A 284,620-nucleotide genomic window follows, 5' to 3' on the forward strand; every position below is an offset into this window, starting at 1 on the left:
AGATGACGCAACAAAAAGAGACACAGATTCCCAGTGCTGCCTGACAAGAATAGAAGTAGACACAAGAACACGCAGCGAATGGACACAGAGCAGACAAGGAGGGTGAGGGGGGATAGATAAATAAATAAATTTTTGGAAAAAAAAAGAATAAAGGATCTAGGAGGTAATTTCTTACCCTCAGAGCTCAGCATCAGACAACACTGTTAGTGGAAAATATTTTTCAAGAAATCTGTCTCGGTAAGGCCAAATCAGAGCAGAAGGAAGCAAGGAGGCGGCTGCTGCAAAAGAGGGGAGCAGCCTGATGAGGGGAAGGACGGCCCGGGGGGCATCTTGCTCGGGGCCTGGTACCCAGTAATGCTCAGTAAATACCAGTCAGGGGGAGTGGACGTGGCTCAAGCTACTGGGCCTCTGTCTATATAGGAGAACCCGGATTCAATCCCTGGGGCCTCCTGGTGAAGGCGGCGAGCTATGCAGCAAGATGATGCAACCAGAGAGACGCAGAGGAGAGTCAAGGTGAGAAAACAGAAACCAGGAGCTGAGGGGGCGCAAGCAACGGGACCCTCTCTCCTCATCGGAGGTCCTCAGGATCAAATCCTGGTGACATCTAGAGGAGAAAACAAGAAGAGAAGACGAAAAGAAACAGACACAAGATCACTCAGCGAATGGACACAGACAGCAAAGAGCAGGTGGGTGAAAAATGACAAAATAATCTTTAGAATAAATACCTGTCAAGTTAAACTGGCACAAATAAAACATCTCTAAAGAACTGAGTGTGTCAGAGATGGCTAGTTACCCCCCCAAACCATTTTCCCCTTCTTCCTTATTTATAGAACTCCCACTTTTTAGTTCATTTAGCTCATGGCAACTCAAAATAAAATTACATTTCTGAGTCACCCTTGAAGCAGTGTCTGGACATGCGACCTAGTTCTGAGAAATGAGATGTAAGGGGCAATATCATATGACAGCTTTCAGGAGCTTTCCATAAAAGACAGCCGGTTGTGTCCCTGGCCTTCCTGTGCTAGGTGGAATGTGTGCATGATGACCAGAGCTGAGCAGCTGTGTTGGACCAGCAGGTGACTTTGTGAATTGAGACAATGCACAGCAAGATAGAAGAAACCTGATGTTTGAGCATTTTGTGGTGCAGAGTCACCATTCCAGCCCTGGACAGCCTACCTCCTTTCTTCTACAGGAAGGAAACTGCTCTCTTGTTTAAGTCACTGATATTTTGTTCTCTGTTACTCACAGCTGAACCTAATCCAAACTAATGCACCAGGTCTTTTGTTCAAAAATACAATATTCCTAGGCATCCCCTGCCAGCTTTCCAGTAAAACACAAAAGAGACGTACCCCTGGCTATAGGATCGTACATTAAAACAGATGGCACTCATCCTCACTAGGACCCAGCCACGGTTTTGATGTATAGTGTATTAACTCACTGAACTGTCACATCCAAGCACTACCACTTCCCACTTGACAAACAAGGAACTGAGGTACAGAAAGTGGGACGTCCTTAAGATCACAGTAAGAGGATGGACTGGAATTCAAACTCAGCTCCAAAGCCTCTACCACCTCCTGTATCCACGGGGGAATTCAAGCAGGTACACTTTTCCTGCTGTGCTCACTTGTCTACCCCACCTGGAGCATTGCAGGGGTTCAGGAGTGTTCAGTGAGTGAATGAATGCCACAGACAATAATGCTCATTACCAAGAAATGATAGAAACGAGGAAAGACAAATGAACACTCCATGAAGGCTTGAAGCTGGATGGACCCCAGAAAATCGTGCCCTGAGGGTTGACCCGTTCCTGTGGGTGTGACCCTGCTGTAGGCCGGGCCTTCTGATGGGGCCACCTCAGCCAGGCGTGGCCAGGGCGGGTCTTAATCCTCTTCCTTTGTGGATGAGAGAAAAGAGACCCAGGGGCTGAGAGAGCCACAGGCGGAGCAGCGGGAGCCGGAGGCAGCGGAGCCCAGGTGAGAAGGCAGAGACCGGCAGGTGTCACCAGGTGACAGGAGCCCAGGGTCAGCCGCAGGTGGCCTTCGGGGAGTGTCTCCTAACGATGCTGTGATTGGGGCACTTTCATGGCCTCAGAACTGTAAGCTCGCAACCTAATAAACCCCCATTTCAACCATTTCTGGTATATCGCTTTCAGCAGCTTTTAGCAAACTAAAATGCAAACTACATCCTTATAAGAATAAAAGAGAAAATGTCAGGCTTGTGAGCCCGGCCTGAAGCTGATAAGTAAATAAATGGGTATTAGTTGGAATAAAACCAGGGTTTGTACAGAACGTACCAGAATAATTGGCGCTTCATTGGAATCTGTGAGCTCAACCATGCAAACTCAAATGGTGTTTTTCTAGAATCATTTCGCTTTTGTCTCCAGCTATTTTTACTCTTGTGACTTCCACATAAACCCAGTTAAATGGCTGGCTGTGGAGTGTCTGCGGGATTTAAAGTCTTTAATGTCCCTCCCTCCCCCGCTGCCCTGGGGGGTGCCAAGTTTCTGGGGGGCTGCAGCTGTGAGGAGGGGGTGTCTGGCCTCAGTCCACCTGTGCCACGCCCCCTACGGCCTACCTGTCTCTCCTCCGGGGCCTCAGGACCTTTTCCAGCCCCTCCCAGAGCTCCTGACCTTGCCCCCTCCCCTTGCACCTGATAGGACCTTGCAAAAGCAGGCACTGCCGCCTGCTGCACTGCGCCCAGCTGCGCCCGTAACAGCGCGCAGGCTCTGGTGCAGGCAGGCCTCCCACTGGCCAGTCAGTGCTCCTGAGAGCCTGGGAAGGGCCGGCTCTAGCGGTCACCCCCCAAAACGGCCAAGCCCCTCGTCCCTGTGGCCCAGAGAGCACTTTCCTCCCTCTTTCCCTGGTGAGCTTTCTTCAAAGCTGTGGTTTGCAGGTAAACTTCATGCTCTTACACCTTCCTTCCTCGACCTTTGGAAACTCCAATACCTTTCACTGCCTGTGAGAGAGCCAGACTCCTGCTTTCCAAGACAGTACCCATGTGGCTCTCAGCAGCCTGTTTTATTTATGTTATTTATTTCTCTCCCCTTCCCCCACCTTGTCTGCTCTCTGTGTCCATTCACTGTGTGTTCTGCGTCCACTTGCAGATGGCACCCAGAAACTGCGTCTCTTTTTTGTTGCATCATCTTGCTGTGTCAGCTCTCCGTGTGTATGGTGCCACTCCTGGGCGGGCTGTGCTTTTTTCACATGGGGCGGCTCTCTTTGTGGGGTGCACTCCTTGCACATGGGATTCCCCTACACGGGGGACATCCCTGCATGGCACGGCACTCCTTGCACACAGCAGTACTACACGTGGGCCAGCTCCACTCGGGTCAGGGGGCCCTGGGTTTGAACCCTGGACCCTCCAAACGGTAGGCGGACGCTCTATGAGGTAAGCCACATCTGCTTCCCTCAGCAGCCTAGTTTAGAGGCAAGGCCTGACTGTCACGCCTGTTTCCTCTGAACTTGGCCTCTCATGGTGGAAAGAAGGGAGAACCGAGAATGAAAATAGTTACTATTCAAAATATTTTCTACTAGATTAAGATGAGCAGGTCCACCAAGTCTCAGAAAGTTGCGGGGGAGGTATCTAAAATGCCAAGAGTCAAAAGGAAGCGAGCTCTCCGCAGCTCAAATTCGAGCAGCACCTGGAGGGTCTGGAGAAGCCCCTTTCCTTAGCCGGCTCCTCCCTGCTGCTGCCCCCCTGGGCCTTAGAGAGCAGGCGAGGCCCTGGGGACACAACTGCCCACTCTCCTTGACCGACAGCTGTGCTGAGCAGGTGCTTGTTTTCCTCATGGGATACATGATTCGCACTCCTGCTAGTTTTCCCTCTTTGCGTAGGCCACGAGTGTGCTCTGAGCCACATTTGCGTGGGAATCTCACCCCTCGTTTTATCTTATCTGACCCTCCTTGGCCCAGTTTCTGCACTTATCTTTCCTAATTTGCTGTAAGCTGTCATAAATCTTTTTTGGAACAAAGCACTGTACAAAGAAATATAGAAATAAAATACTGTAGCCAGTAGAAATGAGAACACATAGTAATTATATAAAATAATGAACTCTAAAGCACAATGCCCTGCAGCATGGTGGTGCTGCTGTTATATCATAAATGGGACCTACTGCATTGGCCATAAGAGATCATTATTATACAACTAACTTAAAATAATTCTGTCTTAGCATTTAGCGGGAAGCTCTGGGGGTGGGGAGATTTCCCTTTTGAAAGAACTCTAGAGAAGTCTGAACGGCAGTCTCTTCCTTTTGTCTGGATACATTCCTTGTGAGCAAGTAGAGACCGTAGATTCCTCCAGCCCTGTCTAAAGCTGCCCACAGGTAGGAGCCTTCGCTCTAAGCAAAGCTTCCTGCTTGGAGCAGCCACAGTCTGGACGCCCGACGGGACTCCATCTAAGAGCTGATGAGCCCCGATACTTCCTTCCACACCACGGCTGGACACTGCCCCTCTGGGGAGGTGCTGGGCCCACTTCACAGCCGAGGAGGCAGGTCGGGGTGTGGTGACTTTCCAGGGTCGTGCAGGAGGAGAAGCCGAGCCTGGTCACCTGCGGTCCAAGACCTGAACCCGCACAGGAGCTCAGCCAGGACTGCTTCAGCTGCAGGCGACAGGAACCCAAACCAAACTAAGTGTTTTTTTTTTTAAGATTTATTTATTTCTCTCCCCTTCCCCACCCACCCAGTTGTCTGTTCTGTGTCTATTTGCTGCATCTTCTTCTTTGTCTGCTTCTGTAGTCAGCAGCACGGGAATCTGTGTTTCTTTTTGTTGTGTCATCTTGTGTCAGTTCTCCGTGTGTGTGGCGCCATTCCTGGGCAGGCTGCACTTTCTTTTGCGCTGGGCGGCTCTCCTTACGGGGCGCACTCCTTGTGCGTGGGGCTCCCCTACGCGGGGGACACCCCTGTGTGGCATGGCACTCCTTGCGCGCATCAGCACTGCGCATGGGCCAGCTCCACACGGGTCAAGGAGGACCGGGGTTTGAACCGTGGACCTCCCATGTGGTAGGCGGATGCCCTAACCACTGGGCCAAGTCCACCGCCAAATCAAACTAACTTAAGCTACATAAAGAAACAAAAGGAGAGGAGGAAAGGATGGACCCAGGCTTGGCTGCACCCAGACACAAGGCCTCAGGGACCCTCTCTCTCCCCACCTCTGGGCTCTGCTGCCCTCTGGGGGCTCCGTCAGGCAGGTGGGTGATCTCCCAGCCACACGGCCCCCCATGAAGCGGCCCAGCGGATATTCCACAAATCCACGTGGGCGAGGACTCCCACTGGCCTGGGTCGGATCACCGCTTACCAGGACCAAGCGCTGTTTCCAACTCCACTGAGCTGGACCAGGAGCCGGCTCAGGTGTGCAGTGGGGGGCGGGGGGGGGGGGGCACAGCAGCGTGCCTGACAGTCCAGGCCAGGATGAGGGGCAGTTCCCAGGGGGACCCAGCAGACTTACTAGAAGGAGGAGGTCCACCAAAAAGGGCCACAGAAGGCCACTGAGCACCCGTTCTGTGCCTGCAGGTGCGCAGAGCCTCGGGTCCAGGGGAGGGTGCTCCGGAGCAGAGGGGAGGCCCAGCCCCTGCCCCAGCCGCGCCCCCTCCTCCCTTTCTCTCCTTTAACACCTGGGTTCGCTCAAGCTGAGCAGCAGGGGTACCCTGGAGCTCTGCCAGAGAACGCTGCTGTGGGCTTTTTAAATAGAGGGGCAAGATGGACAAAATAAGGAGCACCGTGATCACGGGGCCAGGTAGGAGCGGCCGCTGGAACTCAGGGACTGTCATGAAGCAGAAGCACCCAAGGGGGCCCCGGGTGGGCAGGGGGCCTGCCGGAAGCAAGACAGCAAGCAGCCACCACAAGCCCTGCCTTTTCCCGCAAGGTGGCTTCAAAAAGGCATGGGTCCTACCTGCCAACCGCAGGGCGGCGGACGTGGAGCCGAAGGCAACGCAGGTTCACCCACCGCAGCTGGGGGCGCGCCTGTCCCTCGGAGCCTGCGCCGGGGGCGCGTCTGCCGCTGGGCGGCGGACCGGGAGGAGCGCCCCAGGTGGTGGAGACGCACCTGCGGCGCCCGGTCCACCTGCATCGAGGGCAAGGCTTTCCACCAGGCGGAAGTCAAGCCTGAGATGATCCGTCGCCACCCGGGCCACTTCCCCATCACCAACAAGCCCCAGATGCAGGGCCCACCCCACCCGCGTCCTCCTGCTCAGGTAGCTCCATCCAGCCAATAAAGGCACAGACGTCTCAAAAAAAAAAAATTATGTGCGTCCAAGTAGCAAGCCACGTGTCCATTATCTTATTCCAAATACGTGGACGCTGTACCTTGGTTCTAGGTGATGGAGAACTGATTGGAGCTCATCTGAGTCGTGCAGGACCCACGACATCAGCTTACCCACCAACAGTCCAGGGTTAGACACTCCTGGAGGTAGAGGAGGCCGAGCTCTGCCATTTGCACCGAGGGCAAGTTGTCCTTGGTCACCTCTGGGGAGACAGCCCTGGCCAAGCTGCACCAAGTGGTGTCAAGGACCCTCCAACGTCCTTCACATCCCCCAAGCCTCCGACAGAGCTGCCGTGTGCTGATCGCTTTTTCAAATCTATGAAATCATTTCCAATTCTTGTGTTTATTGAGGGAAGGTTTAGAGACAAAACACTTTAAAAAAAAAAATTGCAAAACACTAGAGCATGACATGCACACTGACCGTGGTGGCAGGGCACAGTGGCCCTTCCGCTCCCACATAATGAATCAGCTGTTTACATTCTTGTCCATTTCTCTCCTGTTATAACATCATTTCTGATCCTCCAGAGACATAACCCCAAGTCAGTATCACTCCTCAGAGGACACTTTTAATCTCTCAGATCAAGAAGCTCGTACGGGCCATAGCAACCAGTGGCTTAGACAAAAGCAGCACGTGATTTCACATCACGGAAGTTAAGCCACAAAGTGGTGCCAGGGTTAATTCTGATTCTCTCAGCTTTATTCTTACTCCTTGAATGCTCTCTGAGACATACGAATGCTTTGTTAAGTTGGGTTGATCTTAATAAAGCAGAATAATATCCTGGCTCACTGTTTTCCCTGGTACTCCCTTTCCACCCTGGAGCTCGCCTTTAGAGAGGCCGAGGTTTGTTACTTCAGGTAGAGGCTGAGTTTAGAGAGGACAGGCTGCCTTCTTGGCTTTGACTTCCCACATAGTGTCTTGGAACCCCAACTAGAGACAGTGTTTTGAACCTGCAAGCACTTGACTTCCCAAGAAGACTAGTTAGGGCACTTGACTCTCATAAAGGACTCAGAGCGGAAGCATTGCCCCCCTTCAGATAGGTCTAGAAGAGCTTAGCCTGTTTCTCCCACCACGCCAAGAGGAAAAATACACTTTCCTGGTTGGGGACTTGGCTTGTTCTGGAAGACGACCCAATGTTGAGCCTAATTCCCTCACTGCTTAACCTGTAGCCTCTGAGAAGTGCTTTCACTGAACAAATACTTATTGAGCTTTTCTTTTTTTTAAGGTGGTACTGGGGATTGAACCCAGGCCCTCATATTTGGGAAGCAGGTGCTCAACCACTGAGCCACATCCATTCCCCTTGAGCATCTATTTTCTCCTTTCCCAAACAGAGACCATGTTAATTTTGGATCGCTGGCAAACAGAAAATTAAAGAACAGATCTTAAGCTCAAACTGCTGGGGCTGGGGCTAGCCTCACCACTTAATCTGGAGGGAAACCCTCATCTTGACGCACACCACGTCCTTAGAGCCTGCCTTGGCTCATCCTTGCTCTCAGGTCTGTGGGTCCTTTTTTTTTTTTTTTAAGATTTATTTATTTCTCTCCCCTCCCCCCCCAACTCCGGTTGTCTGCTCTCCGTGTCTATTTGCTGTGTCTTCTTTGTCCGCTTCTGTTGCTGTCAGCAGCACGGGAATCTATGTCTCTTTTTGTAGCATCATCTTGCTGTGTCAACTCTCCGTGTGTGCTGCACCATCCCTGGGCAGGCTGCACTTTCTTTTGCGCTGGGCGGCTCTCCTTATGGGGTGCACTCCTTGCACATGGGGCTCCCCTACGCGGGGGACACCCCTGCGTGGCAGGGCACTCCTTGTGCGCATCAGCACTGCGCATGGACCAGCTCCACACGGGTCAAGGAGGCCCGGGGTTTGAACCGCAGACCTCCCATGTGGTAGGTGGACGCCCTAACCACTGGGCCACGTCTGCCACCTCTGTGGGTCCACTTAAGACTTCACGCAGCCCATCAGTTTCACTGCAGGTGAAGAGGGTCCTGCAGAGGGGAGTGGGCGAGGGAGGGGAGTAGGAAGAAGTGGAGTCCACTGGCTTTAGGGTCGCTGGCCATTCGGTTCTGCCAGGTCTTTTGAGCGGTATCTTAGTGCACCAGCTGCTGTGACAAGCATCACACAATGGCTGCTGAAACAACAGGGATGTATCGTGTAGCAATTTGATATAGTTATGAATCCAAAAATAGATACTGAATTATGTTTGCAAACTGATCTGTACCTGGGCATGATTTTTTTTTTTGTCTTTATTTTTTTAATGGTACATTCAAAAAATATGAGGTCCCGATATACCCCCCAACTCCCTCACCCTACTACTCCCCCCATAACAACAACCTCCTCCATCATCATGGGACATTCATTGCACTTGGTGAATACATCTCTGAGCACTGCTGCACCTCATGGTCAATGGTCCACACCATAGCCCACATGCTCCCACAGTCCACCCAGTGGGCCATGGGAGGACACACAATGTCCAGTAACTGTCCCTGCAGCACTACCCAGGACAACTCCAACCCCCGAAAACACCCCCACATCTCATCTCTTCCTCCCACTCCCTACCCCCAGCAGCTACCATGGCCACTTTCTCCACACCAATGCCACATTTTCTTTGATTACTAATCACAGCAGTTCATGAATAGAATATCAGTAAGTCCACTCTAATCCATACTCTATTCCTCCATCCTGTGGACCTTAGAATGGTTGTGTCCACTCCACATCTATATCAAGAAGGGGCTAGATTCCACATGGATGCTGGATGCAATCCTCCTGCTTTCAGTTATAGGCACTCTTGGCTCCCTGGTGTGGTGGTTGACCTTCTTCACCTCCATGTTAGCTGAGTGGGGTAAGTCCAAAAAACCAGAGCATAGGAGTTGCAAGTCTGTTGAGGCTCAGGGCCTGGCTATCACATGGTCAGTCCAGAGATTCAAGTCCCCTGGGTATACACTAAACCCCAGCACCAACTACGGTTCCGGTAAAAGTAACAGGACAGACTTGTGGACAGAGATCACATCTGAGTCCAGCTCCATCACACAGAAACACAAACTCCAAAGTAGGGCCAACTGAGATGGCACTGAACTCCATCTGCCATGACCATAGAAACTGTGGGTCTCTGTAGCCCTCAGAAGAACCAGTTCCCGGGGTTATATCTAGGGCTTTGATTGGGCCACATCAGTAGGGTGTTGAGTTCCTGCCCTTGGTGGGAGGGCACTCACAGATAAAAGGCATGGCAAAGGACAGAATCGAGGGTTTTTGAGGTTGGAGTTTTGATGTTGGATTTTGATGCTGAAGTCTTAAGCTGGAGCCCTGGGAATTACATAAGCTCACAGAGGAAAGAGAAGCCAACCCCAGGAAGAGAAGAACCCTGAGCCCAGGAAGAAGCAAGCCCTGGGAAGAGAGGAAACTTGAACCCAGAAAGAAGCAAGACCCTGGAAGGGAGGAACCCAGGAAGCCTGAACCCTGCCAGACATCAGCAGCCATCTTGCTCCAACACGTGAAAATAGATTTTTTTAAGATTTATTATTATTTTTTTTTATTTATTTCTCTCTTCTTCCCTGCCCCACCCCCAGTTGTCTGCTCTCTGTGTCCATTCGCTGTGTGTTCTTCTGTGTCTGCTTGTATCCTTGTCAGTGGCACAGGGAATCTGTGTCTCTTTTTTGTTGCATCATCTTGCTGCATCAGCTCTCCATGTATGCGGCACCACTCCTGGGCAGGCTGCACTTTCTTTCGCGCTGGGCGGCTCTCCTTCTGGGGCACACTCCTTGCGCATGGGGCTCCCCTACGCGGGGGACACCCCTGCGGGGCAGGGCACTCCTTGCGCGCATCAGCACTGCACATGGGCCAGCTCCACATGGGTCAGGAGGCCCGGGGTTTGAACCCTGGACCTCCCATGTGGTAGGCGGGTGCTCTATCCATTGAGCCGAATCTGCTTCCCTGAAAATAGACTTTAGTGAGGGAATTAACCTATGCTTTATGGCCTGGTATCTGTAAGCTCCTACCCCAAATAAATACCCTTTGTAAAAAACAACAAATTCTGGTATTTTGCATCAGCACCCCTTGGGCTGGCTGATACATAGCATCTCAGTTTTGAAGGCGAAGCCATGCTTTCTCCCCCAGGGTGCCGTTCTGGTGAGGGAAGCCCTCTCTTCCCGTGGCTTTCTCTGACATCCAGCTTCCACGTCTTCTGGCTTCCATTTACACGGCCTGCTCCATCCAGTTGAGTCGACCTAAATAGGACCTTAGAAGCTCCTATTCACAAATGAGTCCACACCTTAACTGAGAATACATCGCCAAAGCGTCCTGTTTATAGGTGGGGCCCCCACGGAAACAGGGTGTCTTTGTTGGGGTACATGATTGACTCTACCACAAAGGATGTCTGCTGGAATGCCTGCCAAGCCCGTATGCCAGGGCCCCTCTTCTTTGGGGAGTTTCCCCTCCTTCCCTCCCTTTTCCCATGAGAGTGAGCTCCCATTGGCCATGTAAACACTGGGGGACCCCTAAGCCATTGTTGATGGAACAGGGATGGATCTTTGAGTCAAGCTAAGCCAACCAGATTTTCTTATTTGGGATTTTCTGTTGGAACTGAGAGAGACCCTGAGCATTTGCCTGTGAGTAGAACTGTAAATGTAAACTTGGAGCTGAAGGATGTCCATTCTTTTAGGCCAGTCGAGTAGAAAGAAACTCAAAGCAGACATTCAAAGAGGAGGAGAAGCAAGCAATGGAGGAGCTCAATTCTGTGGTCTATGGCACCCCTCCCTTCTTTGCTTAGCCTGTCTGGGCTTTTTTACTTTATTCTTTCTTCTTGCTGCCCAAATCCCCCACAGGCCTCCTCCTCTCGCTGTAGCGGAATGACTCTAAATACTCACTGCCCAGCAGAGCACCGTCTTCACAATCCAGAAACCTTTAACCGCTTCTTAGCACAAGTACATGAGTGCTCCTTCCTTGTTGGTTGGGAAGAAATAGAACAGGTAAGTGCGTGCGCGCTGGATTAAGGCGGGCCTGAACTCAGTTCCCAGCTCCGCACTTCCTCCCTGCGTGCTGCGGGCGCGTTTCTCCTCACCTGCAGAATGGGCGATGCCAGCTCTCGCCTCGTAGGCTGCCGGGGGAAACCAGCTTCACGTGCGGAGCTGCAGATACACCTGCATGTACACACAGAAGGACTTCCCCTGGAAGGTACTGATAAGGTTACCAAGGCATGATACCATTTGTATATTTGATTATGTGTGTGTGCTGGAAAACATATGGAAGGAAATATTGCAAAGTTGGGTCTCCAGGTGATTTTAACCTTTTTTCCTCTTGCCTCTCCAGTGGATGGAGTGTTGGCTCCCAAAAGATAGCTTCATGTCCTAAACCCTGAGAACCCGTCCGTGTGACTTTATGACAAGAGTCACTAAGTCACAGATCTTGAGATGACATCATCCTGAATTAGCTAAGTGGACCCTCACTCCAACACAACGTCCCCAAACGGCACAGAAGACAAAGCCGAGAGGAGAGGCAGCCCCTGGAGCGGTGGCCCCAGGCAGAACTGGACGAGGAGGCGCTTCTCCCAGAAGCCTTCAGGGGCACCGACGCTTGATTTCAGACTTCTGGACTTCGGAACCAAGAGAGCCTAAGTTCCCGCTGTTTTCAGCCACCGCATGGTGATTGTGGCAGCAGTCTTAGGAAGCCACTACTGCGGTCGCCTGCTTTCTCATTTTTCAATCAAAGAAAGGAAGGAGAAATACATTTCCTAGGTTGGGGCCTGAAAATAGAAGTGTTTCAGAGAAAAAACATAAGAAGCATTTAATTTAAACACTTCTCTTCACGAGCAGACAAAAACTAAAAATATTTTATGAACACGTATCTGCAACGTGCTTTGAAATGCATCAGGAAATAAGCTGGACTGCTGCGTGGGCACGTGATAAGACAATTACAGTAAATGCTACTGGGCACATCCAGGAAACAGGCAGTGCAGGTGGGTGTCCATCTACCACCCTTCAACATCTCCATAGGTTTGAAATTTTTCATAATAAAATGGGGAAATTCATGAACACATACAGGATATTAAAAGTCCAGGTGGTACAGAAATATATAGAGAAAACAGTGAAAGTTCCTCTTCGCGGCTGCTCGCCACCTCCACGCCTCACTCCAGGGTAATCGCTGTAGAGTTTGTCGGGTGACCCCCCCAAACACCACCCTCTTGATTTTTAGATGAGTTAAACGTTCAATGAGGACCCAGGGAGATCTTGCTGCCCATTAGGGTCCCTGTATCCCCGTCTGCCTTCCCGTCGGGGGCTGCTGGCGCCGGCCCTTCCTTCTGCTCACCCAACCAGCAAGCTCGTCTGTGGAGGCCCATAAACCACCTCCAGCCCCTCGCAAGGAAGCCCTGGAGGCGAACAGCTCTGCCGTCCACGGACGAGCGTGGAATTCGCAGTGGACTCCACCCACAGAAGCGCACACCCACGCCGACCACAGGAGTGGACGACTGCAAACCCACCCCAGCTTTGCGCTCAGAGAGGAGCTGCGTCTCCACAGTGCGCCACGAAAAACAACGTGCGGCCCACAGGCTGGCCCGGAACCCGGAGCGGAAAGCGCTCTCACCAACGGCGGCAGTGTGACGTAACTGATGAATTCCAAAAAGAAATATTAGATGATGCTTGTAATCTGATCTCTTCCTGGGCATGATGGAGTTATGATTAGGGCATTGAGTCCCTGCCCCTTGGTGGGTGGGCACTCCCAGATAAAAGGCATGGCAAAGAACAGAATCGAGGGTTCTTAATGTTGGAGTTTTGATGTTGGAGTTTGATGCTGAAGACTTAAGCTGGAGCCCCGGGAAGTAAGCACACAGAGGAAAGAGAAGCCAGCCCCAGGAAGAAAGGAACCTTGAAGAGTAAAGCAAGCCCCAGGAACGCAGGAACCCAGGAAGCCTGAACCCTGGCAGACGTCGGCAGCCATCTTGCTCCAAACAGACTTTGATGAGGGAAGGAACTCATGCTTTATGGCCTGGTGTCTATAAGCTCCTGGCCCAGATAAATACCCTCTATAAAAAACAACCAATTTCTGGTATTTTGCATCAGCTCCCCTTTGGCTGACTAATACACCAACCAATTAGAAAAACAGACATGCTGGTCAAAAACAAGCAAAGTGTATAAATAGGCAAGTCGCAAGAGAAGAATTAAATCTGGTCAATAAGCATAATCCATAGACACCTCACAAAAAATAAAGTTCAACCTCTCTAGTGAGCAAAGCAATGGAAACACAGCCAGCAGCTAATGCCTTATTTCACCCATCAAAATTAGAAAAATTTGACAAAATGGTAATAACAAGTGTTGGGAGGTGTGTTGAGGGAATAGATACTTGAATGGACATGATTCTGCTTCCTTGTGAATGGATCTTTTTACAAGTAGTGTTTTCTGTCCTAACCCTGCGACAATGTCCCCGTGTGGACACACCAGTCACTTCTCCTGGGACCACACATTTGTCTGGGGGTCCCCGGGACCCTCGCTAAGCCAGAAGGAAAAGCGCCTCCTCTCACCCTTGCAGGCCTGGGACGGCCTTTTCCTAGCAGCTCCTTCTCCCACGCACGACGTTTCCTCCAGGCAGGTGAGGCCTGCGAGCCGGTCCACCAGAGGCTGCCGACGCAGAGCGCCCGAGACCCGTTAAGGGCACTCACTTGAAGGAAAGCCCAGCTCCAGGGGCCACAGGAGGTGCTTTCCCACCAGGGGCAGCCGCCGCGTGGGGAAGCAGGATGGCGGGTGGCATCTACCAGGCCACGCCTGCAGGGCCACATCAGCTAAGCCACGCCTGCAGGGCCATGCCTGTCGGGTCCCAGCCTCCCAGGGCCTCCTCTCCTCGGAGGCTCTGTGGGCCCAGCTTCTCCCGTCTCAACAGCGGCTGCTCAGGGCCGGCCTCCCAGGGCCTCCCGCACCTGGCCCTGCGCTCACCTGCCAGCTGTGAGCTCTGGGCACGTGGCCCCTCTCCCCCACTGCAGCAGTGGGAGCCTCTCCTTCCTGTCCCACAGCAGCATCAGAAGGACAAAGCTCCCCTCAAGGGCTACCTGTGCCTGTTTGTCTGTCCCTGAGTGTCTGTTTATATCAGGCTCAGCAAGGGGGCGGGACTCAACCAGGCCATGCCTACTAACGGGGTCCAATTGGGAGCCCTGGCAAGCTTAACGGGTTTTCCAACCTAAGAAACCACAGCTGAATCTCATGCAATCAGAGGGTCTCATGCCCAGACGAACAAACCATTTACAAACATCGTCTTTCTCTTTAGGGATTCCTAAAATAATCGACACTGGCACAGGCTTTGTAATTAAATACCTGGTGTGCTATGAAACTTTGAAGTAAAAAATGACAGGAAAGTAAAATGGAAAAGAAAGGGCAACATTTCTTTTGAAAGGTTCAAACTTTATTCTGCTTCCACGGGATGAGAAAGGCCTGCTCAGCACCCCCCGTCCCCCAGCCCTGCTCACCTGTGCCCCCTGTGTTTACTTCTCTATTTTTGTTTGTTTTGCAGACTAAGGGCTGGCCACCCCCTGGTCCAGGAAACAGTTTGACTAATTGTTTTCTTCTGGGCCCAGACCAGAAGGCACTTGTTTTTCTCCACCGACTCTGGAGCCCGAGGGAACCCGCCGCCTGGAGAACATGCCGCCACATGCCAGGCCAGTCTGGCTACTTATGTGGCCAGGGAGTTAATTCTACAGGAATTAGCACATCATTATTTCCTGGTAGAGACCTGGTCTAGGAAAAAGATCAGCTGGAGATGACACCTACTTTTATGCGCACACTCTTCCCACCCTCTGTTGCCACACTGTCAAAGCGTAAAATCCCCTCTTAAGAAAAAAAGGAAGGCAGTGGGTCAGAAAGCAAGGTGGGGGCTACGGGTGCCCCTGCTGCTTCATCCCACGCTTTCCCCCGCAGGCAGCTCTTGGTGGCTGAGCCTCTGTGGGAACATCTGCGAGAGCTCGGGGTGGCCCGACAGCCGTCAGGGGAGGGGACAGGCGTGGAAGGGACGCTCCACCTCGGAATTGTCCGCAAGTGAAGCAGCATCAGCTTCAAAAACGACACACACTCGCAGGTCGGGGCTGTCGCAGCAAGACCTTGACACTGCGGAGATGGCCAGAGCAATCGACACTTTAATCCGTGTGTTCGTGAACTCAGCAGCTGTTTACCGGCCACCTCCCGGGTTCTGGCCGCTGCCTGGACACGAGGGATGCCCTGGAAAACGAGGCGGCCGTGGCCCTCCCCTGAGTCGGCGTTCTCATGGGGGAAACAGACCAAGTGGAGGCCGAGTGTCCGGTTGGAGGGGCCTCTTCTCCGTCCGTTCCAGCGGATCTCGAGGGCCAGAGGGTGCAGCAGTGAGAAATGCCCCAGGGCAGGGGGGCTCGGCTTCTCGGAAGGCCTGGAGGAGACCCCCGAGGCCTGCCAGGGCAGGGGCCGCCTCCGCAGGTGCCTGTACTGAGACTTGGGATCCCGGGCGCTGCGAGCCCCTTCTTGGAGCCCCCTGGGGTCCCACGGCACGGCCAGGGCCCCCCACTGCCCGCCTGCCGGGGGCTCTCTGGCCTCACCTGTGGAAGGTACGTGCCCACAAACAGCCACGTGGGCCGCATTCTCTCCCTTCTTTCGGGGTCGGCTGGCGTCCACCTCCCCTCCCGTGGCTGCCCCCATGGCCCTCTCCAAACCTGTCCGGATTCACACCTTACCAAAAAGCGGTGGTCATGATGGGCACAGCCCCAGAGGGACGGGCGCAGATGAAGACCAACCAGGGTTTTCTGGGGTGCTGAACCCCCGGCCCCACACTGGCCAGAGGCTGCTCCAGGCCACTTCCAGCCACCATGGCGCCCCCCTCCTCACAGGGCTGCGCACGACCTCAGCTGACCCCATCAGAACCGTCCTGCCGGGACCAGGGTGAGGCGAGCGAAGCACCCGAGGCGGGGAGCGAAAGGTGGGTGACGGCGGCACAAACCCCCCCGGGCGGCTCAGCACAGCAAGGCTCCTCGCCGGGAGCCGCAGCACAGCCCGAGTGTGAACCCCGCAGACCCCCGAGGCGGCGCCTGGCGCGGGAGAAACCAGCAGCGTGGCCAACTGCGTGCGGCGGTAAGGGGGGGCCGGGGTGCAGACCCAGCAGCCGGGCTCCCAAGGTCAAGTTCCTGAACCGATGAGGTAAGGACCTAGTACGGCTCCTGCCATATCTCGAGTTCTCAAAAAAGGAAAAAATAAATAAATGTAGCGATACCTGGTAAAATGAGAACAACAAGGCCTGCTTCACGGGCTTGAGCAGATCTGCAAGCCTGACAGCTCTGAAGCGCTGCTCAAACGTGGGGCATCTCCACGGCCACCCGAGCCTCAGCCCGCCTGGTTCCCACCCGCGAGGCGGCCGGGAGCGTGCACTTCTGGAAGCTTCTACCAGCCCAGAGCCCTGCACGAAAGGTCTAGCTCAGTCTTCACTGGCCATGGTGCCCAACGAGTAGACGTGTTGTTTTGGGTTTTTCTTTTAAATTTATTATTTTTTATTTTTCTCCCCTTCCCCCCACCCGTGGTCTGCTCTCTGTGTCCATTCGCTGTGTGTTCTTCTGCGTCCACTTGTATCCTTGTCAGCAGCACCAGGAATCCGTGTCTCTTTTATTGCGTCATCTTGTTGTGTCAGCTCTCCATGTGTGCAGCACCATTCCTGGGCAGGCTGCACTTCCTTTCGCGCTGGGCGGCTCTCCTTACGGGGCGCACTCCTTGCGTGTGGGGCTCCCCTACGCGGGGGACACCCCTGCATGGCACGGCACTCTGTGCACATCAGCACTGCGCGTAGGCCAGCTGCACACCGGTCAAGGAGGCCCGGGGTTTGAACCCTGGACCTCCCATGTGGTAGGTGGACGCCTTATCCATTGAGCCACATCTGCTTCCCTAGACAGGCTGTTCTGAGGCTTCTCCATCCTCTGAAGGTCCAGCCCGTCTATTTCTGGGAGGCTCTGAACCCACGGATCCCCTTGCTCACCGTGCACACCTGGCCGTCGCTGTCTGGTAACTCGGGGACATGCCTCTCCCTCGAGGCCCTTCCTTACGTAGGAGCAAAAGGCAATGTGTGAAAACAAACCCACAGGCAGCAGAGGGCCCGGCGCAGTGCAGCTGTCATCCTGGTACTCAGGAACTGGAAAAGCTCTAAATAGCAAAGGAGGACAGTTACCGCCTGCAGCGGAGAAGGCGCGAGGCCACACAGGAGCGAGCGTGCCCCACTCAGGGGGACGGATCTGCTTCCGGTGTGGGGGTGCTTGAAACCGGATGTGAGCCCCGATGTTAATCACGGGGAGTGTGTTTCTAACACAGACCCAGGGAGTCCCTGTCCTGCCGGAGCCGCCTCTGCTGCTTCTGCAGGAAGAAGTCTGGTTCACGCGGAGAGAAAGTCACTTTCCAAAAGACGCTTGCCCTAGTTTGCTTTTCCGCTGTTAACAAAGTAGCACAGACTTGAGGGTGACACAAGGCAAATGTGTCCTCTGAGCTTCCGGGGGGCCCAAGTCTGAGATGTGCCCCAGCTGTGCTGGCGGGACTGAGCTCCTGGGGAGCGGGGGAGGCGGGGGCCTTCTCCCGCTCCTGGAGGCTGCGGCTGTGCTGGGCTCGTGGTTTCCCTTCCAGAAGCCCCTCACCGGGAGCCCTTCCTCCACCTCACGAGTCCCCTGACTCTGCCTCCCCTCCCTGGCGAATCCGAGACCACCTCTCCCTCTCGGGACATGGCACTTAGGGGTGGGCGTGGCTCAGTGGTTGAGCACCCACTTCCCATGTACAAGGTCCTGGGTTCGATTCCTGGTACCTCCTAAACACAACAAACAAAACCCAACTCTCATTGGGGAGTGAACGTAGCTCAGTGGTTGAGCACCGGCTTCCCATGTATGAGGTCCTGAGTTCGATTTCTGATACCTCCTTGAAAAAAAATGTGGCATTTAACTGCTTCTGCAAAGTCCCTTTTGCAGGTTCCGGGGATCAGGACGGGGCATTTTGGGGCACTGGGGCCCCCCCACCTCAAGGGGGAAGGGGAAGGATAGGCTTGGCCTGCTCTGCTCCCGTCTGAGGGGAGGGCCTGGCCAGGAGCCCTTGGGCACGCACCTACCACTTGCCAGAGCTCCAGGGCCGCTGGCGGCCGCGCAGCCAGATGTCGATGAAGGCTCAGAGACCGTGGAGGAGGAGGAGCCGCAGCGGGTGGACCGGGCCCACCTGCCCACGTGCGCAGTGGGACCGCACGCCCCGCCAAGCCACGCAGGAGCGTCCCACGGGCCCCGCCCAAGAGTCCTGCCGATTTTCTCCCATTTCTACACTGGGAAGCTGCGGGGAGCCACCCCAGGACCACACAGTGGGATGTGCAGGTGACGCCCTCGGCCCACCAAGGCCCCCCCACGTGGTGCGCCCAGTGTGCATCTTACCTTCTCCAGGAGACCCCAGCTGCTCAGGAGGAGCTGCGCCTCCCGTCCTTTGCCGTGTCCCCCGTGGCCAAGCACCCAGCAGGCGCCCGGGAAGCTACCTGTTCCCGCAGTAACGGCCTGGGAGAGCACACGGTTCCCGCGCGCGCGAGGGGCTTCAGGCGCGTGTGGCACCCTCTGTCCCCGCAGGGCACCCCAGGTGCACGTGGCACCCTCTGTCCCCACAGGGCGCCCCTGGACAAGGGCCGAGCAGAGGAGGAGACTGGTCCTCTCTAGTGTACAACAGTCACCCCTTGGGGTGCTCGGAGCTCCAGCCCCCCCCAGGCTGCTGCCACGCCGAGACCCTCTCCCTTTAACCCAGAAGCCTCTGGGGTCTGTGGGCTCCAGGGCACCCCCCACGATGTCCTCTGAAGCCTCTATTTTAGGAGCAAACCTACGGCTCAGGAAGTGCAACCGTTCTGCCAGGTCCTGAGGCTGCCTGCCAAGAGAACCCTAAAAATAGGCCACAGTGGCAGGTGACCAATCACCGCCGTGTGCCCCACGGTCAAGCAGAGCTCAGGCTACGCCGCTACGGCCGGAGCCTCCGGAGCAGGGACCGCGGAATCAGGGAGCCAGTTTAGCCCGGCTGGACAGTGCTGGGCAGGGGAGGGATGACAAGCGGAGATCTGTCCTCCAGCGGCCAAGATCCGGTTTCACGTAATCACAGTGGCCCTTCCCTCGCTCGTAAGGACAGCGGTGAGCCGCCAGCCTCTGGGGCTCCCAGGCTCCCCTGGCTGAAGGTACGGGCGTCAGCTGCAGCCGCTAAAGGCGCCAAGGCGGCCACAAGCTTCCTTAAAAGGCAAGGGGGGCAGCTCAGAGGCGACACCCCAGAAAAGCAGAGCTCAACCGCTGGCCGCTCACATCCACCCGTTCACCACAGGGCTGGCTCTGCAGTGACCGAGCCGGGTGTGTCATGCTGGTCATCTCTGTCCGTATCCACGCGATGACAGACCACGGCGGGAAAAGTGAGAAGACCGTGGGGCGGGATGTTCTCGCTGTCGTCTAGATGTCCAGGGGCAGCTTGAAAGAGGCAGGCTCAGACCCTGACTCCATTCTGGGGAAATCCAGTACCCTTCCCCCAGGCCCCAGAGGGGGGTGCTTATGTTTTCATGTTGGTATTTATCTCTGAGCTGGTGCAACTTCAAGACTAGTGTAACTTAATGGATCGTTTTTGAAAATGTGTTCAATAGACTTGCCACGTGACCCTGCAATACCACTGCTGGGTGTATCCCCAGAAGAACTGAGAGCAGTGACACAGACAGACACCTACACACTGATGATCATAGCGACATTATTCATGATGGACAAAAGTCAGACACAGCCCAGGTGTGCAGCAACAGATGAACAGATAAACTGTGGTGTATTCACATGATGGAATATTATGCAGCTGTAAGAAGAGATGAAGTCGTGAAGCATATGGCAACGTGGATGAACCTGGAGGACATTATGTTGAGTGAAGCAAGCCAGACACAAAAGACAAACACTGTATGATTGCATTACTATGAACCAAATACATTGTGTAACATATTGTATGTTTTAAAAAAAGCTATATGTATCCAGTACATCTAATTGAGAAATGTATGTTTTTATTCAACTGTGTTTTCTTTTCAGTATTTTTTTTTAGATTTTTTTTCTCTCCACTTCCCTGCCCAACCGCCCCCCCCACCCCGAGTTGTCTGCTCTCTGTGTCCATTCGCTGTGTGTTCTTCTTCTGTGTCTGCTTGTATTGTTGTTGGTAGCACTGGGAATCTGTGTCTCTTTTTGTTGCATCATCTTGCTGTGTCAGCTCTCCGTGTGTGCGGCACCACTCCTGGGCAGGTTGCACTTTTTTCACACTGGGTGGCTCTCCTTACAGGGTGCACTCCCTGTGTGTGGGGCTCCCCTATGCAGGGGACACCCCTGCGTGGCAGGGCACTCCTTGCGCGCATCAGCACTGCGCGTGGGCCAGCTCCACACGGGTCAAGGAGGCCCTGGGTTTGAACCCTGGACCTCCCATGTGGTAGGCGGATGCTCCAGCAGTTGAGCCAAATCCACTTCCCTTCTTTTTAGTGTTTAATTGTTTGTATTTTCAATTATTAAATGTACAAAATAAAGTTTTAAAAAAGAGCAACTGTGAGATAGAATAAAAAATAAAATATATTCAACAGAGCCTGTTGTACTGGATTAGAGTTGATCAGTATGAGCTCAAGTTTAGCTTAATATAGATATAGATGTGCAGAACAGAAGTTCCTGTGGATACGTGCTGTATTCATTCCTCAGGGCCGCCATAAAAAACTAGTGCAAACTTGGTGTTGAAACTGCAGGAATTCGTCCTCTCTTGGTTCTGGAGGCGCAGAGGGGAGCCTCTCGCACCTGCCTCCACGGCTGCTAGATGCCTCGCTGCTCAGCTCTGCCTCCGGCCTCAGACCTGCCACTCTGACTCCGTGGCTTCCCCTTTTCTCTCTCAAGGACACTCGTCATTGGATTTAGGAGCCGCCCTACTCCAGGGCGGTCTCCTCTCCTCTGTCAATCACATCTACAAAGACCCTTCTCCCAAACAGGTTCCGTCCAAGGCTGGGAGTGGACGCTAATTTTGGGGGTGCTATTCGCCCAGTCCCTGTGTACGCACACACGGATTTGCACCCACAGCCCGGCTCTGCCGGCTGAGAGGGCCTAGGAGCAGTGAAATCCCAAAAGCTCTGAGCTCACTTCGTTTCTAAACTCCATTCTCAAAAAAAGGGGACCAGAGCTCCCTGGAGAAATGGTTAATTCTAGGGTGGGGAAACACAAGATGTGTTCCAGGCACATGCTGAGTACCAGAAAGCGAGCAAGTGCACGGAAAACGCAAGGGCTGGGCCCAGACAGAGCTCCTAGAGGCCAGAGCTGAACAACGAGGTAGGTAGCATAGCACCGGGTTATAACCCGGCGTCTGGAATAAACACACGTGAATCCACACTGATACAAACAAACGATGGAGTAAGTTGGGGCGTGGAGGCGCATCTTCCATTCCGAGGAATTCCAGGCGCTGTGTGCAGGCACTGCCCCCTCCAGGAGGTGGCGCTCAATGCCCCGCCCCCTTAGCCAGACGGTAGGAAAAGGAAAAACGTAGCATTACGGGGCGGGGGCAGGGAACCTGGAGGCGTGAGGATGCTGGCATCCCCGTGGTGTCACGTGACTATCACGTACCCCCTGACGGGACGCCACTCAAAGGCGGCTTCACCTCTGCGGCCTTCTCCCCCAAATGCCACAACCCCAGTCTGATCATGAGAGAGACAGAAAAAAAAGAGAAACCCAAACTGAGGGACATTCTACAAAAACACCTAACCAATACGCCTGATAAAACTGTCAGGGTCACAAAAAACTAGGAAAGACTAAGGAGCTGTCACAGCAGCAGAGACGAAGAAAACGCTGACTAAACATGCGACGTGGGGCCCGGGAGGGCTGGCGGGACGGGCAGAGCCTGGGGTGTCCCGGCTGGCGCGTGACGGAGCGGGGCCTGGGGGGGCACACGGGACCTCGGTTCTACCTTTATGACTTCCCTGTAAATCTAAAAGTACTCCTAAATAAGGAGTTTATTTTTAAGAAGCTCCCCACAAAAGGCACTTGCGAGCCTGAGCCCCCGGGGCCCCAAAGAGGGCCTTTGAGGGTGTGATCAGCTGCGGGGGGGCCAAGGTAGGGCAGGGTGGGCCCTGATGCAAGAGGCTGTGCCAAGAAGAGCTACCTGGGCACAGCAGGGCACCTGGGAGAAGACCTTGCCAGTGAGCATGAGGGCGGTCGGCCAGCAGGGTGGTCAGCCAGGGTGGGTGGTCAGCCAGCGTGGGTGCTCGGCCAGCGAGGGTGGTCAGCCAGTGTGGGTGCTCAGCCAGGGTGGGTGGTCAGCCGGCGAAGGTGCTCGGCCAGCGAGGGTGGTCAGCCAGTGCGGGTGCTCGGCCAGGGTGGGTGCCCAGCCAGGGTGGGTGGTCAGCCAGGGTAGGTGCTCGGCCAGCGAGGGTGGTCAGCCAGCATAGGTGCTCGGCCAGGGTGGGTGCTCGGCCGGCGTGGGTGCTCAGCCAGGGTGGGTGGCCAGCCAGCAGGGTGGTCAGCCAGGGTGGGTGGTCAGCCAGCAGGGTGCTCAGCCAGCGAGGGTGGTCAGCCAGTGTGGGTGCTAAGCCAGGGTGGGTGGTCAGCCAGCATAGGTGGTCAGCCGGCGTGGGTCCTTGGCCAGGGTGGGTGCCCAGCCAGGGTGGGTGCTTGGCCAGCATGGGTGCCTGGCCAGCAAGGGTGCTCGGCCAGGGTGGGTGCTTGGCCGGCGTGGGTGCTCAGCCAGCAAGGGTGTCTGGCCAGCAGCTGCGGAGGAGGCCAGAGGCTCACGCCTTGGCTTTGGGCTCCTGGCCTCCAGAGCTGCGAGAACGCACTTCGGTTGAGTTAAGCCCCAGTCTGGGGGGCTTTGTCAGGGCACCCCAGGAACTGAATACAACAAGGTCCAGCTGAGCTTTGCCCACACTCCCTTCCGGAGGTGCCTTCCAGAGCTCGGTCACAGCACTATCCGCCGGGTATCCGTCTAAGTACAAACGCTGGCCTCACTCAGCGTTGCTATGACGACCACGTCTAGTAAGTGGGGGCCCCTCCTCCACAGGTGCCTGCTGGCCCCTTCGCCCCACACCCGGGTTCCTGGCCCAGCTCTGCCTCAAGCCCCTCCCTGATGACCACCAAGACGCTGCATGCACGGCAGATCCTGCTGAAGGTTCAGGAGGTTTTAGCAGCACAAAAACCCCACTTTTCATGAGGATCGCTCTCACCGTCCCACAGCAGGTCCTCAGCGCTGGGCCCCAGCTCGTCCTTGTCTCTCTCCCCTTTACTCCTCCCCCTCACCCCCTGTCCTGCTGACCTCTCAGCTGAGCTCAGCCGCTCCTTCCTTTTACCGTCCCTTCCCCAGCCACGTTGTGGGCAGTTTGGCCGGTTTATTCACTGGACACAGACCTGAGGCTGGAGCCCCTTGACGGCCCCAGGCCTGGCACAAAGAGGTCCTGCTCCAAGAGGTGGCCGGCCAGGAGGGGGCATGTCCCCCGCGGGCACGAGGCTCCACAGCCGGCCACAGGCCCAGAGGGCACTCAGAGCCCTGTGTGTCCAGAGAACACATCCCACAGGAGGCCCTAGAGTGACCGTCCAGGGGCTCGGAGCAGAGCACAGCCCTCGGGAAGAGGGCCTCCGGGCTGAGGTCATGGGGCAGTGGACAGAAGATGGACGGAGCCAGCCGCCCCCGAGGCCTGAGCACTGTGGGCGCCGCGCTCGCCAGGGCAGGGTCCCCAGGCAGGAGGCCACAGAAGGACGTGGCCCGGTCGGAAGGCTGGGCGGACGGGGAGGACACAGGCGACATCCGCTGTCGGGGGCCAGCGCCGGGGAAGCCCGTGAGAGGCCCGCCTGCCGGAGCCGCAGCTCAGATGAGGGGTGTCCATGAGGAACCCCCGGCGGGATGTCCCCACAGCGCCCCTGGGTCCCTTGCAGCATTCGGGGAGTCGATGGGCTCTTCACAGAAGAATCTGAGGCAAACAGGGCGACAACACCCAAGCACCCGCTCATGGAGGCCTGCTGCCTGGGGGGCGGGGGGCGGTGACAGAGGGTCTGGGCCAAGGAGGCGTCCACCCACCCTGCCTGCTGGCCGCCCCGCAGCCCTGGGTCCCTGAGCCTTGACTCCCCCTGCCCGAGACACCGCCGTGTCCCTTCTGTCCCCACCGGCCACCGCCCGACAGCCAGGAGGGGCCAAGGGTGCAGAGTGCGCAGTCTTCCTGTGGGGCACGAGGGCCCTGCCCTGGGTGGGCCCCGGAATTCCTGCTCTCCCAGTGGCCTCTCCCTGCCAAGCGCAGCACGGGGCGCTCAGGAGAGCTGGGTCAGCCGGGAACTGCGAGGCCACGACGCACAGGCAAGGCCCGGGCTGGGGGGCACAGAGGCCAGCCCGGGTGGCACTTCCGTCCTCCTCCGTCCTGGCCAGGGCAGGCAGTGGGCCCGGGTTCCCGCAGCTGGAGGACCCAAGGCGGGGAGGGGGGGGCGGCCCTCGAGGCTCCGAGTCCCGAGACCTAATAATACGCACAAATCAGCTCGCAGGCCGCGGGTCTGGCCATTCAAGGAGAGGCAGGACGCCGCCACCTGCCCAGCCCGCCCCCCCGGCCTTGGCCCCCGCGCAGGGCACCTGCCCGAGCCCGCAGCCAGCTGCCCGGCCTGCCAGCACAGCCTATATTCAGAGGATGAGCCACGCGGGCGGAATGGCAGGCATGCGGTCCAGCTGTCCCCGAGGCCCGGCCGCCCACTGCTGCCCCGGGGGCTGCCGGGCTCCCCCGCCGGGGCCCCCGTCCTGCACCCGGGCCCCGGGGCCTTTGGACGAGCTCCAGGCGGGACCAGCTCCAGGGGCTTCCAAGGTGGCTGCGAGGAAGACGAGGCCACGCCTGCCAGAGGAGGTGGACAACCGGCCTAAGGAGGGATGGCTCTACCCGAGGTGCCTGTGGGAGAAACGCCCCCTCTGACCTCTTACCTTCACTGGGGAAGGGGCCCGAAAGCCCCTCCCCACGCATCGCCCCCCCCCCCCAGGCATTCCACGACTCAGGAGAAGAGCGCCACACTTAGACACAACTTCCGCACAGCAGAGCCCAGGACTTGGAGATGACCACCAGCCTGAGCGGTCTGCCCAGGGACCCTCCTCCTCGCCATGGGCGGCAGATGCCTTCGCCCCGGTCCAGGATGAGCAAGAACCCGCTCTGAGCATCCGGGCATGAGAGGGCAGGTGGGGCCGGCGGTCCAAGGGGAGCTGGTCACTGCACGCCAGGAGCACCTGGGATTCCCCAGACCCAAGTGGGGTGGGGGGCCGGGTGAGAGGACGCCCAAGCAGCTCAAGGCCGGCTCCCTGCTCCGCCGGGCATGGGCTCGCGGCAGCCTCCCAGGCCGGGCACCTGTCCAGTGGAGGCGTCTGATGGAAAGATGGAGAAGCACGTGGCGAGGTGACCTCCCTGGCATTTCTTGACCCAGGTGCCCAAGGCGCTGGAGAGGCTGCCCAGGAGGAGGGAGGCTCCTGCTCCAGTGCTCAGACAAGCCGGGGCAATGCTGCCCAGGACAGGGTCCAGTCGGGGGGATTGGAAAGAGGGGGGTGGCTGCCTCCCGGGGCAGCCTGGCCTCTCTCCCACGCCCCGAGCACCCAGTGGAGGCCCGGCAGCCCAGCAGCTCCCTTCTCGGTTCCACGCGGGACCCCCCTTCCTGGGCTGTGCTTACTTGCCCCGGGAGGAGAAAAAAAGAGCAGGCCCGCCGTCAGCGTCCCTCTGCTTCCGTCCAGGCCGTGTGCAGGAGAGGACAGGAGCCCGTCCAGGAGTCCTCAGGAAGGAGTGCCCGTGCCGGGGCCCCGGGGGCTGCGCCGGAGACGCGGGCACCCGACCTGCAGCCCGGCTGGGCAGGGCGGGGGACCCCGGCCTCAGCACAGGCAGCCCCCGGGGCTGTCCCTGAGCTCCAGGCTGGACGAGACCTGGGAAGGAAGGCCGGGCGCTGCTTGTGCCCTGTGTCCACCGAGCCCGGGGGCCGGGAGAGAACGCAGGCCGGGCGTCCATCCTGGGGGCGGCAGACCTGCGCGCCAGCCGTCCATCCCCACCAGAGCAGGGCAGAAAGGGGGGGGCCCGGCTGCCAGCTCACCCCGAGGTCCCCCGAGGAGGGCAGACCCTGACGCTGCCACCCGGCCACCAGGGTCAGCCGGACCGATGCCACCTTATGATCCGATCCTGACGAGAGCATCAGGGGCCAGGCCGTGGCCGGCAGTCTGTGATTTAGATGCAAGAAGTCACAAGCAGGGGAGCGGGCGTGGCCCAGAGGTTGAGCGCCTGCTTCCTGGGTTCAATCCCCGGTGCCTCCTAAAAAAAAAAGGAAGAAGTCACCAGTTTGTGGACGTCACAGCTCAGAGCGCTCAGGATGGCCCAGTGTGTCTTCTGGGTGAGGAGAAGCGAGCCCCAGAGGGTTCAAGGTTCACCTTGGGGCCACAGCAGAGCTTCTCTTCCCTGCGCCCGTAGGTGACCCTGGAAGCTCATCCACCATTCCCACCAAAGGGCGCCCCTTAAGCCTCCCAAGCTGGGAGGGTCGCCCCCAGCCTCCTGTCTGGGACACCAAGGACAGGCTTGCAACGGCCTCAAACCTGCAACCTGTTGCTCCCCCCGAGCGCAGCGCCCCAGCTCCCAGCCCCTGCCGCTGCCATTCCCTGCGTGCCCAAGCCCCGGCTCCTGGGGGGCTGCGCCCCCTTCCAGAACCCTCGGCGCTGCCGGAGGCCCGCCCCTGCTGTCCCTCCCGGGTGGCAGCTTGGAGGTCTGGGGATCCCCAAGGGAATACCTACTTGGACTCCTGAGTGACCCCCTGTCCTCAGCCTCTGCGGCAGGGCCCCCGCAGCCTCGGGAAGGCGGAAAACCTCCAGGCACCAGCGGGCGCGGCCGCAAGACGGGCAGCTGCGCGGGGCTGGGGACCGACGCCTGGCCCCGCGCGCTCCTCCCGGGCGCCCCTCCCCGCACGCCGCTCCGCGCCCTCCTCCCCGCATGTTCCTCCCGCACCCTCCTCCAGGGCGCCCCTCGCTGCACGGCCCTCCCCGCACGGCCCTCCCCGCTCGCCCTCCTCCCGCGCGCTCCTCCTCACACGCCTCCCCCCGGGCGCCCCTCCCCGCGCGCTCCCCCGCAGTGCCAGGTGTGCGAACAGGGGGGCGCGGGCCCGGCTCCTCCAGCAGCCCGCGGCCGAGGCGGTAGGCGCGCGCGGCCCCCGAGCAGCGGCGCTGTCCCCTGGGGCCTCCCACCTGGCCCCCCGCAGGCCGCGTCCCAGCTCGGAGACCCTCCCCTGGCGGCACCGCCGAGCAGCAGCTGCCCCTGCCCAGCCCCGCGGCCCGACGACCGCCCCCGCCCAGCGTCCAGCGCCCAGGGAGGGGATCTGGATCCCCAGAGCCGGCGCCCACGCCCCCGCCCTCCCGGCGAGGCCTGGGCGCGCACGCCGCTCTGGGGAGATCCCCGCCGCCCAGGGACCTCGTGCCACGAGCAAGGGCAGCTGCGGCGCAGGATGGAATTCCCCGCCCTTGCCCAGGGTGCGGGGGCCAGGCGCAGCCCCCAGCCTGAGGCCCCGGGACCTGACATGCCGCGGTGCTCCGCTCCCCACCCCCCCATCCCCCGCGTTCCCCGCTGAGCCCTGACCCAAACTTACAGGAAAATTCAGGCACCAGAGAAACTTCCAGACTTGCTGACGTGGAGAGAGCCACGTGCCCTTTCTGAGCATTTACTGGTAAATACTGGACGAATGGAGGACAGGACGGGCAGGAAGGAGAGGCGAGGCCATGCGCCCTGGCCAGGAAGGGACAGCGTCAGATGGAAGCTTCTCAGAGCTTGGTCAAGCACTTCCAGGTAGAGAAACTCTGTCCCCAGCTCCCCGCCTGCTTTCTGCGCAGCCTCGAAAGCGGCTCCTTCCCTCCCACTGTGTCCCCGCCTTGAGGGGTGACTGAAGCTGGGAGAACAGGCCCCCGTGTGACCCTGCTTTAGAGGGACACTCCTGGAACGCAGGGGGTGACTGGCCCATCCGGGCGCTCAGGGCCATCGGCAGCTGCCGGGCTTGTGTCCGGTTGCTCTCTTCCCACCAGGGTCTTCCGCGTGCCCCCCTCCCACCGCCCCCCCCCCAGAAGGGGCCAGGTTCAGCCCAGAACCGATGTCATCTGGGGTGGCATGGGACCCGGCGCAGTGCAGCACCCAGAGGTGGGAGCACAGACATCACTGCGCAGGCAACTGGGGCTGCAGCTCAGCCGGGCAGCTTCTTTCTTTTCATTCCTTTCTTGATTTCACTTTAATGTTAAAATGTTTAATGTTCATCTGAAGAAAGACAGGACTATCAAGGTGTAAAACAAGCAGGAAAAACCCCTCGTCCTCCTCCACAGAAGCCGCCTGGCGATTTATCACACGGACCCACTTCTCTGTCCTGGCCTTTTCTGGGACCCCTGTTCCCTGCTGAAACGCGGCACGTTAGTGTCGGGGTGTGCCGGCTGCGGGGGCCTCAGCTCACAGCTGCTGCCCTGTCTTCCAGGGAATTGGGACAAAATTCCATAAGCCTCACGTGAGGGGCGAACTGTTTTGTTCTGTTTTTTTATTCCTCCCTTCCCCATGGCTCCATCCACCATCTGCTCGTCTTCTTTAGGGGGCATCGGGAACCGAACCCAGGACCTCCCATGTGGGAGGCAAGTGCCCAACGCCTTGAGCCACATCCACTCCCTGCTGGCTGTGGCGTCCGCTCCTTTTGGCATCTGCTTGTGGCGTCTGAGCTGTGTTCTAAAAGGCAGCCAAAGACAAAGCTGGGAAGGAGGGATTGTTGACGTCTGTTTTTAGGGACAATCCAAATCGACATTCCTGTTGAAAACGACTGAAAACGCTCGCGCAGGTGATCTTTCACGCTTCTACAAGCACTGAGCGGCGGGTAAGGCGCTAGAGAACTACCAGGCCAAAAGGCCGGGGACGCGAGCGTGAAGGCGCGCGAGGCTGCAGCTCTCGCCCTGGGAGGTGCCCAGCCCGCTCCTTGGGCTGGGATTCTGAGCACTTTGCGAGGAGAGGGGCACGGAAGGCAAAGCGGGGGAGCTCCCTGCAGGAAGCCAGGACCCTCCGGGGAGCAGCAAAGGGTGATGAAGCAGAGCCCGCCCGGCACGCCAGGACCTGGGAGGCCGGGGCCCCACCGCTGAGGACAGGCGGTGGAGGAGGAGGTGGTGACAGGAGCTGACGCCTCACGTCCCCCCCCAGGGAGACCCCAAGACCCGGGCTGAGTTTGGTTTAACGTGGGCTATGACCGGAGGTGCCCTCAGAGGTGGCTGCAGAGGAAACACAAGTCCTCTCGAAGACGAGTCTTCTCTATTCTAGGTGTCCAGGGGATCCGCGGTCATTCCCAGGTGCGGTGGGCACTGTGCTAAGTACCCACGGGAACAGGGCAGTATGCGCGATCAGCAAAAGAGCAGGTAACAGGAACAAGCCCAAAGCCTTCAGCTGCTGGGATTATTAGACCTGTATTATAAATCTATGCTCACTTTAAAAGAAGAGAGGGGGAAGCGGATGTGGCTCACGCAGCTGGGCTCCTGCCTACCACACGGGAGGTCCCCAGTTTGGTTGCCGGTGCCTCCTAGAGAGGACGAGCAAGACAGCAAGCTGACACAGCGGGCTGGAACAGCGAGCTGATGCAGCAAGAAACACAGCGAGGAAGCACCGTGAGAGACACAACCAACAGGGAGGGATTAGGCACCTCCCCCCACATGGGAGGCCCCGGGTGCGGTTCCTGGTGCCTCCTAAAAAGAAGAGCATCAGCAAGTGCAAACAACAGGGGATGGGGGAGTGGAATAAATAAGTAAATAAGTAAATAAATAAATCTTTTTTAAAAAGTAAGGGGCAAGTTAAATATCCTCAGGAAATAGAAAACTATTTAAAAGGGACTTACAAGATTTGGAAAAGAACGAAATTCAATTTCTAAAAATGAAAACTTCAATTACAAAAATTTAAACCTCAACACATGGATTTAACCATAGAAACCACACGGTTGGAGAGAGTATTAGTAAACGGATCAGCTGGAAGAAATTACCCATAATGCAATTCAGATAACCTCCCTAAACTCAGGAAGGTTAAATGAGGAGACATGCTACCACAGAGAGCACGTTGAGTAAAATAAGCCAGACACACAAGGACGTATTAGATGATCTCACATATATGAAGTAATTAAATAAGCAAGTTCATAGAATCAGCTATTAGTATGCCAGTTACCACTTGCTGTGGTGGGGGTGGGGGATGGAGAGTTAAAGCTTAACTGGTAGAATTTCTGTGTGGAAAACTGATGGAAAAGTTTTGGAAATGGATGGTGGTGATGGTAGCACAATATTGTGGCTTTATTTATCACCACTGAATTGTATACTTGAAAGTAGTTAAAATGGGAAATTTTAGGTAGTACATAGGTCACCAGAATAAAATTAAAAAACAACAACCAGTAGAACTACAATACAAAGAGTGAGCCCTAATGGATAATAATTAATAACATATTGTTTCATCAGTTGTAACAAAGTTAATAATAGGGAAAAAAGGTGTGTAATAAATGGGAACTGTGCACTTTCTGCATGACTTTTCCATAAACCTACAATTTCTCTAATTAAAAAAAAGAAAAAATACGGACATCAGGAGACGTTCTGACATGGTATATTTTTTTGTTTACAATTTTTCTTTTGATGAAAATGTACCTACAATGAAACACACGAATCCAAAGTGTGCGGTCACTGAATGTGGCCCGTGTAACGCAATCCTTTGCCAAGACATAGAACATTTCCCTCAGCCCGGAAAGCTCCTTCCAGCTTTTCTCAGCCATTCTCCCCTCCCACTCCCCAGAGTCAGTGTTCTTTTGTCTTACCATAGTCTAGTTTTTCCCACTTTAGAATTTCATATAAATGAAATGTTACAGTATACACCTTTGGCATATGCCTTTCTTCACACAGCATGTTTCTGAGATTCATCCATGTGGTTGTGTGTACACATAGATTTTCCTTTTTATTGCCTTTATTCCCTTGTATCACTTCACCGCAGTTTATCCATTTTTCTACTGATGGATACATGAGCTATTTCAAGTTTTTACTATTATGAATAAAACTATTAGCAGTGTTTTGTACAAGCCCTTTTGTGAACATATGTTGATTTTTCTTTCCTCACAGGTAAATTCCTGGGAGTAGAATTATCAGGTGTTAGGATAAGTATATGTTTAGCCTTATAAAAAGCTGCAAGCACTTTTCTAGAACGGGTATACCATTTTACATTCCCTCCCACAAGTATGAAAGTTCCAGTTGCTCCATGTGCTTGTCAGCACTTGGTGTTGTCAGCCTTTTTAATTTTAGCCATTCAAGTGGGTTTGTAGTAGTGTCTGATTGTTCTTTTATTTTGCATCTCTCTGATGACTAAAGAATGTTAATCACTTTTTCATGTCTTATTATTGGCCATTTATATATTTTCTTTTCTGAAGTGCATGTTCAAAATCTTTAGCCCATTTTATTGGATTGTTGTTTATTATTGAATTATGGAATGATCTTTACATAGCCTGGATAACAATCCTTTGTCATATATGCGTTTTGTAAATACTTTTTCCTATCATGTGTCTTACCTATTCATTTTCTAAATGTGTCCCTTGAGGAGAGGCTGTTTTAAATTTTACTAAGCCTAATTTATCTTTCTTCAGAATGAGAAGAGGGAGAAAATAAGGCTGAAGGCAATATTTGAGAACGTAATTTTCCAATTGTTGAAAGATACCAATCCATATATGCAAGAAGCCCAGAAAATCCAAACACGATAAATAAAAAGAAACCAACCCTTCATACATTGTAGAGAAACTGTGGAATGTCAAAGAGAAAATCTCAAAAAACAACAAGCCCTTGGAAGTTGGGGAAGGGAAATACAGGTCGTCTTCAAAGAGGGGACAGGCTGACCACGGGTTTCTCAACGGCAGCACTCAGACGGCAGGTGAATGCCGAAGAAATAGCTTCCAATCAATACTTTTATAGCCAGGGAAAATGCCTTTCAAAAATAGGGGTGAAATAAAACCATACAGGAAAACCAGAACTGACAGGCTGCCCCCGGCCGGCCCCCGCTAAGGGTACTTTTGAGGACTAGTACCCCAGGCAGAAGGAAGTGAGCCCACTTGAAAGGTGTCCAATAGTAAAGAAGAAATGAGCCAAGAAAATGGTTAATGTATAGGTTAATCTACATTGTATCAAACAGTTATAATGTCTTGAGAGGTTAAAACTGTAATCAATGTGTAGCAAATAATATTGCCTAAGGATTTAAAGAGAAAGAATTGTAATATTTGATTACAGTACAAGTCAGGAAGAGGGTAAATGGATTTATAGTTCTCAAAGGTCCTTTGACTCTCCAGAAGGACGGTAAAAGTACTTCTCAACTTTAGACTTCGAACAGGCACAAAATAAAATTGTAGATTTAAACCCAAATATGTCAGTATTTATATTAAAGGTACATGGACCGAGGGTCTCAATTAAAAGGCAAAAGATGGTCAGACTAGAAAAACTCTTTTTTTTTTAAATTTTTTTTTTTTAAAGATTTTTATTTATTTATTTAATTCTCCCCCTCCCCCGGTTGTCTGTTCTCTGTGTCTATTTGCTGCGTCTTGTTTCTTTGTCCGCTTCTGTTGTAGTCCGCGGCACGGGAAGTGTGGGTGGCGCTGCACTTTCTTTCGCACTGGGCGGCTCTCCTTACAGGGCGCACTCCTTGCACGTGGGGCTCCCCTACGTGGGGGACACCCCTGCGTGGTACGGCACTCCTTGCGCGCATCAGCACTGCACATGGGCCAGCTCCACACGGGTCAAGGAGGCCTGGGGTTTGAACCGCGGACCTCCCATATGGTAGACGGACGCCCTAACCACTGGGCCAAGTCCGTTTCCCTAGAAAAACTCTTTAGCCATATTCTGTTTATAAGAAATACATATAAAATTAAGGATTATAACAAAGTTGAAGATAAAAGAATGCAGGTAAGAGTTCCAAGTTCAAGTCTTGGCCTCACCACTCTTACTGTTTTTGTAAATGTAGATAAATCACTCACTCTTGAAGTCTCACTTTTTAAAAGAAAATTTTTTAGGTGCCAGGGATTGGGCACTCAACTGCTGACCTACCTCCATTCACCTGAAGCCTCACTTTTATCATTTATAAAAATGGAATGAAAGGGAAGCGGATGTGGCTCAGGTGATAGAGCTTCCGTCTGTGGGAGGACCCGGGTTTGATCCCTGGGCCTCCTGGTGAAAAAGAAGAGAAAGCGTGCCTGCGTGGCGAGCCAGTGCCCGTGCAAGTGCTCGCATGGTGAGCCAGTGCGCCACGCAAGTGAGTCACGCAGCAAGATGATGACCCATCAAAAGAGAGAGTCAAGGTGAAGCACAGCAGAGACCAGGAACTGAGGTGGCGCAATTGACAGGGAACCTCTCTCCCCATCAGAGGTCTCCAGGATGGAATTCTGATGAATCCTAGAGAGAAAATGAGAAGATAACACAGACAGCAAAAACAGCAGGGTGGGGGGGAGGGGAGGGGGGGAAATAAATCTTTTTTAAAAAATGGAATGGGGAGTGGAGGTGGTGTGGCGGATGAGTGCCTACTTCTCATGTACGAGGTCCTGGTTCTGAGCCCCAGCACCTCTAAAAACAAACAAACAAACAAATGAAAATCCCAACTCTCCCTGGGAAGTGGAGGTAGCTCCGTGGTTAGCGCCTGCTTCCCATGGACGAGGTCCTGGGTTCAATCCCCGGTACCTCCAGAAAAAAAGGAGTGACAATCCCTAGCCCAGCTACTTCATGGGATGAAACGAGTTCACGTACTGAAAACACGAAAGCGCTCGATAAAGCGCAAGCCGTGATATCAGCATAAGCATATTAGCCAGGACACATCGGCGTGAATTGTTACTGTAGACGCCCAGGTGCTGTCATGGGTTGAATTGCGGCCCTAAAAGGTGGGTCCACCTGGACCCTCAGAGAGACTTACCTCGGAATAAGCGTGTTTGCAGCTATAACGAGGTAAGAATCTTGAGATGAGGTCACCCGCATGAGGGTGAGCCCTAACTCCAGTGACGAGCGTCTTAGAAGAGGTAGAAAAAGGGGGACAGAGGCGCAGAGGGGACAGCCCCGGGAACGGCCAAGGCACACCTGGGGCGCCGCAGCCCCCGGAAGCTCGAGGCTGGGGACGGACTCTCCCCCACGTCTCCAGGGGGCAGCAAGCCTGCCAACGCCCCCTTTGCACCCCTGCCGTGTTCCTGGGGACAGATGTGGGGACGGCACAGGAAGCGGGGGACGGGGGAAGCGGGGGTCAAGGGGCTCCGCGCTCTGAGGACAGGCCCCAGCCCCTGTCCACGCGGAGCCCCTGAGGGCAGGCCGGGCCTTTTCGCCTCCGCAGCGCAGTGAGGGCCACGCGGCCGGACCATCGTCCCGTGTCCACCTACAAGACCCGCCAAGCCATCCGCACCCTTCAAAATCTCCTCTTCCCTCCTCGGCGCCCCAGGTCTTTGCTTCCCGGAAGCAGCGGTAAGAAGTGGTAAGGGCCGAAGCGTCTTCAAGGCCAGGTGACGCGGCAGCGCGAGCCTCCGCAGAGCCCGGGGCCCTCGTTCAAGGCCAGCCGGAGTCCAGCCGCTCTCGCCCCCGCGCCCACCTCTGGGAGGCGCGGCCCCCAAGCCAGGACCTCCCAGCAGTGGGGAAAGCACAGGCCGCGGCCTTGGTGGTGACCCCCTAAGGGTCAAGGCTGATGCCGCCAGGGGGGAAGGCCGAAAGGAGGACAGAGAGGGAGCGAGGGTGACGGGAAGGCGGCCCTGGTGGGCGGGAGGCAGGCGGGTTGGGCAGGGCGTGCGGGCAGTGCCCTTCAGTGTCGCCCGCCGCGGGCGCCTGGGCAGGCCTTCTGGGGCACAGTGGATGTGTTTTCCCCAGAGAGAGGGAATCTCTGGACTCAGCCCTCAGAGGACAGTGGCGTGCAGCGGGCAGGCCTCTGGGAGCAACGGGCTGAGCAGCCTCGGGGGCGGCAGAGCCTGAGGGTCCAGGGGGAGCCTCTGCCCCCAGCAGGCTTCGCGGTCTTCGCGGTGGCCAGTGATGGGGGGGACGGGAGGGGAGCGCCCAAGACGGACCACACTCTTACACGTAGCAGGTGAGCAATCAAATAGTTAAGTGGCCCCTGCGGGGTCTGCTACACTGGGTGACAGGACAGGGCACGCCCCACGGTCCAGGGCTTCCAGTGGCTCGTTCATTTATTTCTATTTATTTCTTCTTTGATTCCAGTGGTTTAAATCAGTCTAAGGCAGGCTCCTTCCTTCTCTCCAGCCAACCCCAATCCCTCTTCTTAATCCCGACATTTTCCTTCCCATTTTCTTCGTTGTTCTGTCTCTCTTCCTCTGGACATCAGTAACAGATTTAGTGAGGAAAAACACCAGTGGTAATTTAACGGGCCTTTTAGAGAAGGAAGGAACTCCACACGGCTCGCTAATCCTGGGCAAGCCCCACCGCGTGGGTCGGGATTTGGGGCTGTGGTTTCATTTCTCTCACGGCTCCAAAACGGAATTCTCAGATGGCCCTTCAGAGGGACCTGTTGTCGCATCTTCTTCCGGGCGCCGGGCACGACGAGGGCCACAGGGACTGCTCGCCCCCTCCCCGCAGCCCCCCGGGCCGCAGGGCAGTTGTTCCTCCTCACCCGGCACAGATACGTGCCTGTGTCATACTTGGTTTTTCAAAGACTCGTCCCTAACTGCCCCACACCACACCTCCTCTCCGAGGCCTGATACAGGTGTGCAATTTGCCACAACCGGACACGCGAGCAGGGAAGACGCTGCACACCACCAAGTGCAAGGGACTTGTTCCATTTCAGGGAAGTGTCAGGAAAGGAGAGGGATTTTCAGACCTGGTGCATCTCAGGTCTAAATAATTCATGTCTGCACTTGTTTTCAGTAGAAAAGGAATGAATAGCAAAGGTGGGTTTTAAACATTATTTAGAGCTTGAAGACATGCCACCAGATTTTATTGAAAACATCCGTCAGTTCTAAAATGCTACAAGCCTTAAATTTTGATCACAGAAGTAATGGGCTATTACCTCGCCGCGTCATACCCTACTTCATCCCCGAGGACACGGGCTTTGGCTTCGGCGTGTTTCAGCACGATGCTTAGCTAACTCATGAGTCACCCACGTTTTTCCAGGATGCTGGCGACAGGAATTATTCTGTGCATGTGTGTTGTTTTCTCAGAAATGCCTGTATCTGTTTATTATTACCATTAAAAGTTGGATTTCTCCCAGAGACTAGAATTTAGTCCATTTTTAACCTTATCCAGTGTGGGTGGGGCAAGAATACATGGCGAAACCATGGTGGGTGTGATGTCATAACACCGGCTTTGTGGAAATCTTAAGTTTTACTCAAGATTTTGATACCTGGAATTAGCAGCAGTATCACCTCGGTGGTCTCAGAGACTTCTAGAGCTTTTTAAGAGACAGTAAAGGGGGGAGTAAAATACGGCCACGTGGCGTGTGCGCCTCAGCTCTCTTGCTAACTCTGTCTCTAAACTTATTTCTGAATGATTTTAATACGGCCCTTGAGTTTGAGTCTTTTATCTAAGGTCGGGCATCTTGAGTAGGAAACTTGAAGCTGCTTTGAAAAACGGAGGTACAGAAGTTCAAACTTCGGTGTATTCGGCGTCTTCGGAACATTTTCGCTCCCCGCCGCCCTCGGGAGCCCTCGTGCGCCCCTCTCCTTCCCGTCCCGCCCGCGTGGGGCGCCTCCCTCCCGGGTCCTTGCACCTCCAGCAGCAGCGCGAGGCAAAGGGCTCCCGGGTTTGGAACATCCAAGGGGCCTCCGTTTCTAAACCGAACCCGGATTAGGAGACGCAGAGGGACACCCTTTCCACTCGGCCCCGGGGGCGAAGGAGACGCGGGCGCAGGACTCGGGGCGCAGGGGACGGGCAGGTGCCCCGGGACGGGCCACCTCGGGCCGGTCGGGCCTGGAGGGAGTCCCAGGTGGGGAGCTGCCGCTTGGTCCTCTGAGAGAGGCGCGCGGCCTGGACAAAGGAGCCGCCATGGCCCGGGTAACCCCTCTCCCTCCCACCCCAGAAAAGAAGCGCCACAGCCCAGGTTGCGCAGCGTCGCCGCATGACCGAGTTTAATGCTCCTTCCAGTTGTCCGTTCGCTCCACAGGGCACGGTTTGAAAAATAACAAAACGAGGTAAATAAATTAACGTATGTACACTTCGGCGGTCAAGCCGCGCGCGGGGTCTGCAGCCGCGGGGCCCTGGCGCACGGTCACGCGGCGCGGCGGCGCGCGGGGCGCGGGGCGCGGGCCGCTCAGAAGCACTTGCGGTGCACGATGGAGGGCCCCGCCTCGTCGTACTCCTGCTTGGTGATCCACATCTGCTGGAAGGTGGACAGCGACGCCAGGATGGAGCCGCCGATCCACACCGAGTACTTGCGCTCAGGGGGGGCGATGATCTGCGGGGACACAAGGGCGCGCGCCGTGAGCGCGCGGGGCCCGCGGCCGGCGCGGGGGTCCCTGCGGCCGCGCGCCCGCGCCCACCTTGATCTTCATGGTGCTGGGGGCCAGCGCCGTGATCTCCTTCTGCATGCGGTCGGCGATGCCGGGGTACATGGTGGTGCCCCCCGACATGACGTTGTTGGCGTACAGGTCCTTGCGGATGTCGATGTCGCACTTCATGATGGAGTTGTAGGTGGTCTCGTGGATGCCCGCCGACTCCATGCCTGCGGGCGGGCGCGGCCGTGAGCGGGGGCGTGGATGGGGGGCACGGGCGGGGGGCGCGGCCGTGAAAGGGGCGTGGATGGGGGGCACGGGCGGGGGGCGCGGTCGTGAACGGGGCGTGGGTGGGGGGCACGGGCGTGGATGGGGGCACGGGCGGGGGCACGGGCGGAGGGCGCGGCCGTGAACGGGGCGCGGGCGGGGGGCACGGGTGGGAGGCACGGGCGGGGGGCGCGGCCGTGAACGGGGCGTGGATGGGGGGCACGGGTGGGAGGCACGGGCGGAGGGCGCGGCCGTGAACGGGGCGTGGATGGGGGGCGCGGGCGGGGCGCGGGCGGGGGGCACGGGTGGGAGGCACGGGCGGGGGGCGCGGCCGTGAACGGGGCGTGGATGGGGGGCGCGGGCGGGGCGCGCGCGGGGGCGCGGCCGTGAAAGGGGCGCGGGCGGGGGGCACGGGCGGGGGGCGCGGCCGTGAACAGGGCGTGGATGGGGGCGCGGGCGGGGGCGCGGGCGCGCGCGGGGCGGGGCGGGGCGCGCGCGGGCGGCGGGGCGGGGCGGGGCGCGCGCGGGGCGCGCGCGGGGCGGGGCGGGGCGCGCGGGCGGGGGGCGCGGCCGTGAAAGGGGCGTGGATGGGGGCGCGCGGGCGCGCGGGGCGCCGCTCACCGATGAAGGACGGCTGGAAGAGCGTCTCGGGGCAGCGGAAGCGCTCGTTGCCGATGGTGATGACCTGGCCGTCGGGCAGCTCGTAGCTCTTCTCCAGCGACGACGAGGACGCGGCCGTGGCCATCTCGTTCTCGAAGTCCAGCGCCACGTAGCACAGCTTCTCCTTGATGTCGCGCACGATCTCGCGCTCGGCTGCGGGGGGGCGGCGGCAGGACTCGGCCCCTGGGCGGCGGCTCGCGGGGCCCCACGCCCACCCCCCGGCCCCGCGCCCGTCCCCGGCCCCGGCCGCCCCCCGCGGGCGCCGCCTACCCGTGGTCACGAAGGAGTAGCCGCGCTCCGTGAGGATCTTCATCAGGTAGTCGGTGAGGTCGCGGCCCGCGAGGTCCAGGCGCATGATGGCGTGGGGCAGCGCGTAGCCCTCATAGATGGGCACGTTGTGCGTGACTCCGTCGCCCGAGTCGAGCACGATGCCTGCGCGCGGGGCGAGGCGGAGGGCGGAAGTGAGCGGCGGGGCGGCGCGGGGCGCCGGGCCCTCGGGCTCCCGCCCGCAGCTCTCGGCGTGGCTGCGGGGCGGCGCGGGGCGGCGCGCACTCACCGGTGGTCCGGCCGGACGCGTAGAGCGACAGCACGGCCTGGATGGCCACGTACATGGCGGGCACGTTGAAGGTCTCAAACATGATCTGCGTCATCTTCTCGCGGTTGGCCTTGGGGTTCAGGGGCGCCTCGGTGAGCAGGGTGGGGTGCTCCTCGGGGGCCACGCGCAGCTCGTTGTAGAAGGTGTGGTGCCAGATCTTCTCCATGTCGTCCCAGTTGGTGATGATGCCGTGCTCGATGGGGTACTTGAGCGTCAGGATGCCCCTCTTGCTCTGCGCCTCGTCGCCCACGTACGAGTCCTTCTGGCCCATGCCCACCATCACGCCCTGCGGAGCGAGAGGCCGCCCACGCGTTAGCGCGGCGCGGCGGGGGCGGCGGGCGCGGCGGCGCCGGCGGGGCGAGGGGCCTGACCTGGTGGCGGGGGCGGCCCACGATGGACGGGAACACGGCCCTGGGCGCGTCGTCGCCGGCAAAGCCGGCTTTCACCAGGCCGGAGCCGTTGTCGCACACGAGGGCGGTGGTCTCGTCTTCGTCGCACATGGTGTCTGGTTTCTGCAAGGACCGGGAGGCGGCGGGGCCGCGCGCACGTCAGCGAGGCGCGGCGGGGTCCGCGCACCTTCCCTGCCCGGGGACTTCGGGCCGCCACCCCGCCCGAGCCGCGTGCACCCCGGGACAGCGGCCGAGAGAGCGCAGGTGCGCCCCGGGGCGCTCAGGGCCGCGCTCTGCCGGCGTGCGGGGCACCCGGGTGCGGGGCGCCCCCAGCCCGCTGCCCTGGCCCAGCCCCGCGCCTCAGCGCCTCGTCTGCCTGCTGCTGGTGGAGGGGAGCACGACGCGGGGCCACGTGCGGCGCCCTGGCGCTGCGTCCCGGGGGACAGCCACGACAGCCAGGGCCGGGAGAGGGCCTGTGCCCCGGGCCAGAGCCGCCCTCGCTCGGTTGCGTCAGACGCCCCGGGATCTCCGCAGCCCATCCGTCTCCCTCCGCGCCGGCCGCACGCAGGCAGAGCCGCCGGGGGGCTGCAGGTCCGCCGGGAGGGGCCTCCAAGGCCAGCCTCAAAGCGCCGAGGCGCGGGCGAGGCGCGGGACTCCCTCGGGGCCGCCCCCGCCCCTCCGCCGCGCCCCGGCCCCCGCCTACCTGGGCGGGGGCTAGGCTGCTCTGGGGCTCGGGCCTGGGTCGCCGCGGGGAAGCGAGGCTCCTGGGCGCTGCCGGCTGCGGTGGCCGCTGCCTGCGCCCGGGGCTTATATAGGCCGCGGCTCGCCCCGCGCAGCGCCCGCCGGGCCGGCCCGCGGGAGTGTCGCTCCCCTTCTCGAGCCATATTTGGGTGTGGGGCACGAGCGCCCCTCCCCCTGACCGGTTCGCGGCCTGGGTCCCCGCCCGGGTCGCCGGCGCTGACCAAAGAAGGAGCGGCCTGGCCGGCGCCCAGGTAACGCGGGCCGGGCCGTATATGGAGCGTCTCCCGGGCGGGCTGCCCCTCCCGGCCCGGCCCAGTTGCCCGCTGCGAGGGACGGGGAGGAGCGAGGGTCACCGGGTGCGCTCCCCGGGCTGCACCTGTCGGCAGGGCCCTCCACGCCTGTCCACTCTGGGCGCACGGGGCGCCCGGAGTGGCCGCCCGCTCCCTGCCCGCCGCCCTTCCCTCTGGTCGGTGCTCAGCTCCCCACGTCCCCACGTGCTGATGCGCCTGGCGGGCGCGTTTCGAGGTGGCTGGGAAGGCCCGCCCGGAGAAGGAGTCTCAGCCCGCGCCCCCTCCGCTCCACCCAGCGGGCTCCACACCTCCCTCCAGCCCCTGCCCAGGCTCGATCTCCCCAGTCCCGAGGGTGGGCTCAAGTCGCCCCCTCCCCAGTGGCGGAGAGGCGGCAGCACCCACAGGGCGCGCAGCTGTCGCAGGGGGAGACAGCTGGCGGCGGGAGGAGGCGCGGGGGCTCCCGGGGACAGGCCCGGGCGGGTGGCCTTGGCAGCGCCGGGCGCAACGCCAGGGTCCCGGGAGCTGCCCGCCGCGGAGGGCCCGGGCGCGGGGCACCCCCGAGGGCAGTGAACCGGGAGGGCGGGGGGCGGGGGGCGGGGGGGTGCCTTCCTGGTACCGACGGGGCCAGGCTGCGCCCCGCCCCCCGGTCACAGCCCCCGAGCCAGCAGGTGGGGAGGTGCGCGTGGAGGGGCGGTGGGGGGGCTAACTGAGCTCTGACTTGGAATTCCAGGGTGGGTAGCACTGTTTTCTCCTGCAAAGGCTGAACAAACTCATCTTTATATTTAGAGGATGAGACTTGGCCGAGCCAGGCGGCCTCCCAGTCGCTGTGGAGTCACCGTATACCACAGCCTGCAAAGCAGCTTCTATTTATACCGCTGATACAGGGCTGTGCCTTGTCGCTTCTCTAGAAGGATGTGGCTCTGCTTATGGTGAGGTGTGCGGGGGTCAGAGCAGGTTGCCCAGTTGGTGCCCGTCTCACATGCTTGGGCTTTCCCCCCTCCCTGGAACGGGGACGGTTTCTGACCTTGCTATAGAAGGCAAAAGATGAACTGGCTTTGCGCTGACCTCAGTGGCACGCTTTGGGGTCCGGCGGGGACCTGGTGCCGGCCAGAGGGAATCGTTCGTTCTTCTGATGTGCTTGAGGGTTCCCAGAATAGTTGCATCCCACATTTGGTGGTCGAACTTGGCAACTGGGACAGGCATGGATTCTCCTAAGAGGGATATAAACGCCTAAAAACCCTTCTCTGTAACCCACGCCACAGCAGCTCTTCCTAATCAAGGCCTTTTTTTTTTTTTTTAAAGGACTCTGGGTAAAACTGGTCTACATAGCAAATAGAGCCAGTGGTTAAAAGCTGCTGTGGTTTCACAGTTAACATTTCCAATGATTTTGGAGCATGGGTAATTGACAGGACACCTTTTTAGGAGATACCGGATATTGAACCCGGGGCCTCCTACAGGGGCAGCAGGCGCTCAGCACTGAGCTACATGGCTCCCCAACATTTCACTTTTAATGCCTGTGTCCTGTGTCAGTGGGTAGTGGAGACACCAGTAAAAATAACCTGGCAGATGCACTCTCAGTGCTATTTAAGGCCAGCAGAAATGCGCCGCCATTCCCTGGATACTGAAAATTGCTTGATGTTTAAAGAGGAATGGGCTGTCAGTGTTTTTCAAAACTTCCTGAAGATGCAACTCTTACCTCTCCTGTGAGCAAGGTTTCCTAAGCTCAGAGAGTATTAGGAACACGCACAGAAAGCTGACTTTGAATAAAACGTTCACAAGCCAACAGACACCTGCTAGCACAGAGCCCCTTGGGAGACAGCCTGACAGTGCCAGCCCGGACGTCCCAACGCAGCCTAAGCAGCCTCCACGGGGGGCCGCCCGGCCGGTGCTGGGCATCTGGACGCCCACAGGCTCGGGGTCAGCGCGAGCCCCTGGGCACACCCGCCGCCTGCCCTTCCGAGAACCACCCCTGCCGAGGGCGGCCTGCCACGTGCTCTGGCCTCAGGAGCAGCCTCGGCTCTGCACCCCACAGGGTCCTCGGCCACAGCTCCGCACCTGCCCCTCAGCTCCATGCTTACCTGGCCCACTGTCGCTCGCTCCGAGCTTGGCCTGCAGTTTCTTATCAATAAAGGCACGTTTGTGAAAGTTTATAATAGGCTCTATTGTTTTAATTAATCTTTATTCTTGGGTAAATAAAATAGGCACTCTTCAGCTTGGAAGGTAAGAAAACTGAGGCATGGTGAGCTGGGGGACGTGCCCGGTGCTCCACAGCGGCCAGCGGAGCAGCAGGCCTGGAACCGTCCACTCCCTTCCCTAGGAGGGGTCAGGAGGGCAAGGACAGGGCTCTGGAAACCAACAGATTCCGGGGTCTTTTCCAGTGCAGAGCCGAAAGGCACCCCGACATGAAACGTCATGGTTTCACCCACACCTCTCAACCATCACGTCGAGGAGCGGGAGGAGGGCTGCCGGCGGCAGGGGGGCCGGGGCTCTCTGCCTCCCTCCTGAAGCTGGCAAGTCCCTCCCCGGCCCCGGCGGCTCAGGTGAGTGCTTGCCGCCGTCCCTCGGTCCTTGGTTCCGTGCTGGCTGAAGGTTTGGCTCTGGGGCCAAGCACACCTGCTGGCGAGGTGGCCCTGGGCACCCCGCTCACCCCAGCAGCACCCGAGCACACCTGCTGGCGAGGTGGCCCTGGGCACCCCGCTCACCCCAGCAGCAGCCGAGCACACCTGCTGGCGAGGTGGCCCTGGGCACCTGCTCACCTCAGCAGCACCCGAGCACACCTGCTGGCGAGGTGGCCCTGGGCACCCCGCTCACCCCAGCAGCACCCGAGCACACCTGCTGGCGAGGTGGCCCTGGGCACCCCGCTCACCCCAGCAGCAGCCGAGCACACCTGCTGGCGAGGTGGCCCTGGGCACCCCCGCTCACCTCAGCAGCAGCCGAGCACACCTGCTGGCGAGGTGGCCCTGGGCACCCCCGCTCACCTCAGCAGCACCCGAGCACACCTGCTGGCGAGGTGGCCCTGGGCACCCCGCTCACCCCAGCAGCACCCGAGCACACCTGCTGGCGAGGTGGCCCTGGGCACCCCGCTCACCCCAGCAGCAGCCGAGCACACCTGCTGGCGAGGTGGCCCTGGGCACCCCCGCTCACCTCAGCAGCACCCGAGCACACCTGCTGGCGAGGTGGCCCTGGGCACCCCGCTCACCCCAGCAGCAGCCGAGCACACCTGCTGGCGAGGTGGCCCTGGGCACCCCCGCTCACCTCAGCAGCACCCGAGCACACCTGCTGGCGAGGTGGCCCTGGGCACCCCGCTCACCCCAGCAGCACCCGAGCACACCTGCTGGCGAGGTGGCCCTGGGCACCCCGCTCACCCCAGCAGCACCCGAGCACACCCTGCTCTACAAGACAGGAGGATTAAAGCTCCGGAGTGCCTGGGACCTAAGAAACAAGAACGGTACAAGGTCCTGACCGTCTAACACCGGGCTAAGGGCTTGAAGAGGTGTGCTTTGGAGAGGAGAGGCCGAGTAAAGGATATTGGGAGTTACTAGAAATAAAAAAGGAAATTTACAAAGTCATTAGAATGGTACACTGACGCTGTCACAAAACAGAACAGGGAGAGTCAATGTAATTTTAAATTTGGAGTGCATAAAGATTTTTGTACAAAGATGTTTATTCTAGAATTTTTTGAAAAGTCAAAAATAAAGCAACAAAATAAAAAGCACCCAAATAACCCCAAACCTGAAAATAACCGAGTGTTTGAGAGAGAAACGTTAAATAAATGACGGTACAGCCCTCTGGCAGTGTCACGCAGTCATGAAAAGCTCTTTTAAGACATTCCTTCTCAAGGGGCAATGTTGCCCCCAACAGAAAAATGGTCCTTACGGGGTGAAAAGAATCTTTCCTGTTACAGCTGTTAGTGGCTCTCCAAAGACATGGTGCATAAATACCTGTGACACTAAAATTTCACTGGCATGGGGGATTAGGAAAAAACACTGAAAAGACTCCTTAGCGGTATAATAATGAAGGAAAAAAAAAGCTTGAGAAACACTGGATTAAGGACTCAGAGAAAGGCTCAATCTCCCACATGAAATTTTATTAAAAAGTAGGTTACAATATGAAATAGTCTGTACAGTCCAAAATGCTTTAAGATAGATTTCCAAAAGGTTAACTGAAGTTATTTCACAGTGGAATTACAAGGGTTTCTTCTGTATGCTTTTTTTATGGGTTTCACTGTTTTGACAGTATTTTTTAAATTTTAGAATTACAGAGTATTTTTTAGATGTACTATGGTATTTAATGAGTGGCTTTAATTAATTATAATTAACTTTTTTTTTTGAGGTACCAGAGATTGAACCTGAGACCTCACTGGGAAGCAGGTGCTCAACCACTGAGCTACAATCACTCCCTGTAATTAACTTTTTTAAACTAACATTTTTGCAGTTATCAGCCTCAGTGGAGACAAGATGGACAGAAAAGGAAGCCCAAGTCCATCATGGGTAGCTGGAGAAAATGGTCTGCCTCACAGGGAAACTGTACCACCTTGATGCCTGAGGTCAGGTCCAGTATGCTGACAGATGATTCTTGGATCCCAAAAAAAGACACCCAATCCAAGTTTTAAAAGTTAGGTCCTCCAAAGAAAAGACAATTTTCTAAGTCTCATACTGTATACCTTACGTTCTGCCTCAGTCATCGACACAGGCACAAATTCTTAAAGGCCTATTAATATACAAGGCCTGTGGAACATTTTCCTCTACTCACTAGCAGAAGTATAAACTTAATTATAGCTGTGACCTTCAGAGCAGCACTCAAAGACACGCATGGACAATGACCTTTCCCAATCAGTGAGGTCTCTTCTCCTTAGAGACCTTCTTAACGTGGTCACAGAGCACCTTTATGATGAGTCGTTATCAGCTACACAATTTATACAGAAATCATTAATAGCTTTTTGATACAGACTACATAAAAAGCCAATTTTACAAGCTTAGGAGAAAATGATTACAAATCTAGGCCTTAATTTGACTTTTCCTGTTAAAATAATTGTTACAGCAGAGGAGAAGGCTACACAGAAGCCATGCCCTGGCAGGAGCAGGGTCTCCCTGGGCTGGCCCTCAGTGTCCGTCAGGCCGGGGGCACGAGGCCGTGTGGGAGGAGGAGCACCAGGGTGGGGACTGGCCCCTGAGAGCTGATTGTCAGCCACCAGGCGAGTCTCAGGAGCCTTCACGACAGGCCTGGCCTGCGCCTTGCCGCGGCTCTAACTCACAGGCCCTGCCTCCTTCCCCTAGCTTTACCCTGGACGGCTCCCTCGGCCGTCCTTCCTAACAGGGCTGGACCATAAACCAGAGGAGAAACCAGGAACCGGACTCTCTCAGGACCTTTTCAGCTGTTGGATCAAGATGTTCAGTAGCACTCAGCTGGGACCAAAGTGCAGCTATGCCAGCAATTCCCCAGCAATCTCGGATAGAAACTGTCTGGTAGCACTGGCCAGGATGAAGTTTCGAGAGGACCACCACTTTCTGGCTCGATTAGTTAATGCATTAGGAAAACCCATAATAGTTTCCAGAATTAACTTATGCTTATGACCGGTTAGGTACATAAACTTTTGACTAGCTGTGGTAAAACCAGTTCAGTGTCAATCATTTAGAAAATATATAAAGCTGACCAAAGTCCCATACAACAAACTCTAAACTACTATAAACTTAGTATCAATGGAAGGCATAGATCAGTCAGAATGCCACCTAAGCATGTTTCATTCACTCACTGAAATACTTTCAGCAATACTTGTTGTTTCTGTAGAAAGGTTTAAATTTTTCTCAAAGAGTAAACCAGTTATCAAGGTTACACAAATTAGTCCACTCTCTTATCTTTCTGTCCTGTAATAAGTCAGCAAAATTTAACATTTACCTACTAGGTATTTTCTACCCCCAACCAAAATATGAACTAAACACTCCAGATTTGCTTCAGTGCACAATATCCAGAATCACAGAATTTCTGAGACAATCTAATACAAAACTGCAGTTTTTATATTGGAGAAACTGACGCCTAGAAGTGATTCTGCAACACCAGGCAAGCAGTCCCTGGCAGACGGACAGGAGCTACAGGACCCCGACCCGGCAAAGTGAGTTTAAGCAGCACAGCAAGGACGGAAATAACTGATACATTTCAGATGGAAGAAAGGAAGAAAGAAAATACTGTTTTAACCAAAAACCAAAATTATAGTCACACCACTATTTTGTATTCACTTTCAAATAAGGTGTTAAAAAACTGACCTGTACAAGTTATAAGACTATACACTATGGGGGGAGGAGTCGGGGGAGGCAGGTGGGGGGTATATAGGGACCTCATATTTTTTTAATGTAATATTATAAAAATAAATAAAGGCAAAAAAAAAAAAAAAGACCTAATCTTATTTTATAAATACACACTTACACAAATTCTCAGAAAAGACCAATTTTCAGAAAAATTTACATTTGTCCCTGGACATAATATTCATAATTTGCTTTCAAAACGAACTCAAAGTAAAGATTGGATTTTAGGCTTCCAAGTTGATCTGCTTGTAGTAAGTCTTTCACCTCTGGTAAGTATTCACTGAGCTGAATGCCTGAAAACAAAACATAAAAAGTTATTTTTATTTTAATAAAATTGTTAAATCAAGATGATCGATGATAGAAACATCTGTGCTTCTATTTAAAATAAATGTCACTTTGCTATTGGGAAATATTCTGTTCCAAATTCTTTCCATCTATCAAACATACTTACAAGTCTAATGATATGACATTCTTCACTTAGGAGGCTACTGGAGTTTATTTTCCCCCAGAGGTTAAAATAGCCAATCTATTTAAAGTCATTAATAAGATCTGAAATATTTTCATTTTTATCCACAGTTTAAAACATTCTTTCAGTGTGAAAGTTATTTTTTTAACTAATAACGACTTAAAAGTCAATATTTCAAAGCTACATTTTCACGTATTTGATAATTAGTTTAGTGGAGACAGTGTCATGAAAGCTACCTGCAATATTTCAAAATGCATTATAATTTTAAGTCTAAAATTGGAAAGGAGAAAGAATCACTTTTTCACAATGCCACTACAGAGTTGGAAAGACAGTCACTGATTAAATGAATTGTTTACATTGAGATCTGTGTAGTTACAAAAACTACAATCTTCTCATTTGATAATAAAGGAAGAAATTTAAATTAGTAAGATAATTTGTTATATTACCATTAGGTTCTCAAAATCAAATATGGCTTTAAAATATATATATATATATATATATCCTCAGAAGAGTCTAGCACCATTTTTTGTACAATAAAAATCTGGATTTGTAAATGTTATGAAGCTAAATCTAAGACATTCATATGTCATTTATTACAATTAATATGCTTTCAATATAGACTTTTTCTGAGTGACAGTATTAAATTGTGAAAATACCGTATTAGTTTCTAAAAGATAAGTTTTAAAAAGTTATCGTCTTATTTGCTTTTTATTTTTAAGGTACATGTTTTCTGGTTAGACCTACTATCTGATGAGTCATTTCATTTCTTTAGAGCAGAGGTTACAAACTCAGATGCCACAAGAATCCACACGCGCACGTGGCCCGAGATGGAGGCCCTGGCAAACTCAGAGAAGCCGTTCTGCAGGGGGCAGGTCCAGCTGACCGCGGCCACATAAATAGTTCAGTCTGGTGTTGGCCTATCTCTTTTGACTTTTAAGAGAAGTCAGAAAATAAGGCTTTAAAGGAATTTTTTCTGTTAAATGTTGGTGACTAATTAGAAAAAAATTTAAACTCTATGTAATGAAGTATGCATTTTTTTTCTGTATGTATAATGTACTTCAATAAAACGTAAAAACAAACCAACAAAAAAAACCCCCTATGGGCAATTTAAGCAGATCTGGAGGCTAAATTCATCCCACAGGCTGCTGTAATTGCCAGGGCACCAAAGTCTATGAAATATAATGTGAGGTTTTCTCTCTCTACCTTCAGAATCTGCCATTTAAAAACATCTGTGATTGCATATGGAAGCCATATTACTAAAAAGGTTCCCAACATAAATGTCCTTGGCCTGTTGCAAAAATAAATATGTATCTTTTATGTATTTTTTTTACATAAAAAGTTTATTTATATAAGACTTTCCACTAGGTTTTTGTTTTTGTTGCTCTTTGACCAAAATTGAGTAATTCTTTTGTGAAATTACAACTTTCCATCCCTGTTTTCCATCTATGATTTATAATCTACTCAGAACAACAAAAACTGAAAAGTTCCTCTTAGACAATAGTTAAAAAGAGAAAGCCTTATAGATATTTTATCTCTTTTTAAATTTCAAGTATTTTAAGTGGCTTCAAGCAAAAGACAGTTTCTTTTGTTATATGCCTTCCTTCCTTCACTTAATTTTTATTTGTATTTACTTACCTTCTGACCGTTGTGTTACTTGCTCATTTTTAAAGTTAAAGCACGGATTCGCATGGCCTGCATCAGTGTGGGGTGATTAAGTGTGCCCACTTCCCCTAAATCAAGGTTCCGGTCAACTCTAAGTGCAAGTGCTCAGGTACAGCACTGCATCCCGCCTCGGCGGTCACAGCTGGGAGCCGGGAGCCAGGAAAGGAGCGCAGAGCCACATGCGCCCTTAGAAGGACAGCTAGTCTACAACAGCTTTCATCCTGTATTTTCTCAATTTGATATTTTAAAGAGTGTCCTTGTATTTGAAAAGATTTGCAAACACTGGGTTCGCCTATTTTGCACACTGCCTAGATTTTAGCATCACATATTTTGATCTAAAATTTCTGAGATAAACACAAGTTCCATTTGTTTTTATGTATAAAGGTGTAAAAGCTCTCGCTTCCAGTGTAATGTTCTCCATTTATTAAGCTCCCAGGAATATGAAAGGAGATGAAAGACTATTCAAATTCATCCTTTCCCCTGAAAATAAGCATTTTATCCACAAAGGATCATTTACCTATTTGTGTCTTTGTCAGCAAAAGGAATTTTGCTGTTTTACATATCAAACATATGCAAAACATACTCTTTTCTTTTTAAACCAAAGAAGTTTGTATCTCATTTCAGGTTTTCAGTCTTCACGAAAGACAAAAAATTACATGCACCGCCATGTGATTTTCAGGACCACAGCTACATGTGTGCCCTGTGGATCCTTTCAACGTGGAGAGCGCCCGCTGCAGTCACCCAGGAGCCAGGGCGCTGGAGGCGCCACCGTGACATCTGCTTCCTCAGCTGCAGAGCGAGGAAAAAGGAGAGAGCTTCTCCTTTGAGGAGGACACAGTCTGATCTTAAACCACTGCAGCTTGACACCTCAGCCAGTCTCCATGCTAAGGTTTTTAAAACTAAGGCAGGATATTGTAATGTCTCATAGCGACAAACAACTTACCATCTTTCAAAAGTTTCTGTAAGATTTTCACAAATATACTGTCTTTAGATACTTCAATTGGATCATCTTTCCCATCTGAACTGGACCAGCTAGAAAACAAAATCACTATGAGGGGAAATGAAATCTCATCTGTTGGGTTTTGTTTTAATGGTGGTGGTAGGGTAAAGGATCTAGGTTTTGTGACATAAATAAGAGAGAGCTTTAAATGTTGGGTAGTAATACAGTCTATACATCTACCCAACCAAGCAACACTATACCTATGATTTCAAACATGAAGTAGTGAGGTCTCTTTCCCAAGAATATTCTGTGAGTAAGCAACAAATCTTGTATGGACCCCAAAGGATGATCTTTCATAGTTACAAATTCTTTTATTCTGCTTTTGAATGAAAGTGAAATGACGTGTCTGATGTAGCGGTTCTAGTCAGGACTGTCTACTACTAAAACACAAATACATTAATTGCTTTGTAGCAATTAATGGCTACATCTCACGAGCTAGCCTAAAAAGTTTTAAACAAAAAGCCAGGACAAGGAACCAAGTCAAGATGACAGCACACATTCGTGTGCTTTGGGTGGGGCCAAGGATTCAAATAAGTACAGAGCTAAGTGATCAGAGGATGACTGCTAAGACCAAATTAATAACAATTTTACCTATTTGGGAGTGATCAGAGGAAGGAGGACATGCTTTAGTGAAAATACCATAGGAGAAAGGAAAATGGAGTAGAGAGGCTTTTAGCAGTCAAGTCATGATCTTTTTAAAATTCCCTTCTTGGAACAGACCCATTCCTACCACTGAATCTTAAGACTACCAATTCTGAACACGGAAGTACTCCTCTGTAGGAGGGGACTGTGGAAACGAGGACTCCAACCGCTTAAGAGGGGTGCTGACCCTCAAACTGCAATACCTTTAAATTTTTAAAAAAGTAGTCTTGAGTCTTCTTTGGCACAACTGACCCTACTTCTGAAAATGAGGAAATGTATTTCCATGCAAACTGACAGTCTAAATTTTAAAATCAAAACTAATTTATTATGCCAATGGTCCTAAGTCCTTAAGCTATTACTTATTATTGAATCAAATACGTTAAAATTTTTATAATGTTACAATACAATTAGGTTACAAAAAATTTGATGTATGACATCATAATCTTCCTAAAGAACCCCTCTCCAAAACATTAGCTTAGATTCATGCTATGAAAACTTACTTATCTCTTTGAAGAGCTTTGCAAAGGATTTCCAGTTTTAGATCATTTATATTTACATCGTCTTCCTTCACAGAAAAAAAAAAATTCTCATTAAATCCTGATTTTAAGAAAAATACATGCTTAAATTTGAGTTATATAATAATTCTGCAATTTGACATCTTGGCATCGTGTGCTTTTTCAGCACTGTTGCTTTACTTCATTTCATAATTTTTTAAAAGTCTCCCTTTAAGATGTTAATAGCACACAGGAGAGTAAACCAGAGTAAGTACATGTGACCTGCTTCCAGATTTCTCTGTGATAATATGATTTTAGCAGCAATCTGGAGAAGGTTAAGATTTTAAACAATACCATATAAACCAATGTAACAGACATTTAAAAGCTATCAAACCACTTCAAGTAGAAGAGTACATGGAGTACAAGCACAAGAACAACTACTTAAACTAAGAATTTTCACTATAACCTTTTTAAGGCTGAGATTCTCTCAAGATGACCATTACAAAGAGTAGGCTGAGTACAGCAGGTATAGCTCAGTGGTTGAGCACCTGCTTCACATGTATGAGGTCCCAGGTTCAATCCCCAGGACCGCCTAAAAATAAATAAATAAATCATAAAAATTAAAAATGAACAAAAAACAAAAAGCTGATAAAGCAACATATCAGAGTCAGGAACTCATAATGACTTAAACAAAAGAGAAAAAATACCACAGGACGTTGAAAAAACAGCAATTTTTATTTATGCGTGGAAAAAGGTATCTGGGAATGTGTGAAAGTTATCAGGAAATGGAAATCTCCTGACTTTTCTAAAGGGATACACATGGTTCAAGAGTTAGGACTAGCAGAACCAGGGATAGTGTCTGTCTCTAATATTTTTCACGACTGGCTAAGAGATACTGTCCCCCTCTCTCTACATGTGTTCATTTCTACAGAAAAATGATGTATCAGTTATGATACTTGCTCTGAGATCATCTTAAGTGATTTTGTCCTTACCTCATCAATATATTCCAGCAAGTCTAAAGCTTTCTTGAAATCATATTCATTGGCTCTTCTGTTTTCTTCACAGATATATAGCTAAGGCAAGTTAAAATGAGGTAGAGGATTATTCTAAGTACTCATATAACAATACTACAGAAACCGGAGAAAAGTCAACAAGTCTTTTCTATAGTAAGGAACAATGTCATGTATGGCAAAAAAAAAACCTGTCTTCTTAAAATAAATTTCTGCCCTAGCACTTTCAAAGCTGGCCAAAAGGCTTCTGATACATTGCCATGTAAAATAATTTTAAAAATGGAGACCGATGATAAAGCATACAGTTGCTTTAAAGTTTAATTAAAAGATAACAAAAAAACACACCAACATGTTAACAATAATTAGCCCTTGTTGATTAGATTACAGATGACTGCTACATTCATTTTTGCATTGTTCAAATTTCCTGAAATTTTAAGATCGGAAAAATACTTAATTAAAAATATCAATTAGAATTTTTCCTATCTTTCTTTTCCAGTAATTATTTATAAGAAATTTCATTAAAAAAATTTTTTTGTGGTCCTTTATAAAAGATAATATTCAAACCATTTTGGGAAACAAAAAAGTACTTATTCCCAATGTCTTATAACACTTTAAAAAATGATACTTATAGTTTATTGTTTTTATAAACACCCTTTTTTTTCTCCTGCAATGCTAACAGCTCTGAAATTGGGCCTTGTCAAAAAAATTGATGGTGGAGCAATAGTAAAATTGATACTACATTTTCCTTCTTATGAAAAATAAAACAGAGAGTCTTAACAGTGGAATCTTAGATTTAATTCAATACGCTACATCAGGAATGACTGCTGTGAGCTCAGTTATAAGAAATCTGAAACTAATAATGGCTAAAAGTACTCAACTTTTGGAATTGTTTTCTTTTAAATATGATTAGAGCAAGTTCAAGGCAATCCTATAGTGCCATCAGTCTTGCAATTAAATTGCTTCCTTGAGTGGAAAAGAAGGTAGTAGAATTAAGGCTAGAACATCAGAATGACTTGTCTAGCCTGCGCCCTAACCCAGATCTGCCCTCAGGACTGTGCTGAGCTGCAGAGAAAAAGGGTGAAGACTGCACTCGCGGCTATGTCGAGCGCGCCTTACACCATTCCTATTACACAAAGCCTGGAAAGTACTGTTCCCGGGTGCCTGTCTGTCCTACAAGCCATCTCTCTGGTCAACTGGACAAGCACTTTTCAGGAGAGCAGAGGCTGACCAACTGCCTCCTGCTAATGAGCTACTTGCTCCCGCTCCCAGCCTCCAAAAACTTATTTCAGGGAAAGCACCAGCAAGGTAGACGCGGAAGACGACGGCTCTCAGCATCTACTAACTGAGCATGTTCTAGGAATAAGCCGTGGTGCGAGAACCGGAAAGCACGCACCTCGATGAGCTGTGGCGCGGTCAGCACGGGCATGGCACTGAGACTCAGCTGCTTCTCTGCGAGGAGCTGCTCGGGCAGGGTCTCCTGGTGCAGCAGAAAGCGCTCCTGCTCAGCCATCTCTAGCATTCAAAATCAGAGAACGAGAATGAGGATGCTGCCACATCTGCTTTGCTGCTGTGAAGCAAATCTTAACGTAAAAAGAACCAGGAGCCCCTCTGAAGGTAATCCTATCACCAGCCACCAATCGTATTCTTGACTCAAGTCTGGGAACAGCATATTCGTGATCTGGCCCAAGACACAGTTAGGAGCGGGGAGAAAAGCCAAGGCACACATTCTGCTGCTTGAAGAAGATGAGAAAATAGCTATTTCATGACTTAATGAGTCTCCCAAATGTGGGATCTCCCAGTTCTATTTTGTGGCAACTCAGAAAGTGCTTCCTTCCACCAGCTGACTGTATAATTTCATTCACAAAAGGAAAATGATGTATGAAGAGCATGCACCAAACTTACTGATGGTTATGGCTATGGATTGAGATGCCCTTATAAGAACGTGCTGGGCTACAGGGGGCACAAGGTTAAGAACTGCTCTGTAGCCTCAACAGTCAAGCAGAATGAACGAGCCATGGACAAATATTATCACTAAAACATGGGCATCATTTCATACAACCCTGATTTTGCTAAAATTAAAACACTTGGGGAAGGAGATGTGGCTCAAGCAACTGGACTCCTGTCTACCACATGGGAGGTCCAGGTTTCGATGCCCAGGGCCTCCTGGTGAGGACAAACTGGCCCGTGTGGTGAGTTGGCCCAAGCAGAGTGCCACCCAGTACAGGAGTGCTGGCCCACACAGAGAGCTGATGCAGCAAGGTGATGCAACACAAAGAGACATAGAGAAGAGACAATAAGAGACGCAATGAACAGATTGCTGTAGTGGCGTAAGAGAACAACTGCTTCTCTCCCACTCTGGAAGGTCCCAGGATTGGTTCCCAGAGTCGCCTAATGAGAATACACGCAGACACAGAAGAACACACAGCGAACGGACAGAGAGAACAGACAATGGAGGGAGGGGGGAGAAAAAAATAAGGAAGTCTTTATACACACACACTTGCATACACCTAGAAAAACAGACTGGGAGGATACACATAAAACAGTAAAAGTAGCTATCCTTGGACAAGTGGGCTTATAGACAACTTATTCTTCGTTTGTGTTTTTTTCCTATAATTTGCATATTTTCCAAAAGGAATTATGTACATAACCAGGAAAAAATGTATTAAAATAAAATTTTAAAAAACCTACTCCCAAACATTAGATACACTATGATAATAGTCTCTAGGAAATTACTGAGACCTGAAAATATTTCCATTATAAGAAAGCAAAAGCTCAAATGTGAGCAAATGCAAAACAATTACCAGAGTTCCAGTGATGTAGAGAACAATGTCTCTAATCCTTACAAGTACCTACTTTATAGATCAGGACACTGAGACTCAGGAAGGTCAATCAGCCTCCCAAAGTTACAAAACTAATAAATTCCAGAGAAAAGATTTGAAACCGCATGTGTCCAATTTCAACTATACCCACACCCTCAGAGGAAAACTGACAGAGCTAAAACCTGAACCTGGACCTCAGACGCTGGGCTCTGCGGCTAAGCCACACAACACAGACCCATATTTGCATCTATTCCACCTTGACCACACAATGAGATGCGTCCCCCCTATTTTATTTTAAAAAATTCCAAAACTGGGAAGCAGATGTGGCTCAACTGATAGAGCATCCCCCTACCACATAGGAGGTAAAGAGTTCGAACCCCGGGCCTCCTTGTGCCGTGTGCAGCTGGCCCACACGCAGTGCTGATGTGCGCAAGGAGTGCCGTGCCACGCAGGGGTGTCCCCCACGCAGGGGTGTCCCCCACGTAGGGGAGGCCCACGCGCAAGGAGCATGCCCCGCAAGGAAAGCCACCCCGTGCAAAAAAAAAAAAAAAGCAGCCCGCCCAGGAGTGGCACCGCCCACACGGAGAGCTGGTGCACCAAGATGACACAACAAAAAGAGACACAGGTTCCTGGAACAAGAATGCAAGAGGATACAGAAGAACACGCGGTGGATCGACACAGGAGAGCAGACAATGGGTGGGGAGGAGGGGAAGGGGAGAGAAAAATAAATCTTTAAAAGATAAATAAATAAATAATTCCAAAACTACACAAGTCTTAGGAAAGAATACCATGCACACTGTACAGCCTCCACCTGGAGCCACCTGCTGTTAATGTTTTGCCACCTTTGCTTTCTCTGTCTTTATAAACTGGCCCCATTCACACAAAATGCAGGCACAACATTTCCTTTCTAAATACTGCAGCCCACAACTCCTGAGAACAAGCACATCAGCCGCGTCATTATCTGACCGAGGAGTTCAACGTCGACACATCCAGCCTTAGGAAGCCAGATTTCCCGCTCCTCCGAACGCCATCCGGGCTGCTCTTCAACGCCAGCTGCCACGGCGCCCTCGTCTCAGTCAGCCTCCTCCTCACTCCTGCGGTCTGGGCTCCAGGCTGCCCCGTCAGAAGGGCCCAGGCTGCGCCGTAAAGCACCTACCAGGGCCTCCGACTGCGCCTCGAGACTGGGCTGAGTGCGACAAGGTGACAGCCGCGAGGCTGCCTTACAGCACACCGAGAAGCTCGCAGCGTCGTGCCAGAACCGTGCAGTTAGCGAACAACGCGTGTGAGCACTCGGAAAACTCGTGCATGTCCTGCTTCTCCAGCCTTCCTCTGAAAAGTTTAGCATCCTCTGATGCCCGATTACTCGCCACGGTTGCAAAGTGGTGATTCCCTAGGTCTATCGCTCCTTCTACACTTATAATTGGCATTCTGTTGTAACGAAGCATTTCACTGCCTCCTTCTCCTTTGGGAATTGTAAAATATAATCTTCACCATTATCCTTTTTGATGTTCAAATTATACCCACATTTGGTCAGTGGGGATCTCTGACATCTCCACTAATAAACCTTGTTTTCTGGCCCAGGACCTTTCCTTCAATAAGCCCTAGTTTCCTTTTACTGTGAAATGATAACTAGAAATTAAAATATAAGCGTAAGTATACTCATGCTACTGGCATGCTTTGCTTGTAGGCCCTTTCAAGTGAACAGAGCCAAAGAAGTTTATATTTTTTAAAAGATGTATCTCCAAAAATCTGTTAACTCCAATTCAAATGCAATAACAGGAGCTCTTCCTCACCTCCCTTCTCTACTTGTATCTCCCTTCACATTCATTCTCAAGAATTACAGTACATTTAAACAGTTTTCCTATCTTCCAGTAGTTTCGAAATAAACTTCACCAGTAGCACCCACTGCCATGGCAGATCTTCCAAGACGTCTTTGGGTTCTCCTCTCCCTTGGAATGCACCATTAAGGGGCGACAGGCAGAGTGCTCTGTACCAAGTTATCTGAATTGATCATTTAGGAGTTCTTATTTAAAACAGAAATGATTTTTCTCTAAAGGAAAAAGAAAATTCAAAGAACGTAACTGAGGACAGACGGAAATGGAATAAAAAGGATTCCTCCTGGAGTAGGGGTGAAGGCCACCGGATGACAGGAACATCAAAGGAGCTCACTGATCTCATAACAAATTCGTATGTATGTCTTCTTGTTCAAATTATTTCCTTTACCTTCGATTTTTTCTTGCAGCATATCCTCTGGAAAGTCTGACGCCAAGGCAGCCAACTTACTCAGGCCAAGGAGGGTTTTCTTCTTTGCAAAGTAACGAGTTTCCGCATTCGCCAGACCCAGGAGTGTTGCGTGAGCCTACAGTGAACAAAACGTGAGCCCATGCGAGAGCCTGAGCACTGATTCAAGCGGAAATAAAGCGTGAGTGTATCCCAAACCTGCGTTCCCCCTAAGCTCTATCAGTGAAAGATCAATCTCATAATCAGCAACATAGAAACTGGTCAGTGCCATAACACAGAGAGCAAGGAAACACTGAACTCTCAGCCACCCCCACTAATTACTGGACAGAAGACATGTATAAATCATTTGTTCTACAACAGCTACATATTAATTTCAACTGCCTGCCAAGGACAAACTTCAAAACTGCCCTGCTTATACTCATAATGTGAATGTGTATATTATAAGAAAATACTCAGTACAAAGATCAATAACCATTACCTGAGAGTTGGATTTTTGTGCTTTATTACTATAACAGCAGTCTAATCCACAATGGACTACATTTTAAAAAATGAACCATGAGAAGGAATGGCAATATCATAGTAAATGAAAAACAATGCTTTATTCAAATTATGAAGAGAATAGAAACAAGGTAGATGTTTTAAATAATCTACAATAGTAGATTATAACAAAAACTAAATTAACTAAAACTAAATACAATTAAAATTGCATAAATATGCACCATATAACCAAATCGTTCTTTACCTTTTCTAATTCTTGGCTATTAATTTCATGTAACCAGCTGAGATGTTCATGAGCTTGCAAAAAATTTGCCAATTGTCCATGTTGAGCAACGGGCTGAGATAAAAGTTTGCCTCGCTTTCCTTTCTCCAGATACCAACGAAAGAGAAAGTCTGAAAAATTCTACAAATAACAAAGAATCCTTTACTGTTGGTAATGCAGCTTAAAAAACACATTTTTATTATAAAACATGAATTCCTTCTAAGGCTGTTAGGCTCCCAAAGAGAAATCTTGTTTAATTTCCCAAATTGCAGGATTCCATTAGGAAGGTCCTCAAAGTTCACTTGACTCAATTTTCTCATTTGACAAATGAGAAAATCCGGATTCTGAAGTGTCTTGCTCTAGATGAGTTAATGGCAGAATCTAGATCTGCACTGTCCACTGTGGCAGCCACTGGCCACATGCAGTTTTTAAAACTTAAAAGGAAAATCCCGTTCCTCAGTGACCTAGACGCATTTCAAGTGCTCAGTAGCATATGTGGCTAGTGGCTACCACCCATAGGACATCTCCATTGCCACAGCAAGTTCTACCAGACACAACATTTCAGAGGCATCTGTACAGAGGACCACGGGGGCCGGCACGGTCAGCGAGGGCCTAGGAATGCCAAGTGCCCAGCAGCTTCCCCACAGGACATTGATGAATGCTGGGATGGTATGCGAGACTGAGCTGGAAGGGACAAGGAAATGTCCGGCAGGCTCACAGGGTCTGGGGTGGGGCAGGGTCCTGGAACAAACACCGTTCTCTCCTCCAAGACTTCTGAAACTAGGAGTAAAACGAATGCAACAAAAGCTGCGACCAAGCCTGGCCCACCTCTCTTCCTGATTAGATTTCCTCCCCTTCACTCTCTGAAAGAGTTACCAGCAAACCCTCCTAGGAGAAAAATAACACTGATTTACATTTTTATGGTTCATTTTTACACTATGTTCAAAATACAAGAAAAATTGTATTTACACTGTATTTATACTGATTTACACTTTTATGGTTCCTTTTTACTCTACATCCAAAATTCAAGAAAAATTTTGTGCAAGACTTAAGAAGCAGAAAAACACTGCTAATAAGATAAAAAAAAAAACAGGCAACAGAAACAGACCCAAGAGTGATCAGATTTTGGAGTTAGCTTGCATGGACTTTAAAATGACTTACTATATATGTAAAAGAAAGTAAAAGAGGAAAAAAACAAAAATAGTTGGAAAAAATGGAAAATGGATTCTAGAGAGAACAGGAGGGGAGTAGATGTGACTCAAGCAGTTGCATGCCTGCCTCCCACAGGGGAGGTCCCAGGTTCAGTTCCTGGTGCCTCCCAAAGAAGACAAACAAACAACGAGCAGACAAGAGCAAAAATAAATGAGCAGGGAGTAGATGTGGCTCAAGCAGCTGGGCACCCGCCTCCCACATCGGAGGTCCTAGGTTTCGTTCCTAGTGCCTCCTAAAGAAAAAACAAGCAGACAATGAGTAAAAAACAAGCAAAAACAATGAGCAAAAGCAACAAGCAAACAGACAAGGGAATCATAGAGGGGAGGGGAACTAGAATCTAAAAAGAATATAAAATCATGATCTCTATGAAAGTATTTATGTTAACACTGCTGTGAAACAACAGATAAGCCATGGCCAGCTGAGTCCTGGGTCCTGATTTACATAGCCAGTCAGTGAAATACTATAATGCCATTAAAAATGTTGACTATCTAACAATATGGAAAAATGTTTGTGATATACTAAGTTGAAAAAAAAAAACAGTTGACAAAGCATGATTGTAATCACACATTATAATATAAACAAATGATTAAAAAGGGGTTATCTCTGGGTGGTGGAATTATGGGCAATTTTTTTTCCATTTATAAGGATTTTCTGACTTTTATATACTACCAAAATAAGAAAGTAAGTTTTTACATAAAAATCAACTGAGTAAACTGGTTTTAAAGACTCACTTCAATTTACCCACTGTCATAATGTGAACGCCTTTTAAAAAATAGGGAGCATAATTTCAAATCCAAGGAATACAGTAACACCAGGTACATGTATGTCTAAGCTCCCTCAAAGTATAACCTATGAACACAAGTATCTTCGGTTCAAATCTAATCTTTAAAATTTCACCAATATATTGTATCTAAGTACTTTTACTGTATCTAAAAAATAAGAGAAATGAGTTTCAACATTTTTCAAAAACCAAAATAATCTTTCAGTAATACTTATATATTAAAATCTATCAACTTACAAAGAAACAAAATGTACAAATCAGTATCTTCTCAACCAAGTTAACTACAAAAGGATTGTATTCTATTTCCCAAACCCCAATTACGATACTGCATTACGACAGAACCCACTGCCTAAACCTTTGGTGTTACCTGATCAGCAAACTGGGTCATGTACCGCTGCAGCCGGGTCTGGTTGTCCGTCTGCTCACACATCTGAACTAAGATATCAAAGTCACAGTACTTCTCAGCTAAAGAAGCAGCCCACTGGTGCTGGCCTAATGTCACTACAGAAATGAAAACAGATGGGGGGAAAAATTCCATTAGTAAAACCTTTAAATGCATAATAAAATACATTACTTGAAATGTTACCTTTATTCACATTATATACTAGAGGTAATTAATGGAATGGATATCTTTCCAGTCACTGACATTTAGTTTCACAATCCATATATAATCTCATTACAGATGCAAATTCAGTACCTCACTTTAGCACTGCCTACCACACGCTACCTTCTTCATTACTAGCAAAATAAGCAACTTTTAAGCCAAGCCTTGAAAACCATTTCTCCTCTGCTGATCTTAAGTGGCACCTCTCTAATAGCCCTTGTAATGCTCTACTTGCAGTCTAATATTTCCTGTAAGTCCTGGATGGCCTTCTGAGATGATAAACTCTTTGAGGGCCAGCTCCACATGTTGTTAAATTCATTTTTAATCCCCTATATTTTTTATGTAACATTTATGTAATCTAAGTATCTCTTTAAAAATAATAAAAATATATTTTTTAAAAATTCATTTTTAATCACCTTCAGCATCTTCCATGAACTTACACCTGGGAAGTACTGAAAAAGGTTTGAAAAAATGAACACAGCCGTATGCCATTTGCTTTGCCTCCGGTCTTGGCTGCAGTGGGGTTAACCATACTACAGGGACTCCTCCACCCATTCTGCAAGTTCAAAGACCTATAAGAGACCTTGCTAAATACCATGCACTTACGAAGAGGAGATAAGAGATCGGATCTTTTCTGCAGGTACTCCATTTCCAGAGAGCTGTATCTTTCTTGATCATTGGATCTGTCCAGAGACTTAAGCTGAGAAACGTAACCATCCAGAAAACAATCAATCAGTGCCACCAGCTGTTCTGTCAGGACATTTCGGAGGCTGCTGTCCGCCTGAGGATAAACAGCTTTCAGGACAACCCCATGCTGGCGTACTATTGCTGTTCGGATGCCAGCAGGACCACTTGTTGCTGTGAAATCATGCAAAATAATGTGATAAAGGTTCTATAATAGTTAGGGTGAAGACCAATTGCCTAAAAATTATGTCACCTTACACCACTGCCAAAAAATAAATCAAATGGGTATTCCACTATCTCTATGTCTTGCTCAAAAGCCATTTTCTTATTAAGACTTCCTCAGCAAAGCCAGGAAAACTTGATCCATCTTCCTTCTAAATTCCTTAAATACTACTCCTTTTACTTTCTTGTATTAAATCAACATAAAATACAGTCAGTACCTCCAGGGCCAGGGACCTGCTTCTGTGAGTTTACTAAAACCTAGCAGATAAACCCAAGACTTCTCTTAAATAAAAAAAGATACCACCAAAAAACCTAGTAGTACCAATCAAATAAACAGGTTATAGAAAGATCTGTATCTTCCAAGGAACTAGTGATTTCAACAGTAACAGCTTGAGGATGGCACATAAATTATTTTTCATTTTACTTATAAACTTGCATAGGAGGAGTAGTATAAGCTTTCCAAAAATGATGGATCATTAGAAATAAACAAGTAAATCATGTGTTCTTTGCTAATACTCTAGCTATGCCTTGGACAGACCTTACAAGGCTCTGCGTTGCATGGAGGGCCTGATTTGCCTCCTGACATAAGTACTTTACTCCCACCTTGAAGCTGTTACAAATCAGCCTCTTAGTGCAGTGCTCACCTGTCCAAGGAACATACTCAGGTTCTCTTTCTAGAGGTTCTTCTCTTTTATACAAGGAGCTTCTATTTTGGCGATAATGACTAGCAGCCTGCAGTATATCCTGGAAAAAAGGAAATGTGTCTTCACATGCGGAAAGGGATGAGTTTCTGAAGGTGATTTGAAACGCTGCAGTCTGTTAATATGTAAAAACACTCAGCACAGGCCTGTAAGATTCCTTTGTGGTTCCTTCTGCATTTGAAATTCGTTTTATTCCATAATTTAATTTCAATTTTGGAAAACTAAAGCAACCAAAGTAGGAAAACTATTACCATAAGTTGATTAAAATCAACTGGAACAGTTTAGTCAATAACTTAAGTAGCAAGCTTTTGAGTAATTAAAAATTAGAAATGAGAAATATTTAGGCAGTTACAGTAAATACATTTGCAATGATATAAGCATCCTTCTCCAAATAAAAGGCTTATTCTACCAAACACAAACTCAGGATTTTAGAAACAGTTACATGCACAAGGCAAATGGTCAAAGTATTTGTTAACTGACAAAATGACATTTTGGAATTCATTTTGGAACTAATAAATGGTGAAACCCTTACAAAGTATTAGAGATACAAAGTAAGAATATGGAAACCACCTTCTCTTCTACCTACGCTCTGAGTTTTGATTGGCTGCAATCTTCAAAACGTCTGTACCTTGAGAATACTGTTCACGTTGATCACTGTCTCAGCCCACTCAACAGAGTCCAACGACGTATCCGTCAGGACTTGCTCCTCGTGCTCCAGCAAACATTCACAGATGGAATCCACTTGGGACACCTGAGGGAGTACATGGGCGCCGACTACTTACAGCAGAGTTCCACGACCTATAATCTACCAAGTGGGCTTCACTAAGTCATACCTTTAGCTAATCTCACAGAGGAAAACTTATGAAGTTACAGTGCAAATAAAAACTGAAGAAACTCAGAATCTCATAACTAGGCAAATTCTGGATTGTTGCAAAAAAGATTCTTAAATTTAAATGCCAAGTAACTGATAAATGTTTATATAGTTAATTGTTGCTCAGTGCAACTTTTAAACAATACTAGCTTGCAAGGGATGTCACCTTACCAGGAAGACAAATAACTACCCCAACCCAATGAGTTTGCTAATTTCTTTCTTTTAGGAATGCCCCTTCTTTGGCCATAATAGAAATGTTTGTAGAAAAGCAGTAGCTATATTAAAAAAAAAACTATAAAATAACTTCTAACTATTCTTTTCTAATTTTTCCCATTAATTAACACATGGAAGTAATGGTACAAATATCTCTGCAAGCACTGAAGCTGTTGTTTGCAGTCTCAGTTCAGTTAAGCTTCTCTCCCTTTATTCATTACATGAATATTTATTTAGTACTTACTGTTTGTATAGCACTGGGCACTTGGAGATAAAAAGGAAATATAAATCAGATCTGCTTCTAAGGCTCCTTCCAACTGCCAACCTCTGGCAGTGGCTCACCTAGGCAAACCACACAGGGCCGGCTGCCCTCCTGTGGCAGAGGCAAGAGTGAATCTGGACTCAAAGGAAAACATCCAGCATACAAAGCAGAGGGGTTACTTCTCGGACAACCCTGCAAACCCTGATTTACAGGGTAAGCCGTGAGCGATGCTTCTGAGGGCTGTTTTAACCTTCATCAGTTAAGTGGCTGTCAGCCTCTTCCCTGCTGGGGGAATGGTCAGCAATGGCCCAGCTCTACAAAGCCACACTAAGGGCAAGAAAGAGGACTTCACTCACCTCCCTAAAGAAGACGTCTGCAGGCGTGAGGTTTGCTGGGATCTCACACTCCCTTCTGTTCAAAGCAAGCAGGATGGCTGTGTTAACGAGGTCGCAGAGCCTGGAGTGGTGGTTCTTGAGGACGATGGCGGCTGACAACTTCTCTGCGTGCTCGCAGAGCAACAGCCGAGTGGCCATTGGCAACCCTCTCACTGGGTAAGTGCCCAGACGTCCAAACAGGCCGACCTTGGAGACAGACAGACACACACTCTCAGAAAGCGTTTACGGCCACATACAGCCGGGTCTGCGCCAGCGGCATGCCCTGCCTTCCCGGCAGAGGGGAAAGGTGCCCGCTCCAAGAGCAGAGCCGCCCCAGGGCCTCCACCTGCCGCGGCCGCCTCTGCCCGTTCTGCTCCCCAAGCTGCCGTTCACGTCATCGGGGTGGCCACACCGCTCCTCTCCATCTTATCCTTTATCTCCCCAGATCCAGCCTTCAGGAACTAGAGGACCGGCGGCCTCACCCGCAGCCTGACCTCCAGCATCCTGGCCTGGGAGGTCCCACCGCGCTGCTGCCAACCCCTGACCGCGTGGCCTGGGGTTTACCAGGCCCTGGCTTTCCTCAGAACTCACTGGATAAAAACATCAAGATAACCTGCACGACGAGGCAGCCAAGAGACAGGCATGAACAAGGAACAACTCCCACATCTGAATACAGCCCCCTCATTAGTGACCTGATTTTTATGTGTTATGGCTTATTTACGTACAGAAAAGTACACACAAAACGAAAATGACGCTGACCACAACCCCCAGGCAACAGCCCCAGCTGGAGTGATAAGCAGGCACTAGACAGACAGCAGGCAGGCAGAAGCAGGAAGTCCACTGCCCGGCTCCCTCTCTCCCCACTGGAGAGCAGCGACGTGTCCCTTACGTCTTTACGGGACAAAAAACAGACCTTTCTTTTTTTTTTTCCTAGAATTTTATTACTTATTGCATATGATGAAAAAGTGATAGGATATCCTCTTCTTATCCTAGAAATCACCAAATTCCAATTTTAAAACTTTTCCCTAATTTCCCCTCTAGCCAAACTCCAAATATTAACACCTGAGAGTAAGCCAGCAGAGCAATGCAATGCCCCAAAAAGGCTGTAGGTTTTCATGCACCAAACAAATCAAAAGAAAGCTAGTTTCAGTGCTCCCCTTTCAGAGAATTAGTTTACTCCTATTTTAACACACAGCAGGGCATTTTTAAACACTGACATAATACTCCCTAATAAGATAAAGCAGAGGCAAAGTTCTTTATCTTATGAGAAACAAGACACGCCAATCACTTTCTAGTCTTCAAATATTGCGCTTTTCATATTTGACAATAAATTCATGAAAAAATCTGCAGACAAGTATTGTTTTAACAAAAAACATGTTTAAGGAGCCATGACTGTCCTGAATTGTTTATTAGGTATGACTCTTACAAGCGTTACTTGTGAGTAACGGTGGCACGGGAGAGTACTGCGCCATTTCAAGCGGCACGGCAGAAAGCCCGGGGTGGTGGAACTCGTGGCCCTGCGCCATTTCAAGCGGCACGGCAGAATGCCCGGGGTGGTGGAACTTGTGGCCCTGCGCCATTTCAAGCGGCACGGCAGAATGCCCGGGGTGGTGAACTCGTGGCCCTGTCCGAGGTCCCAGCTCTCACGGCCCACAGTCATCAGCCCAAGCACTTGTGCCTACCGGCGACCCACTGGGGAACAGATCTTTCGTAACACACATGAGGGGTCACAGCACATAGACTGTTGTATACTTTAGTATTTTGTTTTCTTTGTAAGGCATTTAGATACTCCACGTTATTTTTAATGACTGTGGAATATGCCACTGAATCAATCTGTCTTCACTTACTCACCCTGGTCACCTGATGATTTTAAAACAAGCATTACTTCCTCTCTCCTGCCTTGCACTCATTTCCTGGACACCCTAGTTACCTCCTCTCGTGCTGGGGGACTCACCTGAAGCAGCAGGTGCGCATCTCAATCATGCTAGTCATAAAAGGAGGTGGTCTCGAGGCGCCCCCTGCTCTGTCCTCCCAAGGCTCCCCTCCCTCGCGGGAAGGCGAAGGTGAGGGTTTGTCCCAGGACCCTGGAACGGCCGCCCGTCCCCTCGGGACACGGACTGGCCTTGGTGATGCTGAGCTTGGCGTGAGGACAAGGACAGCCCTAGCTTCAGGAATATTTATCCTTAAGAGGAAGCATCTAGCTGCCCCGTTCTTCCTGCTGGGGAAATTAGCTCCAAATATAAAAGGAAATGTAAATTTAAGAGGTTTACCAAGAACAGGATGCCCAGACCCGGCGCCCTTCCCTGCAGCTGTGCCTCCACAGGCCTCCGAGGCCCAGGCAGCTGCCGAGACGCGCCACAGCCGCTCACCCTCGAGCTCTCACCCCAGACAGGTCAGCGTGTCCTCAGCGCGAGACGGCTGGAGCCACATATTCCTCCCATCCCGTGCGTCCCTTCTGCGTCCTGACTGCCACTCCTCTCAAGAGGCACACTCGATCATCAGTCCAATTAATCTGGGCTGGACTCGTGACTAGGGACCGATAGTGGTGGGAGACGTCAAGAAGCCCCCCGCTTCGACACTCAGCGTCTTGGAACGCTGCCCTGAAATCCCAGGAAGCCAGTCCAGCCTACGAGAGGGTAAGAGCCCAGGCGGAGAGCCCAGTGCCCGGCAGCCAGCGCCAGCTACCTGCCAGGGGGCGAGGGGGCACGCAGGGATCTTCCAGCTCAGCCTGGCCCCCAGCTAACGCAGGTGCACAAGTGGGCAGCGGTAAACCAGCCTAAGGCCGCCCAGCTAATCCACAGAATCGTGTGGAGCCACGTGATTTGGGATGGCTTGTTTGTCGTTACGGTTAACCGACATCCAGCTAATTAAGAGGAAATGTTGTGGTGCCCCCATTAATCCACAGCCCAACTACACTACTAGAAAGAGACTCGGCAACTACTGCAGTGCTCCTGCCAAACAGGAGAGGAGAAAGGAGCCGCCCCACACATTGAAATCAGGGCAGAACGGGGGATCTGCAGCAATCAAGTTACATCTGGAATCTTCTCGAGCTGACTGCCCAGCCATACTGCTACATAAAACTAATTAAAGTTAAATGGAAAAACTTTAGTTCTCCAGGGGCACTAGCCCCATTTCAAGAGCTCAGTGACCACACGAGGCTGCAGCTACCCAACTGGACAATATGGACTGAGTGCCTTTCTATCACCACAAAGTTTATCAGACAGTATCGATTAGCATCTCCTTGATATGGAGGCATTACTCATTTTTTAAAAAGAATTTAAATTCACAACAGTGAGATTCAATTAAAGGCCACTGACTATACACTTTGGATAGATTACATGGTATGTGAACATATCTCAATAAAACTCCTTAATAAATAAACAACTGTGTAAGAATAGCCAGAAATAGTGGCTATGTAGAGCAAGGGAAGCATAGAGAGACTGAAAGGTGAGTAATTTCCTTGTTTGTCTGTTTTTGTTTATTATTGAAATAATGAAAATGCTCTAATGATGATTAAAGCGATGAATGTGTAACTACATGATTATACCAAATACCATTGATAGTACACTTTGGATGAACTGCATGTTTTACTAATATGTATCAATAAAACTGATTTGTTAAAAAAAAAAAGACAACAAAGAAAGCAGCAAAGGGAGCAGGTGTAGCTCAGTGGTTGAGAGCCTGCTTCCCATGTACAAGGTCATGGGTTCAATCCCTGGTATCGCCTAAAAATAATAAATAATTTTAAAAAGCAGGAAAAATAGGGGTTAAACTCATTAATTTGGATATGTACTGGGAACCACTTTTTATGAACCTGGCAAGGATGGTGATTTTGGGTAAAAGTTCTGTCCATCAGCAAAAATATTTTCTAATTTAGGCTGGCTGTAATTGAGGATACAATACCCCTTCAAAAATGGAAAAAGAACATTTCAAATGAGGGTTTGATTCTACAGGGATTTCAAAATTTTAAATCTCTCTATAAAAATCTGTCACTACCTTAATGTTCTTTATTATCTTCCTAATGCTACAAAGCCAATTTGTGAAAACCTAAGTTTTTATATAAAAGCTCACAGGAGGGAAGCGGCTGTGGGTCAGTCAGCTGGGCTCCCGTCCACCATATGGGAGGCCCTGGCTTCACGCCCTGGGGCCTCCTTGTAAGGCAGGTTTGCCCGCACGCTGCAGAGAGCTGCTGGCCCGGGCGCGGCAGAGAGCCGACTCAGCAAGGTGACGCAACAAAAAGGTAGACAAGCAAAAACACAGAACACGCAGTGAATGGACACACAGAGCAGACAGCAAGCAAGCCGCAAGGGGGGGAATAAATAAATTTTAGAAAATAAAACACAGACACAGAAGAACACACAGCAAATGGATGTAGAAAGCAGACAGCAAGCAAAAAGCCGCAAGGCGGAGGATTGAAAAAAAAGCTCACGAGAAGTCAAAATGAGTCCTGCTTTTAACAGGTCTGGTCTTTAAGGTATCACATGGTGTTATCAAAAAAAGCTGAAACATTTCTGACAAAATACGGTATTTTTTTTTTCACCTTATTTTCGACATAACTTTTATACTGGAATTACTTACTTTTAGATAACCACAGAAAAGGAACACACTAATCATTCCTCACCCAACACAACATTTCCTGGAGAGAGCTGAAAAAAGGCTCATAAAGCCAGGCGCCCCAGCCGTGCCGGCTCTAAACAAATTAGAACCTTACTTGGTGAATAAACTCCATAAGGAAAGAATGGGCTTTCATCTTGTCCTCCAGCTGGTGAAGAATAATTAGTGATGTATTGCTGAACCCAGGGGCTTCTGTTAAGACACAACAAAACGTCAACACATTAACATCCGGGTTTAATGATACCTACTGCTATTAAAATAAAAAAAAAAAACCTACAAGTGAGTGGATGCATAATTTCTACCACCCAAATACAAGGATTACACCCAAATTATTTCATTTGGGGGCGTATGAGTGCCAATGCCTAACTCTGCCCCCAGTCTCCTTTCAGAAATAAAACGCCAAGACAGCCAAGCAGGGTCAATCAGGATTTGAGCCAACGGTCCTTCAGTTCAACTACTCAGGTACCATCACCTTGTTTGGGAAAGTAAAGCACACCCTGCGCGCGATGCTCTACTACAGCCAGGACCCCTCCCCGCTCAGAGGCCCCTCACCCTCAGGGACAGACTCGGCCCACCGCGGGTCGGAGGCGGGGAAGTCGTCCACCAGGTCCACGCTGATCTGGGCCACGGCTCTGTCCAGGTCGGCATCAGAACCCAAATCCAGGTGAGCGGGAAAGAGCTCATCAACCGTCGCTTGGGCATTACCCAAATCTTTTCTGAAAGAACATTGGAAAACAAAAGTATTAAGGGAGGTAAAACATTTTCAAACTCAACATGAAAAAATTGTGAAGCGAAAGTCTCATTCATAGGTTTTAGCCCAAAATTAATTACTTCCAATAAATTGCATTTAATTAAAGGGGGAGAAAACTACTCTGCATTAATTCAACAAATAAATCTTGAAACTTCCTACCCACTAGGTGATGGAGAAAGAATGGCAAAGGAGAGATTTGAAAGCAGGCCCAGGGAAGCAGAGGCCAAATGGATAGGGCATCTGTCCGTCTACCACATGGGAGGTCCGCAGTTCAAACCCTGGGCCTCCTTGGCCCGTGTGGAGCTGGCCCATGCACAGTGCTGATGCGCACAAGGAGTGCTGTGCCACGCCCGCGTAGGGGAGCCCCACACACAAGGAGTGTGCCCCGTAAGGAGAGCCGCCCAGTGCGAAAGAAAGCGCAGCCTGCCCAGGAATGGTGCCACACACACGGAGACCTGACACAGAAGATGACGCAACAAAAAGAAACACAGATTCCAGGAGCTGCTGATAAGGAGAGAAGCCGTCACAGAGGAGCACGCAGTGATTGCACACGGAGAGCAGACAACTGGGGGCGGGGGGAGAGGAGAGGAGAGAAATAAAAAATAAATCTTCAAGAAAAAAAAAAAACAGGCCCAGAGTCCACCCAGGACCCGGCAGGGAAACAAGCAGCTACGCACAGTGTAACAGGCACGGGGGAAGAACGGGGGCTCCAGGGCACGTGGAGGAAACCTCGGCCTCAGAGGGGCAGGAGGATCTTCCTAGAGGGGGTGGTGGGCACAGAGCTAGTCCAGCAAGGCCGGGGAAGCCTTCTGCAGAGTGTGGTCGTGCCGGTCGGCAGGCGAGCCTGTGGCCCAGGAGGGGACGCACAGGCGAGAGAGAAGGGTTAAGGGGTTCTTCATCAGAGTGAAGCCGGGGGACCACAAGATCACCCAGGAAGCAGAGGGAAAACGCTTCCAGGTAGAGCTCACCAAACACTGCCGGCTGAAGGATGGGGAGCTGGCGGGAAAGACGACGGACTGTTCTAAACTGGTCAGAGATGAGAGGAGAACTAAGGTTTCAATGAAACCAAGTGGGCTTAGGCACAGTTCATATGAAGAAATGATATAATAAATTCAGAATGAATGAACTGCAAAAACAGAGTCCTGAAAACCACGTTACGGAGGCTGGACTGAATCCTAAGGGTAGTATCAGTCAGGCACAAGTTTAAAGGAAGGAAATGTCACAATAGGTTCTATTTCTCGGAAAGATCATTCCAAGTACGAGGCTGAGAGAAGATTAGGTGGGAATAACCCAGGGAGGAAAATCCTGTTAGGTGATTGCTGCAGGACTGAACACAAAAATTAAAAACAAAAAAAGAATGTTTAAAGACACATCTCCTGAGCTTTTGCTCTGAATGACCAAATGAATGCAACTAGAGGTGAATATGCTGCCTAAAATTGTTGAAAGATCAGGTTGAAATTGGAGATCTGGTTACACTGTAGGCTATGGGAATAAAAAGTTAAGATGGCAATGTTCAGTCCATAACTACCCTAACCAACAGAGGAAGTTCACTACAACTCATGAGCAAAACAATCTGTTTCTCAGTGAAGTAAAATGAAGACCCAAATAAGATTTCAAAGAAATCATATCATAAAATTACATTAATATTAAATTAGCAAAAAACAAAACAGGTAACACTTTAAAGTGTAATCAGCTAATTCTGATCTGCAGAGACCACCTGCCCATGTGTTTGGGGAAAAGGGAGCTCCTGGCCTTCAGTGGGCAGGGGCCAGGGCTGGGCTGAACATCCCACAACCCAGCCCCACAACACACACCGTCACAGAGGGCACCAGTGCCAAGGTCGAAAAATCCTGCCTGAGAAGTACAGTTCCATTTGTGAAAAGTGTAAATCTTCAAGGCTGGTGACGCTACCCAAGAAATAATGACTTAATCTCAATCAACTTCAACCATGCTAAACAGGATACACCCAAGAGCAAAGCTGCTCCAGGGCTTCCACGGCACCTACTGACCAGAGCTAAACTTACACTCTATACTACTAGTATATAGCGTACTACTAGGACTTAAGATCCCATCTCATGGCTAAAATCTTCCCTGTAAAACATTTAAAATTGAGTGGTGACTTGCTGCATTATCATTTCAAATTTGCAATACCATAAATATGACAGAATTGTATTAGAAGGATAAATTTGTGCAAGATAAAATCATAGCAAATTTTAATCCAAATCTTGGCAGTAAGACTGAAGACCACGCAACAGAACAAGATAAACCGTTTACGCATGATCTCGGTCAAAAGGCCAAGAAGCAACAGGAACACTATGCTAAATAGAAAACCCCGTCCAACGGAGCCCCTTCTGGACAAGAAATAAAGTTCAGTACATCATTACGATGGCACAGAATTAAAAACACACGTGTCAACCCTTTTGTGAGTGAGCCACTGTGTCTGTCCTAGGCACAAGCCTAGATATCACCAGGAGGGGGCAGATGGGATTGCGAGCTGAGACCTGGAGGAAAGGCAGGCAGCAAACTCTGAAATTTTACTCAAAACAAAAGATAAACTAGTGGATCCTTCACCCATTCCAAATTCCACACCACGTATCACCTCAAAAATGAAGAAACGGGATCGCTGGAATTTTACACAGTCTGACCTGAGTCTCCAGCAGCTAATTAGGGGCACGCATTTCCTGAACATTCATTGAAGTCTGCATTTACTACACCTTGTAAGGAAGGTACCAGAATACAACATACAGGACACATGTCTAGAATACGTGGAAATGACTGAATTCACCTCCAAACCAGACTGGTCATGGGAACGGCCAGCAGTTCTGGTCTACACGCCCTGAGTGACCTCCCAGTGAGCCGCACGCAGCACGAGCAGACGTGGAGAGTGCCTGGGCACTTGAGGCTTGCTCTCTCGCTGCCCTTGGAACCCCACAGTGAGTAAACAAGGTCAGCGTACCTCCAGTTTCCGAGGCCACGGGAAGCAGAGACAGCTGGCCAGCCACAGCACCAGAAACGACAGGGGCCAGCCAGGCCCAGCCAGCAGCTGACCACACACAACCCACCTGGGCCCAAACCCAAATACCAAAGCCACCAAGTTTTGTGGAACTCTGTATACACCAAACCCTACCAGCAGACCAATTCTATTCCTTTACAGCACCAACTGAACGTTGTATGCAACTTATTTCCCTTAACACTGGACAGAAAAGGCCCTTCCAAGCTATCTTCATGACCACCATTTTTAATACCTCCATTGTTCTCCACTAAGTAGAAAGATAAGGCAGGTCATTTTTTTCCTAGTCTGGTTGGAACCCTCCTATGACTACCAGCTACGGAATAATAGTTCATTAAAATGCCAAAGCTCAGAAATACATCCTCCCCCTGATGGCATCAGTCAACAAATAAGCAGCATGTCAGTAGAACATGTAATACCTGCAGTATTGAAGAAAAGCAGCTTTTAACAATTTGGTTTTGTCTTCCTGTGCTATAGTTTCATTCTTTGTACTGGCTTCAAAAACCATATTCTGTAAAATAACCAAAAACAGAAAAAAAGAAAAAAAAATTAGAGGTGAAGGCACCAGAATATTCTCTACTATTGTACTAAAATCTGGACACAACCTAAGACAGCAGCAACACGCAGGCCCAGGCTGTCACAGCTTGTGCTTAGGTGCTCCAGGTGCTCACTGAGACAGGGCGCGCTGCAGCAAGGGCACAGCAGAAGTCCTACAGGAAAGATGGGCAATTCAGGACTACATTATAACTTTACTTGGAGATTTCACCAGCACTATTTCTAGAGGTTTACTTTAATGCAATACAATCTTTTTATAGATTTGACTTTACAAAATCATTACAATGCATATTACTAAGTATAATGGTTGATTACAAATTTTAAGATTAAACAAAGATTTAGGAAAATCTAAAAGAAATGGACTACTGTAAGATAGCTTCAAAGCATGCAGCAGTATTACAATAACCACATATTTTAAAAAGAAAGTGGAAAAAATTCTGTTGAAACTACCAAAGCACTTTAATTCTGAACTACAGGAAGTCTTACGTTTCAAAATGAATACACGCAAATGGAAATTATCCAAACAATATTAAGTAACTTTTCGTCTCATGTAAAAGAGTGATCAAAATCATAGGGTTGGGGAACAACCAGCAGGATGGTGGCAGAGTACGGAGCTCCTAGAGTCAGCTCCTGCTACAGGGCAGTTAGTAAACACCCAGAGCTCTCTAAAGCACCTGTTTGGGGGCTCCAGGAGACCAGAAAAGCATCCTGCAACATCCCTGAAGGAATGGAAGGAGGAGAATGCCCATCTGCAGAGAATATCTGTAAGTAGAGACTCCACGCCTCAGAGGTCAGTGCCCATCCTCCACTGGTGGCACAAGCAGCCTCAGGAGATGTTCCGTGGTTGGAATTGGAAGCTCCACTTCCCAAAAACAGGGGAGGAAGAGACGACTAGGCACCAGCTTCAGCTACTGATAAGTAAATTCAGTGGGCTAAAGTATAATCCTAAAAACAGCTAAAGTCTGAACCTGTCTAAGTCAGAAAGAGACAGACAGCTGCCATTTTAACTCTACCCCTGGCATGAGTGGAAGCAGATGGACTGAAAATCAGTGATGGCAGGGACTGGCTTCTTTCACCCAGATCGGCCTGCAGCCTGCCTAGGCTTCAGCCCCGCCTCTAGCAGGGAGGAGGCTGGGGGCCCTGCACCAGCCTCTCCAAGTAACTGCAGAAACAACTGGCTGGCACAAACCAAATAATCAGAATTCCACCTGGGCAACTGCGGTCACCTGGACCCGCACTGCGTAGACTGCTGCCCACACCTGCAGCTCCATCCCCGCCCCAGGCAGGGGAGGAAGGGCATGAAGCTTCATCGTCTCTCTGGGCAACTACAGTCTAGGCCTGCACAAATTGGATTATTCCATACCGCTATGGTTCTGTCCCTACCCCTGGCAAAGGAGAAAGTTGGGAGAAGCATCACTGCTCCCTGGGGCAATGAGGACAGCTTGAGCCTCCACAGCTTACAGCACCAACTACATCCTTGGCTCCTACTACCCAACCAGCAAGGGAGATAGAGTCCTAAAGAGAGAAACTACACCCATAATAAATACATCTAGTAAACCAGATGCCAAGACACCAACAAAAAATTACAATCCTCTCCAAGGAACAGGAAGATATGGCCCAGTTAAAGGAGCAAGCTAAGCCTCCAGATGACATAAAGGAGTTGAAACAACTACTCATAGGTGTTCAAACAACTCTCCTTAACAAATTCAAGGAGATGGCTAAAAAGGTTAAGGATATTAAGACAATGGGGAAAAAAAAAGAAAAGAAGACAATGGGAGAAGCAGATGTGGCTCAACTGATAAGAGTGTTTGCCTACCATATAGGAGGTCCAGGGTTCAAACGCAGGGCCTTCAGCCTGTGTGGTGAGCTGGCCCATGCACAGTGCTGCCACGCACAAGGAATGCCATGCCACGCAGGGGTATCCCCTCCCCCATGCACAAGGTGTGCGCCCCGCAAGGAGAGCTGTCCCCACGCAAAAAAAGCGCAGCCCGCCCAGGAGTGGCACTATACACATGGAGAGCTGACACAGCAAGATGACGCAACAAAAAAAAGAGACACAGATTCCCAGTGCTGCTGAGAACGTAAGTGGACACGGAAGAACACACAGTGAATGGACACAAGAGAGCAGACAATGGTGGGGGTAGTGGGGAAGGAGAGAAAAATAAATCTTAAAAAGAAGACACTGGATGAACACAAAGAATTTGAAAGCATATGCAGAAAAAATAACAGATCTTCTGGGAATGAAAGGCACAATAAATGAAATTTAAAATACATCGGGGGAAGCCTCTGTGGCTCAATCAGCTGGGCTCCCGTCTACCATATGGGAGGCGATGAGTTCACGTCCTGGGGCCTCCTTGTGAAGGCAGGCTGGCCTGCATGCTAATGGAGTGCTGCCCGGCCTGCAAGTACTATGGAGAATCGACTCAGCAAGGTGACACAACAAAAAGGGAGACAAGTGAAAATGCAGAACGCGCAGCAAATGGACACAGAGAGCAGGCAGCAAGCAAGCCACATGGGGGGGAGGAAATAAATAAAAATAAAATACAGACACAGAAGAACACACAGTGAATGAACACAGAAAGCAGACAGCAAGCAAAAAGCCACAAGGGGGCAGATTAAAAAAAAATACAGTGGAATCATATAATAGCAGATTTGAGGAGGCAGAAGAAAGGATTGACGAGCTTGAAGAAATGGCCTCTGAAAGTGACATACAAAGAACAGATGAAGAATGGGAAAAATTAAACAAGGTCTCAGGGAACTAAACGATAGCAAGAGACACGCAAACATACGTGTCATGAGTGTTCAGAAGGAGAAGAGAAGGGAAAAGGCGCAGAAGGAATATTTGAAAAAACAATGGTAGAAGATTCCCAACCCTATTGAAAGACATACCTATTCATGTCCAAGGAGTACAACATACTCCCATCCAAATAAATCCAGATAGATCAACTCCAAGACACATAATAATCAGACTGTCACATGCCAAGGACAAAAAGAATTCTTACAGCAGCAAGAGAAAAGCAATCCATAGCATATAAGGGATACCCAATAAGAGTAAATGCTGACTGCTCATGAGAAACCCTGGAGGCAAGAAGACAGTGGTATTTAAGATATTGCGAGAAAAAAACTTCCAGCAAGACTTTCTTTCAAAAATGGGGCAAGTTTAGAATATTCACAGATAAACAGAAACTGAGAGAGTTTATAACCAAGAGACTGGCTTTGTAGTAAATAGTAAAGGGTGTGATACAGCCTGAAAAGAAAAGACAGTAGAGAGAGGCTTGGAAGAAAGTCTAGAAATGAGACTATATCAGTAAAAGTGACTAAAAGTGTCAAAAGAGTGGTGGAAATAAATATGACAGATAAAACCCAAGTATTAGGAATAAACTTAACCAACGTTGTAAAGCACTTGTATTCAGAAAACTAAAACTCATTGTTAAAAGAATTTAAAAAGACCTAAATAATTGGAAGAACATTCCATGCTCATGGCTTGGAAGACTAAATATCATTAAGATGTCAGTTCTACTCAAATTGATATATTCAGAGCAATCCTAATTAAAATTCCACGAGCATTTTTGAAATAAATGGAAAGCACGATTACCAAATTTATATGGATGGGTAAGGGGTACTGAATACCCAGAAACATCATAAAAAGGAAAAGCAAAGTTGGAGGACTCTCACTACTGGACGAGCTACAGTAGTAAAAACAGCACGGTATTGGCATAAAGACAGACACACAGACCAAGGGAACTGAATTGAAGGTTCAGAAACAGATTCTCACATCTAGGGCCAAGAGATTTTTGACAAGCCTGTCAAACCCACCAAGCTCAGGCAGAACAGTCATTCAACAAATGGTGCTGGAAGAACTGGATATCCATAGCCAAAAGAAAGAGGACCCCTATCTCACACCTTATACAAAAACTAACTAAAAATGGAACAAAAACCTAAATATGAAAGCAAGAACCATAAAGCTTCTCAAAGAAAATGTAGGAAAATATCTTCAAGACCTGGTGTAGGTGGTGAATTCTTAAAGGAGTTGAGAGGAGGACTGAGATGGACTACTGATGTTTAATGTAACTTTACTGTAAAAGTATAGAAAGGTATAGCTGATGGTGACACGTTATAGTGAGTAACAGCTGGTTTATAAATGGGAATGTGGCTGAAAAGGGTAGTCTAGGGATGTAAATACCAATTGATGGAAAGCTAGAGAATAATCTAGGGACTAACACAGTAAACCTAGAGCTGGATGAGAATTGTGGTTGATGGTACAGATGCAAGAGTGTCCTTCGTGAGCTAGAGCAGATGCACAACACTATTGCAGGGTGGTGGGAATGTGGAGAAGCATGGGAAAAATACAACTGGAGTGACCTGTGGACTATGGTTAATAGTAATATTGTAATATTCATTCATCTATGCCAAAGATGTACTGTGTTGATAATGGGGGAGTATGGAAAAAGTGTGCCAAATGTATACTATGGGCCTATTGTGCCAAATGTACACTATTGATTACCTCATAATCTGTAACAAATGTTCTACCGTGGTGTGGTATGCTGCTAGAGGGATGTTGTATGGGAATTCTACATGTGCATGACTATTTTGTAAGTTCACAACTTCTGTCACAAAAATATATTTTAAAAATAATAATAGGGTGGGTTGCGGGAAAAATACACCAAGTGTAAGATAAGGACTATAGTTAGTAATAAGATTTTGATGATATTCTTTCATAATTTGTAATAAATGTCTCCTAGCAATGCAAGATGTTGGCTGTGGGTTGATGTATGGGACCCATTTAATGTCATACATATTTGTTTTCTAAGTTCACAGCTTTTACGATACACTTATTGCTTATGTATGTTCACGTATAAATGATATAATAATAATAATAGGCCGGGTTGGGGGAAAGAGATACCAAACATAAGATATTTTGGTTAGTAGTAATATTTTGAGGATGCTCTTTAATCATTAGTTAAAAATGTTTCAAAACAATGCAAGGTGTTTGGTAGGGTGAGGTATGAGAGCCCTATGTGATGTTATGTATGTTTGTTTTGTAAATTCACAACTATCACTATACACTTATTGTCTATGTATGTTTATATATGAATGATGTACTTCAATAAATGAAAAAAAAATCATATGGTTGGGGGGAGAGGGTGTAACGTAGGGGTTTGAATGCCTGCTTCCCACGTATGAGGTCCTGGGTTCAACGCCCGGTACCTTCTTAAAATAAAAAACAAAACAAAACATACGGTTGGTTTCAAGATGACAAACAAAAGATAGATTTTTATCCCAGTATTCCTCTAAAAAATCCTACCAAAATAACAAGAAAAAATGGGGACACGACCTCATACACCACGATGCCTGATGGTTCTAATAAAAACATCTGTAGCACATGAAGATAAAAAACCAAGAGGAACGTGAGTGACAGAGCAGAGAGGAGTCGAACCCGAGGTGTGGAACAAGGAGCCAGTCCTGCTGAGAACTGGAGGATCATGGAGAAGGGAAGCTCCAAGACAAGAGAAGTATACCGTACAGTTCCTTGAGATCTGAGTAGGAATAAACTATACCGAGAGGCATTTTACGTGTTGGGGGTATGTGGGACAGCTAAGCCAGAGAGTAAAGAAAAGTAAGCAAATGTAAAATGTGTCCATTATTAACTCCAAGAATTATACAAAGATGTATAATAAATATATTGATGTACAATAAATCATACATAAGATGTAATAATGAAAGAAATATAATCATAATCAGTCCATTATTTGGCTCAACAAACTGTAAGTAATAGTCACAACATCATTATAATGAAAAAACTTATACCAGGAAGATGAGGACGGAGGAAGAAGTCTGTTACCCCAATCGTCATCTTCCATCATAGGAAACCAAAAGAATATAAGAATCAGGGGACAGGAACATATGCATACTGCTTAGAAATACGGAAAAAAAACACCAGAAGAAAGGCCTGAAAGAAGTGTTTGCCTCTGGGAAAGAGGACAAAGAGGGCGAGGGAGTTCCAGAACTGTTTTTTTAAATTATAAATCTTCTAGAACTGCTGGGCTTTTAAAAATCGTATGGAACAACTTTACCTCGTTGCTTGGTCCAGCAACCGAAGATGCTAAGGAGTCTTCAAGGTCTTCTGCTAACATGGACACATTCTCCTTCAGCATGATAGACACCAACCCACTGTTTCTAGAAAAAATGACAGGCACCCCGCCACAGGAACCAGCGCCCAAAACACTGTCTCCTAAATAAAGCAGAAACACACAAATACCCATAACCAAAAAAAATGCTTTCCAATATCTACTGCCCTAAGCAGAAAATCATTAACAAGTTTCCCCCTTGACAAAACATGACTCTTCCTCTGAACTGAATTTTTTAATCCCAGAGTCAAATGTCGAGAACCTGCTGTCATTTGAAGCAGGCTCTGTGCCCTTCAGCTTCAAGGACGATATGAACAAAACCTGCAAGACAGCAATGAGTATAGTCATGACAGTAAGCCTAAAACCTATGGGTAAGCCAAAAATGGAAATTACTCATGCTGCAAAACTTGGAATAACCGTTTTTACAATCCTGTAGAGACCACTTACTGAATTCCATCAGACCAGCCAATGAAACTGTTAAGAAAGAAAGGTCCAGGCTTGCTCAGTGCTCTTAAGAACATTCTACTACCCAGGGCAAGGCCCCGTCCTGGGCCACAGGGACCATCGACAGCCCCTGGACTGTGCCCTCTCCTGCTCAGGTCTGCTCAGCTTCTTCTCACTCCTGGCCAGCTCCGTCCCCCTCTGCACCCACTCCGGCTCCTTTGTGTAAGTCCAACACCTGGATTCTCTTGTGCAGGGTCCAGACAAATCTTAGTTAAAGAACATCAACTCAGCCTAAGTTACTTCTACTAACTCAGAAAAAGCCATTACTTCTCCTAGTGTCAGTTCTTTCCTTCTTGGCCTCTTCTCCTGGGGAAAAAAATGTTACTTTTATCTGCCCCTATATGAAACAGTTTAAGAATTCTACCACCTTTCTGGCTTTTCTTTAGGGTTGTGACTGCAGCTTCTGTGGGTGTGGTACTGAATGCCTCAGAAACACCAGGGGCTGCTGCGCTTGAGGAAACACTTAAGGGAACAGAATAAAAACAGAATGACCAATAATGCTTCTTAACACTGGTACTTTACCTTGTGTGTTAAAGGTAATTTTCTCCTGAGGATGAGAAAATTTCCCAGTTCCTGTGGAGCACACATAGACAGCATTTTCGGTGTACAGATAGGCAGTCTGGCTTGAGAAGTTTGGGACCACCAACCGACACATTATCAGGTCTTCAGACTAGAAATTAATGATTACATTTAAGGGGTATCGAAACAAAAACACTTGTTTATATGAGTTTCTAATTCATGCTTTTGCACAACACAGCTCATAAAATGGTATGATAAAGTGACAATACACTCATTTTCCTTGTAAACTTACATACGTCCATTAAAAAAATCATTGTTTAGTTGCAAATAATTAGCAAATTTTGAAAACATTTCCATGGTGATAAGATATAATTAAATTCATATAATAAATATAAGAAAATAAAAGCATTAATTCATTATATTATTCATTTTGGAACTGGCAAATACTTTATAAACCTGATGAACATTTTGGTTCTTTACTGTCAAGATATCTAGCACAAGAAAACAGAGTTTTCTCCAAGTACACATACTAAAATCAAAGGCAGGAATAGAAATTAAATGTTATTATTTAATTAGATTTTATTAACAAAGGCTAAAAATAACATAGCTGTTGTTAAAGAGGCTATTTTATAAACAAAATACTTTTTTCTCCCCTAAGCCCCACCCCCACAAACAAAATATTAAAAATGGGAATCCCAGGGTTTGTTTTTTGTTGTTGTTTTTTTAAATTGTAAATCCTCTGCTTTATACCCTCTCTCACTGTCCGAAAAAAAATTTAACACTGAAGCATGTTTTTCTTTCATAATCAGAAAACATAAGACTTATTTCTAAGTAAAATAAAAGAACAAATTAAAATATTTTCTGACAGGATTGTTAAAAATCATATTAAGAATAAGGATTTTAAAAGAATTAAGATTCTATAGAAAATGAATTGAATTTATAGCTAATAAGGTTTTTCCGCATGAACATCACAATTATTAAACAATACTATTTATAAAAGTTTAACTACTATTAACTTAAAACTAGAGACCCTGCCTTTTAAAGGTTTACAAGAACTTTGATTAGTATAAAATGTTGTTGCCTACAAATATAATCCTGCTTTGGGCAGAAAGGGAATTTTTCTGTAATACCAAGGGCTCAAAACCACAACCCAATTCCTCTCAGGTGTGTTTCTTCCTTACTTTCAACTTGCATGCATCAGCAATTATTTCCTTTCAACTCACTACTAGAGAAATGATAACCCCTTTTAGAGGTAGAACAGAAGAAACAAACTGCTGGCCGCCTCCACGCTCATTTCCCATTAGCCAAGGATGAGCAAAGGACAGACACTGAGATGGCAGAGAAAACGCAGCCATGTCTAAAACCAAGGTATTTTAATGTGCTTTCCAGCTCTGACGGTGCATCTCTCCAAAAATTTTCTTTCTGCAATCGTTAGAGAGAAAACCCAATGTGTTGCTGCCCTGTGTAATTCAACTCTTACCTGAAAAGGTGGACTATACTGAGTGACTTCCACCGTAACTGTATCAGACATTTGGTAGCCATTATCTTCCACTGTTATCAGAGAGTAATATACGAGACATGGATTGTCTGCTGGATGCCATGCCGCTGCCAAAATCAGGAGCCCATCACTGACCAATGAAAAAGAAATATGCATAGTTTCTTTGGAAAACAGCCTCACAGTTTCTTACAAAGTTGAACACATACTTTATTTTACCTATAGTAATTATACTCCTAGCCATTTACCTAAGAGAAATCAAGACTAATTTCACACAAAGCCTTTGTGCAAATGTTTACGGGGCCTGATTCGTAATTGCCTAAAACTGGAAACAATCGAAATGTCCATCAACTGCTGAATAAATAACAAACTTAGGCATATCCATACGATGGAATGTTACTCAGCAGTAAAAAGGAACAAACTACTGAAAATCACCACAACATGACAGCCCGGTTTATTTCAAATGCATTATGCTCAATGAAAGAGCCAGACTTCAAAATGCTTCCTACTCTATGATTCCACTTATGCAACATTCCGAAAGAGAAAAAACCATAAGGACGAAAAATAGAGCACTGCTTGCCGGGGGTGAGGGGTGGAGGGAAGGGTTGACTACAGAGGAGTATGAGGGAATTTGGGGGGATGAAGGAACTGCTCTGTCTTGATTGTGGTGTTACTGGTTAAATGACTACATGCATTTGTCAAAACTCGGGGAATTATACACAGTAAAGGGGTAAATTTTACTATATACAGATTACAGCTCAAAACCCTACTTAAAAAAAAAACAACAAATCACCTAATCCAAGGGTCAGTGAAATTGTGCCCTGAGGCCAAATCCAGCCCAATTCCTAGTTTTTGTAAATACAGTTTTATTGGAACAGAGCCACCCCACTCATTTGTGCACTGTCGTGGATGCTACCAATAGCAGACTTGAGCAGTCCCAGCAGAGACCACATGGCTTACAAAGCCTGAAGCAGCTGCTGTCGAGCAATAGCCAACCTAACCTGTTCTCTCAAGCTTAATTTTGTCCAGAAAAAAACTTTTTACTTTTAACTATTGCTTCAAATACATTTCAAGCTGCTATGAAAACAAACCTTTTTCCATCTTAAAGCTTGTATGGTCCTTAGTTTATCAAAGTTGTTGCCTCCAACAAAAAATTAAACGGTCTCTAACCTTGACCCTTCTAAAACATTTAGTAACATTATTTGCAAATTTCATTCAAGTCACAGAAATGAGATTTAATGAGATGGCAAGCACCCTCTACTGACACTAAAAAAGTTAGGTCAGGGAAACAGATGTGGCTCAACCAATTGGGCTCCCATCTACCATACAGGAGGTCCAGGGTTTGATGCCCAGGGCCTCCTGGTGAGGGAAAGCTGGCCCATGTGGTGAGCTGACTCACACAGGAAAGCTGCCCCATGCAGGAATGCCGCCCGGTACAGGAAAGCTACACAGGAGTGCTGGCCGACATGGAGAGCTGGCACAGCAAGATGATGCAACAAGAAACACAGAGGACAGAAAATAAGACGACGTAGCAGAACAGGGAGCTGAGGTGGCGCAAGAGAGTAATTGCCTCTCTCCCACTCCGGAAGGCCCCAGGATTGTTTCCACAGCCGCCTAATGAGAATACAAGCAGACACAGAAGCACACACAGTGAATGGACACAGAGAGCAGACAATGAGGGGAATGGGTGGGAGGAGAAATAAGTTAATCTTTAAGAAAAAAAAAAAGTGAGCACAGCCAATGTGGCTCGGTGGTTGAGTGCCAGCTTCCCACATATGAGGTCCCAGATTCAATCCCCAGCCCCAATACCTCAAAACAAAACAAAAACAAAATGTTTATATTAAAAAAAAAAAAAAAAAAAGGCAGAAGAAGGGCACGGCGTGGCTTTAGCAGTTGAGCTCCTACCACCTACACGGGAGGTCCCACGTTCAGATCCCAGCGCCTCCTGAAAAAAACAAAATTGAAGAACAAGAAAAAAAGAGAAAAACAACTCAAGGGAGACAACGTGGCTCTGTGGATGAGTGCTGGCTTACAAGGTCTCGGGTTCAATCCCGGGCCCCCACTACCTCAAAATTTAAAAAAAAAAAAGTTAATAGCTAGTCTTTTCAACGCAGGACAACTAACAAGGAGATGACGATGGACAACACCCATCCTAAGGAACAGAGTGACTGCAACTGCAAGCAAGATAGCGCCACCCACCTGCCCCATGGGATCTAAACTCCCTTTCAATTAGCAGCAGAGTGGGCATCACCATCCCAAGGTCCTCAAAACTGGGGACCGAACAATGGACTAAAGTAGACTAATTATTCTACTATAGACTCATTATTCGTCTAGCAATGGAAGAACTCTTATCATTTACATAAAGACAGGGGCCACCAGAGGTTCTGAGGGATGGGAGAGGGAAAAATGGGTGTAAAACAGAGGTATTTTCAGGACAGTGGGGTTGTCCTGCATGATACTGCAATAATGGATACGAGCCATTATATATTTTGTCATAACCTACAGAATTGTGCTGACAGTGTGCAAACTATAATGCAAACTGCAGACACGGATAGTAGCAATGCTTCAGTGTGTTCATCAACTGTAACAAATGTATCACACTAATGAAGGATGTTGCTGATGTGGGAAAGTGTGGGAGGCGGCGGGAGTGGGGCATATGGAAATCCCTCATATTTTTACATAACATTTATGTAACCTAAGGCTTCTTTTAAAAATACACAAATAAATACATGAAAAATGGGAAAAAAAACAAAATCTAGTATTTTCGGCTAGAACTGCCATCTTGCAGTAATTTGCCAAAATGACAAACACAGCAGGGAAAGCACCTGCTATATGTTTTCTAGGCCTTTTAGAAAACAGGAAGTTGTTCCTTTGGCCATGTATATGTAAATCCACAAGAAAGGCGATATTGCAGACATCAAGGGAATGGGCATTGCTCAAAGAGGAATGCCACTAATGTTACCAAAGCAAAACCGGAAGTCTACAATTCCCATGTGCTGTCGGTGTTCCCACAGCCAAACCGTAAGACTCTACAGTGTCTCCAGCGTGTTGTCGGCGCTACCACAGCCAAACCGGAAGAGTCTACAGTGTTCTCACTAGAAGACTCTTCAGTGTCCCCAGTGTGCAGCTAGTATCGTGGCAAACAGTCTGAGGACAAGATTCTTGCCAAGAGCATTAATGTATGTATTGCGCATATTAAGGCCTCTAAGAGCAGAGACAGCCTCCTCAAACATGATGGAAAAGGACTGGAAAAAGGACGCCAAAGAGAAAGGCAGCTGGGCCCAGCTGGAGTGCAGCCTGCTCCACCCAGAGAAGCCCACTTTTTGAGAACCAGTGGGAAGGAGCGTGAGCTCCTGGGGCCTACTCCCGATGAATTCATGCCATAAGAGATGTTTAAAAAACAACAACAAAACAAACACCTGTGGACGGGTTAAAAAAAAAAGTCAACAGCTAGGTGGTATGAAGTTGAGCTAGTGGCTAAATTACACAGCACTTCAAAGCAAGCAAACCTAACCAGCCCTCATCCTCCTTTGCCATTCTCTTCCCCTGATAACCCTTCTACTTGGACTACTTCAAGAAATTCAAGGATACTGGCCCAAACTTGTTAGATACTAGCAGTATCTAAAGAGCTAACAACAGGTGACAGAAGAATGTTACATGAAGGAACTGAGAAAGTTCCCAGAAAACGGAGTCGGAGTCTCTGAACCAAGTAAGCATAGTTGATTACCTCAGGATGAGGCTCTCTACCAAAGCCACTCAAAAACTGTCTCACACGTGTCTGGGAGTGCCCAATGTCACGGAGCCCTACCTAACAAAACAGATTCCTTAGGGAATGGCGTAGGATCAGCTTTATATGACATCCTTATTTTTAAAAAAAAACCTTTGGATTTGAAAAAACATGAAGGCAGTGAAAATGATGGTAAGATCAGAAATTTGCAAATCAGTAAAAGTTTGGCAAATAAAATTTTATATAGGTATATACAAGGTAATACACTTGATGTAAAAAAATCCAAACCTTACATCAAAATGAAGATCTGAACTTTTATCAGTAATAATCTGTTCAAAGTTATCAGCATAGGTTACAATTCTGATCAAGATAGATGACAAATAAATGAATATCAAGAAGAATCAGGAGGGCAAACTATTAAATAAAAGAGAAAGTTTTGATCACTGCATCTCATCACTATACCTCATCACCATAGCAGTTCTCATCACTGTACCTGATCACTACACACAGTTCTCACCACTGTACCTGATCATTACAGCAGTTCTCATCACTACCTCATCACTACACACAGTTCTCACCCCTGTACCTGATCGCTATACGCAGCTCTCATCACTGTACCTGATCACTACACACAGTTCTCACCACTGTACCTGATCATTACAGCAGTTCTCATCACTACCTCATCACTACACACAGTTCTCACCACTGTACCTGATCATTACAGCAGTTCTCATCACTACCTCATCACTACACACAGTTCTCACCACTGTACCTGATCGCTGTACGCAGCTCTCATCACTGTACCTGATCACCGTACCTCCTCACTGTACACAGTTCTCACCACTGCACCTTGAGGCTACGAATGTGGTAACCGGATAACCTGGAGTAGAGGTGGAGACTAAACATGGCCGACGAGAGCCAGGTCCCCGCAAGCCCCTTCAAGGACCTGTTCGTGACCTAGTACAGCAATTCCCAAGTACATTTCTCTTCTCCATTCTCAACCCTATGTCTCCAATTCTGAAAACATTATGTAAAAAAAGCATTATATGCCCTCAGTGATTATATGTACCTTTTTGATAGGTGGTATAAAAAATTTTCAGCAACTGTAAAAAGCATGCTACTGATAGTAATAATAGCCCAGAGAGAAAAACTATACAAAACAGCAAGATCCTTCCCAGAACAAGTACAATTTTTTCTACTAAACTAAACATGTACTGGGAAGCAGACTTGGCCAAGTGGATAGGATGGCTGTCTACCACATGGGAGGTCCGCGGTTCAAACCCCGGGCCTCCTCCTTGACCCATGTGCAGCTGGCCCATGCGCAGTGCTGATGCACGCAAGGAGTGCCTTGCCACGCAGGGTTGTCCCCCACTAGGGGACTCCCACATGCAAGGGGCGCACCCCATAAGGAGCACCACCCAGTGCGAAAGAAAGGGCAGCCTGCCCAAGAATGGCGCCGCACACACGGAGAGCTGACACAAGATGACGCAACAAAAAGAAACACAGATTCCCGTGCCACTGACAACAACAGAAGTGGACAAAGAAGAACATGCAGCAAACGGACACAGAGAACAGACAACTGGGGCGGGGGGGGGAGGGGAGAGAAACAAATAATAAATTGTAAAAAAATAAATAAATAAAAATAAACACATACTAAGAACACAGTGAAATTCACTCTGAAACACATAACTCCTGATAAGTTGTGTTTTGAAGAACATTCACATATTTGGACTCATTATGAGCATTCTTGCAGAAAGAAGCCACGTTACGACAGTGTTTATGCTCCTATTGCTTTAGGTTTAAGCTGAGTATAAGTATGGGCTATGCCAGCTCTATCAGACCACTGCGTGGAGCACTGCTGCCGAGAGGAAAACACTGAACGCACACTCAACCAAGTTCCAGCTTGTACTTACAGGCCACACAGAACCTTACCCTATCCTTGCTTTACTCAGTTTGGCCACAAAAGAAGGCTTTCTAAAGCTCCGTCAGTGACAGAAAGAGCTGGGAGAGTCGTAAGATCTATGCCCCCTCTGGGAGCAGAGCAGGCACCACCATCCCCAAAGCCTCAAGCCTGAGGCGTGAACCAACTCAGGGGGCATAGACTTATCAGTGCCGTAGTAAAGGAAGAGCTTGCACCACTGGTATAAGGGCAGTGGTCGCCACAGGTTCTGAGGGGAGGAGGAAAGAGGTGTAACAGGGGACATTTTAGGGACACTGGAATTGTTCTGTATGACATTGCAATGACAGATACAGGCCATTATACATTTTGTCGAAACCTATGAAATTGTACAATGCAAAGTGTAAACCATAATGTAAACTATAGACCATCGTTAGTAGCAATGCTTCAATATTTGTTCATTAATTGTAACAAATGTACCACACTAAAGTAAAATGTTATTAATAGGGGAAATTGTTAGGAGGAAGATATGGTAGATGGGAATCCTGTATATTTTCGATGTAACTTTTTTATAATCTAAAACTTCTTTAAAAATAGTTAAGGGAAGTGAATGTGGCTCAAGCAAGTGAGCTTCTGCCTACCACACAGGAGGTCCCGGGTTTGGTTCCAGGTGCCTCCTGGAGAAGACATCAAGCTGGCGCCACAGGCAGGCACGGTGAGCTGATGCAACAAGATGACTCAACAAGGAGACACAAAAAGGAAAGAATGAGAGACACAACAAAGCAGGGAGCTGAGGGGGCTCAAGCGATTGAGGGCTTCTCTCAGTTCCAACGCCTCCTAAAGAGAAGACGAGCACAAAGTGCATGGACCTGGAGAGCAGAAAGTGAACACAAACAATTTTAATTGTTTAAAAAAAAAAATAAAGTTAATGGGGAGTGGGTGTAGCTCAATGGTTAAACACATGCTATGCTTCCCATGTAAAATGTCCCAGGTTTAATCCTTAGTACCAACTTAAAAAAAAAAAAAAGACCTGGGAGAAGTGTGCTAAATATCTCTAAGAAGAGGAAAAAGAGCACAACCCCGAGTACTCTGCAGCAGGGGGAAAGACCAGGATCTTGGGTTTCTCTTGGCAGTGAACAAGGAGAAGCTCCAGCTGTGAGAGCAGAAAAGATACATTCTATAAAGGGTAGACAATTATGGAGACAGTGTAAGAATTGCCTATACTTCTCAGAATAAACTTGCATCACCAGATAAAGACGTAGGAAGGCCATTTAGCAAACTTAATAGGCTGCACGTGAGGATTAGCACTATGGGAAGTAGATGTGGCTCAGGCAACGGAGCTCCCACCTACTGCACGGGAGGTCCAGGTTCCGTTCCTGGCACTTCCTAAAGAAGACAAGCAGGATAGGTTGGTGCGACAAGCTGTTACAACAAGATAACACCACAGCACAGAGGAAAACACCATGAGATGTAACAAAGCAGGAAGCAGAAGTGGCTCAAGCAACTGAGTGCCTCCCTCCCACATAGGAGGTCCCAGGTTCGGTTCCCAGTGCCTCCTAAAAAAAGATGACCAGCACACAACAAATAAACACAGCAAATGCAAACAATGAGGGGGTGGGGAGAAATGGAAAAATAAATCTTTAAAAAAAAATGATTAGCATTAGGATCATTAGAGAGATAGCAAGATGACTCATTATTTTAGAGTAACACAAATTTATTCTTCCAAATGACTGCCTATATCCTTTATGACAAATTGACTGCTTACCAGTTTTGCTTCAAATCCAAATATCGAATGTTGACGCCTTCTTTAATTGCTTCATAGTTACTTTCAGACCCCTATGTGAAGACATCAATAACAAAAGCACCTTGAGTGCAGAAATCATTTCTTTTTACCTTTGTATTCCCAGCACTTAGTAAAAGTATCTCACCCACGGTAGCTTATTTGTTGAATATTTACATTTTTTAAATTAAGTAAATCAGTGACCTCCAGTATTTATAGAGATTGAATACATCATCTCAGATATGCCACACATCATGATTACACTGAAATGCATTCAAATAAATAAAGCTAAAGAAAACAGTATTATCATATTAAATGTGAATTAAAGAGATGAATATATTTATTCCTTACCCAAATAGCATCGGTAATGTTTTCCTTCAGGGCTCTATTTATATCCCAATTATGTGCTTGTTTTTCTGAAAAATCATCTAATTCCCATTTACTGATGTTTAAATTTGTAAGGCTATAAAAGCTTGAGCTCTCTCTATCCCAAAGGACACTTGAAAGCTGTATGGAGAGGAGAAAAAGGTCAAGTTTATGGGTTAGTAAATTTTTTGAAATTCAAATTTTGTATATTTTATGGTTATTTGATTAGTAATCCTAGCAGATTTCTTAATTTAGGATTCAAAGGAAAAAGTAATCCTGAAAGACCTTGAAAACAGCATAGGATTTTCACAGGCAGAAAGTCCAGAAGAGTAGGGAAGGTGAAAGTAGTAGCCCTGTTAAATTGGAATGTAGATTATAAGTAGCAAAGAAGCAAAAACAAGTCTAGTGTGGCAAGTCTGTGACACCTAATGAAGAGTCTTGAATGTGAAGTCTGTACATCTCGCAGGCAAGGGAGCTCATCAATGGCTTTTGAGCACAAAGTGCTATACTGAAAGCTGTGTTACAGGAAACCATCTGGCAGGGGTTAAGTCTAGTTAAACATGAGCATTTTACTTTTTATGAGGTGTGGGTGTGTATCTTTTAAGCTGGGCACACATGACTGTTTTGTCTAGCTGTTTCCATTTCTCCTGGTGCCGTAACCATGGCCACTTATGGGTAGGAGGGGCTGACAGCAAATAAAATGGACTGACGCCAGCAGTTCAGGCATGGAATGGAAGCAGAAAGATGGCGGTGGAAATAAGACATAACAGAAGTTAAATCCACAGTACCTGGTAAATAATTTTCTGAAGGAGAGAGGCACAAAGAAAATATCAAGTTTCATACCTGAGCTACTAAAAAAGCGATGGTGTCATGAACAGAAAGGGGTCAGAGGAAAGTGAGTTGAGGAGGTTAAGTGTGCAGTCATTGGAGAGAAGAGGGAAGATAACAGGTCTGTTTTTAGACACGTCAAGTTTCAGGTTCAAAGAACACTGCAGGGAAGCGACTGATGACAGCTACCTAAAGTAAGGAAAAATAGTACCATGCACTTTAAATTAAAACTGGTACGAATTCCAGTTCTACCACCTAAGAGTTAAGTTACTACAACGAGCCTGTTTCCTCATTTAAAAATCGGGAAGTAAAGATGCCTAGTTTACAAATTCTCATAAGGATTACGTGAGCTGGCACCAAGGAGCACCTAGCACAGCAAACACTCGATAAATGCTGTTCCCATCACTATTCTGGAGCACAGGTCAAAAGTCAGGTCTCCAGATCTGAATTTGATCATCCACACAGAAAGATGCAATCATGGAAGAGAGAACATACTTCCAATTGCATCTAGAAAGCCAAATTAGTTCTTAAGAAATCAAGTAATATTTTACATAATAGTAAAGAAATGTACTTAAAAGAAACTCGGTCTGATGTAAGGAGATTGATGTCTTATGGGGGGTGGTATGGACACATTTGATCATAAAAATAGCTCAATGAAGAGAGCAAAGATTTCATTCCACACACACTATTGTCCATACTGGAGGCAAACAGGCTTCAAACTCTCAGCTTACTGATTTCATTAAGAAACAAGCCTGGAAAGCAAATTTACTTGATATACTTACTGTGAGATCACTACTGGGAGACAGAATTCCCAAAAGAGTAGAAACCTTCCGACCAATTCCTGAAAGCACACCTTGCCCTTGAGGGAGAACATGATGATGAATCTTTCCTGAGCTTTCAGGTATCAACCGAGTGAGCTGGCTTCCTGATGAGGACAAAATAAAACTTCCTCCCTGTGAATTCACAAACATTGTGAGATCACTTCAGTTAAACATCTAACACTAAAATATTAAAGAGCATTAATAAAACGTTAGAGGAAATAACTCTTTAATACAGAGAAAAATCATCTGTACCTTAAAACAAATCTAAAAGAAAAATGGAAAGTTATTTTATTAAAATAATTTAATCTTTTCACTTAATATTAACTGCATAAAATACTTTTGTGGCAGGAAAAAAGGTCATAGTTTTTTTTTTAAACTACATATGCAGAGTTTTGTTTTTAAGATTTTTAAAATTTATTTCTTCCCCCTCCCCCCTGTTGTCTGTTTTCTGGTCCATTTGCTGTGTTCTTGTGTCGGCTTGTATTCTTGTCAGCAGCACCTGGAATCTGCATCTCGTTTTGTTGTGTCATCTTGCTGCACCAATGTGTGTGTGCAGCAACACTCCTGGACGGGCTGAGCTTTTTTCACACGGGGCAGCTCTCCTTGCTGGGCGCACTCCTTGCATGTGGGGCGTCCCAACACAGGGGACACCCCCACACTGCATGGCACAGCACTCCTTGCGCACAGCAGCACTGCACATAGCCAGCTCACCACCTGGACCAGGAGGCCCTGGGTACCGAACCCTGGACCTCTTATATGGTAGGAGGATGTGCTATCAGTTGAGCCACATCCGCTTCCCCATAGTTTTTTTTTTAAAGATTTTATTTATGTCTACCCCCCAACGTTGTCTGCTCTGTGTCCATTTGCTGCATGCTCCGGTGTCCACTTGCATTCTTGTCATACTGCACCAGGAAACTGTGTCGCTTTTTTGTCGCATCATCCCACTGTGCCAGCTCTCCGTGTGTGCGGTGCCACCCCTGGGCAGGCTGTGCTTTTCTCATGCAGGGCAGTTCTCCTTGCTGGATGCACTCCTTGCCCGTGGGGCACCCCCACACGGGGGACACCACTGTGTGGCATGGCACTCCTTGCCCATGGCAGCACTGCACGTGGGCCAGCTCACCACACAGGGCAGAAGGTCTCGGGCATAGAACCCTGGACCCTCCTCATGGCAGGTGGACACACCATCATTTGAGCCACAACTACTTCCTCCTATAGTTTTTTAATAATACTTTTTAGATTATAGGCTCATCATATTGCAGGTTAAACAAAATCAAGTATCAGATTTCATTTCTTTGGTAAATTTGAAGAGCATACATCTACAAACCACGCCTCACAGCATCTAGCTTTCAAACTAATTTCCTAGACGGTTTCTGAAGGAGACGAGCAGCGCTGGCCCCCCTGCTACTGACCTGCAGGGGCCTCTGTAGGGCTGCCTTACCCCTGGTCAACTCCTAGGTCCCTGCCTTCTTCTCTTCCTGGTCTCTTCTTGATCCCCACCTGGTCTGTATAGTCTGTTTATAAACCCCAAAGATTCAGTCACTCAAATCCCACTTTAAAGCTAAATCAGAGGTTTCCAAGAAATATAAAGGAATACCTGCACTGCTGTGAGAAAACTGTAAGTCTTGTCACCTCCTAAATCTATGAAAGTCTCCGCAAAGGTGTCTTCACGAGCAAGGCTTGGCCAATAGCGGACAGACCCTTCTCTGGTGGCCACCATCACAGCAACAGCCTGGAAACAGTCGTAACATCGAGAGCAGTCACCATAAAAGAATGATGCAAAAATTGGGAAGCTGAGGACACTGATAAAGAAACCAGGGCAATCTAACATATGAATAACAAGTCAGAAAAAAGAAGTTTTTCACTTTAAGTTTCATTTTTCAAATGATCATAGAGCAAAATTGATTTTTTTCTATTAGTGTACAGTGCTATGATTTTACACTCACATACAGATTTGTGTAACTACCATCACAATCAAGACACTTGAATTTATAAGGAATTGCAAACCAAGTGGCTGCATCATTTTGCGTTCCTGTCACCAGCGCCTAAGAGTTCCATTTGTTCCACAAGTGACAGCACTTGGCAGTGTATTTTTTCATTTTAAAAGCCTTTCTATGGGGAAGAATAGAAGAACTGGGAGATGACTGCTAAGGGGTTTCTTCTTTTTTGGAGTAATGAAAATGCTCTAATAGTGACTGTAGTTGGTAAAGGACAACTCTGTGATTATACCAAAAGCCAATGAATGTACATTTAGATGGACTGTATGGTCTGTATGTTCAACAAAAGTGCTTTAAAAAAGAAACCATTTTAAGCACGATTGTGTGCTGGGTCACCAAGATGTCGTTCCCCAAGTACAAGCCGTCACACCTGGCCTGATGACCCTGCCCACTATTCTCGACCCAAACAAATATGACTTATCTCCAGAAACCCAGCAGAGCCAAGCCAAGCAGCTCACCTTAAGACCCTGGCTTAAGCGGGAAAACCTGCTCACGTCCAGTGAGCCCAGCCTCTGAGGGCTCATTCAAGACCCTGCCATGATTTGTAGGACCCACATGAGACAGCAAAGGTCTACCTCGATTTCAGACTTACTCCCAATGTGCGGAGCTCTTTTGGGATTGGGCCCCTCTTCTGGTATTATGTTTTCAAAAGTGACAGAGATAGGAAAGAAAAACTCATCCAAGAAGGAAAATTGGACAAAACCTTTAACATCTAAGTATGGAAAAGATGACAATATGTATTCTTTTTTTTCCCTTTTTTTGTCACTATATGTATTCTTGCTTAAATAAATCTCATTCATTAAAAGAATCATTTTAATAGGTGTCCATGGGTATCTCTTTGTGTTTTAACTTGCATTTCCCTAATGACTGATATTGAACATTTCTTCATGTGCTTATCTGCCATCTATATAGCCTCTTTGATAAAGTATCTGCTCATGTCCTATGCCCAACTTTTAAAATGATTTGTTTTCCTATTGTTAAACTTTAAGAATTCTGTTATATTCTGGATACAAGCCCTTTGTTGGAGAAATGGTTTACAAACATTTTCTACTAGTTTGTAGCTTATCTCTTCATTGTTTAGTGTCTCTGACAGAACAGTTTCAAATTTGGCTCAAGTCCAATTTTTTTATTTTATTTTATGGATTACTGTTTTGGTATCGTTTCCAAGAACTCTTTCCCTAATCCCAAGTCATGAAGATTTTGTTTCACATTTTACATTTAGATCTATGATTCATTTTGAGTATATCTTTGTAATAGGGTGTGAGGTTTAGGACAAAATTCATTTTTTGCATAAAGATGCCTAGTTGTTCCATGGCTGTTTGTGCACCCTGACCAGAGATCAAATGGCCATGCTGATGGGGTCTGTATCTGCAGCCTCTATTCTGCTCCATCAGTCTATGTGTCCTTTTCTCTGCCAATACCACAGGGTCTTGATTTCTGCAGCTTTAGAATTGGGTCTTAGAGCCAGTCACAGGGTTCCCACATCTTTAACTTTAGCACTCTGTTATTTCGTTTCAATAAACATTTAATTCACCTACCTGAATAGAGTATGCTTCACCTGAGGTAGCAGAGTAAGAGAGAGCTACCAAATCAGAGCTCCAGTGGAAATCACTAGGTGGCAGCTGAAGTTCTTTGCAAACAGATAACTGTGGAATAAACCCAAAGAGAAGATCGTTCTCATCAAATCCAAGTTTTTGGATATATTTATCTGACTTTTCTGTGTCATATCTCTATTTTAGGTTTGTACCTATTGCTGGATACACCATTCTACAGTTTTTCTTTCTTGTCTCTCACATCTTTTGATCATGCTTTCATCATGGCTTTCAATAAATTTAAAATAAAGTATCTTAAGAGATACAGAAATAGGAAAACTTAAGAACTAACCTGATCTTGGATATCCGCTAATTCAATCTCTTCCTGGGCTAAAGAAGTCTTCTGCTTAAGAGAAGTACTTAGTCTTCCTCTCAAACTTTCCCAGTCTAGTCTTGATTTATTTATGTGACATTAAAAGTAGTATGACTACAGATTAACTGTACAAGTCACCTAGAGAGTATTTCTTAGACACTCAACTGAGGATCAGGGTCCCCATTTAATTCAGCAGACCCCCAGGATTTCCCCCTCACCTACGGACACTATTTCAAGGCAGTCATAGCACAAAGGCAACAAACTTGAGGGTGTGGGTAAGCAGGAGCCCCCGGTTCTAATGGAACAATGGCCTAGTGACAAGTGATGCCAAGAGAATATTTCTATGCTATTAAGAGGCAGCAAAAAAGAATCTAAGGACATGTTACTTGAGGTACAAATAACTCCTCTCCTGGAAACTGACAACTGGATATTAAAGTAGCAATTGTTATCATTTTTCCAATTTTGCTAAACATTCAACAGATTCAGCAATCCTATCTTCTTAGAAATAAGCAAACTCACAGTTCATTTTCTTGGATAGCATTCAGTCTACTTCATCAGGCACACCTATCAGCAAGACCTTCACTACAAGTTCCAAAGTCTCTAATTTTAACTGTAAATAACATGAATCTTGCTTAAAAATTATTAAAGGTGAAAGTGCCCAATACTTAAATGTGTATGCATGTGCAGTATTTCATACCACTATGAAAATGCAAATCCATAATACCTACATAGATTCAGAGTACTGTCCTCCATCAAGTATAAAAACTTAGGATTAAAATTAAGAACAAACTGATATTCCTCTCCTTTATCTCCTTCTATCTCTCTCAAGAGCCATTACCTTAGTAATTGGTGATAGACCAAATTTCCAAATAATGAGTTTCTCTTTGCAGGCCAGACAAGCCCATCCACTTTCTTCTATGTAAACAGTCAGCTGATCATCAACTAAAGAAAAAAAATGAGGTGGGCAATTAATCTCAAAGTATGAATATGAAAAAATTTTAAATTTCCTGGTGAGCAAATATAGCACAAGTGGTTGAGTGCCTGCTTCCCATGTATGAAGGCCCAAGTTTGATTTCCGTATCTCCCAAAAACAAACCAAACAAACAATAAAACAACTCTCACTGGGGAGTGGATGTGGCTCAGTGGTTGAGCGCCTGCTTCCCACATACAAGGTCCTGGGTTCAATCCCCGGTACCGCCTTTAAAAAAAAAATTCCTTACACCAAATTCTTTATGGCCACATGCTTCACCAAGAAAAATTACCATATACACAAAAAAGATCAATTCACAACAGAAACACTCTTAACTAATTCAAGAATTATCAACACCCAAAACAAGAGGGCCACTTAATTTTAATAACTACTTTTAGTAATAGGGCTAAAGGCAAAAGTATGTTTTGGGCCCAGGTTTACTATTACTTAATTTTTGTTACAGATATCTTACTTTTTATAATATTTAGTAACATCCAAGATTTTATTTTGACAAAGCAACATAAATAGACTCTTTCAGGAGCTACAAAAAAACATTTCTAAGAAAAGTCATGTTCCTTCTACAAAACAGTATGAATTTCAAATAAGAGCTCTTTAAAATACAATAAACTACTTTACTATATAGACTACTATATAGACATAAAGCATTACATTCTCTATTAAGTGACAAAACCACACTGGCATATCATTCTATCTTAAGCATTAATGATAAACCTCTGTAAACTTGTTAACAGCCCTAGAAAGTTATTTTGCCATTTGCTCTTTGCTTAATGGCAGGGTGACAAGGCAAAATAAAAGGCATTTATTTAGAATGGCTACTATTTAAAAAAAACGGAGAATAACATACCCGAGAGGATACAGGGAAATAGGAACCCTCACTCTTTTCTGGTGGCAGTGTAAAATGGTGCAGCCACTGTATAAGACAGTTGGCAGCTCTTCAGAAAGTTAAATATAGAATTGCCATATGACCTAGACCTGGCAATTCCACTACAAGGTATATACTCAATAGAACTGAAAGCAGGGACTTGAACAAATATTTGCACACTGATGTTCACAGTTGCAATATTCACAATTGGCAGAAGATGGAAGCAACCCAAGTGTCCATCAACTGATGAATGGATAAAGGAAATGTGGTATATTATCTACAATGGAATATTATTCAGCCAAAAAGGAAGAAAGTTCTAATACATGTGGCAAAACAGATTAACTTTGAGGGAATCATAATGAGTAAAATAAGCCAGAAACAAAAGAACAAATATTGTATGATTTTACTGATTTGAAACAATCAGAATAAGCAAACTCAGAGAATCAGAATCTAAAATATAGGGATAGGTGGGAACAGGAAATGAGAAGTTAAGGCTTAAAATGTTCAGGGGTCCTATTCGGAATGACAGGAATGTTTTGGGAATGAATGGTGGATTTGGTAGCACAACACTGTAAATGCAATTAACAAAGAGCATTGAAATATGTATCTGAATATGATTCAAAGAGGAAGTGCTAGATTGCACATAAAGTAACAGAATAAAAAAAAAATTTTAATCTATGGAACTACACTACACAGTCCTAAGTTAAACTATGGACTTTAATTAACAGCACAACTATAAAAATGTGCTAGCATCAATTATAACAAACGTTCCACACCAATGCAAGGTGTTGGTGGCAGGGTGGTGTAGGGGAATCCTGTATTTTGTGCATGATAGTTCTATAAACCCACAATTTCTCTAATAAGAGGGGAAGCATTGGCAATGTACCAGTCAAAAATCATGCCTGATCTACGTATGGGCTTTTGTTGAAATGTACTATCTGCTCAATAACACTTTTCCTGACAGCGCTACGGTAGTTCGAATCCTCTGCCAGTGCACCCTCGAAGGCCCTGACCTAGTAAGAGTACATGGCAGGCTTCCATCAGGGGAAAAGTTCTTCAAGTTGACACAGCTCTTCAGTCTGATTTCTAGGGACTCTCTCCTCTAAGTTTCTAGAATTGAATTCTCAATTACAGTAAAAAGCCAGATTGGCTGTTTCTCCCAATTCAGGTATATCTCTTAGCATACGAGAGAAAACACAAATTTTGTGTCCATGACAAACTTAGGCTTTGTCTTTTAAAAAACCATCCTCCTTGAAATATTTAAAAACTTTAGCTAACATATATAAACATAAACCTTCCCATTTTAAACTACTTCCAAGCGTACATTTCAGTGGTTTAAATTACATTCACGATGCTGCGCTACCGTCACCACCATCCATTACCAAAACTTTTCCATCACCCCAAACAGGAACTCTGCACCCATCAAGCAATAACTCCTCATTCCCCTCCCCACCTGTAGAGACTTTCTGTCTCTGAATTTGCAAATTCTGGTTACTTCATATAAATGAAATCATATAACATCTGCCCTTTGCCTGCCGTATTTCACTCAGCATGTCTTTAAGGTTCATCCATGTTTCAAAACTGTGTTCCTTTTTACAGGAATACATACGGCACATTTTGTTTATACATTCACCTGGTGATGGGCACTTGGCTTGCTTCCACCTTTGGCGACTGTGAATAATGCATCATAAACACTGCTGTATAAATTTCTGTCTGAGCCCCTGAATTCAATTCTTGTGGGTGTATATCTAGAAGTGGAAGTTAAACTTTGTGAGGAATTGCCTTACTGTTTTCCAGAGGCTGGCTGATTTTATATTCCCACAATAATGTTGGAGGGTTTCTATTTCCTTGCATCCTCACTTGCTATTTTCTTAATATTAGCCTTTCTAGAGGGTGTAAAGTGCTTTCTCAGGGTGATTTTGACTTGCATTGCCCTAAAGGCTAAACTTCATTTTGAATTACTAACAGAGGTAAATGGAAAGATGATGCTTACCTTCAGCCAATGTTAGGGCTTCCATAACTTTAACAGGGAGAGAAGATCCAAAAGTTTTCACATCATAGTTCATAGTTTCAGTTACGGAGTGATATAGGAACATTCGTGTCGGTGTTCCTCTAGAAAAGAAAAGAGACCATATTACTTCAGTCATAATTTAAATTTTCCACTCTCATAATTCATGTTTATAATTTCATAATAAAGACAAGATCTTTAATAAAAAGAAAAAAAGAAAATGCATGAGTGGGAAGAATACTATTAACTCATGTATACTTGTATGATTAAATATATCATTCACTAAAAAAAAAAACACAACATAGGAAAACCTAGCTTTTGACCTTTATGCTCTAGGAATTAGATGCATGCCTCTAGTCACAACATTTTATATAACTGATTCCTGAGTTAGAAAATAAGAAGATTGGATAAGTGTTTTTCAAATTGCAGGCCATTTTAAGGGTCTCAATCAACATTTCTGAAAAGCAAAACAGAATATAAAATACCAGAATTTATCACACTTTATGGTTAAAAAAAAAAAATTACAAACATTGAGTTAGGTCATCCTTAAGCTCTAAACCAACTCTAGAATTCTAAGAATCTACCAGGTCTGTACAATCAAGCAAGAAATTAAATAGGATCATGAGCCTCTGCTCTAACCTTGTCTTCAAAAGCAGATATATAAGTAAAAATACTTCATTCTCACTCTCTTCTTCACATTCAAAATGATAATGTAAAGCCACCATTATATGTTACCCTATCTCTTTATCATGAGGACTTAATGAAGCGATAGATGCACACACAGAGTGGCCAAGAGCTTTGTTTCCTTACAGAAGTCATTATAACAAGGTTTTCCTTTAAATGATCTCCAGAAGGTAGGACTAGATTAAAAAACAAAACAAAACCAGGGCTTTTATTCTCTTACTTTTCTTGGAAGGAACATAAAACCCTGACAAGATCAGCACTTTCAAGGGCACTCTTCAAAATGCAAAAGTCAAGGATACAGTGCATCCTTTCAATATCATTTCTCCTTTAAAGTATTGCAAAACTGTATACATAAATTTTAAGTATAAATTCAAGACCCAATATTACCGTTTTTCCTGCAAGGGAAAATTAATTTTTGATGGAGAGATTCAGACAGAAACAAATGAGGAAACTACTACCTTCTCCTAAAGTTCGAGGTTGGTTATGAACATATGTTTGATGGGACATGCTTTCACCAGTGATGTGGCCTGCTGCTCCACAATTTGGTTACAAACTATTACTCTGATACAGCTGTGAAGGGCCTTTCGTAATATTAAACTACAAAGGGAAATTGTGTAGCTTTAACTACCAATCAGCAGACATTAATGACTACTATGTTGGGCATTATATAATGACTTTCTAGGGTTGGAGGCCCTCCTTATCACCATCACTTTACACCTGCATTACAGCGTTTGAGTCCTTTGGTCTTAGGGAAACAGACCGCAGGTCGGGTAGCATTCGCGCCATTTCACAGGTGAGGAGAATCACGAGTGATTTACTCCACATCGCAGGAGTGGTAGGCGGGTGGAAGGAGACACTGATTCAAATCCAATTTGTTCTACACCTCAGCAGCAAGATAATTACAAGAAAAGTGCAAAGCGAAGGCTGACAATCAAGGTGACTGTGAAACAGCGCGCAAGGGTGGCGGGTGTCTGTTTGCCCCATACCTTGGCATCCCCCACCCTCCACGTTTCCAGAGGCTTCAGGAAACTCCCCACTAGGCCACCAAGGCCAGAGTCTGCCGGTCGCTGGACCCAACTAGGGAAGACTCACTCACCTCGAGCTCTGGGAGCTTCGCCGGCCGACCGGTGAGAAGACCACGGGAGAGCTCACTGCAGACCCCAGGGACAGACCCTTCCTGCTGGCCGCCCGGGGCGTGGAGGCCGGCCCGATTCCGCCGAGTGGGCCTCTTCGGGAACCCGTACCAGGGGTCCGCGGGGAGGGGACGCCCGGGAACATGACGCCAGGGAGCGACCGCGGGGAGCGCGCCGACTCAGGGCGGCGAAGTAGATTCTGAGCTCGCGCGCCGAGCGGGACCCAGAGGGCGCGCGGTGATGACGTAAACCAGCGCCGCGCCTCGCCGGAGTGGGCGGAGCTCAGCCTCCGGAAGCCAGGTAGGTTAGACGGCCCTCGGGCTTCTGATGATGACGTACGCCCAGCGCCGAGGCCCCCGGGCGTGGGCGGAGCTGCGGCCTCCGGAAGCCAGGCTGGCCAACAGCTCCCGGCCCTCTGGTGATGACGTACGTCCAGCGCCGAGCCCCCGGGCGTGGGCGGGGCTGCGGCCTTGGCCTGTGGCGGGCCTGGCAGCTTCAGGGCTTCTGGTGATGACGTACGCCCAACGCTAAGCTGCGGCTTCCGGGGGCCAGGCGGCTCCGGGGTCTCTGGTACGGGATGTCTTCCCGGCCTTCCAGTGACGCGAAGCCGGAAAATCAGGCGGCCTTGGCGACTCCTACAGGGGAGGCTGGCTTTCCAGCAGCTACAACGCAAAGCTTCTACGCACTTGGTCTCCCTTGAGCCGGAGAAATGGTGGTTGGGGGGAAGGGGACCGCAATGCTAACACTGGTTTCACACTATTATGTTTGTTCTCTCCTGTTTTGTCATTGCCCCTTGTTGGAGAAACTGGGTGCTCCAGTTTCTGGAGACTGATATGACCACAGGCAAGAAAGAATTTATTGGGAAGCTCTCCCAACGGAGGGGGTCTGAAGAACAGACCAGCCCACTCATGGAAGGCGGAGATGTGAATTTATACAGTACATCAAAAGGCGAGGAAGTGTTAGTTCATGGGGAGGGGGTTAGGGTCCAGAGTACAGCCTTGGGTCAATAAAGGGCTGTAAAGTGATTTCTTGTTGTGTATGGCTTGGGGGTGATGGGTTAGGAAGCTAGGAAGTAGGGTTTTCTCGAAATGCAGGAGGGTTTGATGCCCTGGAAGGGATGAGGGTCCTTATCTGCTTCATTCCCACAGTGATATAGCTCATTCTCGCTGTCTTCCACACGTAGGCACCTTGATCAGTCAATTGGAAAGGAGCCACAGTCTTTTTTTTTTTAATTCATTTTTTAAAAATATTACTTTAAAAAAAAATGAGGTCCCCATTCACTCCCACTGCCTCCACTCCACCACTCCCCCCATCATCATGACACATCCACTGCATTTGGTGAGGACATCCCTGAGCACCGCTGCACCTTATGGTCAATGGTCCGCATCATAGCCCACACTCTCTGACGTTCCATCCAGTGGGCCATGGGAGGATCTACAATGTCCGGTAATTGTCACTGCAGCACCACCCAGGACAACTCCAAGTCCTGAAGATACCTCCACATCTCATCTCTTCCTGCCATTCCCCACACCCAGCAGCCACCATGGGTGGCTTTTTCCACCCAATGCCACATTTTCTCCATTACTAACCACAATAGTTAATGTATAGAATATCAGTAAGTCCACTCTAATCCTTACTGTATTCCTCCTTCCCGTGGACCTTGGATTGGTTGTGTCCACTCCACATCTATATCAAGAGGGGGCTTAGATTCCACATGGGTGCTGGATGCAATCCTCCTGCTTTCAGTTGTAGGCACTCTTGGAGCCACAGTCTTATGACCTGGTAATCACTGCAAACCTCTAACACCTTCAATCTGGGCAATATCTTCCACTGTAATGACACCACAAATCAATATTTCTAACCCAGAACTTGCTCAAAAAACCAAGATCTCTGTAGCTCCCTAGTGGACATTTTTACCTGGGTGTCCGTACCATCTACTGGACAAAACTGAATTCACATTTTCCTTTAGGATCCTGCTATCATGTATGTCCCAACTTGGTAAAATTGGCCATTTGCCAAGGGCTTTTTTCTAGAGTCATCCATCACACATCCCCACCACAGTATCCTGGTACTGTAGCTCCTGAGCATCCCCAGTACATCCCACACATCTGCACTGCCTCTGCCCTGGTTTGAGTACTTATCTTTTCCATGGATCATAGCAATAACTTATTTTTTGCATTTTCTTGTCTGTGTCAACTTTCTCCACTCCATCCTCTACATTGCCATGTTAATGAATTAAGGTATCTTAGTTTGCCAGAGCTGCTATGACAAAAACCACAGTGGATTGGCTTAAACAATAGGAATTTATTGTCTCTGGTTTTAAAGTTCAGAAGTCCAAAATCAAGATATGCACAGCCATGCTTTCTCCCAGAGACTACTGCATTCTGGTACTGGCTTGCTACAATCCTTGGGGTGCCTTAGCTTACATTTCTGCTTTGGTCACATGGCAATCTCCTTCATTTTTTGGCATCTTCTGATTTTTTGGCTTTTTCTGACTGATGGATACAAATTTCCTTTGCTTATACAGATTTTACTCTGATTCAGTTTGGCCTCATCTAAATAGGAATGTTAAAGATCCTATTCACAAATGAGTCCACATCTTAACTAATAAGATCTTCAAATGTCTATTTAGCAGAGCAGGTGTAGCTCAGTAGTTGAGTGCCTGCTTCACATGTATGGGGTCCTGGGTTCAATCTCTGGTGCCTCCTGAAAAAAAAAAAAAAAAGTCCTGTTTACAAATTGGTTTCTACCCAGAGGAAGACAGATTAAGACTTGAGCTTTTGAACATGACTTTTGTGGGGTACGATTCCATTCCCAACATTAGGTAAAATTTATTTTGCTCTTGGGCATGTAAATGTTTCAGTAGCTGATCATTGCCCACAGGTAATTTGGTAAGTTCCTTCGTGATGTCCTTTGTGATTTAACTCTGGCTTGCTCATATGTTCCACTTCCACCACTTTCAACTTGCAGTGCACATTCCAACAAGGAAAAAAACTACAGGGAGTGGATGAGGCTCAAGCAGTTAAGTGCCTGCTTCCCACATATAAGGTCCAGGGTTCAATCCCTGGCCCTGGTATTAAAAAAAAACAACACACAAAGAAAACCTACAGAGTTCCCATATTATCCCTCCAGTGTATTTGCACATGTTTCTTTCACCTGGAGTGCCCCATCTACCTTCCTTATCCCTGTTGGCCAAGGAAGCTTCTAATTCATGTTACGATTGCTGATTTCTTCTAGGTTCTTGGCTATGTTACAGAAAAGAATTTAAAAACATGCCAATTTAGTTAGGCTGGTAGTTTATTAAGGAAATGAGAGAAGAGAATAGAAATGGGAGAAAATAACAGATTCCAGATTCCCAGGTATACTTGCTGGCTGGTCCAGGCAGAAAAGGGAAAAGAGGTGATTAAGTCTCTGAGCTTGCTTTCAAAACCATTAATTATTCCTCCCCTTGCTAACATTTGAGGGAGGGGTCCCAGTTGTCTCCTGCTTAGATTGATTACCCCACCTGTCATTTGGGGGGGAGGGGTGATGCTAAGGCCCCGTGAGAATATCCAGGGCTTTTCCTTGATCCCGGATGAAATCTTGTTCTAAATAGAGGGTTCTCATGGGGTTCTTCTAGCAGCTTTCTGGTGGGGATTTTCCTGGGGTGGGGTTTCCAGGTGGAATTCCGTGGCCACGTGTTTCACAGTCATGGTTTTCTGCCAGGTCTCAGATTCCTCTTCTCTTTTCCCTAAACGAGCCTTCCTCAACACCTCTGAAGTCTTCCACAGAGAAGGTGTCCCTTTATCCTGTGACCCTTCTGTTCCTGTACATAGATTATTTATAATATTTTTATCTTGCAGAGTAGTTTAATGTTTACACATCTGTCAAGCAGTTCTTTTTGTCTTTTTTTACTTTATTTTTAAAGAAGTTTTAGATTACAGAAAAATTACATTGAAAATATAGGGGATTCCCATCTGTCCCATTCCCTGCTAAGACCAGTTCAGCAATAGGTCTGCATGAAGGGAAGGCAATGTAGAACTGAAGAAATAAAAGGACAGAAAGAAAGACACAAGAGAAGAAGCAAAGATCAAATCCGGGGTCTTCACAGCTTTTGAAACTGAGAGCCTCAACCCTAGTTTCCCCATCGTATTTATTTGAAAGCTAATGAACAGCTGTTTGCTACAGAAAGCAACTTGTAACATCTACAATAGCAGGAAGCAACCTGCAACATCTTCTACAATAGCAACTGCAACATTTACAATAATAGGAAGCAGCTGGGACATCTACAATAAGGTAACATTTACAAGAACAGGAAGCAATTGCAACATCATCTACAATAACAGGAAAAAACATAGGTAAACCGGTTTCCCACAACATATCCCCCTTTTTGTTTTTATAAAGCAACGAAGGCAGATTAGGTGGTTTCTTACTGCCTCATACCCCAAAAGGCTTGTTGCATGCTTATCGTTTAAGTAACAATGTCAAACCAGACAACAGCACTTTATACATAATCCATAAATACAGCAGATTATACAAACTTCCAACAGATGATTTCTCTCTCATGGGCTTTCTCTCTTATTTCTTACCAGCAAGGTTATATAGGCCAGTACTTGATCAAAAATGACCTCATTTCCCCCAATTTGTATAGTTTGAGGCATAGGCAAGGACATTATTGTACTTCCCCATTTGGGGCTGTGGGGCAGCTGGAAGTTTATCACATTACTTCAGTGCCTTCATTGGTCCTGCTCTTAGCATCTTCACTGGACCTGAGACCACAACTCAGTGTTGAATTAGCTTAGTCCATCCTTGTGAGGACTCATTCTCCAGGCAGAAAACATTAGCTGGCTTGTTATGAGTCCTGCTGAAGTGTCTGTAGCAGTGAAAGTACATCCTGCCTTTCCTAAGATCAGGAGGGGACCGATGTCACAGTCATTGAAGTGAGCATGAAGGACGCTCATGGATGATGTCCACAAGCTGCTGATGAACAAGAGGCAGCTGGAACCACTGGGCTAGGCACCACAAGGTCTGGTACTCACAATGTTCGCCTTGTCAGCAGAGCCACTCTGCTTCTTCTCAGGTGTCAGGTGTATGGCTCTGGATCTTCATAAGGCATCTGCCTCAACAGTCCTGAGAAGGATGTTAAAGGAGTGGGCAGGGACATGACAGTTACCTGTCACTGCTGGCAGGTGTTCCAGATGTTCTTCCACAGATCTCTCCCCCATAGAGGGTGATTCATAACAGTCCATTATTTTTGTCTTGCTTTTAGCATTTGCAATCCACCTCTGGATAGGGATGGCAGTCTTCAGAATGAGCAGACACTATTGGGTTAAGCTTTTCACTCTTAGCAGGGCTTCCTATGCTGCACACAATTGCTTTTTTATATTGGACTTATTGTCTTTTCCCACAATTGTGACTATAGCCCAAGGGGTACTCAGAATGTTGCCTTTGCCACAAACCACACCCAAAGCCAATATTAGTGCTGGCCATATCCAATTCACGGGCTAAGTCAATATCCACCTTCTCTCCCCCCCCCCCCCCTTTTTTTTTTTTCCCCACAGCCTGCTGGAGAGCCTCCTCCTCCCAGGAAGGACCTTTCCTAATTAACATATCTCAGTGAGGGACAAAATATTTTTAGTATTCCCACAATATTGCTAATTCTATTAACATGAGAAAATATTGTACTACATCAATTACAGCAGAAAGTATAGTTTTGTCTTACCCAACCAAACAACATCTAAGAATTTGATAGAGTAGCAGGGACCTTACAGCTTGTCCCAATTGTTTGCCTATTCCAGGCCCTTAAGATACTGTTGTCTCTGATGTTTCTGGTAGGGTCACTGCCACAGGTTTCTTCTATGCAGCCAGATTCATTGCCATCAGGCCAGGGCAGAAAGCCTTGAAGGACTGCAAAAGTCCATTGCTGACCTTTTCACACAGTTTTTGCGTGTTTTGTAGTCATTCAGGATTATTTTACTTTTATAAAAAACATCTCACCAAATGCTACCACAATACTTTTACAACTTACTATATGCATTTTATTATGCAAGACTTACAACTATAGAGATCTCACATTTTAAACTTAGGTAACTGTATAAGCGCTTATTAGTAGTAGTAGTAGTACTTTGTTTTATTATTTTTTTTAAATAGAGCTCTTTTAGAAAATTTTATTTATCAAATTATATCACCATCTGGAGGTATCAAAATATACACTGACAATGAGCAATCACAAAGCCATTACAACACACGCTGAAACAATTACCACACACACGCTGACACTGAACAAACACAAAAGCAGTCCTTTCTTCCTTTCGTTTAATACTTAAGGTAAAGCCATTCTAGCCTATAAACCTTTTTGTGCCCTTAAACACTTTTTGTAAGAATACTAGCAAAGCATATATATCAGGCAAGGACTCAATCCTGATACAGGATGTAACTGAGCTCTTGGTCAGCTGTTGTTCGGCTTCTTGACTTTAGATTTTTAACTCACCCCTAGGTGGGGTGAAGCTGCTCTAACCTTCAGCATGGGACCCAGCCGTGCAGTTTTCAGGGTGTGTCTCTCCATCTGCATGACCGGAGGTTCTGGGTTCCACATGAACTTTCATCATCTCTTGGCGTTCTTTGTTCTTCGTATGGCTTTATCTGATGAGCAGGTGCCCACACAGCACCTTCTCTGTCTCCTGGAGAAAGACAAACAAACCCTCTTCCCCAAGTTAACAGCTTCCCTGTCGACCATTATTGGTCAGTGGATCATTCCACCAAATTAAAGGTTTTTCAGACAGAGTTTGGGTTTGAGTTTTAGAATTAGTTTGGAAAGGCCTTTCAGCTACTGTCCCTTCCAGGGTTGTTCACAGTTAAGAAAATTAAGAGTGGATAATGCTTTGTGAAACTGCACCTGCGGTGCCTCCCTGTCTTCCCCTTTTTGTTTTTGTAACATGAGTTTAAGGGTTTGATTTGCTCGCTCGACAATAGCCTGCCCCTGGGGGTTATAAGGAAGTCCTGTAGTATGAGAAATACTCCAAGTATCTAGAAACTTTTTAAGGGAGACACTGGTAAGTGGGAGCATTACCTGTTTTTAGAGACCGGGGGAATCCCATTACAGCAAAGCAAGCTAACAAATGCTGTCTTACATGTCAGGCAGTTTCTCCCATCTGAGCTGTAGCCCAAATGAGTCCTGAACAAGTATCTACAGAGACATGAATATAACTGTTAGAGGTTTGCAATAATTAACAAGCTGTACCTCAGTTTCCCCTGATTTGCATTGGGGAAAAGGTAAACCCCCTCCGGGTTGTCTGAGAGCACTGCACTTTCCCACAGATTAAACAAAGGAACCCTGCAGAGACAGGAGTAAATGGAGATAGAGCTCTTCACCATCTGCATATCAGAGGGAGATGGAAATCTTTACTACCTCTACCTGCAAATCAGAGGGAAAGCGAAACCTTCATATTTACATATCGGAGGAAATAAAGAAACCCTTTAAAGCCCTACAGGTCAAAAGAAACATTTGCTCCGGCAGCGCTCCAAGAGACCATAAACCCCTAATCATTATCAGGAAAATTTTCTCACCTCTAAAGCTTCCTATTGGTCCCTGCACCTCACTCGGACCCTCAACCCCCTCTCACTGTCATTCCCCCACCTAAGAATGTACTGTATAAATTCAAAGTCCCCCTTTCCAGGAGTGGGCTCAAGTCTCTCTTCAGACCCCCACCATGCGGCGGGGTTGCTGAAGCCTGTTCTTCAAACCCCTCCATTGGGAGAGCTTCTCAATAAATTCTTTGCTTATGGCCCAACAGTCTCCGTGTCCCAGTACGAGCCGTATTTTCTCCAACAATAACATAATTTTCCAAAGGAGGAGATAGGAGTTACATCCGTTTGCCACAGAGAGGTAACAGTTAAACCACGGGGATTTACTCCAGGTTCCAATTGTCTTGGATTATTAAGGATTTGACAAGATGAACAAGTTTGAACAATGTCCCTAGCTTGTGTCCGTGTTAAAGGAAAACCAGCCTTGAGGCCGGCTGCATTTATATGGGCTAGGTTGTAAAATTGAGTAGCTTCCTATAAAACCAGAGTGACTAATTTATCAATGGCATTATTGCCTTGTACTAATGGTCCAGGTAAATTTGAATGAGATCGAATATGAGTGATGAAAAATGGACTTTTTTTTATTTCTAATTATTTGTTGAAGTTTGTGAAAAAGCTTATAAAGAAACTGATTTATGTTAGGTTTCATAAGAGCTGTTGCAATCAATTGAGTAACCTGGACAACATACGCTGAGTCTGAAGGGATATTTATTGACTCTGGTATGTCTTGCAAAGCAGTAAGTACTGCTATTAATTCAGCTTGCTGAGCTGAAAATCCAGGAGCAGGAATTTTCTTAGTTTTATGCCCAGTATATGCAGCTGCGCCATTTCCAGGCCCGTCAGTAAAAATTGTGGGGCATCAAGTGTTGGCTGAAACTTAGTTATGCTAGGTAAAAGTCACTGAGTGCACGTAATGAATTCTAATATAGGATTCTTAGGGTGGTGATTATCTATTTGTCCAACATAATCAGCAAGGGCTATTTGCCATTGTAAGTGATTTTGCAGGCAAGCCTCCCCTTCCTTGCACAAAAATTGAAGAAAGCTTGAGAAGGGTCCTGCCCGTGAAGGGCACGAGTGCGCTCATGGCCTTTGAGTGTAATTTGGGCCATAAAATCCACATAAGGAGATAAAGTTTTAACAACACTGTTAGGTAAAAATACCCATTCCACAATATGATCTTGTTGCATAAGGATTCCCGTGGGGGAGCGTGGGGAAGACAAAATAATCAACTGCAGTGGCCGTTCTGGATCAATGCGCTCGACTTGGGCACTTTGAATTTTTTCCTCTATGCGTTTTAATTCTAGTTCTGCCTCTCTTGTTAGAACCCGGGGACTGTTTAATTGAGGATCTCCTCATAATAGTGAAAAGAGATTAGACAGTTGACATGTGGAAATGTCCACTTTGGGCCTCAGCCAATTTATATCTCCTAATAATTTCTGCAGATCATTCAAAGTTTTAATAGAATCTCTATGCATCTGAACCTTCTGAGGCTTAATTGTAATTTTATCAACAATAGTCCCAAGATAAGAAACAGGGGTAACCTTTTGAATTTTCTCAGGGGCAAGTTTTAATCCTGCTACAGTTAAGCTCTTCTCTGAGGCCTGATATGCTAAAACTAGAGTCTGGGAAGAGGGAGCAGCACACAATATACCATCCATGTAATGTATAATATAACAAGAAGGGAAAGCTAATCTGACTGGATTTAAGGCTTTAGCCACAAATTTTTGACATATGGTGGGGCTATTAGGCATTCCTTGAGGAAGATACTTCCACTTAAACCATTTCATGGGTTCTTTGTTATTGAAAGAAGGCACTGAGAATGCAAATTTCTCGCAGTCTTGGGGAGCCAAAGGTATTGTAAAGAAACAATTTAAAGGATTTAAACAATCCTTTAAATCAATAACAGCAAGTGGCCAGCTAGGAGGGATCATAGCTGGTGTGGGCAAACCTGGCCGCAGGGACCTGTAGGTTGAATGACTGCGTTTACTGCTCAGAGGTCTGTTAAAAGCCTCCACTTGCCTGATTTTTTTCTTAATAGGAAACACCGAAGAGTTCCAAGCACTAAAACATTCTTCAATATGCCCCTTATCTAACTGTTCCTTAACTAATTTATGAAGTGCCTCCAATTTTTCTAGGGTGAATGGCCCCTGTTCCACCCAAACCGGAGAGGTTGTCGTCCATTTAAGAGGAGTGGGTTGGGGTGGTTCAAGGGGGTTAGAGTGGGCAGTGGCCGTTGTGGAAAAGGCGAACATCCTAATCCTTCACGATTACCAAGAGCTGTGGGATCTACTGGTTTAACAGTTCCCTGGTGGTGATGTGGCTATGGGTGGGAGGCTCTTTGTCTCTTTGGAGATAACCTTAACCTAAGCTGTCTGTCCTGACTTGTGGGTGTGGGGTGGTGAGAGGCTGCAGTCCTGCCCTCGGTGACCATGGCAACAACTCCAGTCCCAGGAAACAGTTTAACAATGCAAACTCTATAAGCTTTAAATATTCAGGGAAAATGCAAACCAAATGTGTAAAAGCTTATCTAGAATGTATAAGGTCCATGCTAAAAGCTTACCTAGGATGTGGAAGATAGATGCTAATTCAAGCCTATTGAGCACTGAAACAAAGAATAATTTAACCCTTCCTCTCTGTATAAAAGGAACTCGAAATTCTTGTTCAGGGCTCGGGTTTGAAACAGAAAGTCCCAAGTCCGGCTGGCTGTCAATAAACCATTTTTCCTTCTCAAAATCATTCCTGAGTCCTGGCCTTTCTCTACGCAAATATTTGAACCTCCTATCATTCTACAACAGTGGAGCTTACCCAATTCTAACCCTGGAACATGCCCTTGTTTCCTTCTTAATTGTGACTTTGTTTATTATATTGGCTAACCTGGGCGGCTGCAGGGTGGCGTGTTGCCCATCAGGCCCCAGACAATGAAAAATTTGTACACTCTGTTTTAGACCTCTGGGAGTGCCAAGACCCACAACAGAAATAGAGGCATCTTGTAATGGCCAAGCAGAGGGCCAATGGTTAGAACTAATGATAGAAATATCAGCTACAGTACCAATAAGTCTTTTAAACTGTTTGTTCTAAATGGTTACTTTACAAACAGGATGAGATTCTAAAATCTTTTCAGTTAAGAATACTCCTGTTATCCCTGTACTTCCAAAACCATTTTTCCCTCGCACTTTCTCACTAGCTCCTACAGGAGCATAAGGGAGCAACAATTGTGCTATGTGATCTCCAATGTCAGATTTCCAAGGAACCGAGGTGGACATGATAACTGGAATCTCTCCTTAATAGTCACAATCAGTTACTCCCTTATGCACCCTAACTCCCTGGGAGGTGAGACTGCTCCTCCTGAGGAGAAGTCCGACTGGACCCATTGGTAAAGGTCACTTATTCCCATTTCACACAGACAGGGGTATCCCCTGGAAGCAAGATAACAGGGTCTGCCATAGGGATATCTACGGCTGTGCTTCCTGCCACAGCCGGGGAAAGTCCAGGGCCCTGCGGAGTACCGGGGACTGCCGGGATTGCTCTGATGAACCAGGAGAGCCCCCTTTTGGAACAGGGCTAGGAGCGGGCCCTGCTGGAAGTTTCCCGACAAAGGAGTGCCCTTCTTATGATAATTAGACCGACATTGGCTAGCCCAGTGACTTCCTTTACCACAGCAGGGCACCGCTCAATATTTCCAAGTAGAAATATTCTGTCCGGGCAGCATTGTTTTTCCCTCAGACTTTTTCTGACAATCTTGTCTCATGTGACCCATTTTCCCACAATTAAAACATTTTCCAGAGAACCTCATTCCTGCCACAGCCTGAGCCATCACTGTAGCATGGTGGCCTTCCATCCCTACATCCTGGCATAATTTAATATATCCAGTCAAATCCACTTTACCCTTCATAATCCCACTAGCCTTCTGACAATCCTGATTAGCATTTTCATAGGCCATTAGCTGTAAAATGGTATCAGCAGCTTCTAAATTATTGTCCTTTTTTTTGATAGCCTTTTGTAGCCGAGCAATAAAGTCAGGGTAAGGTTCTTTTAGATCCTTGTAATATTTTTTGAAATGACACCTGAGGCTGACATTTAGCCTCAATTTTTTCCCATGCTCTTAAGCAACAGTGAGGGACCTGTGTGGTGGCTTGATCATTCATTGCTAATTGCTGATCTGCTCCCATCCAATTCCCCACCCCCACTAACTGATGCAAGGAAATGGGGATATTATGGGCTCTATTATGAGCAGCCTGAGTCTCTGCGTGATCTGTCCACCAGGTTTTGAATTGTCAAAACTCTCCAGACCCTAGGGTGATGTGTGCTAACGTGGGCCAGTCAGCTGGGATCAGCCTAGAGCCTTCAGCCAGCTCCTGCACCATTCCATAGGTAAAAGGAGAATTTGGACCATGCTGTTGCATGGCTGCTTTTAACTCTTTCAAAAATTTAAATGGGAAGGGCTCATGAATGAACTCATAAAACCCATTCGGATTTTGAAGATCCACCCCAGAAGCTGTTCTTTCTCGTACAGTGACCAGAAAGGCCATTTGAAGAGCCTCCAAGTCACCCTCCCTTCTAGCCTGTAAAATGCCTTGTTGTAAAGCTGACAACTTTGGCTGAGTGTCTCCAGGCATAGGAGGGGGAGGAGGTGTCGGGGGGGAAAGTGATTTCTAAAGTCAGGTAATGGTGGAGCTGAAGGCATAATAACTCTAGATTTAGTATTAAAAAATTCAGAGGGAGGCACTTCCTCACCTCCTCTATTTTCTGTTTCCTCTTCCTCATCTTCTGTTTGCAAAGGTTCCAAAACAGATCTAATAATCGTCTAAGTGGACCAAATAGTAACAGGGAGTGGGACACCTTGTACATGTAATTCTTCTCTCTTCCTACTCTTTCTCAGTCTCCTAATTCTAAACTTCCTACTGCTGGGAACCATGAGCAATATTTTTCTATAATCCATAAAAGTTCTAAAATACAAGACTTGCTGGCCTGGGCTCCTCCTGCCCTGAGGAGTTGTTTGAAGAGACAGACACATGGACGATATTTTGTTGAACTGTTTCCATTTCCCATTGTAACCCTGCTAGAATACCCGAGAGTGTCCTTACTGAGAACTTGGAAGGCCTTCTAAACCACTCAGGGCTCTGCGCCATGACAACACCTTTTAGCTTGAAGCTCTTCTTCCCTTTGGGTTCCTGTTTGGGGGCCAATCGCTGAGACCAGCTCAGCAATAGGTCTGCTCAAAGGGAAGGCGATGCAGAACTGAAGATATAAAAGGACAGAAAAAAAAAGACACAAGAGAAGAAACTAAGATGGAAACAGGGGACTTCACAACTTTTGAAACTGAGAGGCTCATCTCTAGTTTCCCCATCGTATTTATTTGAAAGCTAATGAGCAGCTGTTTGCTACAGGAAGCAACTTGTAAGAATTCTACAATAGCAGGAAGCAATCTGCAACATCTTCTACAATAGCAACTGCAACATTTACAATAATAGGAAGCAACTGCAACATTTACAATAAGGTAACATTTACAATAACAGGAAGCAATTGCAACATCATCTACAATTAACAGGAAGCAACATATACATAAGCCAGTTTCCCACAACAATTCACTCCTCCTCCCACACTATCCCCCATCAACAACATCTTTTGTTAGTGTAACAATTGATGAACAAATATTGAAGCATTGCTACTAATCATGGTGTATAATTTGCATTATTGTTTACACTTTATACTGTACAATTTTATAAGTTTTGACAAAATGTATAATGGCCTGTATCTGTCGTTGCAATATCTTGCAGAACAATTCCAATGCCCTAAAAAATGCCCTAGTTCCACCTATTCTTCCCCTGCCCCCAACCTTTGGTGACCACTATCTTTTTATTAAGTTTCCAATTTCATCCATTACTAGAGCAATAATAAGTCTACTTTTGTCCATGGTTACATCTCCCCCCCTGAGGCTTGTTCATTCCTCAGTCTTGGGGATTTTGGATGACGATGCCTACTCTGCTTCCAGTTGAGATGGGGCTTAGATTTCACAGGGCAGATGGATGGAACTGTCTTGCTTGCAGTTGTAGATATTCTGTTTTTTTTTAGGATGGACATTGTCCATCATCATCCCTTTATTAGTTGTCTTGGGCAAGTCTGATGAACTGGAGAGTAGGTGTTGGCTGCAGCTCTGCTGAGATTCAGGGCTCAACTGGCCTATGAACAGACCAAAGATTTAAATTTCTGAGACATATATTTAACAGGTCTAGTGCTAACTATAGGTTCAAATGAAAGGGGTAGAAGAATCATGTATAGGGAAAGCCTACTCTATTACAGTGGGGAAATAGGTCATCACATATCCCAAGGTAAGACCCACCAACAGGTTGCTGATTTCCTGGGAATGTTTCCCTGCCTCTAGGGTCCAGGTGTCTCTAGAGCCCCCAGGAGCACCCCTGTTTGAGGCATTGCTTACTGTGGCAGTCAGTGAGAGCTTCCTGAACGGGCATAAGTAACCTCTGGGATGACCTCCTGACTCACTTTGAAATCTCTTAGCTGTAAAAACTCTTTTATATTTAATATTTCCCCCTTTTTGTCTAGGTCTTTTTCCAAATGCGTTGCTGGTTGGTGTCAAGCAGTTCTTTTTAAATGTCTTGAGAGTAGGGACATTGGCTTTGTTATCTTGGTACACACCATAACAGGTACATAGACCTTCATTAAATATTTGTTGAAAGACGTGAATGGTTAATTAAACACTGGCATATCCGTAAGTGGGAAACCACAGTGTAGGTGTCAGTTGTTGCTATTTCCCTGGGAAACAAGTTAACAGCATCTGAGCAACCTGCTTTGCTCCTTCTCCTACCTGGTTTTATTGCCCAATTTTGCAGTTTATCTCTGAGTCTTATGCCCCGTGCATTTCCTCCCCCTTTCTTTCTTTCTTTGTGGGGTATGAGCTCAGAAGTGGAGAGTATCCATGTCTGAGCGTGATTGGTGGGATAAATTTTGTTTCTGTGCTTTGTCAGCGGTTGCCCGGCATCCAGTTATAAAAGCTGCTGTTTCCAGGAGCTAGACGACTGCCAGCAATTGGAGCAGGAACTTCCCTAGGGTCCAGGCTGATGACTGAAGGACAGTGGATGGACAGCACTGTAAGTCAGCCATTCGTTATCCAATCGAGCACCTCCTGTGAACCAGGCGGTGTGGTAAGTGCTGAGGTTTAGAAGTGTAAACAAAGCAGACATGTCCCTGCCCTCATGGCAATCTCAGTCAGACTAATGAGAGAGACAGATCTCGAACAAATGAACCCAAATAGACAAACACAAACTGAGCTGTGTGCTGTGAATCAAAGGAGCAGGATGTAGGAGAGAAAATGACACCCAGTTTTGGAGGAAGATCTGTGAAAGCCTCTGGGAGGAAAGGACATTTAGCTGCGGCAGGAAGCCTGGTAGCGAGGCTGGGCGAGGCCTGGGGGACGACGGCTTCAGGCAGAAGATCCTCAGGGCAAGGTCCCAAAGCTGCAAAGCACTTGGTGCATCCAGAACTTTAAACACACAGGAAGCCTCAAAATGACTGAAAGCAGAGGAAACTGGAGAAAGAGGCAGAGGCCATGGAGGGCCTTGTAGGCTCCATCAAACAAGGTCCTAGAGGAACTCAGGGTCCCCAGAAGCTGGACGTTCAGGAGAGCTTCTAAAGGTGCACCATGCATGGTGAGAGGCCTGCGGCACCTAGGATCAGAAGGGAAGTGGCTACCAGAACTCAAGAAAAAGGGCCACTTGCCAGGAGCTGTGGCCTTCAGGAAACCTCCTGCCCCCATCTGTGTGTGTCCCCAAATGGCTGAGCCCACCCAAAGCCAGACAACGAGGGAGCGGGACACTGGTGCAGTCCATCTGGGTGTCCCCTGGATTAGAAGGTGGAGAAGGAGGGAGAGTGGAACAACAGACGTTCAGGACGCACGCCCCGGGGCAGTGGGAGTGCTGCTTTATTCCTCTGCCTTTTCCTAGTGTCTGGTTGTTTTCTTATTTTATGTTTTTGTCTTATGTTACCTAGTGTAGTCACCTGCACAGACCTGGAAGGAGGAGAGTGTAGCTTGATAGTTCTCAAACTTAAGCTTGCATTGTCCTCACCTGGAGGGCTTGTTAAAGCAGATTGCTGCCACTTCTTGGTACATGCCCCAAATGATGGCAAGCAGGGATGCAAACAGATATTTGCGCACTGATGATCATGGCAGCATTATTCAGAATAGCCAAAAAATGGAAGCAACCCAAGTGTCCATCAACAGGTGAAAGGATAAACTCATGTGGTTTTTACACAATGCAATATTATTCAACTGTAAAAAGGAATGGCATTTTCACACACATGACAACATGGATGAATCTTGAAGACATCATGTTGCATGAAGTAAACCAGACACAAAAAGACAAGTATTGTATGATATCACTCATAAAATGCCTAGAATAAGCAAATGTAGGCAGCTAGAAAGCAGATTACAAGCTACCAGAGGATGGGGTTGAGTTGAGAGGAAGGGAGAAATATTACTTAATGGATTCAGAGTTTCTTTTTGAGGTTTAAAAATTGGGTAATGGATGTTGGTGATAGAGCACAATATAGTAAATGTAGTTAATGCACTGAACTGTATACTTGAAAGTGGTTAAAATGGAAAATTGTGATTTGTAGATATGTTACTATAATGAAAAGTTAAAAAAAAAAAAAAAGATTCCTGGATATGAGTTGAAAATGTAAAACTCCTAGAAGAAAGCAAAGGGGAAAAATTTCAGGACTTGTATTAGGCAGTGGATTCTTAGATTAGACACCAAAATTGTGAGCAACAAAAGAAAAAATAGACAAATTGGACTTCATCAAAATTTAAAACTTTTGTTCATCAAAGAAAATTACCAAGAAAGTGAAAAAAAAAATCTACAGAGTGGGAAAAAAGATTTGTGAATCATATAGCTGGTAAGGGTTTAGTACTTAGAACATATAATGAACTCTTAATGACAAAAAATGAAATTTTAAAGCATTTTAAAGCAAATTTAAAGAATTTTAATAGACGTTTGCCAAAAAGGACACGCAAGGATGTTCACACCTTTAGTCACTAGGGAAGTGCAAGCAAAGTGATAACGAGACCCCCCTCACACCCACTAGGGTGGCTAAGGAAACAAGCCTGAAAATAATAAATGCTGGTGAAGATGTGGAGAAGTCAGAACCCTCAAACTCTGCCGATGGGAATGTAGAACGGTAGACCCTCTGTGGAAAACAGGCATTTCCTCAAAGTTAAGTGTAGGATAACCACACCACCTGACAGCCCATTTCCAGGTGTGTAGATAAGGAACTGAAAACAAGGACTCAAGTACCTGTACACACAGGTCAGTCGCCAGAAGGTGGAACCGCCCAGCTGTCGGTCAGTGGTGCTGGAGTCACACAATGGAACACGGTGCAGCCCGAGGGCAGGGGGGTTCTTGACACAGCCGAGAGCTCACCTCAGGGCGGGGTGCAGGCTGCTCGCCCGAGTGGTGCCTGCTGGGGCTGGGGTGCTGCCTCCTCAAGGCCGGGCGCCCCCCGCCCCACGTCATGAGGGCTTGTGAATTCCAGGTCCTCACTGGTTTTGCCTTACACAAAAGAGGGGCTGAAAGCGTCACTTTGGTGGGCACTGTCCAGGGCAGGGGTCGGTGGTGGTGGCCGCCCCTCGCCTGGCACCTCCCAGCCCCAGGCCTCGGGCAGGTGCTTCTCCACCTAGTGTAGTCACCTGCACAGACCTGGAAGGAGGAGAGTGTAGGCTAGGACTGTCTGTTGGTCCTCCACCGCCTCATAAGGAGGAATGATGCACGGACATGCCCCAATCAGGATGGACCTTGAAAACATTACGCGGAGGGGAAGCGCAGACAAAAAGGCCGCCCATCGGATGATCCCATTCCTGTGAAATATCCACAGCAGGCAGGTCTGTGGAGACCACGCAGACGGGGCATTGCCGGGCTGGGGAGGAGGGGCCGGACGCACCTGCTTAATGGGTACCGGGTGATGGAAATGTTTAACTACACCACAGTTTGAGCATATTAAATGCCACCGAATCATTCTCTTTAAAATGGCTAATGTTATATGAATTTCACCTCAATTGGAAAGCAAGCCTAAGGAGTGCGTGCATGTGGTTCTATGGTATTGAAAACCCACCAGCCAACCAGACTGCTGGACCCTGCTTCCAACTTCCAGTCCAGGAAGTCTGCGCAGGCTTGAGAATTTGCATTTCTAACAAGTTCCCAGAGGAGCCAACGTACCTTGACACACTGTGTGCAGTGGTTAAGAGAGTGTACAGGCCCTGGAATTAAACAGAATTTGCTTCACATCTCACTTGTGCTATTTACTATCTGTGTTACCTTTTTCAGCCTCCATTTCCTCTCTGTAAAATTACTAACAGTAGCAGCATCCTTTTGCTGTGAGAATTAGATAATAAGATTTGACCATATTTCCAGATGTCAACAAACTCAAACATAATTTAGAAAGGCAAACAAGCTTAAGAGAAAAATGTTTACAACTAAATAGTACTCTTAAAAAAAATCAGTAAGAGAAGGAAAGCTAGAAAAAATGCAAATGTACATGGCATGGACTGGTACTAGATTGAGGAAGAGAAATTAACTAAAACACATGAAAATATTTTCAGCTTCACTAGTAATTAAAGAAATGCAAATTAAAACCAAACATCAGTGTTGTTTGCCTAAGGTTTTTTTAAAAAAGAAAAGAAAATGTCTCATGTTGAAAGGCTGTGGGGAAACAATCACTACTTGTATACACTTCTGGTTGGATTATAAATTAGTACAATTTTTAATTTTTAAAAAGAATTTTAAAAATTAAAAAAATTTTTAAAAATAAAAAAAAATTTAATTGTCTTTTTTTAAAGATACATGGATCAGAAAAAATGTTACATTAAAAAATATAAGAGATCCTCATATACCCCACACCTCCCCCCCAAATTAGTACAATTCTTAAAGGGGACAATTTAAATTTACCAATTTCACTGCTAGAAACTTATCTGAAAAAAATCAGAAGTCATAACAAAGATCTATAAATTGTATTGTTTATTATAGCAAAGAAAACAGAAAACTGAAATTGTCCAACCATATAGATTTGGTACATTCATATGATAGAATGCTGTTAAGATTAAAAAGAATATGTGCTATTAGGGAAATGCAAGCCAAAGCTACAGTGAGCTATCACTGCATACCTATTAGAATGGCCACTACGAAAAAGACAAAACCACGAGTGTTGGAGACGATGTGGACAGGAACCCTCTTCACGGAGGGTGGGAATGCAGAAGGGTGCAGCCTCTGGAGCACTGTTCAGTGGTTCCTTGGGAAGCTAAATGTGGAGCTGCCACCTGATCCAGCAATCCCACCCCTAGGAATCTACTCAGAGCTGAGAGCAGGGACGCGAACAGGCACCTGCACACCGTGTTCCCAGCAGCGTTATTCACAATTGCCAGAAGAAGGAAACAACCAAGGTGGATAAACAAATTGTGGTTTATGCTCACAATGGAGTACTATTCAGCTGTAAGAAGAAATGACGTCGTGAAGCATAGGACAACAAGGATGAGCCTGGAGGGCATTATGTTTTAAAGAAGCAAGCCAGACACAAAGGATCTCACTGATATGAACGAAACAAATGAGTAAAGTCATGGCTAATGTCACAGTAAAGGTAAAGGTCACAGTAAGACAGAATGAGGACAGAATGGGGAGCTGAGGCTTCATCTGTACAGATCTTGGAATAAGTTTGATTGTAAATGTTTGGAATTGGATAGAGACGATGGTAGCATAAGAGAATGAATGTAATTAGCAGTGCCAATATTGGGATGTGATTGTGGTTGAAAGGCAAACTTTAGGGTCATGTCTGTCACTAGAAGGAAAGCTAGAGGGTGAGACATGGGACTCTGCAGCATAGCGAATCCTGTTGCAGATGAGCGTGGTTGATAGTATAAATATAAGAATGCGATCCCGTGAGTCAGAACAAAGGTACTTTAATAGCACAGGATGTTAATAATAGAGCAAAAATACATCTAAAGCAAACTGTGGACTCTAATGAATAGTAATATATTATTACTTTTCATCAACTGTAAAAAAAAAAAAAAGAATTATGCTTAGTGATAGAAACCAGACACAAAGTACTGCATATTGTTTGGCTCCTTTATATAAGTTGTAAATAAAATAAATATATAGAAACAGATGAGCAGATATAGATGGCATATCAATGGAGGGGATTGCTAAGGGGTGGGGGACTTCTTTTTGGGGTAATGAAAATGTGCTAAAATTGCCTGTGGGGATGAATGTACAACTCTGATTATACCAAAAGCCTTTGAATTCTACATTTTAGATAGATGTATGGTATGTGACTACTTCAATAAAATTGCTTTTAAAAATATGTGGGTAAGTGTGTGGATACTTAAAGATATAAAATTTTTTTTTGGATTAAAAAGTATGTACAGGGAAGCGGACTTGGCCCAATGGATAGGGCGTCTGCCTACTACATGGGAGGTCTGCGGTTCAAACCCCGGGCCTCCTTGACCCGTGTGGAGCTGGCCATGCGCAGTGCTGGTGTGCGCAAGGAGTGCCGTGCCACGCAGGGGTGTCCCCCGCATAGAGGAGTCCCCCGGGGTAAGGAGTGCACCATGTAAGGAGAGCCGCCCGGAGCAAAAAAAATTCAACCTGCCCAGGAGTGGTGTCGCACACACAGAGAACTGACACAGCAAGATGACACAACAAAAAAAGACACAGATTCCCATGCCGTCCATAAGGATAGAAGAGGACCCAGAAGGACAGACAGTGAACGGACACAGAGAGCAGACAACTGGGGGGAGGGGGGCAGAGAAGGTGGAAGAAAGGAGTGGTTAAAAGTGGTTCAAAGAACATACAGACGCTTGGGTCCTTATAATGTACTAGGAGCCCAGTAATGTCAGGAGAACGGAAGACACAAGGATCATGTGCTTCAAAGCTAAAGCTGTGATCCCACTGTTCAATTCTAGCATGAAGAGAACGACTATAGCATCTAAAACTAACAAAGAATAGTCTTCCTTTGCTGAGTCTGGAAGTAAAAATGTACCGTCTGGTTTTCCTTCTAGTAGAGCTTCGGCTGCATATTTATTCATAGCTCCCCAGTAACATGGACTGTTATTGACCTGAAGGTCTGGTACAAGACAGTGTGGTACTTAGGAGGTGTTTCCAACTGCAGGGTTTCATCATCCATTTCCCATTTGGGTTTGTTTCTTTTTCTGGAACTAGTGCAAAATGTTATAATCTCATCTCCTGAACCCACATCACTATCTTCAGTACTGTTATTTGAAACCACGCTCATCACAGAACCAGTCATAGGACCATGTCTACGTGACGCACTGTTAGGAGTCATGACACAGGGCTGCATACTGGTATGTGAGAAGAGGTTTACATCTCCTCCATGTCTCTTCTTTGTTTTAGCTGACCATCCCTTGATTCATTTTGAGACAAATCTGTGCCTACCCATTCATCTGATTTGGGAGTTATAGGAGCAGTGTGTCGTTTAATAAAATGTCACCTAAAGGCTAAATCTGATCAAGGTGGGAAAGGACACTTATCTAACATGAATTCACTGGTATGAATTTTTCTTTTAGATGAAAGCCCTGAAAAGTGTCAACTACTAAAATTTTTTATTGGAAAACACTGGCCTGAACAGCAACAATCCCCCAAGTACAACGGCAAAGACCAAAAAAGAATGAAAGTCCAACAATGAGCCCCTGATACTAATGACTACGCTTGTGAGCCTGTGCACCTGAAATAAGAACAAGGCCTAGAGCAGCAGTGTGCCTAAGAGTTACCTCCTGAGAGCCTCTGTGTTCCTCAAATATGGCCAGTCTCAAAGCCAACTCAGCATGTAAATTCGTTGCCTTCCCACCAGCATGGGACAGGACTCCTGGGGATGAGCCTCTCTGGTGCCAAGGGATCACTACCAAGTACCAGCTGATGATGTAACTAGAAAATGACCTTGAATTAAAGGTTCAACTCAGACCAGCAGAATATCTCTGTCTATATATAATAACAGCAGTTAAAAATGCTTTTTGACCTAAATCAAGGGGGGAATGGAAAGGACAAATGAGTTTAAATGGCTATAAGTCTCTAAAAAAGAACTGGGAGGTTATCAAAGGGGATGCCCTTATGCACACCTGAGCAGAGTCCCAGAGACAGATAAAGTAGATACAACCCCAGGTATTGGTTCTTCTGAGGGCTACAGAGACCCACAGGTTCTATGGTCATGGCAGATGGAATTCAGTGCCATGTCAGTTGGCCCTTCTTTGGAGTTGGTGTTTCTGTGTGATGGAGCTGGACTCAGATGTGATCTCTTTTCACAAGCCTTTCCTGTTACTTTACCAGAATTGTAGTTGGTGCTGGGGTTTAATATATACCCAGGGGATCTGAATCTCTGGACTGACCATATGATAGCCAGGCCCTGAGCCTCAACAGACTTCAGCTCCTACACTCTGATTTATTGGACTTACTCACTCAGCTAACATGGAGTTGAAGAAGGTCAACCACCACACCATGGAGCCAAGAGTGCCTACAACTGAAAGCAGGAGGATTGCATCCAGCACCCATGTGGCATCTAAGCCCCTCTTGACATAGATGTGGAATGGACACAACCAATCCAAGGTCCACAGGATGAAGGAATAGAATATGGATTAGAGTGGACTTACTGATATTCTATTCAAGAACTATTGTGATTAGTAATCGAAGAAAATATGGCATTGGTGTGGAGAAAATGGCCATGGTGGGGAATGGGAGGAAGAGATGAGATGTGGAGGCGTTTTTGGGACTTGGAGCTGTCCTGGGTGATGCTACAGGGACAGTTACTGGACATTGTAGATCCTCCCATGGCCCACTGGGTGGACTGTGGGAGAGTGTGGGCTATGGTGTGGACCATAGACCATGAGGTGCAGCGATGCTCAGAGATATATTCACCAAGTGCAATGACTGTCTCATGATGATGGAGGAGAATGTTGCTATGGGGGGAGTAGTGGGGTGAGGGGGGTGGGGGGTATATGGGGACCTCGTATTTTTTGAATGTAATATTAAAAAATGAATAAAGACAAAACAAAACAAAACAAAAAAAACCACTGGCCCACAGCATCTTGCAGTTTCTGTTTGAGGGATCGGCCTAAAAATCTATGCCCAAGGAATGATCTAAGTCCAACTCAATGGATGAACAGCTGTGTTTCCTTTCTTGGCACCGTAAAGGAACTTCAGTTTTCTCTATAGTGTTCACAGTTTCAGCATCTGAACAACCCTCTCTTTTTTGACCAAGATAATTTCTTACAAGTCCATACATAACCATCCTTTCTGTCAGCACTTCTACTCTGACTAGTTTTGGGCCTTACATCAACCTTTTTACTATCATTTTTCACTATTTTCTGCCATTTTAACAATTTATCCTAAAATTCCAGAGTTATAAATACTGCTTTTTCAGTTTTTCCAGCAGGGAAATTTCTTCTGGGCACTTTCTGGATGTGCCTCCTGGAGCGCAGCTCAACTGATGTGGTCGAGTAACTGAAGCCATCATCACCATCACTGCGGGTGCTTGCTGAGACTGAGAAGGGGGGCCCGGTCACCCTGGCACCACGCGTGGGTCCTACAAGGCGGCTGCCTTTCTGTAACTCTACCTTCCTGGCACTTAGTTCTCATCTCCGACGTCTTGGTCACTGCTTTCGCCTGATCCTTAGGTGCTGTCACCACTTCCGATTTCGGCTCTTTTTCTACATTTTTTTTTTTAAGGTACTTGTGGCCAGGGATTGAACCCGGGACCTTGTACGTGGGAAGCCAGAGCTTTGGGTTTTTTAATTAATTTATTGAAGTATATCACTCACACACAAACATAAACAATAAGCGCACAGCAATAGCCGTGACCCCACAAGCATACACACCATGAGACTCTCACAACCCACCCACCACCAGTACCCCACCCCGAGGCTAGACCTTCCCAGCCAGTGACCAAAGAGCACTGTGGAGATATCACTACTAACCAAAGCATCCTCCCCCACCCCACCCCACTTACCACCCTACACCATTCGGCTTTACCGTTTGTTTCACTTCCTGTTCTTTCTTCATGTGTGGGAAGCCAGTGCTCAACTACTGAGCCACATCAGCTTCCCTGAGTTGGTTTTACCGTTTGTTTTGCTTACTGCTTTTGTTTTTTCAGGCAGCACCAGGAACTGAACCTGGGACCTCCTGTTTGGGAGGTGGGCACTCAACTACTTGCGCCACGTCTGTTCCCTTGCTTATTTTTCAAATTGCCTCACGAGCATTCTGTTTATAGTAAGAAAAAAACATACGAATCCTTTATGCATCAGGTAAAAGCTCCGATTCTCAGCACGGCACGGGAGCCCTTCTCTGACATCAACCTCCACCACTCCTTGCCAAAAATTGTAGGCATCATCCGTGCTGAATGGCCTACAACTTACGGCTTTTTCCCTCGACTGTGAAATGTGATAGGTACCTGTCTAAATTACAGGAGTGTCAGAAGTATCAAACGTGGTAACATGCAAACATACAGGAAACGAAAAAGTGGTACCATAATAAGCGTTAGCAACACCACCTCTGTAAGAGAGTGAACTCTTTTCTTGTTGTCCGATTTCCTGCCCTAACTCTCATACACGAGAGCCTTCTGGAGGGAGATCCTGTGCCCTCTCACCGTCACCAGCTCCTGGAACACGGCGCGGCAGCCGTACTTACTGAACTGAAACAGAGAGTTCCCAACTAGCCAAAGAATGAGGACAGTGACACTCTTAGATAAGGAGAAATGCTCCTTCCACAACACTGCTTGTAATTATTACACACTTTTTTTTCAAAATTTGTAAGTCTAGTTTTATTCCTGAGTCCCCATAGTTGAATTCTAGTAAGAAACTAAATGCAGCAAAAAGTTTTACAAGGAGTGACAGGCACAACAAATAAGGTTCATTATAAGTTTTAATCTATGATAGAAAATGTTACTTAAAAACACAATTGAACATCTTGTTTTAGTAAATAAAATATAATGATCAAATTTAATTTTGTAAATACTTCTATGGCACAAAGAGATTTCCCCGAGATTCAACTTTGTAATCATGTTGTTTGCTTTTTGAGAACCACACCATAATAGCAAACTGTATAAAGAATACAAGTAAAGCTTGTTAAAATGATTGTCATGGATGTACTATTTACTAATTCAAAGAACACTGAATTCTTTCATTTACTGAACTCATGTTATTCATTAATGCATTCCCTTATGCAGAATGAAATATAATACTCAATGCTTATCATGAAATAAGCGGTTTCCTGTTCCAGTATAATCAGGGACAGAATCACATCTTCGGTCCTGGCATCATTAACGCAAGAGACAACAGCAAATAAGCAGCACTGATAGAAAAGTATGCTAAATCTAGTGGTTGTCAGCACTGTTTCAGCAAATGAGACAAAACTTCTAAACTTTCTTCAAATGCTTTAAAGATAAAAATTTCAGTTTACTATTCGATTTTAGTCTCATTGAATGAAGCTTCAAAATTAAATAACTGATACAAAGTAAATTTCAATTTGGCTGGGAACTTTAAATTTTTAAAAGATAATTTTCAAAATGCAAGCCTTCAGAAAAATTAAACGTAAAATTAATTTTTATCCATCATTTTGGCAATCCCTGGCAGTTCATTCCTTGCTTCCCAAAGTCCTCATAGTAAGAAATACGTGAATAAGGAAAACAGAAGTTTTCCTGTTCAAAGGATGGGGCTTCTGCTTTTAAAAACAGGACCGCTGTGTGCCAAAAAACGTTGAAAACCACACACACTCAAACACAATCACATCCCTTATTAGGGCATTCTTAGACTCTCACGCCTTTTGACACAGAAGACTGGTGATGTAAAATTTCCCTTCTCTCCATTTGAGGTTAACTATTTCAGTATATTAGTAGGTTCACTTCATAAAACTCTCAAGATAAAATAAAGGGCTAGATTTTCATCTTATATTACTCTACCAAGTAAAACTAGACACAGAGTAGGTAGAAAACTACCAAGACAATTACACAGTGACTGATAAACTGGCCTAAAATAATTAGGCTTCTTATTTCTAATTCCCTTTTAAGAGTTATCAGCTGACAATATTTTCAATCTGTAGCATCAGGACAAAGAAAACGAGATGCCATACTCTCTTAACTCAAATATTTCAAGGTAAAATAAAGCATAAAACCTGAAAATAACTTCAGTGCTATAGACATTTAGAAAGTTACAACTAGTAAAGCTCTCAATAAAAAGGTCTGGAGGGCAGGTATATTTCAAAAGAATATTTTACACACTTTGGAAAAAAAATAAGTGTATTTCAAATAACTTGAAGTATTTATAGATTTCACACAGTCTCCAAGTTTTACTTTCTGCACTGCTGTTTTGCGTTCAAGTCTCTTACATCCGGTTGGCAAACCCTTGGCTGTCTACGCTGACGCAAAACTCTGCTTGTCCATCAGCCTCCTGTACAGCCCGTCCGGCTTGGCCAGCAGCCCCTCGTGCCTGCCGTACTCGGCGATCCTGCCCTGGCTGAGCACGGCAACCCTGTGGGCCCTCTTGACGGTGGACAGGCGGTGGGCGATGACCAGCACCGTCCTTCCCTCCATGAGGCGGTCCAGGGCCTCCTGTACCAGGTGCTCGTTCTCCGCGTCCAGCGCACTGAACATGAGAGCAGAGACGTCAGGGCCACGCGCGGTGCCTCCCGCTCCACTCGGGGACCCTCCACTAGCAGTGGGTGTTTCTTAGCGCCAAGCGCCCTTCAACTGCCTGGGCTAAAGCTATTTTAAAAAGCAGCTCGGGATCCCCTGATCTTCCCGCTACGGTCACGTAAGTGGAGAATTCTGCACGGCTGCCGACGACAGCGCGATGAGGGGCTCGTCGTGAGCGTGTCTGGACTGGAACGAGGAACCGCCAACCCTGACCAACTCCGTCCACTGGCTCCTAACTGTCACCGTTAATTCAGACCCGCTAACTTCACAAAGCAAGGGGGAAAAGGCACTTTCAGCTGTATCCCTATTAATCACAGAATAAGAAGAATTTTGTTTCACTATTAAGATATCCTCACCTGGTCGCTTCATCTAGGAGAAGAATTTTGGGATTCTGAGGAAGAAAAAAAAATGAAGAAGAAAATAAAAAATGATTTTATTAGAAAAACAAACTCTTCAGCAATAAAAATAAATGAAGTACTGATACATGTTACAACGTGAATAAACTTCAGAAACATTTTATTAAGTAAAAGAGGCCAGATACAAAAGACCATGTGTCTGATTCCATTTATTGAAATGCCCAAAAATGGTCAATCTTTTAGAGACTGGGGTGGCCTGGGCCTGGGGAGGGAACAGGAAATGACCACATGAGGGACCCTGGGCAGTGACGGAAACGTTCTAAAATTGCACTGTAAGGTGGACATACAACTATAAACTTACTAAATGTCACTTAGAAGTACATGTAGAATGGGGAAATTTTTGGTATATAAATCATACCTCAATAAATCTATTTTCAAAAATGGCATGTGAACAGATGTTAAAACAGCTTAGTAAATAAGTAATTATTCAAGACTAGCCAGAAGTAGCAGCTAAGTACAGTAGGGGAAAGACAGAGATTGAGATGGGGGGATTTTCTTGTCTGTTTTTTGTTTAGTGATTAAGGTGGTAAATGCACAACAATGTGATTATACCAAATACCACTGATTGTACACTTTGGGTGAACTGTATGCTTTATTAATATGTATCAATGAAACTGATTTGTTTTTTTAAAAAACAACACACATAAGCCTATGAAAAGCAATATAACGAAGGGGAAGGCTACAATTTCCTAATAAATAGAATGTCTATGACATAGCTAACATGGCTTTCCCTTCCTCCCAGGAGTCTTCTGTAAGTACTGAAGGTGTGTACCATGAAGCTAGCAGGTACTTATGTCTTATATAATTATGCAAATTAGTATGCTTGATAGTTTGCGTTAATAATCACTATTTCAAAGGTCTACATGTTAAACTTTTTTTCCTCTAACAGTCCTAATACCATGCTGAGCCTTCAAGAAATACTTGTCAAATTTGGACACCATTCCCTGATTACAACTGAAACTGCCAACCATGTATCCAACCTCCCCTTTCACCAAAAAAAAAAATTTTAAAAAAAGGAAGAAGAAAAGAAAGACAAAGTAAATAAAAAATTACATTAGTGATTAAGAACATACAGAAAACCCAGACACGCTGCTCCAGCTTACCTTCAGGAGTGCACGGGCAATTGCAATCCGCTGTTTCTGTCCACCTGACAAAGATGGGATTTTAAAATGCTGCACATGTAAGACTGGTTTTCTTTGAAACTGAACACATGTACATTAACGTTACAACATGTTACTATCGGGCAAAAATACAATCAAAGCAAAATATGAACAGTAGCACACAGTGACATATTAATAATCTTTCATTAAGGGTAAAAAAAGTAAGTATACTAAATGAAAGAAACTAGACAAAAAGTACTACATAGTATTTGACTCCATCTATACAAAATACAAATACAAATAAATTGGAAAGATGGAAACAGAACAGCAGCTCTGTACGGCAGGGGAAGCACTGAGAGACTGAGAGGTGATTTTTAAGGGGTTAGAACTTTTTGGGGGTTTTGTTTACTATTATTATTATTGGAATAATGAAAATGTTCTAATAGTGATTGAAGTGATGACCACCTGCTTTCCACATGGGACATTCTGGGTTCGGTTCTTGGTGCCCCCTAATAACAAAAAAAACAACAACAACAAGCAAAACAAACCAACTCGGGGAGCTGATGTGGCCCAGTGGTTGAGCACCAGCTTCCCACACATGAGGTCCCAAGTTCAAGCCCCAGCCCCAGTACCTTAAAAAATATGTGTGTTTATTAAAAAGTATATATATAGCTCCCATTGATCGCAAAATAAATAATTCTATAGCAAAAATTCACTGCAGAATTCCTATGTACCAGGCATTTTGCAAATGCATTACATATATGATTGCACTTAATCCTTACAACAAATCCTAAGAAATAGATCCTATTATTATTCCCATTTTACAGATGAAAAATTGAGGGGCAAAGTAACTACTCCAAGGTCTCACACAGTTAAGTTGGTAAGGAGCACAGCCAAGACTTAACCCAGGCTGCATGGGTTCAAATCTTTTAACTACTGCACTATGCCTCCTGGCAGCTGGGAAACCAGAGGGGAGCACAGGCGTCCACGCAGCTGGGATTTTCAGTTCCGCTGCTCTGCCTCACAGCGCCCTGTCTTCACACCTTCCACTGTTGTTTGACTTTCTTTCCCCTGCCCTAGAGAATACTGTGCAGAAAAGTAGCAGGCACACCCAGCAGAGTGTGGTCTGCAGAAAGTGGAAATCAGCAATAAAGCAAGCTACTCTAATCCTTAAGCTTTTTACTCAAATTCTACTAAAAGCAAGGGAACTAAGGAAACTGAGGGTTGGGAGTGGGGGGAAGGTAAAAGTTAGAGGTAAGCACAAGTACCTGGTAATTCCCCTTCCTCGCAGCACCTTTCCCCTGTCGTCCGGGTGACACCGTGCCTAAATGCCCTCCCTGTGAAGTCTCAGAACCCAGCTCACATCGTCAGAAAACCCAGCTCCTTTTGTGAATTTTATTAGCTGAACACAGTAACAGCGACTCCTGCATTTTGTTATTTCATCTGCGAGGGCATCATTTACTGAAATGCTGTCCTCAGGCAAACCAGTGCGCAGCGGGCACGCAGGGGAAGCCACTTTGCCTGAACCTCTTTGGTTGGGGTCTGTCTGAGTGGCCAGAGCAGCCAGCGGACAAGGTGGGGGAAGCTCTGAGAATTGCCGGGACTCTACTGCTCCAGAGCATCCTTCCTCCCAGAAGGTGAGGGGCGAGGGACATCTCGGGTAAGTTCACGGTGAGATGGAGCTCAAGGAGCTCAAGGATCTTGCTAGACGGAAGACATGAGGAAGGTAAGGTGCTAATGGAACAGCCGCCAGAGGTTGCCATGCAATCCCGCAGCTTCCTGATGCTCAGTAACTTCACCATGAGCAGCCTACTCCATCTTTCCAACTGGTTTTCTGACCAAGGCCAAGTTCCAGCAATACAGCGGCAGTTAACTTTCACACAGTAGCTTGTCACTCTACTTTGGGAGCTTCTGATTTCTATCAAAAACATATAAATGTCTTTTCACATACTCCCTATAGTTTAAAAAAACACATACACATTTCTGATTTAAATTTTCTGTGATCCATCTTCAAGCAAACAATCGAAAGTTAGGAAGGACTATTGCTCAAGGGCATCTGGTCTACCTGCCAGCCATCACTAACGCAGAGGCATCCAGCTTCTGCTCAGATACTTCCCACGCAGGGAGCTCATTATCTCGGGAGAAAACACATTTCGATATTGGTAACGAAATACTTACTTTTAAATGAAAATCTATTTCCCTTTAAGTTCTTTTCACTGACCCCACTTCTGCTCTCTAAAGTAATACAAAGTAAGTTTGCCTTCTCCCTCCTGGAAATATGGCACCCACATGAGATACGCTACACTAGGTGTGGTCTGAACATCACAGCAACGACCGCCTTTGCCTCCTGCTTGAGAGCGCCTCTGCTGGTCTGGCGCAGGGTGGCAAATTGAGGCCTACCGGCCAAATCTGGACCATGGCTTGCTTTTTCACGGTCTTCAGGCTAAGAATGTTTTTTACATTTTTAAAGGGTTGTGATAAAAAATAGAATACGTGAAACACACCATATGTGGCTCACAAAACCCAAAATACTATCTAGCCCTTTAGAGAAGACATGTGTGACACCTGCTCTGGTATGAAGTACAAACTGGGGAGCAAGGAAAGCTTTCAGTTTCAGTTTCGCTCCTCGCTGGCAGTCACTGCCTCCAGGGGCTAATGAAAGTCATCTTTGCCATCTGTCTTATCTTCTCCAGTTCCCAAGGATCTTGGTTGCTAACGATGTCTTTTCTCAGATGAGGAAAAGGCTGTGTGTGGCTGAGCACCACACGGTGAGGATGTGGGGGGACACATCTGGGGCAGAAAGTGAAAGAAACTGGGGTCGAGGGAGTTGACCACCTACAAAAGAGATGCTAGAAAGACGAAGCTAGTTTCATAAACTCCGAGCACGAAGGTGTTAGAAAACAACACTGTAACACGGCAATGTGTGCAGAGCTCTTCGGGTCAGACGGTTTGCTACGAAGCAGGAACAGAAGCATACCTGAAAGGAGAACACCCTTTTCTCCAACCACGGTGCTGAATCCCTGGGGGAAGTTTCTGATGAAAGCAGCTGCGTTCGCCACGTCGGCCACTTTCTCCACCTGCTCGGCCGTCACCAGGGCAGGGTCGTCCGCGCCATAAGCGATGTTCTCAGCAATTGAGCAGGAAAACAAAATTGGTTCCTGTAGGTTGGAAAGAAAAACACTGTTTATGGCAAATTTCAGAGCAGTCTTCAGACATAACGAATGAAAAAACAGCAGAGCTTAATATAGTACTTAGGTCTAAGAAACCAGTAAGTCGTTCTCTAAGCATACAGACTGTTTTCTTGGTTCTGCTACTGAGTCTGAGCAGGCTTTTAAACAAGTTCATTTTTTTTTGCCACCTTGATTTCGACACCACTGCAGGAAATGAAATACCATGTTGCAGGCCTGTACAGGGCCTGCATAGAGGAGGCCGTTCTTAGATGCAAGCCCCCTTCCTTTGGGCACTGGAGACCCCAAGACGGGCTGCACTTGCCAGCTGCCTGCTTCCCATTAAGGACTGTGATGATTAGTCTATTGTGTCAACTCAGCCAGGTAACTGTACCCAGTTGTTCGGTCATGCAAGCACAGGGCTAGCTGTACTACAAGGGCATTTATGGACTTTAGTCACCATTGACTAAAGTCATAGATACCTGGGTTTGTTTTTTTTTTCCCTAAGATTCATTTTTTATTTATTTCTCTCCCCTTCCCCACCCCACCCCCAATTGTCTGCTCTCTGTGTCCATTCGCTGTGTGTTCTTCTGTGTCTGCTTGTATTCTTGTCAGCAGCACAGGGAATCTGTGTCTCTTTTTGTTGTGTCATCCTGCTGCATCAGCTCTCCGTGTGTGTGGCCCGCAGGCCGCATTTTATTTTTTGCGCTGGGCGGCTCTCCTTACAGGGCGCACTCCTTGCACGCGGGGCTCTCCTACGCGGGTGACACCCTGCATGGCACTCCTTGCGCGCATCAGCACTGCGCATGGGCCAGCTCATCACACGGGTCAAGGAGGCCCAGGGTTTGAACCTTGGACCTCCCATGTGGTAGGTGGATGCTCTATCTGTTGAGCCAAATCTGCTTCCCAGATAGCTGGCTATAATTACCTCAATTAGGGAGATTGCCATCAGCAATGAGTAACACTTAACCCAATCGGTTGAATGCCTTAAAAGAGAAAGTGATTTCCAGCATCAAGTGAGAATTTCCCAGCTTGTCTTTGAACAGCCAACGTCTCCTAGAACTTGTCAAGAACCTTCACTGGACTTTCATCAGAGCCCCTGGTTGCAGCAGCTGCCTGCGGAATCTGGACTTGTGCATCCCCACGGCTGCGTGAGAGACTCTTATAAAATTGCTCGCTGTTGACAGATGTCTCTTGTTGATTCTGTTTCCCTAGGGACCTTGACCAATACAAGGACCAAGCGCAATCCATCGCCATCCATTCCTTTCTCAATTAGCAGAAATCACGACTTGGATAAACCCCTCTGGCTATCAATCTGCCGCTGCGCAAAGCTGTCCATTCCTTCTTTTTTAAAGGAGGTACTGGGGATTGAACCCAGGACCTCGTACATGGGAAGCCGGCGCTCAACCACTGAGCCACTTGGCTTCCCTGAGTTTTTTTTTTTTTTTTCCCCTTATCGTTTGTCCTTGTTTGTTCAGGAGGCCCCAGGAACCAAACCTGGGATGTCCTGCGTGGGAGGCGGGTGCTCAAACACCTAAGCCACACCTGCTCCCCTCCATCACTTTTTGAAATACACAAAACTGACAGGAACATGACATTTTGACAGAACCCATCTGAACATTCCTGAAAATCGAACAATTAAACCTCCAGTGCTTCAGTCAGTTGAAGTACAGAGGTCTTTAGGAAGCAGCACTATTTGCAATCCTAAACAACTTGTCACATGAAATTAGCTCAATAGATCTGGAAAACTTCCATTCTGTCTCTTGAGAGGTTCAAGATGGGGGAAAAATGACAAAAGCAACTTAAAAGGAGTGTGTCCTGCAGCCGGTCACGCTCTTTTTACCTGACTCACGGTCCCGATCTTGGATCGCAGCCAGACTGGGTTTAGCTGACGGATGTCACAACCATCCAGACTGACAGTTCCTTGTAGAAAGGAAAGGAAAGGGTCAGTGAACTTTACAGAGTTAATGACTAACACAAACAGATAAAGAGACAAATTCTGGACTCAGGTTTGTAGATATCAAAATACTCAAATTCTATAAACAGAATCTTATATATCTACTTAAAAAAAACATATTCCGTGGAATTACAGAAACTTCCTGGATTAGCTAAACCTAATCGCCCCTGACGTGGCTGCACGACAACCTTTATAGTGGTTCACCCAACAAGTTCATCTTCCTGGACCACAGAGTGCAGAGAACTTGTAGCTAGATTTACTTAGGATTCCACCAATAAGCAGCACTTGTGCAAAGTTTTGATTTAGAAGAGCAGGACGTGGGAGAGGGACAAGCCACGAAGTAGTTTGGCACGAATACTGCTACAGGTCTGAGCCCTCAGCAGGGCTAGTGACTCCCTTGAAAGTCTATTTCTATAGTTGAGTTTTGGGACGTGTCCTGAAAGTTCCACCTAAAATCTACTTTATAAGTAGATTTTTGAGTTCCTCATGACTCCATAAAATATCCCTTTCTGGGGAATCTTTATCTACAACTAAGAATCCAATTGATGCAGCAGCAGAATTGCAAAGAGTTATTAGACTTGCTAACTCTGTGGCCTGAGCTAACGGAATTCCATCTACGCACCGAGCGCGTTCAGCCAGTGTTTGGTGGTGACAACGAGAAACGCCACGTTGCTCTTAAAAATGCTCTAGCCCGGTTAAAATAATGAAAATAATTAGTAAATAATAATAATAGAATAGAAAAAGCCCTTTAGGAAGATCTCTGGCGGCTCAAATGGGCCTCCACGGAGCAGTGCGGCAGCCGTAGCCGCGAGTGCTTCACCCGCAGCCTGGGACGGGTGGGCCGCCTGCTGCAGCCTGCCGCAGCCTGCCTGGAGGAGGCAGCGCGGGCCAGAGGGCGCCCTGCGCTGGGGTGGGGCCACCGCGGGCCCCCTGCCCCAGAAGGAACTGCTGCCCAGGAAGGCCCCGGCGCCCCTCCTCCCCGCCACGGGCGGTGCTTACCGGACACGGGGTCGTACAGCCGGAGGAGCAGCGAGACCACGGTGGACTTGCCCGAGCCGCTGGGGCCCACGAGCGCCGTGACGGAGCCCGCGGGGATGCGGAGGCTCAGGTCCTGGAGCACCTGCGCCTCCGGGCGGGCGGGGTAGGCGAAGCGCACGTGCCTGAACTCCAGGGTGCCCTGGAAGGCCTCTTCCCGCGGCATGGCCCCCTCTGCAAGGCAGGGCGGGCGGTCAGGCCCCGCGCGGCCACCGCCCTGGGCGCCAGGCCTGCCTCGGGGCTTCCTGCGCGGTGCCGACATCGCCACCCGGGGGCGAGGGCCACCCCGAAGCCCCCGTCCACTGAAGCCGAAGGCCCTGGAGCCCCAGTCCACTGAGGCCAAAGCCCCCGGACCACCCCAAAGCCCCTGTCCACTGAGGCCAAAGCCCCCGGACCACCCCAAAGCCCCTGTCCACTGAGGCCAAAGCCCCCGGACCACCCCGAAGCCCCTGTCCACTGAGGCCGAAGCCCCTGGATGACCCCAAAGCCCCCGGACCACCCCGAAGCCCCCGTCCACTGAGGCCGAAGCCCCTGGATGACCCCAAAGCCCCCGGAGCGCCCGGTCCACCGAGGCCACGAGAGACTGAGCACAGGCCGACACGCCCACCAGCAGGGGGGTTCCAGCCGCCGCTAGGCGGGCTCCCAGCCCAGGCCCGCTCCCAGGCCACGCTGCCTCTGCGGGGGCCCCTGGCTGCAGGGGTGTCTTGGCACCCACCCCGCACCCACCCGTGTTTTGAGAGGACAGAGGTGCCAAGAACCACAGGGCCTCGGGGCACCTGCTCGGCTAACCGGCTGTCTCCAGGGGGGGGGGGCTCCTGCGGCTCCCCTTACCGGAGACCCCTGGGAGTTTACCTACAGACCTGGGGGCTGGCGAGGGGTCGGGCTGCTACCTGTCAGGGCTCGTGGCCCAGGCCCCCACTCCCAGGAGGAGAGGGCTCTGGCTAACTAGTGCCAGCGTCCTGCGAGCCACCCGAAAGGCCACGGCCCGACGGCTTCCACAGATGGACCCCTCCTCCTCGCCTCCCCCCCACCTGCCAAATCGCAAAAGCGCTCAAGAAGAGAGACCGGGTGGATTAGTCCTTCCTAGCCTCAACCCCGAGAGGCACACGCCTCTATCCTGCTTTCAAGGCCGCGGCTCCTCTGCGAAGGGGTCGGCCCCCCCTTTCCAGGCACATCCCAGAAATGAAGTGAAGCGGGTCCTTTTCCTGCCACTCGGCCGCCGGCGAGCCCAGCCCTCGAGTGCCAGGCCTGTCCGGCCCGCGCTAGATGCCTGCGTTGCAGGCCCAGGCTACTGCGATAACGCACATCACAGAGACGGTCTTCCCCTACCACGGAGGCAGAAGTAACCGAACAGGTGGACTGAAAGCTAATGCACTGACGGGAATAAAGCACAGGGTATGGCTCATTCTTTGGCGGCAAAGAAAGGAAAATAGGACAGATAATTCTTTTTAAAAGGGAGGAAAAAACTCCAACTTTTTTAGAAAAGTACAGATGCTGGGGACCAAACTGACAATGACAGGAAAGAAACGGAAGTGTTACCCACTGCAAATGGAGGTGCGGCTCTCGGGATGCTAAACATCCTTGTTTTGGCGCCTTCTGCCTGGTAGGATAGGTGGTTGGTTTAATTTTCCAAAGCCGCATTTGTGTAATTCCAGCAAAGAACAAACCTCTGACTACTGTGAATGATGATGCCACAGACGCTGGTGTGCAGGCACCTGCTTGAGATCCTCCCGTCACTTTTGTTGGGCATTCACCTAGGAGTTTAATTGCTGGGTCATGTGGGAATTCTGTACTTAGCTTTTTGAGAAAGTACCATATTGCTTTCCACAGTGGTTGTACCGTTTCACATTCCCACCAACAATATATTAGAATTCCATTTTCTCTGCATCCAGACCAACACTTACTTTCCATTTTTAAAAATAAGAGCCATCCTCGTGAATGAGAAGTGGTATCTTCTCGTGGTTTCCATTTGCATTTCCCCAGGACTAATGATGTTGGGCATCTTGTCATGTGCTTATTGACTGTTTATATGTATAGCCTCTTTGGAAAAATATCTGTTCAGTCATTTGCCCATTTTTAAAGTACGTTGTCTTTCTGTTGTGGAGTTGTAGGCTTTCTTTATAGATTCTGGATAGTAAGCCCTTATCAGATTTATGGTTTGCAACTATTTTCATCCATCCTGTAGCTGGTCTTTTTGCTTTCTTGGTGATGGTCTCAGATGCACGGAAGTTTCTGATTTTGATGAAGATGAATTTCTGTGGTTTCTTCTGTGCTCATGCTTTTTGTGTCATATCTAAGAATCCATTGTCAAATCTCAGGTCATGGAGACTTGCCATTGTAAATGGAATTGTTTTCTTAATTTCATTTTCAGATTGCTCATTGCTAGTGGATAGACAAAATTGATTTTTGTCCGTTTAATTTTTTACCCTGACACTTTGCTTAAATAGTTTACTAGTTCTATATGAAAGATAATGTCATTCACAAATAGTTTTACTTCATCCTTTCCAATCTGGATGTCTTTTATTTCTTTTACTCATCTAACTGCTCTGGCTAGAAGAACTTCTATTACAATATTTAATAGCAGTGGTAAAAGTGAGTACTTAGTCTTGTTCTTGATCTTAGGGGGAAAGTTTCAGTCTTTTACCATAGCTATGGGTTTTTCATACTTGGCTTTTATCATGCTTAGAATGTTCCCTTTTAATCCTAGTTCTACAGAATGTTTTTCTCAAGAAAGGTGCTGAATTTTTTCAAATGCCTTTTTAGCATTGTGATGGTTAGGCTATTGTGTCAACTTGGCCAGGTATTCGTGCCCAGTTGTTTGGTCAAGCAAGCACTGGGCTAACTGTAATACAAAGGCACTGATGGACTTTAGTCACCATTGACTTCACTGCAGTGGTGAATCATAGATAGCTGGTTACAGTTACATCAATCAGGGAGACTGTCATCAGCAAGAGTGACGCTTAACCCAATCAGCTGAATGCCTTAAAAGGGAAAGTGATTCCAGCATTCACAGGGAATTTCTTAGCTCATCTTTGGACAGCCAGCATATCCCAGAACTCAAGAACCTTCACTGGACTTTCATTGCAGCCTGCCTGTGGAACGTGGACTTGTGCATCCCCATGGCTGCATGAGAGATTCATAAAATCACATACTATTGACGAATATCTCTTGTTGATTCTGTTTCCCTAGAAAACCCTGACTAATACAGCTTCTATGGAAGTCACATTTTTTCCCCTTTGTTCTATTTATTTGGTATATTACATTGATTTTTTCCCTACCTTTTATTCATTTAGTTTTATCTTTTTTTAAATTAACTTTTTTTTTTAAGATAGATGACACAAAATGATTGACTTTTGTAGTTAAACCACCCTTGTATTCCTGGAATAAATCCTTTTTTTTTTTTTTTTTTTTTAAAGATTTATTTATTTATTTAATTTCCCCCCCTCCCCTGGTTGTCTGTTCTTGGTGTCTATTTGCTGCATCTTGTTTCTTTGTCCGCTTCTGTTGTCGTCAGCGGCATGGGAAGTGTGGGCAGCGCCATTCCTGGGCAGGCTGCTTTTTCTTTACACGCTGGGCGGCTTTCCTCACGGGCGCACTCCTTGCGCGTGGGGCTCCCCCACGCGGGGGACACCCTTGCGTGGCAAGGCACTCCTTGCGCGCATCAGCACTGCGCATGGCCAGCTCCACACGGGTCAAGGAGGCCCGGGGTTTGAACCGCGGACCTCCCATATGGTAGACGGACGCCCTAACCACTGGGCCAAAGTCCGTTTCCCCATGGAATAAATCCTTTTAATATGCTATTGGGATAAGTCCAATAAACCAGAGGGTAGGAGTTCCAAGTCTGTTGAGGCTCAGGGCCTGGTTATCACATGGACAGTCCGGAGATTCAGGTCTCCTGAGTATATACCAACCCCAGTGCCAACCACAGGTCCAGTAAGCTTACAGGGAGGTGAAGAAGGTCAGCCACCACACCAGGGAGCCAAGAGAGCCTACAGCTGCGAGCAGGAGAATTTCCTCCATCAGCCATGTGGGATCTAAGCTCCCTCTCAATATAGAGGTGGAGTGGACATCACCATCCCAGGGTCCACAGGATGGAGGAATAGAGTATGGACTAGAGTGGACTTACTGGTATTCTACTATGGAACTATTGTGATTAGTAATGGAAGAAAATGTGGCATTGGTGTGGAGAAAGTGGCCATGGTGGCTGCTGGGGGTAGGGAGTGGGAGAAAGAGATGTGATGTGGGGGCATTTTCAGGACTTGGAATTGTCCTGGGTGGTACTGCAGGGACAGATGCTGGACATTTTATGTTCTGTCATGGCCCACTGAGTGGACTGGGGGAGAGTGTAAACTACAATGTAAACCATTATCCATGAGGTGCAGCAGTGCTCCAAAATGTATTCACCAAATGCAATGAAAGTCCCATGATGATGAAAGAAGTTGTTGATATGGGAGGAGTAGGGTGAGGAGGGTGGGGGGTTTATGGGGACCTCATATTTTTTGAATGTAACATTTAAAAAAAGATAAAGAGAAAAAAATGCTGTTGGATTCATTCTGTTAGTATTTCATTAAAGATCTGTATTCATATGGGAATTGGGCTGCACTTTTTTTTCTCGTGATGTCTTAAGCTTAGTATGTGGGTAATGCTGGCCTCAGAATGAATCAGGAAGTGCTTCTTCCTCTTGAATTCTTTGTAAGAGTTTGAGAATGTATGAATTCTTTAAATGTTTGGAAGAATTAACCAGTGATGCTACCTGGTCCTGAACTTTTATTTGGTGAAAGGCTTTGATTATTGATTCAATTTCTGTACTTGTTATGGGTCTGTTGAGGTTTTCTGTATATTCTTGAGTTAATTTAGGTCATTTGTGTGTTTCTAGGAATTTTTCCACTTCACCTAGGTATAAATAAAATATAATACTTATCCCAAAGTTTTTCATAGTATTTGCTTATACTCCTTCTGATTTCTGTAAGGTCTGTAGTGATGTCACCATTTTCGTTTTTCATTTATCTGCATCTTATAACGTTCACAGCATCATTATTCACAATAGTCAAAAGGCAGAAACAACCCAAGCATCCATCAACAAGGAACGGATACGGGAACAGAGGTGGCTCAGAAGGGTGAGCGCCTGCTTCCCACATGGGAGGTCCAGGGTTTGGTCCCTGGTGCCTCCTAAAACAAAAACAAACAAACCAAAAAAACACCAGCACAGGGGCGCCAATACGGCTCAGTGGTGGAGCGCCAGTTCCCCATGCACGAGGTCTCAGGTTCAATCCCTGGGACTGGTACCTCAAAAAAAAATTTAAGAAACAAAAAACAAGTAATGGACAGACAAAATGTGGTACGTGCATACAATGGAATATTATTCAGTCATTAGAAAGAACGAGGTTCTGAGACACACTAAACACAGATGAACCTTGAAAACATCATGCTTAGGGAAAAAAGCGAGCCACAGAAGGGCAGACACTGTACGACACCACGTACATGTTACAAGGCATGTAGCAGCAGGAAATTTGTGGAAACGACAGGGCAGAGGTGACCAGGGCTGGGGACAGGGGAGGAGGGGGTCTCTGCTCGGCGGGTGGAGAATGTTCATAAATGGGAATCCACGGCCGGGAACTCACCGTTAAACGGAAGCACGGGCTTCCTCTCCATGAGCTCCCAGAGGCGTCCTCCAGCACCCAGGCCTTTCATCAGCTCGGAATAGAAAGAGCTCAGACCTGGGGGGAAAGCGAAACCAAGAGGTGGACCCCAGGAGGCCGGGACACGGCCGTCTGCCACCCCGTTCCTCTGGGGACAGTAACGAGGACTTGCAGTTACTACACAGTCTGTACCTTTCAAGAGGACTGCGGCAGCCTCTAGGAAGTCGTATTCAAAATTCTCTGTCTCAACCACTGCTTTCCTTGGGATTCAACTCCTTCAATTTCACTGATTTCTAATAAAGAGTTGATTTTTGTCCAAGGAATTTACAAATGCATATAGAGTCGCAATAATCGACCACTAATGAAAATTTCAGTGCAACAGAGAAAGTCTACCTAGTCAAAAACGTAACAGTAAGTAAAATATAATGTTTAACTGAAAGTTAAGAAGAATAAAAAATACCCCAATATTCTTTTAGAGACAAATCCCCTAAATCCAAGCTCCCCTTCGGGCACTCAGCGAATACTCCTTTTACAGAGGCTAAACACTGAAAAGGAACTTGGTAATGCTAGCCATCCCAGTAATCTCTCCTTACACCTTTTAACTATGATTTAATTTATGATTAAAACCAACTCTGAGTAAATGGTCTACGTCCAGGTAAAAGAGCATATACTTGTTGCATTTTCCTTCAGTAAGGAAGCTAAAAGAATGCAATTCAGGGAAGCGGATATGGCCCAATGGATAGGGCATCCGCCTACCACATGGGAGGTCCAAGGTTCAAACCCCGAGCCTCCTGACCTGTGTGGAGCAGGCCCATGTGCAGTGCTGATGCGTGCAAGGAGTGCCGTGCCACGCAGGGGTGTCCCCCGTGTAGGGGAGCCCCACGTGCAAGGAGTGCACCTGTAAGGAGAGCTGCCCCGGACAAAAAAAGCACAGCCTGCCCAGAAATGGCGCCGCACACACGGAGAGCTAACGCAGCAGGATGACGCAACAAAAAGAGACACAGATTCCTGGTGCTGCTGATAAGAATACAAGTGGACCCTGAAGAACACACAGCGAATGGACACAGAGAGCAGACAACTGGGGATGGGGTGGGAAAGGGGAGAGAAATAAATAAAAAATAAATCTTTAAAAAAAAAAAAGAATGCAATTCAAACATTCTTCCTATGGAATATGGGTATCTGTGCAAATACAACTGATTGACATCTTTAGGTTGAGTTAAAAACCCGTAGGGATTCAGGAGGAAGATGGGAGAACATCCAAGCAGACGAAAACAAAAGGGTGGGCTTTTCAGACAGATAACGCCAAATGTGGCAAAACGGGTGGCCAGGCTGCACTGCACTGGGCAAGCGCCGGAGGCAAACCCAGGAGAGATTTTAAAGCACCATAACCACAACGGGATCTGGGAGCCTCGGCTCAGAAGATTCTGAAACCGTAGCTCCAGCAGGTTCTGGCCAGGGGACGGAGAGAAGAGGGCAATCTACCTCAACCCTCAGACCTTCTGAACTGACCACCCTGCTACCCAGATCACCCAGAACCCTGAAATGCTTTCATCAGGTTTTTCTTCAAGACCAACTGGCAGAACTAAAATGCTGTTTTTAGGGGTCTCTGTAATTCTCACTCTAGAAAGTATCCTCACTTGCCTGCAGATGTCTAAGGAAAAGCTTCTACATTTAACAGACAAAAAAACAGTGGAGGGGGCAGTGGATGTGGCTCAAGTGACTGGGCTTCCGTCTACCATATGGGAGGACCCAGGTTCAACTCCTGGTAAAGGTGTGCCCATGCAGCGAGCCAGTGCCTGCGCAGCAAGCCAGTGCCCACGCAGCGAGCCAGTGCCCGTGCAGTCCGCGCAGCAAGTCAGTGTCTGTGCAGTGAGCCAGTGCCCGCGCAGTCCGCGCAGTTAGCCAGTGCCCACGCAGCGAGCCAGTGCCCGCGCAGTCCGCGTAGCGAGCCAGTGTCCGCGCAGTAAGCCAGTGCCCACAGCGAGCCAGTGCCTGTGCAGCGAGCCAGTGCCTGAGCAGAGAGTCATGCAGCAAGATGACAACACAACAAAAAGACGAAGGGGAGAGTCAAAGGCGAGACGTGACAGAAACCAGGAACTGAGGTGGTGAAGGTGGCAGGGAACCTCTCTCCACATTGGAGGTCCCCAGGATCAAATCCTGGTGAATCCTGAAGGAGAAAATGAGAAGACAAAAAAAGAAATAGGAAGAGAAGATCACACATTGAAGGGACACAGACAGCAAAAACAGCAGGGTGGGACAGAGGGGGAGGGCAAAAACAGTGGAGGCACAACACTTAAAAGCCTCTACATTTAAGACATAAAAACCTTAAAATAAAAATCTCTGGTTGGGAAAACACTGTGTAGGATAACCAGAGTTCTGTTTATCAGAGAGCAAACTATTTACCCATCCTCTGTTTTTAAAGGGAGGAAGGAAAACAAAGAGCAAGAAATCATTTGCCCATGTTGGCTGAGGACTCAGGAAAAGTACCGGCAGGCGGAGAAAAACTTCACATACTCCGTCCATGTCTGCTTGCCTGGACCTGGCTTTCCTTCACCCAGGAACGTACAACAGAAGACAAATCTCTCTCTCTTCTAACAAAAGCGAGCAACTCTGTGCAATGCACTTTACACGTTATAAATGTTCTGGTTAGTTTTGAACACGACTGGCTCTGTCTAAAATAGTCCCCATATTCGCCAATCATGAAAACACCTGTCTGGCATCCACCCTCCCTCGCCCCTCCATTCCATGTAAGAAGCTAGCAAGCTGTCCTAGCTGCGGGTTGGAACACTGCTCGGTGAGCGACGAGAGGCCTGCCGAATTCCAGAACTGTCCAGCCGAGAGAATGCCGCCCCCCCGCCCCTGTGGCTTTGTTTTGTTCCTGCAGTGCCAGGAGGGAGCACCAGGCTGGGGAAAGGTCTCTTGGTAGAAGTTAACTCACGAGGGGAGCGACGGGAAAGTGAGTGCTATTTCATCCACTCTGCGCCTTCTGATGGACTGAAACTCCCCTAAACCCAGTGAAGTTACCTCCGATGCTTAAGCCGACCCAGAAGGAGTACATGAGGAAGGAGGAGAGTTCACCCACGGTCATGTGAGCACTGCCCATCAGCAGCCCGCCTTTGTAGAGGACCGACAGCACGATCAGGTTCCCGGAGAGCCCCGTCTGCGGGAAGAGAACGGTCGTCAGCCGGGACCTCAGCGAAGAGCTCTCACGGGGCTCACGTTTTCTCTCAGCACTTAACTACCAAAGTAAGATTTTTTTCCCCCCAAAATATTAAATCCAAGCTGAATTTCAAATAAAAATTGTGTTTGAAATACTGCATTATTGCAGGAAACCTCATCACCACGAAAACACAGAAGCTAAGTCACTCACGAGATTGCTGTTTTACTCAAGCTACCTAGTTCACTGTAAACCCTGAGGGGTCCTTATATTTAGGGAGCCTTGGAATGACCTGGAGGGCTTGTTTTTTTGTTTTTTATTAAGATTTATGTTTTTCTGTGTCCATTCACTGTGTGTTCGTCTGTGACCACTTCTATCCTTATCAGCGGCACGGGAATCTGTTTCTTTTTGTTGCATCACCTTGCTGTGTCAGCTCTCCATGTGTGCGGCACCACTCCTGGGCAGGCTGCACTTTCTTTCACACTGGCTGGCTCTCCTTATGGGGTACACTCCTTGTGTGTGGGGCTCCCCTACGCGGGGACACCCCTGCGTGGCATGGCACTCCTTGCGTGCATCAGCACTGCGCGTGGGCCAGCTCCACACGGGTCAAGGAGGCCCGGGGTTTGAACCGTGGACCTCCCACGTGGTAGGCGGACGCCCTAACCACTGGGCCAGGTCCGCTTTCCTGGAGGGCTTGTTAATAACATCAGACTGCCAAGCCCCTCCCCTGGTTCCTGGTGCAGCAGGTCCGGGGTGGGCCTGGGGACCTGCATTCCTAAGCAGCTCCCAGGCAGGGGCCATCTGGGATGCTCTGAGCACCAGTGCCTCGTCTCACACTGTTTTCAGTCTCCCCACGCACTGCGTTTTCGCCATCTGCTTGTTTCCCTCTTCCTTCACAAAAATATTTTAGAGAATGTACTTATTAGTCGTGAAGGAGAATAAAATAATTTCCTATTCATGGCATTAAAACCTCTAACCAGAGCATCTGCCCTTCCCTCGCCTTCCAACACAAGCCACCTACCGCTCCGAAGAAGCCTGCCCGGGCCAGCGCCTCCTTCCTCGCTAGGTGCATGACGTAACCCACTTTGCTGGTGTACTTCTCTATTTCAATCATCTCTTTTCCAAAAGCGCGAACGGTTCGTATGTTTCCAATACTCTCCTCAGCTAACTGGGAGAACAATAAATAATAAATTTCAGTGGCGGTGGTAGGAAGGATCAGAAGTTTCAAGAGTTTTCTGGAAGCAAAATTAAAATATGATTCTCATTTTTAAAGACACTATCAATTGAAAGCTGTTCATGATACCAAGCCAAAAGAACAGAATAGACAGAACCCTATTTTTGAAAGAAGGAGGGAAAAAAAGAGATGTAGAAAAATGATCTGAAAGGGGAGACTCCAAATATATATATAATGTTATAATTCTGATAGGATGATGCATGGTTTTATTTTTCTACATATATTTTTTCAAAGTTTTCAATTATAAACATGTATGTTCTTGTAACATAAACGTTATTTAAAAATTTTTAAAAAGGCAGTATTAGACAGCACTGCAAAGGTAACTTCATTAAATTAACGAAGGACAGTGTCATTCAGAAATGATTTTTAAAACATGGTTGGCTTTGTCCTGTGAGACGTGGTGATGGTGAGAAGTCAGAGGCTCATACAGTGGTCACTGAAGGTGTCTACTTTGAGACGCAGGTAATAATCTGCTCTAAGAGGCAGGGCGTTTGGGGGTGAAGGAAACGAAAAGGAAGGGCCTCGGCGGGCCTGAGCACAGCCCGCGGTTCTGCTCTTTCTACCGGAGGCCGGGGGCGCGGGAGAGCCTTTACCTGGGTGGCCTGAGCCAGCGAATCCTGTGTGACCTTGGTCAGCTTCCGCAGATACCGTCCGTAAATCACAGCAAGGATGGACAGTGGAGGCACGACACTCAGAACGAAGGTGGCCATTTTAGGCGAGACAAAGAACTGTCAAAAGCGGAGGCCAAGAAGCGTCTGTTACACCCAGTGGCAAGAAATCCTCATTGCTGACAGCAGTTGTGTGTGAGCAAGCAGGCCTGGAGAAGGCGCAATTTCAGAGTTGCTTATCTGTTTTGTTTTTATTTTTAAAGAGACACCGGGGATTGAACCCAGGACCTCGTACGTGGGAAGCAGGCGCTCAGCCACGGAGCTCCACCTGCTCCCCTGTTGATCCTGTCTTGGTGGAACTTTTCAGACATCTTTAACCGTCGCAAAGCTCGGTGAGTATTCGGCCTGCCCCTCTGAAGTTACGGGACAGCGTTTCGGAAGACAGGACAGGAGTATCTCACCCCGGACCGTGCTGGACACGGTGGACCCTGCTGCTGAAGGACCGGGAGGCGGGGCTTGAGCCAAGAGGGAGGCCCCTCGCACCCACCACCCAATGCTCCAGACGGGGGAAGGGACACACCTAGGAGGGAGCACACCTGTGGCCCGAGGTGGACCTGGAACCCTGGCGTGAAGCCAGTGGTCACAGAGGGACGTACAGCTGGGGCCTGGGCAGTCTTAGGGCACCGGAATTGTTCTGCATGATTCTGTGAGGACCGCAACAGTCCATTATACATTTAGGCAAAACCTGTAAAATGGCACGGTGCAAAGTGTAAACCGTAATGTGAACTACAGACCGTGCTTAGCAGCAGTGCTTCAATACGTGTTCATCAATTCTAACCAAGGAAAGACGTTATTAAAGGGAGAAAGTGTGGGAGGGGAAGGGTGGGGTTAAGTGGGAATCCCCTATATTTTCTTTCTTTCCTTATTTTTTTTTTTAAGGAGGTACTGGAGGTTGGACCCAGGACCTTGAATGTGGGAAGCAGGTGCTCAACCGCTGAGCTACATCCACCCTCCTCCCCTGCATTTTCTACGTAACTTTTCTGTAATCTAAAACTTCTTTAAAAACAAAGCTCTTGTTTTGTTTTTTAAAGTAGGGCCTGACCACCTGACAGTTCTGTATTTCTTCCAAGTCACCTTGAGGGCACAGAACCACCAGGACAAGGCGTCCGCCGAGACGCGGGAAAGGCGAAGAGACCGAAGCCCACGTCAGGTGACAAAGCTGAGGGGCTCGGAAGACAGAGCTGACAAGGGGAGTGAGAGCTGTTGACGTTCATGGCTTAGCGGACGGAAGTCTCACCAAGACGGATTTGGGCTCAAAATAAGGAGGAGCTTCCCAACAACTAGGCTCACTTAAATAACAGCCCACTTCTAGAAGTACGTAGGGGGACTTCCTTCAGCTCTGCAATTTGTTGACTTGAAATGGCACTAACATCTCTTCAATAAGTTATAACATTAGAAGGAAGTGGATGTGGCTCGAGCGATTGGGCTCCTGCCTATTACGTGGGAGGCCTTGGGTTTGGTTCCCAGTGCCTCCTGGAGAAGACGAGCAAGACAGCGAGCTGGTATGACAGGCAGGCGCAGCGAGCTGACGCAACAAAGACTCACAAAGAGGAGAGGCAATGAGAGACACAACAAACAAGGCAGCTGAGGTGGCTCAAGCGATTAAGTGCCTCTCTCCCACATGGGAGGTCCCAGGTTCAGTTCCCGGTGCCTCCTAAAGAGAAGATGAGTAGACAGAGAGAGCACACAGTGGACGGACACAGAGCCAACAACAGCTGGGGGGGTATAAATAAAAATAAATCTTTTGGGAAACGGACTTTGGCCCAGTGGTTAGGGCGTCCGTCTACCATATGGGAGGTCCGCGGTTCAAACCCCGGGCCTCCTTGACCCGTGTGGAGCTGGCCCATGCGCAGTGCTGATGCGCACAAGGAGTGCCGTGCCACACAAGGGTGTCCCCCGCGTGGGGGAGCCCCACACGCAAGGAGTGCGCCCGTGAGGAAAGCCGCCCAGCGTGAAAAGAAAGAGCAGCCTGCCCAGGAATGGCGCCGCCCACACTTCCCGTGCCGCTGACGACAACGGAAGCGGACCAAGAAACAAGACGCAGCAAATAGACACCGAGAACAGACAACCAGGGGAGGGGAGGAATTAAATAAATAAATCTTTTAAAAAAATAAATAAATCTTTTAAAAAATATTAAGTTATTAGAATCTGCAAAATCTCACTTTTGCAGAAAATAGTGTCATCAGATAAAGACTCTCCCAAAATGCTGAGGAATCATTAGTCTGGAAGGTAAAGGATGGAAGGGATCAAGGACCAAACATTCATTTGTTTGCTCATCCAACGAATCTTCACTGAACGCCCACGTGAAGCAGGATCTATTCTAGGCACGTGGGAGATAACAGAGTCCCAGCCCTGGTGCAGTTTCTATTAAAGGGGCAGGGGAGTCGGTGTCAGACAGTAAGTAGAGCAGTCTAGTTCCAGGAGTGACGGGGACTTGGGAGCCCTCAGAGGACAGTGACACAAGGGTCCCGGGGCAGGCACGAGGCAGCCTCACTCCAGGAACGGCCCACCCTGGGCAGACCGCCCGCCGTTTCAGACCACGGCGCTCCATCGGGAGCAGATGCGGCCTCAGGAGATGGCCGTCATCCCCGACGGTGACCTGAGCGAGCACCAGCGTGCTTCCTGAGCACAGTGACCTCAGGTCACTCAGGTGACCGGTCCTTCGTCCCAGCGTAGGGACGCGGGAGTCCCTGCTGCCCGGCCCTGCCCAGGGCAGACGCGGACGGGCGTTTCCTGTCGGACGGGCGAGCGTTTCGGCAGCCAGGGTGGGGTGGCTCTGGTGGGACAGGGAAGGCCCACCAGGCTTGTCCACGACCTGGTGAATTATCAGTCAGACTCACCAGCTCCGGTTCTGCACTGACCGAATGAATCACTTTTTGAGGGCTAAGGCAGGATGCTGTTACCAGGTCACCAGAGAGGAAGAGCTACGATGGAACTGCTGTGATTAGTAATGGAAGAAACTGTAGCACTGACGTGGAGAAAGTGGCCACGGGAGCTCTGAGGGTAGGGAGAAGGAAGAAGAGATATGACGTGGGGGCATTTCCAGGACTTGGAGTTGTCCTGGGTGGTGCTGCAGGGACAGATGCTGGACGTTGTGTGTCCTGCATGGCCCACTGGGTGGACTGGGGGAGAGTGTGGACTGCAATGTAAACCACTGTCCATGCGGTGCAGCAGTGCTCCAAGATGTATTCGCCAAATGCAATGAATGTCCCACGATGATGAAGAGGTTGTTGATGAGGGAGGAGTGGGGCGAGGGGGGGTATATGGGGACCTCATATTTTTTTAATGTAACATTTTTTAAAAAAATAAAGAAAACAAACAACAACAACAACAAAAAAAAAACACCTCAAGATGGGGAAGACAAAGAGCACAAGAAACCAAGGGGAGCAATAAATCTAGTAAAATTTATAGTAAATAAATGGATGGCAGAACGATTTTACATTGTAATAAATTAGAAAGGATTTTTTTTAAAGAAAAAAAATGAGGAAACTGGCCCATGGTGGACCCACCCATCGTTAAACTCAGAGTCAAGTCCAGGCGGGGAGACAAACGCACATCTGGGAAGCGGAGGTGGCTCAGGCCATTGAGCTCCCGCCTACCACACGGGAGGTTCAGCTCATTTCCCGGTGCCTCCAAAAGAAGAGCAAGACAGCGAGCTGGCGTGACAGGCTGGTGTGGCCAGTCGATGCAACAAGAGACACGTGGAGGAAACCATCATGAGGGACACAACAAAGCAGGGAGCGGAGGTGGCTCAAGCGATTAGGTGCTTCCCTCCCACAGGGGAGGTCCCAGGTTCAGTTCCCAAGAGACACCAAGAGACAGACAGAGCAAACGCAAACAACGAGGGGGTGGGAGCTGCCCCTCTGCCCCTTCGAAACTAGAGGCCAGACCCTGCAGGCCCCTTGGGTCTGGCCTACACTGAGCTCTCTTTAACTTTACAAAAAGTTGTTCCTCAACTATTTTCTCCCAGGTTGAACTCTTCATGAACCCCAGAACTACTACTATTTAGAGATGTGCTTGAGTACAAGAAGGGTTTTTCCAGGGGGATGCTTCTCTTTTTTTTTTTTTGGAAAACACGAAACTTCAAAGCTGTTTTCTATGGCAAAAGTCAGAGCTAACAGGCTGCCTGTGGCAGCAAATCCTCCCGCTGTGGGTGGAAGGACCCGGGACTCCCACAAAGCCAAGCTTTTCCAGCTGCGAGGAAGGACAGGCGGTTTGCCTCACGCTGGAAGGCCAGAGCTGGGCTGTGCAAAACGACAGCCTCCCGCTGCCACCAAGCACTTCCGAGAGTGAGGGACTGAACTTAACATTTTATGTGAGTTTAGTTGATTTAAATTTTAAAATTTACACACAACTCAGTTATCGCAAACTTTTTAAGTGTGTCTAAAACAACCTGGATACATGAATCTACTTTTACAACTGTAAAATATGAAATCTTTATGAAATCTAAACTCTTATGAAATCTAAATACAGATCAAGTACATCCAATAAAACTTTAGCATTTGAATTGAGATGTTCCATAAATATAAAATATGCATTGGATTTTGAAATCTTAATATGAAAAATAATATAAAATATATCATTAATAACTTTAACATATGACATGTTGAAACGGCAATATTGTTTATATTGGGATAAATTATTAAAGTTAGTATCATCTGTTTCTTTTTACTTTTTAAAATGTACAACTACGAGTTTCAAAACTCCACTCGGCGGCTCACAGTGATTCCCACAGGACAGTGCTGGTCCACATTAAAACATTTTTTTGAAGAAGGGAGGTTAACAGATAGGACGAGGTTGTTGCCACCCAGTTAAGGGAAGGGAAAAACAGGCTCTGCAAGTGGATCTAGTTCACCTCAGAGGAGAAGGAACCAGCATTACACGGAGGAATTGGACTGACTCCCCCTCTTAGAAAGGGAGGAAGGCAATTATCCTCTGGTCTTGTGAAGGTAGTAATGGCTGCTTCATTGCCGTTTAGTTTTTTTGGATGTGTCACTTATTTTTTCCCCACTACTCAGAATCTGAGAGGGTTCCTGCTACCTGTTAAAAGTCCTGTCTTCATACCCTGGATTCCTACATTCTTGGAAAATCCGAGCAACAGAGTAATCATCTCTAAAGGCCAAAGTCCGTTCTCAGGTAACAATCATCCTGGAGACGGGGTGGAGGGGTGGGGGGAGCGGTGGAGGGGCGGCGGGGTGGAGGGAGGGGAGGAGGGGAGGAGGGGTGGCGGGGTGGAGGGAGGGGTGACGAGGTGGAGGGGTGGCAGGGTGGCCGGGAGGGGTGGTGGGGTGATGGCGGGGAGGGGTGGCAAAGTGGTGGGGTGGAGATATGGAGGGGTGGAGGGCTGGAAGGGAGGGGTGGCAGGGTGGTGGGGTGGAGGGGCAGGCGGCGGGGTGGAGGTATACAGGGGTGGTGGGGTGGAGGGGAGTGGTGGAAGGGTGGCAGGGTGGAGGGAAGGGTGGCGAGGTGGAGGGGTGGAGGGGTGGCAGGGTGGCTGGGAGGGGTGGTGGGGTGGAGGGGTCGCGAGGTGGTGGGGTAGAGGGAGGGGTGGCGGGGTGGCGGGAGGGGTGGAGGGGTGGCGGGGCAGTTGGAGTGATGGTGGGAGGGGTGGCGGGGTGGAAGGAGGGGTGGCAGGGTGGTGGGGTGGAGGGGCAGGTGGCAGGGTGGAGGTATACAGGGGTGGTGGGGTGGAGGGGAGTGGTGGAAGGGTGGCAGGGTGGAGGGAAGGGTGGCGAGGTGGAGGGGTGGAGGGGTGGCAGGGTGGCTGGGAGGGGTGGTGGGGTGGAGGGGTCGCGAGGTGGTGGGGTAGAGGGAGGGGTGGCGGGGTGGCGGGAGGGGTGGAGGGGTGGCGGGGCAGTTGGAGTGATGGCGGGAGGGGTGGCGGGGTGGAAGGAGGGGTGGCAGGGCAGGTGGCGGGGGTGACGGGGGTGGCGGGGTGGCGGGGCAGGTGGCGGGGTGGCGGACGAGGCGGGAAGCGCCCGGCCATGGACTCCCAGCTCGGCGCCCGCCCCAGCAGCTGCCCTGGCCTGGGTGCCGCCGCCCCAGCCGCGCGGCACGCGCCACGTACCATCATGCCGACGCCGATGGAGGCCTGGGCCCCCGCCCGGAGCCCGTCCGAGAGGTTTTCGGTGATCGAGCGCCCCAGCAGCGCGGCGTCGGAGGACAGGCGGTTGACCAGTTCTCCGGTGCGCGTCTTGTCGAAGAAGGCCACCTCCTGCCGCAGCACGGAGGCGAAGAGCGCCGCCCGCAGCCTGGTCACGATGCGCTGGCCTGCGACAGGATGGGCAGGGGCCAGGTCGCGAGCGGACAGGGAGGGCACTGCGCACGGAGGGGCCCGTCGCCAGGCCTCTGCCCCCACCCCGCGGGGAGCCGCCGGGACAAACACGAATGAGCCCAGGGGAGGCCGAGGAGGGGCGCAGCGACGGCCGCGACTGGAGCCTTTTAAAAGTACAGTGGATCTGGCTCAAGGGATACTGCGTCCACCTACCACAGGGGAGGTCCATGCGCAGTGCTGATGCGCGCAAGGAGTGCCGTGCCACGCAGGGGTGTCCCCCACACAGGGGAGCCCCTCGTGCAGAGTGCACCCCGTAAGGAGAGCCGCCCAGCGCGAAAGAAAGTGCAGCCTGCCCAGGAATGGCGCCGCACACACAGAGAGCTGACACAAGATGATGCGACAAAAAGAAGCACAGATTCCCGTGCCGCTGACAACAACAGAAGCAGACAACATGCAGCAAATGGATACAGAGAACAGACAACTGGGGGGTGGGAGAGAAAAATAAATAAAATAAATCTTTAAAAAAAAGAGTATAATTATGGGGAGCGGGTGGGGCTCACATGGTTGAGCGCCTGCCTCCCACACAGGAGGTCCCAGATTCAGTCCCTGGAACCTCCTAAAAACAAACAAAAAAAACGAAAGAAAAAAAACACAAAACTCTGGGGAGCTTATGTGGCTCAGCAGTTGAGCGCTGGCTTCACACACACTAGGTCCCAGGTTCAATCCCTGGCCCCAGTATATAAAAAAAACAAACAAAAAAAAGGACAATTATAAAAATGTGCTCTGATCAACTGTAACACGTGTTCCCACCAATGCAAGGTGGCGGTGGCAGGGTGGCGTATGGGAACCCTGCGTTTTGTGCATGACTGTTCTGTAAACCCACAACTTCTCTAAGAAGGGGGCGGAAAAACCTGGGGAGCTAAACAGGCTTCCACTGACGCCTGGAATCCCAGCCTTGTGACCAGGCCTTGTTCTCAAACCGTCCTGCCACCAGCTCAGCCGCAGCGCATGTGAGAGAAGCGACGGACGGCTGAGGGTGAACCTGCGCACAACTGGTAAACTGATGGGTGTCAGTCTTTGGAAACGAACAGAAAAGGTGAAAGCACATCCTACTGTTTCTAACTAGCAGTGTGATGACACGGGCATGAGAGTGGTTGAACGGGAGAGTCTACAGTCACATATAGTACTAGGAGGAAAGCCAAAAAAACGTGACACGGGCCTGACAGCATTGTGACACTGCATGTGAAATATGAATCCGGGTGAAACTGTCTATGTAAGACTGTTTTTATTTGAACTTGAACAAATGTATGTTAATGTTACAAGATGTTAACATCAGGCAAAAAACACATTACACTAGGTGAAAGAAACCAGATACAAGCACTATATACTGTATGATTCCATTTATATAAAATGGAAACATAAATCAATTTATAATTAGATTAATGGTTAAGTAGGGCTGGGGAAGGACAGAGGGACTGAGAGGTGCCGGCTAAGGGGCGTGGAGTTTTTCTTTTGTGGGGGAGAATGCACAACACGGTGACTGTACTGACAACCACTAATTGTGTGGTGTGTGGATCTATCTCAATAAAACTGCTTCAAAAAAAGAGCACCGAGGAGCTAGAGCCTGATGTACAGGTGGTACCTCTCACCGCCGGGCAGCTGTGGGGTCCGCCCTTGCTGAATGTGGCGCTGGGCAGGGGCAGTGGGGTCCCCCGGAGCAGATGACAACCCCCCCATTTTAAGAATGCTGACCTGCGGCGAGCGCCCCTTACCTGTGGGGAGCCCCTTACCTGCGGGGAACTTCTTACCTGCGGGAAGCCCCTTACCTGCAGCAAGCCCCTTACCTGTGGGGAGCCCCTTAACTGTGGGGAGCCCCTTACCTGCGGGGAACTTCTTACCTGCAGCGAGCCCCTTACCTGTGGGGAGCCCCTTACCTGCGGGGAACTTTCTTACCTGCGGGAAGCCCCTTACCTGCGGGAAGCCCTTTACCTGCAGCTAGAGCCTCTTACCTGCGGCGAGCCCTTACCTGCGGTGAGCCCTTACCTGCAGGGAACCTTTACCTGTGGGGAGCCCCTTACCTGCAGGGAACCTTTACCTGTGGGGAGCCCCTTACCTGTGGGGACCCCCTTACCTGTGGTGAGCCCTTACCTGTGGGGACCCCCTTACCTGAGGCGAGCCCTCACCTGTGGGGAGCCCTTACCTGCAGGGAGCCCCTTACCTGTGGGGACCCCCTTACCTGCGGGGAACTTCTTACCTGTGGGGACCCCCTCACCTGTGGGGACCCCCTCACCTGCGGGGAGCCCTCCCTGCGGGGAGCCCCTTACCTGCGGCGAGCCCTTACCTGCAGGGAGCCCCTTACCTGCGGCGGGCCCTCACCTGCGGGGAGCCCTTACCTGTGGGGAGCCCTTACCTGTGGGGAGCCCTTCACCTGCGGCGGGCCCTCACCTGTGGCGAGCCCTCACCTGCGGGGAGCCCTTACCTGCAGGGAGCCCCTTACCTGCGGCGAGCCCTTACCTGCGGGGAGCCCTTACCTGCGGGGAGCCCCTTACCTGTGGTGAGCCCTCACCTGCGGGGAGCCCTCACCTGCGGCGGGCCCTCACCTGCGGTCTGCATGAGGTAGACACGGACGGCGTTGGCAGCCGCTCCGCCCAGGAACACGCCGCTGAGCAGGAGGCAGAGGCGGGACAGGCTGCGGGCAGAGTCGGCGCCGGGACTGGTGTAGATGACGTCGATGACGTTCCCCAGGAAGAAGGGGGCGGACATGGTGATGGCGCTGGACACGGTCAGGAAGCCCAGGGCGGCTGCGGGCAAGCGCAGGCGGTCAGCGCTGCCCGCCACCCCGTCTCGGCGGCTCCTCCAGGCCATGCCGGGGCCCTCGCGGGCCCTGCCGTCTGCTCCTGGACCCCGCAGAACTAAGGGGGTCTCAGGCCAGGACGGGTGGGAGCTGGAGGACAGTTCCCGAGCCCAGCACGCCTCGCACGCCCCTGCCCGCGCGCCCGCCCTTCACCTCCGAGACGTCCCGTGGACTCAATTTAGGAGCAAACCCGCCGCGCTCACTGCTGGGTCCTGGACTTGGCGTCCCCACTAGCCGTGCAGCCTGTAATGACCGGTCGTGCAACTGAGGGTCTCGCAGTCTGATGGCAGGGGCGGGGCGCTCCGCGGGGCCTTCCAGGGGCCAGTGAGGAAGGCTCTGGAGCTGACCCAGCCTCCCTCTGACCGAGGCGGGCAGAAGGCACTGACCGGGGCCTGTCCAGCCTAGAAGCTTCTCTCCTGGACCAGCGCTGGCTGACCAGCAGGGCCCCCGGCAGTTCTGTGCGGTGCCTTCCACGGGCCCCCCTTTTTTGGAAAGCCCCCACGGGCTCCTCAGAAAGAGATCCGCTCCAGCAGGTGGCTGTTACCGGCAAGAAGCGGCTTCTAAAACCCCATCGGTGAGCCCAGGGTGAGGGGGGTGGGAGCACAGGAGCCCTGGAGGCGGGTCCTCCCACGGCCTGAGCAGCAGCCCTGACCAGTGCTAGCACGAGTGACCCCCGAGCAGTGGCCCTGACCAGTGCTAGCTCCCCAGTGACCCCCGAGCAGTGGCCCTGACCAGTGCTAGCTCCCAGTGACCCCTGAGCAGTGGCCCTGACCAGTGCTAGCTCCCCAGTGACCCTCGAGCAGCGGCCCTGACCAGTGCTAGCACGAGTGACCCCCGAGCAGTAGCCCTGACCAGTGCTAGCTCCCCAGTGACCCCCGAGCAGTGGCCCTGACCAGTGCTAGCTCCCAGTGACCCCTGAACAGAGGCCCTGACCAGTGCTAGCTCCCCAGTGACCCTCGAGCAGCGGCCCTGACCAGTGCTAGCACGAGTGACCCCCGAGCAGTAGCCCTGACCAGTGCTAGCTCCCCAGTGACCCTCGAGCAGTGGCCCTGACCAGTGCTAGCTCCCAGTGACCCCCGAGCAGTGGCCCTGACCAGTGCTAGCTCCCCAGTGACCCCCGAGCAGTGGCCCTGACCAGTGCTAGCTCCCAGTGACCCCCGAGCAGCGGCCCTGACCAGCGCTTGCACTGCAGTTAGGGCATCGCATTCAAACGCTCCTAATAAGGGAGCTCGCCGTAGGCTTGGGGCCAGCTGGCTCTTGGTCGGCAAACACAGCTGCTGGGGACAGGAGCAGGTCGTCCACCGCCGCCCCACCTCTTATTCTAACGTCCTCTCCTCGTCTGAACAGAAACCTGACTCCTCTAGTTTTCTCCTAGTGTTGCTGCCTCTGACACTCTAAACGTTCGTTTATGTCTCCACCAGGATAAACAGACTTTTGTCTGTTTTGTTCACGCCACCTCCCAGTGAACGGTGCATAATAAAAGCTCAAGGAGTATCTGCCGAACGGCCTACATTCTGTGCTAAGTTCCTACCAGCGTCAGACCTCGGGGCTCCAAGGTCCACCGCCGGCTGAGAAACCGAGTCACGATCCCACCGGACGGCGTGAACCGGCCAAGCACGGTTTTGTTTCCGTGGAAGACCCGGGAACTTTGTTTTTAGGCAGCAACGTCCAGGCTGGACCGAAAGCCCAGAAAGCGCCCAGCGGCGGGCTCTGCGCGGTCGTGGCACCGCAGGCTTTCGTGGGCGGGCGTGCCCGGCTGCCCGGGGGCCGGGGCACCATGGAGCCCTCCTGCTGCGTCTCGACCTCTCCAGGAGCCGGGCTCTCGGGCCACCCTCCCACCTTATCAAATTACTCCTGTCCTCCCGGCGAAGCCTCCTTCCTGCCCCGGCCCTGCCCGACGTGACCTCAGCCGCTCCTGCGTGTGTCACCCCATCACCTGCGTCCTGACCAGATCCCCAAGTCCCTCTGTTACCCTTGCTCCGTACCCCAGCGGTCACAGTGAAAAGAAAGAAGGGTCCTTCGACGACAGGGAGAGAAAGCCCCTGTGGTGGCCGGCGGTGGCCGGCGGGAGGGCCGCGCAGGTACTCAGTGCCTGCTGGGAAGAGAGGCAGTGGCAGAGAGGGCTGGGCGCGGCGCAACTTCAAACGCTTCAGCAGAACAATGGTCCCCAAAGCCCGGTGCTTGGGCCGCGCGTACCACCCAGTGCAGCACCTGACACGCACCATTTCCTTAAGTGCCTCCATTTTCCAGAGAGGAAGCTGGAGCAGAGGGGTCAAGGAGCTTGCCCAAGGCAGCCAGCACGTGGACCACAGACGCCTCCAGACACAAAGCCGACACCCTTCACCTCCCCACACCTCGGGAGGAGCCTGGCCCAGGCCTGGAGGCCCGCGGGAGGCAAGGGAGAGCCCGGGGAGGGGAGCAGGGGCTGGCTTGGCCCTTCCAGGCCGGCTCACTGGGGAGCAAGTCTGCACAGGGGGAAGGAGAGTAGGCGGGCAGGTGCACACGGAGGCCAGGGAACCTGCCGTGCCTTGAGCTTGAACCCAGGGGCAGGGAGGCGGCTGGCTCTGGAGCTGGGACTGAGGTCAGAACCCCAGCCCTGCCACCAGCTGTCTGACCTTGAGGGAGATCAACTGCTCTGAACCTCAGTTTCTTCATCTGTAAAATGGCAAGAAAAAGAGCACTTTCCTCCCAGACCTGCTGTCAGGATAAAATTAGATGACGCGGGTAAAGCGATTAGCAGAGTGCCCAGTATCTCGTAAATAACCAGTTAATGCTAGCTAACACCTTCATTATTGGTACGAATCATTTAAAGGGTCACTGAGACAGGGAAGAGAGGAGGAAAGTGGGGGGCGGGTGGAGCTCAGTGGTTGAGCACCTGCTTCCCACGTAGGAGGTTCTGGGTCCAACCCCCGGCGCCTCCTAAGAAACAACAGACTAAGGAAGGGAGGACGAGAGCCAGGTGGGGGAGGAGGGTAAGTCTGGATTCGGGACGTGCTGCGTTTTCGGGTATCCTGGAGACGTTGCATGGATGAGGTGGGTGACACAGGGGTCCAGGGCAGAGGTCATCTGTGAGGGAGGGGCTGCCGTGAAGGACCTGGCGCCGAGGCTGGACAGGGACGAGACACGAGAGGCTCAGGAGGGGCTTGGAGGAAAGCCAGTGGGGACTCCAGGGCTCAGAGAACGCAGGCGACCTCTCGGGCCCGTGGGACGGTTTGCAGGACGAGGCGAGTCCCGGCGCATCTGCTGAGCCTCGGGCCACACGGCAGCCTCCCCGTGGGAATGCGACGGGAACCACCCACGTCACTTAAATGAGAGCAGCCACACGAAAAAATCATTTTGCTTGACCTATCTAAAATATTATCTACATGCAGTCAATATAAAAACAGTAAATTTTAAAATTCTTTTTTTCATATTAAGTCCTCAAAATCTGTCATATATTTTACTTACACTGCATTTCAAGGGCTCAGTAGCCACTTGTGGCTAGTGGCGACCATTTCTAATGGTCTCCACAGAGCAATAAGGTTTTCTCTGAAATATGGTATTTCCATAGCAAACAGTTTCTGGAACTGTCCCAATGTCAAAGGCTCTGCTTTGCTGTCCTGTAGTTTCCTCACTGCACACCTTCCTTACTGTACACCTGCCTTACTGCACACCTTCCTTACTGTACACCTTCCTTACTGCATCTGCAGGCCGTCAGCAGTTTCATCTCGGTCACTTCCGGGGTGACCTGTCTTGTGCCCCTTCATGAAACAGAACTCCACGGCCCACGGAGCTCCTGGCGAGCCCTGTTCTGAGAACTGCCCCAATCTCAAACCCCACCACCCCTTATCGGCAATTTAGGTGGGAGTCGCCCTCCCAGTGAGCAGGGGGCCTCCCGAAGTTTCCCTTGAATCTGCCCGGGGACCGAGAGGAGGCCCCATCTGCAGAGCTCAGGGTCCACAGCTTCTAATCGAAGACCCCCAGGCCGAGGGCGTGGGACGCCGGCCGCTTCTATCTGCCGGGCACAGCGGGGCACTGGGCCCCTCTGCCAGCCCCTGGCTAAGGGGATAAGGTGAAGAGTTATCAGGGACAGAGAGCTACTGCGCGGCCACAGCTGTAGGACGACAGCTGCAAATTCCTACACAGCGTGAGAAGAGGGCAGCCTGGGGGACCCCGGCTCGTTTCTAGAAGAGGAACGGAAATAATGCAGGAACTGCTCTCTGCACACATCCGTCAACATTTTAAATGACAGGCCCTGTTTTTAAAGTTTCAGATACAAATTACATAAGATCAAAATACCTGATGACACAGTTCAGGTGAAATATTCCACAAACTGCTGAAGATAGATGCAAGTGTTATTATTCAAATACCTTGAATTTCTGAAGAAGAATTTTTGTTTTCATTGTTCTTAAAATTAACAAATTATGGAACCCAACCGAGAACTCAGAAATAGACCCTCACATCTACAGTCAAGTGATTTATTATGATTATTTTTTTAGTAGGCCAGTAATTTATTAAGGAATGGAGAGAAGAGAAATGGGAGAACATAAGGGATCAAAGTTCCCAGGTAGAGAGGAAGGGGCTGAGAAGTGATAGAGGGCCGGTTCACAGACTACAGTTCTCCATTAGAGATTACAAATGCGCAGGTTTACTTGCCTGTGGATCCAGGCAGAGGGAAGAAGGCAAGAGCCGGGAGGAGAAAGCAAGAACCAGGAGGGGGGAGGCAAGAGCAGGCTCAAGTGATGAAGCCTGCCCAGCTGTGCTTCACAAATGGTGCTGGGAGAACTGGGCATCAATAGCTGGAAGAAACTTACACAAAAATTAGCTCAAAGTATACCAAGGACCTAGATACAAAAGCTTCAACCATAAAACTCCTAGAAGAAAATGTGGGAAATGCCTTCAAGATCTTGTAGTAGGCGCTGGATTCTTAAACCTTATACCCACAGAATGAGCAACGAAAGAAAAAAAGAAACCAGATAAATGGGACCTCCTCTCAATTAACCTTTGCGCTTTAAAAGACTTTGTCAAAAAAGTAAAAAGGCAGCCTACACAATGGGAGAAAATATTTGGAAACCACAAAGCTGATAAGGGTTTGATACCATGTTATGTAAAGAGATACAACTCAACAGTATAAAGACAAGCAACCCCATTTAAAAATGGGCAAAGACTTGACATTTTTACAAAGAGGAAACACAAATGGCCAAAACGCACACGAGAAAAACGTTCAATATCACTAGCTATTAGGGAAATGCATATCAAAACTACAATGAGACACCACTTCACACCTCACAGAATAGCCATTATTAAACACCAGAAAACTGCAAGTGCTGGAGGGGATGGAGAAAGAGGAACACCCCTTCACTGCTGGTGGGACTGTGGACTGGTGCAGCCTCTGGGGACGACAGTTTGGCAGCACCTCAAGAAGCTGGACAGAGAACTGCCGTAGGATCCAGCCATCCCCTTATTAGGAACATGTTCAGAAGAACTTAGAACTGACATCTGCACACCGATGTACATGGCACCGTTACTCACAATTGCTAAAATACACAAACAACCCAAGTGTCCATCAGCTGATGAAAGATAAACAAAATGTGGTGTATACATATGTAGGAATACTACTCATCTGTAAAAAGAAATGACAACAGGATCCCTATAACATGGATGAAACTTGCAGATACAAAAGGACAAACATCGTACAGTCTCATCAGTATGACCTAGATACAATGAGTACACTCACGGAGGTAAACTCTAGAGTACACAGGGTACTTGGAGGTAGAATGTGGGTTGAGAATGGGAGATGGTGCTCAATGTATGTAAAATTTTTAATAAGGTTTATTGTAAAAGAATGGAAACGAATAAAGATGGTAACACATTAGAGTAAGTATAACTAACACTGCTGATTTATAAATGTGATTGTGGCTGAAAGGGGTAGTCTGTGGATATAAATGTCATTTGAAAGAAAGCTAGAGGATAATCTAGGGACTGTATGACAGTGATTTCAGTGATGGATGAAGATTGTGGTTAATAACATAAATATGAGAACATTCTTTTTTTATTTTGTATTTTTTCTAAGAATATTCTTCTTTTACAAAGTGTTAAAAATGTGGTGATACATGCAAAAATTACTATGAATGTAACTTATGAACATAGTTAACAGTAATTTTATAATATTTTGCAGCAATGTCTAAGAAGATACTCTGTCAATTTTAAGGGATAACAGTGGGATGGGCAAGGGGGTATGGGAATTTTCCTTTTGGAGTTATGAAAACATTCTAAAATTGACTGAGGTGATGACAGCACAACGCTGTAATGAAAATGAGAGCCACTGAGTATACACTTTGAATGGATTGTACAAACCAAGGAACTGTATGACTCCTTAATTTGTTAACTCTATAAAAATTAACAAATTAATATTAGAATTCTTCCTCTGCAAGTCACTTTTTTGATCTCTTGATTAAAACACACACACAGGGAAACGGACTTGGCCCAGTGGATAGGGTGTCCATCTAACACATGGGAGGACCGCGGTTCAAACCCCCGGCCTCCTTAACCTGTGTGGAGCTGGCCCATGCGCAGTGCTGATGCGTGCAAGGAGTGCCCTGCCACGCGGGGGTGTCCCTGTGTAGGGGAGTCCCACCCGCAAGGAGTGCACCCCATAAGAAGAGCTGCTCAGCACGAAAGAAAGTGCAGCCTGCCCAGGAATGGCGCCGCACACACGGAGAGCTGACACAAGATGACACAACAAAAAGAAACACAGATTCCTGTGCCGCTGACAACAATGGACGCGAACAAAGAACACGCAGCAAATAGACAGAACAGACAACTGGGGCGGGAGGGGGGAAGGGGAGAAAAAGAAAATAAATAAATCTTTAAAACACACACAACTCTAGCATTTTAAAGAGATGTGCCAACATCTGAGGCTGTCTTATAAGTTACAAATTAATGATGCTGCCCACTTCCTCTCTTTTTTTTGTTTTTTTTTTTAAAGATTTATTTATTTATTTAATTTCCCCCCCTCCCCTGGTTGTCTGTTCTTGGTGTCTATTTGCTGCGTCTTGTTTCTTTGTCCGCTTCTGTTGTCGTCAGTGGCATGGGAAGTGTGGGCGGCGCCATTCCTGGGCAGGCTGCTCTCTCTTTTCACGCTGGGCGGCTTTCCTCACGGGCGCACTCCTTGCGCGTGGGGCTCCCCCACGCAGGGGACACCCTTGCGTGGCACGGCACTCCTTGTGCGCATCAGCACTGCACATGGCCAGCTCCACACGGGTCAAGGAGGCCCGGGGTTTGAACCGCGGACCTCCCATATGGTAGACGGACGCCCTAACCACTGGGCCAAGGTCCGTTTCCCCCCACTTCCTCTTAATCCCACAAATGGCACCAGCAGATTGGCATCGATACACTGCATCCAATGACTTTTGAGGGAACCATGTGTCCTAAAAAGGGGTTTCCTTCGGATTCAGTCATTATAACATACAGTAAGCATTTATTACCTGTTTAAGTTACAAAAGCCAAAAGAAAATAGTATACCAGTGCCACGCTTATTGCTGCAAATTATAAAGCCACAATTTTTCAACACGACAGATCAAAGCAGAAGGAAGTACAGCTGCTGACTTGAGACTATCTTCTCAACACATGTAGGCTGAGAAGGTTAGGAGGTAGAAGGTGTGAGGATCACAGAGAGCAGGACGGGGTACCCCAATACACGGGGAGGTAAAAGGTGTGACATTATAGGAAAGCAGGACTGGGTACCCCAATATATGGGGAGGTAAAAGGTGTGAGGTTCACAGAGAGCAGGACAGGGTACTCCAATAGACGGGGAGGTAAAAGGTATGACATCATGGGAGAGCAGAACAGGGTACCCCAAATACACGGGGAGATAAAAGGCATGACATCATGGAGAGGAGGACCCCAATACACAGTGTAAGCGTGAAAGGTACCAGCAAAGTGGGATTCCTTAACACATAGTCGGCATCGTCTACTTCTCAACAAGAAAACAGAGCTGGGTTTCCCCGCGCTGAGCTGGAGTTCCGTGTGGGCACGGAGCAGCCTGGCTGTGTTAGGTCGCTCTGTGCCGTGCACACGCCAGAGAGCTGGAGACAAAGACAATCAGGCACAGCTCCTGCCTCAAGCAACTCAGCCCAGTTAGAACCTTCCTTCAAATTTTCTTTTTGGAGGAAAGGGAAAGATCTTTATGTCCACTGACTCCACACACAGACAACGGCACTCTGAAGTAATTCTAACAGGGCAATGATGACTGCTGCTAAACTTTGCTCTCCAGCAGCAGGAGGCACTGGGGGAAGACGTCCCCACCCCGCCACCAAGGGGCACACCAGCCTCCAGGAGCCCCTCTAAAGCCCTGCTGTGCAGCACAGAGGCCACCTCAAGGGCTGTCGGGCCAGGACCCGCCACAGCTGCAACTTCATGTCTAATCTCAGGATTATTTCTTTCAAGTTTTCTGGCCACTTGGCAGGAAGCCCCAGCAGGAGTGGAGGCCGGCGAGACCTCAGGGCTGGCACACCCCGGCTCAGCAAACACTGGAGGATGAGGGCTTAGGAGAGCCCCAAAACTTCCAGATCGCGGGGGGCCGTGGCATTTACGAAAGCCTTCCACTTAAAGCCCAAAACGAGGAGACTTAGAAAATGGTTCTATTGTTATTTATTTGGATTTTGTTTTCGAAAAAAAAAATCATTAAAAAGTTACTGAGTTGTGACTTAACTGGCTATAATCTACAGTTTCTCAAAGCTTCGGTGACCGCTGACTGCTCTGAGAGGGCGGTACTGATTCACCACCAGGCAGGCAAGGGACACAGGGCAGGAGGCAGAGCACACGCTGGGCAAGGGACACAGGGCAGGAGGCAGAGCACACGCTGGGCAAGGGACACAGGGCAGGAGGCAGAGCACACGGCCGCTTCGCCAACCCTCCTAAAGCAACAACGTTTCGGAAAAAGGAGTACAAATGCATAAGGGAAAGGGTGCGTGTTTCTGGAGAGAAAGACTGAACCAAGTACCGGGGAAGCGCATTCTGAGGGCGCTGCCAGGGCACGCGTTCCCGATCGGCCCGAGCCGGGAGCCCGGGGTCTGCGCTGGGACCGGGCGCCCTGGTGCACCGCGCGTGCAGACGGACAGGCGGCCCCGGGCGCCAGGCTCCCGCGCCCCCGGGAGCTCCTCACCCCGCGCCGTCCAGCAGACACGCCGGGGACGGCTCCCAACGCGGCCCGGACGCGGGAGGCGGCAGCGCCCCTCGTGCGCGCTCCGGGGTCGCCTCGCGCGGGCTCCGGGACCACACGCGTTGGAAAGCCCGGAGGGCGGCAGGGAGCGGGTGTGGGGCGAGGCGGGCACGGGCCGGGCCCTACCTGCCAGCCTCCAGCGCTCGGGGTGCGCCAGCCCCAGGAGCTTCTTGGCCTCCGAGCGCCGCCGTCTCGAGTCTTCGCCGGGAGCCGCGGGGGCCGGAGGGGCCGCAGAGCCGCCCCCGGCCCGGGAAGCGGCGGGGAGGGCGCGCGGGAGCCAGGGCGCCGGGGGCCGGGCGAGCGCCGCGCACCTGCCCGCGCCGAGCCCGAGCAGCCGCGCCAGGCCCGCTCCGCTCCCGGGGGCGCACGGCGGCGCCCGCGCGGGGACCCGCGGCCCGGGGACGCCGAGGCCGGAGGCGCCGGGCCACCCGCTGCGCCAGCAGCCCCGCGCCAGCCCCGGCGCCAGCAGCCGCGGCCCGGGGGCGCAGGCCGAGGCCGGAGCGCGCAGCAGCCGCGGCCCGGGGGCGCAGGCCGAGGCCGGAGCGCGCAGCAGCCGCGGCCAGGCGCGCATGGCGCCCCGAGCGCCCAGGCCCCTCCGCCGCCGGCCGCGACTCGGGCGCCGGGTGCGGGGCGGGGACGCGCCGCCCGCCCCGCCCGCCGTGGGAGCCCGCGCCCCGCGCCCCCGCCCGGCCCCCGCGGCGTCATCCGCCCCGCGCGCCCCCCGCCCCGCCGCCCCCCGGCGCCCCGCCCCGCTGCCAGGGGCCCGGCCCCCGCGCCCCGCGCCCCCTCGGGGCGCCCCCCGCGCCCTCCGCGGTTCCCACCCGGGACCCCCGCAGGGGAGGGCAGCCCCGCCGCGCCTGCGCAGTGCGGCGCGGGAGCTTTTTCGCGCCTCTCGGGGCCCGCGCGCGGCGGCGAGCCCTTTCTCACGCCCGGCCCGGCGGGCGCGCAGGCGCGGCCAGTCGATCCCCGCGCGGGGATGAGCGGAGGCCGGCGAGGGGCCCGGGCGGATCTGCCCTGCGCACGTGCGGGCGGAGCCGGGAGGGGGTCTCCAGACGCGGCGGCGCGCGAGGAAACGTTCCGCGTCTGCTGCGATTCAGGGCGAGGAGCGGGACTGGCCGAGGCAGTGGGATTTTCGTGGGCTCGCGGGTATTTTTACAGGGCAGAGACGAGGGTTAGGCGAGTGAGACACTCCATTCAATTGCAAAGTTTATGGGACACCAAAAACCCCTCGAAAACCAAGAAACGTATTTTAGTGCAATGTTTTAAAAAATTAAGTTAATGCAAAAAGTCCATGATGAACAGAAATATCAGAATTCTAAATATGAGATCCCTTGCATGATCCACCTGCCTCAGTCTTCTCATGCTCATCCCATCCGTGGACACTTTACTTGAACAGGCAGCTGGCCTAAGGAGTGTTGGATTTAGGAGGGAAAGTAACAGAAAATAGGAAGAAAGTGTGGAGTTAAACCGCGCCTGGAGCAGGAAGCATGGCGTGCCCCTAATTCCAGCCTCTTAGGCCCAGGAAGGCAGGATGGCCCAGGGGCTCTGCGGCTTGGCCCAGCTCCAGGTGGGTGTCTGTCCTAGAACTCAGAATTTAGTTGGGGGTTGACTCCACTGATGTATGAGATTTTATTAGGTGACTCCTACCTCCTCCAGGAGCCCAGCTGAAGCAGTGTCCAGGAAAGACAGTTCCCAGGTGGAGAGAAGTCTAACCTGCCTTACTTTCTCCTTCCCACTTTCCAGACTATCTCGCTGCTGCAAGGGCCAGAGTAGGCGGGACTGGCCTTCGTTTCCTGCCTTCCCCTCTACCAGGCTTTTTTAGCCAATGCTATCTAACCTGGAGTCAGAAAAATAATTAAAGTGCAGATGATTTAAAAACATAAAAAAAACCCTATGCTGTTTGCATTTCTAAAATTCATGCAGGAAAATAACCTGAAAATCACTATCACCAACAAAAAAAATCCCACCCTGCTCACCATATAGTAAACGAGTTATTTACTAGCATAGAATCTAAAGAGCATGTTCATGGCTAAAAAAAGGAATACTATAGAGAATGGAGTGAGGAATAAAAGTTATCGGAAGGGTCACTTGGATTTTTTATGGTTATTAGGCTGAAAAGAAAACATATATGGATTTCTCATGTTTACTTTCTAGGATATAAATATAGATAAAAGATATATAGATGAAAATAACACATATGAGTTGTTGCTCAGCATTACTATGCCTTCTCTTCCTAGCTGCAGATTAGGATAACTTCTCACTGCTTCTTTGGAGATTAGGATAAAATAAATGTGAGGCGGATACAAGACAGCGCAGCACAGCAAGGAAGGGCTGCCAGGAGAACAGCAGAAGATCCAGTCCGGCCCTCAAGCCAGGCAGAGAGTGCTCTCCACAAAGGTGTGACTAAATCAAGAAGTAAAATCTAGCCCTGGGTGAATAGATTCTTAATAGGTTTAGGCCAACAGGTGTTGAATTTGAAAAGGACCTGTTTTGACCGAAACTTGAGAGCAGTGAGGGATTACTTGGCCAGCAGTTCCACCCACTGGCTGTGGCTCAAACATGTATACAGCAGGAGCTGGGGCACTTGGAGGAAACCAGGCTTCCTGGCCTGCAGTCTGGGGTCTGGTGGGGACCAGGGGCCCCTCACTCGAGCGGGCAGCCCACTTTATCGTGGGCGGCAGGCCGAGGGCCGAGGGGGTCCGCATGCCCCGGGAAAGACCTGGTGGAAGGCTTTCTGTAATCACCTGCACTGTGCGAATTTAACTTTATTTTAGGAACTTCAGTGAATTCAGAGAAGGCTTCAGCACCTTCAGCTTTTTCTCTCTCCTCTAAAAAGATCCTAACGAAAGGCTGCACATCAGGGTCTTCTGTAGTGCTCCGTGGGTGCTCAGGGTTTGACCAGTTACTCGAGCTTGAGCAGCAGCGACCCAAGCAGGAGCAGTGTGCTCAGGCGCTGCTAGACGTGGACTGCGCTAGGTGCGTACCACGACGCTTCTCTATTTCACCCCGAGTGTGTTTAAGGGCCGTGGGGACTTCACAGGACGCGGAGAACCTGGCCTGGCGTTAGACACAACCTAAGTGAAACTTCTTCCGGGACTTGGGAAGAGGATTTTTCCTAAGACTCTGCGGTTGATGCGGACATCCAGCAGAGCTGTCCGAGGTGGTCACTTTTCTCGTTCCGTTCTAGTTTCACCCTGCCTCAGCTTCCTGGGGCTGCCAAAAGAAAGCTCCGCAGACCGGGTTGGGTGCTGGAGCCCAGAGCTCGGGTCCGGGTGTGGGCAGGCCTGGCTCCCTCTAATCGCCAGAAGGTTCCGGTGCTGGCCGGCAGGCCCCGGCGTTCCTTGGTTTGTGCGCTAATCCCTCCCTGCCGCGGGGCTGGGGCTGGGTTCCCCTCTTGTCAGGACACCAGCCCTGTCGCAGGGCCAGGCCCCTGGGTCGGGCCTCACCTGAAGAAGCCAGTATTTCCAAGTAGGCCACACGTGGGCTCGGGCCGTGGAGAGCCCGACTGGGGAGACACGACTCAACTCTCCATGAGCTGCCTGCGGAAAAGAGGGTTGATCTGAGCTATCTGGTGGCTCTGCTGTTCAGTCCAAAGCATGGAACCCCTTGGCTTGATAGAGGATTTTGACACCATCGTTCCCATCCCAATTTGTGAATTTCTGGCTATAAAAATATGTGCATACCTAATAGAAAAATGTGCAAAAACCCCACAAAAAAAGAACAGTTTACTTAAAAGGAAATTCACATGGCTCAAATATATTAAAATAAAAATTTAACGATATTCTTTCTAACTTAGATAGGAAGATTAAAATTACACATAGACTTATTTTTCCTCTATCAGTTTGGCAAAGATAAAAAAAGTCTTGGCTACATTGTATTTATGAAGGTAAGGTAAAAACGTAATGCTGAGGAGAGTGTGATTCTTGTAACTTTTATGGAAAGCACTTGGTAATTTATTGAAATTTTATATGTATATATCCTTGACACTGTGATATCATTTCTAAGAATTTAAGCTACATATGTACTCCCACGTGTATGGTATGATAAATCCATACATATCCACTGCAGTATTGTTTGAAATAGGGAAAGACTAGAAACTACAACCTGGCGTTAGGGCATTGGTTAACTAAATTGTGGTACACTCAGGCAGCGGAAGACTGTGCAGTCTTTAGAGGATGAGGCAGCTCGACACGTACCCGTTTTGGAGCCCTGTCCTAAGATGTACAATGGAAAAAGCAAGGTGCAAGAGGTGTGTGCAAGGTATGCTGTATTTGTGTAAGAAATAAAACTACAGATATACATTCACAGACTATCTTTGAAAGGATACACAGGGCACAATGCTTGCCACTGGGGAGAAGTGGAGGACAGGGGATAAACGTGTTCTTTTGTTACTTTTGGATTTTGTACCATCTATTCAAAAATAAATGAAAAGTATTATTTAAAATTAAGAAAACAATAAAAGATGGCTTCCCTAATTAGAAAAAAGGGGGAAAAAATTTAAAGACACTACAGGATTACTTTTAAAAAACAAAAGACTTGGCCCAGGTGGACTTAAAGGCAGGGCCTTTCAAACTTTTAAAGAACAAATGGAAGAGCAGTTGTGGCTCAGTGGTTGAGCACCTGCTTTGTATGTACAAGATCCTGGGTTCAATCCCCAGTGCCTCCTATAAAAAACAAAGAACAAACAAAAAACTCCAAAGATAAACCATTTCACACCCACTAGGATGGCTACTATTTTTAAAGCAATGGAAATTAACACAGGTTGGTAAGGACCTAAAGACATAGGAACCCTTGCACACTGTTGTTAAGAATGTAAAATGTTGCAATCACTGTGGAAAACAAATGATTACCATGGTATATATACTGTTTCAAAACATAGAAAAAGATAGACTTCTCAATTCATTTTCTGAATATCACTAACCTGATATCTAAATCTAAGATAGCCTCAGAAAGCAAAGCACAGACCAATCTCAACATGAAAATGGGAAAATCCTAAATAAAACAGCAGCAGATCATATCCAGCAGAATATTCAAAGACTAAAAAAGCCACACTATAACTAGATAACATGGTAACAATAGGCCTGCCACATAGCACAGTGCAGTGGTCCTATAAAGAGCAGGTCTATCAAACCCTCAGCCAGTACCCTGCTTACCAGTGAATTGCTGGAGAATTCTTCTCAGGACAAGAATAAGACAAAGATGTGGTCATCACCTCTACGTTAAACACTCTCCTGGAGGTACTAGTCAATGGAAGGGACAACGAAAACAAATGAGGTATAATTATGAAAAAGAAAAGGATAAAATTAGCATTACATGCAAATGACATGCTTGCAAACCTAAAAAGCCAGAGTCAAGTGGAAAAAAGTGATAGAAGCAATAAGAAAATTCTACAAAGTTATTAAAGTTGTTAAATCCAAAATTGACACACATACACACACACAAACCAAAACAATAGTATTCCTGTATATGAAGGTAAAAAAATGGCATTTATAATTGCAATAAAAAAATAGGAATCAAATTACAAAGGAGGGAGCGGAGGTGGCTCAAGCATTGGGTGCCTCCCTCCCATGTGGGAGGTCCCGGGTTTGTTTCTGGTGCCAACTAAAAAGAAGATGACCGGAGAGCAGACAGCGAGCGCAAACAACGAGGGGAGGGGGCAGGGCATGGAAATAAATGAAATTACAAAGGAAACTACAGGATGCGAAGAAAATAACAAAACCTTACTGTGACAGTTTGAAGTTCTTTTGTGGATCCCAGAAATGACTGTTCTTAAACTAATCCAGTTCTGTGGGTGTGGCTATGTTGGTGAGGCGGGACTCAGGGTGGGGCCCCGCCCTGGCGCTGGGTCTTGTATAAACCGAGACCTAGAGGCAGAGACACAGAGGAAGGGGGCTCTGCCCTTTTTTTTTTTAAGATTTATTTATTTATTTATTTCTCTCCCCTTCCCTCCCCCCCCCACCCCAGTTGTCTGTTCTCTGTGTCTGTTTGCTGTGTGTTCTTCTTTTTGTCCGCTTCTGTTGTTGTCAGCGGCACGGGAATCTGTGTTTCTTTTTGTTGTGTCATCTTGTTGTGTCAGCTCTCTGTGTGTGCAGCACCATTCCTGGGCAGGCTGCTCTTTCTTTCGCGCTGGGCGGCTCTCCTTATGGGGTGCTCTCCTTATGGGGCGCACTCCTTGCGCGTGGGGCTCCCCTATGCGGGGGACACCCCTGCGTGGCACGGCACTCCTTGCACACATCACACTGTGCATGGGCCAGCTCCACACGGGTCAAGGATGCCCAGGGTTTGAACCGCGGACCCTCCATGTGGTAGACGGATGCCCTAACCACTGGGCCAAGTCCGCCGCCCAGAGCTCTGCCATTTTGACCTGCCCTGGGAGAGAGAGGACTAAGTGTTCGCCTAAGCTCCAGAAAGACACAGAATCCCCGAGAGGCTCAAGGAGTGAGTGCTGCCTGATCACCCACAGCTGAGCTCTAGGAGAAAGCAAGAGAGACCACGAAACCTGCCATCTTGCCTCGCCACGTGGCAGGACTCCCAGGTGCCAGCAGCTGCCGATGTTTGGTGAGAAAGCATCTCTGATGATGCTCTGATGTGGACATTTCACAGCCTCAGAACTGTCAGCTTTTACCCCAAATAAATCCCCTTTATAAAAGCCACCCCATTTCTGGTATTTTTTCACTGGCAGCCTTTGGCAAAGGCATACACTTACTGGGGAGAAAGAAGGCTCAAGTAAAATAGAGAAATACAATCTTTTCCTGGTTATGAATACTTAACAACATATAATTAGTCACTTGATACGTGCCAAGTTCTATGTTAAGCAATTACACACATGACCACACAATCTTTTAAGTTTTGTATTTGTTTTTCACAGTGAGGAAACTGAGTCCTGGAGAGATGAAACAGTTTGCCTGAGGCCATTCAAAGAGTAAGTAGCAGAGCAGGTCTGAGTCCTGGCAATCAGTGTCCAAAGAACATGCTTGGCTGCCACGTTGGTTCTCACACATTAATTTATAGGTCTAATTTACACAATTCCAATGAAACCCAAAAGTTTTTTTTTCACTTTCATTTATTTATTTTATTTCTTCCCCCCTCCCCTCATTCCCCCTGTTGTCTGCTCTCTGTCCTCCACTCGCTGTGTGTTCTTCTGTGTCTGTTCTCTTCTCATCAGGCAGCTCCGGAAACCGATCCTGGGACCTTCTGGAGTGGGAGAGAGACGATTACTCTCTTGTGCTACCTCAATTCCTTGTTCTGCTACGTCTTATTGTCTCTCCTCTGTGTCTCTTGTTGCGTCATCTTGCTGCGCCAGCTGTCCGCGTGGGCCGGCACTCCTGCACGGGCGGCTTTCCCGCACAGGGTGGCACTCGTGCGCAGGGTGGCATTTCCGTGTGGGCTGGCACTCCGCATGGACCAGCTCGCAGCAGGGACCAGCTCGCCCTCACCAGGAGGCCCTGCGCATCAAACCCTGGACCTCCTATATGGTAGACGGGAGCCCAAGTGGTTGAGCCACATCCGTTTCCCTTTCATTTTTAATTTAATTTAATTTTTTTAACTTACTGAAGTGAATCTAAGGTCTAAGAAAATAAGAAGCCAGGGGAGATATCCGGTAATGGTAAGTAGGAAGCTTTCCACACAAGTCCTCTACCTTCAGCCTAACCCCAAACTTCAAATTACCAGCAAACAGAAGAACAAACACGAATTTCCAGCAGATCTCTCTCTCTAGCTGCAGCCACAAGGCTTAAATGGAACTGGGGAAGGAGGGTGCCAGAGAAATGGTGAAAATAAGAGACGAGGGGAAAAGAGGTTCTCGGCCGACCTCAAATCATCAGAAAGAGAGCTTCAGGATGAAAATATGGAAAATGGAGTTCTGTAGACCAAAACAGTGGCTGCAAGGAAAGAACATAACATGATTCAAGGTAATTGCCTCAAATGGGGAAAGGAGAAGAGAATGGGACGAGTTTACCAGTTAAGCAGGTCCCACTCAGTGGAGACTGGACGGTAGAGGGAAAAGAGGAAAGAGGTGGAAATGTGGGGTGCTGCCAGGAGGGCGATCCTGAAGGACCTACCCTCCAAGGGGCTCCTTGAGGAGGAGGCTGGCGGATGAACTGCGGCCGTCACTGCACTCAGCTGCATGACCCCGGCTGTCATCTCTGCCCTCCACGACGCAGCCTAAATTTTCCTTGCCTTCGACTGCCTCTTCTGCTCTCGGGGGGCTCTCTTCCGAGGGCTGGGGGCCTGATCTCCCCTCACAGCGGCTGCACCTGACACTTCCTGTCCCCGCCGTGGAGCAGCTCTGCCTCCTCCTGTTGGTCACAGCTTTCTCCTGGCTAGCTGGTGGCTCATTTCCTACCTGCTGGTCCCTGAACACAAGGAGCAGGCAGTGTCCAGGTGGCAGCTGTGGCTGGTAGTTCAAAGGGAACTTTGCTGTGCCCCCTGGCAAGCGCGTGTCCCCTTGGGGGCTGCAGGGCACAGGGCAGAGGGGACAGGAGGTGGGCCCTGGAGAGGGACGCGAGCCACGCCCAAGCCCACTGGTTCGTGGGCCCTTGCTCTCATCCTCCTGGGGACACAGTGCCACGTGGGGGTCCCTGACCCGGTGCCCGTGGCCCTACCCGGACACGACCCCGCATCCTTGCAGAGCGTTGCTTCCGAGCCTCCCGGCACTCCGTCGTGCTTTGGGACAGCGTGGCATTGGCGGAGGCTCTGGGGGGGAAAGGCGGTCCTGGCTGGGATGAACGTCCGTTCCTCCAAGGATGCGTCGCTGGCCTCTCCAGGGTGGAAGTGCCGTCCTGCCAACTTTCCTGATGAGCTCCTGGTCTCCTGAAGGAGCAGGGCCGCGGTGGTGCTGATGAGCGAGGAGGGGCGGGGGGCCGGCCACGGGGGTCCACCTCTGCCTCTATGGCCACTCCATGCTTGTTTCTGTCCTGCCGGTTCTGGGGGGTGGATGACCAAGGCTGCTCACGTCAGCAGGCTGGGCCGCTGGCCTCTTACGTGGCGAAGGGGTTCTGGGGAGCACAACGTGCAGTGCAGGGAAGTTTCGCACTCTTGGCCCATCCCCGTCTAGATGGCCAATCTGCTGCGTTCCTGACAAAACCGGCCAAGCCATCCGCCACCTGTCCCTGTTTTCATCTTGGGCCACTTTTCCTTCCATGCAAAAAACACAAGCAGGTGCTGCTCAAAGTTCTGTCCCGAGAAGGTTTTCCCTCCCCCTCGTCAAAACGTGCCTGAGTGTGGCCACAGCGCAGCTCCCACCCACCTGGCCCCTTCCCAGTCAGGTCCAGGGGTTTTCTTCCTGCGTCGCCTGGCGCTGTCGGCCCACGTATGGCCACAGGTGTAGGTGGAAAGGGGGGCCCTGCTTGGGCTCGGCCCGGGTGTGCCACGTGGGCTCCCCGCCTGATCAGCAGCTCCTGTCGAGGGGCCCCGGACGGGGGTCTTGGTGCTACTTGGCCGGGCATTCATTCTCTTCCGGGGGCAGCATGTCGGGGGCTACTTTTCAGAAGGGATTGAATTCTCCCCTTGTCCGAGTGCCACCCACTGCAGGGCAGTTCTCCCTCTGAGGCTTGCCATGAACTCCTTCCTGCACCTTTCCCCACCATCGGTACCTCCAACATCTTACGGCTTTTGCACCCCCTGACCCGGGCGGGGTTGCCTGGAGCCTGGCCCTGCTGGAGAGCCCCTCCCGGCCCCAGGCCCCCTTCAGCGCGGTGGGGGGGTGGATGTCCCCTGGTATATGCGCTGGAGGGGCTCTCCAGGGCGGACTGTTCGCCTCCAGAACCCAAAGCAGCTTGTCCGTGGGAAGGGCTGGGAGATGCAGCGGTTTGTCGTTTGCTCTGCAGGTGCCCCAGCACTGCCCCCTGAGGCCGGCTGCAGCTCTGGGTCCCCTCGCCCCCTGGGGCCCCCACGCCTCCCGAGGCCTGCTGCGCGGTGCCATCGTAGAGCGCATCAGTGATTTTCAGACGCACAGAAGTCTGCGCTCGGCGCCTCTGGACGCAGGCGCTTTCACCACCCACAGGCGCCGGGGGCGAGCCCTGCTCTCCTGGGATCTGGGCTCTGGCCTGGTGGGGCTTTCGAGCTCTAAACCGCGAAGGCGCAGCCGTGCTGTAACGGGCTAGAGGGAGGGTTTGCGCGTCGGTGCTTTTCCTTGGAGCAGGGGCTTTTATGACAGTTGCGCGTCGGTGCTTTTCCTTGGAGCAGGGGCTTTTATGACAGTTGAAGCAGGCTTTAGAAAAGGGTGCCAAAACCCTCCCGTTTACAGGAGGAAACCGAAGCCCAGAGAAGTTATGTAACTTCCCCGGAGTGATAATATCAACAACCGTCACTTACCCAACGCTTATTAGCCGCTAGATGGCTAAGACGCTTTCATCTTCACAGCAGCTTATCATCTGACAAGGCGGGCTGTTAACCCCATTTTATAGACCAGGAAATGGGCGCCGGGATCAGCTGGTTTGCGCTGTCAGACCCTGCGTGTGCTTTAGCCACAGCGCCGCCCTCGGCTCTGCCAGGCCGGGCCGTGGCTCTTCCAGGAGCCGCGGCCTGAGTTGAGCGATTCACTTCCAGGGCCCCAAATGGATCCCCCGAGGCCGAGAGCCGGCCAGCGCCTGCAAGGCCGTCCCGTTTCCCAGGCCCAGAACGCAGCAGAAGAACCTGCAAACGTTTCCAGTATGAAAACATGTGGTCTTACAGCAGTGCGAGCATCATTAAGGAAAGTATTTGGCCAAGCCAGTTTTCTGTTTGGGACCAAAGCATCGGATTTGATAATAACTTAACAAAAATGAGAATAAGGTTTTAGGCAAAGTTTTGGCATAAAACTTGAATTCAAGCATTGTTTCCAGTAAATTGGACCTCCCGCCTGGGTCTGCCGGCCCCCAGCACAGTTTCTGGGCTGCTTCTGCCCTCCCTCTTGGTGTTTTTAGGGGAGAGGTGAGCCCCGTCCGTCTCCACTGCGCCGTCTTCTGCGCAGCCCCCTGTCCTGTTAAGGGAGAAGAAATGAGGTTTTGCTCACAGGCTGGAGGCCTGCACGGGCGGCTGGCGCTGCTCCCACTGGGGCTCTCTCCAGGCGGGCGGCCGGGCAGGCCTCTGGGCCCCGAGAGGGCCTCCTCCCCAGCACGCGCTGCCCAGCACAAGGCCTGGCACAGGGGCGAGTGGTCCCTGCCACACTCCTCCCCCACCCCCCGCGCCCCTCTCCTGCCACCCCCTCAAAGGCCCCGGGCCCCAAAGAGGACCCGCCGCAGGCGTGTCGTGTTTCACCGTAGCCCGTCGGGGCTGACCGGTGGTAACCGCCAGGCCTGATGCCACAGGAGCGCGGCCAGAGAGAAGCACCTGCCGGGAAGGCGGGACGGTGTCCTCCTCCTCCAGTGAGGCGGTCAGTGGGAGAAGGTGAAATGGGGAGGGGAGAGGTTTGCAGGCCCTGCAGAAGGCAACGTGCTGGCGCCCGGGCGCTCGGGGCCACGGCTCAGCGTGGGGGAGAAGGCCCCGGGAGAACAGGCCGAAAGCGCAGAGGGGGGCGCAGCAGCGAGGGCCGGGCCCTCAGGCCTTTTAAAGAGGGAGGGGGCTCAGCAGAGCTGGATGCGCCCACAGAGGCCTGCTGTGCCGGGGACAGACCGGGCGCCCCTCAGAGGAGCCCCTCTGTGATGGGGGGTGGGGGTGGGCGCCCCTCGGAGGAGCCCCTCTGTGATGGGGGGTGGGGGTGGGCGCCCCTCGGAGGAGCCCCTCTGTGATGGGGGGGCCGGGAGCCCCTCAGAGGAGCCCCTCTGTGATGGGGGGACTGGGCACCCCTCGGAGGAGCCCCTCTGTGATGGGGGTGGGCCCGGGCACCTCACAGAGGCCTGCTGTGACGGGGAAGGCTGAGCGCCCCTCGAGGAGCCCCTCTGTGATGGGGTGGACGCCCCTCGGAGGAGTCCCTCTGTGATGGGGGGGCCGGGCACCCCTCGGAGGAGCCCCTCTGTGATGGGGGGGTGGGCACCCCTCGGAGGAGCCCCTCTGTGATGGGGGGCCGGGAGCCCCTCAGAGGCTGGCTGCGCTCAGCGGGGAGGACCCGGCCACCCCTCGGAGGAGCTCCTGAGCCCGGGCAGCTGCAGGACGCCCCAGCAGCGCCTCTGTCCTCCCCGCCCAGGGTCGGCCATCAGAGGACTCGCGGGCCGTGCGTGGCGAGCGCCCTCAGGCCCCCCGGGGTCCCCCCCCCCCCCAGCCCACCGGGCCTGACTGGGGCCCTCGGGCCGCACAGCGTGCCTGCGGCGGGCGCCAGGTGGTGGTCAAGGAGAAGGGCGCGCAGCCCTGGAGTGGGCTGGGGGTGAGGGCGCCAAGCGCGGAGAGGACCCCGCCTGGGAGGGCCGGGCGGCGGCAGCACCCTATGGAGAGCTCCTCTTCCCTTCTGAGGAAGGGTCCTAACTAAGGAGACCAGGCTGTTTTGAGGGGGGCTCTTTGATCTCTCACCAGGGCTTTGTGCCTCCTGCGCTTACAGCACGACGAGGACAGGGCAGTAGCTTCAGCACAGCACGTGGCAGCACGTTTCTGGGCATTTGCTTAGGTATCTCACTCCCCAAATCGCTTTATCTTATTCTTCTTGTTCAAAGAGTTACTGCGGTATCTTGTTCCTTGTTAAATTTCCTATTATTTTATTCTGAGAGGCCAGAGTATTTTACAAATTCGTGTGCCATCAGAACAAATGTGTTCATAGCTAGATGCAAACTTAGAAACACCGATAAGCCCAGGAATACTGGCTTAATCAAGAATAAGCAGTTCATGGAGATTTTCCACGTGCCCCCGCACTATACCCAGAACTGAGAGCAGCGACACGCAGAGACGTCTGCACAACGATGCTCGCAGTGGCATTATCCATGATCCCAAACGACGGAAACAACCAGATGCCCATCAACTGATGAATGAACGGACTGTGGTGTATTCACACGATGGAATATTACGCAGCTGTAAGAAGAAATGAAGTCGTGGAGCGTGAGACACGTGGATGGGCCTGGAGGACATTCTGTTGTGTGAAACCAGCCAGACACAGACTGTTAGGAACTAAACATACTGTGTGAACTCACGGACTTGATAGCTAGAATACAGGTTGCCAGAAAATAGAATGAGGTTAGAGAATGCAAAACTGAGGGTTAATCTGCACAGAATTGGTAAAAGAAAAGTTGTTTGTAAATCTTTGGAAATGAATAGAAATGGTGAAAGCATTTCATTGGGTTTGTAACTAGCAGAGCTATTATATCGCTATGACAGTGTTGAAAGGGCAAGTCTAAAAATATGTATATCACTAGAAGAAAAGCTGAAAAATGTAACATGGGACAGTGTGGCATAGCAAAACCTCATGTGAGATATGAATATGGATAATAGTGCACATGTAATACTTTTTGTTTGAAACTGAACAAATGTCTGTTAATGTTATAAGAGGTTGATAGCAGATAAAAGTACAACCAAAGCAAAATATGGACAGTAGTATACAGTAATATATTAATAATCTTCCATTTAGGGTTAAAAAAAGGAAATACACTAAGTGAAAGAAACGAGACAAAAGGTACCATATTGTTTGACTCTGTTTATACAAAATATAAATACAATTAGAAACAGAATAGCAGCTATATATATGGCAGGGAAAGCATATAGAGATTGACAGGTGATTACTAAGGGGTAGCAATTTTTTTGTCTGTTTATTATTATTGAAATAATGAAAATGCTCTAATAACGTTTGAAATGATGAATGCACAACTATGCTATTACACTAAATGCCATTGATTGTATACTTTGGATGGACTGTACAATTTATTGATTAAAATTGATTAAAAAACAGCATTTCAAAAAATTTTTAAGGCCCCTACAAAACACAAATTCCATTTTAAAAATATCAAAAGAAACTGGAACAATTCAAAGTACAAAATATTAATAGTATAAATAGTTAATATTTGTGATCATCCTCCAGAAAATTCTTCTTTTAAAAGTCCTACAGGTAATTTAGTTAAGTCTTCTCAAAGTCAAAAGGAACCCAGGACTGTTGTATGCTCCTGGGAAGGCGCAGCTCTCATTCGTCATGCATTCGCTCATTCATTCAGGAAGCATTCAAGTGCCAATGACAGGCAAGTTATACCATTGGGAGGCAGTAGCTTAGCTTTTTAAATCTATTTATTTTTGGTAACAGCTTTATTGAGATATAATTCCCATCCCATACAATTTAAAGTAAATAATTCAGAAAGTTTTAGCCTATCACAAAATTGTGTAACTATCACTGCAATCATTTTTATAACATTTTCACCACCTTAAATTACCTTTTGATTTAAAATTTGTTTTCTCTAGGCAAACTTGTTGATTTTTCCACATATGTGGTAAGGGATATGCTGGATTTTTCATTTACTATTTCTAATTGCCTAATTATAGCATCACTGGCTATTAAAATTTAACCTTCTTAAATGATATTCAATTATTTCCTCCCATACCAAAACAGTATAACCTAAGGAAATAAAGCACTTTACTTTGAAATAATTTCACACTTACAGAAACATTGCAAGGATGGTACAAGTAACCTTTTCTTCCCTGAGCCATCTGAGACTAAGTTGCCACTCCGCGCTCCATCACTCACGAGTACTTTCGTGTGCATTTCCCACAAACAAGCATCAGATTCATGAAATGTCATTGCAGTTCTGTCGTCTAACTCACACTCCCATTCAAGCTCCACCAGCTGCCCCGGTAACGTCCTTTACAGCTGACGGTCCCGTCCGGGACGGGCTGCGTTCCACTGTCACGTCCAGTTCCTTGGTCTTTCCTTGACCTTCGTGCGCCCTTTGCTTTTGAAGACTCCGGGTCAGTCATTGTGAAGATTGTGCCTCAATTGTTTCTCTGATGTCTCCTCACATTTGGTTCACGCTGTGCATTTTTGGTCGGAATTCCACAGAAGCTGTCTTCTTCATCCTATCCTATACAATTCTGTATGTCCCATCGCTTGATTGCTTGATTAAGATGATGTCTGTCAGAGTTCTCAACTGTAAAGTCATTTTTCAGTGATCAATAAGTATTTTGTGAGGAGTTACTTTGAGTTTCTCATCAAATTTTCACCCAGTAGTTTCAGCATCCACCCTGCCGTGCCTCGGGGCTTCCATCCAGACTCTGCAGATGAAGCAGGTCTCTCCCCCGCACCAGCCCAAGTTTAGCAGACCAAGTGAAATACCCTCCCCTCCCTCAAAAAGCCCGGCTGGCTTTCTTACACGTGTGCATTTCAAAACCCCGGAGGTAAGTGGCTGCGTTGCTTCTGGAATAAATTCATGCCCTACTGCTTCTCCAGATTGAAGGCAAAGGCCGCTGGGCTGTGGGAAAACCAAGCCAAGGCTAAAGGGTCAGAATTACTGTGATGTCCACTCAGACAAAAAGGCCAGCATTAGCTGAACTCTGTGTATATATATGTATTTTTTCTTTCATATTTTGAAAAGAAAACCTCCCGTTCAGAGGCAACAAACAGCTTGCTCTGGTCAGCCGTCAAAGCTGAATGTTGCAAACAAGGCCCAACGCAGAAATATTAGTCACACTGAACCAGAGTCAGAGCTGACCTCGCTGGCTCACCAGCTGGCTGATTCACAGCCGCCCGGCCCAAGTCCTAGGAAGGTCCAACCCCCCACGTCCACTGGCAACCCCTTTTGCCCCAGCTCTCCTGGTTCTTCTCATCAGCGGTCAGACAGGCTCTAGTGCAGGACTTTGCAGCATCCTCATCAGGGCTTATCGACAGTTTGGTGGGTTGTGACCAGTATTGAAATTTATTTGTCAGCGTACATCATGCATAGAGGGGTACTCTTCATGGAAGCACTTGCATATTCTGTATTTTGTTGAGGCTAAGGAACGGTGTTTTAAAGACACGCCGGAACGTTTCTGGATGAGGGTGGGGAGGGGTTTGGGTTGGGTGGGCTCTAAGAGCTGTGCCCAGGTGGTGGCTGGGGTGCGGCTGCCACACCAGAGCCCGTGAGCGGGCGGCCCGACAGCGTACCTGCAGCCACCTGCCTAAGGAGCTTGGGGAAGGAACGTGGAGCCTGCTGCTCCCAAAGCCTTCCGGCGGGTCCTTCCGCTGAGATCGAAAGCTGAAGAACGGCTCTCAGCGGCCTTGGAGACCGTCGTGCCCTTGTTTTAAGGGCCTCGTCAAACATGTCTGCGACGGCACCGAGGGGGAGACTCAGACACGGGGGCAATGAGTCAAAAAGCGGGACTCTGCGTAGTTTAGGAATACCAATGCCAAAATATTTCACGTCTGTTATAATGATCTATGTAAAAAAGAGATCTAAAGGAGTTTTAATACATATAAAATTTCCATGTGATAAGAAAGCACTATCATTTGATTGACATTTTTTAATGGCACAAAAAATAGTGGTGCAGCTTTTAATCAATGAACGCTTAGAGTCGATAAAATCCTAGATATGCATATACCAACAGTTCCCAGAGTAAAATGCATTTCTTAGTGTCGGCTGGGATCAGGAAGTTTGAAAGCCTTTGCCCTTGTAGCTCACCTTGAAACAAAAACACAACAAAACATGCCAACAAAAGCAGTTCTCTGATTCTGGGACGCTTCCAGGAACCCCCCCCCCCCCAAAGCCCTCTGCTCCTGCCAAGACCAAACTTCTCAAGAGGGGTGTGCGGCCCGATGGCCACTCCCCACTTCATCATTTTCACTCTCAAAAACCTTTTAAACGTGAAATAAAACTCACATGCTCCTGGTTTTGTACTCTATGTAAATGGAGCCGTTCTGCAGGAATAACGCCCTTTTTTTCACTCGGCGTTGTAATGTAGTTGCTCCTAGCTCGAATCTGTCCCTTTTTCTTGTACAGTTCACCCTTACATGAATAGTCCATAATTTGTTTATCCTGCTGATGGGCATTTGGTTTGTTTCGTATTGGGGAAGCTGGACAGTTGTCGTGGCACTTCCTCTACCGATCGCGGTGACCCTCAGCACGCCCTGGTCCAGGGTCGACTGCTGGGCTCGGCCCTTCTCGCCTTTGCCAGGCCATACGGCGCAGCTTTCCAAGCAGGCGTCAAACCTTCCTTCGCACCAGCAGAGGGAGGGACGGATGCTCCGTGCCCTCACCAGCTCAGCGTGGCCGGGCCTCTACCATCCTGCTACTCTGCTGGGTGTGATAATGGGATTTCATTGTTTCAAAGCTGCATTTTCTCGATTGCTAATGAAGTTGAGTAATTTTTTGTTCATTGGCCATTTGGACTTTTTGTGAAGTCCCTCTCTTGAGGACTTTCGTTCACATCCCACTCCCCCATTTTACTGTCTAGGTTTTTTCCCTCATTGATCTGTAGGAGTTCTTTATATATTTTAGAGTTTTGTACAGTCTAATATGGCAGTCACTAGCCTCGTTTGGTTGTTTAAATTTTTCTATTTATTTACTTTAAAGAAACCTTAGGTTACATAAATGTTACATAAAAAACATAGGGGATTCCCGTATGTCCCCCTCCCTCCCCTTCCCCCACTTTCCCACATCAACGACGTGCTTCATTAGTGTGGTGCATTTGTTACAATTGATGAACACATATTGAAGCATTGCCACTAAGCATGGATTATAGTTTACATTATGGTTTACACTGTTTTGCACAATTTTGTAAGTTATGACAAAATATATAATGGCCTGTATTCATCATTGCAACGTCATGCAGGACAATTCCAATGTCCTGAAAATGCCCCCACACTACACTTATTTTTCCCTCTCCCTCCCCTCAGAACCTCTGGTGGCCACTGCCTCCACATCAATGATAAAAGTTCTTCCATTGCTAGAATAACAGTAAGTCTGTAGTAGAATAATAATGTTTACTCTAGTTCATTATTCATTCTCCAAACTTGAGGATTGTGGGATGGTGATGCCCACTCTGGCTCTAATTGAGGGGGCCTTAGACCCCATGGGTACGATGGACGGAACGATCTTGCTTGCAGACTCTTTCTGTTCCTTGGGATGGTCGTTCATCATCATCACCTTGTTAGTTCCTGGGTGAGTCCAATGAATTAGAGAGTAGGTGTTGCAGCTCTGCTGAGATTCAGGGCCCAACTGGCACGTGAACAGACCAAATACTTAAGTCTTTTTTTGGGCATACACCTATCAAGTATAGTACTAACTATGGGTTCAAACAGAAGGGGCAGAAGAGCCATGTGGACAAATGAGCCCAACTCTGTCACCCTGGGGAGCATAAATTCCAAGGTAAGGGCCACTGGCAGAACGCCAAACTCCTGAGCTGTCTGCCCTGCCTAGTGTCAGGATGTCTCTCAAGCCCTCAGAAGCCGTGCTGTTTGAGGCACTATTTACTGTGGCAGTCAATGAGATCCTCATGAGCATTAACCTCTGGAATGACCTCCTGACTCACTTTGAAATCTCTTACCCATTTGAACTTACCATTTCCCCCTTACGGTGAAGATCTTTTTCCAGATGCATTGCTAGTTGGCACTGGGTAATAATCCCTCGGTGCCAGGGAGGCTCATCCCCTGTAGTCATGTCCCACACCAGGGGAAAGGTAGTATGTTTTCATGCTGAGTTTGGCTTAGAGAAAGGCCACGTTAGAGTAATGAGGAGGCCTGCAGGAGGTAACTCTTTGGCAACATATAATACTAGACTAAGTTTCAATTTCAAAAGAAAATGGTACGTCCTCCTTCACTAGTCATTGCCCTTGCACTTGGGGGATTCTTGCTGTCCTATTAGAGAATGTAGCAGAACTCCCCAGGATGGGAATTCAATATTCTTTCAGTTACTGTGTGGATCTACACCCACTGTGACAATCCCCCATGAACACTTGAACACATTCATATGCCTTAGAGGCATGCCCAGGTGAACCTCCTCCCATCATCCCCTCAGCCCTGACACCTGCACCAGTGATCCTCCCCTACCACAGCTGTGACCCTTCTGTGATCCCAAACCTCTCCAAAGATGAAGCCAAGAAAATAGCACAAAATAATAAGAAAATGAAATGATAGTTTAAAAATAAATTTAAGTTTAATAAAATGGAAAAATCAGTTCCTCAATTTCACCAGGCACATGTGCCAGCAGCTACCTTATTGGACGGTGAAGAATTACAGGACATTTCCATCTTCATGCACATTTTATTGGACAGTGCTGTCTTATAGGTATGAGTCACTTGTGTCTTACATGTTAACAATTGTCTTCTCATACTCTGAGCCTCAATTTTCATTATTTTTGTGGTGTCTTTCGATGAATAAATGTTTTTGAATTTAATTCATCTTTCCCTTTTGGATAATCTTGTTTCTTAGAAAACGTCTTCCTATCCTCAGGTAATGAAATTCTCTTTTATTTTATTTTAAAGATTTTATTTCTCTCCCCGTTCCCCACCCCGCCCCAACTGCCTGCTCTGTGTCCATTTGCTGAGTGTTCTTTTGTCTGCTTCTGTTGTTGTCAGCGGCATGGGAATGTGTGTTTCTTTTTGTTGTGTCATCTTGTCGTGTCAGCTCTCCGTGTATATGGCGCCTTTCTTGGGCAAGCTGCACTTTCTTTCGTGCTGGGCGGCTCTCCTTATGGGGAGCACTCCTTGCATGTGGGGCTCCCCTATGTGGGGGACACCCCTGCGTGGCACAGCACTCCTTGCGTGCATCAGCACTGCGCGTGGCCCAGCTCCACACGGGTCAAGGAGGCCTGGGGTTTGAACCGTGGACCTCCCTTGTGGTAGATGGACGCCCTATCCACTGGGCCAAGTCTGCTTCTGAAATTCTCTTTTAAATGCTTTATAGTTTTGCTTTTCACATTTAGGTCTCTATCTGCAAACAATTTTAGAGGATAGCAAGACAGGAGCCCGTTTTCTATTTTTCCATATGGATAGTCAATTGCCTTAGGACCTTCATTAAAAAGTCTGTCCTTTCCCACTGCCGTGGCATGTGACCTGTCCCTAATTAAATGTCCGTGCTTGTGGTTCTACCACCTTCCTCTTTTCAACCCATGCCAATCCTCCTTCCACTTCTACCCCAACTGTCAGTGTTAAGGTGACCAGCCACATCCCCACCAAATCCAATGGACCCTTCTCGCCCTTGCCCTACTGGACTTCTTAGTGGGAGTCACCATAGCTGACCACTGCTATTCTGAAATACTTTCTATACTTGTTTTTTTTTGGGGGGGTCCTCACCTGATTTTCTTACTTTTTGACCTCTAAATGTCCTTGAACTTGGAAGCTCTGCCCTAAAACCTAAGCCCTATCCCGTCGCTCGAATCCACACACTTACCCTTGGTAATCGCATCCATCTGCAGGGCTTCAGATTCCAACCAGATGCCAATCGCGCTTGCAGGACGCCGCGCTGGCTCCAGAGCTCTCTGTCCGCTGTGTAACCCCAACGTCCAGTCTGGGGGAATGACCTCAACTCCAGGGGCCCTGGCGGGCAGGAGCCAAACTCCTGACGGCACCCCGAGCCCTGCCAATGGCCTCGGCCACGAGGCTGTTCCCAACGCACGGCCTCACCCGCCGGTCGTCTCGGGGGATCTGGCCCACTCCTTCCAGAATCCGGCCTCACTCCTACTCATCCTCCAGGTCCAGCTTGGCCAGCGTCTCCTCAGAGGTCTTTCTTGAATGCTCTGTCCTGGTATGTTCCGCTGTGGTACCCAGTAAGCACTGACCACGGCCTGAAATTAGGTATTTATTTAGGGTATTACTGTAGCAATGTGTCTCCCTCTCTGGGCTGAAAACCAGGTTAGCGGCTGTTTGTTTTGCTGACCGCTGTGTTTCCACTCACGAGCAGTGTCCAGTGACAGCAGGCCCTCAAGCTGGTTTAAAACGCGAACCAGCCACAGGTAAGTTACGAAGTTGTCCTTCCATGAGTCGAGTCAACAAGGAGCGCTGGACTTCCTTGGGTTCTGTGAGGGATCTGCTCTTTACCACAAGGCAGTCTCAGCCGCCTGTTGCTTTGGAGATGCCGGTAATGTGATTTTTGGTATAGGCTGGGTATAGATATGAATACTTCCCTAAAACATGCAACTGAGACAATTTGAAGTATTGAATGATATTTTAATCCATATACTTAAATACCAATCTGGGCAATAGCAAAATTACAAACCTACATACTCAATAAATTCTTTACATAAGCAAGACATCTAACGTTGGGATAGAACAATTGAAAACTGTTTCTGTATACTTTCTGTTCATCCCTTCCTAAGCTCTAATTTTCTCTCTTCCTTTTGGCCAGTCTCCCACTAAATTAAAATTAGGTTTTCTGAGGAACGTGAGCTCGTCTCTCTGACCCTTCGCTCCTAACATCCCTGCTGTGTTGGGGGCCAAGGGCAATGAGATGGCCACCGTCTTCTCACGGCGCCTCCCGCAGTCAGGCCAGGCCCTGCTGCTGACCCACCTGGCACGTCCTGCGCTTGTTCAAGAGCCCGTCGTTGCTCAACTCCACTCACTCTCTACCCGACAACGGGGTAAAGCGCCCAAGTGCTGAGCCAGAGGTTCAGACCCTGGAGCTGATGACTGGCTGTGACCTTCGGCCTGTGACGCAATCCACCGGTGCCTCAGGTCCTCCCCGGTGAACTGGGGCTGATGACCACACTGACCTACAGAGTTAACTCCGTAGACGTCTTGGAACAGGAAGTGCTGTACACGTGCTTGTGAAACAGAGTAACTTGGGTTTCCTTTCCGGAGGCTTTCTAGAACCTTTTCTTACCTTCAGGGCTATCCTGTCCAGCCAGAACTTGAGGACACTGACTCAGGAGGACAGGGTTAAGGCGTGATTACTGCACGGGGGCTTTCTGGGCTCAGGTGTTTTACCCTCGAGGCGGTGACACCATTAGCCCTGTCCACCTGAGGGCTGTGCGGAGGCTCGAACGAGGTCAGAGCGCCATCGGAAGAGGGCACCACGTGGTTCTGCTCCCGCTGCAGCTCAGCGCACCTGCACACCCCTTTAGTACTCCTCAGGATTCGGGCAGGGCATGAAAGGCACTCCATAGAAGGTAAGCCACCCCACGGTAAGGTTAGTTCACGGCAGGAGAGAAAGGCCAGACGTGCTGGCTGCGAGAGGGTGGAGGAAGGCACATGGAATGGCACGGTCGTAATGCGAAGGCTAAAACCCTCCCAAGTCACCCAAAATCAGCGAGACTTTCATTTCCTAGAAGACTTGGCCCAACTGAGGAATTTCGTAATTTAAATTAGGAGTTGTTCTTACAGGTAAGAACACATTGGAATTCTAGTCTTTACCTGCAGAACACGCAGAAAGTGTTGCTATCTTGCTAAGTTACCAAAGGAACCTTCTTCCAGTATCTCAAATATGCATTTTTATGAATAAGAAACATTTCCAATTAATTAGCATCTTTGAGTCAAGCAAAAAAGAAAGCTGGCATAGAAATCTGGAGTCTTCCTAATTTCCTGATACATCTTGATGTCTTCACCAAAAAATTGTTCGGAAGTGGACTCTTTTTTTTTTTTTAAGTAACAGAATAAAATCTAATTTATCTCCTCTGCTATTTTCTAAATATTTTTTGAGGACTTAAATGCAGAAACCACATCACAGGACTCAAGAAAAAGCTTGCGTTATTTTTCTACCAAATAGAAGCCCACTGATTTGAAAGATACATGAATTCTAACGAAACATGATCTCTCACTCTAATTTCTGTACCCATAACAAAGTCAGTACTTCAAGCTTGGTATTGTTTAATTTTCGAATAAGCCCTGTATCATAAATTGTTCAATTAATAGTCTGTGCTAATTAAATCAGCCGGATTCTCTCGAGCTCTGGAAGGGCCTTACTCACCCAGCACTGCGTGGTAAAGCACAAGCTGCCCTGGTCAGCCGATGGCCTCCTGGATCCCTGACCGCAGTAAGTGCCAACCTCAGCCCCGGTGAGTGCCAAGACGGAGCGGCCACGGCAGCCTGAGCAGGACGCGGGAGCAGAGGGGCGCCTGCGGGCGCTCGCGGACGCCGCCAAAGGGCCACGAGGTGCGGCTATCCCAGGGCGAACCACACAGCCCTCCTCTCCTTGGACTTAAAAAAGATGCCAACACTTCTTTCACTGCTTTTTTTTTTTTTGAAACTAAATGCATTTTAATAGAAAACAAAATACAAAATAACTCTTTTCAGAAAACAGAAATATTTAATCCTTTTTCCACACATGAGAACTCGCTTTATTCTCAGAGCACAGTGGAGCTGCGTGTGCAGGTACCCAGGGCCTTTTCACACAGTGTGTGTCCGGCTGCCCTTGCCGTGCGGGCGGTGGGAGCCCAGAGTCTCAGGAGGAAACCAAGTCGGGGAAGCCACACCTCTGAAAAAACAGTCATCTGGAAATTCAGCATTTTTAATTGTACCTTGTGACTTGCACTTTCGAGCTGTTTTCATTTCTTTACCACAATCTTTCTCTTCAGGGGAGACGGTTATCGACAGAGGTGCAGCCACGAGACTCTCCCACCATCACTGCCCGAGCCCAAACGCGCTCGAGCACGTCCACCCACCTGCTTCTAGGATCACGGCCGTCAGTTACCCAATTGTTGCCCAGAAGTTTTCCCTTTCTCCCAATATACTGTGCTACCAAATTTTCTAAATTCCCTGAACCTTGAAATTCTAAGTATCACAGCCAGTGCCAGGAGTCAAACCTGAAAGTTAAAACCAGAGAAAGTACCCTCTGCCAGTGCTAGATTTCCTCCTCAATATAATAATTATAATAACAATAATTAGAAAAATCCTGGCTCTCTGTAAAATTACGGAAAAAGAAAGACGTTCTGGCCAGGATTTCGCCCTCCCCTTTCCTAATTCCCACCTCGGCATTCCCAGATGAGTGAGGCTTCCCCTAAAGCCCAGGGACGGACGCTGGCACCCGCCCGGCCCTGCTCCCCTAGGTGCTCCGCGGGCACCCCTGCCCGGCCCAGCGCCTGCTCTGTCCGTGCTCGAGGCCCCAGGGGGCCTGCGGGGACGGACGAGCACCTTAAGGCTTGGTCCCCCGCGCCTCTCGGGGGCAGGGGCTCAGCAAAGCCCGGGGAACCAAGGGCGCCGGCCGACGGGAGGGGACGGCGGGGCGCGCTGTCGTGGCCAGGGACGGTTCAGTCTGCGGCCAGGCCTGGACGCCGGGTCCCGCGCCCCAGCCGGGGGCCGGCGCCGCCCGTCAGTGCTCCTGGCTGCCCTGGGTGATGCCGGTCACCAGCAGGAGGTTGCAGGCCATGAACTGGACGCTCAGCACGTTGCTCATCTGCCCGGTGTAGACGCCCACGAGCTCGCTGGAGGAGCCGTCGGCCGGCGCGCTGCAGTGGCTGTTCCGGATGTCCCAGACGCGCACCGAGTTGTCCATGGAGGCCGAGGCCACCAGGCTGCTGTCCGGGCTGAAGGCGAGGCCGGTGACGCTGTCGCTGTGGCCGCGCAGCTCCTTGAAGAGGGCGCCGGACGCCAGGTCCCACAGCTTCAGCCGCTGGTCCTCGCCGGCCGACGCCAGGTACTTACCGTTGGGTGAGAAGGCCAGCGCGAGCACGGGGCCGCGGTGGCCCGTGAAGAGCCGCACGGAGCTGCCCTGCTGGGCGCTCCACAGCCGCACCGTCTTGTCGGCCGAGCCGGTGGCCAGGTAGTTGGAGTTGGGGTGGAACTTGACGCAGTCCACGTCGGCCAGGTGCCCCGCGTACGTCCGCAGCGGGTACGTCCGGTCGAACGCCCACAGCCGCGCCGTGCGGTCGTGCGACGCGCTGGCGAAGTAGAGGCTGTAGGGGCTGATGTCCAGGTCCCACACGGGGTAGGCATGCCCCTGGTACAGCACCGTGTTGCTGAAGCTGCCCAGGTCCCAGTAGCGGATGGACATGTCCTCGGAGCAGGACAGCAGCCCCGCGCTGGCCGACAGGAACCGCGTGCTGTACACCGGCCCGCAGTGCCCGCGCAGCACCTTCATCTCCGCGCCGGCACCGTCGTCCTCGTCGTCCTGGGAGGCGCCCGGGGAGGGGGGGGAGAAGAGAGACAGGTCAGTGGTCCCGCAGGGAAGAGAGAGTCCAGGCAGAGGGGATGCTTGGGAAATAGGCTCCACCCGGGAAAGGAGGGTCCCTGGGAAAACTGCGGCTGAACTGAACAGGGTTTCCCGGAACCCAGGAAGTGCTTTCCTGAATCCGCCCTGCAGCTAAAACCAACCAGACCGAGAGAGGGAGACGCAGGGCTGGGATTCCAAAGCAATGGCCGCGGGCCTGCCTCTCGGAGGACACCGTGTCCGTCCACGTTGACTCACTGTTAATCCTGAAGTACGCCGGTTGAGAAGACTGGCCTGTGGACCTGTTACCTTTGAGTCTTTTTCTGCCTGCGTCTTTGCCGCCGTCTGACGGCTGCTTCGCGAGCACTGCTGCTCCCCTGCTCCTCCTGCGCCACGTGAAAAGCCCTGGCAAGCTCACTGCCCCTACAGCTGCGGCTGATGAGGTGGGCAGCGTGGTCTCGTTTAAAGACTGATACACAGTGATTAGCCGAGCTTAGCCAACGTAAACTGTGGGCGTCTGAGAACTAACAGCAAGCTAGGAAGATGCAGTTTTTAATAAGTTCAACACAAGCCCCTGCCACCAGCCATAAGCTGCCAGTATCCAAAAAGAAATAAGACGAAGTTTTACAGCAGTGGCTTTCTGGACGGTCTCAAACACTTGCCTAAACACAACGAGGCATGATTCAGAAGCGGCTTAAACAGAGCTGGTAATGCCTGTGATTCAAGGAAGCAGCTCCCCCTGGGCGAGGGGCGTGAGAGAAAAGCAGCCCCCAGTGGTCCCAGAGAGCAAGCCTCCTCTCCCCTCCCCAAGCACCCTGTTTTCAAATCTATTTCTCGATTCCCACATAGACAAGCTCCTCAAGACTACAGCTGTTTCTGTCCTGGAATTCATAAATTAATACGGATTTTAATTAAACACCAGAAGAAAGAGAAGCAAGATGCAGACTCCTGAACCCCTGCTTTCGCTGGCTCAGGAAGACGCGGCCGCGGGCCTCGGGTGCCGGCAGCAGGGTGGGCACCCCGTACCCTCTATCTGAAAACTACCGGGGTCAGAACTAATCAAATGCCTCGAGGGGGTACGCGTTTAAGAAAACGCTAGGAGGGAAGACACGGGGATGCCCGTGGGGTTGAAATGCTGCTCCAGAGGCGCAGCACTGAAAACACTGAGGCATCTGGGGGCGGCGGAGCCTACCGCCTGCCCCCAAGGGCGTGAGTCATTTTCCTTTGCGGAGGCCACACCACATTTTACAGCCTCAAGCGTGACTCACCGCTGCATGCTGCAACGTCTACGTCAGGACCGTGGGAACAAGGACTGGGCCGGGGTGACCCACACGGGCCCTCCTGGAGGGCGGCTACACATCAAGGGTCAGCCGCCACCCGGGGCCGCACGAGGACATCCTCTGCGGCGGGGGCCGGGGACCCCGGGAGCTGGCCAGGGCAGGGCAGAGCAGCGTGCCCTGGAGCCACGTGGGGCTCCCCAGGGATCACCCCAATCCTGCGGGGGCGCGCCTGCTTAGCTCTGAGGCCCCAGAACCTCCGGCCAGTCCCACTATGCCGTCTGTGGGACCGCAGCTTCAGGGGACCCGGCCACGTGCCTGCTGTGGCTGGACGTGGCAGAGCTGAAAGCAGGGAAGGGCGGCCGCCTCCCACCCCCTCGCTCTCCTCCACCCCAGTCCACGGGCTGCCTCCCAGCAGAGCTTTTAAAGTGTAAAATACACATGTGTAACAAAAATCTACATTGTGCACGTTGTAAGACATGCATAAAGACAGGAAGTTACAAAGAATGAAGAAAGAGCGATATGAACAGATCCCCCAACACACCCCAAGGCTTGGCGCCCGCAGCCCCGCGGCTCCGACCCGCCGCTGTAGTGGGCCGGCCGCGGAGCCCCAGAACCTCAGCTCGGCGTGGATGCCTGCGCCCGGCCCTTCCAGGGGTCTCAGCTCTCACCGCTCTTCTCCGGGCAGAGGTCCCTTCTGGGGTTGGCGCCCAGTTAGCCGTCACCCAGAGCGGCACTGAGTCGGGGCGGCTGGCCTCGGTGCGCTACGACCCGGGGCTCCAGAGTGGGGCTAAGTCACGCACGTCACACCTCCGAGACGGCACTGCGCCGAATCCAACATTTCTAAAATTAGCCCTGCCCGCTGCTGCTGACATTTTAAAGCGTGGCTACTAGAAAATTCTGAATTACACACATGGCTTGCATCAGCGTCTGACTAGAGCCAATCCCTGCGACAGTTTTATATGCGAATTCCACAAGTGCAGACTGCGTGCGGCTCCACTTACTGGAGGGAGCAGGATCCTGAGCGCAGGGGCTGCAGCTGGGTCATGCTGCTCAAGTACAAAAAGCGCCTGGGGACGAGCAGCAGGGAATCAGGCTGGACGTCGTTCCCAGCCCCCTTTCAGCTGGACAGAGGACGGCGCGTGCAGGCTCACGCTGTGGTGTCTGCAATGGGGGGGCGGCTAGGTCCAAGCGTGCGAAGGGGGTGCCTGTGCCAGCTGAGGAAAACTTCAGTGGTGCTCTACGTCCACTCTTAACTCAGAGAGTGCAAGGGATACGGTGTGGCTGCACGTTGTTTCGTTTGGCATAATTTATAGAAAAAAATCTTGCGTATGTAAGTTTCTGTTTAGTTTACTTTTTAAAAAAAAAAAGATTATTTATTTCTCTCCCTCCTCCCCACTTGTCTGCTCTCTGTGTCTATTCACTGTGTGTTCTTCTGTAACCACGACTATCCTTATCAGCGGCACCGGGAATCTGTGTTTCTTTTTGTTGCCTCATCTTGTTGTGTCAGCTCTCCATGTATGTGGCGCCACTCCTGGGCAGACTGCACTTTCTTTCTCGCTGGGCGGCTCTCCTTACGGGGCATACTCCTTGCGCGTGGGGCTCCCCTACGAGGGGGACACCCCTGCGTGGCAGGGCTCTCCTTGCGCACATCAGCACTGCACATGGGCCAGCTCCACACGGGTTAGGGAGGCCCGGGGTTTGAACCACAGACCTCCCATGTGGTAGACGGATGCACTATCCACTGGGCCAAGTCTGCTTCCCTAGTTTTCTTTTTCACTTAATTCCGAACATTTTCACCTCAAAAGAAACCCCTTGCCCAGGAACCGTCATTCCCACCTGCCTCCCCCAGCCCTGCAGCCACTTTTCTCTGCCTCCTCTGCCCGCTGGGGACATTTCCTCTATGGGAACCAGATGGCATGGGGAATCCGGCGTCTGCCTTCAAGGTTCACCCGTGTGCCGCACGCATCGGAACTTCACTCCTCCTGGCGGCCGTGAGCACTCCACGTCTGCGCACTCCACGTCTTATCAATTCAGCAGGTAACGGCGGGTTCCACTTTTTGGCTACTGTGAGTAATGCTGCCGTGAACATCTCTGCGCAAGTTTTTGTGTGGACGTGTTTTTAAATTCTCGGGGCTCTATACCTAGGGTAGCAATCAATATAGTTATGAATTCCAGAAACAGATACTGGATTATGTTTGTGAACTGGTCTGTCTGAAGTTTCACATTTACTTAATTAAATTATGATTCAGGCTTTGATTGGGCGTTGAGTCTCTGCCCCTTGGTGGATGGAGATAAAAGACACGACAAAGGGCCGAGCTGGAGTTTTAATGCTGGAGTTTTCAGCTGGAGCATGGGAAGTACACACAAGAGAACACAGAGGAGCAGAGATGGCTCTGTAGATGTGGCAGAAGCCCTGGAGAGAGACAGCCTCCTTCGCCTGCCAGTCTACAGCCGGCCTTGTGCAGAGGGCAAAGCCCGGAGAGCCTCACGGTCCACAGCCGGCCTTGTGCAGAGGGCAAAACCCAGAGAGCCTCATGGTCCACAGCTGGCCTTGTGCAGAGGGCAAAGCCTGGAGAGCCTCATGGTCCACAGCTGGCCTTGTGCAGAGGGCAAAGCCTGGAGAGCCTCATGGTCTACAGCTGGCTTTGTGCAGAGGACAAAGCCTGGAGAGCCTCATGGTCCACAGCTGGCCTTGTGCAGAGGGCAAAGCCTGGAGAGCCTCATGCTCCACAGCTGGCCTTGTGCAGAGGAGCAAAGTCTGGAGAGCCTCATGGTCCACAGCTGGCCTTGTGCAGAGGGCAAAGCCTGGAGAGCCTCATGGTCCACAGCTGGCCTTGTGCAGAGGACAAAGCCTGGAGAGCCTCATGGTCCACAGCTGGCTTTGTGCAGAGGACAAAGCCCGGAGAGCCTCATGGTCCACAGCTGGCCTTGTGGAGAGGAGCAAAGCCTTGAGAGCCTCATGGTCCACAGCTGGCCTTGTGCAGAGGACAAAGCCTGGAGAGCCTCATGGTCCACAGCTGGCCTTGTGCAGAGGGCAAAGCCTGGAGAGCCTCATGGTCCACAGCTGGCCTTGTGCAGAGGGCAAAGCCCGGAGAGCCTCATGGTCCACAGCTGGCCTTGTGCAGAGGGCAAAGCCCGGAGAGCCTCATGGTCCACAGCTGGCCTTGTGCAGAGGGCAAAGCCCAGAGAGCCTCATGGGGCTGGTTGACCCTCAGAAAGGGAATTCTTGGGCAGAGACTTAGAAATGAATTGCTGGGGCTTCCCAGGCTCCTTGGATAGCGACTGTCAAGATATTTTTTCCACTTGTGTATGCAAAAGCTAATTCTTCAAAAAGATTAAGGGACAGGTTACAAACTGGTTTTTAATTTGGCTGACGGTGTTTCCTTACTTCCTAGCCTCTCTTTAGCCCAGGTGGCTTACATTTACTTTTACCTGCTTGGCTTCCATGGGCAGATGAGTTTGTAATCCCTCCATTAAAAAGTCTCAATTTTAATTGTAAATTCTACAAGGGAAAAAATGAGGAGTCCAAATTCTCATAGAAGAAACTTTAAAAACCAATACCGGAACTCATTTATTATCCCCCCTCCCCGACCAAAATGCTCTTTTGTCAGAAACCAAAAAGAAAACTTCCCCAAACTGCTGTGACGAAGTGGGTGGGGGGAAGGTGGGTGGTGGTGCAGAAATCCCAAACAGGAAGCCCCTGCCCTGCCAACAAGCGATCTTTAATTCTAAAGTTACAAAAAAATTTCTTTGCACACACAAGAAGAACAAAAAAACAAAAGCCCCAAAACACAGAGGCTAGAAAGTTACCGTATTTGCAAAACAGATGATGGTGAATAAAAACCAGCCCTCTTATGAGCCGCTTCGCTCCCTGTCCCAGCGAGGGGCGCCTCTGGCCGCACCGCGGTCGACGTCACCCGTGGGCGTCTCTCCATCGCGCCACGAGGACCTGACCAAGGCCCTCAACGCCCACCTGCGCCTCTCCTTTCCCACGGCTGCAGCCCCTCACCAGACAGCCGCAGCTGACCTGCTCCCGTCCAGCCACCTTTGTTCCTCTCGGTTCCGGGGTCTCTGCCAGCTACCCCTACTCTGGGTCTGGAAACTCACTGCTTCGGTGCCTGGAAACCTTTGAGAGCACGGCACAGGGCGAGCGCTTACGGTGGCCGGGCTCGAACCTTCAGAGGGTTTGGTTTTGGTCTCCTGCTCTTTCTGAGATACCGTATTTGCTATTTCCCTTTATATAAATTTTTATTTCCTAGAATAATCCTCAAACCCTGATGCCAATAAGGTCAGTAGGAAGAATTCTTTGTTCTAAAAAATGTATTTCCAGAAAATTTAAAGTACAGGAAGGCAGACCCCTCAGTTGTATCTGAAGACCTTCCAAACGGCTACAGCTGTCTTCAAGGGAAAGAGAAATTTGATAATTTGAATAAAAGTGCGATGGAAAGTATCTGAGGGTAGTATGAAATTCAAATCAAAGCTTGTATATGAGAATCTAGATTATTTATTCATATAATAAACTCTACTAATTGTTTCAGTTGCAAGAATAAAAAGTTCTAAGGCCATTCTAACTGGAGGGTCCCTCACAAAGCAGGGAAAAAGGGCTGAATCGAAGTGTCTGATATTCTTAATATCTTTACCAGCAGCTGTAATCCAGCTGGAGTGATTCTTTACTCCTTAATTTGTCACCTCCATGACAGGAATTTTTGATCCCAAATCACCTGAAGCAGAGCTGCATGAATTTCAATGGCAATGAGATAAAAATGTTTTTGTGGGCCGTGCTCGGGGAAGTTAACCCTGTGCAGTAAAATGTCCCTCTTCCTTTGCCCATATTTCCCCCTGGGCAGTGATTCTCATGACTTGAGACCCAGGCCAAACCGAGACCACCCCAAACAAACAAAATAAGATCTGGTAGTGGGTCACTTACACTAATTAATGGATTAACTAAATTCATTCATTCATTCATTCTAGGAGGTACCTGGGATTGAACCTGGGACCTTGTACATGGAAAGCAGGCGCTCAACCACTCGGCGACACCTGCTCCTCACTGTATACTTTTAAGAATGGGGGATGAGAACACCCTGAGGTGCACCAAGCCAGAGGATTGTTGCTGTAACAACATCCAGTGTGAAGAGAATGTAGGGACAGCGTCCTCAAACAGTCGCTGAGATTATAGAACAACACAACTTGGCAGGAAAACGACAATATTTGCCACGATTTAAAATCCACTGACCCTCTGATCCAGTCATCTATTTCCGATTACTTAGACTTGCAAAAATGTACATATATGTGCGTGAGGATATTTACTGTAAATCTGAACTGAAGTCAGTATCAGCTAAGGCTCTTTAATTAGGCTTGGCAGTGCTAGCCGCACTTCAGATACTAATAAATACTGACCACTCTTTAGCAACGTTAAGTTAATATTGCTAAAAAGAAGTCTTTCTTCCAAGGTTGGGCATTAGCAGGAATCAACGGCTACGGCTTACACGGCGTTCGTTTGGCTCAAGGTGTGAGGAGGGGGATGACGAAGCCCCTTTCTGTGGACGATGTGCCGTGCGTGGTAAGAATGTTCCGAGCTAGTTAGGGAGGCGGGCACGGGGAGGGACAACGATACTCGTACCTCTTTCTCCAGAACGTCACAAGCCAAGTGGATTCGGGACACGTCCACCTGGTGGGGCTCCGCCTGCAGCTTCTTGGCCCGCAGGCTCCACAGCTTGATGCAGGAGCTGTCGAACCCGGCCGCCAGCAGCTTGCTGTCCGGGGAGATCTCCGCCGTGTTCAGCAGCTGCTCCGTGTCGCAGAAAGCGTAGACGCAGATGGTGGTCAGCGAGGGCGGCCCGTCCTTGACCCGCCGGATGCTCTCCTGCAGGACCTCCAGGGCGGCCTCGTTGGGCAGGAGCGGCGCGGGCACGTCGGCCGGCTCCGCGCCGTTGCCCTCGCCGCGCGAGGCGCCGCCGCTGGCGTAGAGCTGGTAGTCGGTTCTCTTGGCGGGCTGCACGTCCAGGTGGATGTGCAGGGTGAGGACGCTGCACAGGGCGGCGTTGTTGTCGCTCTGGAGGTAGCGGACCAGGTAGTTGTAGCTGTCTTCCTGGAGGCGCACCACGTACTTGTGGTCCAGGAAGGCGCGGAGCTTGAGGTTGGAGAGGATGTCCTGCACCGTCTGCGCGGTCTGCAGCTGCTCGACCACGTCCTTCTGGCCGGCGTTCTGCAGGAACATGCCGTGGAAGCGGCTGTAGAAGCTCTCGGCGGTGCTCTTGGGGCTGCTCTGGACCAGGTGCAGGTGGAGGTAGACGAAGAGAGGGTAGAGGAGGGGCAGGACCTCGTGGCTGTACTGGGAGTCGGAATCTGGAACGGCAACGAGACAGGGCTTAGCGCCGGCCCCCCACGGGCGCCATCGCGGGCGCCCGCCACCACGGAACCCCTTCTCGGCAGGACGGCGTTTTGAGGCTGGTGACTGAAAGGAGCCCCCTGGAACTCCGGAACTCCAGGTCCAAGCCTTTTTCCCTAAAGAAGGAAGAGCACCGGCTCTGACGCTGAGCAACCCCGGGCCTGATTCCCGCCACAAACCAGGCCCTGGACGCCCAGAGAGGTGGAGAACTTTGCCTGAGTTCCTCTAACAGCCCTGCAGCAGGGGCACTTTGTACCCAGGTCCTCAGCGTTGAGTATTTTTTCCCAATACACTGGTCTTCCTCAAACTGGGGACCTGAGAGCCCTGGGGATCTTTGGGCGTATTCTCGGGAATAACCTAAAATACAATGAATATAAGTATATTCAGATCCACCCGGATGACATGCGATTCTCACTCTTAGTCTGTGCTCTGCTATTACTTTTGGCATCAGTTACTTCAAGTAAAATCAAAGGACTTGCTTCGTGGGTGCATTAACTCATCTTGGCCGCTAGGCTGGCACGACCTACACTAAGATGACGGCACCCATCCACAGTCACCCCGTGTCTGCCACTGCATTCACCTTTATTTTGTTGGCTAGGAAGCAAAACGCCTCTTCTGTAGAGAGAATCATAAATAAGATATTAAGACTAACCTATTTACTAATTTGAGTCTTTGACACCAAGAAACTATGCACCAAAAAATGTCCAAAAAGTGTACTGAACTGTCATGGGCTGATGATAAAAAAGCAGAGATGAAACTCACACCTAAATTAAGAGTTCATACAAGGGAAGGACAACGGAGTGCTACGACAGGCAGAGGCTTTGCAGTCTTCAAACACAGGAAAACGGGAGAGAAGATCATCACAGGACACTACTGGCAAGACGAGCCGAAAATACCGTGTGCTACAGCCACCAGTGCTGTCCACTCCCACTCAGAGCAGCAGGTCAATTTTGGCAAAGCCTAACCATCACGGTAAATTGCTATTAATTTGAATTATATGGCTTTTGTGGTTGTTTGTATTTTATTTGTAAATGAGTTTAGGTTTCATACAGAAATATAATAAGCATCAAGATTTTAAATCTAGATTAAGGTTTGTACACATTTAAGAAAGTTAATATAAAAAGGCCTTGGCAGGGAAGCAGATGTGGCTCAACTGACAGAGCATCTGCCTACCATATGGAGGGTCCAGGGTTCAAACCCAGGGTCTTCTGACCTGGCCCACACACAGTGCTGCTGCGCGCAAGGAGTGCCTTGCCGCACAGGGGTGTCCCCTGCGTAGGGGAGCCCCACGCACAAAGAGTGAGCCCCACAAGGAGAGCCGCCCTATGTGAAAAAAGTGCAGCCTGCCCAGGAGTGGCGCTGCACACACAGAGAGCTGACACAACAAGATGAGCAACAAAAGAGACACAGTTTCCAGGTGCCACTGACAAGAATGCAAGCGGACACAGAAGAACACACAGTGAAAGGACACAGCAGACAACAGGGGAAGGGGGGGCAGAGAAATAAATAAATCTTAAAAAAAAAAAAGCCTTGTTAGCACCTAAGAGCTGCTAGCACTTTTTCCCCTCTACTGAAAGAAATCCATCCAGGACTGGGAACACTGCATTTTGCCTCCCTAATTTAACTCTAAATGCAACCAGTATACTATCTTTGCTTAACACTACTTCACTTGCCACGAGGTAAATTATGCATAATATATGCATTTTAGAATAAATTGATCTCTACTCTAATACACAGTTAATGACAAGGCAGCTGTAATTCTTTAGAAGACCTCTGGAAATTTTCATTCTCAAAATACCAATTACAGAAAACAAAGAAGAGTCAACCTTTACTTAAGACTTTAAATATACATATTCTACTGGGATGAGAGATCATTTTCAACTCCTTAAAAATTTTAGTTTCAGTTTTATTTTCCAAAATGAGAGGCATTTTAATTTAATAAGTTTAGAAAAAACCTGGCCCATCAAGGAACAGGAAAGTATGAATTTAGAAATGACTGAGGGGAGTGGATGTGGCTCAAGCAGCTGCGCTCCCGCCTTCCACATGGGAAGTCCTGGGTTCGGTTCCTGCAGCCTCCTAAAAAAACAAACAAAGAAGCAAAACAAACTGAAAAACCATCTCAGGGAAGCCGATGTGGCTCAGCGGTTGAGCACCAGCTTCCCACATACAATGTCCTGGGTTCAAGCCCTGGCCACGATACCTCAAAAAAAAAAAAAGAGAAAAAGAAAAAGACAAATTCGGTGTAGCTTCAGCTCGTTTCAGACTGCTGCATTTGCTCTCCTACCTGTGGACAATGCGTGCTGGGTGTGAACAGCATCTCGGTCGATGCCTTTTATACGCTTTGTCCCGCTGCGGTCATGCCGGGCCCCTGTCTCGCTGGGGACGCACCCACTTAACACACCTCCTCCAACCGCAGAAGGGCCATTTCTGCTGAAGGCGGCGCTTCCCTTCCTCCCACACACCGCCCTGAGCGTGGCGGGAACGTCCACTCGGTCCCACTCACTCTGCTGGTGGGAATGAGGAAAACGGGGTTTCCGTGGAGTTCTCAGAAATGATTAAAGCAAGACACTACAGCAGAAAACGCGCCTTGCCTGCTCTCCTTCCCCGCCTTTCCGAGTCTGGACCTGCTGATGACACCTGCCCTTGCTGGGAAGCCCCGCACGCTGGGTGCCCTTTAACCCTTGGCCCCTCCTCCCGGGTCTTCAGCCGGCAGCTCGCCAGGTGGCCCCTCGGAACCGCTCACCTCCAGCTGCAGCAGGAGGCCCGCGCCTGGCCTGCACCTGCTGAGGCTGGGATCTGCCTAGGTGGATGGCGCGGCATGCCTGTCATCGGCTCTTAGTCCTGGCCGCATGTCCCGCTGCAAGCTGCACGGTGGCTGCCATCCTCACAAAACCCTTCCAGCTTGTCATTCCGCTCACCGTATCTTAGTTATCTCAGTCTCAAAAAACCGGAGCCTTCCTCCTCTCCCCTGAGCCTTGGGGAGTCGAACCTGCTAATTCTACCTTGGAATCAAGATCCTGCTTTCTGGAAGCGGATTTGGCCAACTGATAGAAGTGTCCGCCTACCACATGGGAGGTCCAGGGTTCAAACCCCGGGCCTGCTTGACCCGTGTGGAGCTGGCCCACGTGCAGTGCGGATGCATGCAAGGAGTGCCCTGCCACGCACGGGTGTCCCCCGCGTAGGGGAGCCCCACGTGCAAGGAGTGCGCCACGTAAGGAGAGTCGCCCAGCGCGAAAGAAAGTGCAGCCTGCCCAGGAATGGTGCCTCACACACGGAGAGCTGACGCAACAGAAAGAAACACAGATTCCCGTGCCACTGACAACAACAGAAGCTGACACCAACAGAAGGGGACAAAGAAACAAGACACAGAAAATAGACACAGAGAACAGGCAACTGGGGTGGGGTGGGGTGGGGGAGGGGAGAGAAAAAAATCTTAAAAAAAAAAAAGAAAAAAAAAGAAAAGAAAAACATCAAGACTCCCAAGACATAAATGGGGAAGGGATTTGGACAGAAGGTTTTTTACCTAGATAAATTAGGTCAGCGATTAACTAGCTATATTAACTCTTCCCTGCAAGAAAACGTCGCAGTTCTCTGATAAGATTATTTCAATGAGTCCATTTAATTATAGCCATGCTTCAGTGATTAAAAAATACAAACCAAAATCTCTACGATGTCACGAGTGCCTGACTGGGTTTGCTTTTTTGTTTCCCTTGCTGGGCGGTGGGCCCCAGGAGGTGGGGCCAAATCAGCGCGACCCCAGCTCCCCCACTTGGCGAGTGGAAGGTGGAGACCAGTGCTCCATCTACACCAGCCTCCTGCCACCAGAGTGGCGACATCAGCTGACCATGGAGAGACACTTGTGATTATCTACTGATTAAAAAGGACTCACATCTCAAGGTCTTGCTTGCCTCTGGATAAATCCTTATGGCATAAATCTGTTTTCTATCTTCAGTGGGGATGGAAAGCAGCCATGACTCTTCTCATACCATTCATGAGAAATGAGGATCTTAATGGAGTTACTTTCTTTCCAGTTTAAATACAATCAATTCTCTTTATTACCAAATCTTTAATCGTCACGACTTTTCACTTTTGTAATGATTTAACAGATTATTCTCTACTTAGGCATTCTATCATTCGGCAACTGTAAAACTAAGATAATTCCTTCTGAAGTTTTATTTTGTAACCTTTATTTCCTGTAACATTTTTGGACATTTTCCCCAACTTTAGACCATAGATTCTTTCCTTTAAAAACACTAACGGGAAGGAGATGTGGCTTAAGCAAGTGGGCTCCCATCTATCATAAAGGAGGTCCAGGGATTGATGCCCAGGGCCTCCTGGTGAGGGCAAGGTGGCCTGTGTGGTGAGCTGGCCCACGTGGAGTGCTGCCTGCGCAGGAGTGCTGGACCAAGCAGACAGCTGGTGCAGCAAGATGATGCAACAAAAAGAGACACAGAGGAGAGACAGTAAGAGATGCAGATCAGGGAACTGAGGTGGTGCAAGAGAATGATCGCCTCTCTCCCACTCTGGAAAGTCCCAGGGTCGGTTCCTGGAGCCAACTAATGAGATTACAACAGACACAGAAGAACACACAGCGAATGGAGGACAGAGAGAGCCGACAATGGGGGGAGGATAAAGAAAGAAATAAATCTTTACCCACGCCGCCTTGTCTAAACAGCAGCTTTTGATTCTTTTGTCTTGCTGATTCTTGCACTTTTGGAAATACAGGGAAAAGACCATTTTACGATGGTCTAAATCATCAGTCTTGGAGAGGTACCAAAGCTCTTTCCCAGGAGCTGCACCCAAGGACGCTGCTCCACGCGGCTGACTCGGCACGCGTTCCCGACGCCGACGTCCTTCGAAACTTTAGCCTTGGACCTGAAGTCTCTCCGCAGTGCCAGCGGACGAGGCTCGGCAGCAAGGGCTGTGCTCTGCCCGCGAGCCCCGTGCCTCGCCCGCGCCTGCAGGGGCAGCCTCGGGGACGCGGACTCCGCTTTCTGACCCAGAAGAGGCGGCTGGGGCCGGACTCACCAGTGAGGAAACTCCGCAGGCGTCCAAACTGCACTTCATACTGCTGGGGCTCGGCCTGGCAAGGCACCGCGGACACCACGTTGGCACAGCCGGATTCCGACTGGACTGCGGAGGGAGAGAGCAGAGCGGCCGACAGGCGGTTATCGACCCAGACACGGCGGGAGGGCAGTTACTGACCCCAACACGGCGGGGGAGAGGCGGTTACTGACCCCAATATGGCGGGGGGTAGTTACTGACCCCAGCATGGTGGAAGGGGTAGTTATTAACTCAGACATGGCGGGGTAGTTACTGACCCCAACATGGCGGGGGGTGGGGGTTGCTGCGTGCGCACCAAGAGCACTGGACCCGCTGGCAGCTTTTCAAATATGTGGACCTTGCCGGACGTTACCGACTGACGCCACCTTTATCTCCTTGCCTTCCTATTACCCAATTAAAGGACAGTAAAGAAATAAAACGGCAAAAACCACAAAGATAAACAGATGACCGAGAGGGGAGCTCCACCAGCTCCTGGAAGGTTTACCTGGAAACTTCTGACCCTACTTCCATCTACAGCAGGACCTCGGGGGGTTTATTTGCGGCCCCTGTGCTGGGCGCTCAGGGGACCGTCAAGCTGCAAGGTCATGTCTTTCAGGTCTGCGGAACGTTCTAGAATCCTTTTACTGACTCCCTCCTGTTTTCGTTCTCTGGGGTCCTACGATTTCAAGGTTGGATCTCCTGAATGGAGCCTTTAATAACTCCCCGATATTCCATTTCTTTGTCTTTTTGTTCTACTTTCTGGAAAGCCTGCTCAATTTTCAAGCCTTGTGCTGATTATTTTTCATTTCTACTTTCATACAACCTAACAAATTCTTATTGCTGTTCTCTGAAATTTCTCTCCCTTTCTCCTTAAAGATAATGTTCTATTCTTGCTTCAAGCATGCTATTTTTTTTTTCTTTCTTTCTGAGGTATGTGGCTGGGGCTCGAACCTGGGACCTCGTATGGGGGAAGCCGGCACTCAACCCCTGAGCCACATCCGCCCCCCTCAAGGATGTTAACGGTAGCATGCTTTTTTCCCCTTTCGTTTTCTTTCTTGTTTTGTTATTTTCCACTTTTGTCTTAGAGGATGTTTCTGAAGTGCCTGGCCACCAGTGTTCTTGTAGCTGGCTCGGGGGAGAAGCCAGAGGTTCAATATTCAGCATGTGAACCCGCGCTTAATCTCTGTTCTGTGAGTTTATGCTTTACAAAAAGGCCCCTTGCCCTCTCCGCGTGTGGGGGCCTGAGGGGGGTGGCTGGGGCAGAGAGAAGTCATCTTTATTGGCAATCTGGATGAGCCATCAGCACGTTTAGAGACGGGGTACAGGACCCAGGAAGCTACAGCACAGAACGTACACAAAGGGGGACAGAGACGGGGAGACGGGCAGCGTGCACCGCAGAGCCCGGAGGCCCCACACTGCAGAAGGCAGAGGGGAAGCGGCGAGGGGAGGGGCTCGCCAGAGGCCTGCAGCTTCCTAAAATCTCCTTGTCCTCTCCTCCTGTTACCCCGCTTCTTCCACGGGATGGTCCTCCTTCTCGTCTGGCCTGCTCCATGCCGCTAAGAGGTCCAGGGAACAACCTATCAGCTGGGCTCCCCCATCGGTGATGTGTCAGCGCGAACATCTACACTCACGTGAGAGCCCGCAGGTGCTCGCCTCTCACCTGGCCCCCTAAGCTCCTGAGGGCTCCTCGGGAAGTGAGCTTGCTCCCCGTTTATCGATCGCCTCCTGCCGGCAGGGACCTGGGGAAGCCTTCTCGGCTGACCGTCTTCTCTGCTCCACGGGAACCCTCTTCGCCTCTGTGCCAGAACTCACCCCGTTCACTTCTCCGTAATCCCTGACTTATTGCCTTGCTTCCCGGCCACAGCCTCGCGCCGCCGGAGCTGGGGGCAGACCTTCGCCCCCAAGCTCGTGTCCTGGCCTACAGCCTTTGCTCAATACACGCCTCTAACGGATACACGGTTTTTCAGAGCACTCAAATAACCGAAAGACAAAATCGCAGCAGAACCACAGCCGCGAGCCGCCCTCTCTCGCTGGTGCTCCAGGAGCGGCTCCACTGTGTCCAGACTAACGGTGACCCCTGAAACAGAAGCGGCGTCACTCCTGCGTCCGTCGGCTGAGACACACAACTACTGCTCCTGGGCTCGTGGGAAGCAAGGCCGGCGACCACGCGCCTGCGTCAAAGGCTTGACGGCGACCTAAGGCGCGGCGGGCGGGGCGGGGCCTGGTAGATCAGCCAGGGCTCTAGAGACCGTCCTTCCGTCCATGTCCACCTCTGCTGGAGCGTGGAGGGAGGGGGCGTGGGTGAACGTGACCACGAGAACGCGTCTTCTCAGGGTAACGGCTGCAGCTCTGCGGCCACCTGGGGCTCTCGCTGCCGCCACCCCTTCCCCAGGTGATGGCAGGGGCCCCCTCGGGCAAGTGGCCTGGGTCCTGGACCGGGCCGGTACCACAGCACCGACTGAGACCCGCGAGGGCAGAGCAGGCTGTGCCGACTCTTACAAGAAAGGAGTTCAGGAAGCAGGGAGAGCAGGAAAGAAGGGGGCGAGGGCTGAGCTAGAGAGAGAGCTGACCGGACCCCATCAGGGCAGGTCCCGGGCATCTGAGAGGATGGAGCAGCTTGTTTTCTTTCAAAATCTCTAGTACACGAATTCAGTGTAAGAACTCACAATGTAACCACGTAACAATTAATTCATTACTCTAGAATTTTTTTTTTAGGTGGTCCCGGGGATCGAACCCAGGACCTCGTACATGGGAAGCAGGTGCTCAACCACTGAGCCACATCCACTCCCGTTACTCCAGATTAATTCAAGACAACTTTTTCTAAAATAGAGTCCAATTTCAAAACAAGTAACAACAACAACAAAAATCCCAAAAACCCCCGGAACATAGCTATGATCAGCATTTCCCACCACTGCACCCACCCAAGGTGCTCGCTCACCCAGCAGTGGACTCCCCAAGCAAGAGTATCGAGAGGAGGGGGGACACCAAGGACCCGGGACCCTGCTCCCAGGGGCTTTCAGGACAGTTTACAGGAGGAGGGCGCTCCACGCAACACTGCGAACAGATAACCGGGCGTCCTGCGGAAGGAAACCCTGCACGCAGTGGGGCGGGCGGAGCTGCCTTTGGGCGCGGCTCTGAAGGACGGGCCACGTCCCTGCAGCCACCTGACGCTGCCCACCCAGGTTTCCGGGTGCTCCGTGCCGAGCCCCCACTGCAGAGGGCCTGGCGCTACCCGTGGGGTCAGCCCCGCCGCGGAGGCCGGCGTTACCTGTGAAGTTAGCTGCCATCTCCTCAGCAGTCTGCGACAGCCGCAGCCCTTGCTTCAGGGGCCCTTCTGAGTCCACGTACTGGCGGCGTTTGAGGTAGCAGGACACTGCCATCTGAATCTGCTCGGTGCGTACTCGTTTCATGACCTTCAGAGAGAGGGCCACGGGGCGCAGAAGCATGAGGATTTTAAAGGCCATTTAGTAACATCCGTAGACAACCCCAACTCCCCTGAACGCAATCAGCCACACCAAACTTTTCATACAGAGGCTAACAACAAACAAAACCAGTTTGAATCTTAAGGTTTTTTATTTTCCCTATTCTGTGAGAGGTGTTTATTAGCAGTGAAAGAGCCAGTAAAGCAGGCTATAGGAAGTACAGAATCTAAGACCTTTAAAACTCAGAAAATAAATAAGATTTTGGGAAAGTACGAAGTCAATAACTGGGAAGGGTAAAATACCATACTTAAAAAAAAAAGATTTTATTTCTCTCCATCCCTTGTTTACATTTACTGTGTCTGTTTCATTGTGTGCTTGTCTTCCTTTAAGGAGGCACTGGGAATTGAACCTGGGACTGCCCGTGTGGTAGGCAGGAGCCCAATTACTTGAGCCACATCTGCTTCCCTCATTTTTTTTTTTTAGATTTCTCTCCCTTTCCCCTTGCCCCATTGTCTGCTCTCGTGTCCATTCGCTGTGCGTTCTTCTGTGTCCATTTGCATTCTCGGTGGCACCAGGTATCTCTGTCTCTTTTCGTTGTGTCATCTTGCTGTGTCAGCTCTCCGTGTGTGCAGCGCCACTCCTGGGTGAATTGTACTTTTTTTGCGTGGGGTAGCTCTCCTTGTGGGGTGCACTTGTGTGTGGGGCTCCCCTATGCGGAGGACACCCCTGCGTGGCACGGCACTCCTTGCGCGCATCAGCACTGCGTGTGGGCTGACTCATCACATGGGCCAGGAGGCCCTGGGTTTGAACCTTGGACCTCCCATGTGGTAGGTGGAGGCCGTATCTGTTATGCCAAATCTGCTTCCCCCAAACTGATTTGTGATTGCTTCTTTAAGTTACACTCTGAAAAACTACTTTTCAATTCGACCTAGAAGTCACACACCAGGGCAAATGGGTATACGGATATATGCACACACATATACATATAAATTCAGTATATATGCATATAAATATAAAATGTATATTACTTCAGACTTGGTGTATAGAAAGATATTACCAGAGAGAGTGCAAAACATTTGTTAAAAAGGAGGGGCCCTGGTCTGATACAACTGAGATTCAACGATATAATGAAGCAAACCAATAACTTTCCCAATACTGAACCATCCTTTCGTTACGGAATTTGCCTCACTTGGTTATGGGGCATTATTCTCCCATTGTACTTAGGAGTTAGAGATATTTATTGATTTATTTTTTAGGACGTACTGGGGATTGAACCCAGGACCTCGTACACTGGAAGCAGGTGCCCAATTATTGAGATACACCCTCCCCTAGATTTTTAAAAATTTATGTTTATTGCTATTACAAGGATTCAGATACTTTGAGGAAGGGAAGCCTTTCTCTAGGCTTTCCTCTATCAACGAAGACGTAACTGCTTCTTTGGAGCTACTAACGAGCATTACTGTATCAGCCTGACTCTACCCGTGATGCTCCAAGGTTCTCTAACCTCACTACACGTAAGAATCCCCCGGGAGTGAGTTCAGTGGTGTGTGTGTGTAAATAATTCCAGCTCTGGAGATTCCAATTCAGTATTATATTTAGAAAAAATTTAAAAACGCACAGAGACGGTAGCAGTGAATACTGTCCATCGACTTTGGTCCAAAGTCAAGACAGGGAATCCAACATCTTCCCGGCACCTTGTTAAGACTTAAAAAAAAAATCCATTTTATTGATATACATTAATAACACGTACAAATCACCCAAAGTGTACAATCAATGGTATTTGGTATAATCACATAGTAGTACATTCATCACTTCAATTATCATTAGAGCATTTCCATTATTTCAATAATAATAATAATGATAAACAAAAAACAAACAAGAAGGGAAGCAGATGTGGCTCAAGCAATTGGGCTCCTGCCTACCACATAGGAGTCCAGGGTTCGACGCCCAGGGCCTCCTGGTGAAGGCGGGCTGGCCTGCGTGGAGTGCTGGACTGAGTGGAGAGCTGAAGCAGCAAGATGACGTAACAAAAAGAGACACAGAGGAGAGACAATAAGAGATGCATCAGAAAAGGAAGCTGAGATGGCGCAAGAGAATGACTGCCTCTCCCACTCCAGAAGGTCCCAGGATCGGTTCCCAGAGCTGCCTGACAAGAATACAAGCAGACACAGAAGAACACAGCAAAGGGACACAGAGCAGACAAAAAATAAATAAAACTAAATTAAAAAACAAACAAAAATTCTCACCTCTCAATCTCTCTATGCCTCCCCTGCTGTACATAGCTGCTATTTCTGGCTATTCTTGCACAATTACTTACTTATTAAGCTCTTTTACTGAGATAGAGCCACATACCATACATCTATCCCAAGTGTATGATCGATGGCTATTAGTATAATCACAATGCTGTGCATTCATCACCACAAAAAATTTTAGAGCCGTTTCGTTACTCCGAAAAGAAAAGCTCTGCACCACCCAGCAGGTAGGATGCTTCTAACCTACCTCCAGGAGCTCCTGGGCCCGTACTCCCAGACCTGGAGTCCTAGGCTCATGTTTTAGCCGTGAAAACGTTCCCAGATGTCCCATCGCCACCCTCTTCTTTGACACGGGACTGTGTGCAGTGTCGACGTGTTTTCACCATCATTCAAAACCAGAAAGCTGGACAGACGCGACAGGGAGGGACATCAGTAGGAGAGGTGGCCGCCAAGGCCGGGCCAAGGGGAGGGACAACCTGTGCCCAGCTGAGGCGGTGGGGAGAGCCAGGGGGCTTAGGAAAGGGGGAGCAGAGAGGGGCGGGGCTTAGGGAAGGGGCACAGGGATGGACGGGGCTTAGGAAAGGGGGCGCGGTGAGGGGTGGATGAACAGCAGAGCGGGCCGCCGGGGGCTGGCGGGGCTGGCGGGGCTGGGTGGTCGATCCTGGTTCACTGGCTGCTCCGATAGGCAGATTCTCGGAATCAAAGCTCCGTTTTCTAACAATGGCCCTGGGTGGGACGTGGACCGAGGGGCAGGGCTCGGCAGCCCCTCTCCTTTCCAACCACTGAAACGAACAGCAGAGGCAGAACCAGCCTGAGTCCAGCCCAGCGTGCACGTAAAATAAGGACTGAGCGGATGGGATCCTTCAGAGAAATCCATTTTCCTCTTTAACCCTGACTTCCGCATCACACATTTCCATACACGGACTCTTAGAACAAAAAAAGAAACTCCTTAAAATAGAGACCTGTTTTCTCAGTGACTCAGACATGAGACTTGCATTGTAATTATCTGCTGAGCTTTTTCCGTAATTAGAAAATCTTCGTTAATTTCAGGATTTCCCATAATTTTCATTTATTTAAATGGGGACCACCTTAAAGCTTAAAGGTGAAAACAGGTGACCTCAGATCCTTCTCTTCATATCACATTATTAGCATTTCTGCAAATAAAACGAGGATTCTGAAATAATGTGCACCTGTCATATATAACTCATTGCTCCCTGCTGAACTAATATTTCAACAGAGCTGCTATAAAAATCAGGACATGATCATCTTCCTGTAGCCAAACTCTTAATAGTTAACTGTGGATACAGGGGGATGCAAAGAAACCCGAAATCCAGGAAACCCTCTTCAGCTGGGAAAGTAACATCGGGCCACAGCGACTGGGGGTTGTGCCTCTTCCCTCACTTCAAAGGTCCACGTGGGAGGGGTGCCCACGTCCAAACGGCCACACAATCCACCAGAAGCTCACCAGGGGCCCAGAAATCTAGCTTTTGCATTCATCATCACAATAAATTGTATTCCATTAGCTTTGAGGAAATATAAATGAGCCACGTTCCTAATTTCAACCATACCTCACATAATTTTAAAATAACATCATCGTTCACATTTAATCTTTGTTCAGACACAGTCTGGCAGTAATACACTTGAACTCGGGAAGTGGATGTGGCTCAACTGATAGGGCGTCCGCCTACCACATGGGAGGTCCAGGGTCCAAACCCAGGGCCTCCTGACCCGTGTGGAGCTGGCCCACGCACAGTGCTGATGTGGGCAAGGAGAGCCGTGCCATACAGGGGTGTCCCCCACGTAGGGGAGCCCCACGCACAAAGACTGCGCCGGGTGTGGAAAGCTGCCCCGTGTGAAAAGTGCAGCCTGCCCAGGAGTGGCGCCGCACACACGGAGAGCTGACGCAGCAAGATGACACAACAAAAAGAGACACAGATTCCCAGTGCTGCTGACAAGAATATAAGCGGACACAGAAGAACACACAGCGAATGGACACAGAGAGCAGACAAGGAGGAGGGGAGAAATAAATAAAAAATAAATCTTAAAAAATACACTTGAACTAGTAGCTGTGCTCTTTCCCTGTCTTGAGAGATGTGGGGCGCACACACAGCGCATGGCTGAGGCACAGGAGCACCTGAGTTTCACGGAGCGGGCGGGATCTCAGGCCAGGCACACAGCTGTCACCAGGAGCCACTCTGTCCCACGTCACTGGCCTCAGGCATGTCCCAGGAGTCTTCTTACGGCCACTTTCCAGGCTCCTCCTCCGGCGGCCACGCCTGTGTCCATCTTCAGTGGACCCGTGATTGAGATGTGAATCCCAGGTCCCCCAGGTCTCACGGCCCTTTCCGGTACCCTCCTTCCGGATCTCAGCTGGACTGGGCGCCGTGCCCCCTTCTCTCGCTCCCCGCCTCCGTTCCTTCTTCCCGTTCTCTGCATCACCTTACCACCCCCAAGATCATCTCCACTCAGTCCGGCTTCCTGAGCGCACTGCCCTGCATTCCCACCTGGGTGCCGCAAACAGCAGAACTCAACGTGTTCAAAACGGAATCCATCTTCCCTTCAACTCCTGGTCCTCCGGATTCTCCTCGACGGCGCGATCGTGCCACCGAGCGGCCGCTGCAGCACGAAGCCCAGTGGTCAGCCTCATTCACTTCTCCCTCTGGCCCTCCTGCTCCACTGCGCTGTGCTCTGAAGAGCTCCCTCTGCTCCACCCTCACCGCGCTGTTTTAAGGCACACAAGGCTCCACTGCGCCACCGCAAGGTTCTCCCACCTCCCGCCCAGGCTCAGGGCGCCCTGCAGAGCGAAGCCAGAGGAGATTCAAGCCTGGCTCTGCCACGCCACACACGAAACCGCCCACCTCCCAATTCAGGCCCCCATCCTGCCCGCACCGCTCCTCGACTCCTCCAAACAAATGGGGTGTTCCGGAGGGGACATGCTAAAAATACAGCGCGTGCTGGCCAGCTTTTGCTTGGCATTTCCTTTAGGTTCCTGATCTTTCTGGGTTTTTATGACCCCCAAACCATAAATATTTGACTCTTACCGTAACGCTTTTTTACAGCACACAAAAATTATTTCTATATCAAACCTTGTCAACATGGAAGGTTATGGCACAGTGACAGAACAGATACACCTACACTATTATTTTTGACTATATAAACTTTTACATCTGCTTTATTTGCAAACCCAATCGTAGACAAAAAGTAAAAAAAAAAAAAGGGTGTTTTGCTATGCTGATCACTCTTCCTGAAACTGAATGCAAACGCAGCAGGTGAGGGCTCAGAGCTGTTCAATGACCTTAAAACGTGCGTGTGTCAGTGTGGAATGACCTTCAGTTTTCATTCTAGAGCAGTCTTGTTAAAAAGGACTTTCTGCAACGCTGGGAATGTTCTAGATCTGCACTGTTCAATACAGGAGCCACATGTGACTGCTGAGCAATTAAAACGTCGCTAATAGAACTGAGGAAATAAGTTTTTAATTTTTTAAAATTTTAATTTAAGGAGCCACACACGGTCGGCTGTAACAGTACTGGACAGCACAGTTTTAGAGCGCAGTGCTACTTTGTGAAATGACACTTCAGCATCTCTGAAAATGGTAACTGACACAATTTTGCATTATACTTCTGCTTGTTAAATTATAGAATTTCCAAAAGCTAGTATTTTGTTTTAAAAAACAGGGGGACATTTTATTTTGAAACTGGGTAAAGGTGCTAAGGCAGATACACTCTTCAGTGTCTCTCAGAAGAACATCATCTTGTTTGACTGCTAAACAAAGAACTGAGCATGGATATTCTTCATAGCATTTTCTAACCCTTGCCAAGACAAAACTTCAACTTGTCTTCAACGTGAGCACTCTTTCAATCTTCTTAATGGTAAAACATGAGAAGTGGAAAAGGGAATTTGCTTCACCAGAGAAACAAAATATCTGCTAATTTCTACAAAATACTTAACTAAAGGCGATCTCAAACCTTAGATGATCTTACCCTTTTCAATGAGAAAATTAAAAAGAAAAAATATTTTTGGTTAACTTAAATTGGAATAAAAACAAAAATTGAACAAAACTTTTAGGATTGTAGATGAAATAGTCAAATGCCTACTTATAGTCTTTATAAATTTATACATGCATTCAAATAATGGCATATAGGGCAATGTGTTAATTCAGAAATATTGTTTTCCCTTTTCTTTCTTGAAACAGTTTTACTCCAACTACTCACGTACACCCTCAGCATCAGGGTGGTGGTACACTGAGAATAACCCTAACCCTAACCAACTCCCACAAAGACGCACCCAAGTCCTAGCCCCAGATTCTGCAGGTGTGGACCCACTTGCCGACGGCGTCTTCAAGTTCTAACCACCCTCAGCCTCTACGGTCGGGGGGTGTGGACTCATCTGTAAACCAACAGGACCAGAGGAGGCCAAAGGCATCGGGGTGGCCCTAGCCCAACCTAACGGGAGCCCCAATAAGCACAGGAGACCTGGCGGGAGGTGGAGGGCTGCGCCTCGGAGGCCTGCCAGCAGCCGCCCCAGAGCTACAGCCTGTGGGGACGGGGCATGCTGGGGTTTTGGACTTCCAGCCTCTAAGTGGAGCCTAGTTGTTTAAGCCACTCGGTCTACAGCAGCCCTGACAAGCTACAACGAGTCTCTGTGGTCGCACGAGGCACTCTGAATTGTGAAATCCCATTTCCTAGAGCACATCACCCTTCTCACACCCACCCGAGGCCATCACTGGGAATCTCAACCCAAGCCGTAAGTACCAGTTAGGTGGGCAGAAGTTTTTTCATTCATTAAAGATTGTATTTTTTGTGATCTGTTAACAATGACATCTAACTCTTGAGCTTTCTGAGACAAATCCTTAATTACTAAATCTTTACTGGGTTTTGTTTGTTTTATTTAACTAATATTGGTAAGATTCATTGTAGGTATACCTCAAATTAGCTGGACTGTGGATATTTTATCCCAGTATGTCTTACTCAAACAGCACCTTGTTCTCAGTAATGTAATAAGAGAGTTGAATATGAGGTGTCACCCTCTTCTCAGAGGGATACATTTTGGGGAAAACCCTTCCTTATAGTCAGGGTCATTTTATTTTTATTTTTTGGGGGCCCCTGGGACCTCATATGTGGGAAGCCGGCACTCAACCACTGAGCCACATTAGCTCCCGAGTTCATGAGCTTGCTTGCTTTTTGTTTTCAGGAGGCACTGGGAATTGAACCTGCGACCTCCCGTGTGGGAAGCAGGTGCGCAACCGCCTGAGCCACACCCGCTCACTACATTTCATATTTGAAGGCCATTTTCAAGAGGGAAGGCTGTCTGGAAGGACAGACGGGTTACTTCAGGCCTCCTCTTGGTCCTCTCCGACCTGAGGATCTGCTTGAAGATGTCCTTCTCTGCTAAGCAATCGCTTTCCCTTTGGAGTCAAGAGGCAGACACGAAGCTGCAGTCAAAGCAGACCAACGTAGCCCAGTCTTCCCCATTTCCATCCCATCACCACTCGCAGGCACCACCTTCCCAAAGAGCGAACCTGGAGCCCTCTGCCCAGCTCCACAGGGAGTCCTTGCAGGTTACTCCCAGCCGGGTCCTTCTCCGCTCGCTGGTCGCCCCACACCCCCGCGACCAAAGACCCCCCCCCACTGTCCCTGCAACCTGCCGGCCCCTCCTCCCGCCTCCCCACCGCTTTCTTTTTCTCTCCTGGCGCCCCCCCCCCCCCCACGCACTGGCCAGTACAGAGTCCACTTGGGAAGGGTCCGTGGCACAGAGGTCAAGAGCCCTGCTCTGCAGTCGCCGGCTGCTGGAGGATCCTGCCTCGGAGTCACAAGGGCAGTCGGGAACAGAGAACACTGGCAACAGTTACCACCCGAGAAGCTCCTCAAACAGGAAGAGGCTGGAGACATTAATTCTAATTCTGCCCACTGAGGAACGCTGGTGAACCGAATGATCCTCGAAAACAAAAATCCCTCTCTTTCTGCAGAGGTGTCCTTTGTAAGTGCCAACATTCTGTTTGGGGAAAACACTCACACGTACACACAAGTTACTGGGTTGTTTTGTGAGGTCTGCGCCCAAGTTTTATAGTCACAGAAGCATGGTTAAGTCTCATTTTTACAGGCAGAAGCAATAAAACTGATCCAAGATACACTAATCTCCCTTATTGTTGATGAAACAGGAAAAAATACTAAACACAAGGCCACTTTTTGGGTTTCTAGTTCAACAATGATTTTCAAGGCAGGAAAGATTTATATTTCATAAATAAAACCAAGACTAATATGTATCGTTATTTAACACACAAACATTTTAAACCTATGAGGAACCTAGAAAATATTTCCCCGAAAAGAAAATAGCTAATGTTTACATAGTACCTTTTACGTATAAGGCAAGTTCACATACTTAATTCCCTTTTTTTTTTTTGAACCTTTGAAAAAGTCTACTTTTAATATCGTACCCAGTGAGGTTTATCCGAGGCGCGATTATTGCTAATTGAAAAAATCCACTTTTACACTGTCAACTGTTACCCCACGTTACATATTCGGAAACTAGGGCAGAGAGGTCGCACAGGTCGTTCCGTGGTTTCTAGCCTAGATCTACCCGCCGGCCCCCCCCCATCAGGCCTCCCGGCGCTGGACCCGGCGGGCCGCTTCGCCCAGAGGCACTGCCACCCCGGGGCTGAGGGCAAGCTGCGCACGCGCCGCGCCCTCCAGGTGCAGCACACCTGCACCCCCGGGGGGACCCGAGCTCCGCCCGCCGAGCCCCTGCGCGCTGCACCCGCCGTGGCCCGAGCGAGGCCGGCTTAGGTGCCCCGGGACGAGGCTGAGGAGGCCGGCTCGCCTTCCGGGCCCCCAGGCCGCGCGGCCCGCCCGGGAGGCCGCTCCCCCGGCTGACCGGGAGACGCGCGCGGAGCCCGGGGCGCCCCACTTCCGCCGCTCGGGGCCGCCGGCGCTGCTCCCACCGCCCGCGGCCTCGCCCCTCGGCTTCCGAAAGCCGCGCGCCCCGCGCCCCGCGCGCAGGGCGGTGACCCGGAGGCCCCCGGCCGGCCTGCCCCGGCGCGTCTCCGGCACCCACCTCCCGCCGTCCACGCGCGACCACCACGTGCTCGGCCGCAGCGCGAGCTCCCCCAGGACAGCGCCTTTCTCCCGGGAAGCCGAGCCCGGCGCCCTGCCCGCCGCCCTCCGGGACCCACGGCCTCCGGAGCGCACCGTGCGGGGCCGCGGCGGCCGCGGGGCGGGGCGCGGGGCCTGCACGCGGGGGTCGGGGCCGCCGGGCAGGCCCCCCCACGGCGCGGGCCCCGCCCAGGCCTCAGCGCGCCGGCTCGGGCGCCGCGACCCCCAGGCCCGCCCCCCGCGCCCCCGCCCCGCGCCCCCCGCGCCCCGCGCCCCGCGCCCCGCGCCCCCGCCCCGCACTCACTGAACATCCAGGGCGGCCCCGGCTCCTCCCGCCGCCGCCTCCGGGATCCGGCCGCTCCCGCCCCCGCCGCCCCTCCGGCCGCGGGCTCAGCCGGGGCCCCGCGTCCCGCGTCCCGCCGCGGCCCCGGGCGCCCGCCCCATGACCACGGACACGGCGCTGCGCCTGGGCGCGGGCCCGCGACGCGCAACCGTCTCCGCCAATGGGCGCGGCGCCTCGGCGCTCGGCTGGCGATGCCTGGCGGGCCCCGCCCCGCCCGGGCCCCGCCCCCGCCCCGCCCTCGCCCCGCCCCCGCCCCGCCCCCCGCGCCGGCGTGCCCCGGAAGCGCGCGCGCTCGGTGCCCACGTGGGGACCACACACCCGCGGCGCCCGGCCCGGGAGCGGGGCCAGGTGAGCGGGGCCAGGTGAGCGGGGCCAGGTGAGCCGAGCGGGGGGTCCCACCCGGGGCCGCCCGCCCACCCCTCGGCCTGTCTGCTCGTCTTGGGCCTTCCCTTCCCTCCTCGGCCCCGCCGAGGCCGGGGTCCGCCGGAGCACGGCGCGGCGTGCGCGCCTGGCAGGTGTCTCGGCGTCTTCGTAGCCGCCTCGGTGGCGTCCACGAGTCGCGCCAGAAGCTTAAGTCGCTGAACTGGAGGTGGACACTGGACAAAATAGGACCTCCGGCCGCTCTTCTTGGTGATTTAACCCGAGCGGCCTCCACCCGGATTCGCGCACCCCTCACGGGGTTCCTGGCGGTGAGTTCTGGAGGCAGGCCCGAGATTTCGGGAAACGCAGGCAGCTCCTGTGCGGCCTTAAGTATTTCAAGTCCGTTTGCTTTGGCAGATCTTAGATTGGAATCACAGGATTGCAATCTATTTTGGTATTCATGTTGTATCATTTTGTTGTTATTTATACTTCGGTATGAAAAGTCTTGGAGAAACTGGCTTGTTTACTTTTAATGTAATGAATATGACTTAATCTGTTATGTTTCTACTTTTTTTTACTCTCAGGAAACTCAAAGCTAAGTTTATGGCAGTTTTTTAGTAATTGGAGGTGGTTGGTATGTTTGCTTTACTTTATTCCTTTTATTGCATTCTATTTCATAGTATCTTAAATACCTTTTGTAGATATTGTGTAGCAACTTTTGGAAACTATGTATGCTTGAGAATTTATGCATACATTAATAAAATAAATTTATAGTGGGAAGTTACTGTTGCAACTGAAAGAGTATGTCTTTTGAGATTGGGTAGTAGTACATTTTTTCACTTGGAGAAATACCACTTTCTCCCAATTATTACTTAGTTGTCTCTTTGAACTGTTTAATGGAGCTGGCCGTACTACATAATACATAGTGTATCTTACAAGATTTATGCAGGAACTTATTTTTTTCAATCTAAAATCATGAGTGATTGCTCTCTCTCCACAAGTAATATGAACACTTTGATTTTTGCCCAGATGACTTCTTGCACACTCATCTCTGGGAAAACTTGTGAGTGGGATCACAGCAGGAATACTTTTATATGTGTTTGCAATCCTTCTTCTACATTCATTTGTCTGAATTTCCCCCAGAAAACCCATGGATTCATGCACCTTTTTTTTTTTTTTTTTAAGATTTATTTATCTCCCCTGGCCGCCTTGTTGTTTGCACTTGCTGTGTTTTTTTGTCTTCTTTGTTTCTTTCGGAGGCACAGGGAGCTGAACCTGAGACCTCTCATGTGGGAGGGAGGCACTTAATCACTTAAGCCAGCTCCCTTACCTGCTCTGTTGTGTCTCTCGTTATTATTTTCTTCTTCTGTCTCTTGTTGCATCACCTTGTATCAGCTTGCTTGCCTGCCTTTCGTACCAGCTTACTGTCTTCTTTAGGAGGCACCGGAACAGAACCAGGAACCTTCCCTGTGGTAGCAGGAGCCCAGTCACTTGAGCCACATCTGCTTCCCCATGCATCTTTTTAATAGATTTATGCTCAACAATTTTGTTGATGTGTTATAGCTCATTAAAATTTTTTGAAGGAATGTATATATTATGTAGACAATAAAGTACATAATGTTTGTTTTCTGGTGCCTGTTGTGTTTGACCATATTTTAATTTTTTCTCCATTGTTTTAATTTGTAGATAAACTGTAGTGATGGCTGCTGTTTATTCTGGCATTTCGCTGAAGCTTAAGAGCAAGACAACTTCCTGGGAAGATAAACTAAAATTAGCTCACTTTGCTTGGATTTCCCACCAGTGCTTTCTGCCAAATAAAGAACAAGTAAGTTTAATGTGAAACTTAGGTTTTATAACCTAAAATAATTGTCACTTGTGTAAAATGCATATTGACATTTAGTTGAAAATTAAAAGATTAGAGAAAAGGTGGGGGAAGGAAACTTCACTGAGTAATGTCACTGAAAAAAGTACTGAGTCGGGTATTTCATCAATAAATTTTTTTGTTATAAAACTTAACATTTCTTTTATGTTTGGAAACATTACTTATAAATTAAGTGTGTGGACTAGTGAACAAATTAGGCCTTAGGCTACAGAAGTTAGATTCTGAAAGTCTTTTGATAGCTCCATTTGTGTAAAAATCCAGAGCAATGCTGTGTAAGCAAGTTCTTGTCAGGGCTTTGTTAAAAATCGTTGGAATTTAATAAATTGAAGGCTGGGAAGTAGAGAAGCTTCAATATTTGCGTTAAGCCATTCTAGAAATAGGTTAGGGTCCCAAGAAGACATTGCTCTTGGTTAACATTTCTTAGGGTCACTCCAGTTAATACGGTAGGGCCGAGCGCGTGAGGTCGGAGTAAACAGAGACCCATATGCTCGCGTTAGAAGGGTCAGCTCCAAGAGTGTCCAGGCCGGGTTCCATGCTCAAAAGGATGAGGCACATACAGACTGGCCGTCGTGTCCAGTAGTTTGCAGACCTGGCTGCGTCGAGGATCGCCTTGGCCGATGACGGTCACCTTGCTGGTGCCACAGGAGGGGACGTCGGGGGCAGGCAGGTGGTCAGGGGAGCTTCCTTCCATTCCGTCCAGCCTCTGCCACACTCCACGTGCCACGCTCCATGTGCCACGCTCCACATGCCACCCTCAGTCTGACACCCATCCCCAAAGGATTGATGAATAAGGAAACATCGCAGCCTAGAAACCGCATACGTGCAACCCTGCTCTTCCTAAAGCTGCTCGCTCTTTATGAGGCAGATACCCTCACAGGTTAAGCCTCAGTAATGCGGTGAAGCCGGCACATCAGCTTGGGTCTGTGGACGCTTATCTGGCTTCCTGAAGCGTGGGTGGTTCATCCTGAGCAGTCACCAGTGTGCTTTTAGCTGTCGAGGCGCAACTTGAGAGAAAGGGGTAGGCATGGTAGCGTTTCTCCTGAAAATTTAATGGCCCCAGATGAAGACAAAAAATGTCCCCTCTTTGTATTAGTTCTATGATGATAATTGTAAAACATTTATGTAATGTAAGTAACCAAAGGTATGCTTTAAATGAGAGGTTTTTTTTTTCAATTGAATTTGGTTACACCTTGAATGTCTCTATAAACGTCCAGCATTTTTTCTCTGTTTGCAAAGAAATTCGTTTATTTTTGGGGTACATTTCTTCCAATTTCAGGTATTACTTGATTGGGCAAGACAATCGTTGGTTGCGTTTTATAAGAAGAAACTTGACCTGAAGGAGGACATCGTGGAGAGGCTGTGGGTCTACATCGATGACGTTCTCCACAGCAGGAGGCTGCAGACCCTCCTTCAGGACGGCAAGACGGTTAACCTCCAGATTCCACTGGCCAAGGTGCTCGGCCCCGGGAATTATCCTGCGTATATTACGTGCCTCTCTCGATGTCCTGTTGTCGGCCTCCGGGGAAACAGAGGATCCCGCAGACTTCCCTGAGGTTTGCCTGTGGATGTGAACCAGGTTTCTTCCCACCCCTTCCCTCAATAGCCTCTTCCTTAGTTCCCCTTTGCCACTTGTTGATTCATTTCATTGTTTCTAAGTTACACGTAGATAAAAAGATACTTGGAGATGGTGATTCTTACTGCAGTAGTGAATGATTTGACAGTTTTAAATTTGGGAGTTAAATGAACTTGGCTTGGAAAATTGAGTTAGTCTGTTTTTTGAAATGACAGCTACGTTCTGAAAAGAGGTACGCTTTTACAACGGTCGGTCTGACTCAAAGGCAGGGAGTTGAAATGCTGGAGACTTACTTGCTTTGGGGTCAATTACGAGCAGATATGGGAAATACTAAGGTAGGGGAGGAGGTGGGGAAAATAGTCACGATTAGATGATAATGACATTGACGTTCATTGAATTTGTATTGTGTGTCCTGCACTGTGCCAATTGCTCCATTATTCACTAGTCAGGGAGAGTGCAGAGCTGTTCATAGGCAGGCGGAGGCTACCTTTTTTTTTAAAGGTTATTTCATTTACGTCCCGTCCACCCCCTCACCCCGCTGTCTGCTCTCTGTGTCCATTCGCTGTGTGTTCTTCTGTGTCTCTTGTCTTCTCATTAGGCAGCTCTGGGAACCGATCCTGGGACCTTCCAGAGTGGCAGAGAGGTGCTCAGTCTCTTGAGCCGCCTCGGCTCCCTGGTCTGCTGCGTCTTACTGTCTCTCCTCTGTGTTTCTCTGTGTTATGTTATCTTGCTGCGCCAGCTCTCCGCTTGGGCCGGCTCTCTGCTTAGGCCAGCACTCTGCGTGGGCCACTTTCTGCTCGGCCCATGGGCCAGCACTCCGCTCGGGCCCGCTCTCCACTCAGGCCAGCTCGCCATGTGGGTCAGCTCGCCTTCACCGTGTGGTAGATGGGAGCCCAATCGCTTGAGCCACATCCACTTCCGTGGCTACCTTTTTAATTGGAAGAGGTAGCCAGCAAGTCATGCTGCTCTGACTTTTCCCAACTTCCACGTGGGCCTGGAGAGAGATCAGACTAACGTCTGAATAGACATTTCCTCAAAGTTCTTTTTTTTAAATCTTACGTTTAAAGAAGCTTTAGGTTACGTAAATGTTAAACTGAAAGTATAGGGATTCCCATATACCCTCCCCCTACCCCCACTTTCCCCCATTAACGACATCCTTTGTTAGTGTGATACATTTGTTACAATTGAGGAACCATGGTCTATAGGTTACATTATGGTTTACACTTTGCACTGTGCGATTTTATGGATCTTCCTCAAAGGTTTTGACTCGAAGTAGTCTGAAGGTTCAGCTCAGAAATAGGAGCTTCGTTGTCAAATGGAGTATTCTGAGATACCAGGAGAAGAGCTGGTGACCGTAAGCCAGTGAGCGCTGAGTGGTGCCGGCACTGAGCTTCAAGTGCTGCAAGTGCACGGTCACCTCTACTCCTCACAAGGATTCTATTTCCATGCGTCTTAGTGTTGAGGGAACTAAGCTCAGAAAGATCAAGGAACTTGCCTGCGGTCCCACGGCTAATAAATGAGAGACTCAGGCTTAGAACCGATACCCGCCTGCTTCCAAAGCCTCTGTCCTCTGCTACCCTGCCTCACACGAGTGAGGACAGTCAGCGGAGACCGGTACTAGCAAAGAAGTACCAAGTTGAGCTGCCTGATGCCGTAGGCTTTGTGGTTCTTGAAGTTATGCTCTAAATGGGGTTGTTGAAAATCCCGACAGCCGTCAGTTGAGTGGATACAGTAGCACACGTCTCGTTTGGCTTCTGCGGCTTAGTGCCCAGGATCACTTTGATCCAGATGGCGTAAGGCTGGGGGGCTCGTTGTGGGCGTCGGGGATTGGCCGTCAGCATTTCCCTAGTTTGTGCATTTGGGTGTCTCAGCCACAGGAGAATGTGGGTCTAGTGCGTAATTGTAAGTAGTAACCGGCAACTTTACTGCTTTCCTTGTAAAGAGTGCCTTTTGCCTCGGCCTTTTGAATACAAGAAGTATCATTAACGATAAACTCTGGGGCCACGAGATCATAAACCGGGTGCCACCGCCCGTCCGCCTGGTAGCTGCGCTCACGCGCAGGCTTGGTGTCTAAAAAGAGATGCTCTCTGGAGTTTCTGCCTTAAAAACGCAGCTCCTGTCAGAGGTGTTGGCCTCCTCCGAGTCTCTCGGGAGGTTGCACGTGACGGGGTGGGAGCAGGCCCCCGCCTGCCCGGGTGCCCTGATGAGCTCGAGGCGTGCGCCCGGTGGTCCCTCATGCTAGGGGCATGGCCTCAGTTTTCAGGCTCTGTGCTGCCCTTTGTCTGTGAGGTCTAGGATTGGTAACAAGCTTTCTTTTTTCCTTCATCCTCAGATCATAAATGAACGAATAGCCGAGTTTGCACTCTCGGGATGCCCGCGCCATGCCCGCGCCGTCCTGAGCTGCTGCCAGGGCGTCCTCTCGGTGCCCGCCCTGTCGGTCATCTACACGGCCAAGCAGGAGCTGATGGTGGCGCTGCTGAGCCAGCTCTGCCGCCTGGCCTGCGGGCAGCCGGAGGGCGCCGTGCTGGCCCAGCTCTTCGAGGTCCTTCACCTGGCCCTCGGCCACTACCTGCGCATCCAGAAGCAGCAGGTCAACCCGAAGCGCGCCTTCGGGGAAGCGATGGGGCAGCTCTTCCAGCCCTGCCTGGTCCTGAGGCACCTGCTCTCGGCGGGCACGTGGACGCAGGGCGGCCAGAGCCCACTGCGGCCGGCCCTGAGCCGGGACGTCCGCGCGCAGGTGGAGGCCGTGCTGCGGGGGGCGGCGTTTCAGCCCGAGCTCCTCGCTTCCTACCAGGAGGAGCTCCTGCAGCAGCCGCGCGGTGACACCAAGGCGGCGGCCGCGAAGAGCCCGCTGACGCCCGCCAGCACCGTGATCTCCAGGCTGGCGGACGCCGGCTACTGCGCGCCGCCCTTGCACGCTGCCGTCGTGGCCGGCTCGGCGGCCCTGCTCCACAGGCTCTTCCTCGAGGCGTACGCCAAGGAGGAGAACCAGCTGCTCTGCTTCCACCTGCTCGCCAGGCTGTTTGGCTGCCTGCGGGTCTCGCGTCTGCGTGAGGGCCAGGAGGAGGCGCTGTCTCCGGCAGACTGGACCACGGAGCTGCTGGCCGTGGAGCAGCTTCTGAGCGCGGTGGCCGGCCACGGCGTCTACAACGTCGCCGCCGACAGGATCCGGCACGGGGGCGCTCAGTTCGAGTTCTACCGGCGCCTGGCCGCGCTGCTGCTCGGCCACCCGCAGCCGTCCCTGCCGGCTTGGTTCCGCTGCCTGCGCGCACTCATCGCCCTGAACCACCTGATTCTGGAGCCCGACCTGGGCCGCCTGGTGTCCTCGGCCTGGGTCCACGCGGACGTCCCCGAGTCGCGGGCCAGGAAAGCGCAGGAGGCCCTGGTGGGCGCGCTCGCCCAGACCTACGCCAAGCTCCGCCAGGTGCCGCGGCTCTTCGGGGACGTGCTCGGCGCCGTCTGCCGCCCGGAGCCGCTGCGCGCCGCCCCGGCTGGGGGCCCCGCCGCCGTGCTCTGCCAGTGCCTGCCCGAGCTGCCCGCCGGCCAGCTCCTGGACACGTGGGACCTGCTGCTGGACACGCTGCGGGCTGCGGTGCTGCCACAGCTGCGGGCCGACGCGGCGCTGGCCCCGAAGTGCAGGTGGCTGAGCGCGCTGCTGCACCGGGTCATGTTCAGCGTGAGGAGCCTCGACGGCGCGCCCGCGCCCCTCGTCAGGCGCACGCGGGACGCCATGGAGGCCACGCTGCGGGAGCTCGTGCGGCCCCTGCTGCTGCTCGCGCTGGACGCCCAGGGCCCCGCGCCGTGGGCGCAGGAGGTCGGCGGCGCGGCGCTCCTGCTCGCCTACGCCTGGGCCGAGGTCGACACCGTGCTCTCGCTGAGCTGCGGCGAGTACCGCTGCGCGGCGGGCGCCGGCCCGGAGGCCGCGGACCTCCTGTGGCTGCTCCCGGGCGCGGAGGCGCAGCGCTGGGAGGACCTAGAGGCACGCGCGGCGCCGGCCGAGTCCCTGGGCAGGTACTGCCTGGAGCAGCTTCACCTGCAGAGAATGAAGCGGACTCTGCTGCGCGCCAGCGTCCCCCCGCAGGACGCCCTCCCGGCCCTCCGGGACGCCGCCTCCCGCGTCCTCCGTTCGGGCAGGGACAGCCTGACGCAGAGGACGGCGGCCTCCTGGGACGGCCAGGCCGGGGCCGTGAGCGCGCAGACCTACCCCGCGGCGCACTGGCACCTGGTCGTGTCCCACCTCCCCATCCTAACGCCCCACCTCGGCGCGGACGACCTGGGGCACCTGGCTGGCGTCCTGCTGCGGACCCTGCCCCCGCGCACGGCCCCGGCGGCCGAGGACGAGCCCTGCGTCACTCTCGGGGGGACCTCCGAGGCTCTCCTGCGCAGCTCCCTCTTTCCAGAAATGCAGCCGCTGCTCGCCGCCTTCTTGGCCTGCGTCACGGAGAAGTGCGCGCGTGCCCTGTGTCCCGCCCCCCGGGGCGGCGAGGCCCTGCTCAGGCGGCGGCTCCCCTGGCTCTTCGAGGATCCCGCGGCCGGGGCGCCCTGGGAAGGACACGCTGCCCGGGCCCTGCTGTCCCTGGCCAAGGGCGACTTCCTGGCTGAGCTGGACGGGGAGCGGCTGGCCGGCGTCCTGGAGCTCTGGGCAGTGCTCGCCGCCCTCCCCTTGCACAGCCTCCCGCCGCCCTGGCACGTGCGCTGCTTCCTGCTGCTGCTGTCCGTGGCCGTCGCCAGGCTGGACGGCTCCTGCCCCCGCGCCCTGGCCCTCCGGTTCCTGGCCACGTCCTACCGGCTCCTGGGCTCCCTGCAGAGCGGGGATAGCGCCCGCGCCGTGTTCCGGACCGTGCATGGCAGCGACGTCTTCGAGATCGTGCTGACCTCCCTGCTGGACGCCAGCGGCCGGCTCGGCCTGGACGTGGGCGAGGCCTGGCCCGAGCTGCTCCAGGAGGCGGGCGCCTTCCTGGAGCAGCTGATGCAGGCCCTGGCGCAGGCGAAGCTGAGCCCGCTGCTCAACTTCGGGAAGATGGTGGCCTTCCTCGCGGGCTGCGGCGCGGGCGCGGAGGCGGCCCCGGGCAGGCAGTTCCTCCTCGTGTCCCTGACGAAGCTGTGCCGGGTCCTGGGGCCGCTGGCCGGGGGGCGGAGGCGGCACCGCGCGGCCGCGGACGCGCTGCCCGAGCTCCTGCAGCAGGTCGTCCTCCAGGCGGGGGCCGTCCTCCAGCTCTGCTCCGCGCAGAGCGCCCCGGGCTCGTGCCTGCCCGTCCCCGCCGTCGCGGCGGCCACCGCCCTCCTGGCAGCAGAGGCGAGCCAGCGCTCCGGGGACAGCGGGGCGGAGGGTGCCCGGACAGCCGGGGGGGTGCCCTTTTCCCACGCTGCCCTCTACCAGGGCGTGTACGCGCAGATACTGTCGCAGTTGCCGGCTCTGGCGGGAAGCGCGCAGCCCTTCCAGGAAGCCCTGCAGTTTCTGACTCTCTTCCTTTTGGCCCCAGAACTGCATCCCGAGAAGGAGTCCGTTTTCAGCTCCTTGTTCCATTCCGTGAGAAGAGTTCTTGCAGGTACGTTCTTTCTGCTGGCTAATTCCGTGCTATTGAGCCTTTATTTTTTTTAAAAGATTTATTTATTTCTCGCCCCTTCCCACTTGCGCAGTTGTCTGCTCTCTCTGTCCATTTGCTGTGTGTTCTTCTGTGTCTGCTTGTGTTCTTGTCATTGGCATCGGGAATCTGTGTCTCTTTCTGTTGCGTCATCTTGCTGCGTCAGCTGTGTGTGTGTGCAGTGCCACTCCTGGGCAGGCTGCACTTTTTCATGCTGGGTGGCTCTCCTTACGGGGCGCACTCCTTGCACACGGGGCTCCCCTACGCAGGGAACACCCCTGCGTGGCACAGCATTCCTTGTGCACATCAGCACTGCACGTGGGCCAGCTCCACACGGGTCAGGAGGCCCAGGGTTTGAACGCTGGACCTCCCATGTGGTAGGCAGACGCTCTATCTGTTGAGCCAAATCTGCTTCCTTTAGCCAAATCTGCTTCCTATCAAGCTTTTGATAAAAGATACCTTAGCGTCTTGCCAGGTGACTTGCTACCCCTCCCTTGTTATGGAACAGGTGATAAATCAGCACGCGGTCTGTGTTTCAAAAGGCACACCCCCGCAAGCAGTGAGAAAATGTCCTTCCTAGTCCTGACATGGCAGGAATTCTTTCCCAATATCCACAGACCTTCTATGTGTTTATAAGCTATTATTTTCCTCTCTTTTTACACAGAGGTAGCATTCTGTGTGTACTGTTTAGCGCCTTGTTTTCCTGTTAAATGGTGTTTTGGAGATTGTTCTCTGTAAGATTACAGTTTGGAAATCTATTTTATCTTTTTTCAGCTTTTAATTTGTTTTAGCTCAAAGTGATTAATAGAGATAAAATAGCCTCATTTGCTTAAGTGTCACTGATAGTGAACACTATTAGTAGGTTCTTCTGTATTGGACCTTTAATGGCATAAAGTGACTTCAAATTTAGAAGATACAAATGGCTTGATTTATAGGGAACCTCATAAAATTCCTCGAGGGCAGGAATTGTGCCTGTTTGTGTCGGCAGCCCTGGTGCTTGGTTGGAAACCAGCTCCCGGAGGCGCACGGGGGGTGCTTAGCAGGACAGGGGGACACTTGTGCACAGGCCCAGCCTGCGATTCCAGCCACAGAGTTTTAGTCAGCCAGGCCCCTTCTAGACCAGCCTGACCAGCAGTGGGCAGGAAGTGGACGTCATCGTGTGGAGACGTGACCCCGTGGGAAGTAGACGTCGTCGTGCGTGGAGACGTGACCCCGTGGGAGGTGGACGTCGCGCGTGGAGATGTGACCCCGTGGGAAGTGGACGTCGTCGTGTAGGGACGTGACCCCATGGGAAGTGGATGTCGTGAGTGTGGAGACGTGACCCCGTGGGAAGTGGACGTCGTGTGTGTGGAGATGTGACCCCGTGGGAAGTGGACGTCGTCGCGTGGAGACGTGTCCCCGTGGGAGGTGGACGTCGTGTGTGGAGATGTGATCCTGTCGGAATCCCAGGGTCAAGACTAATAGCTCAGGATTTTTCTGTAACTAGTTAGAAGGCTGAGGTCTGGGTTGGAGTTAGGGCAGTCTTTTGAGGGAAGGTTGGGAACCTACTAGCCAGGCCTAATTGTGCTTTTCCAGCGGATACGCTGTGCTAAGCTGGCCCTCGTGTTCTACTTTCTTTACGAGGGACCCCAGGCTACTTTGGGGACACGAGAGTTAAGTGTGGCCTTCTAGAAGTACAGCCAGTTTAAGGGAAGTGGATGTGGCTCAACTGACAGAGTGTCCACCTACCACATGGGGGGTCCAGGGCTCAAACCCAGGGCCTCCTGACCCGTGTGGTGAGCTGGCCCACGTGCAGTGCTGCCACGTGCAAGGAGTGCCGTGCCACGCGGGGTGTCCCCTGTGTAGGGGAGCTGCACGTGCGAGGAGCGCACCCCTTAAGGAGAGCCGCTCAGCGCGAATAAAGCACAGCCCACCCAGGAGTGGTGCCGCACACGTGGAGAGCTGACGCAGCAAGATGACACAACAAAAAGAGACGCAGATTCCTGTTGTCACCGAGAATGCAAGTGGACACAGAAGAACACACAACGAGTGGACACAGAGAGCAGACAACTGGGCGGAAGGGGAGATAAATAAATAAAATGAATCTTACAGAAAAAAAAAATGAAGCAATTTACGCACCGTAGCCGGAACAGGCTGCCTTTGTCGTCTCAATAACCCGTCTCCCTGGTTGATTGTGGGCTAGTTTAAAAGGCCTCGGTGTTGTGTTCTTAAGCTTCTACAATCACTATTGGTTGATCTTCAGTTTCGTTTATTCTTCTGCCAGTTCAAATCTACTGGTAAGTCCCCTAGTGAATTTTTTTATTTCAGTAGTTATACTTTTTCAACCCCAGAGTTTCTATTTAGTTCTTTTTTGTAGTTTCTACCCACGTGTTGATAGTCTCATTTTAATGCAGTATTGTCAGCCCACAATCCTTTACTTTAATCAGACTTTCCTTCATTAGAATAATCCCTGTATTAGAATAATAATAAGTCAACCCCCTACTTCAGCCCCCCAAACCCACCCCACCTTACCCCCATCACCTCAACCCCTGAGCTGCGACAAATAGGCAGAGGCTGGACGGAGGATGGCACGTGCCGCAGAGCGAGGGTGAAGCTTCTGTCTGGCAGGTATGCCGGGGCGCAGCTACAGACAGCCTCGAATGTCCTAACTCCAGGCTGCTTCTTCATGAAACTCGGGCCCCAGGACCCCGGGAAGCTAGAGAGCACCCCTGCTCGCAGCAGAAGCAGAGCTGGACGGCTTCAAAAGGCAGTCCCAAAGTTTGAGATTCTTCTGATCTTTCAACAGTCTCACATTTTTAAAAATACCTCTCCACCCCTTCACCCCTCTCAATTTACTGTTTCGTTTTATTGCAGTAACATACACACAACACAGACTTGCCCATTTTAACCACTTTCGTGTGTACAGTCCAGGGTGTTAATTCCATCCACAGTGTTGTGTTACCCTCACCACCATCCATTACCAAAGCTCCTCCTTTACCCTAGACAGAAATCCTTCACCCGTTAAGCAGTCACCCCCGTGCCTCCTCACCCGGTAGCCCGTGCTCTGCCTACGTCTATGAATTTACTTCTCCAGGCATTTTGCATAAGTGACATCATAGAACATTTGTCCTTTTGCATCTGGCTGCTTTCACTCAGCATGTGGTTTTTGGAGTTCATTGTGTTGTAGCATGCATCAGAACTTCATTCCTTCTTACGGCTGAATAATACTCCGATGTAGGGCTGGAACCCATTCTGTTTACCTGGGTTTACCTGCTCATCTGATGATGGGCGCTTGGGCTGCTTCCACCTTTTAGCTACCATGAATAATGCTGCTACAGACAGTGTGTGAACATCCGTTTGAGTCTCTGTTTCCAATTCTTTCAAGAAGAGTAGAAAAAAATGTATAAAGGGAAAGTGACAGTCACCTGTGATCCTGTGGTCTGGAGCGAACCCCCGTTAAGTGTTGTGGCCTTTTGGTCTTTCCCCTGTGAGTTGTGTATTCATCGTGCAACACGAATGTGTGTTTACAGTTGTTGTGCACTCTTCTCTTCCGTGGCCCTAGCCCCTGGGGCTCGACGACTGCGTGTCCTCTGTCACATGGCCCGGCCGCAGCTGCGTACACCTGCCCCTTTTCTACCGCCTGACGGCTCCGGCTTCTCTTCCGTGCAGATCCCGACATTCCCGCGCAGGTCGTTGAGGCTGCGGAGCCTCACCTGGGAGCCTTGCTCGCCCAGATGTTAGCGGTCGGGTCGACGGAGGACTTCAGGCTGGCGCTGCGGGACGTGCTCCAGGGAGTGGAGGTCAGGCACGTGTGGACGGCAGACGTGCAGGTGGGCGCTCGCCTTCTCGTGGCTGGCAGGCTTGCAGGTGACGCTGGCGCGAGTGGAAGCGCTCACCGGATGATGTCACCCCTAAAACTAAACACGACTGGGTGGAGAAGGGGTGCGTGGAAGGGAGGGCCGGGCTCAGCGGAAGGACGCCTGGCTTTTCAGAGGAGGGCGTCTCAGATCAGCAGCACAGGCTCTTATTTCACGAACACTGGAAAATGCGTGCTTTTAATGTTAACGCAGGAAACAGTTCCTCCTGCTCGTCCTTGGTTAGAACATTTTCCGTAACTGTTTTGAGACACTTCCCTGGGCCTCAGCAGCTGCCTGAATCCCAGCATGCTTAGGTCAACCGGCCGCCCTCCACCCTGCCCCGTGGTCTGTAAGGCAGTGACCGGTAAACGCTGCTCCCGCTTGGCATGCCAGGGATGCCAGGACGCCCCTCCGTGTGGTGCACCTGCTCTGCACAGTCCCTGAAGAGGCCGGTCAGACGGCACCCCGCTTTCCAGATGGGAAGGGGCCACGCGGAGAGAGCGAGGACAACGTTGGAGGCCACAGGGCCGGCCTCGGCCATGACTCCCCGCTGCTGCTCCGTGCCAGCGTGAGGGTCGTGGGGGCTGGGGAGTGGTCAGCTGCTGCACCAGCCCCCCCTTCCACCCACGCCTCCCCCCAGGCTGTCTCTGGGAGTGTTTGTCGTGTGCGTGTGCAGCCCAGGAGGGCCTTGGCTTTGAGAAAGGCTGAAGGCGAGGAGGTTAGGGGGTGGGCTGTGAGCTCAGTGAGCGAGGCTGTGTAACGAGTGAGACCATGTGAGTGTGAGATTGAGGGGAGAGGAAGCGTCTGCTGGTGCAGCGTCCTGCAGGTAGCTGGAAAGGCGAGCCTGGAGCTTGGGTGAGAAGTTGGGTCCTCGATGGGGTGTGGGATGAGTGAGTGCTCCTCATCGGAGGGAAGGAGGAGCAGGCCTGTGGCCACGGTGTGGGCATGTGCACGGTGTTAGAGGAGCAAGGGGCTGGCGGGAGGCTGGCGTTGACGGCGTAAAGCGCCCGGCTCGGGGCAGGTGTGGTGCTCGACCAGTCGTTTTCCCGCATCATCTCAGTTAAGGAAAATCATCCCCATCACAACAGCTAATTCCCGTCCTTTTGCTTCTTCCCTGTTTCCTCCCAGCCTCCCCGTGTCCCCGCAAGCACGCGTGCCTTTTTCAGCAGGCGTCCTCTTGCCAGTGTCTTGAAGGGCGGGCTCTCTGTGAACTGGATCGCTGTGTGGTCTGTGCTCGCTCTTTTTTTTTTTTAAGATTTATTTTATTTATTCCTCTTCCCCCTCCAGTTGTCTGCTCTCTTGTGTCCATTTGCTGTGTTCTTCTGCATCCATTTACATTCTCAGCGGCACTGGGAACCTGTGTCTCTTTGTTGCATCATCTTGCTACGTCAGCTCTCCTGTGCGCAGCGCCACCCCTGGGCAGGCTGCACTTTCTTTCGCGCTGGGCGGCTCTCCTTATGGGGCGCACTCCTTGCACGTGGGGCTCCCCTACGCGGGGACACCCCTGCGTGGCAGGGCACTCCTTGCGCGTGGCAGCACTGTGTGGGCCAGCTCACCACATGTCTGTGCCATTAAACGTTTGGTTGGTGACTCTTATTTTGCCACAGCTCTGCCCGTCACCCTCGTACCTCATAGAAACCAGCCCTTACCCCTGTCCTGCGCCGTCAGGGTCCTCTTACCTCCTCAGTACCTGTGAGGACGCTTCTTTAAAGCTACATTCTCAGGAGAGAGCTGGTCACTGCCCTAAAGTTCTGTCCCCCTCTGCCTCAGGCCATCCTGTCATCTATTACGCTGATCAAGTTGGTCCTGAGCTGCCCGTTAAGTGCCGAGAAAGCAACTTTGTTCTGGCTCACGTGCCCCCAGATCCTCACGGCTCTCACCGTAAGTATCTCCTGGGGTTTGGCACCCGTCGGTGTCACCTCACTCTCTTCCCAGCAGCCTTCACCCGGGAAGACGGACATCCCAATGTGCGGGTTTGCGTTCCCTGATTTTTTGCGCTGGGCGGCTCTCCTTACGGGGCACACTTCTTGCACATGGGGCTCCCCTACACGGGGGACACCCCTGTGTGGCAGGGCACTCCTTGTGCACATCAGCACTGCGCATGGGCCAGCTCTACACGGGTCAAGGAGGCCCGGGGTTTGAACCCTGGACCTCCCCTGTGGTAGGTGAAGCCAAATCCGCTTCCCTCTCTACCAATTTTTAAGAAACTTAAATAGAGTTGAATTGTAGACAAGTAGAGCTAAAGATTTTTTGGGAGGAAAATACAGCTGTGCGTATTTGACGTGCAGTGAGACAAAACCACCCGGCATCTTGTTCTGGAAGGTGGACGAATCGACTCCTTGGGGAGAAAAGACCTCTCAGGAGGCCGCGTCCCGCTAACACCGTGGCCTCGGCGCGGCCCCAGCTGCTCAGGCGCCTGCTTCCTGCGGACGCTCGTCTGGGGTCGGGGCGCGTGTCTCTCTCCGCGTGTCGGTGCTTGCTCCGCTCCTCGGGAGGCTCACTTTGCTGTTCTGCCCTCGCAGCTGCTCAGCCGGGAGGCCTGCCGGGAGCAGCCGCCGCGCCTGCGGCTCGTGGGGCCCGTCCTGGAGCTCCTGGCCGCGCTGCTGCGGCAGGGCGAGGAGGCCATTCAGAACCCGCACCACGTCGGCCTGGCCTTCGGCGCGCTCCTGGCCGTCCCCCTGGGCCACCTGAAGCCTGCGGAGCTCGGGGGCGTCTTCCCCAAGATCCACAACGTGCTCTTCTCGATCCTGCAGTGCCACCCCAAGGTGAGCAGCGGAGACGCGCAGCGCAGCGTTCTCCCCGAAAAGGGCAGCCCTGGACACTTAGGCTGCAAGATGAAAATAAAGATGGGCTAGGCAGATTCCTGGTTTCAGTCTTTTCCAGGGTCGAATGTTTTAAGCAGAAAGTACTTGGCAGTCACAGCTGTCTGGGTGAGTTCGTCTTCCTGGGGCCTGACCTTTGCACTCGCTGTTCAGGGGTGCTCATTAGAAATTATTTAATGAGTCGCTTAGATTTGCTGCTGGGGTAATAGTCCAAATGGGGACAGTGTTGCAGTGTGCTGCCTTCCTAGTCAGACCGAGACGGCGGTTAACGTCCCGAGGAGGGACCCGGCTTCTGCCGACCTCCTGGACCCTTGTTAGTTCACGCCTACGGCAGGCCGGGGGCAGGTGGTAATCCCAGCGCACAGCTAAAGAAGGGGAGGCCGAGAAAGGCTGAACGGGTCGGTGTCACTGGGTCTAAATCCTAGACTCTAGCCCGTGGGTCCATCAGGGATCTTGTCACCATGCCACAGCTTCACATGTGACTGACGAGGTGGAGCTCATACACAGGAAATACATGCCTAGACACGTGCGCATTCAGATAGTTTCAATTGCTTTGATATTCTAAGGTGGAAACCTGTGAGCAATGCAGTTTAAAGGGGTATTCTCTAGGGGAGAGGGTGTGGCTGAGTGTTGAGCGCCTGCTTCCCAGGTACAAGGTCCTGGTTCAATCCCTGGAGCCACCTTAAAAAAATCCTCCAGCAGACTGGGCCCTTGTAACATTGGGCCTCACTCCAGAATCCTCCCCGGTAACAGTTGCCTTTGGCCCTGCCCATCTTGTCAGCATTTTGTTATTAAATCTCTCTGCTGATTGCAAATCAATCGCAAAGCGAAATTGCAGATCTTGCAAAGGAGGCAGGATTTCATGAAGCTGATGCAGGTCACATCCAAAAGAGCTTGAATATTCTGCAAAACCATTAACAAGTGACCAGCTTGTGGAACTAGACCACTTCATGAAATGAGAAAATCGAAAGAATAATTATACGGTATTGCCAAAGCGAACGATGCGACTGATAATAGAAGCTCACACTTAGATGCTGTAGGTGGGATGCATGAGGAAAGTGGATCTGCGTTGGTGCGTGCTTGTGTGACGTGCGTGAACCGCCAGGCTGGAGACTCAGAGGCTGTGCGGGCCAGCCTGGAGGGTAGACCAGAAGACTAGTGGCCTGGCTACCGAGCTGCAGCATCAGCAGGTGTGCCGCTTTCAGCACTTAGTGTGTTCTAACTTATTTAATCATCGTGACAACCTGTTATCCTCATTTTACAGATGGGGAAACCGAGCAACAGAAAGGTTAGGTGATTTCCCCAAGAGCGCATAAGTAGGGTTTGATCCCACATAGTCTGGCCCATGTTTTCAATCAACATGGTAGTCAAGGATTAAGAGAAGTCCTTGGGAAATTTGGTGAAGCTCTGGAAGATTTTTGCAAAAATAACCTCTTTCTGAACATATGGCAGAAGTCTAATATGATGCGAGGGAATGTGGCATTGCGCTATCAAATTTGATAATTACACCAAATCAGAATGGTACCATTTGGTATAACATCGGCAAAGTCTGATGGACATGTTCTACCTGCCTGATCCTGTCGGGTTCACAAGCGGCGTGGAAATGCGGCTAGTGTGACAAGGAACTAAGTTTTCCTTTCATTCATTGTTAGTTAATTTAAAATGAAGTAGCCACATGCAGCTAGTAGCTACCACATGTGACACTGTAGAATTAGTGTGTAGTTCTGATCATGACCTAAGAGTGGTCGAGCATGAGAGAGACCTGTTTTATATCTTTAATCTGTTTTTCAAGGTAAAACCTCACTCAAGTCTTGTGGTCACTATTAACTGAGATTTGGTTCCCATTTTAAGTGGCTTTGCTTTATGGAACCTTTCTTCCTAGTCACAATTCTAGCGAATAAATTGATTACCCTTGTTATTTCCTTTTATTGCCTTTTTCTACCCATTTCCAGAATGGATTGGAGTTTGCTCGTTGTGGAGGGCATAGGAGTCGGCAGATCTCAGCTGATCGCCCCCAGGTGCCCTGCCCGGACCACCGGGAGTGGGGAGCACCCACCAGTAGGTCTGGTGACGGCGGTGGCCGCAGGGGTGCCCTGCTGCTTTGAACTTGCTGATAGACAAGGCTAAGGAAGAAACAGCACGAGCTCCTTAGAAACAGAAGAGTTTAAAGCAAGCGCGCATTCACGTACTTTTTTTGCCCTTTCACCTCGTTGCAGGTTATGCTGAGAGCCATCCCCTCTTTCCTCAACGCTTTCCATAGACTGGTGTTGGCGGCGATGTGCCAGGGCCGACAGAGGGACCAAGGTGACTGCCGGAAGGCGTTTCCCAGAAGGGCCTCGATAGTCCCGGGGTGGAAGGTGGAGGCCGTGGGACTCGGGGAAATTGGGAAGCAGGAGGCTCTAGCGACGAGGAGCCAGCCTTGCTGCCTCTGCCGGTAGAAGGAAAGCCCATATAGACAGCTCTGGAGCGGACGGAGGCAGCGGATGATCAGGGCCTCAGCCTTTTCCCCATACGATGTCAGTAAGCCAAGTGTGTGTGTTTTTTTTTTTTTCTTTTTAAGCCCTTCGTGTAAAATTTTAAAAATACAAAGCATTCTGAGTTTTTTTTTAAAGATTTATTTATTTCTCCCTTTTCCCTCCCTCCCCCCACCCCAGTTGTCTGTTCTCTGTGTCCAATTGCTGCGTGTTCTTTTTGTTCGCTTCTGCTGTTGTCAGCAGCACGGGAACCTGTGTCTCTTTTTGTTGCGTCATCTTGCTGTGTCAGCTCTCCGTGTGTGCGGCGCCATTCCTGGGCAGGCTGCACTTTCTTTTGCTCTGGGCGGCTCTCCTTACGGGGTGCACTCTGTGCACATGGGGCTCCCCTACGTGGGGACAACCCTGCTTGGCATATCACTCCTTGCACGCATCAGCACTGCGCATGGGCCAGCTGCACACGGGTCAGGGAGGCCCGGGGTTTGAACTGCGGACCTCCCATGTGGTAGACGGACGGCCTAACTGCTGGGCCAAATCCGCTTCCCCTGAGTTTTTATTCTAAAAGTCTTTATTCCAATTAGACCCTTAACAAAAAAGAACCCATGGATTCTTGAGTCTCTTAAGTGTTCTTCCCTTAGTTATATAGATAAATATTTGGACATATCTTTCCTCGCTTGTTCTGTCTGCAGATTAGAGCAGTTAGGGAGTTTGGAAACACACGGGAGTCGGGAGGCTCTATGTGGGCATTGTAAACTTGGCCGCGCTGGCCTGTGCGGTTTCTGGCTAATCATTTGGGTCTGTTGTGCTTTTCGTAGGAAGCACAGATGACCTGACAGTGGCCCTAGAATGTGCCCGCCTGGTCCAGCGGATGTACAGCCACATTGCTACCAAGGCCGAGGAGTTCACGGTGTTTTCCCCTTTCATGGTGGCCCAGTACGTGGCGGAGGCGCAGAAGGTAACCTCGCAGCGGCATGGTCCCTCGCGGCGGCTCAGCGGCACCATCCACGGTCTGGGCGGGCAGGTTCTTTGATGCGGCGGCCGTCCTTGCGCCTTTTCCACGGTCGGTAGCCCCCCTGTGGGGCTGCCGTCGGGCCTGGGAGAGGAAGGACGGGGCAGGGCTCAGCCGCGCCCACGTGGGAGGTGCTCAGGGCACGGTCCTGGGTGGGCTCGTTGGCGCTGGGAGGGGGGCTCCGGCTCATGCACGGCAGGGGCTCTCCCGGGCTCCCGCCTCCAACAGATCCTGGGAGCTGAAGGTACCGGGGTGTGCGGCACAGAACGCCGCGCAGAGTTTGCCGCAGCTGCACGTGTAAGGTCAAGGTCGGGGCGCGAAGGCAGCGGAGCCCAGCCAGGGCCCTGGCCGGGCGGACGTTCGGGCAGAGGCGCGGCGGCGGCAGAAGCAGGGGCGCAGCGCACCGTGCTGCGGCACAGCGGGGGCCTGGGCGGCTGCGGGTGGCATGGGCTTCTCCCTGCCCCGCCTGGGCGGCTGCGGTACCCCGCTCTCCCTCTGTCTCCTTACTTGCTGGCTCCGGCCTCGCCCTGCACCCCCGCCCCAGCGTCAGCCTGCCTCCCCCGACCTCGTGGTTTCTCCTCCGCCACGCGGTTTCAGTGCCTTAGAACCTGCGCCCGCTCATCTTCCTGTGCCCGTCAGTCTCTGAGTTTACCAAGTGCCCGTGGCGGCCAGCACTGCCTTGGGCCCTGGGATGGCAGGAGCCCAGGTGAGCCCCGGTGGGAAGGCGTGGCTGTGGCCCGGTTGCTGGCACCGCCGCGGTCCTGCCAGCTTGGCCGCCAGGGCCGTGGCCTGCAGCATGTGCTCTCAGCGAGACTCAGGCAGGTTCAGCTAGGTTAAGCAAAGTACCTTTGTTGGAATCAGTCAGACTTTCCGAGTCACATCTAGACTCAACTCGTTGCTCAGTGCTGGCTCACTCTGGAATGTCCATGTGTAATTTTCAAAAGACCCCGAGTGACCCACGGTGCGTCCTCTACTAGACGTTGTACATCTAGAGCCGCCGTATGGATCTTACTTTGCCCCGTGGGCTGTCGTGGGCTGAAAGAGAGTCTGGCTGCTTGTAGGCAAGTGTGTGTCTTGTCAGGTGTAGATACATGTTTATATCTGTCTTGTATCAATGTCGTCGAGTGTAGATACGTGTTTGTATCTTTTTATTTTTGAAAGCCCTTTTTTTGTCTGTATTTATTTTTTTAATGTTACATTAAAAAAATTGAGGTCCCTGTATACCCCCCACCCCCCTCACCCCACTCCTCCCCCCATAAAAACAACCTCCTCCATCATCATGAGACATTCATTGCACTTGGTGAATTCATCTCTGTGTATCTGTCTTGTGCCCCCCTGGGGAGTCTTCTGGGGTAACTGTAGACGCGCTGGTAAACTTGTTACCTTGGTGCGGTCAGCCCTTCTCGAGGGAGGTGGGGCTGAAGGTCTCCCCATGTAGCAGTTTGCTCTGGTTATAAATTCTAAAATTAGATATTGGGTTATGCTTGTAGTCTGATCTGTACCTGGGCATGACTGAGTTATGATTAGCGCATTGAGTGCCCACCCACCCAGGGTGGCGATAAAAGGGCTGGCGAAGGACGGAGTTGAGGATTTTTGATGTTGGAGTCTGATGCTGAAGCCTTAAGCTGGAGCCCCGGGGAAAGAGACAGAGCTGTTTGCCTGATAGTCTACAGCTGACCTTGAGAGAGGCAAAGCCTAGAGAGCCTCATCGTCTACAGCTGACCTTGTGGAGGAAACAGAGGAGCTGAGCCCAGAGGAACCCAGGAAGCCTGAACCCTCGCAGACATCGGCAGCCATCTGAGGGAAGGAACTTAAGCTTTATGGCCTGGTATCTGTTAGCTCCTACCCCAAATAAACACCCTTTATAACGCCCAGGAGGTTTCTGGTATTTTGCATCAGCACCCGTTTGACTAAAACACCCCAGAAAACAGCAGGTGTGCGTCACGTTCGCCCCGTCCCTGCTCCAGAACATCCATAACTGTCACATGCTTTTCAGGCCCCCGACCATGCTCGCCTGGGTGAGTGGAGATGCCCACGGAGGGACGTTCGGCCTGGAGGGGGAGAGGAAGAAGAGGCCGGTGGGCAGGGCCCACTTTGGGGCGTGGTGTGTAAAAGCCACAGTGGTGTGGAAGGGCCCCTTGGATTTATTCTTTGAATGAGATTTGGGCTTGTAGCCTTGATGGTTTCCTAGTAGTCCAGTCATTACTAGGTAAGCATTCGCTGGAAGAAAAACCCGTATTACCTTCTGTTTTACTGAAAATATGAGACATAGCGTTTACCTAAACGAAGGCCAAGAAGGGAAGCAAGAATTTGAACCCTTAAGTTGCTTGTTATTCTGAGGTTTACTCTGAAAAGTCTCTGGATTCCTGGCCCCATGATTCATGTCTGATTCCTGCTTATCAGTTGTTATTTTTCTTTTTTTTTGAGGTTCTGGGGATTGAACCTGGGACCTCGTACAGAGGAAGAAGGTGCTCGACCCTGAGCTACACCTGCCCCATTATTAGTACTTTTTAAAATCTTGAATGCCAATGGCTTGAGAATGAGCCAAGGCTTAGCATCTCAGCAACCTTTGGCAGCAGCCTGTGTTTATCTCTCATTTGTTTTTAAATTTAGTATGAGGAAAATATTCAAAATGCATCAGAGGGATCTACTGAGAGCTGTAAATCTTCTAGACTGGCCGTGCTGTGCATTTAACCGGAGACATGCATCCATTTAATTAAATGCTAGAGAGGGAGTACAGCTAAATAAATCTCCTTGGTGTTCCCTCATAGTTTTGTGCAGTGGGTGGAAGGGAATCTGCCCACAGTTGGAGCAAATAACATTGTACAACAGTGCTAGGCGAGGCAGCTAATGGAGATGTCCCTTCCATGCAGTAATGTGTCAGCAGTGGAAGCATATCAGTGAAATTGTTACTTTGAGCTTCTCTTTTACCCCCACACCAAGTTTACAGCTGTCCCTACTAACTGATAACTTAGAGTAAGTAACTTGTCCCGGCCGTCGAGTCTATGGTCTTTTTAAGCCACCTCGAGAGGTTTCTGTTCATTGGCCATGATCTCGGTGTTGTAAAAGTGACTTTGTCCCTGTTTTTATAAATAAGTTATCGGAATAATAAACATGTGAAGGGGTTGTGTAGGCTCAACGCTACTGGCTTTTTGGCTCGTGCCATGGGCTGCTTTGCTGTTACTGTGGAGAGCAAATCACCGAGGTCAGACCCCAGGTTTTAAAATGTCTCTCTCCATTCATTCATTCATTCATTCATTCATTCATTTATCTATATTTAGAAATTTTTGTTTTGTTTTGTTTTAGACCTCAGTTTTACCACTTACCAGCTGTCTTTGGAAAAGTTAATTAACTTTTTTTTTTTTGCCTCTGGAAGTAGAGTGATTTGTTCAGTAAGTGACAATCAAGTCACTTACCTAGTGAGTTTAAGGACTTTTGCTTTTTTGCTTGTTCATTTTGTTCTTCCTTTCCCTCTCCATTACCATATTGTGAAACCGTAGACAAGTCATTCAACCTTCAGTTCTCGAGTGTTCTTACATCTATAAAGGGGTAAAGTTTAAAATGGTCATCTGTCAAAAAAGTCTTTGAACCATCACATGAAAAGTATCATCTCAAAGAGGAAAGCAAATTGCCTTCATGAGTCAAACCTCTCCGAGTTTATAAAATATATCCTCATTAGAAAGTAGGTTTTTGCAAAGAGGCACTAACTCTTCCAGATCATTAGGAGTAGCTGGATTCTAGGCCTGCCAGCTGGCACCTCACTGCTGGTTTTTTTTTTTTCTCGCAAATCAATGTTATTGATAAATATTAATAAAGCATATAATTCATCCAAAGTGTTCAATAAGTGGTATTTGGTATGATCACATAGCTGTGTGTTCCTCACTTCAATCATTATTAGACCATTTTCATTATTTCAATAATAATAAAAAACAAGAAAATCCCTCACCTCTCGATCTCTGTGCTTCCCCCACCATCCGTGGCTGCTGTTTCTTCGCGGCCGCTTTGGGGGCAGCTGCTGGGGCAGCTGGCTTTCTGTTCGGCTCCCAGGCCAGCTGATTGCTGGATGGATGTAAACGTGAGAGCGCAAGCTCCGCCTCCTTGGTGCAGCCGCCTCGCCCTCGGACCTGGAAGTGGGGCACAGTGTCCGACGGCGCCAGGCCGGAGCTGGGCTGCCCCCCCCAGCTTGCCCCAGATGGAGTAGCGGGCATTTCCGGGTAGAATCCGTCTGTCGGCAGAGGCCCGTTTACCCTTCGGGGCAGTTAGGAATTGTGGATCCGCGGAGTTGCTGTCGACGCACCTGAGGCACTTCATGAATCGCTTCTAACGCTGGGTCACGGGACGGCCCGATGACTAAGCCGGGCGCTTTGAAGAGCTGAGCTTTCGCGCCTGCTCTGGGGTGCGGTGTGGGTCACAGTCATGTCGTCAGCGCCCTTGGCCTTGGCCCAAAGCTCGTGCCGCTTCCAGAGAAGAATGATTTTCAAATTAAAAAATTCCAAGTTTTCAGGTGCTACGGGTAAACACGCAGGTGCCATTTACCAAATAGCAGAGCTACTGCTCTGAGTCTTCTGAAATTCTGTACTGGGATTTTGTTGGCTTGATTATATTTCCTTAAACTATAAATGTTTAAAATATGGGTATTCAGTTATTTATGTGCAAAATTATATTTTAAAGTGAAATGTCTGTCTTTTCTCCATGAAATTACTCATCAGCCCTCCAGGGACATTCTCGGCGGCTCCCTCCCGGCTTGTCCTCACGGAAGCACGCCTCTCCCTTGCAGGTGACCTTGTACCCGGCCGTGAAGGACCTCCTGCAGGAGGGCATTTACCTCATCCTGGACCTCTGCATCGACCGGGACGTGCATTTCCTCCGGGTCTCCCTGCAGCCAGGCGCACGGCACGTCTTCAAGGAGCTGCACAGCGATTACTTGAAGTATCACAAAGCAAAGCAGGAGGGCGAGAAGAGGTACGCGGTCTAGCGCTGCCCCCGGAGGCGCTGTCCCCACGGTTCTAAAAGGACCGGCCTGTGGCCTCGTGTGTAATTCCACAACTGAGAGACTTGGAGAGTCAAAGATTTCCACGTTTATAATCTGCAGTGTTGAAATAAATGCAGAATCCTTAGGGCTTATAAAATGTATTTCTGTTGTATTTTACAGTCATGTTTTCTTAGTGGGTATTTTTTTAATACATCTTTTTATATATAAGTGTTACAACAGAATCCTGAAAACAGATCCTGGAATGAGATTAATTTAATGAAAAACGTGCTGTATCCATCTCTGACTTATCCAAATATGGGTCTTCTCTTGGCTCAGTGGTTTGGTGTCCCCTGTCCCAGCTAGGAACTGCAAGGAACTTGTTCTTTTACTTTAGGTACACGAGTGTATAATTAAGCCCTGTTTAAATATCTTTGCCTTTTAAATTCTTCAGGGAACATGGGAAGTGTTCTCAAAAGGCCACTTTTTCTGCCTTCTTTCTGACTATACCTTCTGATACAGCTGCAGGAAATCAGAGTCCCGCCCCCCCCCAATGCCCCGTTAGCCGAGGTGCCTGCCCTGGGCAGGGGCAGCACCTGTTACCCAGGTGAGATGCTTTTTCAGTGATGCTGCTTGAGCTCCTAATCTTCTGCATGATCCTTCTACTCAGCTGAGAGGTTCTTTTTGTAATTAAGAAATAATCTAAGAAACAATCTGAATTGCTTTTTCTTACTACCTGAGCAATATAATTTCACTGTAGCCAACCTCAGAAAATAAAAGGGAAAACATTTTAAAAGCACAGTCTGAATTGCCCAGACAACCCTTTCATCACGTTGGAGTGTCTTTTTTAGTCCCTTTATTATGCATATATTTATAGATGTATATATAAATATATTGTTGCCCAATTGGATCATAAAAGCATGCTGTTACCTACGTTTTTTTCTATGTAATATTTTAATAACATGCATCAATAAAGACAGTCAACGTTAAAAAAATAATTATATATGATACTTTGGATAGATCACATGGTATATGAATATATCTCAATAATAAAACTGCTTAAATAAATAATTTGAGAATAGCTAGCAATAGCAGCTATGTCCAGCAGGGGAAGCATAGAGAGTTTGAGAGGTGAAAAATTTTATTTGTCTGTTTTTTGTTTTTTATTATTATAATCATCGCCCCAGTAAACCTTTGAATGTTTTCCTTAGTCCAAAAGAAAAAATCCTATACACCCCTATTAACCTTAGATTGATAAGTAGTAACTTCTTGGACATTGATGCAAGAATATTATAATATTGCTGTTAACTATAGTCCATAAATTACATCAGTTGTATTTTTCCATGCATCACCATATACTTACCACCATGTTATAGTGATGTACGTTTGTTCTAGGTCATAGGAGAGCATTCTTGTATTTGTAGTACCACAGTCATCATCTGCCACCGGGTTTCCTGTATTATTCAGTCACTAGATTATTCTCTAACTGCCTTTCAATTGACATTTATGTCCCTAGATTACCTCTTTCAGCCACAATCAGGTTTATAAACCAGCCGTGTTAGTTATACTCACTATAATGTGCATCATCAACTCTGTTTCCACACTTTTACAGTCAATCAACATTTTTAATGGCCGTATAGTAGTAGTTCATCGAATGGATATAGCTGTTGTTTTTTGTTGTTTGTTTTTAAATAAAGCTATGGTTAGACATTGGGATCTTCCCAAATTTCCTTTTCAAATGGTGCTGGTAGCTGAATTTTTTTTTTTTTTTTTTTTCTGTTCTAATCCATATTTTATTCTTCCATCCTGTGGATCCTGGGATGGTGATGCAACTAGAAAAAGACCTTGAATGAAAGGGGGATAATGGTAAAGAGAAATGAGTTTATATGGCTAAGAGTCTTCAAAAAAGAGTGGGGAGGTCATCAGAGGGGTCGTGCTTATACGTGTCTCAGCAGGATCCCAGAGACGGCCAAAGTAGACACAGCCGCAGGCACTGGTGCTCCTGAGGGCTGTGGAGACACCAGGTCCTGCGATCATGACAGATGGCTCTGGAGTTCAGTGCCTTGTCAGTGGGCCCTACTTTGGAATTTGTGCTCCTGAGTGTGATGGAGCTGGACTCAGATGTGACCTCTCTACACGTGCCTCTTCTATGCCTTTTACTGAACCTCTGATTGGCGCTGGGGCTGGTGTATACTCAGGAGACTTGAATCTCTGGGCTGTCCATGTGCTAGCTGGGCCCTGAGCCTCAGCAGAGTTGTGACTCCTACTCTCTGGGTCATTGGACTTACCCAGGTCAGCTAACAGGGAGGTGAAGATGGTCAACCACCACACCAGGGAACCGAGAGTGACCACAACTGCAAGCAGGAGAATCGCATCCATCAGCCATGTGGGATCTAAGCCCCCTCTCAATTTAGAGGTGGCATGAATATATTTTTAATTATTTCCATGGGATAAATTCTCGTAATTGCCATGTTCAAATGAATAACCATTCTAAAGATTTACTTAGATATTGCCAAATTGTCCTCCAGAAAGAGTATTTATTTTTCTCACTAGTGAGTCAACTTTTAATCTGATTTTTGTTTTTTTATGTTTCCTGGATAGGTGACAAATATTATTTTGAGTTTCTTTACTCAGTTTAAACATTTTTCATATTTACCATTTTTGTTTTTTAGGTAAATTGTATTTATGTAATTGTTTTTATGTAATACTAACTTTTCAATTGGGATATTTGCTTTTTTCCTTATGCGTTTTATTCATGGAATTCATGTTAGAAACTCACATCAGTCTGTAGCTTATCCCTAAGCAAGGAGGTTTTTAATACTACTTTTTCCAGAATGTGATTGGAGCAGATGATATAAAATGGGTTTGGATACCTAAGAAAAATAGCCTGTTTTTAATGCTCCAAATTTGATTTTTTTCCCACCAAAGGCATGCCCTAACTTTATTAAAGGGACCGCACCACAGAGTCGATAAAAAACACAAAAAGTTCCATCAGTTTAATAACAAAAAACCCAAAACGTGCACCTGAGTGGGCAGGGGAGGCCCCGGGCGGGGCAGGGGGCACTCGGCGCCAGGCAACTGTCCTGTGGGCTGGGGACCCCACTTCTGGGGTGTGCTCGGCCTCCAAGGGCCCCACAGAGGTGAGGGCCTGGGGTCAGTAGGAGTCAGGTGAAGAGGTGGACACCTGCAGACTCGGGGCGGGTAGTCCAGGGAAGAGGTGGAGGCTTCTGGGGTTTTTTTTTTTTAAAGATTTATTTATTTATATCCCACCCCACCCCACTCCAGTCGTCTGTTCTCTGTGTCTATTTGCTGTGTCATCGTCTTTGTCCGCTTCTGTTGTTGTCAGCGGCACAGGAATCTGTGTTTCTTTTTGTTGCATCATCTTGCTGTGTCAGCTCTCTGTGTGTGTGGCGCCATTCCTGGGCAGGCTGCACTTTCTTTCGCGCTGGGCAGCTCTCCTTATGGGGCGCACTCCTTGCGCGTGGGGCTCCCCTATGCGGGGACACCCCTGCATGGCAGGGCACTCCTTGGGCGCATCAGCGCTGCGCATGGGCCAGCTGCACACGGGTCAGGGAGGCCCGGGGTTTGAACCCTGGACCTCCCATGTGGTAGGCGGACGCCCTAACCACTGGGCTAGTCCAGGGAAGAGGTGGAGAGGTGGAGACCTGCAGGCCTGGGCTGGGCAGTCCAGGGAAGAGCTGGAGGCTTGCGCGCGCAGGGGGAGGCCTGGGGTTGGAGCAGAGCAGTTCACAGCAGCTCCTCGCCCTGGCAGGGGGCGCGGTCCCTCTCCATGTCCCTGAGCCCGTCCACACCGCCTGCTGCTCGGGGTCTCCTGGCCGTTCTCGACGTGCGTGCGCGCTGCTCCAGGAGCCACACCCGGGGTGGGGGCGCGCCCTTGGCGGTGGCCATCCCCAGGCGCAGGGCCCTGTCCACCTCCGCGCCCGGGGCCCGTGTGCGCCGCGCTCCCCCCCTGCGCCGCCGCCTCCGCGCCGGCTGGCTCCGGACTTGGGCGGCGGAGGGGGGCCAGGGCAGCTGCAGAGCGCGAAGCCCCCCCCCTGGCCTGGCCTCCGCGCCCCCTGCCCGCCCCTCATGCCCCTGTCCCGCCGTCGAGCTCTCTCCATTTCCCCAAACCTGATTTTCTTCCTCCCGCTGCCGGCCGCCTCAGGGAGGGATTTCCGTCTGTGGACACGCCCCCCGCGTCCGTGTAGACGGTGTGTGTAGACGGCGCTCTGCGCTGCAGCAGGCGCGGTTCCAGGGGTGGGTCCCCGTGTCCGGACACGATCCGCTTCAGTGCCCAGGTGCCTGCAGAAGCCCCCTGCGGGGCGGGGCGAAGCTGCAGCAAGCCCAGCTCCCGAGCGGGCCTTGCGGCCGGGGGCTGCCCGGGGTCCTCCTGGCGTGGTGGATCCTCCTCCCCCGGAAGCTCCGCTGCCGCCTTAGCCGCGACCACGAGGAGCAGTTCTGCAGGTGACCTGGCGGTGGCGCTGCAGGTCACAGCAAAGCGCCTGCTCCAGGTGGGAGGGAGGGGTACGAGCGCGTGGACAGGCCTGCGTGGAAAGGGGGACGAGCGCGTGGACAGGCCTGCGAGGAAGGGGGACGAGCGTGTGGACAGGCCTGCAAGGAAGGAGGGACGAGCGCGTGGACAGGCCTGCGTGGGAGGGAGGGACGAGCGCGTGGACAGGCCTGCAAGGAAGGGGGACGAGCGCGTGGACAGGCCTGCGTGGGAGGGAGGGACGAGCGCGTGGACAGGCCTGCGAGGAAGGGGGACGAGCGCATGGACAGGCCTGCGAGGAAGGAGGGACGAGCGCGTGGACAGGCCTGCGAGGAAGGGGGACGAGCGCGTGGACAGGCCTGCGAGGAAGGAGGGACGAGCGCGTGGACAGGCCTGCGAGGAAGGAGGACGAGCGCGTGGACAGGCCTGTGAGGAAAGGGGGACGAGCGCGTGGACAGGCCTGCGTGGGAGGGAGGACGAGCGCGTGGACAGGCCTGCGTGGGAGGGAGGACGAGCGCGTGGACAGGCCTGCGTGGGAGGGAGGACGAGCGCGTGGACAGGCCTGCGTGGGAGGGAGGACGAGCGCGTGGACAGGCCTGCGAGGAAGGGGGACGAGCGCGTGGACAGGCCTGCGAGGAAGGGGGACGAGCGCGTGGACAGGCCTGCGAGGAAGGAGGGACGAGCGCGTGGACAGGCCTGCGAGGAAGGGGGACGAGCGCGTGGGCAGGCCTGCGAGGAAGGAGGGACGAGCGCGTGGACAGGCCTGCGAGGAAGGGGGACGAGCGCGTGGACAGGCCTGCGTGGGAGGGAGGACGAGCGCGTGGACAGGCCTGCGAGGGAGGGAGGACGAGCGCGTGGACAGGCCTGCGAGGGAGGGGGACGAGCGCGTGGACAGGCCTGCGAGGGAGGGAGGATGAGCGCGTGGACAGGCCTGCGAGGAAGGGGGACGAGCGCGTGGACAGGCCTGCATGAAAAGGGGCACGAGCGCGTGGACAGGCCTGCATGGAAAGGGGCACGAGCGCATGGACAGGCCTGTGAGGAAGGAGGACGAGCGCGTGGACAGGCCTGCATGGAAAGGGGCACGAGCGCATGGACAGGCCTGCGAGGAAGGAGGACGAGCGCGTGGACAGGCCTGTGAGGAGGGAGGACGAGCGCGTGGACAGGCCTGTGAGGAAAGGGGGACGAGCGCGTGGCAGGCCTGTGAGGAAGCAGGAGCGGGCAGCGGGCTCGGGCCCTCCCGCGGGTCAGGGTCCCTGGGAAAGGCTCTCTGGTGCAGTTTTCTCACAGTGGCTCCTGTTGGAACCTTAGACCTCTGCGTCCGGGGATCACGTGGAGGAGAGCGCCGTTTTCCTCGGCGGGAGCGATGGCAGCTGTGCCGAGGTCATTTTGACTGTATTAGAGTAGACCTCACGGTCCGCGAGCTGAGGCCGGCTCTCTGTGCGGGCGGAGCGGGTGTTCCTGGTGACGGTGGACGCCAGCCTGCCCCGAGACCCGCAGGCACCCCTCCCCTCTGCCCCTGGCGACAGCAGGCTCGCAGTACGCGCCAACGCAGCAGGTGCTGACCAGCTACCTGTGCAGGCGCGGCGGTGGGCTCTGGGGACACAGACACTGCTCTCTTAAGCCGGCAGAGGACACCGCCATACGCAGGTCAACTAATGAGCGTGATAACTCCTGAAGGGGCCATGGGTGACCGAGCGGGCTCATCATTTAGGGAAGGCCCCGGAAGGTGGCCCCGCGCCGAGACCCGAGTGATGAGGAGCCAGCCCCTCCGAGGGCCAGGGGTCCGGGCAGAGGTCGCTGGCCTAACACCTTAGATGGGTTTTGGCACCTGCAGGAAGAGACACAGGTGAGTGGGGGGCGGGAGGAGAGGAGGGCCGAGGAGGGAGCTGCCTGGGGGTCCTGGCAGTGGGCCCCCAGCTGGCCCTGGGGCAACAGGCCCCTGCTCCCAGCCCTGCCCGTGCTGCCCCCAAGGACCCTTGCTCTTGCTTGCAGATGCTCAGATTCTAAGTAGTCAGGCCTCCTTCATGCCCACCACCTTTGCAGCTCCCCAGGCTTGGGTGCACGAGAGATTTTCACCCTTTTCCTGGTCAACCCTCCCTGCCTCTTCATTTATTTTTTTTTTAAGATTTATTTATTTTTCTCCCTTTCCCCCTGTTGTCTGCTGTGTGTATCCATTTGCTGTGTGTTCTTCTGCATCTGCTTGCATTATCTGGTGGAACTGGGAAACTGCATCTCTTTTTTGTCACATCATCTTTGTGTGTCAGCTCTCTGTGTGTGCGGCGCCATTCCTGGGCAGGCTGCACTTTCTTCACATGGGGCAGCTCTCCTTACAGGGCGCACTCCTTGGCGTGGGGCTCCCCTATGTGGGGGCGCCCCTGCATGGCAAGGCACCCCTTGCACACAGCAGCACTGCACGTGGGCCTGCACAGGTCAGGAGGCCTTAGGGATCGAACCCTGGACCCTCCATGTGGTAGACGGACGCTCTATCAGTTGAGCCACTTCCGCCTCCCTGCCTCTTCTTGATGGAAACTTTGCCTGACATGAAGGCCTGAAAGGAGAAGATGTCGGGGAGGACACGTGCACACGGTGGGATTTGGGCTGGAAGTGTTGGTTTTTTCATACATTTCCATTTTGATCTCCAACACAATTCATGGAGATGACTTTGATTTATTACCAACATGCCAGGTTCCGCCTTACCTGTTTTGTCTGATAAACTCTCCCAATTAAGATGTCTCATAAAATTAGCAACAGAGGCCGCAGGGTTTTGGGTTTTTTGGTTCCTCATTCTCTCCTGTAACTTCATACAGTTCTTCCTTTCCTTTTTTTCATTTCATTGTCCCTCTCCAGGGCTCTCAAGCGTTCTCTGTCCCTCTCCAGGGCTTGGTGTTCTGTCACTGTCCAGGGCTTGTGTCCTCTGTCCCTCTCCAGGGCTCGTGTCCTCTGTCCCTCTCCAGGTCTCGGCGTTCTCTGTCCCTCTCAAGCGTCTCTGTCCCTCTCCTTTTCCTCTCGCGGCTCTCCCTCCCCGTCACCCTGTGTATAAGGTGCTACTCCTGCTGCCCGGGGCCTGGGACCCGAGGACTCTCCCACTCCCCGTGTCTTGGGGCAGTGCTCGGCCATCCTCGTGCGGCAACGCCCCCACGTTTTTCGACTCCTGGCCAGTCTCAGCTTCGTGGTGACCTCGGCTCCTTTCCCGTTCACCTTTGGCCTCTGCTGTCTACACGGGCACCTGCTGTCTACCCTGGCACCTGCTGTCTACACGGGCACCTGCTGTCTACACGGGCACCTGGGCGGTGGCTTTCCCAGGTCTCTCATGCTCCTTCCTGACTTCCCCGGTCCCCTCCCCTCCCGATCCCTAAAATGCTGGTGTTCCTCTAGGGTCAGTCCTGGCGTGCCCTGTCTGCCTTCTCTACCTAACTCCAGGGCGCCCCAGCTTTGCTCCGCGCCAGCCACGATCGCCAGCCCTCGCCCTCACCGCCGAGCCTCCGTGGTTCACCCTTCTTTGCTCGTCTCATCCCGGGCCCCGGGGTGCCTTTTTCCCAGTCCCCCCCACCCTTGGTCTCGCGACCGTTTACTGCCTCTGCCAGCTTGCCCCCGTGGCCACCGTGCCTGCTGCCCTCACTGGTGTCCTGGGCTCTCCTTCCTTGGCCGCTGCTGCTTTGTCAAGACCGGGAGAGTCACTGGGTCTCCTACTCCGCTGGTGCTCCAGGGCTGAGCAAACTCTTGCTCGAAAACTGGATGAAGTCATGGCGACTGCATCCCCCACAAAGCCCTGCCAGTTTGGCGCACCTGTCGGGAGGAAGATCTCTTTTCATCGGAGGAAGAGGCGCCCCGGAGGCAGCTCAGGTTGAGATGTGGTGATTGGAGATGTGGAGGGCGCGCGTCGGGAACGCCCAAGTCGACGTCCACGCGTGCTAGCCCCTCTTCCTGAGGCCGTCCTGGGGCCGTGGGCGCGCGTGGTGGCGCCGGCTGTGACCGCCGAGTGGTGCCAACCCCCGACTCCCGCCGTGCTGGGCTCTGCCCCCTCTAGGCCCTGCCGCGCTCTTTCCACAGGTAAACAAACCCGACCGTCTCTTCTCCAGTCTCCTGACGTACCCCCTCCCTCTCCGCCCTCGCTGTCCTGTCGCTTGACCTTCTGCCGACAGGCTCACGGAGCTCCCCGAGCCCCACACCCGGGGTCCTGGGGATCGTCACCTGCCAGCCCAGAACAGGGGCCACGTTTGCTGTTTACACTTTACCGCCCTCGACCCTTTGGAACCCTCCTCTGCCCTCCCCTCGTGCCCTGATGACCCGGGTGCAGCCTCGTGAAGAGGCGCTTGTGAAGATGGCATTTATATAAAGTGTGGCCCGTTGAGTCAGGGTGGGCCTGCTCTCCCAGAAGTCATACTCCACACAGTAGGCGCTTCGTCTGCATTGTTAATTGCTGCATCCCGAGCACCTAGGACAGTGCCGGGCACATAGTAGGTGCTCAGTGAACACACGTTGACTGAAAACTGCCTTGGAACTCCATGCTGGGCACACAGTATGTGCTCAGTTAATACACTTTGACCGAAGACTGCCTCAGAACTCCATGCTGGGCACATAGTAGGTGCTCAGTTAATACATATTGACTGAAAACCACCTTGGAACTCCATGCCGGGCATGTAGTAGGTGTTCAGTTAATACACGTTGACTAAAAACTGCCTTGGAACTCCATGCCGGGCACATAGTAGATGCTCAGTTAATACACATTGACTGAAGACCACCTTGGAACTCCATGCTGGGCACATAGTAGGTGCTCAGCTGGTACGTGACCCCTTTGGAACTCCAGGCTGCCAGCAGAGCATTTTGAGAGCCTGTGCACCACCGTCCTCCCTCCAGGAATGTTACCGAATGAGTCTCTGTTGAATAAATATTTGAAAGAGCAAGTGAATGCGTGAATGAGGTTTTTCCCTCCACTTTGTGCAGCAGTGAAGCCGGAATCTGTTGAGGTTGATATTTACGGCAGGACGCCTGCTATTGAAATGCATCATTATTCCATTAACGCCCACAGCTTAGACTTAATGTATTCTGGAAACTGTCTCCAGCATTGTGGGTGTTATTTTGTTTCAGTTTCCCAATTGCCACAATTTCCAGTCCCATCCGCCCTAAACCAGCAAATACCAAGGGCTTTAAATCGCGGGAGGCTGAGGTTTCTGGAATCTGTTTGCCGGGGTACACCGGCATCTATTTTCCGTGGCCATTCAGATTTAAGGTGCTGGCAGGGGACAGCTCAGCAGGGCTGGCGCTCCAGCGCGTCTGTCACCACGTCCTGCTGTTGGCACTGCACGTGCAGGGACCGCCGGTGCCCTCTGCAGCGGGGTCTCGAGGGGGCCGTGGGGGGCGTGGCGGCTCGAGGCGGCGTGGCCTCCTGTCGGCTGTGCCCGGCCAATGCTGCCATCGTCTTGGGGTGTCAGGTGGCGTTCGGTGTCACTGCTGGGGTTCAGCACAAAGGCCCAAGGCCTTCGCGTGCGTCCCGCAGGGGCTCGTGTGCCTCGGCTCCTTAAACGCACAGTCATCCCAGAGGGGCCTGGGGTCCCCCGAAAATGCTGGCGTCCTCCAGGGGCCGTGGCTGGAGCAGAGGCGGGAGGCTGGGCGGTGCCTTTTAGGGTCTCCAGACAGGCAGGGGCGTCTCCCTTTGGAGTACCTGGCTTCATAGAGACCTGCCAAAACCCGGGCACATTTTCTTTCCCTGTACTGTCGGGGCAGGTGCAGGTGAGACACTGCGAACTGGCAGGACGGCCCGATGTGAGGTTTTGCAGTTAACCTCTTGGGTGACCTTCCTGAGTCGTTTCGATGCTTCTTGCTAAGATGCAGAGGACTTTTGGGGAAAAGACACTGAAGCTGAGATCAGATATAGCTGGTAAAGAGCCAGAGGGACAGGAAACCACCCAAAAAAAGACCCCTGTGAAACCTCATCAGTGGTCTTTGGCAGCTGACTCAGTTGCTCCCATGTTTTGCTTCTGGTGACTGAGGAGGCAGCGGCTGGGAAGCCCCCCTCTCCCTGCCCAGCTCTTTTTTTTTCCTAAATTTTTTTTTTTTAAGATTTTTATTTTTTATTTCCCTCCCCCACCCCCAGTTGTCTGCTCTCTGTGTCCATTCACTATGTGTTCTTATTATGTCCGCTTGTATTCTTGTCAGCGGCACCAGGAAACTGTCTCTTCTTGTTGCATCATCTTGCTGCATCAGCTCTCCATGTGTGCGGTGCCACTCTTGGGCAGGCTGCACTTTTTTTGCCCTGGGCAGCTCTCCTTATGGGGTGCACTCCTTGTGCATGGGGCTCCCCTATTGGGGGGACTCCCTTGCGTGGCACAGCACTCCTTGCAAGCATCAGCACTGTGCATTGGCCAGCTGACCGCATGGACCAGGAGGCCCTGCGTTTGAACCCTGGACCTCCTATGTGGTAGGCGGACACGCTATTAGTTGAGCCAAGTCCACTTCCCCCAGCTCTTTTTTTAATGGTGGAGGAAGGGGTAGAGATCGAACCTGGGAATCTCAAATGTGGGAAGCAGGTGCTCAACCACTGAGCCACAGCGGCTACCCTGAGTTGGTGTTTTCACTGGTTTTGGTGGTGGTGGTTGTTTTTTAGGAGGCACCAGGAGCTGAACCCAGGACCTCCCATTTGGGAAGCAGTTGCTCAACCACTGAGCCACAGCCGCTTCCTGCCCGACCCTGAGCACCCTTGGATTAGAAGTCGCAGGTTCTATCCAATGCCTCTGCATAGACGTGGAATTGTTTCTCCTCAAAGCAGAGGTTCTTAAACTGGCCCCGGGGCCCCAAGCCCCCAGAAACCCTTCTGCCAGTCAGTTTCTAGGTGCAGCTTTCTGGGGAGCGAGCCACAGCCCCATTTACTCCCTCCAAGCCGGCTTCCAGAAAGCAAAGGCGGCGAACAGCTGGATGCGGGGTGTTCTAGGAGGGCGACGCCGTCGGCAGGCGTGAGGCTGAAGGGCTGAGGCAGGAGGGCCGGGAGCAGGGGTGCTCCGCCGCCTCCTGGGCTGGGCCGGGCGTGCTGGGCCGAGGCCGTGTGGCGGGAGGCGCGGGCAGGCAGTCAGCGCGCCCACGGCGCAGGGGCACGGGCAGGCGTTCAGCGCGCCCACGGGGCAGGGCATGGGCAGGCAGTCAGCACGCCCACGGGGCAGGGGCGCGGGCAGGCGGTCAGCACGCCCACAGGGCAGGGACAAGGGCAGGGGCAGGGGTGAGGGCAGGCGGTCAGCACGCCCACGGGGCAGGGCATGGGCAGGCGGTCAGCGCGCCCACGGCGCAGGGGTGCGGGCAGGCGGTCAGCGCGCTCACGGGGCAGGGACAAGGGCAGGGGCAGGGGTGAGGGCAGGCGGTCAGCACGCCCACGGGGCAGGGCATGGGCAGGCGGTCAGCGCGCCCATGGGGCAGGGGCACGGGCAGGCGGTCAGCACGCCCACAGGGCAGGGACAAGGGCAGGCGGTCAGCACGCCCACGGGGCAGGGCATGGGCAGGCGGTCAGCGCGCCCATGGGGCAGGGGCACGGGCAGGCGGTCAGCACGCCCACAGGGCAGGGACAAGGGCAGGCGGTCAGCACGCCCACGGCGCAGGGGCGCGGGCAGGCAGTCAGCCTCTCACGGGGCAGGGGCAAGGGCAGGCGGTCAGCGCGCTCACGGGGCAGGGACAAGGGCAGGCGGTCAGCGCGCTCACGGGGCAGGGGCGCGGGCAGGCGGTCAGCGCGCCCATGGGGCAGGGGCGCGGGCAGGGGCGAGGGCAGGCGGTCAGTGCGCCCACGGGGCAGGGGCGCGGGCAGGGGCGAGGGCAGGCGGTCAGCGTGCCCACGGCGCAGGGGCGCGGGCAGGCAGTCAGCCTCTCACGGGGCAGGGGCAAGGGCAGGCGGTCAGCGCGCTCACGGGGCAGGGGCGCGGCCACGGGGCAGGGGCGCAGGCAGGTGGTCAGCACGCCCACGGGGCAGGGGCGTGGGCAGGCGCAGGGGCAGGGCGTGGGCAGGGGTGCGGGCAGGCGGTCAGCGCGCTCACGGGGCAGGGGCGCGGGCAGGCGGTCAGCACGCCCACAGGGCAGGGGCACGGGCAGGCGGTCAGCGCGCCCACGGGGCAGGGGCAAGGGCAGGCGGTCAGCGCGCCCACGGGGCAGGGACAAGGGCAGGGGCAGGGGCGCGGGCAGGCGGTCAGCGCGCCCACGGGGCAGGGACAAGGGCAGGGGCAGGGGCAGGGCGTGGGCAGGGGCATGGGCAGGCGGTCAGCACGCCCACGGCGCAGGGGCGCAGGCAGGCGGTCAGCACGCCCACGGCGCAGGGGCGCGGGCAGGCGGTCAGCACGCCCACGGGGCAGGGGCGAGGGCAGGCGCAGGGGCAGGGCGTGGGCAGGGCAGGGCGTGGGAGGCGGGGCTCTGCGGGCGCAGGCCGTGCCCCTGCGCGTTTGCGGGGCTGCTGGTGCAGAGACGCCTGCCGGGGGCCTGCGTGGGCCCGAGTCGGCCCTGGCTCCCCCCACGGAGCCTGTACCCACGGCCCGAGCATCCGGGGCGGGCGCGCTCCCCAACGGCCCCAGGAGCTCTGCGCCCCTGCGTTTCCAAGAGACCTGCGAGCACCCGAGGTCAGGCCGGGCCACCCGCCGTCTCCCCTGCCGTGGACCCCCAGCAGCCCTCCTGAGTCCCCCCTGTGCTGGGCCAGCCGCGGGGTCTGTGCCCCTTCCCACGCATCCCCGTTTTGTACCTGACCGTTGTTTCTTGAACTTAGCTGGGTCACCCCAGGTTTCTTGTGCAGATTAGGCCCCAGGTCTCTTCCTCTTTCTCCCCCTGCCCCCTGCCTCCCTTCCTCCCCTCCCCCTCCTCCCCTCCCCCTCCTCCTCCCCCCCTCCTCCCCCCTTTCTCTCCTTCAGCTCCACGGGAGTGCTCCACATGCCCCAAAGCCAGGGCAGCCTCAGACAGGGCTAGGATCCTTGGGCATTTGCCAGACTTTTCCTTTTGGCAGGCGAATGCATTTAGCTTCTGGCATGTAGTTTTAAACTTACGAAATTAATATAGATTCATTCATGCAGTCATTTAACAGACATTGCCTTTTACTCTGTAGCAGGAGCCACTTCCCAGCTGTAAGACTCTGGGTAAGTCATTTAATTTTCTGAGTTTTATTTCCTCATCTCTAAAATGGAGATAGTTATTTACCGCAGCACTGTCGTGCAGCTTAAACAAGATAATGGATTTTAAAGAGCTTGGTCCAACACCAGCTTGTTGAAGGTGTACAGTAAATGTTCGTTTCTCTCCCCTGCCAATCAACTTTTCACTTCTCCAAAGCGGAATAAAGTTGCTGCAACCGAGGAGCTCACAGCCAGTCCTGCCCTCATCCCATCTCCACCCCCCTCCCCATTCTGATACCTTCACGTCCTGAAGTGCACCTGTTAAAAGTGTGGCTCTGGAATTGTGCCGTCCCAGCTCTACTGACTAGTTGTACGACCTTGAGCAAGTTACAGTTCCTGTGTCTCATTTTCCTTCTAGAACACACCTCACTCAGTTGTTAGAAGAATTAAATTAGATAATATGGCAATAGAACTTGGTAAGTGTTCAATACATAGTAGCATCATCATCATGATTATTATGCTCTATCCAGTGAGAGAGAAGTGAGTTGAAATCCAATCTTGCTTAAGGTCAGTAGTATTTGAAATGAGTTATGTTGGTCATCTGCTTGTGGGTGGTTGAGAAAATCATCCATTTATTGGAAACATTAGACTATGCAAGTGCCAGAGCTTGTTGCTGGAAGAAGCCACAGCAAGTCCTTCTGTGAGAAGGTGTTTGGGGTGGAAGTTGTGGTAGGGGGACTGTGGCAATTTGAGATTATTTATGAATTCCAAAAAGATTCTGTTTGTAAACTGGTCTGTTTCTCTGGGCATGATCCCCTTTGATGGTATTAGGGTCAACTGAGATGTCTTTGATTAGATTTATGTTAACATCAGGGCTTTGATTAGGTCTTGTCAGTAGGATGTAACTCAGGGTTGAGCCCTGCCCCCTTGGTGGGCTGATATAAACGGGCACTTACTCAAGAAGACACAGAAGAAGATATACGGGAGGAGAGAGCTCCATTGATGCCAGAGGAGAGAACTTTGATCCTGCAGCCCCGGGAAGAGAGACGAGCCCTATGCCAGCCTGGAGTGAGGGAGAGGAAGGCTGAACCCACACAGAGATCACCTGCCATCTTGCTTCAGCTCTAGCAGCTGACTACGGTGAGAAACCAACCTTGAGCTGGCTTTATAAAGCCGGCAGATTTCTGGTACTTTGTAGCAGCACCCCTTTGGCTGGCTAGTACAGTGACCTAGCCATCTGTGATCCTGCATTTGGGATCTAGTCTCTCCAAATTCACATCCACGGATGCGGGGTCTTTTAGAATAAAGATCGAGCTTATAAAGAACTAGAACTGTAATTCTTTCTGCTGAATGCTTGAGGAGTCAATGTCCTTTTGTGACTCAGAACCTGGATTTTCAGCCAGACATATTCAATTTTAATTTTAGCCATCATGTCTAGAACTGTCTCTGTGACTTTATGCAAATCACTGACTCTCAGAGCTTTGGTTTCCTTGTTAGAAAAAATGGGGTAATAATGATACCTCTTAGGGTTTGTTTGAGGATTAAATATGATTCTGCACAAAAGACTTTTAGTAGAGCCCCTGGAACAGGTTAAATGCTGTTACAATTAACTTTAAAATTTTGTCTTCAACTTTTCTTTTTAATTAAAGAAGTTGTGAATTTACAACATAACAAAACATAGGGGATGCAGCAAAGGCAGTGCTAAGAGGGAAATGTATAGCTCTAAATGCTTACATCTAAATGCTTACTATAGTTGCTAATATAAATGGATTTTTAAAAAAAAATTTCTTCTGATATTCATTATTAGTGCATAGAAGCACTACAGATATTTGGGTCTTGATTTTGTATCCTGACACTTTTCTGAATTTTTTTTGTTACCTCAAGTATCTCTGTTTAGACTTTTCAGGATTTTTTGTATATAGGATCATGTCATCTGAAAATAGGGCAAGTTTTACTTCTTTTCCAATTTGGGTGCCTTTAAGTTCTTTTTCTTGCCTTATTGTTTTGGCTAGAACTTCTAGTACAATGTTGAATAACAGTGATGACAGTGGGCATCCTTGTCTTGTCCCTGATCTTATAGGGAAAACTTTCAGTCTTTCAACCTTACATATGGTATTAGCTGTGAGTTTTCATATATGCCCTTTACAATGTTGAAGTTTTCTTCTATTCCTAGTTTCCTAAGTGTTATTTTTTTAATCAAGAAGAATTTTTAATCAAGTAGAATTTTGTCAATTGTCTTTTCTACATCAATTGAGATGATTGTGTGGTTTTTAGCCTTCATTCTGTTAATGTGGCATATTACACATTGCTTTTTAAACGTTGAACCCCCTTTCATAACATCATGGTATATAATTTTTAAAATGTGCGTTGGATTTTGTTGGCTAGTATTTTGTTGAGGAATTTTGCATATAAATTCGTTTGAGATATTGGTCTGTAATTTTCTTTTTTTTGTAGGATCTTTATCTGGCTTGGGTATGAGGGTTCTGTTGGCCTCATAGAATGAGTTTGGGACTGCTTTTTCCTCTTGAATTTTTGGAAGCATTTGAGCAGGATTGGTATTAATTCTTCCTGGACTGTTTGATAAAATTCCCCTGAGAAGCCATCTAGACTTAGATTTTTTTTTTTTTTAGGAGATACTGGGGATTGAACCCAGGACCTCATATGTGGGAAACAGGTACTCTAGCAGAGCTACACCAACTCCCCAGTGAGAGTTGATTTTTGTTGTTGTTTGTTTGTTTGTTTTTAGGAGGTTCCAGGGATCAAATCTGGAACCTCATACATGGGAAGCAGGCACTCAACCACTGAGCTACATCTGTTCCCTTGTACTTTTCTTTGTTGGGTGGTTTTTATTACTGAATTAATCTCTTTAGTAGTTATTGGTTTGCTGAGATATTTTGTTTCTTCTTGAGTCAGTGTAGGTAGTTTGTGTGTTTCTAAGAATTTGTCCATTTCATCAAGGTATCTAATTTGTTGGTATACAGTTGTTGTTGGTATCCTTTTGTTTCTGTGAGGTTGGTAGTAATGCCTCTCTTTCTTCATCAGTCTAGCTAAAGATTTGTCCATTTTCTTTTTTTAATATAAACATTTAGAGCTCTACATTTCTGCCTTAGCATTGACTTTGCTGCATCCCATATGTTTTGGTATGTTTTGTTTTCATTTTCAGTCACCTCTAGATATTCCCTAATTTCTCTTATGATTTGCTCCTTAACCTATTGATAGTTTAAGAGTACATTGTTTGTTTTCCACATATGTGTGAATTTTCATTTCTCCCTCTGGTACTGATTTCTACCTTCATTTCACTGTGATCAGAGAAGATACATTGTATGATTTCAGTATTTTTAAATTTACTGAGACTTGTTTTGTGACCTAAGATATGGTTTATCCTGAATCCATGTGCACTAGTGAAGAATGTGTATTCTGATGCTTTTGGGTGAAGTGTTATGTAAGTTTTTTACATTTAGGTAGTTTATAATATCATGCAGGTCTTTTATTTCCTTATTGATTTTCTGTCTAGATGTTCTATGCATTATTAAAGTGGCATATTAAAGTCTCCTGCTTTTAATATAGAATTTAAAGTAACTACTTATGACGCAGGACTTTCTTCTGCCATTTTGCTATTTAGTCTTCATAAATCTTATAGCTTTTTTTTGTCCCTCAAGTCTTCTGTTAATGCCTGCATTCATATTTATTTAATTTTTTGTATTATACCATATCAACTTCTTTCTTACTTCGTACTGGAGATATTGTTCAGATATTTTCTTTGTGTTAGAGTGGTGTTAAAATTTAAATCCTAAATATATTGATTTGATGCTGTATTAGTCTGCTAAAGGGGTGCTGATGCAAAATACCAGAATTGGTTGGTTTTTATAAAGGGTTTTTATTTGGGGTAGGAGCTTACAGGTTCCAAGCCATAAGCATAAATTACGTTCCTCACCAAAGTCTGTTTCCACGTGTTGGAGCAAGATGGCTGCCGACGTCTGCCAGGGCTCAGGCTTCCTGGGTTCCTCTCTTCCAGGGCTTGCTTCTCTCTGGGCTCAGCTCCTCTGCTAGCTCCACAGGCCAGCTGTAGACTATCAGGTGAACAGCTTGTCTCTCTTCCCTGGGCTTCTACAGTGTCTAATGGCACCTTCTCTCTTTCCTCATGTATCTGCTTCTCTGTGTGTTTACTTCTGGGGCTCCACTATCAAAACTCCAACCTCTCTTCTCTGGGGCAGTTTCTCTGTGAGTCCCCATCCACCGAGGGGGCAGGGACACAACGTGCTGCTGATGTGGTCCAATCAAAGCCTTAATCATTATTTAATCAAGTAAAAGTGAACCCCCGGAATCCATTACAATAATATGCCCAGAGGAAAACCAGTTCACAAATACCATCCAATATCTATTTTTAGAATTCATAAACAATCTCAAACTGCTACAGATACCAATTTGACTTCAGTGGCATACACAGCGTTCCTGTACCCCTCCTGCCCTCCACCTTTTTTTTTTTTTTGTACTTGTTAGCAATTATATCTTTGTATATTGTATGTCCCGAATCATAAATTTATCATTATTTTTAAGTGAATTTGTCTTCGAGCACCTGTGAGTAGTATGGAGTGGAGTTCCATTTAGAAAGTGCAGCAGTAGTGGCATTTATAAGTACCCATGGGACACTTTTACCAAGGGCGTTTATTTCCTTAGGCCTCCTTCTTCCACCGTCTAGTGTCCTTTTCTTTCAGCCTGAAGAACTCCCCTTGGCATTGCTTGTAGGACAAGTCTGGGGGTAAAGAACTCCCTCAGCTTTTGTTTATCTGGGAGTATCTTAATCTCTCCTCCTTTTTTTTTTTTTTTTTAAGATGTATTTATTTATTTAATTCCCCCCCTCCCCCGGTTGTCTGTTCTCTGTGTCTATTTGCTGCGTCTTGTTTCTTTGTCCACTTCTGTTGTCGTCAGCAGCACGGGAAGTGTGGGTGGCGTCATTCCTGGGCAGGCTGCACTTTCTTTCGTGCTGGGCAGCTCTCCTTATGGGGTGCACTCCTTGCGCGTGGAGCTCCCCTACGCGGGGGACACCCCTACGTGGCACGGCACTCCTTGCACACATCAGCACTGCGCATGGGCCAGCTCCACACGGGTCAAGGAGGCCCGGGGTTTGAACCATGGACCTCCCATGTGGTAGAAGGACGCCCTAACCACTGGGCCAAGTCCGTTTCCCTCTCCTCCTTTTTTGAAAGAAAGTCTTGCCAGATATAAAATTCCTGGTTGGCAGTTGTTTTCTCTCAGTGCTTTAAGTATGTCAACCCACTGCCTTCATAGTTTCTGATGTGATATCAGCATTTTATCTAACTGTGTCTTGTGCATAACATGCTCCTTTTCCCTGGCAGCTTTCAGAACTCTCCCCTTCTCCTTTGCATTGGATGGTGTGACCAGTGTCGAGGCATATTTCGCTTCAAGTTTATCTTGTTTGATGTTTTCTGGGTTTCTTAGATGTGCTGTTTGGGAAGATTTCTCTCATTATTTCTTTGAATCTTCCTTCTTCTTCTTTCTTTCTTCCCCTTCCAGGATTTCCATAATGTGTATATTAGTGTGCTCGATGGTGTCCCAGAGGTGTCTTAGGCTACTTTCACTTTTTGTCACTCTTTTTGCTCCTCAACCTGACTCATTTCAACTGTCTTGTCTTTGAGTTCACTAATTCTGTCTTCTGCCAGCTCAGATTTGCTCTTGATACCCTCCTGGGAATTTTTCATTTCAGTTATTGTGGTCTTCACATTGAGTAGGTGTGTTTGGTTCCTTTTAAAATTTTCTATCTCCCTATTGAGAGTCTCATATTGTTCATTCATTGTTTTTATGATATCCTTAGTTTGTTATTTTCTTCCCTCATCACCTTGAATATATTGAAAATCATTTTTTTAAAGGCCTTTGTCTGATATGTCCACAGTCTAGGTGTCTTCATTGATGTTTTCTGGATTTCTTGTATGTTCACAGTCTAGTCTTCCTCATTGGTGTTTTCTGGATTTCTAGTATGCCTAGTCATCTTCATTGGTATTTTCTGGATTTCTATCCTCTTCCTTTGGATGGGTCATAAGCTCCCTTTCTTTGTTTGTCTTGTCCTCTTGTTGCATACTGTACCTTTTAATGCTTTATAATGTTAAGTCTGGGATTTATTCCCTGAGATGTTTGTTTCTTGAATCTGTGTCCATCTAGTGTTATGACAGAGATTTTCTTGAGCGCCAGGAGGTAGTAAAACCAAGCAAATCTAAGGAATAAACATCTTTCAGAGTCTTTGCAAATTGGCTCTGGGTTGGCTGGTGCTGTCCTCCAGAGTTCAGCCCTTTTATCAGGAAGATCTGCTCAAGGCAACTGCAAAGAGCAGGGTTCTTGTCTTTTCTTTAGGTCTGTTCCTGTCCTGGGCTTGTGCTTGCCCGGGGGTCTTCGTAATTCCCCTGTTTGCAGGAATTTGAATGTCCCGCCTACACCCCAGGAGACAGACCGTCCCCCTCTCCTGGGTGTTCCACTGCCGGACTTAAAGCAGGTGAGGCTTCACCCCAGGCTGCTGGACTCAGCGGCTTCTTACTTTTCCTAAAGGGCAAATCCTGGGGCGGGGGGAGGGGGGGACATACCTAAGAGGAGTTTCCCAGTCTTTCCAGCTAGAACAAGGCCAGGAGTCCATAAGGGAAGTGCTGGCTGGTTCCAGACTGCCCTGGAGAGAGGAAGAGGGAGGAGCAGGAGGCTGCCAGGAGCTTCTTCCACGGCTCCCCAAAGCTGCGCTTTGGCCCTTGCCCAGACAGTGCAGCCCTTTGGCTGTCCTCTGCAGCTCTGGGAAGTGTCTTCTCTTTAAGTCTGCTCCACCGAATTTGTCTGGGGCAGAATGAAACAACGGCTGCCCTCAGAGCTGGGCCGCCAGTGGTCTGCAGCAGCTAATCAAAAGCCGTGATCGGCCGTGATCAGACCATACACGCCCAGAGCTTGGGGAAGGAAGTCTTTATGTCCCACTCTGGAAGCAGGAAGCTGCACCAGGAGCTGCCTGCTGCAGGGTGGGGGGTGGGTGGCAGCAGCCACTGCCCAGAGAGTGCAGTCCTTTGTATTTGCTGCAACTTACCAGCCTCTCCCTCTTAGCCTTTCCTGGATGCTGCACTGTGTTCTACTGGACTGGGACTTTTGAAATAATTTATTCACTTAGTTCCTGCATGTTCAGTAGTTGTTCGGTGGAGGGTCAGATTCCTGTAGCTTCCTACTCTGCCATCTTCCCACAATCCCTTTTGTCCCTGACTTTTTATTGTGAAAATTTCAAAATTATAAAAACCTTGAAAAAACAGTACACAAAATGCCCATATAGTCACCATCTAGATAAAAAAATGATTAACACTTGACATATTCGTTTCATCTATCTCTCTCTATATATGTGCAATAGAGTATTTTTGCTGGGGGAATGGATATGATTCAAGCAGTCGAGCACCTGCTTCCCACATGGGAGGTCCCAGGTTTGGTTCCTGGTGCTTCCTGAAAAAACAAAAAGAAGCAACAAGCAAAACAAATGAAAAAACTAACGCAGGGAAGCTGATGTGGCTCAGTGACTGAGTGCCTGCTTCCCATATATGAAGTCTCAGGTTCAATCCCTGGCCCCTGGTACCTAAAAAAAAAGAAATGTATATATATTTTTGCTAATACAGCATGAAAGGAGGTTGCCAAAATCATAATGTTTCATTCCTAAAAATTTCAGTCCATTTTTCCTAATAATGACATTTTCTTACATAGCCAAAATGCCCTTATCACACCTAAGAAAAATAAAAATAATTCCATGAAACCATCTTATATCCAGTCTACATTAAAATTTTCCATCTGAGAATTGGACTTGGCCCAGTGGTTAGGGCGTCTGTCTACCACATGGGAGGTCCGTGGTTCAAACCCCAGGCCTCCTGACCCGTGTGGAGCTGGCCCATGCACAGTGCTGATGCACACAAGGAGTGCCCTGCCACGCAGGGGTGTCCCCCGCATAGGGGAGCCCCACGTGCAAGGAGTGCGCCCCGTAAGGAGAGCTGCCCAGCACGAAGGAAAGTGCAGCCTGCTTAAGAATGGCGCTGTCCACACGGAGAGCTGACACAACAAGATGATGCAACAAAAAGAAACACAGATTCCCATGCCTCTGACAACAACAGAAGCGGACAAAGAAGAAGACACAGCAAACAGACACAGAGAACACACAACTGGGGCGGGGGAGGGGGGAGGGGAGAGACATAAATAAATAAATAAATCTTAAAAAAAAATAAAATTTTCCAGTTATTGAAACGGGTTGCCAAAGTACCCTCAGGATTATTTACTGACTAAAAGGGGAAGGTTTGTTTTTTTATTTAGAGATCTGTCCATCACTATGTTAACAATGGATACACTTAATGCCACTTTGTGGGCAGGTGTGATGCAGTACGATACCATTGCTAGGAAGCATTCTTGCCAGAATTATTTATTTATTTATTTATTTATTTTTAAAAATTACATTAAAAAAAATGAGGTCCCATTTAACCCCACCGCCCCCACCCCCCACTCCCCCCACAGCAACACTTGCTCCCATCATCGTGACACATCCATTGCACCTGGTAAGAACATCTCTGAGCATCACTGCACCCCATAGTCAATGATCCACATCATAGCCCACAGTCTCCCAGGTTCCATCCAGTGGGCCCTGGGGGGATCTACAATGTCCCGTAGTTGTCCGTGAAACACCACCCAGGACAACTCGACGTCCCGTAACCAGCTCCACCTCTCATCTCTTCCTCCCATTCCCCAAACCCAGCAGCCACCATGGCTACCCTTCCCACACCCACTCCACATTTTCTCTGTGGACATTGGATTGGTTGTGTCCATTGCACATCTATGTCAAGTGGGGGCTTAGATTCCACATGGATACTGGATGCACTCCTCCTGCTTTCAGTTGTAGACACTCTAGGCTCCATGGTGTGGTGGTTGACCTTCTTCAACTCCATGTTAGCTGAGTGGGGTAAGTCCAATAAATCAAAGTGTAGGAGCTGAAGTCTGTTGAGGCTCTGGGCCTGGGTGTCATATTATCAGTCCGGAGATTCAAATCCCCTAAATATATCTTAAACCCCAGCACCTATTACAATTCCTATAAAGTAGCATGGAAGTCTTGTGAAAAGAGATCCCCTCTGAGTCCAATTCCATCACACAGAAACACAGGCTCCGAAGAAGGGCCATCTGCCATGACAGTGAACCCCATCTGCCATGACCATAGAACCCGTGGGTCTCTTAATCCCTCAAAAGAACCAATACCTGGGGTTGTATCTACTTTGTCTGTCTCTCAGACTCTGCTCAGTTGTGCACAAGGGGATTCCTTCTGACAACCTCCAGACTCTTTTTTAGAGACTCACAGCCTTATAATCTCATTTCTTCTTTCCATTTCCCCCTTACATTAGGTCAATCAGCATTTTGAAGTCATGTTATTATATGTAGACAGGGATATTCTGCTGATCCGTATTGAACCTTTAATTCAAGGTCATTTTCTAGTTGTATCTTCAGCTGGTATGTGGTAGTGGTCCCTCGGTGCCAGGGAGGCTCATCCCCGGGTGTCATGTCCCTCGCTGGGGGAATGCACTGTATCTACATGATGAATTTGGCTGTGAGAGTGGCCACATTTGAGTAACATGAAGGCTGTCAGGAGGAAACTCCCATCTTGCCAGAATTTTTACCCTGTCATCTAATCAGGCCTCTTGTCCTGTACTGTTGACATGGTGGCCAGCAGCCATGTGTGGATATTAAACACTTAATGTGGCTGGTATGAACTGAGACGTGCTGTAAGTATAAAATACATAACAGATTTCAAAGACTTGGCATGAAAAAAAAAGTAGGATAGCTCATTAATAATTTTTAAAACATCGTTTAAAATGTCAAAATGATAACATCATAGATATGGTGGGTTAAATAAGATATATATTAAATTAATTTCACCTGTTTTTAAATTTTAACATGTAGCTACTAGAAAATTTAAACTATTAAATTTTATGTGACTCACCGCTCTAGACCTAACTTTCAGAAAGTCCAGGGATGGTGGAAGGAGACATATGACATCGTGAAGGAAAGATCAGATACAACCAGAATTTGGGACATTCTGAAAAAACTCTTCAAAATGTCAGTGTCTTGCAAGAAAGAAAAAGGCAAGGAGATTGTTCTAGTTTAAGAAACTATAGAGAAAAAACAAGCAGTACTTCAACCTGTTTTAGATCCTAAAACGCCTAACCCTGCCCCATTACCAGGTAAAAAGCCTCGGTAGCGGCTGCTGTTCGAGGTGGGCAGGGGCTGCTGCGGAAGGCATGGTGCTTTGGTGAGGACAAGCGCGGCCTGGAGAGGGTTATTAGATTGGTTCTTGTGGAAGTTTCTGTTGGAGAGCAGAATGCCGACCTTTTAAGAAGTCAAGGCCGAGAAACTCGAGAACAGACAAGACCCATCCCAGAACAGTTCCAGGGCGCGAAGGAGAAGGAGTTGACGCTGAGAGATCACAGAACTGGATTAGATGGGCTGTGTCTCGGGCAGGGGCTCTTAGCCTTTATGTTCCACGGACCCCTCTGCCAGTCAGGTGAAAACCCCAGACCCCTCACTGAGCCCACACTGTACTTTCATTATTTAATAAATATTTCACACCTGCCCCAACATGTTCCCAGTGTCTTTTTTGAATTTCAGTTCAAGCCTACGGACCCCCGCGCTAAGGGCACTGACGTTGCTCTCGAGAGTGTCAGAGCTGGCCTTTCCGACAGCATCCCCGTAAGTAAAGCACGGAGCCCTAGAGGAGAGCCCTGGCCTTCTTTGTCGTCCTTTCCCTCTTTGTGGCACTTGCACTTGGATCCTTAGCCTGGAATTGTACCCCTGGCTCCAGGTAATGAAGGATATTTTGACACAAGGGAGACAAAAGACTTTTTGGGTTTCGAAAGTAGAAACATTTGAACCGGAATGCTGAAATCAAAATACCGGCTGCGAGGGCCCATGATGCTCAGAGATTTCTCTGCAGGTTGGCAGGTGTTTCATTTGTATTTGCCACCTCTTCAAAGATACTCACCTCTCACAGGTTTGAAATTGTTTCTGCTCTATTGGTTTTAGAAACAGCTAAAGACCAGTGGATGGAGATGAGTACTGTGCCAGCTCAGGGCTTTTCTCCATCCAAATTACACATTTATTGACAATAGCTATGTCTGTAATTCCCACAGAACAAGAAAAGATCATTAAAAAAATCGATAGGTAGGGTGCGCTGCACCTTTTTTTTTTCCTCTCTCTCTCTCTGTACCTTTTATTATACTTACAATGCTTTCCTGATTTGGCGTTTCCATAAAGTTTTGTTGATTTATTTCTATTGTTCTGTGTTGGCAAGAGAGCTGTCCTCTTTATTTCCCCTGATAAGGGAATCTCAGATCAGAGATGTTAAATCAGACGTACTGGCATTTTCTTGGTGTGCAGCACTCGGGAAAAGCGATTTGAGAATTTCTGTGCTCATTCACCCTGAGCGTTTCTGTAATACTTGGCGAATCCAGTCACACTTCCCATCACAGGGCTGGCTGTCCGGCAGCTCTGCGGCCCCGTTGCACCCTCCTGCTGGCAGGCGCCTCCAGGCTTGTATGGCATCAAGCTGACCCCTTGCCGCCAGGAGACATACCCACAACGGAGACCGCCAGCCACTCTCAGAAACGTTCGCATGTCGGTGAACCCAGCATCTACCAGGTTCTCGGAGCTAACGCACGATACTCTGACCGTGAACTTGAAAGAGGTTTACAGCTGACCGCCTTCGTGGACACCGGCCTCCTCTGTGCACCGGCCGGTCCAGGTCCTCTGGAGGCCGGCGCCGTCTTCGGGGCCCCTGGTGAGGATGACGTCTGTCGCGGAAGCCGCGTGCTGCCCACGGACGTCCCCGTGGCCGCCCCATGCCCTCCGTCTTGCACTCGGCGTGCTGATTCTGTCCTGGGACCTGCCCGGGCGCCCGCACCGCTCCGTCTCCCCAACGGTGGCGTTTCCTTGCAGGCCTCCTTCCCGGCCCTGCCGATGAGGCCACTTAGGCGCTGCGCTCATTTGCCAGATGTGCTGGTGTCTTCACTCACTCAGGTCAAGAGGACAGTAGTGAGAGAAGTGTAAACAGGTCACTTACAAACGTCAATATTTTGGCTTTGGTTGGTACCAGGTTACCTGCCAAGCACCTTCTTAGGATGTGGCAGGCCCCTGCGCCTGCCGTCGTCCTGCTGTGGACTCCAGCCTCCGACCACCCCGACTTCTGCAGTAGTAGGGTTTTGGTCTGGCAGATGGATGCCCAAAAATGAAGACTGCGTCTTGCGCTGCTTTGCAGCAGTGGCCGTGAGGCTGCGGTATGGGCGGTTGTGCTGATGTACCTTCCGGGCTGTTCTCCTGCTGCCGTGCAGCCACCCCAGACCAGGCAGCCGAGGCGTGTGGCCTAGGGACGGGGGGCGGCCAGGTCGAGGGGCAGAGGCACGTATCGGGATCTCCGGATGCCCCTGTGCTCCGGGCGGTTGGGTAGGCAGGGCCGTGACTGGATGTGGCGTGACGTCCCTCCCGGCTAACGCATGTTCTCTTCCAGTGCCCTTCTCCTCTGGGGCAGGTGGAGGTGGCGGAGACCCCAGGGGAAGGACCAGCCCTGCCCTGGCGCCCTGCAGGTGGGCGTGTGTCCACGTTGGACTTGGAGTGGGGGGCTAGCACCGTGCCAAGTCTGAGTCTTGCTGGACCCCAGGAGCCTGAGCGGAGCTGCCCCAGGTCGGCTCTCCGGCTCGCTCGCTCTCCCGCTGGCTGTCAGAGTTCTCATCGCCCCCTGGGTACCGACGGGGACGGGTCAGGCTGAGCCTCTGGAACACGCGCTGCAGTTTTGAATCGGTCCCAGGTGAGAGGGCGTCCTGCATGTGCACGGCAGTCACCTGGCCCCTTTTGTTTCGGGGTCCCCCTTTTAGTGGTGGGACGAGGAGCCTGGACGAGGCAGGTCTGTGTGGAGTGAACTGTTGGAATCCGAGTGGGGCCCCGTGTTACGTCACCTGCTGACTGTCAGGACTTGGCCTCGCCTTTCCCTTGTGCTGGACCAAAAGACGAAAGTGGCCAAATCCCTGGAGAACATTCAAATCCACAGCAACTGTTAGGTGAGCGGGAGTGGGGGTCGGGCATGACAACACTGCTTAAATGTTGAGCCACTGGGATTTCAGTGCTGCTTCTCACGCAGTGTAGCTTAACTTGTCCTGACTAGTGCACTGGCTCGGCGACTTCAGGGGCCAGGGCCACCATACAGTCTAGACTCACATGCAAGAGAGGACTGGAATTCTGTTCTGATTGGGTCACAGCCACCTGGTCCTGTATTCTAACAAGCATGACATCCTATTTGAGAACTATTTAATAAATGTTTACTAACTGAACTGAGCCACGGTAAACCTGGGTGATCCATCTCTGTCCCGCAACAGAGTATACTGTCGGCCAGAAGCTCTGTCTACCAGATTCAAGAATTTGTTCCTGAATCAATCAGGGTTAACATGGACAAATTCTTTAATACATGAACGAATGAACGAATGAATGAATGGTCTATCCATCCACCCATCCATCCATCCATCCAAACAGAAAAAATCTCTGTCCTCATGGAGCTGACTTTCTAGTAAGGGAGTCAGAGAAAAAAGATTTCTTGGGTACACTTGTGTTTTTGTCGTGACTCTTTGATGCTCATCCCAGTATGATGATTATGCCTGGGAGCCCCAAATTCCACAATCTCATTTTCACATATATAGGCAATCTTTTGGGTTATTTTTATAGATAACTGTGGGATTTTAGTATATCTTATTTACTCTAGTTTCACTCTCAGAGGAAACCTTATTCCCAAGGTCTGGGGGCACTTAGCTCTTGTGCCTAAATGACATCCTCTAGAGAAAGTTCATTTGTTCTTCTAGCAAATACTTGTTGAGCAGCAATTATGTTCTATATTGTTCTGGGTTCTGGGAATACAGGAGCAAAACAGACAAGCTGCCCTCACGGAGCTTGGCTTCCAGGGATGTGCTGGGGAGGGGTTTACCATCGGCTCCAATTACAAAGGCATTACGTGTGTGGGACTGTAAGTTAAGCAAAGAGTAGTTTGACAAAATTTTAAAAATTCTACTTAAAACTGAAATTGAGTTTGCCCAAAATCAAACTTAGACCTCAATATATAATTCCCTCACAGTATGCCACAGTGTAAAAATGGTGCTTAAAAAGTTGGTCTAGGGAAGCGGATTTGGCTCAACTGCTAGAGCATCTGCCTACCATATGGAGGGTCCAGGATTCAAACCCCGGGCCTCCTGACCCATGTGGAGCTGGCCCAAGCGCAGTGCTGATGCGCTCAAGGAGTGCTGTGCCACGCAGGGGTGTCCCCCGCGTAGGGGAGCCCCATGTACAAGAGCACACCCCGCAAGGAGAGCTGCCCTATGCAAAAAAAGCACAGCCTGTCCAGGAGTGGTGCCGCACTCACGGAGAGCTGACACAGCAAGGTGACGCAACAAAAAGAAACACAGAGTCCCAGTGCCGCTGACAAGAATGCAAGCAGACACAGAAGGACACACAGCGAATGGATGCAGAGAGCAGACAACGGGGAGGGGGTGGGGAGAGGATGGAGGGGAGACAAATAAATAAAAAATAAATCTTTTTTATTTATTTATTTATTTATTTATTTATTTTTTTAATTGATTTTGTAATAATATTACATTAAAAATATATATGTGAGGTCCCATTCAACCCCACCCCCCCACCCCACCTCTCCCCCCCCCCAGCAACACTCGTTCCCATCATCATGACACATCCATTGGATTTGGTAAGTACATCTTTGGGCACCTCTGCACCTCATAGTCAATGGTCCACATCATGGCCCATACTCTCCTCCATTCCATCCAGTGGGCCCTGTGAGGATTTAAAATGTCCGGTGATTGCCTCTGAAGCACCATCCAGGGCAGCTCCATGTCCCAAAGACGCCTCCACCTCTCATCTCTTCCTGCCTTTCCCCATACCCATCAGCCACCATGTCCACTTTTCCCAATCCAATGCCACCTCTTCTATGTGGACATTGGATTGGTTGTGTCCATTGCACCTCTATGTCAAGAGGAGGCTCAGATTCCACATGGATGTTGGATGCAATCCTCCCACTTTCAGTTGTAGGCACTCTAGGCTCCATGGTGTGGTGATTGTCCTTCTTCAACTCCATCTTAGCTGAGTGTGGTAAGTCCAATACATCATATTGTAGGTGCTGGAGTCTGTTGAGGCTCAGGACCTGGCTATCACATTGTCAATCCAGAGATTCAAATCCCCTAAATATATCTTAAACCCCAACATTAACTGCACCTCCAGCACATTAGCATGAAAGTCTTATGAAGGAAGATCCCATCTGAGTCCAGATTCATCACACATAAACACCATTTCCAAAAAGGGGCCATCTGACCTGGTAGTTAACCCCATCGGCCATGACCATAATTCCCATGGGTCTCTTTAGCCCTCAAAGGAACCAATATCTGGGGGTTGTATCTGCTTTATCTGTCTCTCTGACTCTGCTCAGTTGTGCATGAGGGCAATCCTTCTGCCAGCCTCCAGACTCTTTTTTAGAAACTCGTAGCCATATAAACTCATTTCTCTTTTCCATTTCCCCCTTACTTTAGGTCAAACAGCATTTTAAAGTCATGTTATTTTATGTAGACAGGGATATTCTGCTGATCCACATTGAACCTTCCGTATAAGGTCATTTTCCAGTTGCATCATCAGTTGGTAGTTGATAGTGGTCCCTCGGTGCCAGGGAGGCTCATCCCCGGGTGTCATGTCCCACGCTGGGGGGAAGGCATTGCATTTACATGCTGAGTTTGGCTTCGAGACTGGCCACATTTGAGTAACATGAAGGCTGACAGGAGGAAATTCCCAGGCACAATGTTGCTCTAGGCCTTGTTCTTATTTTAGGCTTATCAGCTCACAAGCATAGTCATTAGCATCAGGGGCTCACTGTTGAACCCAAAAAATAAATCTTAAAAAAAAAGGCCAAAATCCTTAGTATGAGCCTAAATATGCTTAAAAAAAAAAAAGTCAGTCTACATTTTTCTCCAGTGAGCTTCTTCTAGTTTCTGTAAGTGGTCTTATGAAAACATGCAGCCTGTTTCCATTAATCATCGTATTTTTTTCTCATTAAGATTTGCACTTAATACATTACACTTTTGCAAAGTTCTTGGATTGTAGCCACCATTTATTTCAACCTGTATTATGACAATCATTTCATGAGCAAAAATTATTATAGATGATTTTCAAAAGGATTTAGTAATTTTGCCTTTATGTTGGAATCCAGGAATACTGATTGATGAGCCACATTGTGAAGTCTTGACTTTATGACAGTAGGCAGATTAGTTTTTAATTTTATTTCTGACTTAAGTAGAAACACCTGAATGTTTTGTTCTCTCTTTTAAGCTGAATATTACCTGGTGACATTCCATTTTATTTGATGTCTACATATATTTTGGTGTATGTTCTACTAATACTTTTTCCCCAACAATCTCACCTCATTCCAAGTGCCTTTTATTCACATTGATTTCTTTTAATACCTAATAAAAACCTTCAGTTATAAGGTTCTTTATTTCCATTATAAAGAAGAGAATCTTTCAAGCCACAAGTTTGTCTTGCGCGATCGAAGTTACGTTTGCAAAGGAGCAGCCTCGTTTGCTTCTGTCTACACTCTGACTTCATGTACTGGTCATCTAGTAGGTTATTAAAATGATTCTCCATTTATAATTAAATAGTAAGAATCACTGTTTTTATTTTCAAAACAACTGAAGGAACACAAAATAGCTTTGGCACATATATTTGCATTTTTATATTGTTCTTAAAATAACTTTTTCATAGGTTGGAATTTTACTTTTTGATATTTAAAAATAGTGTTTATGAGATAATATTGACCAAAACCATATTGTTCCATTTAGGTAGGGTGATTACTCATCCAGGTAAGTCTTTGTTAGTTCCTTAATTTTACCCCTAACTCTCTCTCTCTGAGGTTCTGTTTTTTTTTGTCCCAGAGCCTCCTCTTTTTTTTAAATTAAAATACGTATTTATTTTTATACCAATGTTACAAGTTACTCAGTTAATACAAGATGAAATGACAATAACAATAGGTCTGCTTTGTTCAATGGTTACAGTTCCCCCTTATTTTTGTTCATCCTTTAGTCTTGAGGGATTTGGGGCAATGTCCCTCTGCCTCAGGCTGAAAAGGGATGTAGATATTATGGAAAAGAGGAATGGAATTGTTTCACTTGCAGTTGAAGATACTCCTTGCTTTTGGGCTGGGACTGGTCCCTCATCATCGTTTTGTTAGTTGTCCAGGGGGTGTTGGCTGTAAATCTGCTGGATTTCAGGCCTCAGATGGCATAGGAGTAGTCCAAAGGCTTTAAGTCTCTGAGAAATAAACCTAACAAGTAAATTGAAAATTACAGGTTCAGATAAAAGAAGTAGAAGAATCATGATTAGGGGATTTATAAATGCGTGTAGCTATATTATATTGGGGAGATAGATTTTCTTATATTCCCAGATAGGCCCTGCCAAGGGGGTGTTGATTTCATGAGACTGTGTGGCTTGCCTGTGGTGTCCAGACATCCCTAGGGCCCTCAGGAGCACTTTTGTGTGAGGCTTTGTTTACTGTGGCCGTTTGTGAAGTGCGGCTGAGACCTGCAAAAGTGCAACGTCTTATGACCTCCTTCTTAGCCACAAAACCCATTTTATTTAATATTTCCCCCTTTTGATCACGGCCTGTCTCCAAAAGCATCATTGATTAATGCTTGGTAATAATCTCTTGGTGCCAGGGAGGCTCATCCCTTGGAATCATGTCCCATGTTTGGGGAAGGTAGTTTATTTGCAGAATTTGGCTTAGAGTGGGGTCTGGGGCTGTTTTTAATCAGTAACACAGACTATGTACTATAGATTCATTTCAGAAATCACAACTAAAATATGTATGGAGAGTTCCCAGAAGAAAATGCAGTCTATTCATTCTTACACACACACATACTCACCTTGATTCAAACAAGATCTTCAGAGAGCTTTGAATTGGACTGCATTGTTTTGGCTTCACACAGAACTTCCTGAACTCATGTGTTCTTTGCTTTTTGCTGCCTGCAATTAGAAGTGTGAATTACAAGTGTTTGAGTTTACAAAATGCATCATTGTATTTATTGTAAAAAATGATGCCAAGGACATTATCCATAACATCACTCAGTTCCTTATGAAGACTCAAGGGGAATACTATTTAGTACCAGAAAAATGGTTGTTTTCCTAGTTAACTGATTTGTGTTTATCTTAAGGACACTGTGACTTTTGTAATAAGCATACTTCCTTTTTTGCTTTGGCCACCAGGAATCTTTTTTTTTTTAAGGTACTGGAGCTGGGGATTGAACCTTGGACCTTGTATGTGGGAAGCCAGCACTCAACCACTGAGCCACATTGGCTCCCCTGGGTTGGTTTTTGTTTGTTTGCTTGTTGTTGTTGTTGTTTGTTGTTTTTATTTTTAGGAGGCACCAGGAACTGAACCCTGGACCTCCCATGTGGGAAGCAGGCACTCAACCACTTGAGCCACATCTGCTCCCCACCAGAATCTTTTTTTTTTAAAGATTTTTAAAATTTATTTCTCCCTCCCCCCCCCCCCAGGTGCCTGCTCTCTGTGTCCATTCACTGTGTGTTCTTCTGTGTCCGCATGTATTCTTGTTAGCGGCACGGGAATCTGTGTCTCTTTTTGTTGTGTCATCTTGCTGTGTCAGCTCTCTGTGTGTGCGGTCCCACTCCTGGGCAGGTTGCACTTTTCTCGCATGGGGCAGCTCTCCTTACAGGGTGCACTCCTTGCGTGTGGGGCTCCCCTAGGCAGAGGAACACCCCTGCATGGCACAGCACTCCTTGTGTGCATTAGCACTGTGCACAGGCCAGCTTATCACACGGATCAGGAGGCCCTGGGTTTGAATGCTGGACCTCCCATGTGGTAGGCAGATGCCCTATCCTTTGGGCCAAATTTGCTTCCCCCCCACCAGAATCTTTATGCTTTTAAAATATCATTCCTGGGGAGGAGATGTAGCTCAAGTCGTTGAGAACCTGCTTCCCATGTATGATGTCCCATGTACTTCCCATGTACGAAGTCCTGGGTTCAATCCCTGGTACTGCCTAAATATATATATAAAATTCCTAGAATATATATATCATTCCTAGCTTCCCAGTCTAAGGATTAATCAGGTTGTAATTTCATTTTAAAAAATTTTTATTTTATTTATCCCCCCCCCACCCCTGCCATTATTTGCGCTTGCTGTCTGCCCTCTGTGTGTGTTCATTATGCGCTCTCGGTGTCTGCTCATCTTTTTAGGAAGCTCCAGGGAGGACCACGGGGCTCTGCTCTGGCAGGTCTCACACAGCGGTGCTCAGCGCCGCAGCAAAGCACTCCAGAGCTGGCGAGACGACGTTTCCAGTGGGAAGGGCAAGTCTCCAATCGGGCGTGGACAGCTGACCTCCTGCGGGCCCCGGGCCTCCAACGTGCTCTCAGAGGCAGCAGCCTGCGAACGGGCCCGGACTGCGCCCTCGCCAAAGCCAGGCACTCAGACTTCCTACGGTCAAGTTTCTTCGTTTCTCGAGCGTTTGGACAAAGTCCGCATTTTACATCTTCTGGAGAGACTCGAGCTGGGTGATGGGCGTCTTGAGGAGAGCATGGCCAGGCTCGTACGGTGCCCAGGGAAGTCTGACCTGCCCGGGGAAGGGTCCTCTCCCCCCTCCCAGGTAGAGCTGCTTCCTTGGGGTGAGAGGAGAAACGCGTCTCGACTGTAGAGGTGGGGTGGATTAGTCGTAAATCCTATCTTGGGCTGTTAGCTTTTTTTGTTTTCAATCAAAAGAAAAAAGAAAAATAATCTGCCACAGGTTTTGTCTTCCCTCCCGTTTATTTGAATGTTTTGGTGACTTAACTTCTCAGTTATGGTATTTGCACTTACCTGCCTCACCTCACGATCGGTAGTGTCATTTCCTTCCTTGTTACTTTATTTTTCTTTTGTCTTTATTTATTTTTTTAATATTACATAAAAAAAAATGAGGTCCCCCTATACCCCCACCCCCCTCACCCCACTCCTCCCCCCATAACAACATCCTCCTCCATCATCATGGGACACTCATTGCACTTGGTGAATACTTCTCTGAGCACCGCTGCACCTCATGGTCAATGGTCCACACCATAGCCCACACTCTCCCACAGTCCACCCAGTGGGCCATGGGAGGACACACAATGTCCAGTCACTGTCCCCGCAGCACCACCCAAGACAACTCCAACCCCCGAAAATGCCCCCAAATCACATCTCTTCCTCCCACTCCCTACCCCCAGCAGCCACCATGGCCACTTTTTCCACACCAAGGCCACATTTTCTTCAATTACTAATCATTATAGTTCATGAGTAGAATATCAGTAAGTCCACTCTAGTCCATACTCTACTCCTTCATCCTGTGGACCTTGGCTTGGTTATGTCCACTCCACATCTATATCAAGAGGGGGTTTAGATTCCACCTGGATGCTGGATGCAATCCTCCTGCTCTCAGGTGTAGGCACTCTTGGCTCCCCTTGTTACTTTAAAGCCTGTTTTTCACTTAACACTTGGGAGCATTTCCCTCTGCTTTGGGTGCATGTCTCGCCTATTCTAAGCACAAGGAGAAGCCAGATGGTCTACAAAATCCCACCTTTCTCAGGCCACTGGTGGAGCTGCAGCACCAGGGGATGATTCCACGGCGCTGGGGGTGTGGCCGGAGGATTCAGCCACGCAGGAGGGTCCTGGAGAGACCGACGTCCCCGGGGGGCCTTGGGTGGGGCTTGCTGGGTCCCACTGTGGTCCCACGAGCCTGCAGAGGACCAGAGAGAGGCCCCCGCCTCGACAGGGGCTTTGGGCTGGAGGAAGGGCCCACACCCCAGGAGGGGCGACCCCTTGAATACAGGACGTCCGTGGTGTGAAGGGGGCGGTGAGGACCTCGGCCAAGGCACGCGGGCGTGGCCGCGGGGAGGTCACCCAGCGCCAGCCTCCGAGCGAGCACTTTTACAGGGGCATGCCGTTTCTGTAAGGTAAGGGGTCAAGGCCTTCAGAAGATGTGATATTCCTAAACGCGTACGCATCTAAACACAGAGCTTCAACATAGAGCAAAAAAATGAAAGACTAAAGGGAGAAGTAGACACAGCCACAATTCCAGTTAGAATCTGGAAATGCCTCTCTCAGTAAGTGATACAACAAATAGAAAAATAGAACCAGAAGGACATAGAAAACTTGACCAACACTAGGTGGGCCCCAGGCCGGCCCTCAAGGACCCCCGTTCTGGGCTTCCTCCCTGTGTGCGGCCCCTCCTCACCTACCCGTGGAGGCCTGAGAGACCACGGCACGGCGAGGTGGTGGAGAGCCACTGCCGGCCTTCTGCTGGCACCCACCTGGGCCACGCACCCTGGGGAAGCCACTGTGTGAGCAGCCGCTCAGCAAGGCCGCATGACCAGTGACCACCTGGGAGGGCCCGGGGCTGGGCCCCTGACCACAAGGGAGGGCCCAGAGCTAGACCCCTGACCACCTAGGAGGAGCAGGAGCTGAACCCCTGACCACCTGGGAGGAGCAGGAGCTGGACGACTGACCACCTGGGAGGAGCAGGCGCTGGACCCCTGACCACCTGGGAGGGCCTGGAGCTGGACCCCTGACCACAAGGGAGGGCCCAGAGCTGGACCCCTGACCACCTGGGAGAACTTGGAGCTGGACCCCTGACCACCTGGCAGGGCCTGGAGCTGGAACCCTGATCACCTGGCAGGGCCTGGAGCTGGACCCCTGACCACAAGGGAGGGCCCAGAGCTGGACCCCTGACCACCTGGGAGAACTTGGAGCTGGACCCCTGACCACCTGGCAGGGCCTGGAGCTGGACCCCTGACCACCTGGCAGGGCCTGGAGCTGGACCCCTGACCACAAGGGAGGGCCTGGAGCTGGACCCCTGACCACAAGGGAGGGCCTGGAGCTGGACCCCTGATCACAAGGGAGGGCCTGGAGCTGGACCCCCAGCCCATCAGCCTTCAGCACTTGCTGTCCTGGCCAGCACTTGACAGACCTGAGCCGAACCACCGGCGAAGCTGCCCCTGGCTTCCTGGCCCTCAGAAACCTTCTGAGATAATAAATGTTTACTGTGCTAGGCTGCTAAGCTGGCGATGCAGCAGTCCGTGAGTAATATAGTTACCCAAGAACTGGCCTCTTTGGATCCACGGGAGTCTCCACCGAGCCAGAGCAGGACGTGCGGTCTTCCCAGGGCCCACGGTATCGTCATCATGCAGATCATTTTCGAGGCCATAAAATGAATTTTACCAAGCTTGTGCTCATTGCTTATTTTTCTCCCACTTTGTTTCTCATCTTTTTTCCAAACCTCTCATCTGGGATCCCTTCTCTGCTGCCTGAACATCCTTCAGCCCTTAGTTTAGCGAGGGTTCATCTGAGGCTAGTTTCAACTTTTGTAGGTAGGACGGTGGCTCATCCCCTTTTGTCCTGCTTTGGTGGGCAGCTGCCCTGCTGATGGCTTTTCTCCGAGCACACTGAGGACATTGCTCCACTGTCTTTGTTTTGGCTCTTGCGAAGTCAGACGCAAACCTCATCGCCGTTTCTGTGAAGGTAGACTCTCTTTTCCTTTCTAGGTGCTTTTTTTTTTTAAGATTTATTTATTCATTTCTCTCCCCTTCCACCGCTCCCCCCCGCCCCAGGTGTCTGTTCCCTGTGTCTATTTGCTGCGTGTTCTTCTTTGTCCACTTCTGTTGTCAGCAGCATGGGAATCTGTGTTTCTTTTTGTTGCGTCATCTTGTGTCAGTTCTCCGTGTGTGCCCTCCGCGTGTGCTCTCTGTGTGCGCGGAGCCATTCTTGGGCAGGCTGCACTTTCTTTCCCACTGGGCGGCTCTCCCCACGGGGCGCACTCCCTGCACATGGGGCTCCCCTGCGCGGGGGACACCCTGCGTGGCACAGCACTCCTTGCACGCATCAGCACTGTGCATGGGCCAGCTCCACACGGGTCAAGGAGGCCCGGGGTTTGAACCACTGACCTCACGTGGTAGGTGTTTTTAAGAGCTTCTTATTATCTGTAGTAGGGGCAGCAAACTACGCCGCATGCCAAATCCAGCCCACTGCTGGTTTTTCTCAATAAATGCCTCCCAAGTGCACCCATTTGCAGACTGTCTGTGGCTGCTTTTGTGCTACAGCAGCAAATTTGCATAGTGGTAACAGCAAGAGTGTATTATGAAAAACCTACAATTTTTACTAACTGGCCTTTTTTCAGAAAAAGTTCGCTAATTCCTGGTCTATGGTATTTGCAATTTTACTATTATATGTCTTTTAAAAAAAAATCCTCCCAGGGATTTTTTGAATCTGACAATTTTTATCAAGTTCTGGAAAATTCTCAGTTTTTATCACTTCAAATATTGCCTCTGACTCTATTTCTCTGTTTCTTTTTCTAGAATTCCAATTAGACATTTTTTAGGCCTTCTGACTCTTTCTTCCTTTCTCTTCATCTTTAAAATTTTTCATTTCTTGTTCTTTCTGCCTCATTCTACATAATTTCTTCAGATCTATTTTTCATTCCATTAATTTTGTTTTCTTCTGTATCTTCCTATTAAACCCAATATTGCGTTTCATTGTCAATTATTATATTTTTAAATTTTCAAACACATCATTTAAAAATTATTTTAAGAATTCATTATGTATATTCTTTAATATTCTGTGTCTCACAATTCCAATTTCATTAGTCTTTGTGTATCTGATTCTGCAGTCTGTTGTTTTTCCTGCCTCCACCTCTTGGAGATTTGTTCATTTCCTCGGTATTAAATGCCATTTTCATTTGTAACCTCATATTTGCTGGGCTTTTCTCTGTGGGAATTTTTGAGGCCTCTGTTGAAGGTGCTTTTCTCCAGGGAGCGTTTGTGTCTGACAGTGGCCTGAGTTAAAATACTCAGGACTTTTTTTTTTAATTTCTGAAAATATATTAGTCTTTTTAAAAAATCAAACTATTCACAATTTAGCCCATCCAATTACCAATACAGAGAATTAGTGTCATATTTTTTAGAGCAGTTTCATTGAGATATACTCACATACCATACAATCCATCCCAAGTGTACAGTGGGTGGCTTTTAGTACAATCACATCACCACCAAAAATTTTAGAACAATTTCCTTACTCCAAAAGGAAAACTTGAAAAAAAGTCTGAGTTTGAGATTTTTCAATCTGTGCAGGTAGGACGAATTTGAACGTAGGCTGCAAACTCATGTTGGAACCACGAGGGCTCTGTGAGTTTCCAGGGAGATTGTCCTCCAGCTCATCCCCCGGGGGTGAGGGTGTGTCTGCTTCCCACTTGCCCCTCACTGAGAGTTTGGGATTCCAGAAGAATGGGGGCCTCCTGCTACATTTCCCAGCCTCGCTGTCTCTCTGTCTGTGTCCCCCAGGGTGTGGAAACTAAGACTCAAATTCACTGGTTTAGCGAATATTTTCAAGATGAAGGCTCGCTCCAGCATCTCACATTGCGTTACTTCTCACTTCCTGTAGTTGTTGGTCTCCTGTGGCCTCTTTACTTTCTTCCCAGATTGTTCGTACATTTAAAAAGATGTTTTAAAAGTATTTTATCCAGCCCTGAAGTTATCTCAGAACACGACATGATAGTGGTCCTGTAGGGTTGAAGTCGAGGTGGATAGCCAGCCATAAGTTAAAAGACCCATTTCCTTGTCAACAGCCATGTGGATGAAGAGTGCTTTAAGAAATGTGGTTCTCTGCTGTCTGCATCAGAACAGCTACGGCTGCTTATTTAAAGTACAGGATTCTAAGCATCAGCAAGACCTATAGAGTCACAGTTTTCTTGGAGATGGCACCTAAGAATCTGCACTTTAAACGGATTACCTTGATGATTTTGACGCCATCTCATGTGTGAGAATCATTGCACTAAGCCTTCAAAAGAGATGGAATAATTCTCATTTGACCTCATTGAGATATTGTGAAGATGAACTAATTTAAGTTTCTAAAGTTTAAGGAATGCTAACAAATACTATTGAAGGGGGAGACACTGGCAAAAAAGTCGTTAAACTGCACTGGAAACCCGTTAAAGCCCTTGAATGGTCCTCATTGAAGGAATTAGTCAATCAGCGACGATGTAGCAGCAGCTGTGCTTTACTGGGCTCAGCGAAGCATTCCCCAGTGGATGTTGAGTTAAAACAATCCATCATCACTTGCCTTGTGACTCAGGAAAAAATTGTAATCTTTGAGGGGAAAAAAAAACACCAGCTTTCTTGGGTGATTATGGATGGATAAAATTATTGGCCTCTTCAAGTGAGACAAAATCGCTGGACGTTTTTCTTTTATTGATAGCTTTCTAAATGCGGTATCCTCTCCTCTTTTCATGTATATATTTGCAGCACACGTGTCCCCCCAGGAGTTCTAAATTGAGACACTAACGGTGATGCTGGGGCCTGAGGACCACTTCCTGGTGTTTCCCACCTCAGCAGGTGCAACATCCTGCCATGGCATTTCCCGGAGCGCTGGGAGGTGATGCCACTCTCTTGCCCCCTCCAGGTGAGCAGCACTGCCTTTTTAGGAGGGTCACGAGAGGAGGGCACCCAACTTCTAAGGAGGCTCGGACTCCCGATGAGAAGAGCTGACGTGGACCCAGGACCAGCAGCGGGGTGAGTTCCTGGGGAAAGGAAGGCTTCCCTGGGAAAACAAAGAGGTCAAAGCCTTTGCTCCTTCAAAGGGAGCCCCCTTGGTGCTCTTGGACCCCCTTTCTGCCTTGCGCCTCTTCTCTCTTTTCCTTCCGTAGCTCCTGGGTGGTAAGGGGGACCCAGAGTGTCCTACCAGGGAAGAAGGGTCACTTCTCATCCTCTTTCTTTTGCTGGTTGCTCTATACGCTACTTAAATTTTTAAAAAATCCCCTCCCCAGATGGCTCCCTTGTCTGCCTGCTCGTCTTCCTCAGGAACTGAGGGACCTCCACATGTGGGGGGGTGGGCGCCCGGCTGCTGGAGCCACAGCCGCCTCTCTGTGTGCTATTGAAGATGGGGTACTGAAGTCTCCAACTATTATTGATGAATTGTTATTTTCCTCCCTTCTATTCTCTGTTTTTGTTTTGTGCATTTGGACCTCTGTTGTTAGGTGCTTATATGCTTATAATTGTTACATCTTATTATAAATGTCCTTTGCCTCTACTAATAGCTTTTGTCTTACTCTATTTTGTTTGATATTATCATAGCCACTCCAATTCATTTAAAGATCTAGCAGCCGCTGGGGGAGGGTGGAAAGGGCTGGGAGCAGCCCCGAGCCCCATCTCCAGAGAACCCTCTGACATGTCACTGAAGGTTCCAGTCTCAGGACTTGCCTTTATTTGACCTAACTCAGAGTTCACTCTGCGTTACCTGCCCTATGTCCAGGGCAACTATCAAAAACCATCAGTGACAATTGTTTAACATCACAGCTGCCTGATGCAGGGCATTAAGAGTTGGAACTGACAAAAAAAAACTTCAAAGGAAAAATTGAGGAACGAGATTTCCATTAGGGATATTGAAAAGTGCTGACATATTCCTGGGAAACCACAAAGCCCCAGACATGTGCAGGGCTATGTGCCTGAGATTCAACCATGTATCTTGATAAACACCCTTTGGATTGTTGGGAGACTTTAAGTAATTTCCAGAGTTCCGAAACATTGATTTTGATTATTTTTGCTGGTGTTCTAGTTGATTTTATGGATAAGAGACTTTTGGAAGAGCTTCCCTCACTATTGCAGAAGTGCTTTCTTTGTTTCTGGAGAAAGGAGACATGGGAACAGCCATTTAATCCTTAGCCTAGCGGGGTTCAAGGGGTTTAACAGTCCAGTTCTTTAGGATAGGAAACAAGAAAAAGATCTGGGGCAGAAAGGGGGGTGGGTCTGCGCTGTACTCTGAAGAAACTCGGGGACCTTTGGAAGTAGTGGCTGGAACTCGGGGTTTGGGACCCTGGCCATCATCACAGCTAGCAGGTGGATTTGGCCTACACCAAAGATTTCTGTGTTCTTGGACTATTCTCTCTTCAAAAGTCCTTTCGCATGTGATTGTGGCTCCTGGCTTATTTTCCCAGTGATGACGTGTCCACTCGTCCTTCCTTCCTTCACCCTCTCTTGTTGACTCTGCTGTCCCTTTCTGAGTCTCGGCTCCTTGACTCTGAATACCACTGTCTGATTCTAAAGACACCGTATGTGTCCCAGTGTTACAGTTTAGAAGAAGGATCTGAGAACAGCAGGTGCATGGAGAAACCCCAGGCAAGTAAACACTAAAACTGGAGGACAAGGCCAGATAACGTCACCCATCTAATCAGTCTATGGATGACTGCAAGAGAAACAGTAACCTCGGTAGCATTTTAATTGGTAAATGTTGATTCTAGAGGGTAGGTTGCATGGAGCCTAGGAAGAGGAGAGTTCAGAAGCAAAGGATTTGTCAGTGTTTATCCAGAATTTGGCAATGGAGAGATACATTGGGGAAATCCAAGATCACAATCATGGGCATGAAGAAAAAAGGACAATGACAGTGCCGTGTATTTCTTGGAAACAGTGTAAATAAAAATGACAGCCAGTGAAAAGAAAAGGAAAAAAAGCAAAGGAGAGTGGATGCAGTTCAGTGGGTGAACATCTGCTTCCCATGTATGGCATCCTGGGTTTGCTCCCTGGTGCCTCCTGAAAACAAACAAAAGACAGGTGGTAGCCTTGTCTGCAAGTGACCAGGTCACCCCAGAAGGGGTGTTGGTGTGGGTACCTGCAAGCTTCCAGCATCCGTCGCAGAATCTGAGCAGGGCAGGTGCCACCCAGGAGCTCTGCAAGGCTGCTCCTTTTCCTACAGAGCTTGTGGTTTCTCCTTAAAAAGCACCACCTGCCAGACGCCAGCCACACCCGCTCACGTCAGTGCGGCTCTGAGGTGCCCTGGCTTCTTCCTGCGTCAGCCGAAGCGCAGGAGCCCTCCTCCTGGGGGTCCCTCTCCAAATGTGCATTTGCACTGCCAGGTGGGAAACTGCGCTGAAGGACAGTTGACGCCACAGTGAGAGCCGGTATGATGGAACGAGGGCTGGGACGGGAGCAGATGTTAACTGATGGCTCCAGAGCGGAAGTGGGCGCGCTCGTGTCACCCAAGCGCTTTGGGCTGGAGTGGGGTTAATTGTTGTAGCGTTCGTCTGAGTCTTAATTAGCCAACCTGACGTGGTCTCGCAGGTGGCTGCACACAGGACGTCACCTTGTTTGTTCTCGGTGCTTGTGGGATGGATTTTTTCACCCACGCTCATGTGCGCACATGCGCTCGTGTGTAACGTGGGTGGCCGTGAGCCTGGAGGTGGTGGCTTCTTCGTGGAGAGGTGTGGGAGACGCCCTTGCTGTCACTCGCCATCGCGCGAACCGAGGCTTGCTCGAGGCGTGTGTGTGTGCGTGAGCACGCGTGTGGCCTGGGCCCCGCCTGGGACGGCGGCAGGCTGAGCCGTGCGGGCTAGGAGTGAGCGGCCGTGAGGCTCGGCGGGGAATGGCGTGCTGGCCCGTGGGATGAGCCAGTGAGGCCTCAGGGTCCCGAGCGTTGGACGGTGGCCCTCCGAGCTGTCCCTGAGTGGGGGCAGAGCCTATGGCCCTGGGGCCTGTCACGGGTGGCCTGTCCCGGGGAACACGGAGGGACAGGGGCTTTCCCCCACAGGCTGGTCACAGAGGGCTCGGGGGTGCCTCGGCCCTGACCCGGGCAGCGAGGAAGGGGCTTGGTCCTGGGGGCTCGGGCCGGGCCTCCTGAGGGACGCGCCGGCCACCAGCTGCAGCTTTCTGCGCGGAGCGGTTTGGAGTTTCTGGCAACGTCAGGAGCAAATGCGGGCCTCTCTGCTCCCCTCCTCTGCGGGCTGAGATGACGGCGCTCCCCGTTGTCAGATGCCAAAGGGCTCAACAGCCTCCCAAGTGCGGGGTGAGATGCCCAGAGGAGGTACGGGGGGAGAAAAACCCTGAGAAGACATTGCGCCCACTTTACTCAGGAACAAGCGGAGGCCTGGAGGGTCCCAGGCTGACGTGTGCCGAGCTGGGCCCAGCCTGGGCTCCTTCCCGCAGCAGTCCAGCTCTTCCGGGCACAGGCCTGCCCTCCAGTCAGGGGTTTTGTAGCACGAGGTTGGTGATGTTGTTGGCTTTGCTGTGATAGGCTGTGCTTTAAACCGTTTCAAATGCAGATGGAGTGACCACCTGGGGGCTTGTGGGCTCAGGCGGGGCCTTGGGCATCAGGCCCCCTGGGAAGGAGCTCCGTTGAGGCTCGTCCCCGCTCCCTGCGCTGCCAGGGTCAGGAGGAGGTTTTGTTTTCCTGCAGGTTCTCTGTGGCAGACGCCTGCAGCCTTTGCGGGGTGAGCTGACCCCCATGGGGGCACCTCCAAGGTGTGGGGGGACCAGAAGACACGGCGGGAGTGGGGCAGCAGGTGAGCTCCTGGCACGGCGCGCAGCCATCACGGCAGGAGCTGCGTGCCCTCCGAGCTCCCCCTGGCCACCTGTCCTGCTTCCTGCGGCCTGAGACTGCCACCCAGAGCCGACACCCGCCATCTGAAAACACACGGGCGTCAGAGAATCTGGGCTTCATGCTCCCAAGAGCCTGAGAAGACGCAGATCTTAGATTCTGTCTGTGGCCAGGCTCCGTTTGTCCTCAGGTCGAGCTGATGTCTGTAGAAACACAGCACATGTATGTACATGCAACATATAACAACACATGCATACACATACAACTCACAGCACATGCACACACAACATGTAACAACACATGCATACATACAACATGCAACAACACATGCACACATGTAACAACACATGCACACACAACTCAGCACATACACACACATACAACATATAACAGAACACATGAATGCACACACAACACACATACAGCACATGCACGTACACACAATACACACCACACATGCACATAACATGTACATACAATACCCACACACACCTAACATACATACAATATACACATACCAGATAGCGCATACTCTACACATGCATATACACAACACATACATGCAGTACATGCAAATATACATAAAATATACACACAACACATGCATATACACATAACACACATAGCATATACATATACACACAACACTCACATATACACATAACACATATATACACATAATCTACGCAACACCCATATGCACATACCACATACATACAACATACACATATACAGATAATGCAACTCTACACATGCATATATGCAACACATACATATAGTACATGCATATACACATAACACATACAAAGAAGACATATACACATAGCCTACATACAACACACATACATAGATAATGCATATATACGCATGCATATACACATACCACAGGCACACAACACATGCATGTACACATATACACACAGCATATACATATACACAAAGTATACATGCACACACACATATGTTTTATACAAAGGTCTTATTGTGGTCGGAAAGCACACATGAGCTCTTGGGGAAGGAGCTTAACCCAAAGCCGGGGGACTGGAGCCAATGCTGGTAACCTCAGACCCCGTCTTACTCCATCTCATGCGTTGACCTGCAGTGCTGACGTAAGCGGGTCAGTTAACCTTTCCGTGCGCCACGCGCTGACCTTCTAAGTGGAAAGGAGTGATGCTGACCCCACCCGGGCTGCCAGGAGGCTCCTCGCCGCCCGAGTGTAAATGCCAGGCCCTTTTTTTATTGAGGGCGGGGCTCCTGGGCTCGCACTCGCCCTCCTCGGCCTCTCGATTCTGCTGCATTGCGGGCTGCTCTGGAGCGTGGGAAGTGGAATGTCTCGGGTCTTCATTCTCTAAGGTTGAGCAAATGTTCTCTGCAAATAGCGCTGGCTTGGGGCGACGTGAAGACGCTCCGGCAGCGTGTATTTGCCAAGGGAGTGTTGAGGAACAGGGATGGCATTTGGGCGTGAAACTAAACCGAGCTTTAAGGCCGCAGGGGCTGGTGGTGGGAGACAGAAGTACATGGAGTGAGTGCCAAGTCCTGTGAAAACTTCTGATCCAGCGTGAATAGAACTGGTATTTTGGTCTCTTAAAAAGTCAGTCGAGGGGAGCAGATGTAGCTCAAGTGGTTGAGTGCCTGCTTCCCACGTTCAAGGTCCCAGGTTCAATCCCTGAATCCCTAAAAACAAACGAACAAATGGAGGGGATTTGGCTCAGTGGTTGAGCTTCCCCCACACAAAGTCCTGGGTTCAAGCCCTGGTATCTCCTAAAAACAAAACAAAACCAAAAACCAAACCAAAACAAAAAACCCTTCAACATCATATGCAGCGGTGAATCATAAAAAGTGTCATACACTAACTTAAACATATTTTAACTGGAAACGTGAATCTGTACATTTCTTGGCCAATGAGTGATTTAAGGAGGAGTCCCCTCCTTTGCCGTGGGTGCTCTGATTGGGTCCCATATCATTATGCATAAACCACATGTGAAATCCATCACCTAAGATTTCCAGTTTAGGATTCTTCAAAGTAGAGCAAGAACTTACAGATATTTGTGAGCAATCTGAGTGAAGAGTCTTTCTAGATTTTTACTACTTTTCACAGCTTTTAGAGCTTTCATGTATGCATACTGATAGCAATAGTTGTCTCTTTTCTTTCTTTTTTTTTTTTTAAGATTTATTTATTTATTTATTTAATTTCCCCCCCTCCCCTGGTTGTCTGTTCTTGGTGTCTATTTGCTGCGTCTTGTTTCTTTGTCCGCTTCTGTTGTCGTCAGCGGCACGGGAAGTGTGGGCGGCGCCATTCCTGGGCAGGCTGCACTTTCTTTTCATGCTGGGTGGCTTTCCTCACGGGTGCACTCCTTGCACGTGGGGCTCCCCTACGCAGGACACCCCTGCGTGGCAGGGCACTCCTTGCGCGCATCAGCACTGCGCATGGCCAGCTCCACACGGGTCAAGGAGGCCCGGGGTTTGAACCACGGACCTCCCATATGGTAGACGGACGCCCTAACCACTGGGCCAAAGTCTGATAGCAATATTTGAATAACCTTTATGTTGTTAAACTTGCTGTAACAGTTTGATATTATTTATGAATTCTAAAAAGAAATATACATTATGTTTGTGAACTGGTGGTTCCCCTGGTGTGATAACCTTTGAGTGAATTAGATTCAGCTGAGATGTTTGATTCAATTATGTTAAGATTAGGGCTCTGATCCATCCACATCATTAGAGCGTGACTCAGCATCGAGTCCCAGCCCCCTCGGGGATAAAACAGATGCTCACAAGGAAGTAAACACACAGAGAAGAAGAATACAAGCAGAAACACAGGAAGAGAGTGCTCTGTAGACAGGGTCATGGGAAGGGAAATGAGCCTGAGAGTCCTCAGCTGACCGGTGGAGAGACCAGAGCAGCTGAGCTGGAAAGTAACAAGCCCTGGGAAGAGAGAAGAGCCTTATGCCAGACTCCAGCTGAGATTGGAAGAAACTGGGACCAC

General features: G+C 49.7%; 5 protein-coding genes, 1 long non-coding RNA gene and 1 pseudogene across 8 annotated transcripts; 2 read left to right on the forward strand and 5 right to left on the reverse strand.

Moving 5' to 3' along the window:
* Positions 1-37,253: 37,253 nt before the first annotated feature.
* ACTA1 (actin alpha 1, skeletal muscle) lies at positions 37,254-40,367 on the reverse strand. The gene is made up of 7 exons (XM_058289584.1): positions 40,258-40,367; positions 39,537-39,677; positions 39,127-39,451; positions 38,841-39,002; positions 38,532-38,723; positions 37,692-37,873; positions 37,254-37,606 (listed from the first exon to the last, which is right to left on the reverse strand). The coding sequence occupies exons 2-7, from the start codon at positions 39,663-39,665 to the stop codon at positions 37,463-37,465; spliced, it is 1,134 nt and encodes a 377-aa protein (XP_058145567.1). The 5' UTR covers positions 39,666-39,677; positions 40,258-40,367; the 3' UTR covers positions 37,254-37,462.
* Positions 40,368-44,651: 4,284 nt separating this feature from the next.
* On the reverse strand, positions 44,652-100,885 carry NUP133 (nucleoporin 133). The gene is made up of 26 exons (XM_004453370.4): positions 100,438-100,885; positions 98,643-98,761; positions 95,635-95,738; positions 94,430-94,537; positions 92,492-92,626; positions 90,859-91,029; positions 89,234-89,389; positions 88,868-88,938; positions 81,464-81,611; positions 79,987-80,134; positions 78,907-79,064; positions 72,697-72,788; positions 69,069-69,232; positions 68,614-68,708; positions 63,885-64,109; positions 62,811-62,933; positions 62,126-62,225; positions 61,182-61,433; positions 60,339-60,472; positions 57,961-58,119; positions 57,201-57,336; positions 53,552-53,670; positions 52,141-52,221; positions 51,155-51,219; positions 49,956-50,044; positions 44,652-47,177 (listed from the first exon to the last, which is right to left on the reverse strand). The coding sequence occupies exons 1-26, from the start codon at positions 100,617-100,619 to the stop codon at positions 47,041-47,043; spliced, it is 3,471 nt and encodes a 1,156-aa protein (XP_004453427.2). The 5' UTR covers positions 100,620-100,885; the 3' UTR covers positions 44,652-47,040.
* A 16,741-nt stretch (positions 100,886-117,626) lies between these two features.
* Positions 117,627-123,917, reverse strand: LOC101433386 (suppressor of cytokine signaling 4-like; annotated as a pseudogene).
* Positions 123,918-124,944: 1,027 nt separating this feature from the next.
* Positions 124,945-164,019, reverse strand: ABCB10 (ATP binding cassette subfamily B member 10). Of its 2 annotated transcripts, none has more exons than XM_058289712.1 (13): positions 163,560-164,019; positions 153,978-154,178; positions 151,171-151,373; positions 145,029-145,163; positions 144,223-144,369; positions 143,069-143,204; positions 140,027-140,122; positions 134,370-134,579; positions 133,257-133,336; positions 131,224-131,404; positions 128,250-128,293; positions 127,087-127,121; positions 124,945-126,680 (listed from the first exon to the last, which is right to left on the reverse strand). In XM_058289712.1, exons 1-13 carry the CDS (start codon positions 164,002-164,004, stop codon positions 126,449-126,451), a joined length of 2,145 nt encoding a protein of 714 aa, XP_058145695.1. In that variant the 5' UTR covers positions 164,005-164,019; the 3' UTR covers positions 124,945-126,448. The 2 variants fall into 2 exon arrangements, with proteins under 2 accessions (XP_058145695.1, XP_071068653.1); XM_071212552.1 differs by lacking the exon at positions 163,560-164,019 and adding an exon at positions 154,385-158,116.
* LOC111762943 (uncharacterized) lies at positions 143,199-150,264 on the forward strand. The gene is made up of 3 exons (XR_002795937.2): positions 143,199-143,290; positions 145,307-145,435; positions 150,122-150,264. It is a non-coding gene; the product is annotated as an uncharacterized lncRNA (long non-coding RNA).
* Positions 164,020-186,443: 22,424 nt separating the features above from the next.
* TAF5L (TATA-box binding protein associated factor 5 like) lies at positions 186,444-214,208 on the reverse strand. The gene is made up of 5 exons (XM_058289742.2): positions 214,082-214,208; positions 204,284-204,428; positions 201,001-201,105; positions 195,205-195,929; positions 186,444-188,265 (listed from the first exon to the last, which is right to left on the reverse strand). The coding sequence occupies exons 2-5, from the start codon at positions 204,423-204,425 to the stop codon at positions 187,468-187,470; spliced, it is 1,770 nt and encodes a 589-aa protein (XP_058145725.1). The 5' UTR covers positions 204,426-204,428; positions 214,082-214,208; the 3' UTR covers positions 186,444-187,467.
* Positions 214,209-214,398: 190 nt separating this feature from the next.
* Positions 214,399-240,366, forward strand: URB2 (URB2 ribosome biogenesis homolog). 2 transcript variants are annotated; one of them, XM_058289766.2, is made up of 10 exons: positions 214,399-214,809; positions 216,167-216,305; positions 217,639-217,815; positions 220,268-223,484; positions 227,169-227,329; positions 229,127-229,237; positions 229,879-230,121; positions 232,395-232,482; positions 233,465-233,604; positions 238,436-240,366. In XM_058289766.2, the coding sequence occupies exons 2-10, from the start codon at positions 216,180-216,182 to the stop codon at positions 238,631-238,633; spliced, it is 4,461 nt and encodes a 1,486-aa protein (XP_058145749.1). In that variant the 5' UTR covers positions 214,399-214,809; positions 216,167-216,179; the 3' UTR covers positions 238,634-240,366. The 2 variants fall into 2 exon arrangements, with proteins under 2 accessions (XP_058145749.1, XP_058145750.1); XM_058289767.2 differs by having other exon boundaries at positions 214,546-214,809; positions 217,639-217,938; positions 238,436-239,625.
* Positions 240,367-284,620: the final 44,254 nt, after the last annotated feature.

Source organism: Dasypus novemcinctus, chromosome 28 (assembly GCF_030445035.2).
Source record: "Dasypus novemcinctus isolate mDasNov1 chromosome 28, mDasNov1.1.hap2, whole genome shotgun sequence".
Taxonomy (NCBI): Eukaryota; Metazoa; Chordata; class Mammalia; order Cingulata; family Dasypodidae; genus Dasypus; species Dasypus novemcinctus.

What these genes read in the sequence shown, in the direction of transcription:
- ACTA1 (XM_058289584.1), bottom strand. Translation starts at nt 39,665, where the DNA reads ATGTGCGACGAAGACGAGACCACCGCCCTCGTGTGCGACAACGGCTCC. An exon ending in CTTCCAGCCGTCCTTCATCG is followed by an intron (nt 37,874 to 38,531) that starts GTGAGCGGCGCC and finishes GCCCGCCCGCAG; the next exon opens with GCATGGAGTCGGCGGGCATC. An exon ending in CCAGCACCATGAAGATCAAG is followed by an intron (nt 37,607 to 37,691) that starts GTGGGCGCGGGC and finishes GTGTCCCCGCAG; the next exon opens with ATCATCGCCCCCCCTGAGCG.
- NUP133 (XM_004453370.4), bottom strand. Translation starts at nt 100,619, where the DNA reads ATGTTCCCGGGCGTCCCCTCCCCGCGGACCCCTGGTACGGGTTCCCGA. An exon ending in AGCCCTAACATTGGCTGAAG is followed by an intron (nt 95,739 to 98,642) that starts GTAAGCATCATC and finishes TTTTTTCTTTAG; the next exon opens with TTGATGATCAGCTGACTGTT. An exon ending in CTCCCAGTAGTGATCTCACA is followed by an intron (nt 89,390 to 90,858) that starts GTAAGTATATCA and finishes CTCTCCATACAG; the next exon opens with CTTTCAAGTGTCCTTTGGGA.
- ABCB10 (XM_058289712.1), bottom strand. Translation starts at nt 164,004, where the DNA reads ATGCGCGCCTGGCCGCGGCTGCTGCGCGCTCCGGCCTCGGCCTGCGCC. An exon ending in CTACCTCATGCAGACCGCAG is followed by an intron (nt 151,374 to 153,977) that starts GTGAGGGCCCGC and finishes ATCCTGTCGCAG; the next exon opens with GCCAGCGCATCGTGACCAGG. An exon ending in CTCCTAGATGAAGCGACCAG is followed by an intron (nt 126,681 to 127,086) that starts GTGAGGATATCT and finishes TCTCATGTTCAG; the next exon opens with TGCGCTGGACGCGGAGAACG.
- TAF5L (XM_058289742.2), bottom strand. Translation starts at nt 204,425, where the DNA reads ATGAAACGAGTACGCACCGAGCAGATTCAGATGGCAGTGTCCTGCTAC. An exon ending in GATGGCAGCTAACTTCACAG is followed by an intron (nt 201,106 to 204,283) that starts GTAACGCCGGCC and finishes CTCCCTCCGCAG; the next exon opens with TCCAGTCGGAATCCGGCTGT. An exon ending in GTGACGTTCTGGAGAAAGAG is followed by an intron (nt 188,266 to 195,204) that starts GTACGAGTATCG and finishes GGCGCCTCCCAG; the next exon opens with GACGACGAGGACGACGGTGC.
- URB2 (XM_058289766.2), top strand. Translation starts at nt 216,180, where the DNA reads ATGGCTGCTGTTTATTCTGGCATTTCGCTGAAGCTTAAGAGCAAGACA. An exon ending in CGTGAGAAGAGTTCTTGCAG is followed by an intron (nt 223,485 to 227,168) that starts GTACGTTCTTTC and finishes TCTTCCGTGCAG; the next exon opens with ATCCCGACATTCCCGCGCAG. An exon ending in AGATCCTCACGGCTCTCACC is followed by an intron (nt 229,238 to 229,878) that starts GTAAGTATCTCC and finishes CTGCCCTCGCAG; the next exon opens with CTGCTCAGCCGGGAGGCCTG.